We start from the raw sequence: 288,358 nt of genomic DNA, 5'->3' as shown, positions 1-288,358 counted from the left end.
TATTTGGCGGGATAAAAATCTTGTTATCAACAGAAATCATTCATCAGATGACAGTTATAGCTATCTAAACCCGACCAATAGGGGAATACAGATTTTTATACAAACACATATAACTCAATCACATAAAATATCAATATTTTCATTTATATCATAAAATGGACCCTTTCGGGTGGTTTTTAACTATTTGCCGGGATCAAACCTTAGTTATCAACAGAAATCATTTATCTAAGGACAATTATAGCCATGTAAACTCGGTCAATAGGGGAAGACAGGTTTTTCAACAAACAAATAAAGCTCAATCACATAAAATATCGATATTTTCATTTACATCACAAAATGGGGCCTCTCGGACAGTTATCCCCTTTTTGCCGGTCTCAAATTTTTATTGCAAACAGAAATCTTTTATCTCAGGACAATTATAGCTATATAAACCCGGCATATAGGCGAAGATAGGTTTTTCAACAAACTCAATAACATAAAATATCGATATTTTCATTTATATCACAAAATGGGCCATCTCGGACAGTTATCCCCTATTTGCCGGGATCAAAATTTTGTTATCAACACAAATCATTTATCTAAGGACAATTATAGCTATGTAAACTCGGCCAATGGGGGAAGACAGGTTTTTCAACAAACAAATATAACTCAATAACATAAATTATCGATATTTTCATTTATATCACAAAATGGGCAATTTCGGGCAGCTATCCCTTATTGGACGGGTCCAAACCTTCGTTGTCAACAGGAACCATTTATCTAATAACAGTGATAGCTATTTAAACCCTGCCAATAGGGGAAGAAAGCTTTTTCTACAAACATATATAACTCAATTACATGAAATATCGATATTTTCATTCATATCACAAAATGGGCCTTCTCGGACAGTTATCCCCTATTTCTCTTGGTCAAAACTTCGTTACCAACATAAATCATTTATGTAATGACAGTTATAGCTATCTAAACCCGACCAAATGGATAACAAAGGTTTTTTTACAAACACATATAACTCAATTACATAAAATATCAATATTTTCATTACATCATAAAATGGACCCTTTCGGGTGTTTTTTAACTATTTGGCGGGATAAAAATCTTGTTATCAACAGAAATCATTCATCAGATGACAGTTATAGCTATCTAAACCCGGCCAATAGGGGAATACAGATTTTTATACAAACACATATAACTCAATTACATAAAATACCAATATTTTCATTTATATCATAAAATGGACCCTTTCGGGTGTTTTTTAACTATTTGCCGGGATCAAACCTTAGTTATCAACAGAAATCATTTATCTAAGGACAATTATAGCCATGTAAACTCGGTCAATAGGGGAAGACAGGTTTTTCAACAAACAAATAAAGCTCAATTACATAAAATGTCGATATTTTCATTTATATCACTAAATGGGCCATCTCGGACAGTTATCCCCTATTTGCCGGGATTAAAATTTTGTTATCAACAGAAATCATTGATCTAATGACAGTTATAGCTGTTTAAACCCGGCCAATAGGGAAATACAGATTTTAATACAAACACATATAACTCAATTACATAAAATGTTAATATTTTCATTTATATCATAAAATGGACCCTTTCGGGTGGTTGTAAACTATTTGCCGGGATCAAACCTTCCTTATCAACAAAAATCATGTATCTAAGGACATTTATAGCTATGTAAACTCGCCCAATAACGGAAGGCAGGTTTTTCAACAAATAAATAAAGCTCAATTACATGAAATATCGATATTTTCATTTACATCACAAAATGGGCCATTTCGGACAATTATCCCCTATTTGCCGGGATCAAAATTTTGTTATCAACAGATTAAATCATTGATCTAATGACAGTTATAGCTATCTAAACCCGGCCAATAGGGGAAGACAGGTTTTTCAACAAACAAATATAACCCAATTACATAAAATATCAATATTTTCATTTATATAATAAAATGGACATTTTCGGGTGGTTGTAAACTATTTGCCGGGATCAAAATTTCGTTATCAACAGAAATCATTTATCTAATGACAATTATAGCTATCTAAACCCGGCCAATAGGGGAATACAAATTTTTCTACAAATACATATAACTCAATTACATAAAATATCGATATTTTCATTCATCTCACAAAATGGGCCCTTTCGGACAGTTATCCCCTATTGGCGAGGCTCAAAAATTCTCTGTCAACAGATATCATTTGTCTTAAGACTGTTATACATATATAAACCCCGCAAATAGCGGAAGAGAGGTTTTTCAACAAACATATATAACTCAATTACATAAAATTTCGATATTTTCATTTATATCCCAAAATGAGCCATTTCGGACAGTTATCTCCTATTTGCCGGGATAAAAATTTTGTTATCAACAGAAATCATTTTTCTAAGGACAGTTATAGCTATCTAAACCCGGCCAATAGGGAAATACAGATTTTTATACAAACACATATAACTCTATTACATAAAATATCAATATTTTCATTTATATCATAAAATGGACCCTTTCGGGTAATTGTAAACTATTTGCCGGGATCAAACCTTCCTTATCAACAGAAATCATTTATCTAAGGACAATTATAGCTATGTAAACTCGCCCAATTGGGGAAGACAGGTTTTTTGACAAACAAATAAAGCTCAATTACATAAAATATCGATATTTTCATTTACATCACAAAATGGGCCCTCAAGGACAGTTATCCCCTATTTGGCGGGATAAAAATCTTGTTATCAACAGAAATCATTCATCAGATGACAGTTATAGCTATCTAAACCCGGCCAATAGGGGAATACAGATTTTTATACAAACACATATAACTCAATCACATAAAATATCAATATTTTCATTTATATCATAAAATGGACCCTTTCGGGTGGTTTTTAACTATTTGCCGGGATCAAACCTTAGTTATCAACAGAAATCATTTATCTAAGGACAATTATAGCCATGTAAACTCGGTCAATAGGGGAAGACAGGTTTTTCAACAAACAAATAAAGCTCAATCACATAAAATATCGATATTTTCATTTACATCACAAAATGGGGCCTCTCGGACAGTTATCCCCTTTTTGCCGGTCTCAAATTTTTATTGCAAACAGAAATCTTTTATCTAAGGACAATTATAGCTATATAAACCCGGCATATAGGCGAAGATAGGTTTTTCAACAAACTCAATAACATAAAATATCGATATTTTCATTTATATCACAAAATGGGCCATCTCGGACAGTTATCCCCTATTTGCCGGGATCAAAATTTTGTTATCAACACAAATCATTTATCTAAGGACAATTATAGCTATGTAAACTCGGCCAATGGGGGAAGACAGGTTTTTCAACAAACAAATATAACTCAATAACATAAATTATCGATATTTTCATTTATATCACAAAATGGGCAATTTCGGGCAGCTATCCCTTATTGGACGGGTCCAAACCTTCGTTGTCAACAGGAACCATTTATCTAATAACAGTGATAGCTATTTAAACCCTGCCAATAGGGGAAGAAAGCTTTTTCTACAAACATATATAACTCAATTACATGAAATATCGATATTTTCATTCATATCACAAAATGGGCCTTCTCGGACAGTTATCCCCTATTTCTCTTGCTCAAAACTTCGTTATCAACATAAATCATTTATGTAATGACAGTTATAGCTATCTAAACCCGACCAATAGGGTAACAAAGGTTTTTTTACAAACACATATAACTCAATTACATAAAATATCAATATTTTCATTACATCATAAAATGGACCCTTTCGGGTGTTTTTTAACTATTTGGCGGGATAAAAATCTTGTTATCAACAGAAATCATTCATCAGATGACAGTTATAGCTATCTAAACCCGGCCAATAGGGGAATACAGATTTTTATACAAACACATATAACTCAATCACATAAAATACCAATATTTTCATTTATATCATAAAATGGACCCTTTCGGGTGTTTTTTAACTATTTGCCGGGATCAAACCTTAGTTATCAACAGAAATCATTTATCTAAGGACAATTATAGCCATGTAAACTCGGTCAATAGGGGAAGACAGGTTTTTCAACAAACAAATAAAGCTCAATTACATAAAATGTCGATATTTTCATTTATATCACTAAATGGGCCATCTCGGACAGTTATCCCCTATTTGCCGGGATTAAAATTTTGTTATCAACAGAAATCATTGATCTAATGACAGTTATAGCTGTTTAAACCCGGCCAATAGGGAAATACAGATTTTAATACAAACACATATAACTCAATTACATAAAATGTTAATATTTTCATTTATATCATAAAATGGACCCTTTCGGGTGGTTGTAAACTATTTGCCGGGATCAAACCTTCCTTATCAACAAAAATCATGTATCTAAGGACATTTATAGCTATGTAAACTCGCCCAATAATGGAAGGCAGGTTTTTCAACAAATAAATAAAGCTCAATTACATGAAATATCGATATTTTCATTTACATCACAAAATGGGCCATTTCGGACAATTATCCCCTATTTGCCGGGATCAAAATTTTGTTATCAACAGATTAAATCATTGATCTAATGACAGTTATAGCTATCTAAACCCGGCCAATAGGGGAAGACAGGTTTTTCAACAAACAAATATAACCCAATTACATAAAATATCAATATTTTCATTTATATAATAAAATGGACACTTTCGGGTGGTTGTAAACTATTTGCCGGGATCAAAATTTCGTTATCAACAGAAATCATTTATCTAATGACAATTATAGCTATCTAAACCCGGCCAATAGGGGAATACAAATTTTTCTACAAATACATATAACTCAATTACATAAAATATCGATATTTTCATTCATCTCACAAAATGGGCCCTTTCGGACAGTTATCCCCTATTGGCGAGGCTCAAAAATTCTCTGTCAACAGATATCATTTGTCTTAAGACTGTTATACATATATAAACCCCGCAAATAGCGGAAGAGAGGTTTTTCAACAAACATATATAACTCAATTACATAAAATTTCGATATTTTCATTTATATCCCAAAATGAGCCATTTCGGACAGTTATCTCCTATTTGCCGGGATAAAAATTTTGTTATCAACAGAAATCATTTTTCTAAGGACAGTTATAGCTATCTAAACCCGGCCAATAGGGAAATACAGATTTTTATACAAACACATATAACTCTATTACATAAAATATCAATATTTTCATTTATATCATAAAATGGACCCTTTCGGGTAATTGTAAACTATTTGCCGGGATCAAACCTTCCTTATCAACAGAAATCATTTATCTAAGGACAATTATAGCTATGTAAACTCGCCCAATTGGGGAAGACAGGTTTTTTGACAAACAAATAAAGCTCAATTACATAAAATATCGATATTTTCATTTACATCACAAAATGGGCCCTCAAGGACAGTTATCCCCTATTTGGCGGGATAAAAATCTTGTTATCAACAGAAATCATTCATCAGATGACAGTTATAGCTATCTAAACCCGGCCAATAGGGGAATACAGATTTTTATACAAACACATATAACTCAATCACATAAAATATCAATATTTTCATTTATATCATAAAATGGACCCTTTCGGGTGGTTTTTAACTATTTGCCGGGATCAAACCTTAGTTATCAACAGAAATCATTTATCTAAGGACAATTATAGCCATGTAAACTCGGTCAATAGGGGAAGACAGGTTTTTCAACAAACAAATAAAGCTCAATCACATAAAATATCGATATTTTCATTTACATCACAAAATGGGGCCTCTCGGACAGTTATCCCCTCTTTGCCGGTCTCAAATTTTTATTGCAAACAGAAATCTTTTATCTAAGGACAATTATAGCTATATAAACCCGGCATATAGGCGAAGATAGGTTTTTCAACAAACTCAATAACATAAAATATCGATATTTTCATTTATATCACAAAATGGGCCATCTCGGACAGTTATCCCCTATTTTCCGGGATCAAAATTTTGTTATCAACACAAATCATTTATCTAAGGACAATTATAGCTATGTAAACTCGGCCAATGGGGGAAGACAGGTTTTTCAACAAACAAATATAACTCAATAACATAAATTATCGATATTTTCATTTATATCACAAAATGGGCAATTTCGGGCAGCTATCCCTTATTGGACGGGTCCAAACCTTCGTTGTCAACAGGAACCATTTATCTAATAACAGTGATAGCTATTTAAACCCTGCCAATAGGGGAAGAAAGCTTTTTCTACAAACATATATAACTCAATTACATGAAATATCGATATTTTCATTCATATCACAAAATGGGCCTTCTCGGACAGTTATCCCCTATTTCTCTTGCTCAAAACTTCGTTATCAACATAAATCATTTATGTAATGACAGTTATAGCTATCTAAACCCGACCAATAGGGTAACAAAGGTTTTTTTACAAACACATATAACTCAATTACATAAAATATCAATATTTTCATTACATCATAAAATGGACCCTTTCGGGTGTTTTTTAACTATTTGGCGGGATAAAAATCTTGTTATCAACAGAAATCATTCATCAGATGACAGTTATAGCTATCTAAACCCGGCCAATAGGGGAATACAGATTTTTATACAAACACATATAACTCAATCACATAAAATACCAATATTTTCATTTATATCATAAAATGGACCCTTTCGGGTGTTTTTTAACTATTTGCCGGGATCAAACCTTAGTTATCAACAGAAATCATTTATCTAAGGACAATTATAGCCATGTAAACTCGGTCAATAGGGGAAGACAGGTTTTTCAACAAACAAATAAAGCTCAATTACATAAAATGTCGATATTTTCATTTATATCACTAAATGGCCCATCTCGGACAGTTATCCCCTATTTACCGGGATCAAAATTTTGTTATCAACAGATTAAATCATTGATCTAATGACAGTTATAGCTATCTAAACCCGGCCAATAGGGGAAGACAGGTTTTTCAACAAACAAATATAACCCAATTACATAAAATATCAATACTTTCATTTATATCTAAGGACAATTATAGCTATATAAACCCGGCATATAGGCGAAGATAGGTTTTTCAACAAACTCAATAACATAAAATATCGATATTTTCATTTATATCACAAAATGGGCCATCTCGGACAGTTATCCCCTATTTGCCGGGATCAAAATTTTGCTATCAACACAAATCATTTATCTAAGGACAATTATAGCTATGTAAACTTGGCCAATGGGGGAAGACAGGTTTTTCAACAAACAAATATAACTCAATAACATAAATTATCGATATTTTCATTTATATCACAAAATGGGCAATTTCGGGCAGCTATCCCTTATTGGACGGGTCCAAACCTTCGTTGTCAACAGGAACCATTTATCTAATAACAGTGATAGCTATCTAAACCCTGCCAATAGGGGAAGAAAGGTTTTTCTACAACCATATATAACTCAATTACATGAAATATCGATATTTTCATTCATATCACAAAATGGGCCTTCTCGGACAGTTATCCCCTATTTCTCTTCCTCAAAACTTCGTTATCAACATAAATCATTTATGTAATGACAGTTATAGCTATCTAAACCCTACCAATAGGGTAACAAAGGTTTTTCTACAAACATATATAACTCAATTACATAAAATATCGATATTTTCATTTATATCACAAAATGGGCCATCTCGGACAGTTATCCCCTATTTTCCGGGATTAAAATTTTGTTATCAACAGAAATCATTGATCTAATGACAGTTATAGCTGTTTAAACCCGGCCAATAGGGAAATACAGATTTTAATACAAACACATATAACTCAATTACATAAAATATTAATATTTTCATTTATATCATAAAATGGACCCTTTCGGGTGGTTGTAAACTATTTGCCGGGATCAAAATTTCGTTATCAACAGAAATCATTTATCTAATGACAATTATAGCTATCTAAACCCGGCCAATAGGGGAATACAAATTTTTCTTCAAATACATATAACTCAATTACATAAAATATCGATATTTTCATTCATCTCACAAAATGGGCCCTTTCGGACAGTTATCCCCTATTGGCGAGGCTCAAAAATTCTCTGTAAACAGATATCATTTGTCTTATGACTGTCACAAAATGGGCCTTCTCGGAAAGTTATCCCCTTTTTCCCGGGCTCAGAACTTCGTTATCAACATAAATCATTTATGTAATGACAGTTATAGCTATCCAAACCCGACCGATAGGGTAACAAAGGTTTTTTTTACAAACACATATAACTCAATTACATAAAATATCGATATTTTCATTTATATCACAAAATGGGCCATCTCGGACAGTTATCCCCTATTTGCCGGGATTAAAATTTTCTTATCAAAAGAAATCATTCATCTAATGACAGTTATAGCTGTTTAAACCCGGCCAATAGGGAAATACAGATTTTAATACAAACACATATAACTCAATTACATAAAATATTAATATTTTCATTTATATCATAAAATGGACCCTTTCGGGTGGTTTTAAACTATTTGCCGGGATCAAACCTTCCTTATCAATAAAAATCATGTATCTAAGGACATTTATGGCTATGTAAACTCGCCCAATAATGGAAGGCAGGTTTTTCAACAAATAAATAAAGCTCAATTACATGAAATATCGATATTTTCATTTACATCACAAAATGGGCCATTTCGGACAATTATCCCCTATTTGCCGGGATCCGAATTTTGTTATCAACAGATTAAATCATTGATCTAATGACAGTTATAGCTATCTAAACCCGGCCAATAGGGGAAGACAGGTTTTTCAACAAACAAATATAACCCAATTACATAAAATATCAATATTTTCATTTATATAATAAAATGGACACTTACGGGTGGTTGTAAACTATTTGCCGGGATCAAAATTTCGTTATCAACAGAAATCATTTATCTAATGACAATTATAGCTATCTAAACCCGGCCAATAGGGGAATACAAATTTTTCTACAAATACATATAACTCAATTACATAAGATATCGATATTTTCATTCATCTCACAAAATGGGCCCTTTCGGACAGTTATCCCCTATTGGCGAGGCTCAAAAATTCTCTGTCAACAGATATCATTTGTCTTAAGACTGTTATACATATATAAACCCCGCAAATAGCGGAAGAGAGGTTTTTCAACAAACATATATAACTCAATTACATAAAATTTCGATATTTTCATTTATATCCCAAAATGAGCCATTTCGGACAGTTATCTCCTATTTGCCGGGATAAAAATTTTACCAACAGAAATCATTTTTCTAAGGACATTTATAGCTATCTAAACCCGGCCAATAGGGAAATACAGATTTTTATACAAACACATATAACTCAATTACATAAAATATCAATATTTTCATTTATATCATAAAATGGACCATTTCGGGTAATTGTAAACTATTTGCCGGGATCAAACCTTCCTTATCAACAGAAATCATTTATCTAAGGACAATTATAGCTATGTAAACTCGCCCAATTGGGGAAGACAGGTTTTTTGACAAACAAATAAAGCTCAATTACATAAAATATCGATATTTTCATTTACATCACAAAATGGGCCCTCAAGGACAGTTATCCCCTATTTGGCGGGATAAAAATCTTGTTATCAACAGAAATCATTCATCAGATGACAGTTATAGCTATCTAAACCCGGCCAATAGGGGAATACAGATTTTTATACAAACACATATAACTCAATCACATAAAATATCAATATTTTCATTTATATCATAAAATGGACCCTTTCAGGTGGTTTTTAACTATTTGCCGGGATCAAACCTTAGTTATCAACAGAAATCATTTATCTAAGGACAATTATAGCCCTGTAAACTCGGTCAATAGGGGAAGACAGGTTTTTCAACAAACAAATAAAGCTCAATTACATAAAATATCGATATTTTCATTTACATCACAAAATGGGCCCTCAAGGACAGTTATCCCCTATTTGGCGGGATAAAAATCTTGTTATCAACAGAAATCATTCATCAGATGACAGTTATAGCTATCTAAACCCGGCCAATAGGGGAATACAGATTTTTATACAAACACATATAACTCAATCACATAAAATATCAATATTTTCATTTATATCATAAAATGGACCCTTTCGGGTGGTTTTTAACTATTTGCCGGGATCAAACCTTAGTTATCAACAGAAATCATTTATCTAAGGACAATTATAGCCATGTAAACTCGGTCAATAGGGGAAGACAGGTTTTTCAACAAACAAATAAAGCTCAATCACATAAAATATCGATATTTTCATTTACATCACAAAATGGGGCCTCTCGGACAGTTATCCCCTTTTTGCCGGTCTCAAATTTTTATTGCAAACAGAAATCTTTTATCTCAGGACAATTATAGCTATATAAACCCGGCATATAGGCGAAGATAGGTTTTTCAACAAACTCAATCACATAAAATATCGATATTTTCATTTATATCACAAAATGGGCCATCTCGGACAGTTATCCCCTATTTGCCGGGATCAAAATTTTGTTATCAACACAAATCATTTATCTAAGGACAATTATAGCTATGTAAACTCGGCCAATGGGGGAAGACAGGTTTTTCAACAAACAAATATAACTCAATAACATAAATTATCGATATTTTCATTTATATCACAAAATGGGCAATTTCGGGCAGCTATCCCTTATTGGACGGGTCCAAACCTTCGTTGTCAACAGGAACCATTTATCTAATAACAGTGATAGCTATTTAAACCCTGCCAATAGGGGAAGAAAGCTTTTTCTACAAAACATATATAACTCAATTACATGAAATATCGATATTTTCATTCATATCACAAAATGGGCCTTCTCGGACAGTTATCCCCTATTTCTCTTGGTCAAAACTTCGTTACCAACATAAATCATTTATGTAATGACAGTTATAGCTATCTAAACCCGACCAAATGGATAACAAAGGTTTTTTTACAAACACATATAACTCAATTACATAAAATATCAATATTTTCATTACATCATAAAATGGACCCTTTCGGGTGTTTTTTAACTATTTGTCGGGATAAAAATCTTGTTATCAACAGAAATCATTCATCAGATGACAGTTATAGCTATCTAAACCCGGCCAATAGGGGAATACAGATTTTTATACAAACACATATAACTCAATCACATAAAATACCAATATTTTCATTTATATCATAAAATGGACCCTTTCGGGTGTTTTTTAACTATTTGCCGGGATCAAACCTTAGTTATCAACAGAAATCATTTATCTAAGGACAATTATAGCCATGTAAACTCGGTCAATAGGGGAAGACAGGTTTTTCAACAAACAAATAAAGCTCAATTACATAAAATGTCGATATTTTCATTTATATCACTAAATGGGCCATCTCGGACAGTTATCCCCTATTTGCCGGGATTAAAATTTTGTTATCAACAGAAATCATTGATCTAATGACAGTTATAGCTGTTTAAACCCGGCCAATAGGGAAATACAGATTTTAATACAAACACATATAACTCAATTACATAAAATGTTAATATTTTCATTTATATCATAAAATGGACCCTTTCGGGTGGTTGTAAACTATTTGCCGGGATCAAACCTTCCTTATCAACAAAAATCATGTATCTAAGGACATTTATAGCTATGTAAACTCGCCCAATAATGGAAGGCAGGTTTTTCAACAGATAAATAAAGCTCAATTACATGAAATATCGATATTTTCATTTACATCACAAAATGGGCCATTTCGGACAATTATCCCCTATTTGCCGGGATCAAAATTTTGTTATCAACAGATTAAATCATTGATCTAATGACAGTTATAGCTATCTAAACCCGGCCAATAGGGGAAGACAGGTTTTTCAACAAACAAATATAACCCAATTACATAAAATATCAATATTTTCATTTATATAATAAAATGGACACTTTCGGGTGGTTGTAAACTATTTGCCGGGATCAAAATTTCGTTATCAACAGAAATCATTTATCTAATGACAATTAAAGCTATCTACACCCGGCCAATAGGGGAATACAAATTTTTCTACAAATACATATAACTCAATTACATAAAATATCGATATTTTCATTCATCTCACAAAATGGGCCCTTTCGGACAGTTATCCCCTATTGGCGAGGCTCAAAAATTCTCTGTCAACAGATATCATTTGTCTTAAGACTGTTATACATATATAAACCCCGCAAATAGCGGAAGAGAGGTTTTTCAACAAACATATATAACTCAATTACATAAAATTTCGATATTTTCTTTTATATCCCAAAATCAGCCATTTCGGACAGTTATCTCCTATTTGCCGGGATAAAAATTTTGTTATCAACAGAAATCATTTTTCTAAGGACAGTTATAGCTATCTAAACCCGGCCAATAGGGAAATACAGATTTTTATACAAACACATATAACTCAATTACATAAAATATCAATATTTTCATTTATATCATAAAATGGACCCTTTCGGGTAATTGTAAACTATTTGCCGGGATCAAACCTTCCTTATCAACAGAAATCATTTATCTAAGGACAATTATAGCTATGTAAACTCGCCCAATTGGGGAAGACAGGTTTTTTGACAAACAAATAAAGCTCAATTACATAAAATATCGATATTTTCATTTACATCACAAAATGGGCCCTCAAGGACAGTTATCCCCTATTTGGCGGGATAAAAATCTTGTTATCAACAGAAATCATTCATCAGATGACAGTTATAGCTATCTAAACCCGGCCAATAGGGGAATACAGATTTTTATACAAACACATATAACTCAATCACATAAAATATCAATATTTTCATTTATATCATAAAATGGACCCTTTCAGGTGGTTTTTAATTATTTGCCGGGATCAAACCTTAGTTATCAACAGAAATCATTTATCTAAGGACAATTATAGCCCTGTAAACTCGGTCAATAGGGGAAGACAGATTTTTCAACAAACAAATAAAGCTCAATTACATAAAATATCGATATTTTCATTTACATCACAAAATGGGCCCTCAAGGACAGTTATCCCCTATTTGGCGGGATAAAAATCTTGTTATCAACAGAAATCATTCATCAGATGACAGTTATAGCTATCTAAACCCGACCAATAGGGGAATACAGATTTTTATACAAACACATATAACTCAATCACATAAAATATCAATATTTTCATTTATATTATAAAATGGACCCTTTCGGGTGTTTTTAACTATTTGCCGGGATCAAACCTTAGTTATCAACAGAAATCATTTATCTAAGGACAATTATAGCCATGTAAACTCGGTCAATAGGGGAAGACAGGTTTTTCAACAAACAAATAAAGCTCAATTACATAAAATGTCGATATTTTCATTTATGTCACTAAATGGGCCATCTCGGACAGTTATCCCCTATTTGCCGGGATTAAAATTTTGTTATCAACAGAAATCATTGATCTAATGACAGTTATAGCTGTTTAAACCCGGCCAATAGGGAAATACAGATTTTAATACAAACACATATAACTCAATTACATAAAATGTTAATATTTTCATTTATATCATAAAATGGACCCTTTCGGGTGGTTGTAAACTATTTGCCGGGATCAAACCTTCCTTATCAACAAAAATCATGTATCTAAGGACATTTATAGCTATGTAAACTCGCCCAATAATGGAAGGCAGGTTTTTCAACAGATAAATAAAGCTCAATTACATGAAATATCGATATTTTCATTTACATCACAAAATGGGCCATTTCGGACAATTATCCCCTATTTCCGGGATCAAAATTTTGTTATCAACAGATTAAATCATTGATCTTATGACAGTTATAGCTATCTAAACCCGGCCAATAGGGGAAGACAGGTTTTTCAACAAACAAATATAAGCCAATTACATAAGATATCAATATTTTCATTTATATAATAAAATGGACACTTTCGGGTGGTTGTAAACTATTTGCCGGGATCAAAATTTCGTTATCAACAGAAATCATTTATCTAATGACAATTAAAGCTATCTACACCCGGCCAATAGGGGAATACAAATTTTTCAACAAATACATATAACTCAATTACATAAAATATCGATATTTTCATTCATCTCACAAAATGGGCCCTTTCGGACATTTATCCAATATTGGCGAGGCTCAAAAATTCTCTGTCAACAGATATCATTTGTCTTAAGACTGTTATGCATATATAAACCCCGCAAATAGCGGAAGAGAGGTTTTTCAACAAACATATATAACTCAATTACATAAAATTTCGATATTTTCTTTTATATCCCAAAATCAGCCATTTCGGACAGTTATCTCCTATTTGCCGGGATAAAAATTTTGTTATCAACAGAAATCATTTTTCTAAGGACAGTTATAGCTATCTAAACCCGGCCAATAGGGAAATACAGATTTTTATACAAACACATATAACTCAATTACACAAAATATCAATATTTTCATTTATCTCATAAAATGGACCCTTTCGGGTAATTGTAAACTATTTGCCGGGATCAAACCTTCCTTATCAACAGAAATTATTTATCTAAGGACAATTATAGCTATGTAAACTCGCCCAATTGGGGAAGACAGGTTTTTTGACAAACAAATAAAGCTCAATTACATAAAATATCGATATTTTCATTTACATCACAAAATGGGCCCTCAAGGACAGTTATCCCCTATTTGGCGGGATAAAAATCTTGTTATCAATAGAAATCATTTATCAGATGACAGTTATAGCTATCTAACCCCGGCCAATAGGGGATTACAGATTTTTATACAAACACATATAACTCAATCACATAAAATATCAATATTTTCATTTATATCATAAAATGGACCCTTTCGGGTGGTTTTTAACTATTTGCCGGGATCAAACCTTAGTTATCAACAGAAATCATTTATCTAAGGACAATTATAGCCATGTAAACTCGGTCAATAGGGGAAGACAGGTTTTTCAACAAACAAATAAAGCTCAATCACATAAAATATCGATATTTTCATTTACATCACAAAATGGGGCCTCTCGGACAGTTATCCCCTTTTTGCCGGTCTCAAATTTTTATTGCAAACAGAAATCTTTTATCTAAGGACAATTATAGCTATATAAACCCGGCATATAGGCGAAGATAGGTTTTTCAACAAACTCAATAACATAAAATATCGATATTTTCATTTATATCACAAAATGGGCCATCTCGGACAGTTATCCCCTATTTGCCGGGATCAAAATTTTGTTATCAACACAAATCATTTATCTAAAGACAATTATAGCTATGTAAACTCGGCCAATGGGGGAAGACAGGTTTTTCAACAAACAAATATAACTCAATAACATAAATTATCGATATTTTCATTTATATCACAAAATGGGCAATTTCGGGCAGCTATCCCTTATTGGACGGGTCCAAACCTTCGTTGTCAACAGGAACCATTTATCTAATAACAGTGATAGCTATTTAAACCCTGCCAATAGGGGAAGAAAGGTTTTTCTACAAACATATATAACTCAATTACATGAAATATCGATATTTTCATTCATATCACAAAATGGGCCTTCTCGGACAGTTATCCCCTATTTCTCTTGCTCAGAACTTCGTTATCAACATAAATCATTTATGTAATGACAGTTATAGCTATCTAAACCCGACCAATAGGGTAACAAAGGTTTTTTTACAAACACATATAACTCAATTACATAAAATATCAATATTTTCATTACATCATAAAATGGACCCTTTCGGGTGTTTTTTAACTATTTGTTGGGATAAAAATCTTGTTATCAACAGAAATCATTCATCAGATGACAGTTATAGCTATCTAAACCCGGCCAATAGGGGAATACAGATTTTTATACAAACACATATAACTCAATCACATAAAATACCAATATTTTCATTTATATCATAAAATGGACCCTTTCGGGTGTTTTTTAACTATTTGCCCGGATCAAACCTTAGTTATCAACAGAAATCATTTATCTAAGGACAATTATAGCCATGTAAACTCGGTCAATAGGGGAAGACAGGTTTTTCAACAAACAAATAAAGCTCAATTACATAAAATGTCGATATTTTCATTTATATCACTAAATGGGCCATCTCGGACAGTTATCCCCTATTTGCCGGGATTAAAATTTTGTTATCAACAGAAATCATTAATCTAATGACAGTTATAGCTGTTTAAACCCGGCCAATAGGGAAATACAGATTTTAATACAAACACATATAACTCAATTACATAAAATGTTAATATTTTCATTTATATCATAAAATGGACCCTTTCGGGTGGTTGTAAACTATTTGCCGGGATCAAACCTTCCTTATCAACAAAAATCATGTATCTAAGGACATTTATAGCTATGTAAACTCGCCCAATAATGGAAGGCAGGTTTTTCAACAGATAAATAAAGCTCAATTACATGAAATATCGATATTTTCATTTACATCACAAAAGGGGCCATTTCGGACAATTATCCCCTATTTGCCGGGATCAAAATTTTGTTATCAACAGATTAAATCATTGATCTAATGACAGTTATAGCTATCTAAACCGGCCAATAGGGGAAGACAGGTTTTTCAACAAACAAATATAACCCAATTACATAAAATATCAATATTTTCATTTATATAATAAAATGGACACTTTCGGGTGGTTGTAAACTATTTGCCGGGATCAAAATTTCGTTATCAACAGAAATCATTTATCTAATGACAATTAAAGCTATCTACACCGGCCAATAGGGGAATACAAATTTTTCTACAAATACATATAACTCAATTACATAAAATATCGATATTTTCATTCATCTCACAAAATGGGCCCTTTCGGACAGTTATCCCCTATTGGCGAGGCTCAAAAATTCTCTGTCAACAGATATCATTTGTCTTAAGACTGTTATACATATATAAACCCCGCAAATAGCGGAAGAGAGGTTTTTCAACAAACATATATAACTCAATTACATAAAATTTCGATATTTTCTTTTATATCCCAAAATCAGCCATTTCGGACAGTTATCTCCTATTTGCCGGGATAAAAATTTTGTTATCAACAGAAATCATTTTTCTAAGGACAGTTATAGCTATCTAAACCCGGCCAATAGGGAAATACAGATTTTTATACAAACACATATAACTCAATTACATAAAATATCAATATTTTCATTTATATCATAAAATGGACCCTTTCGGGTAATTGTAAAACTATTTGCCGGGATCAAACCTTCCTTATCAACAGAAATCATTTATCTAAGGACAATTATAGCTATGTAAACTCGCCCAATTGGGGAAGACAGGTTTTTTGACAAACAAATAAAGCTCAATTACATAAAATATCGATATTTTCATTTACATCACAAAATGGGCCCTCAAGGACAGTTATCCCCTATTTGGCGGGATAAAAATCTTGTTATCAACAGAAATCATTCATCAGATGACAGTTATAGCTATCTAAACCCGGCCAATAGGGGAATACAGATTTTTATACAAACACATATAACTCAATCACATAAAATATCAATATTTTCATTTATATCATAAAATGGACCCTTTCAGGTGGTTTTTAATTATTTGCCGGGATCAAACCTTAGTTATCAACAGAAATCATTTATCTAAGGACAATTATAGCCCTGTAAACTCGGTCAATAGGGGAAGACAGATTTTTCAACAAACAAATAAAGATCAATTACAGAAAATATCGATATTTTCATTTACATCACAAAATGGGCCCTCAAGGACAGTTATCCCCTATTTGGCGGGATAAAAATCTTGTTATCAACAGAAATCATTCATCAGATGACAGTTATAGCTATCTAAACCCGACCAATAGGGGAATACAGATTTTTATACAAACACATATAACTCAATCACATAAAATATCAATATTTTCATTTATATCATAAAATGGACCCTTTCGGGTGGTTTTTAACTATTTGCCGGGATCAAACCTTAGTTATCAACAGAAATCATTTATCTAAGGACAATTATAGCCATGTAAACTCGGTCAATAGGGGAAGACAGGTTTTTCAACAAACAAATAAAGCTCAATCACATAAAATATCGATATTTTCATTTACATCACAAAATGGGGCCTCTCGGACAGTTATCCCCTTTTTGCCGGTCTCAAATTTTTATTGCAAACAAAAATCTTTTATCTCAGGACAATTATAGCTATATAAACCCGGCATATAGGCGAAGATAGGTTTTTCAACAAACTCAATAACATAAAATATCGATATTTTCATTTATATCACAAAATGGGCCGTCTCGGACAGTTATCCCCTATTTGCCGGGATCAAAATTTTGTTATCAACACAAATCATTTATCTAAGGACAATTATAGCTATGTAAACTCGGCCAATGGGGGAAGACAGGTTTTTCAACAAACAAATATAACTCAATAACATAAATTATCGATATTTTCATTTATATCACAAAATGGGCAATTTCGGGCAGCTATCCCTTATTGGACGGGTCCAAACCTTCGTTGTCAACAGGAACCATTTATCTAATAACAGTGATAGCTATTTAAACCCAGCCAATAGGGGAAGAAAGCTTTTTCTACAAACATATATAACTCAATTACATGAAATATCGATATTTTCATTCATATCACAAAATGGGCCTTCTCGGACAGTTATCCCCTATTTCTCTTGGTCAAAACTTCGTTACCAACATAAATCATTTATGTAATGACAGTTATAGCTATCTAAACCCGACCAAATGGATAACAAAGGTTTTTTTACAAACACATATAACTCAATTATTTAAAATATCAATATTGTCATTACATCATAAAATGGACCCTTTCGGGTGTTTTTTAACTATTTGGCGGGATAAAAATCTTGTTATCAACAGAAATCATTCATCAGATGACAGTTATAGCTATCTAAACCCGGCCAATAGGGGAATACAGATTTTTATACAAACACATATAACTCAATTACATAAAATACCAATATTTTCATTTATATCATAAAATGGACCCTTTCGGGTGTTTTTTAACTATTTGCCGGGATCAAACCTTAGTTATCAACAGAAATCATTTATCTAAGGACAATTATAGCCATGTAAACTCGGTCAATAGGGGAAGACAGGTTTTTCAACAAACAAATAAAGCTCAATTACATAAAATGTCGATATTTTCATTTATATCACTAAATGGGCCATCTCGGACAGTTATCCCCTATTTGCCGGGATTAAAATTTTGTTATCAACAGAAATCATTGATCTAATGACAGTTATAGCTGTTTAAACCCGGCCAATAGGGAAATACAGATTTTAATACAAACACATATAACTCAATTACATAAAATGTTAATATTTTCATTTATATCATAAAATGGACCCTTTCGGGTGGTTGTAAACTATTTGCCGGGATCAAAAATTCCTTATCAACAAAAATCATGTATCTAAGGACATTTATAGCTATGTAAACTCGCCCAATAATGGAAGGCAGGTTTTTCAACAGATAAATAAAGCTCAATTACATGAAATATCGATATTTTCATTTACATCACAAAATGGGCCATTTCGGACAATTATCCCCTATTTCCGGGATCAAAATTTTGTTATCAACAGATTAAATCATTGATCTTATGACAGTTATAGCTATCTAAACCCGGCCAATAGGGGAAGACAGGTTTTTCAACAAACAAATATAAGCCAATTACATAAGATATCAATATTTTCATTTATATAATAAAATGGACACTTTCGGGTGGTTGTAAACTATTTGCCGGGATCAAAATTTCGTTATCAACAGAAATCATTTATCTAATGACAATTAAAGCTATCTACACCCGGCCAATAGGGGAATACAAATTTTTCTACAAATACATATAACTCAATTACATAAAATATCGATATTTTCATTCATCTCACAAAATGGGCCCTTTCGGACATTTATCCAATATTGGCGAGGCTCAAAAATTCTCTGTCAACAGATATCATTTGTCTTAAGACTGTTATACATATATAAACCCCGCAAATAGCGGAAGAGAGGTTTTTCAACAAACATATATAAGTCAATTACATAAAATTTCGATATTTTCTTTTATATCCCAAAATCAGCCATTTCGGACAGTTATCTCCTATTTGCCGGGATAAAAATTTTGTTATCAACAGAAATCATTTTTCTAAGGACAGTTATAGCTATCTAAACCCGGCCAATAGGGAAATACAGATTTTTATACAAACACATATAACTCAATTACACAAAATATCAATATTTTCATTTATATCATAAAATGGACCCTTTCGGGTAATTGTAAACTATTTGCCGGGATCAAACCTTCCTTATCAACAGAAATTATTTATCTAAGGACAATTATAGCTATGTAAACTCGCCCAATTGGGGAAGACAGGTTTTTTGACAAACAAATAAAGCTCAATTACATAAAATATCGATATTTTCATTTACATCACAAAATGGGCCCTCTCGGACAGTTATCCCCTATTTGGCGGGATAAAAATCTTGTTATCAATAGAAATCATTTATCAGATGACAGTTATAGCTATCTAAACCCGGCCAATAGGGGAATACAGATTTTTATACAAACACATATAACTCAATCACATAAAATATCAATATTTTCATTTATATCATAAAATGGACCCTTTCGGGTGGTTTTTAACTATTTGCCGGGATCAAACCTTAGTTATCAACAGAAATCATTTATCTAAGGACAATTATAGCCATGTAAACTAGGTCAATAGGGGAAGACAGTTTTTTCAACAACAAATAAAGCTCCATCACATAAAATATCGATATTTTCATTTACATCACAAAATGGGGCCTCTCGGACAGTTATCCCCTTTTTGCCGGTCTCAAATTTTTATTGCAAACAGAAATCTTTTATCTAAGGACAATTATAGCTATATAAACCCGGCATATAGGCGAAGATAGGTTTTTCAACAAACTCAATAACATAAAATATCGATATTTTCATTTATATCACAAAATGGGCCATCTCGGACAGTTATCCCCTATTTGCCGGGATCAAAATTTTGTTATCAACACAAATCATTTATCTAAAGACAATTATAGCTATGTAAACTCGGCCAATGGGGGAAGACAGGTTTTTCAACAAACAAATATAACTCAATAACATAAATTATCGATATTTTCATTTATATCACAAAATGGGCAATTTCGGGCAGCTATCCCTTATTGGACGGGTCCAAACCTTCGTTGTCAACAGGAACCATTTATCTAATAACAGTGATAGCTATTTAAACCCTGCCAATAGGGGAAGAAAGGTTTTTCTACAAACATATATAACTCAATTACATGAAATATCGATATTTTCATTCATATCACAAAATGGGCCTTCTCGGACAGTTATCCCCTATTTCTCTTGCTCAGAACTTCGTTATCAACATAAATCATTTATGTAATGACAGTTATAGCTATCTAAACCCGACCAATAGGGTAACAAAGGTTTTTTTACAAACACATATAACTCAATTACATAAAATATCAATATTTTCATTACATCATAAAATGGACCCTTTCGGGTGTTTTTTAACTATTTGGCGGGATAAAAATCTTGTTATCAACAGGAATCATTCATCAGATGACAGTTATAGCTATCTAAACCCGGCCAATAGGGGAATACAGATTTTTATACAAACACATATAACTCAATCACATAAAATACCAATATTTTCATTTATATCATAAAATGGACCCTTTCGGGTGTTTTTTAACTACTTGACGGGATCAAACCTTAGTTATCAACAGAAATCATTTATCTAAGGACAATTATAGCCATGTAAACTCGGTCAATAGGGGAAGACAGGTTTTTCAACAAACAAATAAAGCTCAATTACATAAAATGTCGATATTTTCATTTATATCACTAAATGGCCCATCTCGGACAGTTATCCCCTATTTACCGGGATCAAAATTTTGTTATCAACAGATTAAATCATTGATCTAATGACAGTTATAGCTATCTAAACCCGGCCAATAGGGGAAGACAGGTTTTTCAACAAACAAATATAACCCAATTACATAAAATATCAATACTTTCATTTATATAATAAAATAGACCCTTTCGTGTGGTTGTAAACTATTTGCCGGAATCAAAATTTCGTTATCAACAGAAATCATGTATCTAATGACAATTATAGCTATCTAAACCTGGCCAATAAGGGAATACAAATTTTTCTACAAATACATATAACTCAATTACATAAAATATCGATATTTTCATTCATCTCACAAAATGGGCCCTTTCGGACAGTTATCCCCTATTGGCGAGGCTCAAAAATTCTCTGTCAACAGATATCATTTGTCTTATGACTGTCACAAAATGGGCCTTCTCGGAAAGTTATCCCCTTTTTCCCGGGCTCAGAACTTCGTTATCAACATAAATCATTTATGTAATGACAGTTATAGCTATCCAAACCCGACCGATAGGGTAACAAAGGTTCTTTTTACAAACACATATAACTCAATTACATAAAATATCGATATTTTCATTTATATCACAAAATGGGCCATCTCGGACAGTTATCCCCTATTTGCCGGGATTAAAATTTTGTTATCAACAGAAATCATTGATCTAATGACAGTTATAGCTGTTTAAACCCGGCCATTAGGGAAATACAGATTTTAATACAAACACATATAACTCAGTTACATAAAATATTAATATTTTCATTTATATCATAAAATGGACCCTTTCGGGTGGTTGTAAACGATTTGCCTTGATCAAACCTTTCTTATCAACAAAAATCATGTATCTAAGGACATTTATAGCTATGTAAACTCGCCCAATAATGGAAGGCAGGTTTTTCAACAAATAAATAAAGCTCAATTACATGAAATATCGATATTTTCATTTACATCACAAAATGGGCCATTTCGGACAATTATCCCCTATTTGCCGTAATCAAAATTTTGTTATCAACAGATTATATCATTGATCTAATGACAGTTATAGCTATCTAAACCCGGCCAATAGGGGAAGACAGGTTTTTCAACAAACAAATATAAACCAATTACATAAAGTATCAATATTTTCATTTATATAATAAAACGGACACTTTCGGGTGGTTGTAAACTATTTGCCGGGATCAAAATTTCGTTATCAACAGAAATCATTTAATGACAATTATAGCTATCTAAACCCGGCCAATGGGGGAATACAAATTTTTCTACAAATACATATAACTCAATTACATAAAATATCGATATTTTCATTCATCTCACAAAATGGGCCCTTTCGGACAGTTATCCCCTATTGGCGAGGCTCAAAAATTCTCTGTCAACAGATATCATTTGTCTTAAGACTGTTATACATATATAAACCCCGCAAATAGCGGAAGAGAGGTTTTTCAACAAACATATATAACTCAATTACATAAAATTTCGATATTTTCATTTATATCCCAAAATGAGCCATTTCGGACAGTTATCTATTATTTGGCGGGATGAAAATGTTGTTATCAACAAAAATCATTTTTCTAAGGACAGTTATAGCTATCTAAACCCGGCCAATAGGGAAATACAGATTTTTATACAAACACATATAACTCAATTACATAAAATATCAATATTTTCATTTATATCATAAAATGGACCCTTTCGGGTAATTGTAAACTATTTGCCGGGATCAAACCTTCCTTATCAACAGAAATCATTTATCTAAGGACAATTATAGCTATGTAAACTCGCCCAATTGGGGAAGACGGGTTTTTCGACAAACAAATGAAGCTCAATTACATAAAATATCGATATTTTCATTTACATCACAAAATGGGCCCTCAAGGACAGTTATCCCCTATTTGGCGGGATAAAAATCTTGTTATCAACAGAAATCATTCATCAGATGACAGTTATAGCTATCTAAACCCGGCCAATAGGGGAATACAGATTTTTATACAAACACATATAACTCAATCACATAAAATATCAATATTTTCATTTATATCATAAAATGGACCCTTTCGGGTGGTTTTTAACTATTTGCCGGGATCAAACCTTAGTTATCAACAGAAATCATTTATCTAAGGACAATTATAGCCATGTAAACTCGGTCAATAGGGGAAGACAGGTTTTTCAACAAACAAATAAAGCTCAATCACATAAAATATCGATATTTTCATTTACATCACAAAATGGGGCCTCTCGGACAGTTATCCCCTTTTTGCCGGTCTCAAATTTTTATTGCAAACAGAAATCTTTTATCTAAGGACAATTATAGCTATATAAACCCGGCATATAGGCGAAGATAGGTTTTTCAACAAACTCAATAACATAAAATATCGATATTTTCATTTATATCACAAAATGGGCCATCTCGGACAGTTATCCCCTATTTGCCGTTATCAAAATTTTGTTATCAACACAAATCATTTATCTAAAGACAATTATAGCTATGTAAACTCGGCCAATGGGGGAAGACAGGTTTTTCAACAAACAAATATAACTCAATAACATAAATTATCGATATTTTCATTTATATCACAAAATGGGCAATTTCGGGCAGCTATCCCTTATTGGACGGGTCCAAACCTTCGTTGTCAACAGGAACCATTTATCTAATAACAGTGATAGCTATTTAAACCCTGCCAATAGGGGAAGAAAGGTTTTTCTACAAACATATATAACTCAATTACAAGAAATATCGATATTTTCATTCATATCACAAAATGGGCCTTCTCGGACAGTTATCCCCTATTTCTCTTGCTCAGAACTTCGTTATCAACATAAATCATTTATGTAATGACAGTTATAACTATCTAAACCCGACCAATAGGGTAACAAAGGTTTTTTTACAAACACATATAACTCAATTACATAAAATATCAATATTTTCATTACATCATAAAATGGACCCTTTCGGGTGTTTTTTAACTATTTGGCGGGATAAAAATCTTGTTATCAACAGGAATCATTCATCAGATGACAGTTATAGCTATCTAAACCCGGCCAATAGGGGAATACAGATTTTTATACAAACACATATAACTCAATCACATAAAATACCAATATTTTCATTTTTCTTCCGCACGGTGGACTGTGTAATTCTATCCAATCATTTGCAAAAAACCGCATGTCGAAAATAGCAGACCCTTTTATTCCTCATGGTTTAAATGTAATACTGAAACATAAGAAAGGTTGTTCTGATATTTATCAAACGTTGTTAAGACACACGTCAAAACATTGTAACAGTTTTGTTAAGTGGAGTAGCATGTTGGATCTTGATGATGAAACATGGTCTTTATACTGTTTAATTCCTTTTGAATCAACTATTGATATTAATATGAGGTGGTTTCAATTTAAGATTCTCAATAGAATATTATATATGAAAGATGCTCTTTTAAAATTTGGTTTTGTAACAGATAAAAAGTGTACGTTTTGTAATGACAGTGAGGAAACCATAATGCATATATTCTGTTCATGTCCTTATTCAAATAATATATGGAATAAGTTTGAGCGATGGTTACTTTTGAAGATAGATAAACAAATTGTATTTACAAACCAACACAAGTTATTCGGATTATATGGTCTCAACAACAGTGCATTAAACTGTATGATGATTGTTATAAGAAGAGAAATTTTTTCAGCGAAATTAAAAAAGACCGTTCCGTCATTCGAACATATAATATCTGAGATAAAATGTTATTTTGAGATGGAAAAATGTATAAGTCAAATGAATAGTAGAGAAAAAACTTTTGTGAAGAAATGGGCTTTATTTATTAAGTGCTTTTGAATATTAAAATTGCATGATATTCATAGCGTTTTCAGGGTTATTTCTGCCAATAAAATAAAAAAAATGATATAAGTTATATGTTATATGTACAAGTGCAGTAGGCCACTCTTTGTCGATGTTTTGTATTTAAAAAATTATTTGTAAATGTGACTTTCTGAATATGTGTATGAATAAAACACCCTGTGGAAGGGAAAAAAAAAAAAAAAAATATTTTCATTTATATCATAAAATGGACCCTTTCGGGTGTTTTTTAACTATTTGCCGGGATCAAACCTTAGTTATCAACAGAAATCATTTATCTAAGGACAATTATAGCCATGTAAACTCGGTCAATAGGGGAAGACAGGTTTTTCAACAAACAAATAAAGCTCAATTACATAAAATGTCGATATTTTCATTTATATCACTAAATGGCCCATCTCGGACAGTTATCCCCTATTTACCGGGATCAAAATTTTGTTATCAACAGATTAAATCATTGATCTAATGACAGTTATAGCTATCTAAACCCGACCAATAGGGGAAGACAGGTTTTTCAACAAACAAATATAACCCAATTACATAAAATATCAATACTTTCATTTATATAATAAAATGGACCCTTTCGTGTGGTTGTAAACTATTTGCCGGAATCAAAATTTCGTTATCAACAGAAATCATTTATCTAATGACAATTATAGCTATCTAAACCCGGCCAATAAGGGAATACAAATTTTTCTACAAATACATATAACTCAATTACATAAAATATCAATATTTTCATTCATCTCACAAAATGGGCCCTTTCGGACAGTTATCCCCTATTGGCGAGGCTCAAAAATTCTCTGTCAACAGATATCATTTGTCTTATGACTGTCACAAAATGGGCCTTCTCGGAAAGTTATCCCCTTTTTCCCGGGCTGAGAACTTCGTTATCAACATAAATCATTTATGTAATGACAGTTATAGCTATCCAAACCCGACCGATAGGGTAACAAAGGTTCTTTTTACAAACACATATAACTTAATTACATAAAATATCGATATTTTCATTTATATCACAAAATGGGCCATCTCGGACAGTTATCCCCTATTTGCCGGGATTAAAATTTTGTTATCAACAGAAATCATTGATCTAATGACAGTTATAGCTGTTTAAACCCGGCCAATAGGGAAATACAGATTTTAATACAAACACATATAACTCAGTTACATAAAATATTAATATTTTCATTTATATCATAAAATGGACCCTTTCGGGTGGTTGTAAACGATTTGCCTTGATCAAACCTTCCTTATCAACAAAAATCATGTATCTAAGGACATTTATAGCTATGTAAACTCGCCCAATAATTGAAGGCAGGTTTTTCAACAAATAAATAAAGCTCAATTACATGAAATATCGATATTTTCATTTACATCACAAAATGGGCCATTTCGGACAATTATCCCCTATTTGCCGTAATCAAAATTTTGTTATCAACAGATTAAATCATTGATCTAATGACAGTTATAGCTATCTACCCGGCCAATAGGGGAAGACAGGTTTTTCAACAAACAAACCCAATTACATAAAGTATCAATATTTTCATTTATATAATAAAATGGACACTTTCGGGTGGTTGTAAACTATTTGCCGGGATCAAAATTTCGTTATCAACAGAAATCATTTATCTAATGACAATTATAGCTATCTAAACCCGGCCAATAGGGGAATACAAATTTTTCTACAAATACATATAACTCAATTACATAAAATATCGATATTTTCATTCATCTCACAAAATGGGCCCTTTCGGACAGTTATCCCCTATTGGCGAGGCTCAAAAATTCTCTGTCAACAGATATCATTTGTCTTAAGACTGTTATACATATATAAACCCCGCAAATAGCGGAAGAGAGGTTTTTCAACAAACATATATAACTCAATTACATAAAATTTCGATATTTTCATTTATATCCCAAAATGAGCCATTTCGGACAGTTATCTCCTATTTGCCGGGATGAAAATGTTGTTATCAACAGAAATCATTTTTCTAAGGACAGTTATAGCTATCTAAACCCGGCCAATAGGGAAATACAGATTTTTATACAAACACATATAACTCAATTACATAAAATATCAATATTTTCATTTATATCATAAAATGGACCCTTTCGGGTAAGTGAAACTATTTGCCGGGATCAAACCTTCCTTATCAACAGAAATCATTTATCTAAGGACAATTATAGCTATGTAAACTCGCCCAATTGGGGAAGACAGGTTTTTCGACAAACAAATGAAGCTCAATTACATAAAATATCGATATTTTCATTTACATCACAAAATGGGCCCTCAAGGACAGTTATCCCCTATTTGGCGGGATAAAAATCTTGTTATCAACAGAAATCATTCATCAGATGACAGTTATAGCTATCTAAACCCGGCCAATAGGGGAATACAGATTTTTATACAAACACATATAACTCAATCACATAAAATATCAATATTCTCATTTATATCATAAAATGGACCCTTTCGGGTGGTTTTTAACTATTAGCCGGGATCAAACCTTAGTAATCAAGAGAAATCATTTATCTAAGGACAATTATAGCCATGTAAACTCGGTCAATAGGGGAAGACAGGTTTTTAAACAAACAAATAAAGCTCAATTACATAAAATATCGATATTTTCATTTACATCACAAAATGGGGCCTCTCGGACAGTTATCCCCTTTTTGCCGGGCTCAAATTTTTATTGCAAACAGAAATCTTTTATCTAAGGACAATTATAGCTATATAAACCCGGCATATAGGCGAAGATAGGTTTTTCAACAAACTCAATAACATAAAATATCGATATTTTCATTTATATCACAAAATGGGCCATCTCGGACAGTTATCCCCTATTTGCCGGGATCAAAATTTTGTTATCAACACAAATCATTTATCTAAGGACAAGTATAGCTATGTAAACTCGGCCAATGGGGGAAGACAGGTTTTTCAACAAACAAATATAACTCAATAACACAAATTATCGATATTTTCATTTATATCACAAAATGGGCAATTTCGGGCAGCTATCCCTTATTGGACGGGTCCAAATCTTCGTTGTCAACAGGAACCATTTATCTAATAACAGTGATAGCTATCTAAACCCTAACAATAGGGGAAGAAAGGTTTTTCTACAAACATATATAACTCAATTACATGAAATATCGATATTTTCATTCATATCACAAAATGGGACTTCTCGGACAGTTATCCCCTATTTCTCTTGCTCAAAACTTCGTTATCAACATAAATCATTTATGTAATGACAGTTATAGCTATCTAAACCCGACCAATAGAGTAACAAAGGTTTTTTTACAATCACATATAACTCAATTACATAAAATATCAATATTTTCGTACATCATAAAATGGACCCTTTCGGGTGTTTTTTAACTATTTGGAAGACAGGTTTTTCAACAAACAAATAAAGCTCAATTACATAAAATGTCGATATTTTCATTTATATCACTAAATGGGCCATCTCGGACAGTTATCCCCTATTTGCCGGGATTAAAATTTTGTTATCAACAGAAATCATTGATCTAATGACAGTTATAGCTGTTTAAACCCGGCCAATAGGGAAATACAGATTTTAATACAAACACATATAACTCAATTACATAAAATGTTAATATTTTCATTTATATCATAAAATGGACCCTTTCGGGTGGTTGTAAACTATTTGCCGGGATCAAACCTTCCTTATCAACAAAAATCATGTATCTAAGGACATTTATATCTATGTGAACTCGCCCAATAATGGAAGGCAGGTTTTTAAACAAATAAATAAAGCTCAATTACATGAAATATCGATATTTTCATTTACATCACAAAATGGGCCATTTCGGACAGTTATCCCCTATTTCTCTTGCTCAAAACTTCGTTATCAACATAAATCATTTATGTAATGACAGTTATAGCTATCTAAACCCGACCAATAGGGTAACAAAGGTGTTTTTACAAACACATATAACTCAATTACATAAAATATCAATATTTTCATTACATCATAAAATGGACCCTTTCGTGTGTTTTTTTTAACTATTTGGCGGGATAAAAATCTTGTTATCAACAGAAATCATTCATCAGATGACAGTTATAGCTATCTAAACCCGGCCAATAGGGGAATACAGATTTTTATACAAACACATATAACTCAATCACATAAAATACCAATATTTTCATTTATATCATAAAATGGACCCTTTCGGGTGTTTTTTAACTATTTGCCGGGATCAAACCTTAGTTATCAACAGAAATCATTTATCTAAGGACAATTATAGCCATGTAAACTCGGTCAATAGGGGAAGACAGGTTTTTCAACAAACAAATAAAGCTCAATTACATAAAATGTCGATATTTTCATTTATATCACTAAATGGCCCATCTCGGACAGTTATCCCCTATTTACCGGGATCAAAATTTTGTTATCAACAGATTAAATCATTGATCTAATGACAGTTATAAGTATCTAAACCCGGCCAATAGGGGAATACAGATTTTTATACAAACACATATAACTCAATCACATAAAATACCAATATTTTCATTTATATCATAAAATGGACCCTTTCGGGTGTTTTTTAACTATTTGCCGGGATCAAACCTTAGTTATCAACAGAAATCATTTTTCTAAGGACAATTATAGCCATGTAAACTCGGTCAATAGGGGAAGACAGGTTTTTCAACAAACAAATAGAGCTCAATTACATAAAATGTCGATATTTTCATTTATATCACTAAATGGCCCATCTCGGACAGTTATCCCCTATTTACCGGGATCAAAATTTTGTTATCAACAGAAATCATTCATCAGATGACAGTTATAGCTATCTAAACCCGGCCAATAGGGGAATACAGATTTTTATACAATCACATAAAATATCAATATTTTCATTTATTTCATAAAATGGACAATTTCGGGTGGTTTTTAACTATTTGCCGGTATCAAACCTTCCTTATCAACAGAGATCATTTATCTGACAATTATAGCCATGTAACCTCGGTCAATAGGGGAAGACAGGTTTTTCAACAAACAAATAAAGCTCAATTACATAAAATATCGATATTTTCATTTACATCACAAAATGGGGCCTCTCGGACAGTTATTCCCTATTTGCCGGGATCAAAATTTTATGACAGTTATAGCTATCTAAACCCGGCCAATAGGGGAAGACAGGTTTTTCAACAAATATAACCCAATTACATAAAATATCAATATTTTCATTTATATGATAAAATGGACCCATTCGGGTGGTTGTAAACTATTTGCCGGGATTAAAATTTCGTTATCAACAGAAATCATTTATCTAATGACAGTTATGGCTATCTAAACCCGGCCAATAGGGGAATACAGATGTTTATACAATCACATAAAATATCAATATTTTCATTTATATCATAAAATGGACCCTTTCGGGTGGTTTTTAACTATTTGCCGGGATCAAACCTTAATTATCAACAGAGATCATTTATCTAAGGACAATTATAGCCATGCAAACTCGGTCAATAGGGGAAGACAGGTTTTTCAACAAACAAATAAAGTTCAATTACATAAAATATCGATATTTTCATTTACATCACAAAATGGGTCCTCTCGGACAGTTATCCCCTGTTTACCGGGCTCAAATTTTTATTGTAGACAGAAATCTTTTATCTAAGGACAATTATAGCTATATAAACCCGGGGTGGTATTCTGTAAGCGCAATCCTTATTTCGATCCTAGGAGCGCGCGTAGGACAGAAAATAGGATACCCTTAGGACAGGCAAAATCTGTATTCTGTAAGCCTGTCCTAAGCCTATCCTAGGACAGTCATTTATGAATAATGAATATTAATGAGGAAAGACAGGACACGCCCGACGCAGTATCTATAAGCCAATCATATGGCTAATATTACGTAATGTGCGCCCAAGATCTACATTGCTCAAGAGTGCGCTTCACGCAGCTCTACTGTGCGAGGAGTCGAAAATGTAATTGTCAGTCTAATTTTACAGTTAAGAATAGAATTTCAATCATCAAAGCTTTAGAACGCACTTAGCCCACCATAATAAATGTAGATTTTACGATTTCCATTAATTTGTTTTTGCAGAAATTAGCTCAAATTTTGGAGGATGTTGGGGTAAACTGGTATATCATCACTGCGTACCAAACTTCGCCCTTAATTCAAACTTATCATAAAATATATAACATTTTCTTAAATATAAAAAAATTGATAATAATAGATGCAAACATACACACATACACACACACATGCGCTCACATTATTTTATGATCGATATGCTTGTAATAATAATGTCTTATAACTATAAGCAAGACATTATTATTACAAGCATATCGATTTGTTTGTCCCACTTAAACCAAACCAATGTTGCATTTCTCCCAGGAAAAAAAAAAAACCCAAAGACAACACAAATACGACACTTACAGGAATATAGCTTAGCAACCCGTTGTGGTTAGCATCAAAAGTCCTTGGGTCCGATTTAACATGTGTGCCCCATTCTAAATATCAGAAAGTTATTCGAGAAAATTCATCAAATCACAATTTTTTTGTCCCATTTAATTCACCCCGCCAGCTCTCCCCTATCTTTATGGTAGTATAGACTTACATGCTTGGCAATGATAACATAATAAATAGAGGAGATTACTGATAGATTAAACAAAGATATAAACACGGAGCTACTATACTGTAGCTCCATGATATCCTTGTATAAACACGTAAGTTCACTACATTTTGAAAAAAAAAAGTTAACCCATGCACAAAGACTGTTAGGGCACCGGGTTGCGTCACACACTAGACGTACGTCTTAACAATAAAGTGTGCGTATGGATCGTTGCGTTACTAGTACTTTTCATATTCTACACGCGACCTAGAAGCGCACTGCGTACGTTTCTTTTTCTTTGGTTTAGATCTTCATAGCAACGTCTTCGAGGGTTACATAATGTGGGCGGCGAAGGTAGGCTACTTACACTGCGTCCGCATGACGTTCGGGCCTACGCTGAGCATAATGATAATGATAACAACAATACGGCCGTAATCTGGCAGAACTGCGTATCTCCTTTAACACATTACGCCAGAAATCGGGTTTAAAGATTCAATGTTACACCTTCCTAAACTGAGATACGATGAGTTGCATTTTTCCTCTTTTCTTGGTCATAATTGGTCTAAAGAATTTATTTCCAGCAAAAAATGACAATTTGACCTTTTTAAGTAGTAAAAATTACCAATTTAAAAAACTTACGCAGTTCTGCCAGATGAATCGTCGCCAAAATTTTGCGATCGTAATCTGGCAGAACTGCGTATCTCTGGTCACGTGCCCGGGTTGATCAGCCAGAACTGCGTAAGTCTTTGGCCATGCGGGGGGTTTTTCAGGCAGAACTGCGTATCTCTAGGAGATACGCAGTTCTGCCTGATAAGCACGTGTTTCATCAGGCAGAACTACGTATCTCTTTTCGTCGTCAACCACGTGCTTATCAGCCAGAACTGCGTATCTCCTCGAGATACGCAGTTCTGGCTGATAAACACGTGGTTTATCAACCAGAACTACGTATCTCGGTCTATTTTCTGCGCGTTGTCTATCGGATTTTACCCCTTACTATTCAGTGGATGCAGTGTCAAAACAATGAATATGTTAGATCGAGTACAATTTTTTTTGAAACATTTGTATTGTATAAAGTTATCATTATTGATTCACATTTAATTTCATTTGATCCATTCATTTGTATGTGGAAAATAACTTGCTTTCCCTAAATGTTGTCAGTCTGTGTTCATGTTTCAGTATTATTTAGCGGCACAAGAAGTACTGCTACATCAAAAGCCTCGCTGCTGTTTGGGTTATTGTCGATCTCATGAAGCATTGCATTTGGATTAAGAATAATATTAGACTAGGTTCTAGATGTTTTGCTATATTGTTCATCAAGACTACAGGTACTACATTGTAGACCGTCTAGATCGTAGTCTATTAAGGCCTGACGATACACTAGACATCTAGAGACTAGTAGAGACTAGTAGTACGTAGGAATCTGCATATGATAGGCCTACTGATCTCATCATTATCCTACTCTATGCCCAAAGTAAGAGTATGCCCAGACCCCTTTGGCTGAAGGCCTAAACTTTGTTTAAATTAAAGAATACTAGGAGCTAGGCCTGACTAAAAGTTTATTTACAGCTTTGTTAGAAAATATAAAAAAATAGACTCTTGGTCTCGTTTGTGTCGACTCCTACTGTAAGCCTATTACAAGTTTGACAGTACTATTTAAACGTTAGGGTAGTACGCACCCTAGTGTTCTAACCGTTAATTATCTACGCAGGCCTAAAACGTACGAGAACTCTCGAACTCTTTCTACTCGATTGTCTAGGTCTATGTAACATCCAGACGTCTATTTTGGGGCGTCATTATAACAGACTAGTAATATCAATGAAAATTAGTTTCTAGATTTACTAGTCTAGACTCTAGATCTAGACTCTATATCCAGGTAGGGGCTGAATCTACAGCTAGACTGTCTATTGGGGATCTAGGCCTAGTAGGCCTACTAATGTTATAGTAGATCTAAGAACAACGTAAAGCCTAACCTGCCTATCTAATGACTATTTAACGGTAGGTGCCTAATTCTATAAAGTTTATAGCCTGTAATGTCTAGTATTAGTAGTAATCAATGTATAGATCTCAGATCTAAATCTAAGTTTCAGATCTATTTCTAGGGCTAAATGGTTATAATTTAGCGTTTAAGCTGTAGTTTCTAGATTCTTCATATTACAGACTTAAAGAATGTCTATGCCTAATCAAATCTAGAAAAATAGAAAACAGAGTAAAGACAGGATAACCGGCGATTCAGCCTAAGTTAAGTAACGATAGGCCCCAGTAGTCTAGTCTACTGCACAACTCTACTGGGAGTACCGGTACGGTACCGGTATTAAAAAGTAAACTGTAATTTAAGTGTTAGTATTGGTCAATTTCTGACGTCTGTAGGATTGGATCGAAAATGCCATCGTTATGGACGGTATCCTAGATATTCATTAAACTTCTCGAGATCAATCCCATAGATCCAAGCCCACTAACCGCTTATTACAATGAAAAATAAAATAAGAAGCTATGGTCAATGGATTACAGATATTGTATTTCGCGTGACCTACGCTACCACACAGTACATTGATTTCACGTACACTAACAATGGACAAGTGCTGCAGCAGTACTAAGTAGGCCTAAAGTTGACTGGAGCGTGATGTCAGACAAGATGCAAACTATAACGTTTGTTAGATCTAGAAATGCTCTAGGCTTAAAAAACACTAGATTGTAGCAAAACTTAATAGTAAGGCATACCGCATATTGACCTGTTTTGAAGCCTGCCAGTCTATGAAGGGAAAGAAAGTGGCAATTTCCCCCAATAGTAACGAGGGTTATTGCTTTAGCGTGACTGTCGTCGTGTACAATACACGTAGCCGTACGACGTGTCTAGCTACCTAGCTGCTAGGCACTGCTGGCTTGAACGCGCAGCGCGTTCGTCACTACCAAGGTTGCGCACGCGCGTGTTAAGATATACCTTGTCCGTGCGGGATGCAGGAACACCTTGGTCCAAGCGTTGTCGTAAGTCGACTTACGCAGTTCTGCCTGATTAACATCGGAAAATTCATTTCGAGTCTCGACTTACGCAGTTCTGCCAGATTAATCGCCCTCTCTCCTCAGGAATTTTGCCAAAATTAATTTCTAAAAATAACTTTCTGTTTCGAATCACAACTTATTTTTTGGCCCACTTGAAAGAGCATGAGAAAAATCACACAAAACACTCAAAACCTGAAAATCGACCAAAATCGACTTAGGGAGTTCTGCCAGATTACGGCCGAATAATGACAATAATAATAATAATAATAATGATAGTAATAATGATAATAATAATGATATTAATAATGATTATCATTGTTACCATATTAATAATCATAATAATAGCTTTTGTTGTGCACATAATATTCTTTAGATTTATTTTGTGCCGAAATAATGAAGTGTGAATTGAATTGAAAATGGCGAACAACAAACAAATAAACACATACCAGCTAGATAAAGAATACAATTGTTTCGAACATTATAGACTGCAGTTTTAGAATCCTCATTGTGAGAGGAACAGATAACTCTGTTATGCGATTCATGTATTTATTTTCTCGCTCATGTATGAACATACAAAATAAGAGACAGTAGGTCGGCAGTATGGCCTATATACGCAATAGCCCGGCATAAAGCGCCAGAGAAAGATTGCCTAGAGGCTATCCTTATTTTTGCTCCTAAACTTGATCCTACTTGTCCTAAAAGAATACCACTTATTTTAAGATCTCATTAACATCTAATTATATGTAATTAACATATCAAGTTACGCCCCTATCCTAAGCTGGGAGAGAAATAAGGATCCCTGACGTCACTATCCTATTTCTCCTCCTACGCGCGGTGTTACAGAATACCAATCGCGTATTTAGGAGCGAGAGCTGTCCTAGGATCCTTACAGAATACCACCCCCGGCATATAGGGGAAGATAGGTTTTTCAACAAACGATTATAACTCAATAACATAAAATATCGATATTTTCATTTATATCACAAAATGGGCCATCTCGGAAAGTTATCCCCTATTTGCCGGGATCAAAATTTTGTTATCAACAGAAATCATTGATCTAATGACAGTTATAGCTATCTAAACCCGGCCAATAGGGGAAGACAGATTTTTCAACAAACATATATAACCCAATTACATAAAATATCAATATTTTCATTTATATCATAAAATGGACCCTTTCGGGTGGTTGTAAACTATTTACCGGGATCAAACCTTCCTTATCAACAGAAATCATTTATCTAAGGACAATTATAGCTATGTAAACTCGCCCAATAGGGGAAGACAGGTTTTTCAACAAACAAATACAGCTCAAATACATAAAATATCGATATTTTCATTTATATCACAAAATGGGCCATTTCGGACAGTTATCCCCTATTTGCCGGGATCAAAATTTTGTTATCAACAGAAATCATTTATCTAAGGACAATTACAGCTATGTAAACTCGGCCAATGGGGGAAGACAGGTTTTTCAACAAACAAATAAAACTCAATTACATAAAATGTCGATATTGTCATTTATATCACAAAATGGGCAATTTCGGGCAGGTATCCCTTATTGGCCTGGCCCTGACCTTCGTTATAATCAGAAATTTTATCTAAGAACAATTATAGCAATATATACCCGAGCAATCGGGGAAGACAAGTTTTTCTACAAACTTGATATGTAACTCAATTACATATTATATCGGTATTTTCATTTATATCACTAAATTGGCCTTGTCGGGCAGTTATCCCCTAGTGGCAATTCTCAAACTATCGTTATCAACATAGACCATCTATCTAGGACAATTATAGCTATATAAACCCGGCCAATAGGGAAAGATAGGTTTTCCAACAAACACAGATAATTCAATTATTTCAAATAGCGATATTTTCATTTATATCATAAAATGGGATCTTTCGGGTGGTTGTAAACTATTTGCCTGGATCAAACCTTCCTTATCAACCAAATCGTTTATCTAAGGACAATTATAGCTATATAAACCCGGCCTTTAGGGGAAGACAGGTTTTTCTACAAACAAATAACACTCAAGTAGATAAAATATCGATATTTTCATTTATATCAAAAAAATGGGCCCTCTCGGACAGTTATCCCATATTTCCCGGGGTCAAAATTTTGTTGTCAACAGAAAACAGTTATGTAAGGACAATTATAGCTATATAAACGGGGCCAATAGGGGAAGACAGGTTTTTCAACAAACAGATATAACTCAACTACATAAAATATCGATATTTTCATTGATATCAAAAAATGAGCTCTTTCAAACAGTTATCCCCTATTGGACGGGCTCAAAACTTCGTGATTAACAGAAGTCATTTATCTAAGGACAATTATAGCTATATAATCCCAGCCAATAGGGCAAATAACACTCAAGTAGATAGAATATCGATATTTTCATTTATATCACAAAATGGGCCCTTTCGGGTGGTTATCTACTATTGACCAGGCTCAAACCTTTCTTGTAAACCAAAATCATTTATCTAAGGACAATTATAGCTATGTAAACCCGGCGTTTAGGTGACGACAGGTTTTTCAACAACCAAATAAAACTCAATTACATAAAATATCGATATTTTCATTTTTATCAGAAAAACGGGCAATTTCGGGTAGCTTTCCCCTATTGGCCGGGTCCAAACCTTCGTTATTACAGGAACCATTGAGGTAATAACAGTTACAGCTATCTAAACCCGGCCAATAGGGGAAGAAAGGTTTTTCTACAAACACATATAACTCAATTACATGAAATATCGATATTTTCATTTATATCACGAAATTTGCTCTCTCGGACAATTATTCCCTATTTGCCGTGCTCAAAACTTCGTAATCAACAGAAATCATTTATCTAATGGCAGTTATAGCAGTCTAAACCCGACCAATAGGGGAAGACAGGTTTTTCTACAAACACATATAACTCAACTACATAAAATATCGATATTTTCATTGATATCACAAAATGAGCCCTTTCAAAGAGTTATCCCCTATTGGACGGGCTCAAAACTTCGTGATTAACAGAAGTCATTAATCTAAGGACAATTATAGCTATATAATCCCAGCCAATAGGGCAAGACAGGTTTTTCAACAAACACATATAACTCAATTATATCAGATATCGATATTTTCAATTATCTCACAAAATGGGCCATCTCGGACAGTTATTTCCTATTGGCCAGGCTCAAAAGTTCGTTATCAACAGATATCATTTATCTAATGAAGTTATACCTATATAAACCTCGCAAATTAAGGAAGACAGGTTTTTCAACAAACAAATATAACTCTATTACATAAAATTTCGATATTTTCATTCATATCAGAAAAATGGGCAATTTCGGGTAGCTATTCCTTATTGGCCTCTGCAAACCTTCGTTATCAACAGGAACCATTTATCTAATAACAGTCACAGCTATCGAAATCCGGCCAATAGGGGAAGAAAGGTTTTTCTTCAAACACATAAAACTCAATTATATCAAATATCGATATTTTCATTTATATCACAAAATGGGACCTCTCGATCAATTATCCCCTATTTACCGGGATAAAAATTTTCTTATCAACAGAAATCATCTATCAGATGACAGTTATAGCTATCTAAACTCGGCCAATAGGGAAATACAGATTTTTATAAAAACACATATAACTCAATTACATAAAATATCAATATTTTCATTTACATCACAAAATGGGGCCTCTCGGTCAGTTATTCCCTATTTACCGGGATCAAAATTTTGTTATCAACAGAAATCATTGATCTAATGACAGTTATAGCTATCTAAACCCGGCCAATAGGGGAAGACAGGTTTTTCAACAAACAAATAAAACCCAATTACATAAAATATCAATATTTTCATTTATATGATAAAATGGACCCATTCGGGTGGTTGTAAACTATTTGCCGGGATCAAAATTTCGTTATCAACAGAAATCATTTATCTAATGACAGGTATAGCTATATAAACCCAGCCAATAGGGGAATACAAATTTTTCTACAAATACATATAAGTCAATTACATAAAATATCGATATTTTCATTTATATCACAAAATGGCCCCTTTCGGACAGTTATCCCCGATTGGGGAAGCTCAAAAATTCGTTATCAACAGATATCATTTGTCTTATGACTGTTATACATATATAAACCACGCAAATAGCGGAGAAGAGGTTTTTCCACAAACATATATAAGTCAATTACATAAAATTTCGATATTTTCATTTATATCCCAAAATGGGCCATTTCGGACAGTTATCCCCTATTTGCCGGGATCAAAATTGTGTTATCAACAGAAATCATTTATCTAAGGACAATTATAGCTATATAAACTCGGCCAATGGGGGAAGAGAGGTTTTCAACAAACAAATAAAACATTTATCTAATGACAGTTATAGCTATCTAAACCCAGCCTTTAAGGAAATACAAATTTTTCTACAAATACATATAACTCAATTACATAAAATATCGATATTTTCATTTATCTCACAAAATGGGCCCTTTCGGACAGTTATCCCCTATTGGCGAGGCTCAAAAATTCTCTGTCAACAGATATCATTTATCTTATGACTGTTATACATATATAAACCCCGCAAATGGCGGAAGGGGATAACTGCTCGAAGAGGCCCATTTTGTGATATAAATGAAAATATCGATATTTTATGTAATTGAATTATATGTCTATAGAAAAACCTGTCTTTCCCTATTGGTCGGGTTTAGATAGCTATAACTGTCTTTAGATCAATGATTTATGTTGTAACAAAGTTTTTGAGTCCGACAAATGAGTCCTAACTGTCCGAGAGGGCCCATTTTGTGATATAAATGAAAATATCGATATTTTATATAATTGAGTTATATGTGTTTATAGAAAAGCCTTTCTTTCCCTATTTGCCGGGTTTAGATAGCTATAACTGTTATTAGATAAATGATTTCTGTTGATAACAAAGGTGTGCGGAGGCCAATAAGGGATAGCTGCCCGAAATTGCCAATTTTATGATATAAATGAAAATATCGCTCTTTTATATAATTGTTTTATTTGTTTGTTGAAAAACCTGTCGTCCCCTAAAGGCTGGTTTTATATAACTATAATTGTCCTTAGATAAATGATTTTGGTTTATATGGAAGGTTTGAGCCCGATCAATAGGTGATAACCAACCGAAAGTTCAAATTTTATGAAATAAATGAAAATACCGATATTTCATGTAATTGAGTTATATTTGATTGTTGAAAAACCTGTCTTCCCCTATTGACCGAGTTTACATGGCTATAATTGTCCTTAGATAAATGGTTTCTGTTGATAAGGAAGGTTCGATAGCGGCAAATAGTTAACAACCACCCGAAAGGGACCATTTTATGATATAAATGAAAATATTGATATTTTATGTAATTGAGTTATATGTGTTTGTATAAAAATCTGTATTTCCCTATTGGCCGAGTTTAGATAGCTATAACTGTCATCTGATAGATGATTTCTGTTGATAACAAAATTTTTATCCCGGTAAATAGGGGATAATTGTCCGAGAGGGCCCATTTTGTGATATAAATGAAAATAGAGATATAATACGTAATTGAGTTACATAAGTTTGTAGAAAAAGCTGTCTTCCCCATTGGTCGAGCATACATAGCTATAATTGACCTTAGATCAATGATTTCTGTTCATAACGAAGGTTTGAGCAGGACCAATAGGGGATACCTGCTCGAAAGGGCCAATTTTATGATATAAATGAAAATTTCGATATCTTATGTAATTGAGTTATATTTGTTTGTTGAAAAACCTGTCTTCCGCTATTGTCCGAGTTTACATAGCTATAATTGTCCTTAGATAAATCATTTCTGTTGATAAAGAATTTTTGAGCTCCTTCAATAAGGGATAGTTGCCCTAAATTGGCCATTTTGTGATATGAATGAAAATACTGATATTTTATGTAATTGAGTTTCATTTGTTTGTTGAAAAACCTGTCTTAACCTAAAGGCCGGGTTTATATACAAACGTATTTATAATTGTCCTAAGATAAATGTTTTCTGTTGATAAGGAAGGTTTGAGTAGGGCCATAAGGGGATAACTGCCCAACAGGGCCAATTTAGTAATATAAATGAAAATATCGAAATTTTATGTAATTGAGTTATATTTGTTTATAGAAAAATCTGTCTTCCCCTGTTGACCGGGTTAAGATAGCTATAACTTTCATCTGAGAAATGATTTCTGTTGATAACAAAATATTGATCTCGGCAAATAGGGGATAACTGTCCGAAATGGCCCTTTTTGTGACATAAATGAAAATATCGAAATTTTATGTAATTGAGTTATATTTATTTGTTGAAAAACATGTCCAGCCCTATTGACAGAGTTTATCTAGCTATAATTGTCCTAAGATAAACGATTTCTGTTGTTAACGAAGGTTTGGGAATGGCCAATATGGGAGAGCTGCAAAGAAATTGCCCATTTTGTGATATAGATGAAAATGTCGATATTTTATGTAATTGAGTTACATTTATTTGTTGAAAAACCTGTCTTCCCCTATTGGCCGGGTTTATATATTTATAATTGTCCTTAGATCAATGTTTTTTTGTTGATAAAGAAGGTTTGAGCAGGGCCACTAGGGGATAACTGCCCAACAGGGCCAATTTAATTGAGTTTTATTTGTTTGTAGAAAAATCTATCTTCCCCTGTTGACCGGGTTAAGATAGCTATAAGTGTCATCTGATAAATGATTTCTGTTGATAACAAAATTTTGATCCCGGTAAATTGGGGATAACTGTCCGAAATGGCCCTTTTTTTGATATAAATGAAAATATCGATATTGCATGTAATTGAGTTTGATTTGTTTGTTGAAAAACCTGTCTTCCCCTAAAGGCCGGGTTTATATAGCTATAATTGTCCTTAGATAAATAATTTTGGTTGATAAGGAAGGTTTGAGCCCGGTCAATAGTTGACAACAACCCGAAAGGGCCCATTTTATGATATGAATTAAAATATCGATATTTTATGTAATTGAGTTTTATTTGTTTGTTGAAAAGCCTGTCTTCCCCTATTGGCCGGGTGGACATAGCTATAATTGTTCTTAGATAAATTATCTCTGTTTATAACGAAGGTTTGAAAAGGGCCACTAGGGGATAACTGCCCGACATGGCCAATTTAGTGATATAAATGAAAATACCTATATAATATGTCATTGAGTTTCATAAGTTTGTATATATAGCTCTCATTGTCCTTAGATAAATGATTTCTGATGATAACGAAGGTTAAATCCCGGGCAATAAGGAATACCTGCCCGAAATTATCCATTTTGTGATATAAATGAAAATATCGAAATTTTTATGTAATTGAGTTTCATTTGTTTTTGGGAAAAACCTGTCTTCCCCTATTGACCGAGTTAACATAGCTATAATGGTTTTTAGATAAATGATTTCTGTTGATAACAAAATTTTGTTGCCGGCAAATAGGGGATAACTGTCCGAGAGGGCCCATTTTGTGATATAAATGAAAATATCAAAATTTTAAGTAATTTAGTCATATTTGTTTGATGAAAAACCTGTCTTCCCAAATTGGTAATGTTTCTATAGCTATAATTGTCCTGAGATAAATGTTTTCTGTTTCTAACGAATGTTTGAAAAGGCCACTTGGTGATAACTGCCCGGCAGGGCCAATTTAGTAATATAAATGAAAATATCGAAATTTTATGTAATTGAGTTTTATTTGTTTATTGAAAAATCTGTCTTCCCCTTTTGACCGGCTTAAGATAGCTATAACTGTCATCTCATAAATGATTTGTATTTATAACAAAATTTTGATCCCGGTAAATAGGGGATAGCTGCCCGAAATATCCCATTTTGTGATGTTAATGAAAATATCGATATTTTATGTAGTTGAGTTTTATTTGTTTCTTGAAAAATAACTGCCCGGCAGGGCCAATTTAGTAATATAAATGAAAATATCGAAATTTTATGTAATTGAGTTTTATTTGTTTATTGAAAAATCTGTCTTCCCCTTTTGACCGGCTTAAGATAGCTATAACTGTCATCTCATAAATGATTTGTATTTATAACAAAATTTTGATCCCGGTAAATAGGGGATAGCTGCCCGAAATATCCCATTTTGTGATGTTAATGAAAATATCGATATTTTATGTAGTTGAGTTTTATTTGTTTCTTGAAAAACCTGTTGTCCCCTAAAGGCCGGTTTTATATAGCTATAATTGTCCTTAGATAAATGCTTTTGGTTTACAAGGAAGGTTTGAGCACGATCAATAGTTGATGACCACCCGAAAGGGCCCATTTTATGATATAAATGAAAATATCGATATTTTATGTAACTGAGTTTTATTTGTTTGTGAAAAATCTGTCGTCCCCTAAAGGCCGGTTTTATATAGCTATAAATGTCCTTAGATAAATGGTTTTGGATTACAAGGAAGGTTTGAGCCCGATCAATAGTTGATAGTCACCCGAAATGGCCCATTTTATGATATCAATGAAAATATCGATAGTTTATGTAATTGAGTTATATTTCTTTGTTGACAAATCTGTCTTCACCTATTGGCCGGGTTTATATAGCTATAATTGTCCTTAGATAAATGATTTCTGTTGATAACGAAGGTTTGAGCAGGTCCACTAGGGGATAATTGCCCGACAGGACCAATTTAATGATATAAATGAAAATATCGATATTTTATGTAATTGAGTTTTATTTGTTTCTTGAAAAACCTGTCTACCCCTATTGGCCGAGTTTACATAGCTGTAATTGTATTTAGATAAATGATTTCTGTTGATAACAAAATTTTGATAACGGCAAATAGGGGATTACTGTCCGAGATGGCGAATTTTTTTGATATAAATCAAAATATCGATATTTTATGTAATTGAGTGATATTTCTTTGTTGAAAAACCTGTCTTCCCCATTGGTCGGGTATACATAGCTATAATTGCCCTTAGATAAATGATTTTTGTTGATAACGAAGGTTTGAGCAGGGCCACTAGGGGATAACTGCCAAACAGAGCATTTAGTAATATCAATGAAAATAACGAAATTTTATGTAATTGAGTTATGTTTGTTTGTAGAAAAATCTGTCTTCAACTATTGACCGTTTTAAGATAGCTATAACTGTCATCTGATAAATGATTTCTGTTGATAACAAAATTTTGATCCCGGCAAATAGGGTCTAACTGTATGAAATGGCCCTTTTTTGTAATATAAATGAAAATATCGAAATTTTATGTAATTGAGTTATATTTGTTTGTTGAAAAACCTGTCTTCCTCTATTTGCGGGGTTGATATAGGCATATCTCTCATTAGATAAATGATATCTGTTGATAAAGAAGTTTTCAGAGTGGCAAATATTGGATCACTGTCCGAAGGGCCCATTTTATGAGGTACATGAAAATACCGATATTTTATGTAATTGAGTTATATGTGTTTGTAGAAAAATCTGTCTTCCCCTATTGGCCGGGTTTATACAGCTATAACTGTCATTAAATAAAAGATTTCTGTTGATAACAAAATTTTGATAACGGCAAATAGGGGATAACTATCCGAGGGCCCATTTTGTGATGTAACTGCCAAACAGGGCCAATTTAGTAATATAAATGAAAATAACGAAATTTTATGTAATTGAGTTATATTTGTTTGTAGAAAAATCTGTCTTCCCCTATTGACCGTTTTAAGATAGCTATAACTGTCATCTGATAAATGATTTCTGTTGATAACAAAATTTTGATCCCGGCAAATAAGGTATAACTGTATGAAATGGCCCTTTCTGGAATATAAATGAAAATATCGAAATTTCATGTAATTGAGTTATATTTTTTTCTTGAAAAACCTGTCTTCCTCTATTTGCGGGGTTGATATAGGTATATCTCTCATTAGATAAATGATATCTGTTGATAAAAGTTTTCAGAGTGGCAAATATTGGATCACTGTCCGAAACGGCCCATTTTGTGATATATATGAAAATATCCATTTTTTATGTAATTGAGTTATATGTTTTTGTAGAAAAATCTGTCTTCCCCTATTGGCCGGGTTTAGATTGCTGTAACTGTCATTAGAAAAATGATTTCTGTTGATAACAAAATTATGATCCCGGCAAATAGGGGATATCTGTCCGAGAGGGCCCATTTTGTGATATAAATGAAAATGTCGAAATGTTACGTAATTGAGTTATATTTGTCTGTTGAAAAAACCTGTCTTCTCCTATTTGCGGGGTTTATATAGGTATAACTGTCACAAGATAAATGATATCTGTTGATAACGAAGTTTTCAGAGTGGCAAATATTGGATCACTCTCCGAAAGGGCCCATTTTATGAGGTACAAGAAAATACCGATATTTTATGTAATTGAGTTATATGTGTTTGTAGAAAAATCTGTCTTCCCCTATTGGCTGGGTTTATACAGCTATATCTGTCATAAGATAAGAAATTTCTGTTGATAACAAAATTATGATCCTGGCAAATAGGGGATAACTATCCGAGGGCCCATTTTGTGATGTAAATGAAAATATTGATATTTAATATATTTGAGTTACATTCCTTTGTTGAAAAACCTGTCTTCCCCTATTGGTCGAGTTAACATAGCTATAATGGTCCTTAGATAAATGATTTCTGTTGATAACAAAATTTTGATATCGTCAAATAGGGGATAACTGTCCGAGAGGGCCCATTTTGTGATATAAATGAAAATATCGAAATTTTATGTAATTGAGTTATATTTGTCTGTTGAAAAAACCTCTCTTCTCCTATTTGCGGGGTTTATATAGGTATAACTGTTATTAGATAAATGATATCTGTTGATAATGAAGTTTTCAGAGTGGCCAATATTGGATCACTGTCCGGAAGGGCCGATTTTGTGATGTAAATGAAAATATCGATATTTTATGTAATTGAGTTATATGTGTTTGTAGAAAAATCTGTCTTGACTTATTGGCTGGGTTTATATAGCTATAACTGTCATTGGATAAAAGATTTCTGTTGATAACAAAATTTTGATCCTGGCAAATAGGGGATAACTATCCGAGAGGGCCCATTTTGTGATGTAAATGAAAATATTGATATTTAATATATTTGAGTTACATTCGTTTGTTGAAAAACCTGTCTTAACCTAACGGCCGGGTTTGTATAGCTATAATTGTCCTTAGATAAATTTTATCGTTTATAAGGAAGGTTTGAGCCCGGTCAATAGTTGATAACCACCCGAATAAGCCCATTTTATGATATAAATGAAAATGTTGATATTTTATGTAATTGAGTTATATTCATTTGTTGAAAAACATGTCTCCCCCTATTGTCCGGGTTTATATATTTATAATTGTCCTTAGATAAATGTTTTCTGTTGGTAAATAAGGTTTGAGCAGGGCCACTAGGGGATAATTGCCCAACAGGGCCAATTTAGTAATATAAATGAAAATATCGAAATTTTATGTAATTGCGTTTTATTTGTTTGTAGAAAAATCTGTCTTCCCCTATTGACCGGGTTAAGATAGCTATAACTGTCATCTGACACATGATTTCTGTTGATAACAAAATTTAATCCCGGCAAATAGGGGATAACTGTCCGAAATGGCCCTTTTTGTGATATAAATGAAAATATCGAAATTTTATATAATTGAATTATATTTGTTTGTTGAAAAACCTGTCTTCCTCTATTTGCGGGGCTTATATAGGTATAACTGTCATTAGATAAATGATTTCTGTTGATAACAAAATTTTAACCCCGGGAAATAGGGGATAACTGTCCGAGAGGGCCCATTTTCTGATATAAATGAAAATATCGATATTTCATGTAATTGAGTTTTATTTGTTTGTTGAAAAACCTGTCTTCCCCTTCAGGTCGGGTTTCTATAGCTATAATTGTCCTCAGATAAATGATTTTGGTTGATAAGGAAGGTTTGAGCCCTTTCAATAGTTGACAACAACCCGAAAGGGCTCATTTTATGATATAAATGAAAATATCGATATTTTATGTAATTGAGTTATATTTGTTTGTTGAAAAGCCTGTCTTCCCCTATTGGCCGGGTGGACATAGCTATAATTGTTCTTAGATAAATTATCTCTGTTTATAACGAAGGTTTGAGAAGGGCCACTAGGGGATAACTGCCCGACATGGCCAATTTAGTGATATAAATGAAAATACCTATATAATATGTCATTGAGTTACATAAGTTTGTAGAAAAACCTGTCTTCCCCGATTGCTCGGGTATTAATTATATAGCTATATTTGTCCTTAGATAAATGATTTCTGATGATAACGAAGGTTAGGGCCCGGCCAATAAGGGATACCTGCCCGAAATTATCCATTTTGTGATATAAATGAAAATATCGATATTTTATGTAATTGAGTTTTATTTGTTTGTTGAAAAACCTGTCTTCCCATATTGACCGAGTTTACATAGTTATAATGGTCCTTAGATAAATGATTTTGGTTTACAAAATAGGTTTGAGCCCGATCAACAGTTGATAACCACACGAAAGGGCCCATTTTATGATATAAATGAAAATATCGATATTTTATGTAATTGAGTTATATTTGTTTGTTGAAAAGCCTGTCTTCCCCTATTGGCCGGGTGGACATAGCTATAATTGTTCTTAGATAAATTATCTCTGTTTATAACGAAGGTTTGAGAAGGGCCACTAGGGGATAACTGCCCGACATGGCCAATTTAGTGATATAAATGAAAATACCTATATAATATGTCATTGAGTTACATAAGTTTGTAGAAAAACCTGTCTTCCCCGATTGCTCGGGTATATCTGACCCTGCACGTCAAAACAAACAAAAAGTCGCCAGACATGAATTTTTAGTTAAGACCATATTCTGAAAGAGCAGATTTTAAGCTTTAAAATGATGTATGACTCAAATGAAATGGACTCTCCTAAGCTATCTAAATATTGGAAAGAAAGCGCAAACTCAGGAAAAGTGTAAACTGAGAAAAGAGTCTCTGAAATACAGTGTCTATTCAAGCGCTTAATCTCTACCAAACCGTGCTGGCTGTGCGATGAATGGGACAAAAAACAGGAAGTAAACCACCAGAGTAACAACAATGAAGGGATTATCAGATTAAACTGAAATTAAGTATGCCTCATTAACACATTCTGTCCATAATTAACGCCAACTTTCAAAGCATTAGCACTATCCTTTCAAAAGTTATTAGAGTTGAAAGTGAAGAGTGTGGGCAAGGTTTCTCAGAAATGAAAATGTTATCCCAAAGACACACCTAATCACACTATTCTACCAAAAATGTTCGAGATAACCTGCTATAAAAACACACTTTCCCTCCCGTTTTATGATACCAAATTTTAGCATAATGTAAAAGAAGACCCGCTCTTTCAGAACATATGAAAAATTCAAGTTCGGCTAGGTTGACCCATTTCACTTATTTTCAGTCCTCACGCAAAATCAGTGTGTGCGACTTTATGTTCGTTTTGAGGTGCACGGTCACATATAGCTATAACGGTCATTGGATAAAAGATTTCTGTTGATAACAAAATTTTGATCCTGGCAAATAGGGGATAACTATCCGAGAGGGCCCATTTTGTGATGTAAATGAAAATATTGATATTTAATATATTTGAGTTACATTCGTTTGTTGAAAAACCTGTCTTAACTTAACGGCCGGGTTTGTATAGCTATATTTGTCATTAGATAAATTTTATTGTTTATAAGGAAGGTTTGAGCCTGGTCAATAGTTGATAACCACCCGAATAAGCCCACTTTATGATATAAATGAAAATGTTGATATTTTATGTAATTGAGTTACATTTATTTGTTGAAAAACATGTCTCCCCCTATTGTCCGGGTTTATATATTTATAATTGTCCTTAGATAAATGTTTTCTGTTGATAAATAAGGTTTGAGCAGGGCCACTAGGGGATAATTTGTAATTTGTAATTTCCTTAGATAAATGACTTTTGTTGATCACGAAGTTCTGAGCCCGGCCAATATTGAATAACTGTTCGGAAGGGCCCATTTTGAGATATAAATGAAAATATCGATATTTTATGTAAATGAGTTTTATTTGTTGGTTGAAAAACCTGTCATCCCCTATTGGCCGGGTTTGTATATTTATAAATGTCCTTAGATAAATGTTTTCTGTTGATAAGGAAGATTTGAGCAGGGCCACTAGGGGATCACTGCACGACAGGGCCAATTAAGTGATATAAATGAAAATATCGATTTTTTATGTAATTGAGTTATATTTGTTTGTTGAAAAACGAGTCTTCCTTTATTGGACGGGATTATATAGCTAGAATTGTCCTTAGATAAATGACTTCTGTTGATCACGAAGTTTTGAGCCCGGCCAATAGGGGATTACTGTTCGAAAGGGCCCATTTTGTGATATAAATGAAAATATCGATATTTTATGTAATTGAGTTATATGTGTTTGTAAAAAAACCTTTGTTACCGTATCGGTCGGGTTTAGATAGCTATAACTGTCATTACATAAATGATTTATGTTGATAACGAAGTTTTGAGCCCGGGAAAAAGGGGATAACTGTCCGAGAAGGCCCATTTTGTGACAGTCATAAGACAAATGATATCTGTTGACAGAGAATTTTTGAGCCTCGCCAATAGGGGATAACTATCCGAAAAAGCCGATTTTGTGAGATGAATGAAAATATCGATATTTTATGTAATTGAGTTATATGTATTTGTAGAAAAATTTGTATTCCCCTATTGGCCGGGTTTAGATAGCTATAATTGTCATTAGATAAATGATTTCTGTTGATAACGAAATTTTGATCCCGGCAAATAGTTTACAACCACCCGAAAGGGTCCATTTTATTATATAAATGATAGTATTGATATTTTATTTAATTGGGTTATATTTGTTTGTTGAAAAACCTGTCTTCCCCTATTGGCCGGGTTTAGATAGCTATAACTGTCATTAGATCAATGATTTAATCTGTTGATAACAAAATTTTGATCCCGGCAAATAGGGGATAATTGTCCGAAATGGCCCATTTTGTGATGTAAATGAAAATATCGATATTTCATGTAATTGAGCTTTATTTATTTGTTGAAAAACCTGTCTTCCCCTATAGGGCGAGTTTACATAGCTATAAATGTCCTTAGATAAATGATTTTTGTTGATAAGGAAGGTTTGATCCCGGCAAATAGTTTACAACCACCCGAAAGGGTCCATTTTATGATATAAATGAAAATATTAATATTTTATGTAATTGAGTTATATGTGTTTGTATTAAAATATGTATTTCCCTATTGGCCGGGTTTAAACAGCTATAACTGTCATTAGATCAATGATTTCTGTTGATAACGAAATTTTGATCCCGGCAAATAGTTTACAACCACACGAAAGGGTCCATTTTATTATATAAATGAAAGTATTGATATTTTATTTAATTGGGTTATATTTGTTTGTTGAAAAACCTGTCTTCCCCTATTGGCCGGGTTTAGATAGCTATAACTGTCATCTGATGAATGATTTCTGTTGATAACAAGATTTTTATCCCGGCAAATAGTTAAAAAACACCCGAAAGGGTCCATTTTATGATATAAATGAAAATATTGATATTTTATGTAATTGAGTTATATGTGTTTGTAAAAAAACCTTTGTTACTCTATTGGTCGGGTTTAGATAGCTATAACTGTCATTACATAAATGATTTATGTTGATAACGAAGTTTTGAGCAAGAGAAATAGGGGATAACTGTCCGAGAAGGCCCATTTTGTGATATAAATGAAAATATCGATATTTCATGTAATTGAGTTATATATGTTTGTAGAAAAACCTTTCTTCCCCTATTGGCCGGGTTTAGATAGCTATCACTGTTATTAGATAAATGGTTCCTGTTGACAACGAAGGTTTGGACCCGGCCAATAAGGGATAGCTGCCCGAAATTGCCCATTTTGTGATATAAATGAAAATATCGATAATTTATGTTATTGAGTTATATTTGTTTGTTGAAAAACCTGTCTTCCCCCATTGGCCGAGTTTACATAGCTATAATTGTCCTTAGATAAATGATTTGTGTTGATAACAAAATTTTGATCCCGGCAAATAGGGGATAACTGTCCGAGATGGCCCATTTTGTGATATAAATGAAAATATCGATATTTTATGTTATTGAGTTTGTTGAAAAACCTTTCTTCGCCTATATGCCGGGTTTATATAGCTATAATTGTCCTTAGATAAAAGATTTCTATTTGCAATAAAAATTTGAGCCCGGCAAATAGGGGATAACTGTCCGAGAGGCCCCATTTTGTGATGTAAATGAAAATATCGACATTTTATGTAATTGAGCTTTATTTGTTTGTTGAAAAACCTGTCTTCCCCTATTGACCGAGTTTACATGGCTATAATTGTCCTTAGATAAATGATTTCTGTTGATAACTAAGGTTTGATCCCGGCAAATAGTTAAAAACCACCCGAAAGGGTCCATTTTATGATATAAATGAAAATATTGATATTTTATGTGATTGAGTTATATGTGTTTGTATAAAAATCTGTATTTCCCTATTGGCCGGGTTAAGATAGCTATAACTGTCATCTGATGAGTGATTTCTGTTGATAACAAGATTTTTATCCCGGAAAATAGGAGATAACTGTCCGAAATGGCTCATTTTGGGATATAAATGAAAATTTCGAAATTTTATGTAATTGAGCTTTATATGTTTGTTGAAAAACCTCTCTTCCGCTATTTGCGGGGTTTATATATGTATAACAGTCATGAGACAAATGATATCTGTTGACAGAGAATTTTTGAGCCTCGCCAATAGGGGATTACTGTACGAAAGGGCCCATTTTGTGAGATGAATGAAAATATCGATATTTTATGTAATTGAGTTATATGTATTTGTAGAAAAATTATTATTCCCCTATTGGCCGGGTTTAGATAGCTATAATTGTCATTAGATAAATGATTTCTGTTGATAACGAAATTTTGATCCGGGCAAATAGTTTACAACCACCCGAAAGGGTCCATTTTATTATATAAATGAAAATATTGATATTTTATGTAATTCGGTTATATTTGTTTGTTGAAAAACCTGTCTTCCCCTATTGGCCGGGTTTAGATAGCTATAACTGTCATTAGATCAATGATTTAATCTGTTGATAACAAAATTTTGATCCCGGCAAATAGGGGATAATTGTCCGAAATGGCCCATTTTGTGATGTAAATGAAAATATCGATATTTCATGTAATTGAGCTTTATTTATTTGTTGAAAAACCTGCCTTCCTTTATTGGGCGAGTTTACATAGCTATAAATGTCCTTAGATACATGAATTTTGTTGATAAGGAAGGTTTGATCCCGGCAAATAGTTTACAACCTCCCGAAAGGGTCCATTTTATGACATAAATGAAAATATTGATATTTTATGTAATTGGGTTATATTTGTTTGTTGAAAAACCCTTCTTCCCCTATTGGCCGGGTTTAGATAGCTATAACTGTCATTAGATCACTGTTTTCTGTTGATAACAAAATTTTGATCCCGTCAAATAGGGGATAACTGTCCGAGATGGCCCATTTTGTGATATAAATGAAAATATCGATATTTTATGTTATTGAGTTATAATCGTTTGTTGAAAAACCTATCTTCCCCTATATGCCGGGTTTATGGCTATAATTGTCCTTAGATAAAAGATTTCTGTTTGCAATAAAAATTTGAGCCCATCAAATGGGGGATAACTGTCCGAGAGGCCCCATTTTGTAATGTAAATGAAAATATCGATATTTTACGTAATTAAGCTTTATTTGTTTGTTGAAAAACCTGTCTTCCCCCATTGGGCGAGTTTACATAGCTATAATTGTCCTTAGATAAATGATTTCTGTTGATAAGGAAGGTTTGATCCCGGCAAATAGTTTACAACCACCCGAAAGGGTCCATTTTATGATATGAATGAAAATATTGATATTTTATGTAATTGAGTTATATGAGTTTGTATAAAAATCTGTATTTCCCTATTGGCCGGGTTTAGATAGCTATAACTGTCCTTAGATAAATGATTTCTGTTGATAACAAAATTTTAATCCCGGCAAATAGGGGATAACTGTCCGAGATGGCCCATTTAGTGATGTAAATGAAAGGGCGAGTTTACATAGCTATAAATGTCCTTAGATACATGAATTTTGTTGATAAGGAAGGTTTGATCCCGGCAAATAGTTTACAACCTCCCGAAAGGGTCCATTTTATGACATAAATGAAAATATTGATATTTTATGTAATTGGGTTATATTTGTTTCTTGAAAAACCCTTCTTCCCCTATTGGCCGGGTTTAGATAGCTATAACTGTCATTAGATCACTGTTTTCTGTTGATAACAAAATTTTGATCCCGTCAAATAGGGGGTAACTGTCCGAGATGGCCCATTTTGTGATATAAATGAAAATATCGATATTTTATGTTATTGAGTTATAATCGTTTGTTGAAAAACCTATCTTCCCCTATATGCCGGGTTTATATCTATAATTGTCCTTAGATAAAAGATTTCTGTTTGCAATAAAAATTTGAGCCCATCAAATGGGGGATAACTGTCCGAGAGGCCCCATTTTGTAATGTAAATGAAAATATCGATATTTTACGTAATTAAGCTTTATTTGTTTGTTGAAAAACCTGTCTTCCCCAATTGGGCGAGTTTACATAGCTATAATTGTCCTTAGATAAATGATTTCTGTTGATAAGGAAGGTTTGATCCCGGCAAATAGTTTACAACCACCCGAAAGGGTCCATTTTATGATATGAATGAAAATATTGATATTTTATGTAATTGAGTTATATGAGTTTGTATAAAAATCTGTATTTCCCTATATGCCGGGTTTATATCTATAATTGTCCTTAGATAAAAGATTTCTGTTTGCAATAAAAATTTGAGCCCATCAAATGGGGGATAACTGTCCGAGAGGCCCCATTTTGTAATGTAAATGAAAATATCGATATTTTACGTAATTAAGCTTTATTTGTTTGTTGAAAAACCTGTCTTCCCCAATTGGGCGAGTTTACATAGCTATAATTGTCCTTAGATAAATGATTTATGTTGATAACTAAGGTTTGATCCCGGGAAATAGTTAAAAATCACCCGAAAGGGTCCATTTTATGATATAAATGAAAATATTGGTATTTTATGTGATTGCGTTATATGTGTTTGTATATAAATCTGTATTCCCCTATTGGCCGGGTTTAGATAGCTATAACTGTCATCTGATGAATGATTTCTGTTGATAACAAGATTTTTATCCCGCCAAATAGTTAAAAAAACACCCGAAAGGGTCCATTTTATGATATAAATGAAAATATTGATATTTTATGTAATTGAGTTATATGTGTTTGTAAAAAAACCTTTGTTACTCTATTGGTCGGGTTTAGGTAGCTATAACTGTCATTACATAAATGATTTATGTTGATAACGAAGTTTTGAGCAAGAGAAATAGGGGATAACTGTCTGAGAAGGCCCATTTTGTGATATAAATGAAAATATCGATATTTCATGTAATTGAGTTATATATGTTTGTAGAAAAACCTTTCTTCCCCTATTGGCCGGGTTTAGATAGCTATAACTGTTATTAGATAAATGGTTCCTGTTAATAACGAAGGGTTGGACCCGGCCAATAAAGGATAGCTGCCCGAAATTGCCCATTTTTCTGATAAAAATGAAAATATCGATATTTTATGTAATTGAATTTTATTTGGTTGTTGAAAAACCTGTCGACACCTAAACGCCGGGTTTATATAGCTATAATTGTACTTAGATAAATGATTTTGATTAACAAGAAAGGTTTGAGCCTGGTCAATAGTTTACAACCACCCGAAAGGGCCCATTTTATGATATAAATGAAAATATTAATATTTTATGTAATTGAGTTATATGTGTTTGTATTAAAATCTGTATTTCCCTATTGGCCGGGTTTAAACAGCTATAACTGTCATTAGATCAATGATTTCTGTTGATAACAAAATTTTAATCCCGGCAAATAGGGGATAACTGTCCGAGATGGCCCATTTAGTGATATAAATGAAAATATCGACATTTTATGTAATTGAGCTTTATTTGTTTGTTGAAAAACCCGTCTTCCCCTATTGACCGAGTTTACATGGCTATAATTGTCCTTAGATAAATGATTTCTGTTGATAGCTAAGGTTTGATCCCGGTAAATAGTTAAAAAACACCCGAAAGGGTCCATTTTATGATATAAATGAAAATATTGGTATTTTATGTGATTGAGTTATATGTGTTTGTATAAAAATCTGTATTCCCCTATTGGCCGGGTTTAGATAGCTATAACTGTCATCTGATGAATGCTTTCTGTTGATAACAAGATTTTTTGCCGCCAAATAGTTAAAAAACACCCGAAAGGGTCCATTTTATGATATAAATGAAAATATTAATATTTTATGTAATTGAGTTATATGTGTTTGTAAGAAAACCTTTGTTACCCTATTAGTCGGGTTTAGATAGCTATAACTGTCATTACATAAATGATTTATGTTGATAACGAAGTTTTGAGCAAGAGAAATAGGGGATAACTGTCCGAGACGGCCCATTTTGTGATATAAATGAAAATATCGATATTTCATGTAATTGAGTTATATATGTTTGTAGAAAAACCTTTCTTCCCCTATTGGCAGGGTTTAGATAGCTATCACTGTTATTAGATAAATGGTTTCTGTTGACAACGAAGGTTTGGACCCGGCCAATAAGGGATAGCTGCCCGAAATTGCCCATTTTGTGATATAAATGAAAATATCGATAATTTATTTTATTGAGTTATATTTGTTTGTTGAAAAACCTGTCTTCCCCCATTGGCCGAGTTTACATAGCTATAATTGTCCTTAGATAAATGATTTGTGTTGGTAACAAAATTTTGATCCCGGCAAATAACTGTCCGAGATGGCCCATTTTGTGATATAAATGAAAATATCGATATTTTATGTTATTGAGTTTGTTGAAAAACCTTTCTTCGCCTATATGCCGGGTTTATATAGCTATAATTGTCCTTAGATAAAAGATTTCTATTTGCAATAAAAATTTGAGCCCGGCAAATAGGGGATAACTGTCCGAGAGGCCCCATTTTGTGATGTAAATGAAAATATCGATATTTTATGTAATTGAGCTTTATTTGTTTGTTGAAAAACCTGTCTTCCCCTATTGACCGAGTTTACATGGCTATAATTGTCCTTAGATAAATGATTTCTGTTGATAACTAAGGTTTGATCCCGGCAAATAGTTAAAAACCACCCGAAACTGTCCATTTTATGATATGAATGAAAATATTGATATTTTATGTAATTGAGTTATATGAGTTTGTATAAAAATCTGTATTTCCCTATTGGCCGGGTTTAGATAGCTATAACTGTCCTTAGATAAATGATTTCTGTTGATAACAAAATTTTTATCCCGGAAAATAGGAGATAACTGTCCGAAATGGCTCATTTTGGGATATAAATGAAAATTTCGAAATTTTATGTAATTGAGCTTTATATGTTTGTTGAAAAACCTCTCTTCCGCTAGTTGCGGGGTTTATATATGTATAACAGTCATGAGACAAATGATATCTTTTGACAGAGAATTTTTGAGAATCGCCAATAGGGGATTACTGTACGAAAGGGCCCATTTTGTGAGATGAATGAAAATATCGATATTTTATGTAATTGAGTTATATGTATTTGTAGAAAAATTATTATTCCCCTATTGGCCGGGTTTAGATAGCTATAATTGTCATTAGATAAATGATTTCTGTTGATAACGAAATTTTGATCCGGGCAAATAGTTTACAACCACCCGAAAGTGTCCATTTTATTATATAAATGAAAATATTGATATTTTATGTAATTGGGTTATATTTGTTTGTTGAAAAACCTGTCTTCCCCTATTGGCCGGGTTTAGATAGCTATAACTGTCATTAGATCAATGATTTAATCTGTTGATAACAAAATTTTGATCCCGGCAAATAGGGGATAATTGTCCGAAATGGCCCATTTTGTGATGTAAATGAAAATATCGATATTTCATGTAATTGAGCTTTATTTATTTGTTGAAAAACCTGCCTTCCTTTATTGGGCGAGTTTACATAGCTATAAATGTCCTTAGATACATGATTTTTGTTGATAAGGAAGGTTTGATCCCGGCAAATAGTTTACAACCACCCGAAAGGGCCCATTTTATGATATAAATGAAAATATTAATATTTTATGTAATTGAGTTATATGTGTTTGTATTAAAATCTGTATTTCCCTATTGGCCGGGTTTAAACAGCTATAACTGTCATTAGATCAATGATTTCTGTTGATAACAAAATTTTAATCCCGGCAAATAGGGGATAACTGTCCGAGATGGCCCATTTAGTGATATAAATGAAAATATCGACATTTTATGTAATTGAGCTTTATTTGTTTGTTGAAAAACCTGTCTTCCCCTATTGACCGAGTTTACATGGCTATAATTGTCCTTAGATACATGATTTTTGTTGATAAGGAAGGTTTGATCCCGGCAAATAGTTTACAACCACCCGAAAGGGCCCATTTTATGATATAAATGAAAATATTGATATTTTATGTAATTGGGTTATATTTGTTTCTTGAAAAACCCTTCTTCCCCTATTGGCCGGGTTTAGATAGCTATAGCTGTCATTAGATCACTGATTTCTGTTGATAACAAAATTTTGATCCCGTAAAATAGGGGATAACTGTCCGAGATGGCCCATTTTGTGATATAAATGGAAATATCGATATTTCATGTAATTGAGCTTTATTTATTTGTTGAAAAACCTGCCTTCCCCTATTGGGCGAGTTTACATAGCTATAATTGTCCTTAGATAAATGATTTCTGTTGATAACTAAGGTTTGATCCCGGCAAATAGTTTACAACCACCTGAAAGGGTCCATTTTATGATATAAATGAAAATATTAATATTTTATGTAATTGAGTTATATGTGTTTGTATTAAAATCTGTATTTCCCTATTGGCCGGGTTTACACAGCTATAACTGTCATTAGATCAATGATTTCTGTTGATAACAAAATTTTAATCCCGGCAAATAGGGGATAACTGTCCGAGATGGCCCATTTAGTGATATAAATGAAAATATCGACATTTTATGTAATTGAGCTTTATTTGTTTGTTGAAAAACCTGTCTTCCCCTATTGACCGAGTTTACATGGCTATAATTGTCCTTAGATAAATGATTTCTGTTGATAACTAAGGTTTGATCCCGGGAAATAGTTAAAAATCACCCGAAAGGGTCCATTTTATGATATAAATGAAATTATTGGTATTTTATGTGATTGAGTTACATGTGTTTGTATATAAATCTGTATTCCCCTATTGGCCGGGTTTAGATAGCTATAACTGTCATCTGATGAATGATTTCTGTTGATAACAAGATTTTTATCCCGCCAAATAGTTAAAAAACACCCGAAAGGGTCCATTTTATGATATAAATGAAAATATTGATATTTTATGTAATTGAGTTATATGTGTTTGTAAAAAAACCTTTGTTACTCTATTGGTCAGGTTTAGATAGCTATAACTGTCATTACATAAATGATTTATGTTGATAACGAAGTTTTGAGCAAGAGAAATAGGGGATAACTGTCCGAGAAGGCCCATTTTGTGATATAAATGAAAATATCGATATTTCATGTAATTGAGTTATATATGTTTGTAGAAAAACCTTTCTTCCCCTATTGGCCGGATTTAGATAGCTATAACTGTTATTAGGTAAATGGTTTCTGTTAATAACGAAGGTTTGGACCCGGCCAATAAAGGATAACTGCCCGAAATTGCCCATTTTTCTGATAAAAATGAAAATATCGATATTTTATGTAATTGAGTTATATTTGTTTGTTGAAAAACCTGTCTTCCCCTATTGGCCAGGTTTATATAGCTATAATTGTCCTTATATAAATGATTTCTGTTGATAACAAAATTTTGACCCCTGGAAATAGGTGATAACTGTCCGAGAGGGCCAATTTTTTGATATAAATGAAAATATAGGTATTTTATGTAATTGAGTTTTATTTGTTTGTTGAAAAACCTGTCATCCCCTATTGGCCGGGTTTGTATATTTATAAATGTCCTTAGATAAATAAAAATATAGATATTTTATGTAATTGAGTTTTATTTGTTTGTTGAAAAACCAGTCTTTCTCTATTTCCGGAGTTTATATAGCTGTAATTTTCCTTAGATAAATGACTTTTGTTGATCACGAAGTTTTGAGCCCGGCCAATATTGAATAACTGTTCGAAAGGGCCCATTTTGTGATATAAATGAAAATATCGATACTTTATGTAAATGAGTTTTATTTGTTGGTTGAAAAACCTGTCATCCCCTATTGGCCGGGTTTATATATTTATAAATGTCCTAAGATAAATGTTTTCTGTTGATAAGGAAGATTTGAGCAGGGCCACTAGGGGATAACTGCACGACAGGGCCAATTAAGTGATATAAATGAAAATATCGATTTTTTTTATGTAATTGAGTTATATTTGTTTGTTGAAAAACCAGTCTTCCTTTTTTGGACGGGATTACATAGCTAGAATTGTCCTTAAATAAATGACTTCTGTTGATCACGAAGTTTTGAGCCCGGCCAATAGGGGATTACTGTTCGAAAGGGCCCATTTTGTGATATAAATGAAAATATCGATATTTTATGTAATTGAGTTATATGTGTTTGTAAAAAAACCTCTTTGTTACCGTATCGGTCGGGTTTAGATAGCTATAACTGTCATTACATAAATGATTTATGTTGATAACGAAGTTTTGAGCCCGGGAAAAAGGGGATAACTTTCCAAGAAGGCCCATTTTGTGACAGTCATAAGACAAATGATATCTGTTGACAGAGAATTTTTGAGCCTCGCCAATAGGGGATAACTATCCGAAACGGTCGATTTTGTGAGATGAATGAAAATATCGATATTTTATGTAATTGAGTTATATGTATTTGTAGAAAAATTTGTATTCCCCTATTGGCCGGGTTTAGATAGCTATAATTGTCATTAGATAAATGATTTCTGTTGATAACGAAATTTTGATCCCGGCAAATAGTTTACAACCACCCGAAAGGGTCCATTTTATTATATAAATGAAAGTATTGATATTTTATTTAATTGGGTTATATTTGTTTGTTGAAAAACCTGTCTTCCCCTATTGGCCGGGTTTAGATAGCTATAACTGTCATTAGATCAATGATTTAATCTGTTGATAACAAAATTTTGATCCCGGCAAATAGGGGATAATTGTCCGAAATGGCCCATTTTGTGATGTAAATGAAAATATCGATATTTCATGTAATTGAGCTTTATTTATTTGTTGAAAAACTTGCCTTCCCCTATAGGGCGAGTTTACATAGCTATAAATGTCCTTAGATAAATGATTTTTGTTGATAAGGAAGGTTTGATCCCGGCAAATAGTTTACAACCACCCGAAAGGGTCCATTTTATGATATAAATGAAAATATTAATATTTTATGTAATTGAGTTATATGTGTTTGTATTAAAATATGTATTTCCCTATTGGCCGGGTTTAAACAGCTATAACTGTCATTAGATCAATGATTTCTGTTGATAACGAAATTTTGATCCCGGCAAATAGTTTACAACCACCCGAAAGGGTCCATTTTATTATATAAATGAAAGTATTGATATTTTATTTAATTGGGTTATATTTGCTTGTTGAAGAACCTGTCTTCCCCTATTGGCCGGGTTTAGATAGCTATAACTGTCATCTGATGAATGATTTCTGTTGATAACAAGATTTTTATCCCGGCAAATAGTTAAAAAACACCCGAAAGGGTCCATTTTATGATATAAATGAAAATATTGATATTTTATGTAATTGAGTTATATGTGTTTGTAAAAAAACCTTTGTTACTCTATTGGTCGGGTTTAGATAGCTATAACTGTCATTACATAAATGATTTATGTTGATAACGAAGTTTTGAGCAAGAGAAATAGGGGATAACTGTCCGAGAAGGCCCATTTTGTGATATAAATGAAATTATTGGTATTTTATGTGATTGAGTTACATGTGTTTGTATATAAATCTGTATTCCCCTATTGGCCGGGTTTAGATAGCTATAACTGTCATCTGATGAATGATTTCTGTTGATAACAAGATTTTTATCCCGCCAAATAGTTAAAAAACACCCGAAAGGGTCCATTTTATGATATAAATGAAAATATTGATATTTTATGTAATTGAGTTATATGTGTTTGTAAAAAAACCTTTGTTACTCTATTGGTCGGGTTTAGATAGCTATAACTGTCATTACATAAATGATTTATGTTGATAACGAAGTTTTGAGCAAGAGAAATAGGGGATAACTGTCCGAGAAGGCCCATTTTGTGATATAAATGAAAATATCGATATTTCATGTAATTGAGTTATATATGTTTGTAGAAAAACCTTTCTTCCCCTATTGGCCGGGTTTAGATAGCTATAACTGTTATTAGGTAAATGGTTTCTGTTAATAACGAAGGTTTGGACCCGGCCAATAAAGGATAGCTGCCCGAAATTGCCCATTTTTCTGATAAAAATGAAAATATCGATATTTTATGTAATTGAGTTATATTTGTTTGTTGAAAAACCTGTCTTCCCCTATTGGCCAGGTTTATATAGCTATAATTGTCCTTACATAAATGATTTCTGTTGATAACAAAATTTTGACCCCTGGAAATAGGTGATAACTGTCCGAGAGGGCCAATTTTTTGATATAAATGAAAATATCGATAATTTATGTTATTGAGTTATATTTGTTTATTGAAAAACCTGTCTTCCCCCATTGGCCGAGTTTACATAGCTATAATTGTCCTTAGATAAATGATTTGTGTTGATAACAAAATTTTGATCCCGGCAAATAGGGGATAACTGTCCGAGATGGCCCATTTTGTGATATAAATGAAAATATCGATATTTTATGTTATTGAGTTTGTTGAAAAACCTTTCTTCGCCTATATGCCGGGTTTATATAGCTATAATTGTCCTTAGATAAAAGATTTCTATTTGCAATAAAAATTTGAGCCCGGCAAATAGGGGATAACTGTCCGAGAGGCCCCATTTTGTGATGTAAATGAAAATATCGATATTTTATGTAATTGAGCTTTATTTGTTTGTTGAAAAACCTGTCTTCCCCTATTGACCGAGTTTACATGGCTATAATTGTCCTTAGATAAATGATTTCTGTTGATAACTAAGGTTTGATCCCGGCAAATAGTTAAAAACCACCCGAAAGGGTCCATTTTATGATATAAATGAAAATATTGATATTTTATGTGATTGAGTTATATGTGTTTGTATAAAAATCTGTATTTCCCTATTGGCCGGGTTAAGATAGCTATAACTGTCATCTGATGAATGATTTCTGTTGATAACAAGATTTTTATCCCGGAAAATAGGAGATAACTGTCCGAAATGGCTCATTTTGGGATATAAATGAAAATTTCGAAATTTTATGTAATTGAGCTTTATATGTTTGTTGAAAAACCTCTCTTCCGCTATTTGCGGGGTTTATATATGTATAACAGTCATGAGACAAATGATATCTGTTGACAGAGAATTTTTGAGCCTCGCCAATAGGGGATTACTGTACGAAAGGGCCCATTTTGTGAGATGAATGAAAATATCGATATTTTATGTAATTGAGTTATATGTATTTGTAGAAAAATTATTATTCCCCTATTGGCCGGGTTTAGATAGCTATAATTGTCATTAAATAAATGATTTCTGTTGATAACGAAATTTTGATCCCGGCAAATAGTTTACAACCACCCGAAAGGGTCCATTTTATTATATAAATGATAGTATTGATATTTTATGTAATTGGGTTATATTTGTTTGTTGAAAAACCTGTCTTCCCCTATTGGCCGGGTTTAGATAGCTATAACTGTCATTAGATCAATGATTTAATCTGTTGATAACAAAATTTTGATCCCGGCAAATAGGGGATAATTGTCCGAAATGGCCCATTTTGTGATGTAAATGAAAATATCGATATTTCATGTAATTGAGCTTTATTTATTTGTTGAAAAACCTGCCTTCCTTTATTGGGCGAGTTTACATAGCTATAAATGTCCTTAGATACATGAATTTTGTTGATAAGGAAGGTTTGATCCCGGCAAATAGTTTACAACCTCCCGAAAGGGTCCATTTTATGACATAAATGAAAATATTGATATTTTATGTAATTGGGTATTTTACGTAATTAAGCTTTATTTGTTTGTTGAAAAACCTGTCTTCCCCTATTGGCCGGGTTTAGATAGCTATAACTGTCATTAGATCAATGATTTAATCTGTTGATAACAAAATTTTGATCCCGGCAAATAGGGGATAATTGTCCGAAATGGCCCATTTTGTGATGTAAATGAAAATATCGATATTTCATGTAATTGAGCTTTATTTATTTGTTGAAAAACCTGTCTTCCCCTATAGGGCGAGTTTACATAGCTATAAATGTCCTTAGATAAATGATTTTTGTTGATAAGGAAGGTTTGATCCCGGCAAATAGTTTACAACCACCCGAAAGGGTCCATTTTATGATATAAATGAAAATATTAATATTTTATGTAATTGAGTTATATGTGTTTGTATTAAAATATGTATTTCCCTATTGGCCGGGTTTAAACAGCTATAACTGTCATTAGATCAATGATTTCTGTTGATAACGAAATTTTGATCCCGGCAAATAGTTTACAACCACACGAAAGGGTCCATTTTATTATATAAATGAAAGTATTGATATTTTATTTAATTGGGTTATATTTGTTTGTTGAAAAACCTGTCTTCCCCTATTGGCCGGGTTTAGATAGCTATAACTGTCATCTGATGAATGATTTCTGTTGATAACAAGATTTTTATCCCGGCAAATAGTTAAAAAACACCCGAAAGGGTCCATTTTATGATATAAATGAAAATATTGATATTTTATGTAATTGAGTTATATGTGTTTGTAAAAAAACCTTTGTTACTCTATTGGTCGGGTTTAGATAGCTATAACTGTCATTACATAAATGATTTATGTTGATAACGAAGTTTTGAGCAAGAGAAATAGGGGATAACTGTCCGAGAAGGCCCATTTTGTGATATAAATGAAAATATCGATATTTCATGTAATTGAGTTATATATGTTTGTAGAAAAACCTTTCTTCCCCTATTGGCCGGGTTTAGATAGCTATCACTGTTATTAGATAAATGGTTCCTGTTGACAACGAAGGTTTGGACCCGGCCAATAAGGGATAGCTGCCCGAAATTGCCCATTTTGTGATATAAATGAAAATATCGATAATTTATGTTATTGAGTTATATTTGTTTGTTGAAAAACCTGTCTTCCCCCATTGGCCGAGTTTACATAGCTATAATTGTCCTTAGATAAATGATTTGTGTTGATAACAAAATTTTGATCCCGGCAAATAGGGGATAACTGTCCGAGATGGCCCATTTTGTGATATAAATGAAAATATCGATATTTTATGTTATTGAGTTTGTTGAAAAACCTTTCTTCGCCTATATGCCGGGTTTATATAGCTATAATTGTCCTTAGATAAAAGATTTCTATTTGCAATAAAAATTTGAGCCCGGCAAATAGGGGATAACTGTCCGAGAGGCCCCATTTTGTGATGTAAATGAAAATATCGATATTTTATGTAATTGAGCTTTATTTGTTTGTTGAAAAACCTGTCTTCCCCTATTGACCGAGTTTACATGGCTATAATTGTCCTTAGATAAATGATTTCTGTTGATAACTAAGGTTTGATCCCGGCAAATAGTTAAAAACCACCCGAAAGGGTCCATTTTATGATATAAATGAAAATATTGATATTTTATGTGATTGAGTTATATGTGTTTGTATAAAAATCTGTATTTCCCTATTGGCCGGGTTAAGATAGCTATAACTGTCATCTGATGAGTGATTTCTGTTGATAACAAGATTTTTATCCCGGAAAATAGGAGATAACTGTCCGAAATGGCTCATTTTGGGATATAAATGAAAATTTCGAAATTTTATGTAATTGAGCTTTATATGTTTGTTGAAAAACCTCTCTTCCGCTATTTGCGGGGTTTATATATGTATAACAGTCATGAGACAAATGATATCTGTTGACAGAGAATTTTTGAGCCTCGCCAATAGGGGATTACTGTACGAAAGGGCCCATTTTGTGAGATGAATGAAAATATCGATATTTTATGTAATTGAGTTATATGTATTTGTAGAAAAATTATTATTCCCCTATTGGCCGGGTTTAGATAGCTATAATTGTCATTAGATAAATGATTTCTGTTGATAACGAAATTTTGATCCGGGCAAATAGTTTACAACCACCCGAAAGGGTCCATTTTATTATATAAATGAAAATATTGATATTTTATGTAATTCGGTTATATTTGTTTGTTGAAAAACCTGTCTTCCCCTATTGGCCGGGTTTAGATAGCTATAACTGTCATTAGATCAATGATTTAATCTGTTGATAACAAAATTTTGATCCCGGCAAATAGGGGATAATTGTCCGAAATGGCCCATTTTGTGATGTAAATGAAAATATCGATATTTCATGTAATTGAGCTTTATTTATTTGTTGAAAAACCTGCCTTCCTTTATTGGGCGAGTTTACATAGCTATAAATGTCCTTAGATACATGAATTTTGTTGATAAGGAAGGTTTGATCCCGGCAAATAGTTTACAACCTCCCGAAAGGGTCCATTTTATGACATAAATGAAAATATTGATATTTTATGTAATTGGGTTATATTTGTTTGTTGAAAAACCCTTCTTCCCCTATTGGCCGGGTTTAGATAGCTATAACTGTCATTAGATCACTGTTTTCTGTTGATAACAAAATTTTGATCCCGTCAAATAGGGGATAACTGTCCGAGATGGCCCATTTTGTGATATAAATGAAAATATCGATATTTTATGTTATTGAGTTATAATCGTTTGTTGAAAAACCTATCTTCCCCTATATGCCGGGTTTATATCTATAATTGTCCTTAGATAAAAGATTTCTGTTTGCAATAAAAATTTGAGCCCATCAAATGGGGGATAACTGTCCGAGAGGCCCCATTTTGTAATGTAAATGAAAATATCGATATTTTACGTAATTAAGCTTTATTTGTTTGTTGAAAAACCTGTCTTCCCCCATTGGGCGAGTTTACATAGCTATAATTGTCCTTAGATAAATGATTTCTGTTGATAAGGAAGGTTTGATCCCGGCAAATAGTTTACAACCACCCGAAAGGGTCCATTTTATGATATGAATGAAAATATTGATATTTTATGTAATTGAGTTATATGAGTTTGTATAAAAATCTGTATTTCCCTATTGGCCGGGTTTAGATAGCTATAACTGTCCTTAGATAAATGATTTCTGTTGATAACAAAATTTTAATCCCGGCAAATAGGGGATAACTGTCCGAGATGGCCCATTTAGTGATGTAAATGAAAGGGCGAGTTTACATAGCTATAAATGTCCTTAGATACATGAATTTTGTTGATAAGGAAGGTTTGATCCCGGCAAATAGTTTACAACCTCCCGAAAGGGTCCATTTTATGACATAAATGAAAATATTGATATTTTATGTAATTGGGTTATATTTGTTTGTTCAAAAACCCTTCTTCCCCTATTGGCCGGGTTTAGATAGCTATAACTGTCATTAGATCACTGTTTTCTGTTGATAACAAAATTTTGATCCCGTCAAATAGGGGATAACTGTCCGAGATGGCCCATTTTGTGATATAAATGAAAATATCGATATTTTATGTTATTGAGTTATAATCGTTTGTTGAAAAACCTATCTTCCCCTATATGCCGGGTTTATATCTATAATTGTCCTTAGATAAAAGATTTCTGTTTGCAATAAAAATTTGAGCCCATCAAATGGGGGATAACTGTCCGAGAGGCCCCATTTTGTAATGTAAATGAAAATATCGATATTTTACGTAATTAAGCTTTATTTGTTTGTTGAAAAACCTGTCTTCCCCAATTGGGCGAGTTTACATAGCTATAATTGTCCTTAGATAAATGATTTCTGTTGATAAGGAAGGTTTGATCCCGGCAAATAGTTTACAACCACCCGAAAGGGTCCATTTTATGATATGAATGAAAATATTGATATTTTATGTAATTGAGTTATATGAGTTTGTATAAAAATCTGTATTTCCCTATATGCCGGGTTTATATCTATAATTGTCCTTAGATAAAAGATTTCTGTTTGCAATAAAAATTTGAGCCCATCAAATGGGGGATAACTGTCCGAGAGGCCCCATTTTGTAATGTAAATGAAAATATCGATATTTTACGTAATTAAGCTTTATTTGTTTGTTGAAAAACCTGTCTTCCCCAATTGGGCGAGTTTACATAGCTATAATTGTCCTTAGATAAATGATTTATGTTGATAACTAAGGTTTGATCCCGGGAAATAGTTAAAAATCACCCGAAAGGGTCCATTTTATGATATAAATGAAAATATTGGTATTTTATGTGATTGCGTTATATGTGTTTGTATATAAATCTGTATTCCCCTATTGGCCGGGTTTAGATAGCTATAACTGTCATCTGATGAATGATTTCTGTTGATAACAAGATTTTTATCCCGCCAAATAGTTAAAAAAACACCCGAAAGGGTCCATTTTATGATATAAATGAAAATATTGATATTTTATGTAATTGAGTTATATGTGTTTGTAAAAAAACCTTTGTTACTCTATTGGTCGGGTTTAGGTAGCTATAACTGTCATTACATAAATGATTTATGTTGATAACGAAGTTTTGAGCAAGAGAAATAGGGGATAACTGTCTGAGAAGGCCCATTTTGTGATATAAATGAAAATATCGATATTTCATGTAATTGAGTTATATATGTTTGTAGAAAAACCTTTCTTCCCCTATTGGCCGGGTTTAGATAGCTATAACTGTTATTAGATAAATGGTTCCTGTTAATAACGAAGGGTTGGACCCGGCCAATAAAGGATAGCTGCCCGAAATTGCCCATTTTTCTGATAAAAATGAAAATATCGATATTTTATGTAATTGAATTTTATTTGGTTGTTGAAAAACCTGTCGACACCTAAACGCCGGGTTTATATAGCTATAATTGTACTTAGATAAATGATTTTGATTAACAAGAAAGGTTTGAGCCTGGTCAATAGTTTACAACCACCCGAAAGGGCCCATTTTATGATATAAATGAAAATATTAATATTTTATGTAATTGAGTTATATGTGTTTGTATTAAAATCTGTATTTCCCTATTGGCCGGGTTTAAACAGCTATAACTGTCATTAGATCAATGATTTCTGTTGATAACAAAATTTTAATCCCGGCAAATAGGGGATAACTGTCCGAGATGGCCCATTTAGTGATATAAATGAAAATATCGACATTTTATGTAATTGAGCTTTATTTGTTTGTTGAAAAACCCGTCTTCCCCTATTGACCGAGTTTACATGGCTATAATTGTCCTTAGATAAATGATTTCTGTTGATAGCTAAGGTTTGATCCCGGTAAATAGTTAAAAAACACCCGAAAGGGTCCATTTTATGATATAAATGAAAATATTGGTATTTTATGTGATTGAGTTATATGTGTTTGTATAAAAATCTGTATTCCCCTATTGGCCGGGTTTAGATAGCTATAACTGTCATCTGATGAATGCTTTCTGTTGATAACAAGATTTTTTGCCGCCAAATAGTTAAAAAACACCCGAAAGGGTCCATTTTATGATATAAATGAAAATATTAATATTTTATGTAATTGAGTTATATGTGTTTGTAAGAAAACCTTTGTTACCCTATTAGTCGGGTTTAGATAGCTATAACTGTCATTACATAAATGATTTATGTTGATAACGAAGTTTTGAGCAAGAGAAATAGGGGATAACTGTCCGAGACGGCCCATTTTGTGATATAAATGAAAATATCGATATTTCATGTAATTGAGTTATATATGTTTGTAGAAAAACCTTTCTTCCCCTATTGGCAGGGTTTAGATAGCTATCACTGTTATTAGATAAATGGTTTCTGTTGACAACGAAGGTTTGGACCCGGCCAATAAGGGATAGCTGCCCGAAATTGCCCATTTTGTGATATAAATGAAAATATCGATAATTTATTTTATTGAGTTATATTTGTTTGTTGAAAAACCTGTCTTCCCCCATTGGCCGAGTTTACATAGCTATAATTGTCCTTAGATAAATGATTTGTGTTGGTAACAAAATTTTGATCCCGGCAAATAACTGTCCGAGATGGCCCATTTTGTGATATAAATGAAAATATCGATATTTTATGTTATTGAGTTTGTTGAAAAACCTTTCTTCGCCTATATGCCGGGTTTATATAGCTATAATTGTCCTTAGATAAAAGATTTCTATTTGCAATAAAAATTTGAGCCCGGCAAATAGGGGATAACTGTCCGAGAGGCCCCATTTTGTGATGTAAATGAAAATATCGATATTTTATGTAATTGAGCTTTATTTGTTTGTTGAAAAACCTGTCTTCCCCTATTGACCGAGTTTACATGGCTATAATTGTCCTTAGATAAATGATTTCTGTTGATAACTAAGGTTTGATCCCGGCAAATAGTTAAAAACCACCCGAAACTGTCCATTTTATGATATGAATGAAAATATTGATATTTTATGTAATTGAGTTATATGAGTTTGTATAAAAATCTGTATTTCCCTATTGGCCGGGTTTAGATAGCTATAACTGTCCTTAGATAAATGATTTCTGTTGATAACAAAATTTTTATCCCGGAAAATAGGAGATAACTGTCCGAAATGGCTCATTTTGGGATATAAATGAAAATTTCGAAATTTTATGTAATTGAGCTTTATATGTTTGTTGAAAAACCTCTCTTCCGCTAGTTGCGGGGTTTATATATGTATAACAGTCATGAGACAAATGATATCTTTTGACAGAGAATTTTTGAGAATCGCCAATAGGGGATTACTGTACGAAAGGGCCCATTTTGTGAGATGAATGAAAATATCGATATTTTATGTAATTGAGTTATATGTATTTGTAGAAAAATTATTATTCCCCTATTGGCCGGGTTTAGATAGCTATAATTGTCATTAGATAAATGATTTCTGTTGATAACGAAATTTTGATCCGGGCAAATAGTTTACAACCACCCGAAAGTGTCCATTTTATTATATAAATGAAAATATTGATATTTTATGTAATTGGGTTATATTTGTTTGTTGAAAAACCTGTCTTCCCCTATTGGCCGGGTTTAGATAGCTATAACTGTCATTAGATCAATGATTTAATCTGTTGATAACAAAATTTTGATCCCGGCAAATAGGGGATAATTGTCCGAAATGGCCCATTTTGTGATGTAAATGAAAATATCGATATTTCATGTAATTGAGCTTTATTTATTTGTTGAAAAACCTGCCTTCCTTTATTGGGCGAGTTTACATAGCTATAAATGTCCTTAGATACATGATTTTTGTTGATAAGGAAGGTTTGATCCCGGCAAATAGTTTACAACCACCCGAAAGGGCCCATTTTATGATATAAATGAAAATATTAATATTTTATGTAATTGAGTTATATGTGTTTGTATTAAAATCTGTATTTCCCTATTGGCCGGGTTTAAACAGCTATAACTGTCATTAGATCAATGATTTCTGTTGATAACAAAATTTTAATCCCGGCAAATAGGGGATAACTGTCCGAGATGGCCCATTTAGTGATATAAATGAAAATATCGACATTTTATGTAATTGAGCTTTATTTGTTTGTTGAAAAACCTGTCTTCCCCTATTGACCGAGTTTACATGGCTATAATTGTCCTTAGATACATGATTTTTGTTGATAAGGAAGGTTTGATCCCGGCAAATAGTTTACAACCACCCGAAAGGGCCCATTTTATGATATAAATGAAAATATTGATATTTTATGTAATTGGGTTATATTTGTTTCTTGAAAAACCCTTCTTCCCCTATTGGCCGGGTTTAGATAGCTATAACTGTCATTAGATCACTGATTTCTGTTGATAACAAAATTTTGATCCCGTCAAATAGGGGATAACTGTCCGAGATGGCCCATTTTGTGATATAAATGGAAATATCGATATTTCATGTAATTGAGCTTTATTTATTTGTTGAAAAACCTGCCTTCCCCTATTGGGCGAGTTTACATAGCTATAATTGTCCTTAGATAAATGATTTCTGTTGATAACTAAGGTTTGATCCCGGCAAATAGTTTACAACCACCTGAAAGGGTCCATTTTATGATATAAATGAAAATATTAATATTTTATGTAATTGAGTTATATGTGTTTGTATTAAAATCTGTATTTCCCTATTGGCCGGGTTTACACAGCTATAACTGTCATTAGATCAATGATTTCTGTTGATAACAAAATTTTAATCCCGGCAAATAGGGGATAACTGTCCGAGATGGCCCATTTAGTGATATAAATGAAAATATCGACATTTTATGTAATTGAGCTTTATTTGTTTGTTGAAAAACCTGTCTTCCCCTATTGACCGAGTTTACATGGCTATAATTGTCCTTAGATAAATGATTTCTGTTGATAACTAAGGTTTGATCCCGGGAAATAGTTAAAAATCACCCGAAAGGGTCCATTTTATGATATAAATGAAATTATTGGTATTTTATGTGATTGAGTTACATGTGTTTGTATATAAATCTGTATTCCCCTATTGGCCGGGTTTAGATAGCTATAACTGTCATCTGATGAATGATTTCTGTTGATAACAAGATTTTTATCCCGCCAAATAGTTAAAAAACACCCGAAAGGGTCCATTTTATGATATAAATGAAAATATTGATATTTTATGTAATTGAGTTATATGTGTTTGTAAAAAAACCTTTGTTACTCTATTGGTCAGGTTTAGATAGCTATAACTGTCATTACATAAATGATTTATGTTGATAACGAAGTTTTGAGCAAGAGAAATAGGGGATAACTGTCCGAGAAGGCCCATTTTGTGATATAAATGAAAATATCGATATTTCATGTAATTGAGTTATATATGTTTGTAGAAAAACCTTTCTTCCCCTATTGGCCGGGTTTAGATAGCTATAACTGTTATTAGGTAAATGGTTTCTGTTAATAACGAAGGTTTGGACCCGGCCAATAAAGGATAGCTGCCCGAAATTGCCCATTTTTCTGATAAAAATGAAAATATCGATATTTTATGTAATTGAGTTATATGTGTTTGTTGAAAAACCTTTCTTCCCCTATTGGTCGGGTTTATATAGCTATAATTGTCCTTACATAAATGATTTCTGTTGATAACGAAATTTTGAGCCCATGAGAAATATGGGATAACTGTCCGAGAGGGCCCATTTTGTGATATAAATGAAAATATCGATATTTTATGTAATTGAGTTTTATTTGTTTGTTGAAAAACCTTTCTTCCCCTATTGGCCGGGTTTTTTATGTAATTGAGTTTTATTTGTTTGTTGAAAAACCAGTCTTTCTCTATTTCCGGAGTTTAGATAGCTATAACTGTTATTAGGTAAATGGTTTCTGTTAATAACGAAGGTTTGGACCCGGCCAATAAAGGATAGCTGCCCGAAATTGCCCATTTTTCTGATAAAAATGAAAATATCGATATTTTATGTAATTGAGTTATATTTGTTTGTTGAAAAACCTGTCTTCCCCTATTGGCCAGGTTTATATAGCTATAATTGTCCTTACATAAATGATTTCTGTTGATAAGGAAGATTTGAGCAGGGCCACTAGGGGATAACTGCACGACAGGGCCAATTAAGTGATATAAATGAAAACATCGATTTTTTTATGTAATTGAGTTATATTTGTTTGTTGAAAAACCAGTCTTCCTTTTTTGGACGGGATTACATAGCTAGAATTGTCCTTAAATAAATGACTTCTGTTGATCACGAAGTTTTGAGCCCGGCCAATAGGGGATTACTGTTCGAAAGGGCCCATTTTGTGATATAAATGAAAATATCGATATTTTATGTAATTGAGTTATATGTGTTTGTAAAAAAACCTTTGTTACCGTATCGGTCGGGTTTTAGATAGCTATAACTGTCATTACATAAATGATTTATGTTGATAACGAAGTTTTGAGCCCGGGAAAAAGGGGATAACTTTCCGAGAAGGCCCATTTTGTGACAGTCATAAGACAAATGATATCTGTTGACAGAGAATTTTTGAGCCTCGCCAATAGGGGATAACTATCCGAAACGGTCGATTTTGTGAGATGAATGAAAATATCGATATTTTATGTAATTGAGTTATATGTATTTGTAGAAAAATTTGTATTCCCCTATTGGCCGGGTTTAGATAGCTATAATTGTCATTAGATAAATGATTTCTGTTGATAACGAAATTTTGATCCCGGCAAATAGTTTACAACCACCCGAAAGGGTCCATTTTATTATATAAATGAAAGTATTGATATTTTATTTAATTGGGTTATATTTGTTTGTTGAAAAACCTGTCTTCCCCTATTGGCCGGGTTTAGATAGCTATAACTGTCATTAGATCAATGATTTAATCTGTTGATAACAAAATTTTGATCCCGGCAAATAGGGGATAATTGTCCGAAATGGCCCATTTTGTGATGTAAATGAAAATATCGATATTTCATGTAATTGAGCTTTATTTATTTGTTGAAAAACCTGTCTTCCCCTATAGGGCGAGTTTACATAGCTATAAATGTCCTTAGATAAATGATTTTTGTTGATAAGGAAGGTTTGATCCCGGCAAATAGTTTACAACCACCCGAAAGGGTCCATTTTATGATATAAATGAAAATATTAATATTTTATGTAATTGAGTTATATGTGTTTGTATTAAAATATGTATTTCCCTATTGGCCGGGTTTTAAACAGCTATAACTGTCATTAGATCAATGATTTCTGTTGATAACGAAATTTTGATCCCGGCAAATAGTTTACAACCACACGAAAGGGTCCATTTTATTATATAAATGAAAGTATTGATATTTTATTTAATTGGGTTATATTTGTTTGTTGAAAAACCTGTCTTCCCCTATTGGCCGGGTTTAGATAGCTATAACTGTCATCTGATGAATGATTTCTGTTGATAACAAGATTTTTATCCCGGCAAATAGTTAAAAAACACCCGAAAGGGTCCATTTTATGATATAAATGAAAATATTGATATTTTATGTAATTGAGTTATATGTGTTTGTAAAAAAACCTTTGTTACTCTATTGGTCGGGTTTAGATAGCTATAACTGTCATTACATAAATGATTTATGTTGATAACGAAGTTTTGAGCAAGAGAAATAGGGGATAACTGTCCGAGAAGGCCCATTTTGTGATATAAATGAAATTATTGGTATTTTATGTGATTGAGTTACATGTGTTTGTATATAAATCTGTATTCCCCTATTGGCCGGGTTTAGATAGCTATAACTGTCATCTGATGAATGATTTCTGTTGATAACAAGATTTTTATCCCGCCAAATAGTTTAAAAAACACCCGAAAGGGTCCATTTTATGATATAAATGAAAATATTGATATTTTATGTAATTGAGTTATATGTGTTTGTAAAAAAACCTTTGTTACTCTATTGGTCGGGTTTAGATAGCTATAACTGTCATTACATAAATGATTTATGTTGATAACGAAGTTTTGAGCAAGAGAAATAGGGGATAACTGTCCGAGAAGGCCCAATTTGTGATATAAATGAAAATATCGATATTTCATGTAATTGAGTTATATATGTTTGTAGAAAAACCTTTCTTCCCCTATTGGCCGGGTTTAGATAGCTATAACTGTTATTAGGTAAATGGTTTCTGTTAATAACGAAGGTTTGGACCCGGCCAATAAAGGATAGCTGCCCGAAATTGCCCATTTTTCTGATAAAAATGAAAATATCGATATTTTATGTAATTGAGTTATATTTGTTTGTTGAAAAACCTGTCTTCCCCTATTGGCCAGGTTTATATAGCTATAATTGTCCTTACATAAATGATTTCTGTTGATAACAAAATTTTGACCCCTGGAAATAGGTGATAACTGTCCGAGAGGGCCAATTTTTTGATATAAATGAAAATATCGATAATTTATGTTATTGAGTTATATTTGTTTATTGAAAAACCTGTCTTCCCCCATTGGCCGAGTTTACATAGCTATAATTGTCCTTAGATAAATGATTTGTGTTGATAACAAAATTTTGATCCCGGCAAATAGGGGATAACTGTCCGAGATGGCCCATTTTGTGATATAAATGAAAATATCGATATTTTATGTTATTGAGTTTGTTGAAAAACCTTTCTTCGCCTATATGCCGGGTTTATATAGCTATAATTGTCCTTAGATAAAAGATTTCTATTTGCAATAAAAATTTGAGCCTGGCAAATAGGGGATAACTGTCCGAGAGGCCCCATTTTGTGATGTAAATGAAAATATCGATATTTTATGTAATTGAGCTTTATTTGTTTGTTGAAAAACCTGTCTTCCCCTATTGACCGAGTTTACATGGCTATAATTGTCCTTAGATAAATGATTTCTGTTGATAACTAAGGTTTGATCCCGGCAAATAGTTAAAAACCACCCGAAAGGGTCCATTTTATGATATAAATGAAAATATTGATATTTTATGTGATTGAGTTATATGTGTTTGTATAAAAATCTGTATTTCCCTATTGGCCGGGTTAAGATAGCTATAACTGTCATCTGATGAGTGATTTCTGTTGATAACAAGATTTTTATCCCGGAAAATAGGAGATAACTGTCCGAAATGGCTCATTTTGGGATATAAATGAAAATTTCGAAATTTTATGTAATTGAGCTTTATATGTTTGTTGAAAAACCTCTCTTCCGCTATTTGCGGGGTTTATATATGTATAACAGTCATGAGACAAATGATATCTGTTGACAGAGAATTTTTGAGCCTCGCCAATAGGGGATTACTGTACGAAAGGGCCCATTTTGTGAGATGAATGAAAATATCGATATTTTATGTAATTGAGTTATATGTATTTGTAGAAAAATTATTATTCCCCTATTGGCCGGGTTTAGATAGCTATAATTGTCATTAGATAAATGATTTCTGTTGATAACGAAATTTTGATCCGGGCAAATAGTTTACAACCACCCGAAAGGGTCCATTTTATTATATAAATGAAAATATTGATATTTTATGTATTTGGGTTATATTTGTTTGTTGAAAAACCTGTCTTCCCCTATTGGCCGGGTTTAGATAGCTATAACTGTCATTAGATCAATGATTTAATCTGTTGATAACAAAATTTTGATCCCGGCAAATAGGGGATAATTGTCCGAAATGGCCCATTTTGTGATGTAAATGAAAATATCGATATTTCATGTAATTGAGCTTTATTTATTTGTTGAAAAACCTGCCTTCCTTTATTGGGCGAGTTTACATAGCTATAAATGTCCTTAGATACATGAATTTTGTTGATAAGGAAGGTTTGATCCCGGCAAATAGTTTACAACCTCCCGAAAGGGTCCATTTTATGACATAAATGAAAATATTGATATTTTATGTAATTGGGTTATATTTGTTTGTTGAAAAACCCTTCTTCCCCTATTGGCCGGGTTTAGATAGCTATAACTGTCATTAGATCACTGTTTTCTGTTGATAACAAAATTTTGATCCCGTCAAATAGGGGATAACTGTCCAAGATGGCCCATTTTGTGATATAAATGAAAATATCGATATTTTATGTTATTGAGTTATAATCGTTTGTTGAAAAACCTATCTTCCCCTATATGCCGGGTTTATATCTATAATTGTCCTTAGATAAAAGATTTCTGTTTGCAATAAAAATTTGAGCCCATCAAATGGGGGATAACTGTCCGAGAGGCCCCATTTTGTAATGTAAATGAAAATATCGATATTTTACGTAATTAAGCTTTATTTGTTTGTTGAAAAACCTGTCTTCCCCAATTGGGCGAGTTTACATAGCTATAATTGTCCTTAGATAAATGATTTCTGTTGATAAGGAAGGTTTGATCCCGGCAAATAGTTTACAACCACCCGAAAGGGTCCATTTTATGATATGAATGAAAATATTGATATTTTATGTAATTGAGTTATATGAGTTTGTATAAAAATCTGTATTTCCCTATTGGCCGGGTTTAGATAGCTATAACTGTCCTTAGATAAATGATTTCTGTTGATAACAAAATTTTAATCCCGGCAAATAGGGGATAACTGTCCGAGATGGCCCATTTAGTGATGTAAATGAAAGGGCGAGTTTACATAGCTATAAATGTCCTTAGATACATGAATTTTGTTGATAAGGAAGGTTTGATCCCGGCAAATAGTTTACAACCTCCCGAAAGGGTCCATTTTATGACATAAATGAAAATATTGATATTTTATGTAATTGGGTTATATTTGTTTGTTGAAAAACCCTTCTTCCCCTATTGGCCGGGTTTAGATAGCTATAACTGTCATTAGATCACTGTTTTCTGTTGATAACAAAATTTTGATCCCGTCAAATAGGGGATAACTGTCCGAGATGGCCCATTTTGTGATATAAATGAAAATATCGATATTTTATGTTATTGAGTTATAATCGTTTGTTGAAAAACCTATCTTCCCCTATATGCCGGGTTTATATCTATAATTGTCCTTAGATAAAAGATTTCTGTTTGCAATAAAAATTTGAGCCCATCAAATGGGGGATAACTGTCCGAGAGGCCCCATTTTGTAATGTAAATGAAAATATCGATATTTTACGTAATTAAGCTTTATTTGTTTGTTGAAAAACCTGTCTTCCCCAATTGGGCGAGTTTACATAGCTATAATTGTCCTTAGATAAATGATTTCTGTTGATAAGGAAGGTTTGATCCCGGCAAATAGTTTACAACCACCCGAAAGGGTCCATTTTATGATATGAATGAAAATATTGATATTTTATGTAATTGAGTTATATGAGTTTGTATAAAAATCTGTATTTCCCTATATGCCGGGTTTATATCTATAATTGTCCTTAGATAAAAGATTTCTGTTTGCAATAAAAATTTGAGCCCATCAAATGGGGGATAACTGTCCGAGAGGCCCCATTTTGTAATGTAAATGAAAATATCGATATTTTACGTAATTAAGCTTTATTTGTTTGTTGAAAAACCTGTCTTCCCCAATTGGGCGAGTTTACATAGCTATAATTGTCCTTAGATAAATGATTTATGTTGATAACTAAGGTTTGATCCCGGGAAATAGTTAAAAATCACCCGAAAGGGTCCATTTTATGATATAAATGAAAATATTGGTATTTTATGTGATTGCGTTATATGTGTTTGTATATAAATCTGTATTCCCCTATTGGCCGGGTTTAGATAGCTATAACTGTCATCTGATGAATGATTTCTGTTGATAACAAGATTTTTATCCCGCCAAATAGTTAAAAAAACACCCGAAAGGGTCCATTTTATGATATAAATGAAAATATTGATATTTTATGTAATTGAGTTATATGTGTTTGTAAAAAAACCTTTGTTACTCTATTGGTCGGGTTTAGGTAGCTATAACTGTCATTACATAAATGATTTATGTTGATAACGAAGTTTTGAGCAAGAGAAATAGGGGATAACTGTCTGAGAAGGCCCATTTTGTGATATAAATGAAAATATCGATATTTCATGTAATTGAGTTATATATGTTTGTAGAAAAACCTTTCTTCCCCTATTGGCCGGGTTTAGATAGCTATAACTGTTATTAGATAAATGGTTCCTGTTAATAACGAAGGGTTGGACCCGGCCAATAAAGGATAGCTGCCCGAAATTGCCCATTTTTCTGATAAAAATGAAAATATCGATATTTTATGTAATTGAATTTTATTTGGTTGTTGAAAAACCTGTCGACACCTAAACGCCGGGTTTATATAGCTATAATTGTACTTAGATAAATGATTTTGATTAACAAGAAAGGTTTGAGCCTGGTCAATAGTTTACAACCACCCGAAAGGGCCCATTTTATGATATAAATGAAAATATTAATATTTTATGTAATTGAGTTATATGTGTTTGTATTAAAATCTGTATTTCCCTATTGGCCGGGTTTAAACAGCTATAACTGTCATTAGATCAATGATTTCTGTTGATAACAAAATTTTAATCCCGGCAAATAGGGGATAACTGTCCGAGATGGCCCATTTAGTGATATAAATGAAAATATCGACATTTTATGTAATTGAGCTTTATTTGTTTGTTGAAAAACCTGTCTTCCCCTATTGACCGAGTTTACATGGCTATAATTGTCCTTAGATAAATGATTTCTGTTGATAGCTAAGGTTTGATCCCGGTAAATAGTTAAAAAACACCCGAAAGGGTCCATTTTATGATATAAATGAAAATATTGGTATTTTATGTGATTGAGTTATATGTGTTTGTATAAAAATCTGTATTCCCCTATTGGCCGGGTTTAGATAGCTATAACTGTCATCTGATGAATGCTTTCTGTTGATAACAAGATTTTTTGCCGCCAAATAGTTAAAAAACACCCGAAAGGGTCCATTTTATGATATAAATGAAAATATTAATATTTTATGTAATTGAGTTATATGTGTTTGTAAGAAAACCTTTGTTACCCTATTAGTCGGGTTTAGATAGCTATAACTGTCATTACATAAATGATTTATGTTGATAACGAAGTTTTGAGCAAGAGAAATAGGGGATAACTGTCCGAGACGGCCCATTTTGTGATATAAATGAAAATATCGATATTTCATGTAATTGAGTTATATATGTTTGTAGAAAAACCTTTCTTCCCCTATTGGCAGGGTTTAGATAGCTATCACTGTTATTAGATAAATGGTTTCTGTTGACAACGAAGGTTTGGACCCGGCCAATAAGGGATAGCTGCCCGAAATTGCCCATTTTGTGATATAAATGAAAATATCGATAATTTATTTTATTGAGTTATATTTGTTTGTTGAAAAACCTGTCTTCCCCCATTGGCCGAGTTTACATAGCTATAATTGTCCTTAGATAAATGATTTGTGTTGGTAACAAAATTTTGATCCCGGCAAATAACTGTCCGAGATGGCCCATTTTGTGATATAAATGAAAATATCGATATTTTATGTTATTGAGTTTGTTGAAAAACCTTTCTTCGCCTATATGCCGGGTTTATATAGCTATAATTGTCCTTAGATAAAAGATTTCTATTTGCAATAAAAATTTGAGCCCGGCAAATAGGGGATAACTGTCCGAGAGGCCCCATTTTGTGATGTAAATGAAAATATCGATATTTTATGTAATTGAGCTTTATTTGTTTGTTGAAAAACCTGTCTTCCCCTATTGACCGAGTTTACATGGCTATAATTGTCCTTAGATAAATGATTTCTGTTGATAACTAAGGTTTGATCCCGGCAAATAGTTAAAAACCACCCGAAACTGTCCATTTTATGATATGAATGAAAATATTGATATTTTATGTAATTGAGTTATATGAGTTTGTATAAAAATCTGTATTTCCCTATTGGCCGGGTTTAGATAGCTATAACTGTCCTTAGATAAATGATTTCTGTTGATAACAAAATTTTTATCCCGGAAAATAGGAGATAACTGTCCGAAATGGCTCATTTTGGGATATAAATGAAAATTTCGAAATTTTATGTAATTGAGCTTTATATGTTTGTTGAAAAACCTCTCTTCCGCTAGTTGCGGGGTTTATATATGTATAACAGTCATGAGACAAATGATATCTTTTGACAGAGAATTTTTGAGAATCGCCAATAGGGGATTACTGTACGAAAGGGCCCATTTTGTGAGATGAATGAAAATATCGATATTTTATGTAATTGAGTTATATGTATTTGTAGAAAAATTATTATTCCCCTATTGGCCGGGTTTAGATAGCTATAATTGTCATTAGATAAATGATTTCTGTTGATAACGAAATTTTGATCCGGGCAAATAGTTTACAACCACCCGAAAGTGTCCATTTTATTATATAAATGAAAATATTGATATTTTATGTAATTGGGTTATATTTGTTTGTTGAAAAACCTGTCTTCCCCTATTGGCCGGGTTTAGATAGCTATAACTGTCATTAGATCAATGATTTAATCTGTTGATAACAAAATTTTGATCCCGGCAAATAGGGGATAATTGTCCGAAATGGCCCATTTTGTGATGTAAATGAAAATATCGATATTTCATGTAATTGAGCTTTATTTATTTGTTGAAAAACCTGCCTTCCTTTATTGGGCGAGTTTACATAGCTATAAATGTCCTTAGATACATGATTTTTGTTGATAAGGAAGGTTTGATCCCGGCAAATAGTTTACAACCACCCGAAAGGGCCCATTTTATGATATAAATGAAAATATTAATATTTTATGTAATTGAGTTATATGTGTTTGTATTAAAATCTGTATTTCCCTATTGGCCGGGTTTAAACAGCTATAACTGTCATTAGATCAATGATTTCTGTTGATAACAAAATTTTAATCCCGGCAAATAGGGGATAACTGTCCGAGATGGCCCATTTAGTGATATAAATGAAAATATCGACATTTTATGTAATTGAGCTTTATTTGTTTGTTGAAAAACCTGTCTTCCCCTATTGACCGAGTTTACATGGCTATAATTGTCCTTAGATACATGATTTTTGTTGATAAGGAAGGTTTGATCCCGGCAAATAGTTTACAACCACCCGAAAGGGCCCATTTTATGATATAAATGAAAATATTGATATTTTATGTAATTGGGTTATATTTGTTTCTTGAAAAACCCTTCTTCCCCTATTGGCCGGGTTTAGATAGCTATAACTGTCATTAGATCACTGATTTCTGTTGATAACAAAATTTTGATCCCGTCAAATAGGGGATAACTGTCCGAGATGGCCCATTTTGTGATATAAATGGAAATATCGATATTTCATGTAATTGAGCTTTATTTATTTGTTGAAAAACCTGCCTTCCCCTATTGGGCGAGTTTACATAGCTATAATTGTCCTTAGATAAATGATTTCTGTTGATAACTAAGGTTTGATCCCGGCAAATAGTTTACAACCACCTGAAAGGGTCCATTTTATGATATAAATGAAAATATTAATATTTTATGTAATTGAGTTATATGTGTTTGTATTAAAATCTGTATTTCCCTATTGGCCGGGTTTACACAGCTATAACTGTCATTAGATCAATGATTTCTGTTGATAACAAAATTTTAATCCCGGCAAATAGGGGATAACTGTCCGAGATGGCCCATTTAGTGATATAAATGAAAATATCGACATTTTATGTAATTGAGCTTTATTTGTTTGTTGAAAAACCTGTCTTCCCCTATTGACCGAGTTTACATGGCTATAATTGTCCTTAGATAAATGATTTCTGTTGATAACTAAGGTTTGATCCCGGGAAATAGTTAAAAATCACCCGAAAGGGTCCATTTTATGATATAAATGAAATTATTGGTATTTTATGTGATTGAGTTACATGTGTTTGTATATAAATCTGTATTCCCCTATTGGCCGGGTTTAGATAGCTATAACTGTCATCTGATGAATGATTTCTGTTGATAACAAGATTTTTATCCCGCCAAATAGTTAAAAAACACCCGAAAGGGTCCATTTTATGATATAAATGAAAATATTGATATTTTATGTAATTGAGTTATATGTGTTTGTAAAAAAACCTTTGTTACTCTATTGGTCAGGTTTAGATAGCTATAACTGTCATTACATAAATGATTTATGTTGATAACGAAGTTTTGAGCAAGAGAAATAGGGGATAACTGTCCGAGAAGGCCCATTTTGTGATATAAATGAAAATATCGATATTTCATGTAATTGAGTTATATATGTTTGTAGAAAAACCTTTCTTCCCCTATTGGCCGGGTTTAGATAGCTATAACTGTTATTAGGTAAATGGTTTCTGTTAATAACGAAGGTTTGGACCCGGCCAATAAAGGATAGCTGCCCGAAATTGCCCATTTTTCTGATAAAAATGAAAATATCGATATTTTATGTAATTGAGTTATATTTGTTTGTTGAAAAACCTGTCTTCCCCTATTGGCCAGGTTTATATAGCTATAATTGTCCTTACATAAATGATTTCTGTTGATAACAAAATTTTGACCCCTGGAAATAGGTGATAACTGTCCGAGAGGGCCAATTTTTTGATATAAATGAAAATATAGATATTTTATGTAATTGAGTTTTATTTGTTTGTTGAAAAACCTGTCATCCCCTATTGGCCGGGTTTGTATATTTCTAAATGTCCTTAGATAAATGTGATTGAGTTACATGTGTTTGTATATAAATCTGTATTCCCCTATTGGCCGGGTTTAGATAGCTATAACTGTCATCTGATGAATGATTTCTGTTGATAACAAGATTTTTATCCCGCCAAATAGTTAAAAAACACCCGAAAGGGTCCATTTTATGATATAAATGAAAATATTGATATTTTATGTAATTGAGTTATATGTGTTTGTAAAAAAACCTTTGTTACTCTATTGGTCAGGTTTAGATAGCTATAACTGTCATTACATAAATGATTTATGTTGATAACGAAGTTTTGAGCAAGAGAAATAGGGGATAACTGTCCGAGAAGGCCCATTTTGTGATATAAATGAAAATATCGATATTTCATGTAATTGAGTTATATATGTTTGTAGAAAAACCTTTCTTCCCAAAAATATAGATATTTTATGTAATTGAGTTTTATTTGTTTGTTGAAAAACCAGTCTTTCTCTATTTCCGGAGTTTATATAGCTGTAATTTTCCTTAGATAAATGACTTTTGTTGATCACGAAGTTTTGAGCCCGGCCAATATTGAATAACTGTTCGAAACTGCCCATTTTGTGATATAAATGAAAATATCGATACTTTATGTAAATGAGTTTTATTTGTTGGTTGAAAAACCTGTCATCCCCTATTGGCCGGGTTTATATATTTATAAATGTCCTTAGATAAATGTTTTCTGTTGATAAGGAAGATTTGAGCAGGGCCACTAGGGGATAACTGCACGACAGGGCCAATTAAGTGATATAAATGAAAATATCGATTTTTTTATGTAATTGAGTTATATTTGTTTGTTGAAAAACCAGTCTTCCTTTTTTGGACGGGATTACATAGCTAGAATTGTCCTTAAATAAATGACTTCTGTTGATCACGAAGTTTTGAGCCCGGCCAATAGGGGATTACTGTTCGAAAGGGCCCATTTTGTGATATAAATGAAAATATCGATATTTTATGTAATTGAGTTATATGTGTTTGTAAAAAAACCTTTGTTACCGTATCGGTCGGGTTTAGATAGCTATAACTGTCATTACATAAATGATTTATGTTGATAACGAAGTTTTGAGCCCGGGAAAAAGGGGATAACTTTCCGAGAAGGCCCATTTTGTGACAGTCATAAGACAAATGATATCTGTTGACAGAGAATTTTTGAGCCTCGCCAATAGGGGATAACTATCCGAAACGGTCGATTTTGTGAGATGAATGAAAATATCGATATTTTATGTAATTGAGTTATATGTATTTGTAGAAAAATTTGTATTCCCCTATTGGCCGGGTTTAGATAGCTATAATTGTCATTAGATAAATGATTTCTGTTGATAACGAAATTTTGATCCCGGCAAATAGTTTACAACCACCCGAAAGGGTCCATTTTATTATATAAATGAAAGTATTGATATTTTATTTAATTGGGTTATATTTGTTTGTTGAAAAACCTGTCTTCCCCTATTGGCCGGGTTTAGATAGCTATAACTGTCATTAGATCAATGATTTAATCTGTTGATAACAAAATTTTGATCCCGGCAAATAGGGGATAATTGTCCGAAATGGCCCATTTTGTGATGTAAATGAAAATATCGATATTTCATGTAATTGAGCTTTATTTATTTGTTGAAAAACTTGCCTTCCCCTATAGGGCGAGTTTACATAGCTATAAATGTCCTTAGATAAATGATTTTTGTTGATAAGGAAGGTTTGATCCCGGCAAATAGTTTACAACCACCCGAAAGGGTCCATTTTATGATATAAATGAAAATATTAATATTTTATGTAATTGAGTTATATGTGTTTGTATTAAAATATGTATTTCCCTATTGGCCGGGTTTAAACAGCTATAACTGTCATTAGATCAATGATTTCTGTTGATAACGAAATTTTGATCCCGGCAAATAGTTTACAACCACCCGAAAGGGTCCATTTTATCATATAAATGAAAGTATTGATATTTTATTTAATTGGGTTATATTTGCTTGTTGAAGAACCTGTCTTCCCCTATTGGCCGGGTTTAGATAGCTATAACTGTCATCTGATGAATGATTTCTGTTGATAACAAGATTTTTATCCCGGCAAATAGTTAAAAAACACCCGAAAGGGTCCATTTTATGATATAAATGAAAATATTGATATTTTATGTAATTGAGTTATATGTGTTTGTAAAAAAACCTTTGTTACTCTATTGGTCGGGTTTAGATAGCTATAACTGTCATTACATAAATGATTTATGTTGATAACGAAGTTTTGAGCAAGAGAAATAGGGGATAACTGTCCGAGAAGGCCCATTTTGTGATATAAATGAAATTATTGGTATTTTATGTGATTGAGTTACATGTGTTTGTATATAAATCTGTATTCCCCTATTGGCCGGGTTTAGATAGCTATAACTGTCATCTGATGAATGATTTCTGTTGATAACAAGATTTTTATCCCGCCAAATAGTTAAAAAACACCCGAAAGGGTCCATTTTATGATATAAATGAAAATATTGATATTTTATGTAATTGAGTTATATGTGTTTGTAAAAAAACCTTTGTTACTCTATTGGTCGGGTTTAGATAGCTATAACTGTCATTACATAAATGATTTATGTTGATAACGAAGTTTTGAGCAAGAGAAATAGGGGATAACTGTCCGAGAAGGCCCATTTTGTGATATAAATGAAAATATCGATATTTCATGTAATTGAGTTATATATGTTTGTAGAAAAACCTTTCTTCCCCTATTGGCCGGGTTTAGATAGCTATAACTGTTATTAGGTAAATGGTTTCTGTTAATAACGAAGGTTTGGACCCGGCCAATAAAGGATAGCTGCCCGAAATTGCCCATTTTTCTGATAAAAATGAAAATATCGATATTTTATGTAATTGAGTTATATTTGTTTGTTGAAAAACCTGTCTTCCCCTATTGGCCAGGTTTATATAGCTATAATTGTCCTTACATAAATGATTTCTGTTGATAACAAAATTTTGACCCCTGGAAATAGGTGATAACTGTCCGAGAGGGCCAATTTTTTGATATAAATGAAAATATCGATAATTTATGTTATTGAGTTATATTTGTTTATTGAAAAACCTGTCTTCCCCCATTGGCCGAGTTTACATAGCTATAATTGTCCTTAGATAAATGATTTGTGTTGATAACAAAATTTTGATCCCGGCAAATAGGGGATAACTGTCCGAGATGGCCCATTTTGTGATATAAATGAAAATATCGATATTTTATGTTATTGAGTTTGTTGAAAAACCTTTCTTCGCCTATATGCCGGGTTTATATAGCTATAATTGTCCTTAGATAAAAGATTTCTATTTGCAATAAAAATTTGAGCCTGGCAAATAGGGGATAACTGTCCGAGAGGCCCCATTTTGTGATGTAAATGAAAATATCGATATTTTATGTAATTGAGCTTTATTTGTTTGTTGAAAAACCTGTCTTCCCCTATTGACCGAGTTTACATGGCTATAATTGTCCTTAGATAAATGATTTCTGTTGATAACTAAGGTTTGATCCCGGCAAATAGTTAAAAACCACCCGAAAGGGTCCATTTTATGATATAAATGAAAATATTGATATTTTATGTGATTGAGTTATATGTGTTTGTATAAAAATCTGTATTTCCCTATTGGCCGGGTTAAGATAGCTATAACTGTCATCTGATGAGTGATTTCTGTTGATAACAAGATTTTTATCCCGGAAAATAGGAGATAACTGTCCGAAATGGCTCATTTTGGGATATAAATGAAAATTTCGAAATTTTATGTAATTGAGCTTTATATGTTTGTTGAAAAACCTCTCTTCCGCTATTTGCGGGGTTTATATATGTATAACAGTCATGAGACAAATGATATCTGTTGACAGAGAATTTTTGAGCCTCGCCAATAGGGGATTACTGTACGAAAGGGCCCATTTTGTGAGATGAATGAAAATATCGATATTTTATGTAATTGAGTTTTTAGATAGCTATAATTGTCATTAGATAAATGATTTCTGTTGATAACGAAATTTTGATCCGGGCAAATAGTTTACAACCACCCGAAAGGGTCCATTTTATTATATAAATGAAAATATTGATATTTTATGTAATTGGGTTATATTTGTTTGTTGAAAAACCTGTCTTCCCCTATTGGCCGGGTTTAGATAGCTATAACTGTCATTAGATCAATGATTTAATCTGTTGATAACAAAATTTTGATCCCGGCAAATAGGGGATAATTGTCCGAAATGGCCCATTTTGTGATGTAAATGAAAATATCGATATTTCATGTAATTGAGCTTTATTTATTTGTTGAAAAACCTGTCTTCCCCTATAGGGCGAGTTTACATAGCTATAAATGTCCTTAGATAAATGATTTTTGTTGATAAGGAAGGTTTGATCCCGGCAAATAGTTTACAACCACCCGAAAGGGTCCATTTTATGATATAAATGAAAATATTAATATTTTATGTAATTGAGTTATATGTGTTTGTATTAAAATATGTATTTCCCTATTGGCCGGGTTTAAACAGCTATAACTGTCATTAGATCAATGATTTCTGTTGATAACGAAATTTTGATCCCGGCAAATAGTTTACAACCACACGAAAGGGTCCATTTTATTATATAAATGAAAGTATTGATATTTTATTTAATTGGGTTATATTTGTTTGTTGAAAAACCTGTCTTCCCCTATTGGCCGGGTTTAGATAGCTATAACTGTCATCTGATGAATGATTTCTGTTGATAACAAGATTTTTATCCCGGCAAATAGTTAAAAAACACCCGAAAGGGTCCATTTTATGATATAAATGAAAATATTGATATTTTATGTAATTGAGTTATATGTGTTTGTAAAAAAACCTTTGTTACTCTATTGGTCGGGTTTAGATAGCTATAACTGTCATTACATAAATGATTTATGTTGATAACGAAGTTTTGAGCAAGAGAAATAGGGGATAACTGTCCGAGAAGGCCCATTTTGTGATATAAATGAAAATATCGATATTTCATGTAATTGAGTTATATATGTTTGTAGAAAAACCTTTCTTCCCCTATTGGCCGGGTTTAGATAGCTATCACTGTTATTAGATAAATGGTTCCTGTTGACAACGAAGGTTTGGACCCGGCCAATAAGGGATAGCTGCCCGAAATTGCCCATTTTGTGATATAAATGAAAATATCGATAATTTATGTTATTGAGTTATATTTGTTTGTTGAAAAACCTGTCTTCCCCCATTGGCCGAGTTTACATAGCTATAATTGTCCTTAGATAAATGATTTGTGTTGATAACAAAATTTTGATCCCGGCAAATAGGGGATAACTGTCCGAGATGGCCCATTTTGTGATATAAATGAAAATATCGATATTTTATGTTATTGAGTTTGTTGAAAAACCTTTCTTCGCCTATATGCCGGGTTTATATAGCTATAATTGTCCTTAGATAAAAGATTTCTATTTGCAATAAAAATTTGAGCCCGGCAAATAGGGGATAACTGTCCGAGAGGCCCCATTTTGTGATGTAAATGAAAATATCGATATTTTATGTAATTGAGCTTTATTTGTTTGTTGAAAAACCTGTCTTCCCCTATTGACCGAGTTTACATGGCTATAATTGTCCTTAGATAAATGATTTCTGTTGATAACTAAGGTTTGATCCCGGCAAATAGTTAAAAACCACCCGAAAGGGTCCATTTTATGATATAAATGAAAATATTGATATTTTATGTGATTGAGTTATATGTGTTTGTATAAAAATCTGTATTTCCCTATTGGCCGGGTTAAGATAGCTATAACTGTCATCTGATGAGTGATTTCTGTTGATAACAAGATTTTTATCCCGGAAAATAGGAGATAACTGTCCGAAATGGCTCATTTTGGGATATAAATGAAAATTTCGAAATTTTATGTAATTGAGCTTTATATGTTTGTTGAAAAACCTCTCTTCCGCTATTTGCGGGGTTTATATATGTATAACAGTCATGAGACAAATGATATCTGTTGACAGAGAATTTTTGAGCCTCGCCAATAGGGGATTACTGTACGAAAGGGCCCATTTTGTGAGATGAATGAAAATATCGATATTTTATGTAATTGAGTTATATGTATTTGTAGAAAAATTATTATTCCCCTATTGGCCGGGTTTAGATAGCTATAATTGTCATTAGATAAATGATTTCTGTTGATAACGAAATTTTGATCCGGGCAAATAGTTTACAACCACCCGAAAGGGTCCATTTTATTATATAAATGAAAATATTGATATTTTATGTAATTGGGTTATATTTGTTTGTTGAAAAACCTGTCTTCCCCTATTGGCCGGGTTTAGATAGCTATAACTGTCATTAGATCAATGATTTAATCTGTTGATAACAAAATTTTGATCCCGGCAAATAGGGGATAATTGTCCGAAATGGCCCATTTTGTGATGTAAATGAAAATATCGATATTTCATGTAATTGAGCTTTATTTATTTGTTGAAAAACCTGCCTTCCTTTATTGGGCGAGTTTACATAGCTATAAATGTCCTTAGATACATGAATTTTGTTGATAAGGAAGGTTTGATCCCGGCAAATAGTTTACAACCTCCCGAAAGGGTCCATTTTATGACATAAATGAAAATATTGATATTTTATGTAATTGGGTTATATTTGTTTGTTGAAAAACCCTTCTTCCCCTATTGGCCGGGTTTAGATAGCTATAACTGTCATTAGATCACTGTTTTCTGTTGATAACAAAATTTTGATCCCGTCAAATAGGGGATAACTGTCCAAGATGGCCCATTTTGTGATATAAATGAAAATATCGATATTTTATGTTATTGAGTTATAATCGTTTGTTGAAAAACCTATCTTCCCCTATATGCCGGGTTTATATCTATAATTGTCCTTAGATAAAAGATTTCTGTTTGCAATAAAAATTTGAGCCCATCAAATGGGGGATAACTGTCCGAGAGGCCCCATTTTGTAATGTAAATGAAAATATCGATATTTTACGTAATTAAGCTTTATTTGTTTGTTGAAAAACCTGTCTTCCCCAATTGGGCGAGTTTACATAGCTATAATTGTCCTTAGATAAATGATTTCTGTTGATAAGGAAGGTTTGATCCCGGCAAATAGTTTACAACCACCCGAAAGGGTCCATTTTATGATATGAATGAAAATATTGATATTTTATGTAATTGAGTTATATGAGTTTGTATAAAAATCTGTATTTCCCTATTGGCCGGGTTTAGATAGCTATAACTGTCCTTAGATAAATGATTTCTGTTGATAACAAAATTTTAATCCCGGCAAATAGGGGATAACTGTCCGAGATGGCCCATTTAGTGATGTAAATGAAAGGGCGAGTTTACATAGCTATAAATGTCCTTAGATACATGAATTTTGTTGATAAGGAAGGTTTGATCCCGGCAAATAGTTTACAACCTCCCGAAAGGGTCCATTTTATGACATAAATGAAAATATTGATATTTTATGTAATTGGGTTATATTTGTTTGTTGAAAAACCCTTCTTCCCCTATTGGCCGGGTTTAGATAGCTATAACTGTCATTAGATCACTGTTTTCTGTTGATAACAAAATTTTGATCCCGTCAAATAGGGGATAACTGTCCGAGATGGCCCATTTTGTGATATAAATGAAAATATCGATATTTTATGTTATTGAGTTATAATCGTTTGTTGAAAAACCTATCTTCCCCTATATGCCGGGTTTATATCTATAATTGTCCTTAGATAAAAGATTTCTGTTTGCAATAAAAATTTGAGCCCATCAAATGGGGGATAACTGTCCGAGAGGCCCCATTTTGTAATGTAAATGAAAATATCGATATTTTACGTAATTAAGCTTTATTTGTTTGTTGAAAAACCTGTCTTCCCCAATTGGGCGAGTTTACATAGCTATAATTGTCCTTAGATAAATGATTTCTGTTGATAAGGAAGGTTTGATCCCGGCAAATAGTTTACAACCACCCGAAAGGGTCCATTTTATGATATGAATGAAAATATTGATATTTTATGTAATTGAGTTATATGAGTTTGTATAAAAATCTGTATTTCCCTATATGCCGGGTTTATATCTATAATTGTCCTTAGATAAAAGATTTCTGTTTGCAATAAAAATTTGAGCCCATCAAATGGGGGATAACTGTCCGAGAGGCCCCATTTTGTAATGTAAATGAAAATATCGATATTTTACGTAATTAAGCTTTATTTGTTTGTTGAAAAACCTGTCTTCCCCAATTGGGCGAGTTTACATAGCTATAATTGTCCTTAGATAAATGATTTATGTTGATAACTAAGGTTTGATCCCGGGAAATAGTTAAAAATCACCCGAAAGGGTCCATTTTATGATATAAATGAAAATATTGGTATTTTATGTGATTGCGTTATATGTGTTTGTATATAAATCTGTATTCCCCTATTGGCCGGGTTTAGATAGCTATAACTGTCATCTGATGAATGATTTCTGTTGATAACAAGATTTTTATCCCGCCAAATAGTTAAAAAAACACCCGAAAGGGTCCATTTTATGATATAAATGAAAATATTGATATTTTATGTAATTGAGTTATATGTGTTTGTAAAAAAACCTTTGTTACTCTATTGGTCGGGTTTAGGTAGCTATAACTGTCATTACATAAATGATTTATGTTGATAACGAAGTTTTGAGCAAGAGAAATAGGGGATAACTGTCTGAGAAGGCCCATTTTGTGATATAAATGAAAATATCGATATTTCATGTAATTGAGTTATATATGTTTGTAGAAAAACCTTTCTTCCCCTATTGGCCGGGTTTAGATAGCTATAACTGTTATTAGATAAATGGTTCCTGTTAATAACGAAGGGTTGGACCCGGCCAATAAAGGATAGCTGCCCGAAATTGCCCATTTTTCTGATAAAAATGAAAATATCGATATTTTATGTAATTGAATTTTATTTGGTTGTTGAAAAACCTGTCGACACCTAAACGCCGGGTTTATATAGCTATAATTGTACTTAGATAAATGATTTTGATTAACAAGAAAGGTTTGAGCCTGGTCAATAGTTTACAACCACCCGAAAGGGCCCATTTTATGATATAAATGAAAATATTAATATTTTATGTAATTGAGTTATATGTGTTTGTATTAAAATCTGTATTTCCCTATTGGCCGGGTTTAAACAGCTATAACTGTCATTAGATCAATGATTTCTGTTGATAACAAAATTTTAATCCCGGCAAATAGGGGATAACTGTCCGAGATGGCCCATTTAGTGATATAAATGAAAATATCGACATTTTATGTAATTGAGCTTTATTTGTTTGTTGAAAAACCTGTCTTCCCCTATTGACCGAGTTTACATGGCTATAATTGTCCTTAGATAAATGATTTCTGTTGATAGCTAAGGTTTGATCCCGGTAAATAGTTAAAAAACACCCGAAAGGGTCCATTTTATGATATAAATGAAAATATTGGTATTTTATGTGATTGAGTTATATGTGTTTGTATAAAAATCTGTATTCCCCTATTGGCCGGGTTTAGATAGCTATAACTGTCATCTGATGAATGCTTTCTGTTGATAACAAGATTTTTTGCCGCCAAATAGTTAAAAAACACCCGAAAGGGTCCATTTTATGATATAAATGAAAATATTAATATTTTATGTAATTGAGTTATATGTGTTTGTAAGAAAACCTTTGTTACCCTATTAGTCGGGTTTAGATAGCTATAACTGTCATTACATAAATGATTTATGTTGATAACGAAGTTTTGAGCAAGAGAAATAGGGGATAACTGTCCGAGACGGCCCATTTTGTGATATAAATGAAAATATCGATATTTCATGTAATTGAGTTATATATGTTTGTAGAAAAACCTTTCTTCCCCTATTGGCAGGGTTTAGATAGCTATCACTGTTATTAGATAAATGGTTTCTGTTGACAACGAAGGTTTGGACCCGGCCAATAAGGGATAGCTGCCCGAAATTGCCCATTTTGTGATATAAATGAAAATATCGATAATTTATTTTATTGAGTTATATTTGTTTGTTGAAAAACCTGTCTTCCCCCATTGGCCGAGTTTACATAGCTATAATTGTCCTTAGATAAATGATTTGTGTTGGTAACAAAATTTTGATCCCGGCAAATAACTGTCCGAGATGGCCCATTTTGTGATATAAATGAAAATATCGATATTTTATGTTATTGAGTTTGTTGAAAAACCTTTCTTCGCCTATATGCCGGGTTTATATAGCTATAATTGTCCTTAGATAAAAGATTTCTATTTGCAATAAAAATTTGAGCCCGGCAAATAGGGGATAACTGTCCGAGAGGCCCCATTTTGTGATGTAAATGAAAATATCGATATTTTATGTAATTGAGCTTTATTTGTTTGTTGAAAAACCTGTCTTCCCCTATTGACCGAGTTTACATGGCTATAATTGTCCTTAGATAAATGATTTCTGTTGATAACTAAGGTTTGATCCCGGCAAATAGTTAAAAACCACCCGAAACTGTCCATTTTATGATATGAATGAAAATATTGATATTTTATGTAATTGAGTTATATGAGTTTGTATAAAAATCTGTATTTCCCTATTGGCCGGGTTTAGATAGCTATAACTGTCCTTAGATAAATGATTTCTGTTGATAACAAAATTTTTATCCCGGAAAATAGGAGATAACTGTCCGAAATGGCTCATTTTGGGATATAAATGAAAATTTCGAAATTTTATGTAATTGAGCTTTATATGTTTGTTGAAAAACCTCTCTTCCGCTAGTTGCGGGGTTTATATATGTATAACAGTCATGAGACAAATGATATCTTTTGACAGAGAATTTTTGAGAATCGCCAATAGGGGATTACTGTACGAAAGGGCCCATTTTGTGAGATGAATGAAAATATCGATATTTTATGTAATTGAGTTATATGTATTTGTAGAAAAATTATTATTCCCCTATTGGCCGGGTTTAGATAGCTATAATTGTCATTAGATAAATGATTTCTGTTGATAACGAAATTTTGATCCGGGCAAATAGTTTACAACCACCCGAAAGTGTCCATTTTATTATATAAATGAAAATATTGATATTTTATGTAATTGGGTTATATTTGTTTGTTGAAAAACCTGTCTTCCCCTATTGGCCGGGTTTAGATAGCTATAACTGTCATTAGATCAATGATTTAATCTGTTGATAACAAAATTTTGATCCCGGCAAATAGGGGATAATTGTCCGAAATGGCCCATTTTGTGATGTAAATGAAAATATCGATATTTCATGTAATTGAGCTTTATTTATTTGTTGAAAAACCTGCCTTCCTTTATTGGGCGAGTTTACATAGCTATAAATGTCCTTAGATACATGATTTTTGTTGATAAGGAAGGTTTGATCCCGGCAAATAGTTTACAACCACCCGAAAGGGCCCATTTTATGATATAAATGAAAATATTAATATTTTATGTAATTGAGTTATATGTGTTTGTATTAAAATCTGTATTTCCCTATTGGCCGGGTTTAAACAGCTATAACTGTCATTAGATCAATGATTTCTGTTGATAACAAAATTTTAATCCCGGCAAATAGGGGATAACTGTCCGAGATGGCCCATTTAGTGATATAAATGAAAATATCGACATTTTATGTAATTGAGCTTTATTTGTTTGTTGAAAAACCTGTCTTCCCCTATTGACCGAGTTTACATGGCTATAATTGTCCTTAGATACATGATTTTTGTTGATAAGGAAGGTTTGATCCCGGCAAATAGTTTACAACCACCCGAAAGGGCCCATTTTATGATATAAATGAAAATATTGATATTTTATGTAATTGGGTTATATTTGTTTCTTGAAAAACCCTTCTTCCCCTATTGGCCGGGTTTAGATAGCTATAACTGTCATTAGATCACTGATTTCTGTTGATAACAAAATTTTGATCCCGTCAAATAGGGGATAACTGTCCGAGATGGCCCATTTTGTGATATAAATGGAAATATCGATATTTCATGTAATTGAGCTTTATTTATTTGTTGAAAAACCTGCCTTCCCCTATTGGGCGAGTTTACATAGCTATAATTGTCCTTAGATAAATGATTTCTGTTGATAACTAAGGTTTGATCCCGGCAAATAGTTTACAACCACCTGAAAGGGTCCATTTTATGATATAAATGAAAATATTAATATTTTATGTAATTGAGTTATATGTGTTTGTATTAAAATCTGTATTTCCCTATTGGCCGGGTTTACACAGCTATAACTGTCATTAGATCAATGATTTCTGTTGATAACAAAATTTTAATCCCGGCAAATAGGGGATAACTGTCCGAGATGGCCCATTTAGTGATATAAATGAAAATATCGACATTTTATGTAATTGAGCTTTATTTGTTTGTTGAAAAACCTGTCTTCCCCTATTGACCGAGTTTACATGGCTATAATTGTCCTTAGATAAATGATTTCTGTTGATAACTAAGGTTTGATCCCGGGAAATAGTTAAAAATCACCCGAAAGGGTCCATTTTATGATATAAATGAAATTATTGGTATTTTATGTGATTGAGTTACATGTGTTTGTATATAAATCTGTATTCCCCTATTGGCCGGGTTTAGATAGCTATAACTGTCATCTGATGAATGATTTCTGTTGATAACAAGATTTTTATCCCGCCAAATAGTTAAAAAACACCCGAAAGGGTCCATTTTATGATATAAATGAAAATATTGATATTTTATGTAATTGAGTTATATGTGTTTGTAAAAAAACCTTTGTTACTCTATTGGTCAGGTTTAGATAGCTATAACTGTCATTACATAAATGATTTATGTTGATAACGAAGTTTTGAGCAAGAGAAATAGGGGATAACTGTCCGAGAAGGCCCATTTTGTGATATAAATGAAAATATCGATATTTCATGTAATTGAGTTATATATGTTTGTAGAAAAACCTTTCTTCCCCTATTGGCCGGGTTTAGATAGCTATAACTGTTATTAGGTAAATGGTTTCTGTTAATAACGAAGGTTTGGACCCGGCCAATAAAGGATAGCTGCCCGAAATTGCCCATTTTTCTGATAAAAATGAAAATATCGATATTTTATGTAATTGAGTTATATTTGTTTGTTGAAAAACCTGTCTTCCCCTATTGGCCAGGTTTATATAGCTATAATTGTCCTTACATAAATGATTTCTGTTGATAACAAAATTTTGACCCCTGGAAATAGGTGATAACTGTCCGAGAGGGCCAATTTTTTGATATAAATGAAAATATAGATATTTTATGTAATTGAGTTTTATTTGTTTGTTGAAAAACCTGTCATCCCCTATTGGCCGGGTTTGTATATTTCTAAATGTCCTTAGATAAATAAAAATATAGATATTTTATGTAATTGAGTTTTATTTGTTTGTTGAAAAACCAGTCTTTCTCTATTTCCGGAGTTTATATAGCTGTAATTTTCCTTAGATAAATGACTTTTGTTGATCACGAAGTTTTGAGCCCGGCCAATATTGAATAACTGTTCGAAACTGCCCATTTTGTGATATAAATGAAAATATCGATACTTTATGTAAATGAGTTTTATTTGTTGGTTGAAAAACCTGTCATCCCCTATTGGCCGGGTTTATATATTTATAAATGTCCTTAGATAAATGTTTTCTGTTGATAAGGAAGATTTGAGCAGGGCCACTAGGGGATAACTGCACGACAGGGCCAATTAAGTGATATAAATGAAAATATCGATTTTTTTATGTAATTGAGTTATATTTGTTTGTTGAAAAACCAGTCTTCCTTTTTTGGACGGGATTACATAGCTAGAATTGTCCTTAAATAAATGACTTCTGTTGATCACGAAGTTTTGAGCCCGGCCAATAGGGGATTACTGTTCGAAAGGGCCCATTTTGTGATATAAATGAAAATATCGATATTTTATGTAATTGAGTTATATGTGTTTGTAAAAAAACCTTTGTTACCGTATCGGTCGGGTTTAGATAGCTATAACTGTCATTACATAAATGATTTATGTTGATAACGAAGTTTTGAGCCCGGGAAAAAGGGGATAACTTTCCGAGAAGGCCCATTTTGTGACAGTCATAAGACAAATGATATCTGTTGACAGAGAATTTTTGAGCCTCGCCAATAGGGGATAACTATCCGAAACGGTCGATTTTGTGAGATGAATGAAAATATCGATATTTTATGTAATTGAGTTATATGTATTTGTAGAAAAATTTGTATTCCCCTATTGGCCGGGTTTAGATAGCTATAATTGTCATTAGATAAATGATTTCTGTTGATAACGAAATTTTGATCCCGGCAAATAGTTTACAACCACCCGAAAGGGTCCATTTTATTATATAAATGAAAGTATTGATATTTTATTTAATTGGGTTATATTTGTTTGTTGAAAAACCTGTCTTCCCCTATTGGCCGGGTTTAGATAGCTATAACTGTCATTAGATCAATGATTTAATCTGTTGATAACAAAATTTTGATCCCGGCAAATAGGGGATAATTGTCCGAAATGGCCCATTTTGTGATGTAAATGAAAATATCGATATTTCATGTAATTGAGCTTTATTTATTTGTTGAAAAACTTGCCTTCCCCTATAGGGCGAGTTTACATAGCTATAAATGTCCTTAGATAAATGATTTTTGTTGATAAGGAAGGTTTGATCCCGGCAAATAGTTTACAACCACCCGAAAGGGTCCATTTTATGATATAAATGAAAATATTAATATTTTATGTAATTGAGTTATATGTGTTTGTATTAAAATATGTATTTCCCTATTGGCCGGGTTTAAACAGCTATAACTGTCATTAGATCAATGATTTCTGTTGATAACGAAATTTTGATCCCGGCAAATAGTTTACAACCACCCGAAAGGGTCCATTTTATCATATAAATGAAAGTATTGATATTTTATTTAATTGGGTTATATTTGCTTGTTGAAGAACCTGTCTTCCCCTATTGGCCGGGTTTAGATAGCTATAACTGTCATCTGATGAATGATTTCTGTTGATAACAAGATTTTTATCCCGGCAAATAGTTAAAAAACACCCGAAAGGGTCCATTTTATGATATAAATGAAAATATTGATATTTTATGTAATTGAGTTATATGTGTTTGTAAAAAAACCTTTGTTACTCTATTGGTCGGGTTTAGATAGCTATAACTGTCATTACATAAATGATTTATGTTGATAACGAAGTTTTGAGCAAGAGAAATAGGGGATAACTGTCCGAGAAGGCCCATTTTGTGATATAAATGAAATTATTGGTATTTTATGTGATTGAGTTACATGTGTTTGTATATAAATCTGTATTCCCCTATTGGCCGGGTTTAGATAGCTATAACTGTCATCTGATGAATGATTTCTGTTGATAACAAGATTTTTATCCCGCCAAATAGTTAAAAAACACCCGAAAGGGTCCATTTTATGATATAAATGAAAATATTGATATTTTATGTAATTGAGTTATATGTGTTTGTAAAAAAACCTTTGTTACTCTATTGGTCGGGTTTAGATAGCTATAACTGTCATTACATAAATGATTTATGTTGATAACGAAGTTTTGAGCAAGAGAAATAGGGGATAACTGTCCGAGAAGGCCCATTTTGTGATATAAATGAAAATATCGATATTTCATGTAATTGAGTTATATATGTTTGTAGAAAAACCTTTCTTCCCCTATTGGCCGGGTTTAGATAGCTATAACTGTTATTAGGTAAATGGTTTCTGTTAATAACGAAGGTTTGGACCCGGCCAATAAAGGATAGCTGCCCGAAATTGCCCATTTTTCTGATAAAAATGAAAATATCGATATTTTATGTAATTGAGTTATATTTGTTTGTTGAAAAACCTGTCTTCCCCTATTGGCCAGGTTTATATAGCTATAATTGTCCTTACATAAATGATTTCTGTTGATAACAAAATTTTGACCCCTGGAAATAGGTGATAACTGTCCGAGAGGGCCAATTTTTTGATATAAATGAAAATATAGATATTTTATGTAATTGAGTTTTATTTGTTTGTTGAAAAACCTGTCATCCCCTATTGGCCGGGTTTGTATATTTATAAATGTCCTTAGATAAATGTTTTCTGTTGATAAGGAAGATTTGAGCAGGGCCACTAGGGGATAACTGCACGACAGGGCCAATTAAGTGATATAAATGAAAATATCGATTTTTTATGTAATTGAGTTATATTTGTTTGGTGAAAAACCAGTCTTCCTTTATTGGACGGGATTATATAGCTAGAATTGTCCTTAAATAAATGACTTCTGTTGATCACGAAGTTTTGAGCCCGGCCAATAGGGGATTACTGTTCGAAAGGGCTCATTTTGTGATATAAATGAAAATATCGATATTTTATGTAATTGAGTTATATGTGTTTGTAAAAAAACCTTTGTTACCGTATCGGTCGGGTTTAGATAGCTATAACTGTCATTACATAAATGATTTATGTTGATAACGAAGTTTTGAGCCCGGGAAAAAGGGGATAACTTTCCGAGAAGGCCCATTTTGTGACAGTCATAAGACAAATGATATCTGTTGACAGAGAATTTTTGAGCCTCGCCAATAGGGGATAACTATCCGAAAGGGCCCATTTTGTGAGATGAATGAAAATATCGATATTTTATGTAATTGAGTTATATGTATTTGTAGAAAAATTTGTATTCCCCTATTGGCCGGGTTTAGATAGCTATAATTGTCATTAGATAAATGATTTCTGTTGATAACGAAATTTTGATCCCGGCAAATAGTTTACAACCACCCGAAAGGGTCCATTTTATGATATAAATGAAAGTATTGAAATTTTATTTAATTGGGTTATATTTGTTTGTTGAAAAACCTGTCTTCCCCTATTGGCCGGGTTTAGATAGCTATAACTGTCATTAGATCAATGATTTAATCTGTTGATAACAAAATTTTGATCCCGGCAAATAGGGGATAATTGTCCGAAATGGCCCATTTTGTGATGTAAATGAAAATATCGATATTTCATGTAATTGAGCTTTATTTATTTGTTGAAAAACCTGCCTTCCCCTATAGGGGGAGTTTACATAGCTGTAAATGTCCTTATATAAATGATTTTTGTTGATAAGGAAGGTTTGATCCCGGCAAATAGTTTACAACCACCCGAAAGGGCCCATTTTATGATATAAATGAAAATATTAATATTTTATGTAATTGAGTTATATGTGTTTGTATTAAAATCTGTATTTCCCTATTGGCCGGGTTTAAACAGCTATAACTGTCATTAGATCAATGATTTCTGTTGATAACAAAATTTTAATCCCGGCAAATAGGGGATAACTGTCCGAGATGGCCCATTTAGTGATATAAATGAAAATATCGACATTTTATGTAATTGAGCTTTATTTGTTTGTTGAAAAACCTGTCTTCCCCTATTGACCGAGTTTACATGGCTATAATTGTCCTTAGATAAATGATTTCTGTTGATAGCTAAGGTTTGATCCCGGTAAATAGTTAAAAAACACCCGAAAGGGTCCATTTTATGATATAAATGAAAATATTGGTATTTTATGTGATTGAGTTATATGTGTTTGTATAAAAATCTGTATTCCCCTATTGGCCGGGTTTAGATAGCTATAACTGTCATCTGATGAATGCTTTCTGTTGATAACAAGATTTTTTGCCGCCAAATAGTTAAAAAACACCCGAAAGGGTCCATTTTATGATATAAATGAAAATATTAATATTTTATGTAATTGAGTTATATGTGTTTGTAAGAAAACCTTTGTTACCCTATTAGTCGGGTTTAGATAGCTATAACTGTCATTACATAAATGATTTATGTTGATAACGAAGTTTTGAGCAAGAGAAATAGGGGATAACTGTCCGAGACGGCCCATTTTGTGATATAAATGAAAATATCGATATTTCATGTAATTGAGTTATATATGTTTGTAGAAAAACCTTTCTTCCCCTATTGGCAGGGTTTAGATAGCTATCACTGTTATTAGATAAATGGTTTCTGTTGACAACGAAGGTTTGGACCCGGCCAATAAGGGATAGCTGCCCGAAATTGCCCATTTTGTGATATAAATGAAAATATCGATAATTTATTTTATTGAGTTATATTTGTTTGTTGAAAAACCTGTCTTCCCCCATTGGCCGAGTTTACATAGCTATAATTGTCCTTAGATAAATGATTTGTGTTGGTAACAAAATTTTGATCCCGGCAAATAACTGTCCGAGATGGCCCATTTTGTGATATAAATGAAAATATCGATATTTTATGTTATTGAGTTTGTTGAAAAACCTTTCTTCGCCTATATGCCGGGTTTATATAGCTATAATTGTCCTTAGATAAAAGATTTCTATTTGCAATAAAAATTTGAGCCCGGCAAATAGGGGATAACTGTCCGAGAGGCCCCATTTTGTGATGTAAATGAAAATATCGATATTTTATGTAATTGAGCTTTATTTGTTTGTTGAAAAACCTGTCTTCCCCTATTGACCGAGTTTACATGGCTATAATTGTCCTTAGATAAATGATTTCTGTTGATAACTAAGGTTTGATCCCGGCAAATAGTTAAAAACCACCCGAAACTGTCCATTTTATGATATGAATGAAAATATTGATATTTTATGTAATTGAGTTATATGAGTTTGTATAAAAATCTGTATTTCCCTATTGGCCGGGTTTAGATAGCTATAACTGTCCTTAGATAAATGATTTCTGTTGATAACAAAATTTTTATCCCGGAAAATAGGAGATAACTGTCCGAAATGGCTCATTTTGGGATATAAATGAAAATTTCGAAATTTTATGTAATTGAGCTTTATATGTTTGTTGAAAAACCTCTCTTCCGCTAGTTGCGGGGTTTATATATGTATAACAGTCATGAGACAAATGATATCTTTTGACAGAGAATTTTTGAGAATCGCCAATAGGGGATTACTGTACGAAAGGGCCCATTTTGTGAGATGAATGAAAATATCGATATTTTATGTAATTGAGTTATATGTATTTGTAGAAAAATTATTATTCCCCTATTGGCCGGGTTTAGATAGCTATAATTGTCATTAGATAAATGATTTCTGTTGATAACGAAATTTTGATCCGGGCAAATAGTTTACAACCACCCGAAAGTGTCCATTTTATTATATAAATGAAAATATTGATATTTTATGTAATTGGGTTATATTTGTTTGTTGAAAAACCTGTCTTCCCCTATTGGCCGGGTTTAGATAGCTATAACTGTCATTAGATCAATGATTTAATCTGTTGATAACAAAATTTTGATCCCGGCAAATAGGGGATAATTGTCCGAAATGGCCCATTTTGTGATGTAAATGAAAATATCGATATTTCATGTAATTGAGCTTTATTTATTTGTTGAAAAACCTGCCTTCCTTTATTGGGCGAGTTTACATAGCTATAAATGTCCTTAGATACATGATTTTTGTTGATAAGGAAGGTTTGATCCCGGCAAATAGTTTACAACCACCCGAAAGGGCCCATTTTATGATATAAATGAAAATATTAATATTTTATGTAATTGAGTTATATGTGTTTGTATTAAAATCTGTATTTCCCTATTGGCCGGGTTTAAACAGCTATAACTGTCATTAGATCAATGATTTCTGTTGATAACAAAATTTTAATCCCGGCAAATAGGGGATAACTGTCCGAGATGGCCCATTTAGTGATATAAATGGAAATATCGACATTTTATGTAATTGAGCTTTATTTGTTTGTTGAAAAACCTGTCTTCCCCTATTGACCGAGTTTACATGGCTATAATTGTCCTTAGATACATGATTTTTGTTGATAAGGAAGGTTTGATCCCGGCAAATAGTTTACAACCACCCGAAAGGGCCCATTTTATGATATAAATGAAAATATTGATATTTTATGTAATTGGGTTATATTTGTTTCTTGAAAAACCCTTCTTCCCCTATTGGCCGGGTTTAGATAGCTATAACTGTCATTAGATCACTGATTTCTGTTGATAACAAAATTTTGATCCCGTCAAATAGGGGATAACTGTCCGAGATGGCCCATTTTGTGATATAAATGGAAATATCGATATTTCATGTAATTGAGCTTTATTTATTTGTTGAAAAACCTGCCTTCCCCTATTGGGCGAGTTTACATAGCTATAATTGTCCTTAGATAAATGATTTCTGTTGATAACTAAGGTTTGATCCCGGCAAATAGTTTACAACCACCTGAAAGGGTCCATTTTATGATATAAATGAAAATATTAATATTTTATGTAATTGAGTTATATGTGTTTGTATTAAAATCTGTATTTCCCTATTGGCCGGGTTTACACAGCTATAACTGTCATTAGATCAATGATTTCTGTTGATAACAAAATTTTAATCCCGGCAAATAGGGGATAACTGTCCGAGATGGCCCATTTAGTGATATAAATGAAAATATCGACATTTTATGTAATTGAGCTTTATTTGTTTGTTGAAAAACCTGTCTTCCCCTATTGACCGAGTTTACATGGCTATAATTGTCCTTAGATAAATGATTTCTGTTGATAACTAAGGTTTGATCCCGGGAAATAGTTAAAAATCACCCGAAAGGGTCCATTTTATGATATAAATGAAATTATTGGTATTTTATGTGATTGAGTTACATGTGTTTGTATATAAATCTGTATTCCCCTATTGGCCGGGTTTAGATAGCTATAACTGTCATCTGATGAATGATTTCTGTTGATAACAAGATTTTTATCCCGCCAAATAGTTAAAAAACACCCGAAAGGGTCCATTTTATGATATAAATGAAAATAATGATATTTTATGTAATTGAGTTATATGTGTTTGTAAAAAAACCTTTGTTACTCTATTGGTCGGGTTTAGATAGCTATAACTGTCATTACATAAATGATTTATGTTGATAACGAAGTTTTGAGCAAGAGAAATAGGGGATAACTGTCCGAGAAGGCCCATTTTGTGATATAAATGAAATTATTGGTATTCTATGTGATTGAGTTACATGTGTTTGTATATAAATCTGTATTCCCCTATTGGCCGGGTTTAGATAGCTATAACTGTCATCTGATGAATGATTTCTGTTGATAACAAGATTTTTATCCCGCCAAATAGTTAAAAAACACCCGAAAGGGTCCATTTTATGATATAAATGAAAATATTGATATTTTATGTAATTGAGTTATATGTGTTTGTAAAAAAACCTTTGTTACTCTATTGGTCGGGTTCAGATAGCTATAACTGTCATTGTCCGAGAAGGCCCATTTTGTGATATAAATGAAATTATTGGTATTCTATGTGATTGAGTTACATGTGTTTGTATATAAATCTGTATTCCCCTATTCGCCGGGTTTAGATAGCTATAACTGTCATCTGATGAATGATTTCTGTTGATAACAAGATTTTTATCCCGCCAAATAGTTAAAAAACACCCGAAAGGGTCCATTTTATGATATAAATGAAAATATTGATATTTTATGTAATTGAGTTATATGTGTTTGTAAAAAAACCTTTGTTACTCTATTGGTCGGGTTCAGATAGCTATAACTGTCATTACATAAATGATTTATGTTGATAACGAAGTTTTGAGCAAGAGAAATAGGGGATAACTGTCCGAGAAGGCCCATTTTGTGATATAAATGAAAATATCGATATTTCATGTAATTGAGTTATATATGTTTGTAGAAAAACCTTTCTTCCCCTATTGGCCGGGTTTAGATAGCTATAACTGTTATTAGGTAAATGGTTTCTGTTAATAACGAAGGTTTGGACCCGGCCAATAAAGGATAGCTGCCCGAAATTGCCCATTTTTCTGATAAAAATGAAAATATCGATATTTTATGTAATTGAGTTATATTTGTTTGTTGAAAAACCTGTCTTCCCCTATTGGCCAGGTTTATATAGCTATAATTGTCCTTACATAAATGATTTCTGTTGATAACAAAATTTTGACCCCTGGAAATAGGTGATAACTGTCCGAGAGGGCCAATTTTTTGATATAAATGAAAATATAGATATTTTATGTAATTGAGTTTTATTTGTTTGTTGAAAAACCTGTCATCCCCTATTGGCCGGGTTTGTATATTTATAAATGTCCTTAGATAAATGTTTTCTGTTGATAAGGAAGATTTGAGCAGGGCCACTAGGGGATAACTGCACGACAGGGCCAATTAAGTGATATAAATGAAAATATCGATTTTTTATGTAATTGAGTTATATTTGTTTGGTGAAAAACCAGTCTTCCTTTATTGGACGGGATTATATAGCTAGAATTGTCCTTAAATAAATGACTTCTGTTGATCACGAAGTTTTGAGCCCGGCCAATAGGGGATTACTGTTCGAAAGGGCTCATTTTGTGATATAAATGAAAATATCGATATTTTATGTAATTGAGCTTTATTTGTTTGTTGAAAAACCTGTCTTCCCCTATTGACCGAGTTTACATGGCTATAATTGTCCTTAGATAAATGATTTCTGTTGATAACTAAGGTTTGATCCCGGGAAATAGTTAAAAATCACCCGAAAGGGTCCATTTTATGATATAAATGAAATTATTGGTATTTTATGTGATTGAGTTACATGTGTTTGTATATAAATCTGTATTCCCCTATTGGCCGGGTTTAGATAGCTATAACTGTCATCTGATGAATGATTTCTGTTGATAACAAGATTTTTATCCCGCCAAATAGTTAAAAAACACCCGAAAGGGTCCATTTTATGATATAAATGAAAATATTGATATTTTATGTAATTGAGTTATATGTGTTTGTAAAAAAACCTTTGTTACTCTATTGGTCGGGTTTAGATAGCTATAACTGTCATTACATAAATGATTTATGTTGATAACGAAGTTTTGAGCAAGAGAAATAGGGGATAACTGTCCGAGAAGGCCCATTTTGTGATATAAATGAAAATATCGATATTTCATGTAATTGAGTTATATATGTTTGTAGAAAAACCTTTCTTCCCCTATTGGCCGGGTTTAGATAGCTATAACTGTTATTAGGTAAATGGTTTCTGTTAATAACGAAGGTTTGGACCCGGCCAATAAAGGATAACTGCCCGAAATTGCCCATTTTTCTGATAAAAATGAAAATATCGATATTTTATGTAATTGAGTTATATTTGTTTGTTGAAAAACCTGTCTTCCCCTATTGGCCAGGTTTATATAGCTATAATTGTCCTTACATAAATGATTTCTGTTGATAACAAAATTTTGACCCCTGGAAATAGGTGATAACTGTCCGAGAGGGCCAATTTTTTGATATAAATGAAAATATAGATATTTTATGTAATTGAGTTTTATTTGTTTGTTGAAAAACCTGTCATCCCCTATTGGCCGGGTTTGTATATTTATAAATGTCCTTAGATAAATAAAAATATAGATATTTTATGTAATTGAGTTTTATTTGTTTGTTGAAAAACCAGTCTTTCTCTATTTCCGGAGTTTATATAGCTGTAATTTTCCTTAGATAAATGACTTTTGTTGATCACGAAGTTTTGAGCCCGGCCAATATTGAATAACTGTTCGAAAGGGCCCATTTTGTGATATAAATGAAAATATCGATACTTTATGTAAATGAGTTTTATTTGTTGGTTGAAAAACCTGTCATCCCCTATTGGCCGGGTTTATATATTTATAAATGTCCTTAGATAAATGTTTTCTGTTGATAAGGAAGATTTGAGCAGGGCCACTAGGGGATAACTGCACGACAGGGCCAATTAAGTGATATAAATGAAAATATCGATTTTTTTATGTAATTGAGTTATATTTGTTTGTTGAAAAACCAGTCTTCCTTTTTTGGACGGGATTACATAGCTAGAATTGTCCTTAAATAAATGACTTCTGTTGATCACGAAGTTTTGAGCCCGGCCAATAGGGGATTACTGTTCGAAAGGGCCCATTTTGTGATATAAATGAAAATATCGATATTTTATGTAATTGAGTTATATGTGTTTGTAAAAAAACCTTTGTTACCGTATCGGTCGGGTTTAGATAGCTATAACTGTCATTACATAAATGATTTATGTTGATAACGAAGTTTTGAGCCCGGGAAAAAGGGGATAACTTTCCGAGAAGGCCCATTTTGTGACAGTCATAAGACAAATGATATCTGTTGACAGAGAATTTTTGAGCCTCGCCAATAGGGGATAACTATCCGAAACGGTCGATTTTGTGAGATGAATGAAAATATCGATATTTTATGTAATTGAGTTATATGTATTTGTAGAAAAATTTGTATTCCCCTATTGGCCGGGTTTAGATAGCTATAATTGTCATTAGATAAATGATTTCTGTTGATAACGAAATTTTGATCCCGGCAAATAGTTTACAACCACCCGAAAGGGTCCATTTTATTATATAAATGAAAGTATTGATATTTTATTTAATTGGGTTATATTTGTTTGTTGAAAAACCTGTCTTCCCCTATTGGCCGGGTTTAGATAGCTATAACTGTCATTAGATCAATGATTTAATCTGTTGATAACAAAATTTTGATCCCGGCAAATAGGGGATAATTGTCCGAAATGGCCCATTTTGTGATGTAAATGAAAATATCGATATTTCATGTAATTGAGCTTTATTTATTTGTTGAAAAACTTGCCTTCCCCTATAGGGCGAGTTTACATAGCTATAAATGTCCTTAGATAAATGATTTTTGTTGATAAGGAAGGTTTGATCCCGGCAAATAGTTTACAACCACCCGAAAGGGTCCATTTTATGATATAAATGAAAATATTAATATTTTATGTAATTGAGTTATATGTGTTTGTATTAAAATATGTATTTCCCTATTGGCCGGGTTTAAACAGCTATAACTGTCATTAGATCAATGATTTCTGTTGATAACGAAATTTTGATCCCGGCAAATAGTTTACAACCACCCGAAAGGGTCCATTTTATTATATAAATGAAAGTATTGATATTTTATTTAATTGGGTTATATTTGCTTGTTGAAGAACCTGTCTTCCCCTATTGGCCGGGTTTAGATAGCTATAACTGTCATCTGATGAATGATTTCTGTTGATAACAAGATTTTTATCCCGGCAAATAGTTAAAAAACACCCGAAAGGGTCCATTTTATGATATAAATGAAAATATTGATATTTTATGTAATTGAGTTATATGTGTTTGTAAAAAAACCTTTGTTACTCTATTGGTCGGGTTTAGATAGCTATAACTGTCATTACATAAATGATTTATGTTGATAACGAAGTTTTGAGCAAGAGAAATAGGGGATAACTGTCCGAGAAGGCCCATTTTGTGATATAAATGAAATTATTGGTATTTTATGTGATTGAGTTACATGTGTTTGTATATAAATCTGTATTCCCCTATTGGCCGGGTTTAGATAGCTATAACTGTCATCTGATGAATGATTTCTGTTGATAACAAGATTTTTATCCCGCCAAATAGTTAAAAAACACCCGAAAGGGTCCATTTTATGATATAAATGAAAATATTGATATTTTATGTAATTGAGTTATATGTGTTTGTAAAAAAACCTTTGTTACTCTATTGGTCGGGTTTAGATAGCTATAACTGTCATTACATAAATGATTTATGTTGATAACGAAGTTTTGAGCAAGAGAAATAGGGGATAACTGTCCGAGAAGGCCCATTTTGTGATATAAATGAAAATATCGATATTTCATGTAATTGAGTTATATATGTTTGTAGAAAAACCTTTCTTCCCCTATTGGCCGGGTTTAGATAGCTATAACTGTTATTAGGTAAATGGTTTCTGTTAATAACGAAGGTTTGGACCCGGCCAATAAAGGATAGCTGCCCGAAATTGCCCATTTTTCTGATAAAAATGAAAATATCGATATTTTATGTAATTGAGTTATATTTGTTTGTTGAAAAACCTGTCTTCCCCTATTGGCCAGGTTTATATAGCTATAATTGTCCTTACATAAATGATTTCTGTTGATAACAAAATTTTGACCCCTGGAAATAGGTGATAACTGTCCGAGAGGGCCAATTTTTTGATATAAATGAAAATATAGATATTTTATGTAATTGAGTTTTATTTGTTTGTTGAAAAACCTGTCATCCCCTATTGGCCGGGTTTGTATATTTATAAATGTCCTTAGATAAATGTTTTCTGTTGATAAGGAAGATTTGAGCAGGGCCACTAGGGGATAACTGCACGACAGGGCCAATTAAGTGATATAAATGAAAATATCGATTTTTTATGTAATTGAGTTATATTTGTTTGGTGAAAAACCAGTCTTCCTTTATTGGACGGGATTATATAGCTAGAATTGTCCTTAAATAAATGACTTCTGTTGATCACGAAGTTTTGAGCCCGGCCAATAGGGGATTACTGTTCGAAAGGGCCCATTTTGTGATATAAATGAAAATATCGATATTTTATGTAATTGAGTTATATGTGTTTGTAAAAAAACCTTTGTTACCGTATCGGTCGGGTTTAGATAGCTATAACTGTCATTACATAAATGATTTATGTTGATAACGAAGTTTTGAGCCCGGGAAAAAGGGGATAACTTTCCGAGAAGGCCCATTTTGTGACAGTCATAAGACAAATGATATCTGTTGACAGAGAATTTTTGAGCCTCGCCAATAGGGGATAACTATCCGAAAGGGCCCATTTTGTGAGATGAATGAAAATATCGATATTTTATGTAATTGAGTTATATGTATTTGTAGAAAAATTTGTATTCCCCTATTGGCCGGGTTTAGATAGCTATAATTGTCATTAGATAAATGATTTCTGTTGATAACGAAATTTTGATCCCGGCAAATAGTTTACAACCACCCGAAAGGGTCCATTTTATTATATAAATGAAAGTATTGAAATTTTATTTAATTGGGTTATATTTGTTTGTTGAAAAACCTGTCTTCCCCTATTGGCCGGGTTTAGATAGCTATAACTGTCATTAGATCAATGATTTAATCTGTTGATAACAAAATTTTGATCCCGGCAAATAGGGGATAATTGTCCGAAATGGCCCATTTTGTGATGTAAATGAAAATATCGATATTTCATGTAATTGAGCTTTATTTATTTGTTGAAAAACCTGCCTTCCCCTATAGGGGGAGTTTACATAGCTGTAAATGTCCTTATATAAATGATTTTTGTTGATAAGGAAGGTTTGATCCCGGCAAATAGTTTACAACCACCCGAAAGGGCCCATTTTATGATATAAATGAAAATATTAATATTTTATGTAATTGAGTTATATGTGTTTGTATTAAAATCTGTATTTCCCTATTGGCCGGGTTTAAACAGCTATAACTGTCATTAGATCAATGATTTCTGTTGATAACAAAATTTTAATCCCGGCAAATAGGGGATAACTGTCCGAGATGGCCCATTTAGTGATATAAATGAAAATATCGACATTTTATGTAATTGAGCTTTATTTGTTTGTTGAAAAACCTGTCTTCCCCTATTGACCGAGTTTACATGGCTATAATTGTCCTTAGATAAATGATTTCTGTTGATAGCTAAGGTTTGATCCCGGTAAATAGTTAAAAAACACCCGAAAGGGTCCATTTTATGATATAAATGAAAATATTGGTATTTTATGTGATTGAGTTATATGTGTTTGTATAAAAATCTGTATTCCCCTATTGGCCGGGTTTAGATAGCTATAACTGTCATCTGATGAATGCTTTCTGTTGATAACAAGATTTTTTGCCGCCAAATAGTTAAAAAACACCCGAAAGGGTCCATTTTATGATATAAATGAAAATATTAATATTTTATGTAATTGAGTTATATGTGTTTGTAAGAAAACCTTTGTTACCCTATTAGTCGGGTTTAGATAGCTATAACTGTCATTACATAAATGATTTATGTTGATAACGAAGTTTTGAGCAAGAGAAATAGGGGATAACTGTCCGAGACGGCCCATTTTGTGATATAAATGAAAATATCGATATTTCATGTAATTGAGTTATATATGTTTGTAGAAAAACCTTTCTTCCCCTATTGGCAGGGTTTAGATAGCTATCACTGTTATTAGATAAATGGTTTCTGTTGACAACGAAGGTTTGGACCCGGCCAATAAGGGATAGCTGCCCGAAATTGCCCATTTTGTGATATAAATGAAAATATCGATAATTTATTTTATTGAGTTATATTTGTTTGTTGAAAAACCTGTCTTCCCCCATTGGCCGAGTTTACATAGCTATAATTGTCCTTAGATAAATGATTTGTGTTGGTAACAAAATTTTGATCCCGGCAAATAACTGTCCGAGATGGCCCATTTTGTGATATAAATGAAAATATCGATATTTTATGTTATTGAGTTTGTTGAAAAACCTTTCTTCGCCTATATGCCGGGTTTATATAGCTATAATTGTCCTTAGATAAAAGATTTCTATTTGCAATAAAAATTTGAGCCCGGCAAATAGGGGATAACTGTCCGAGAGGCCCCATTTTGTGATGTAAATGAAAATATCGATATTTTATGTAATTGAGCTTTATTTGTTTGTTGAAAAACCTGTCTTCCCCTATTGACCGAGTTTACATGGCTATAATTGTCCTTAGATAAATGATTTCTGTTGATAACTAAGGTTTGATCCCGGCAAATAGTTAAAAACCACCCGAAACTGTCCATTTTATGATATGAATGAAAATATTGATATTTTATGTAATTGAGTTATATGAGTTTGTATAAAAATCTGTATTTCCCTATTGGCCGGGTTTAGATAGCTATAACTGTCCTTAGATAAATGATTTCTGTTGATAACAAAATTTTTATCCCGGAAAATAGGAGATAACTGTCCGAAATGGCTCATTTTGGGATATAAATGAAAATTTCGAAATTTTATGTAATTGAGCTTTATATGTTTGTTGAAAAACCTCTCTTCCGCTAGTTGCGGGGTTTATATATGTATAACAGTCATGAGACAAATGATATCTTTTGACAGAGAATTTTTGAGAATCGCCAATAGGGGATTACTGTACGAAAGGGCCCATTTTGTGAGATGAATGAAAATATCGATATTTTATGTAATTGAGTTATATGTATTTGTAGAAAAATTATTATTCCCCTATTGGCCGGGTTTAGATAGCTATAATTGTCATTAGATAAATGATTTCTGTTGATAACGAAATTTTGATCCGGGCAAATAGTTTACAACCACCCGAAAGTGTCCATTTTATTATATAAATGAAAATATTGATATTTTATGTAATTGGGTTATATTTGTTTGTTGAAAAACCTGTCTTCCCCTATTGGCCGGGTTTAGATAGCTATAACTGTCATTAGATCAATGATTTAATCTGTTGATAACAAAATTTTGATCCCGGCAAATAGGGGATAATTGTCCGAAATGGCCCATTTTGTGATGTAAATGAAAATATCGATATTTCATGTAATTGAGCTTTATTTATTTGTTGAAAAACCTGCCTTCCCCTATAGGGCGAGTTTACATAGCTATAAATGTCCTTAGATAAATGATTTTTGTTGATAAGGAAGGTTTGATCCCGGCAAATAGTTTACAACCACCCGAAAGGGCCCATTTTATGATATAAATGAAAATATTAATATTTTATGTAATTGAGTTATATGTGTTTGTATTAAAATCTGTATTTCCCTATTGGCCGGGTTTAAACAGCTATAACTGTCATTAGATCAATGATTTCTGTTGATAACAAAATTTTAATCCCGGCAAATAGGGGATGACTGTCCGAGATGGCCCATTTAGTGATATAAATGGAAATATCGACATTTTATGTAATTGAGCTTTATTTGTTTGTTGAAAAACCTGTCTTCCCCTATTGACCGAGTTTACATGGCTATAATTGTCCTTAGATACATGATTTTTGTTGATAAGGAAGGTTTGATCCCGGCAAATAGTTTACAACCACCCGAAAGGGCCCATTTTATGATATAAATGAAAATATTGATATTTTATGTAATTGGGTTATATTTGTTTCTTGAAAAACCCTTCTTCCCCTATTGGCCGGGTTTAGATAGCTATAACTGTCATTAGATCACTGATTTCTGTTGATAACAAAATTTTGATCCCGTCAAATAGGGGATAACTGTCCGAGATGGCCCATTTTGTGATATAAATGGAAATATCGATATTTCATGTAATTGAGCTTTATTTATTTGTTGAAAAACCTGCCTTCCCCTATTGGGCGAGTTTACATAGCTATAATTGTCCTTAGATAAATGATTTCTGTTGATAACTAAGGTTTGATCCCGGCAAATAGTTTACAACCACCTGAAAGGGTCCATTTTATGATATAAATGAAAATATTAATATTTTATGTAATTGAGTTATATGTGTTTGTATTAAAATCTGTATTTCCCTATTGGCCGGGTTTACACAGCTATAACTGTCATTAGATCAATGATTTCTGTTGATAACAAAATTTTAATCCCGGCAAATAGGGGATAACTGTCCGAGATGGCCCATTTAGTGATATAAATGAAAATATCGACATTTTATTTAATTGAGCTTTATTTGTTTGTTGAAAAACCTGTCTTCCCCTATTGACCGAGTTTACATGGCTATAATTGTCCTTAGATAAATGATTTCTGTTGATAACTAAGGTTTGATCCCGGGAAATAGTTAAAAATCACCCGAAAGGGTCCATTTTATGATATAAATGAAATTATTGGTATTTTATGTGATTGAGTTACATGTGTTTGTATATAAATCTGTATTCCCCTATTGGCCGGGTTTAGATAGCTATAACTGTCATCTGATGAATGATTTCTGTTGATAACAAGATTTTTATCCCGCCAAATAGTTAAAAAACACCCGAAAGGGTCCATTTTATGATATAAATGAAAATATTGATATTTTATGTAATTGAGTTATATGTGTTTGTAAAAAAACCTTTGTTACTCTATTGGTCGGGTTTAGATAGCTATAACTGTCATTACATAAATGATTTATGTTGATAACGAAGTTTTGAGCAAGAGAAATAGGGGATAACTGTCCGAGAAGGCCCATTTTGTGATATAAATGAAAATATCGATATTTCATGTAATTGAGTTATATATGTTTGTAGAAAAACCTTTCTTCCCCTATTGGCCGGGTTTAGATAGCTATAACTGTTATTAGGTAAATGGTTTCTGTTAATAACGAAGGTTTGGACCCGGCCAATAAAGGATAGCTGCCCGAAATTGCCCATTTTTCTGATAAAAATGAAAATATCGATATTTTATGTAATTGAGTTATATTTGTTTGTTGAAAAACCTGTCTTCCCCTATTGGCCAGGTTTATATAGCTATAATTGTCCTTACATAAATGATTTCTGTTGATAACAAAATTTTGACCCCTGGAAATAGGTGATAACTGTCCGAGAGGGCCAATTTTTTGATATAAATGAAAATATAGATATTTTATGTAATTGAGTTTTATTTGTTTGTTGAAAAACCTGTCATCCCCTATTGGCCGGGTTTGTATATTTATAAATGTCCTTAGATAAATGTTTTCTGTTGATAAGGAAGATTTGAGCAGGGCCACTAGGGGATAACTGCACGACAGGGCCAATTAAGTGATATAAATGAAAATATCGATTTTTTATGTAATTGAGTTATATTTGTTTGGTGAAAAACCAGTCTTCCTTTATTGGACGGGATTATATAGCTAGAATTGTCCTTAAATAAATGACTTCTGTTGATCACGAAGTTTTGAGCCCGGCCAATAGGGGATTACTGTTCGAAAGGGCCCATTTTGTGATATAAATGAAAATATCGATATTTTATGTAATTGAGTTATATGTGTTTGTAAAAAAACCTTTGTTACCGTATCGGTCGGGTTTAGATAGCTATAACTGTCATTACATAAATGATTTATGTTGATAACGAAGTTTTGAGCCCGGGAAAAAGGGGATAACTTTCCGAGAAGGCCCATTTTGTGACAGTCATAAGACAAATGATATCTGTTGACAGAGAATTTTTGAGCCTCGCCAATAGGGGATAACTATCCGAAAGGGCCCATTTTGTGAGATGAATGAAAATATCGATATTTTATGTAATTGAGTTATATGTATTTGTAGAAAAATTTGTATTCCCCTATTGGCCGGGTTTAGATAGCTATAATTGTCATTAGATAAATGATTTCTGTTGATAACGAAATTTTGATCCCGGCAAATAGTTTACAACCACCCGAAAGGGTCCATTTTATTATATAAATGAAAGTATTGAAATTTTATTTAATTGGGTTATATTTGTTTGTTGAAAAACCTGTCTTCCCCTATTGGCCGGGTTTAGATAGCTATAACTGTCATTAGATCAATGATTTAATCTGTTGATAACAAAATTTTGATCCCGGCAAATAGGGGATAATTGTCCGAAATGGCCCATTTTGTGATGTAAATGAAAATAGCGATATTTCATGTAATTGAGCTTTATTTATTTGTTGAAAAACCTGCCTTCCCCTATAGGGGGAGTTTACATAGCTGTAAATGTCCTTATATAAATGGTTTTGTTGATAAGGAAGGTTTGATCCCGGCAAATAGTTTACAACCACCCGAAAGGGCCCATTTTATGATGTAAATGAAAATATTAATATTTTATGTAATTGAGTTATATGTGTTTGTATTAAAATCTGTATTTCCCTATTGGCCGGGTTTAAACAGCTATAACTGTCATTAGATCAATGATTTCTGTTGATAACAAAATTTTAATCCCGGCAAATAGGGGATAACTGTCCGAGATGGCCCATTTAGTGATATAAATGAAAATATCGACATTTTATGTAATTGAGCTTTATTTGTTTGTTGAAAAACCTGTCTTCCCCTATTGACCGAGTTTACATGGCTATAATTGTCCTTAGATAAATGAATTCTGTTGATAGCTAAGGTTTGATCCCGGTAAATAGTTAAAAAACACCCGAAAGGGTCCATTTTATGATATAAATGAAAATATTGGTATTTTATGTGATTGAGTTATATGTGTTTGTATAAAAATCTGTATTCCCCTATTGGCCGGGTTTAGATAGCTATAACTGTCATCTGATGAATGATTTCTGTTGATAACAAGATTTTTTGCCGCCAAATAGTTAAAAAACACCCGAAAGGGTCCATTTTATGATATAAATGAAAATATTAATATTTTATGTAATTGAGTTATATGTGTTTGTAAGAAAACCTTTGTTACCCTATTAGTCGGGTTTAGATAGCTATAACTGTCATTACATAAATGATTTATGTTGATAACGAAGTTTTGAGCAAGAGAAATAGGGGATAACTGTCCGAGACGGCCCATTTTGTGATATAAATGAAAATATCGATATTTCATGTAATTGAGTTATATATGTTTGTAGAAAAACCTTTCTTCCCCTATTGGCAGGGTTTAGATAGCTATCACTGTTATTAGATAAATGGTTTCTGTTGACAACGAAGGTTTGGACCCGGCCAATAAGGGATAGCTGCCCGAAATTGCCCATTTTGTGATATAAATGAAAATATCGATAATTTATGTTATTGAGTTATATTTGTTTGTTGAAAAACCTGTCTTCCCCCATTGGCCGAGTTTACATAGCTATAATTGTCCTTAGATAAATGATTTGTGTTCGTAACAAAATTTTGATCCCGGCAAATAACTGTCCGAGATGGCCCATTTTGTGATATAAATGAAAATATCGATATTTTATGTTATTGAGTTTGTTGAAAAACCTTTCTTCGCCTATATGCCGGGTTTATATAGCTATAATTGTCCTTAGATAAAAGATTTCTATTTGCAATAAAAATTTGAGCCCGGCAAATAGGGGATAACTGTCCGAGAGGCCCCATTTTGTGATGTAAATGAAAATATCGATATTTTATGTAATTGAGCTTTATTTGTTTGTTGAAAAACCTGTCTTCCCCTATTGACCGAGTTTACATGGCTATAATTGTCCTTAGATAAATGATTTCTGTTGATAACTAAGGTTTGATCCCGGCAAATAGTTAAAAACCACCCGAAACTGTCCATTTTATGATATGAATGAAAATATTGATATTTTATGTAATTGAGTTATATGAGTTTGTATAAAAATCTGTATTTCCCTATTGGCCGGGTTTAGATAGCTATAACTGTCCTTAGATAAATGATTTCTGTTGATAACAAAATTTTTATCCCGGAAAATAGGAGATAACTGTCCGAAATGGCTCATTTTGGGATATAAATGAAAATTTCGAAATTTTATGTAATTGAGCTTTATATGTTTGTTGAAAAACCTCTCTTCCGCTAGTTGCGGGGTTTATATATGTATAACAGTCATGAGACAAATGATATCTTTTGACAGAGAATTTTTGAGAATCGCCAATAGGGGATTACTGTACGAAAGGGCCCATTTTGTGAGATGAATGAAAATATCGATATTTTATGTAATTGAGTTATATGTATTTGTAGAAAAATTATTATTCCCCTATTGGCCGGGTTTAGATAGCTATAATTGTCATTAGATAAATGATTTCTGTTGATAACGAAATTTTGATCCGGGCAAATAGTTTACAACCACCCGAAAGTGTCCATTTTATTATATAAATGAAAATATTGATATTTTATGTAATTGGGTTATATTTGTTTGTTGAAAAACCTGTCTTCCCCTATTGGCCGGGTTTAGATAGCTATAACTGTCATTAGATCAATGATTTAATCTGTTGATAACAAAATTTTGATCCCGGCAAATAGGGGATAATTGTCCGAAATGGCCCATTTTGTGATGTAAATGAAAATATCGATATTTCATGTAATTGAGCTTTATTTATTTGTTGAAAAACCTGCCTTCCTTTATTGGGCGAGTTTACATAGCTATAAATGTCCTTAGATACATGATTTTTGTTGATAAGGAAGGTTTGATCCCGGCAAATAGTTTACAACCACCCGAAAGGGCCCATTTTATGATATAAATGAAAATATTAATATTTTATGTAATTGAGTTATATGTGTTTGTATTAAAATCTGTATTTCCCTATTGGCCGGGTTTAAACAGCTATAACTGTCATTAGATCAATGATTTCTGTTGATAACAAAATTTTAATCCCGGCAAATAGGGGATAACTGTCCGAGATGGCCCATTTAGTGATATAAATGGAAATATCGACATTTTATGTAATTGAGCTTTATTTGTTTGTTGAAAAACCTGTCTTCCCCTATTGACCGAGTTTACATGGCTATAATTGTCCTTAGATACATGATTTTTGTTGATAAGGAAGGTTTGATCCCGGCAAATAGTTTACAACCACCCGAAAGGGCCCATTTTATGATATAAATGAAAATATTGATATTTTATGTAATTGGGTTATATTTGTTTCTTGAAAAACCCTTCTTCCCCTATTGGCCGGGTTTAGATAGCTATAACTGTCATTAGATCACTGATTTCTGTTGATAACAAAATTTTGATCCCGTCAAATAGGGGATAACTGTCCGAGATGGCCCATTTTGTGATATAAATGGAAATATCGATATTTCATGTAATTGAGCTTTATTTATTTGTTGAAAAACCTGCCTTCCCCTATTGGGCGAGTTTACATAGCTATAATTGTCCTTAGATAAATGATTTTTGTTGATAACTAAGGTTTGATCCCGGGAAATAGTTTACAACCACCTGAAAGGGTCCATTTTATGATATAAATGAAAATATTAATATTTTATGTAATTGAGTTATATGTGTTTGTATTAAAATCTGTATTTCCCTATTGGCCGGGTTTACACAGCTATAACTGTCATTAGATCAATGATTTCTGTTGATAACAAAATTTTAATCCCGGCAAATAGGGGATAACTGTCCGAGATGGCCCATTTAGTGATATAAATGAAAATATCGACATTTTATGTAATTGAGCTTTATTTGTTTGTTGAAAAACCTGTCTTCCCCTATTGACCGAGTTTACATGGCTATAATTGTCCTTAGATAAATGATTTCTGTTGATAACTAAGGTTTGATCCCGGGAAATAGTTAAAAATCACCCGAAAGGGTCCATTTTATGATATAAATGAAATTATTGGTATTTTATGTGATTGAGTTACATGTGTTTGTATATAAATCTGTATTCCCCTATTGGCCGGGTTTAGATAGCTATAACTGTCATCTGATGAATGATTTCTGTTGATAACAAGATTTTTATCCCGCCAAATAGTTAAAAAACACCCGAAAGGGTCCATTTTATGATATAAATGAAAATATTGATATTTTATGTAATTGAGTTATATGTGTTTGTAAAAAAACCTTTGTTACTCTATTGGTCAGGTTTAGATAGCTATAACTGTCATTACATAAATGATTTATGTTGATAACGAAGTTTTGAGCAAGAGAAATAGGGGATAACTGTCCGAGAAGGCCCATTTTGTGATATAAATGAAAATATCGATATTTCATGTAATTGAGTTATATATGTTTGTAGAAAAACCTTTCTTCCCCTATTGGCCGGGTTTAGATAGCTATAACTGTTATTAGGTAAATGGTTTCTGTTAATAACGAAGGTTTGGACCCGGCCAATAAAGGATAGCTGCCCGAAATTGCCCATTTTTCTGATAAAAATGAAAATATCGATATTTTATGTAATTGAGTTATATTTGTTTGTTGAAAAACCTGTCTTCCCCTATTGGCCAGGTTTATATAGCTATAATTGTCCTTACATAAATGATTTCTGTTGATAACAAAATTTTGACCCCTGGAAATAGGTGATAACTGTCCGAGAGGGCCAATTTTTTGATATAAATGAAAATATAGATATTTTATGTAATTGAGTTTTATTTGTTTGTTGAAAAACCTGTCATCCCCTATTGGCCGGGTTTGTATATTTATAAATGTCCTTAGATAAATAAAAATATAGATATTTTATGTAATTGAGTTTTATTTGTTTGTTGAAAAACCAGTCTTTCTCTATTTCCGGAGTTTATGTAGCTGTAATTTTCCTTAGATAAATGACTTTTGTTGATCACGAAGTTTTGAGCCCGGCCAATATTGAATAACTGTTCGAAAGGGCCCATTTTGTGATATAAATGAAAATATCGATACTTTATGTAAATGAGTTTTATTTGTTGGTTGAAAAACCTGTCATCCCCTATTGGCCGGGTTTATATATTTATAAATGTCCTTAGATAAATGTTTTCTGTTGATAAGGAAGATTTGAGCAGGGCCACTAGGGGATAACTGCACGACAGGGCCAATTAAGTGATATAAATGAAAATATCGATTTTTTTATGTAATTGAGTTATATTTGTTTGTTGAAAAACCAGTCTTCCTTTTTTGGACGGGATTACATAGCTAGAATTGTCCTTAAATAAATGACTTCTGTTGATCACGAAGTTTTGAGCCCGGCCAATAGGGGATTACTGTTCGAAAGGGCCCATTTTGTGATATAAATGAAAATATCGATATTTTATGTAATTGAGTTATATGTGTTTGTAAAAAAACCTTTGTTACCGTATCGGTCGGGTTTAGATAGCTATAACTGTCATTACATAAATGATTTATGTTGATAACGAAGTTTTGAGCCCGGGAAAAAGGGGATAACTTTCCGAGAAGGCCCATTTTGTGACAGTCATAAGACAAATGATATCTGTTGACAGAGAATTTTTGAGCCTCGCCAATAGGGGATAACTATCCGAAACGGTCGATTTTGTGAGATGAATGAAAATATCGATATTTTATGTAATTGAGTTATATGTATTTGTAGAAAAATTTGTATTCCCCTATTGGCCGGGTTTAGATAGCTATAATTGTCATTAGATAAATGATTTCTGTTGATAACGAAATTTTGATCCCGGCAAATAGTTTACAACCACCCGAAAGGGTCCATTTTATTATATAAATGAAAGTATTGATATTTTATTTAATTGGGTTATATTTGTTTGTTGAAAAACCTGTCTTCCCCTATTGGCCGGGTTTAGATAGCTATAACTGTCATTAGATCAATGATTTAATCTGTTGATAACAAAATTTTGATCCCGGCAAATAGGGGATAATTGTCCGAAATGGCCCATTTTGTGATGTAAATGAAAATATCGATATTTCATGTAATTGAGCTTTATTTATTTGTTGAAAAACTTGCCTTCCCCTATAGGGCGAGTTTACATAGCTATAAATGTCCTTAGATAAATGATTTTTGTTGATAAGGAAGGTTTGATCCCGGCAAATAGTTTACAACCACCCGAAAGGGTCCATTTTATGATATAAATGAAAATATTAATATTTTATGTAATTGAGTTATATGTGTTTGTATTAAAATATGTATTTCCCTATTGGCCGGGTTTAAACAGCTATAACTGTCATTAGATCAATGATTTCTGTTGATAACGAAATTTTGATCCCGGCAAATAGTTTACAACCACCCGAAAGGGTCCATTTTATTATATAAATGAAAGTATTGATATTTTATTTAATTGGGTTATATTTGCTTGTTGAAGAACCTGTCTTCCCCTATTGGCCGGGTTTAGATAGCTATAACTGTCATCTGATGAATGATTTCTGTTGATAACAAGATTTTTATCCCGCCAAATAGTTAAAAAACACCCGAAAGGGTCCATTTTATGATATAAATGAAAATATTGATATTTTATGTAATTGAGTTATATGTGTTTGTAAAAAAACCTTTGTTACTCTATTGGTCGGGTTTAGATAGCTATAACTGTCATTACATAAATGATTTATGTTGATAACGAAGTTTTGAGCAAGAGAAATAGGGGATAACTGTCCGAGAAGGCCCATTTTGTGATATAAATGAAAATATCGATATTTCATGTAATTGAGTTATATATGTTTGTAGAAAAACCTTTCTTCCCCTATTGGCCGGGGTTAGATAGCTATAACTGTTATTAGGTAAATGGTTTCTGTTAATAACGAAGGTTTGGACCCGGCCAATAAAGGATAGCTGCCCGAAATTGCCCATTTTTCTGATAAAAATGAAAATATCGATATTTTATGTAATTGAGTTATATTTGTTTGTTGAAAAACCTGTCTTCCCCTATTGGCCAGGTTTATATAGCTATAATTGTCCTTACATAAATGATTTCTGTTGATAACAAAATTTTGACCCCTGGAAATAGGTGATAACTGTCCGAGAGGGCCAATTTTTTGATATAAATGAAAATATAGATATTTTATGTAATTGAGTTTTATTTGTTTGTTGAAAAACCTGTCATCCCCTATTGGCCGGGTTTGTATATTTATAAATGTCCTTAGATAAATGTTTTCTGTTGATAAGGAAGATTTGAGCAGGGCCACTAGGGGATAACTGCACCACAGGGCCAATTAAGTGATATAAATGAAAATATCGATTTTTTATGTAATTGAGTGATATTTGTTTGGTGAAAAACCAGTCTTCCTTTATTGGACGGGATTATATAGCTAGAATTGTCCTTAAATAAATGACTTCTGTTGATCACGAAGTTTTGAGCCCGGCCAATAGGGGATTACTGTTCGAAAGGGCCCATTTTGTGATATAAATGAAAATATCGATATTTTATGTAATTGAGTTATATGTGTTTGTAAAAAAACCTTTGTTACCGTATCGGTCGGGTTTAGATAGCTATAACTGTCATTACATAAATGATTTATGTTGATAACAAAGTTTTGAGCCCGGGAAAAAGGGGATAACTTTCCGAGAAGGCCCATTTTGTGACAGTCATAAGACAAATGATATCTGTTGACAGAGAATTTTTGAGCCTCGCCAATAGGGGATAACTATCCGAAAGGGCCCATTTTGTGAGATGAATGAAAATATCGATATTTTATGTAATTGAGTTATATGTATTTGTAGAAAAATTTGTACTCCCCTATTGGCCGGGTTTAGATAGCTATAATTGTCATTAGATAAATGATTTCTGTTGATAACGAAATTTTGATCCCGGCAAATAGTTTACAACCACCCGAAAGGGTCCATTTTATTATATAAATGAAAGTATTGATATTTTATTTAATTGGGTTATATTTGTTTGTTGAAAAACCTGTCTTCCCCTATTGGCCGGGTTTAGATAGCTATAACTGTCATTAGATCAATGATTTAATCTGTTGATAACAAAATTTTGATCCCGGCAAATAGGGGATAATTGTCCGAAATGGCCCATTTTGTGATGTAAATGAAAACATCGATATTTCATGTAATTGAGCTTTATTTATTTGTTGAAAAACCTGCCTTCCCCTATAGGGGGAGTTTACATAGCTATAAATTTCCTTAGATAAATGATTTTTGTTGATAAGGAAGGTTTGATCCCGGCAAATAGTTTACAATCACCCGAAAGGGTCCATTTTATGATATAAATGAAAATATTGATATTTTATGTATTTGAGTTATATGTGTTTGTATTAAAATCTGTATTTCCCTATTGGCCGGGTTTAAACAGCTATAACTGTCATTAGATCAATGATTTCTGTTGATAACAAAATTTTAATCCCGGCAAATAGGGGATAACTGTCCGAGATGGCCCATTTAGTGATATAAATGAAAATATCGACATTTTATGTAATTGAGCTTTATTTGTTTGTTGAAAAACCTGTCTTCCCCTATTGACCGAGTTTACATGGCTATAATTGTCCTTAGATAAATGATTTCTGTTGATAACTAAGGTTTGATCCCGGGAAATAGTTAAAAATCACCCGAAAGGGTCCATTTTATGATATAAATGAAAATATTGGTATTTTATGTGATTGAGTTATATGTGTTTGTATATAAATCTGTATTCCCCTATTGGCCGGGTTTAGATAGCTATAACTGTCATCTGATGAATGATTTCTGTTGATAACAAGATTTTTATCCCGCCAAATAGTTAAAAAACATCCGAAAGGGTCCATTTTATGATATAAATGAAAATATTGATATTTTATGTAATTGAGTTATATGTGTTTGTAAAAAACCTTTGTTACTCTATTGGTCGGGTTTAGATAGCTATAAATGTCATTACATAAATGGTTTATGTTGATAACGAAGTTTTGAGCAAGAGAAATAGGGGATAACTGTCTGAGAAGTCCCATTTTGTGATATAAATGAAAATATCGATATTTCATGTAATTGAGTTATATATGTTTGTAGAAAAACCTTTCTTCCCCTATTGGCCGGGTTTAGATAGTTATAACTGTTATTAGGTAAATGGTTTCTGTTAATAACGAAGGTTTGGACCCGGCCAATAAAGGATAGCTGCCCGAAATTGCCCATTTTTCTGATAAAAATGAAAATATCGATATTTTATGTAATTGAATTTTATTTGGTTGTTGAAAAACCTGTCGACACCTAAACGCCGGGTTTATATAGCTATACTTGTCCTTAGATAAATGATTTTGATTAACAAGAAAGGTTTGAGCCTGGTCAATAGTTGATAACCACCCGAAAGGGACCATTTTGTGATATAAATGAAAATATCGATGTTTTATGTAATTGAGTTATATTTGTTTGTTGAAAAACCTGTCTTCCCCTATTGGCCGGGTTTATATAGCTATAATTGTCCTTACATAAATGATTTCTGTTGATAACAAAATTTTGACCCTGGAAATAGGTGATAACTGTCCGAGAGGGCCAATTTTTTGATATAAATGAAAATATAGATATTTTATGTAATTGAGTTTTATTTGTTTGTTGAAAAACCAGTCTTTCTCTATTTCCGGAGTTTATATAGCTGTAATTTTCCTTAGATAAATGACTTTTGTTGATCACGAAGTTTTGAGCCCGGCCAATATTGAATAACTGTTCGAAAGGGCCCCTTTTGTGATATAAATGAAAATATCGATACTTTATGTAAATGAGTTTTATTTGTTTGTTGAAAAACCTCGGCCGTAATCTGGCAGAACTCCCTAAGTCGATTTTGGTCGATTTTCAGGTTTTGAGTGTTTTGTGTGTTTTTTCTCATGCTCTTTCAAGTGGGCCAAAAAATAAGTTGTGAATCGGTACAGAAAGTTATTTTTAGAAAGTAATTTTGGCAAAATTCCTGAGGAGAGAGGGCGATTAATCTGGCAGAACTGCGTAAGTCGAGATTCGAAATGAATTTTCCGATGTTAATCAGGCAGAACTGCGTAAGTCGACTTACGACAACGCTTGGACCAAGGTGTTCCTGCATCCCGCACGGACATGGTATATCTTAACACGCGCGTGCGCGACCTTGGTAGTGACGAACGCGCTGCGCGTTCAGGCTAGCAGTGCCTAGCTAGCTAGCTAGACACGTCGTACGGCTACGTGTATTGTACACGACGACAGTCGCGCTAAAGCAATAACCCTCGTTACTCTTGGGGGAAATTGCCACTTTCTTTCCCTTCATAGACTGGCAGGCTTCAAAACAGGTCAATATGCGGTATGCCTTACTATTAAGTTTTGCTACAATCTAATGCTTTTTAAGCCTAGAGCATTTCTAGATCTAACAAACGTTATAGTTTGCATCTTGTCTGACATCACGCTCCAGTCAACTTTAGGCCTACTTAGTAGGTAACTGCTGCAGCACTTGTCCATTGTTAGTGTACGTGAAACCAATGTACTGTGCGGTAGCGTAGGTCACGCGAACAACAATATCTGTAATCCATTGACCATAGCTTCTTATTTTGTTTTTCATTGTAATAAGCGGTTAGTGGGCTTGGATCTATGGGATTGATCTCGAGAAGTTTAATGAATATCTGGGATACCGTCCATAACGATGGCATTTTCGATCCAATCCTACAGACGTCAGAAATTGACCAATACTAACACTTTTACAGTTTACTTTTTAATACGGGTACCGTACCGGTACTCTCAGTAGAGTTGTGCAGTAGGGGCCTACTAGACTACTGGGGCCTACCGTTACTTAACTTAGGATGAATCGCCGGTTATTCTGTCTTTACTCAGTTTTCTATTTTTCTAGATTTGATTCGGCCAGACATTCTTGAAATCTGTAATATGAAGAATCTAGAATCTACAGGTTAAACGCTAAATTATAAACATTTAGCCCTAGAAATAGATCTGAAACTTAGATTTAGATCCGTGTTCTATACATTACTACTAGTACTACTAGACATTATAGGCTATAGACTTTATAGTCTTACCGTTAGTCATTATAGATAGGCAGGTTAGGCTTTACGTTGTTCTTAGATCTACTATAACATTAGTACTTTCTAGGCCTAGATCCCCAATAAACAGTCTAGCTGTAGATTTAGCCCCTACCTGGATATAGAGTCTAGATCTAGATTAGAGTCTAGACTTGAAAATCTAGAAACTCATTTTTATTGATCTACTAGTCTGTTATAATGACGCCCCAAAATAGACGTCTGGATGTTACATAGACCTAGACAATCGAGTAAACAGAGTTCGAGAGTTCTCGTACGCTTTTAATAGGCCTGCGTAGATAGTAACGGTTAGAACACTACTACCCTAACGTTAGTACTGTAGTGACAATAAGGCCTACAGTAGGAGTCGACACAAACGAGAACTAGGGTCTATTTTTTATTTTCTAATAAAGCTGTAAATAAACTTTTAGTCAGGCCTAGCTCCTAGTATTCTTTAGTTTAAATAGAGTTTAGGCCTTCAGCCAAAAGGGTCTAGGCTTACTCTTACTTTGGGCATAGAGTAGGAATACTAGGATAATGAGATCAGTAGGCCTAGTATCGTATGCAGATTCCTACGTACCGCTCTACTAGTCTCTAGATGTCTAGTGTATCGTTAGGCCTGAATAGACTACGGTCTAGACGGTCTACAGTGTAGTACCTGTAGTCTTGATGAACAATATAGCTTAACATCTAGAACCTAGTCTAATATTATTCTTAATCCAAATGCAATGCTCCATGAGATCGACAATAACCCAAGCAGCAGCCAGGCTTTTGATGCAGCAGTACTTCTTGTGCCGCTAATAATACTGAAACATGAACACAGACTGACAACATTTGGGGAAAGCAAGTTATTTTCCACATACAAATGAATGGATAAAATGAAATTGAATGTGAATCAATAATGATGACTTTATACAATACAAATATTTCAACAAAATTGTACTCGATCTAAAATATTCATTGTTTTGACACTGCATCCGCTGAATAGTGAGAGGATGGATGGTAAAATACGATAGACAACCCGCAGAAAATAGACCGAGATACGTAGTTCTGGTTGATAAACCACGTGTTTATCAGCCAGAACTGCGTATCTCTAGGAGATACGCAGTTCTGGCTGATAAGCACGTGGTTGACCACGAAAAGAGATACGTAGTTCTGCCTGATTAAACACGTGCTTATCAGGCAGAACTGCGTAACTCCTAGAGATACGCAGTTCTGCCTGAAAAACCCCCCGCATGGCCGAAAACTTACGCAGTTCTGGCTGATCAACCCGGGCACGTGACCAGAGATACGCAGTTCTGCCAGATTACGATCGCAAAAATTTGGCGACGATTAATCTGGCAGAACTGCGTAAGTTTTTTAAATTGGTAATTTTTACTACTTAAAAAGGTCAAATTGTCATTTTTTTGCTAGAAATAAATTCTTTAGACCAATTATGACCGAGAAAAGAGGAAAAATGCAACTCATCGTATCTCAGTTTAGAAAGGTGTAACATTGAATCTTTAAACCCGATTTCTGGCGTAATGTGTTAAAGGAGATACGCAGTTCTGCCAGATTACGGCCGACCTGTCATCCCCTATTGGCCGGGTTTATATATTTATAAATGTCCTTAGATAAATGTTTTCTGTTGATAAGGAAGATTTGAGCAGGGCCACTAGGGGATAACTGCACGACAGGGCCAATTAAGTGATATAAATGAAAATATTGATTTTTTATGTAATTGAGTTATATTTGTTTGTTGAAAAACCAGTCTTCCTTTTTTGGACGGGATTACATAGCTAGAATTGTCCTTAAATAAATGACTTCTGTTGATCACGAAGTTTTGAGCCCGGCCAATAGGGGATTACTGTTCGAAAGGGCCCATTTTGTGATATAAATGAAAATATCGATATTTTATGTAATTGAGTTATATGTGTTTGTAAAAAAACCTTTGTTACCGTATCGGTCGGGTTTAGATAGCTATAACTGTCATTACATAAATGATTTATGTTGATAACGAAATTTTGAGCCCGGGAAAAAGGGGATAACTTTCCGAGAAGGCCCATTTTGTGACAGTCATAAGACAAATGATATCTGTTGACAGAGAATTTTTGAGCCTCGCCAATAGGGGATAACTATCCGAAACGGTCGATTTTGTGAGATGAATGAAAATATCGATATTTTATGTAATTGAGTTATATGCATTTGTAGAAAAATTTGTATTCCCCTATTGGCCGGGTTTAGATAGCTATAATTGTCATTAGATAAATGATTTCTGTTGAGAACGAAATTTTGATCCCGGCAAATAGTTTACAACCACCCGAAAGGGTCCATTTTATTATATAAATGAAAGTATTGATATTTTATTTAATTGGGTTATATTTGCTTGTTGAAAAACCTGTCTTCCCCTATTGGCCGGGTTTAGATAGCTATAACTGTCATTAGATCAATGATTTAATCTGTTGATAACAAAATTTTGATCCCGGCAAATAGGGGATAATTGTCCGAAATGGCCCATTTTGTGATGTAAATGAAAATATCGATATTTCATGTAATTGAGCTTTATTTATTTGTTGAAAAACTTGCCTTCCCCTATAGGGCGAGTTTACATAGCTATAAATGTCCTTAGATAAATGATTTTTGTTGATAAGGAAGGTTTGATCCCGGCAAATAGTTTACAACCACCCGAAAGGGTCCATTTTATGATATAAATGAAAATATTAATATTTTATGTAATTGAGTTATATGTGTTTGTATCAAAATATGTATTTCCCTATTGGCCGGGATTAAACAGCTATAACTGTCATTAGATCAATGATTTCTGTTGATAACGAAATTTTGATCTCGGCAAATAGTTTACAACCACCCGAAAGGGTCCATTTTATTATATAAATGAAAGTATTGATATTTTATTTAATTGGGTTATATTTGCTTGTTGAAGAACCTGTCTTCCCCTATTGGCCGGGTTTAGATAGCTATAACTGTCATCTGATGAATGATTTCTGTTGATAATAAGATTTTTATCCCGGCAAATAGTTAAAAAACACCCGAAAGGGTCCATTTTATGATATAAATGAAAATATTGATATTTTATGTAAATGAGTTATATGTGTTTGTAAAAAAACCTTTGTTACTCTATTGGTCGGGTTTAGATAGCTATAACTGTCATTACATAAATGATTTATGTTGATAACGAAGTTTTGAGCAAGAGAAATAGGGGATAACTGTCCGAGAAGGCCCATCTTGTGATATAAATGAAAATATCGATATTTCATGTAATTGAGTTATATATGTTTGTAGAAAAACCTTTCTTCCCCTATTGGCCGGGTTTAGAGAGCTATAACTGTTATTAGATAAATGGTTCCTGTTAATAACGAAGGTTTGGACCCGGCCAATAAAGGATAGCTGCCCGAAATTGCCCATTTTTCTGATAAAAATGAAAATATCGATATTTTATGTAATTGAATTTTATTTGGTTGTTGAAAAACCTGTCGACACCTAAACGCCGGGTTTATATAGCTATAATTGTCCTTAGATAAATGATTTTGATTAACAAGAAAGGTTTGAGCCTGGTCAATAGTTGATAACCACCCGAAAGGGACCATTTTGTGATGTAAATGAAAATATCGATGTTTTATGTAATTGAGTTATATTTGTTTGTTGAAAAACCTCTCTTCCCCTATTGGCCGGGTTTATATAGCTGTAATTGTCCTTACATAAATGATTTCTGTTGATAACAAAATTTTGACCCCTGGAAATAGGTGATAACTGTCCGAGAGGGCCAATTTTTTGATATAAATGAAAATATAGATATTTTATGTAATTGAGTTTTATTTGTTTGTTGAAAAACCAGTCTTTCTCTATTTCCGGAGTTTATATAGCTGTAATTTTCCTTAGATAAATGACTTTTGTTGATCACGAAGTTTTGAGCCCGGCCAATATTGGATAACTGTTCGAAAGGGCCCATTTTGTGATATAAATGAAAATATCGATACTTTATGTAAATGAGTTTTATTTGTTTGTTGAAAAACCTGTCATCCCCTATTGGCCGGGTTTGTATATTTATAAATGTCCTTAGATAAATGTTTTCTGTTGATAAGGAAGATTTGAACAGGGCCACTAGGGGATAACTGCACGACAGGGCCAATTAAGTGATATAAATGAAAATATCGATTTTTTATGTAATTGAGTTATATTTGTTTGGTGAAAAACCAGTCTTCCTTTATTGGACGGGATTATATAGCTAGAATTGTCCTTAAATAAATGACTTCTGTTGATCACGAAGTTTTGAGCCCGGCCAATAGGGGATTACTGTTCGAAAGGGCCCATTTTGTGATATAAATGAAAATATCGATATTTTATGTAATTGAGTTATATGTGTTTGTAAAAAAAACCTTTGTTACCGTATCGGTCGGGTTTAGATAGCTATAACTGTCATTACATAAATGATTTATGTTGATAACGAAGTTTTGAGCCCGGGAAAAAGGGGATAACTTTCCGAGAAGGCCCATTTTGTGACAGTCATAAGACAAATGATATCTGTTGACAGAGAATTTTTGAGCCTCGCCAATAGGGGATAACTATCCGAAACGGCCGATTTTGTGAGATGAATGAAAATATCGATATCTTATGTAATTGAGTTATATGTATTTGTAGAAAAATTTGTATTCCCCTATTGGCCGGGTTTAGATAGCTATAATTGTCATTAGATAAATGATTTCTGTTGATAACGAAATTTTGATCCCGGCAAATAGTTTACAACCACCCGAAAGGGTCCATTTTATTATATAAATGAAAGTATTGATATTTTATTTAATTGGGTTATATTTGTTTGTTGAAAAACCTGTCTTCCCCTATTGGCCGGGTTTAGATAGCTATAACTGTCATTAGATCAATGATTTAATCTGTTGATAACAAAATTTTGATCCCGGCAAATAGGGGATAATTGTCCGAAATGGCCCATTTTGTGATGTAAATGAAAATATCGATATTTCATGTAATTGAGCTTTATTTATTTGTTGAAAAACCTGCCTTCCCCTATAGGGGGAGTTTACATAGCTGTAAATGTCCTTAGATAAATGATTTTTGTTGATAAGGAAGGTTTGATCCCGGCAAATAGTTTACAACCACCCGAAAGGGCCCATTTTATGATATAAATGAAAATATTAATATTTTATGTAATTGAGTTATATGTGTTTGTATTAAAATCTGTATTTCCCTATTGGCCGGGTTTAAACAGCTATAACTGTCATTAGATCAATGATTTCTGTTGATAACAAAATTTTAATCCCGGCAAATAGGGGATAACTGTCCGAGATGGCCCATTTAGTGATATAAATGAAAATATCGACATTTTATGTAATTGAGCTTTATTTGTTTGTTTAAAAACCTGTCTTCCCCTATTGACCGAGTTTACATGGCTATAATTGTCCTTAGATAAATGATTTCTGTTGAAAGCTAAGGTTTGATCCCGGTAAATAGTTAAAAAACACCCGAAAGGGTCCATTTTATGATATAAATGAAAATATTGGTATTTTATGTGATTGAGTTATATGTGTTTGTATAAAAATCTGTATTCCCCTGTTGGCCGGGTTTAGATAGCTATAACTGTCATCTGATGAATGATTTCTGTTGATAACAAGATTTTTTGCCGCCAAATAGTTAAAAAACACCCGAAAGGGTCCATTTTATGATATAAATGAAAATATTGATATTTTATGTAATTGAGTTATATGTGTTTGTAAAAAAACCTTTGTTACCCTATTAGTCGGGTTTAGATAGCTATAACTGTCATTACATAAATGATTTATGTTGATAACGAAGTTTTGAGCAAGAGAAATAGGGGATACCTGTCCGAGACGGCCCATTTTGTGATATAAATGAAAATATCGATATTTCATGTAATTGAGTTATATATGTTTGTAGAAAAACCTTTCTTCCCCTATTGGCAGGGTTTAGATAGCTATCACTGTTATTAGATAAATGGTTCCTGTTGACAACGAAGGTTTGGACCCGGCCAATAAGGGATAGCTGCCCGAAATTGCCCATTTTGTGATATAAATGAAAATATGGATAATTTATGTTATTGAGTTATATTTGTTTGTTGAAAAACCTGTCTTCCCCCATTGGCCGAGTTTACATAGCTATACTTGTCCTTAGATAAATGATTTGTGTTGATAACAAAATTTTGATCCCGGCAAATAGGGGATAACTGTCCGAGATGGCCCATTTTGTGATATAAATGAAAATATCGATATTTTATGTTATTGAGTTTGTTGAAAAACCTTTCTTCGCCTATATGCCGGGTTTATATAGCTATAATTGTCCTTAGATAAAAGATTTCTATTTGCAATAAAAATTTGAGCCCGGCAAATAGGGGATAATGTCCGAGAGGCCCCATTTTGTGATGTAAATGAAAATATCGATATTTTATGTAATTGAGCTTTATTTGTTTGTTGAAAAACGTCTTCCCCTATTGAGAGTTTACATGGCTATAATTGTCCTTAGATAAATGATTTCTGTTGATAACTAAGGTTTGATCCCGGCAAATAGTTAAAAACCACCCGAAAGGGTCCATTTCATGATATAAATGAAAATATTGATATTTTATGTAAGTTATATGTGCTTGTATAAAAATCTGTATTTCCCTATTGGCCGGGTAAAGATAGCTATAACTGTCATCTGATGAAATAACAAGATTTTTATCCCGCCAAATATAACTGTCCTTGAGGGCCCATTTTGTGATGTAAATGAAAATATTAATATTTTATGTAATTGAGTTATATGTGTTTGTATTAAAATATGTATTTCCCTATTGGCCGGGTTTAGATAGCTATAACTGTCATTAGATCAATGATTTCTGTTGATAACGAAATTTTGATCCCGGCAAATAGTTTACAACCACCCGAAAGGGTCCATTTTATTATATAAATGAAAGTATTGATATTTTATTTAATTGGGTTATATTTGTTTGTTGAAAAACCTGTCTTCCCCTATTGGCCGGGTTTAGATAGCTATAACTGTCATCTGATGAATGATTTCTGTTGATAACAAGATTTTTATCCCGGCAAATAGTTAAAAAACACCCGAAAGGGTCCATTTTATGATATAAATGAAAATATTGATATTTTATGTAATTGAGTTATATGTGTTTGTAAAAAACCTTTGTTACTCTATTGGTCGGGTTTAGATAGCTATAACTGTCATTACATAAATGATTTATGTTGATAACGAAGTTTTGAGCAAGAGAAATAGGGGATAACTGTCCGAGAAGGCCCATTTTGTGATATAAATGAAAATATCGATATTTCATGTAATTGAGTTATATATGTTTGTAGAAAAACCTTTCTTCCCCTATTGGCCGGGTTTAGATAGCTATAACTGTTATTAGATAAATGGTTCCTGTTAATAACGAAGGTTTGGACCCGGCCAATAAAGGATAGCTGCCCGAAATTGCCCATTTTTCTGATAAAAATGAAAATATCGATATTTTATGTAATTGAATTTTATTTGGTTGTTGAAAAACCTGTCGACACCTAAACGCCGGGTTTACATAGCTATAATTGTCCTTAGATAAATGATTTTGATTAACAAGAAAGGTTTGAGCCTGGTCAATAGTTGATAACCACCCGAAAGGGACCATTTTGTGATATAAATGAAAATATCGATGTTTTATGTAATTGAGTAATATTTGTTTGTTGAAAAACCTGTCTTCCCCTATTGGCCGTGTTTATATAGCTGTAATTGTCCTAACATAAATGATTTCTGTTGATAACAAAATTTTGACCCCTGGAAATAGGTGATAACTGTCCGAGAGGGCCAATTTTTTGATATAAATGAAAATATAGATATTTTATGTAATTGAGTTTTATTTGTTTGTTGAAAAACCAGTCTTTCTCTATTTCCGGAGTTTATATAGCTGTAATTTTCCTTAGATAAATGACTTTTGTTGATCACGAAGTTTTGAGCCCGGCCAATATTGGATAACTGTTCGAAAGGGCCCATTTTGTGATATAAATGAAAATATCGATACTTTATGTAAATGAGTTTTATTTGTTTGTTGAAAAACCTGTCATCCCCTATTGGCCGGGTTTGTATATTTATAAATGTCCTTAGATAAATGTTTTCTGTTGATAAGGAAGATTTGAGCAGGGCCACTAGGGGATAACTGCACGACAGGGCCAATTAAGTGATATAAATGAAAATATCGATTTTTTATGTAATTGAGTTATATTTGTTTGTTGAAAAACCAGTCTTCCTTTATTGGACGGGATTATATAGCTAGAATTGTCCTTAAATAAATGACTTCTGTTGATCACGAAGTTTTGAGCCCGGCAAATAGGGGATTACTGTTCGAAAGGGCCCATTTTGTGATATAAATGAAAATATCGATATTTTATGTAATTGAGTTATATGTGTTTGTTTAAAAAAAACCTTTGTTACCCTATCGGTCGGGTTTAGATAGCTATAACTGTCATTACATAAATGATTTATGTTGATAACGAAGTTTTGAGCCCGGGAAAAAGGGGATAACTTTCCGAGAAGGCCCATTTTGTGACAGTCATAAGACAAATGATATCTGTTGACAGAGAATTTTTGAGCCTCGCCAATAGGGGATAACTATCCGAAACGGCCCATTTTGTGAGATGAATGAAAATATCGATATTTTATGTAATTGAGTTATATGTATTTGTAGAAAAATTTGTATTCCCCTATTGGCCGGGTTTAGATAGCTATAATTGTCATTAGATAAATGATTTCTGTTGATAACGAAATTTTGATCCCGGCAAATAGTTTACAACCACCCGAAAGGGTCCATTTTATTATATAAATGAAAGTATTGATATTTTATTTAAGTGGGTTATATTTGTTTGTTGAAAAACCTGTCTTCCCCTATTGGCCGGGTTTAGATAGCTATAACTGTCATTAGATCAATGATTTAATCTGTTGATAACAAAATTTTGATCCCGGCAAATAGGGGATAATTGTCCGAAATGGCCCATTTTGTGATGTAAATGAAAATATCGATATTTCATGTAATTGAGCTTTATTTATTTGTTGAAAAACCTGCCTTCCCCTATAGGGGGAGTTTACATAGCTGTAAATGTCCTTAGATAAATGATTTTTGTTGATAAGGAAGGTTTGATCCCGGCAAATAGTTTACAACCACCCGAAAGGGCCCATTTTATGATGTAAATGAAAATATTAATATTTTATGTAATTGAGTTATATGTGTTTGTATTAAAATCTGTATTTCCCTATTGGCCGGGTTTAAACAGCTATAACTGTCATTAGATCAATGATTTCTGTTGATAACAAAATTTTAATCCCGGCAAATAGGGGATAACTGTCCGAGATGGCCCATTTAGTGATATAAATGAAAATATCGACATTTTATGTAATTGAGCTTTATTTGTTTGTTGAAAAACCTGTCTTCCCCTATTGACCGAGTTTACATGGCTATAATTGTCCTTAGATAAATGATTTCTGTTGATAGCTAAGGTTTGATCCCGGTAAATAGTTAAAAAACACCCGAAAGGGTCCATTTTATGATATAAATGAAAATATTGGTATTTTATGTGATTGAGTTATATGTGTTTGTATAAAAATCTGTATTCCCCTATTGGCCGGGTTTAGATAGCTATAACTGTCATCTGATGAATGATTTCTGTTGATAACAAGATTTTTTGCCGCCAAATAGTTAAAAAACACCCGAAATGGTCCATTTTATGATATAAATGAAAATATTGATATTTTATGTAATTGAGTTATATGTGTTTGTAAAAAAAACTTTGTTACCCTATTAGTCGGGTTTAGATAGCTATAACTGTCATTACATAAATGATTTATGTTGATAACGAAGTTTTGAGCAAGAGAAATAGGGGATACCTGTCCGAGACGGCCCATTTTGTGATATAAATGAAAATATCGATATTTCATGTAATTGAGTTATATATGTTTGTAGAAAAACCTTTCTTCCCCTATTGGCAGGGTTTAGATAGCTATCACTGTTATTAGATAAATGGTTCCTGTTGACAACGAAGGTTTGGACCCGGCCAATAAGGGATAGCTGCCCGAAATTGCCCATTTTGTGATATAAATGAAAATATCGATAATTTATGTTATTGAGTTATATTTGTTTGTTGAAAAACCTGTCTTCCCCCATTGGCCGAGTTTACATAGCTATACTTGTCCTTAGATAAATGATTTGTGTTGATAACAAAATTTTGATCCCGGCAAATAGGGGATAACTGTCCGAGATGGCCCATTTTGTGATATAAATGAAAATATCGATATTTTATGTTATTGAGTTTGTTGAAAAACCTTTCTTCGCCTATATGCCGGGTTTATATAGCTATAATTGTCCTTAGATAAAAGATTTCTATTTGCAATAAAAATTTGAGCCCGGCAAATAGGGGATAACTGTCCGAGAGGCCCCATTTTGTGATGTAAATGAAAATATCGATATTTTATGTAATTGAGCTTTATTTGTTTGTTGAAAAACCTGTCTTCCCCTATTGACCGAGTTTACATGGCTATAATTGTCCTTAGATAAATGATTTCTGTTGATAACTAAGGTTTGATCCCGGCAAATAGTTAAAAACCACCCGAAAGGGTCCATTTTATGATATAAATGAAAATATTGATATTTTATGTGATTGAGTTATATGTGCTTGTATAAAAATCTGTATTTCCCTATTGGCCGGGTAAAGATAGCTATAACTGTCATCTGATGAATGATTTCTGTTGATAACAAGATTTTTATCCCGCCAAATAGGGGATAACTGTCCTTGAGGGCCCATTTTGTGATGTAAATGAAAATATTAATATTTTATGTAATTGAGTTATATGTGTTTGTATTAAAATATGTATTTCCCTATTGGCCGGGTTTAAACAGCTATAACTGTCATTAGATCAATGATTTCTGTTGATAACGAAATTTTGATCCCGGCAAATAGTTTACAACCACCCGAAAGGGTCCATTTTATTATATAAATGAAAGTATTGATATTTTATTTAATTGGGTTATATTTGTTTGTTGAAAAACCTGTCTTCCCCTATTGGCCGGGTTTAGATAGCTATAACTGTCATCTGATGAATGATTTCTGTTGATAACAAGATTTTTATCCCGGCAAAAAGTTAAAAAACACCCGAAAGGGTCCATTTTATGATATAAATGAAAATATTGATATTTTATGTAATTGAGTTATATGTGTTTGTAAAAAAAACCTTTGTTACTCTATTGGTCGGGTTTAGATAGCTATAACTGTCATTACATAAATGATTAATGTTGATAACGAAGTTTTGAGCAAGAGAAATAGGGGATAACTGTCCGAGAAGGCCCATTTTGTGATATAAATGAAAATATCGATATTTCATGTAATTGAGTTATATATGTTTGTAGAAAAACCTTTCTTCCCCTATTGGTCGGGTTTAGAGAGCTATAACTGTTATTAGATAAATGGTTCCTGTTAATAACGAAGGTTTGGACCCGGCCAATAAAGGATAGCTGCCCGAAATTGCCCATTTTTCTGATAAAAATGAAAATATCGATATTTTATGTAATTGAATTTTATTTGGTTGTTGAAAAACCTGTCGACACCTAAACGCCGGGTTTATATAGCTATAATTGTCCTTAGATAAATGATTTTGATTAACAAGAAAGGTTTGAGCCTGGTCAATAGTTGATAACCACCCGAAAGGGACCATTTTGTGATATAAATGAAAATATCGATGTTTTATGTAATTGAGTTATATTTGTTTGTTGAAAAACCTGTCTTCCCCTATTGGCCGGGTTTATATAGCTGTAATTGTCCTTACATAAATGATTTCTGTTGATAACAAAATTTTGACCCCTGGAAATAGGTGATAACTGTCCGAGAGGGCCAATTTTTTGATATAAATGAAAATATAGATATTTTATGTAATTGAGTTTTATTTGTTTGTTGAAAAACCAGTCTTTCTCTATTTCCGGAGTTTATATAGCTGTAATTTTCCTTAGATAAATGACTTTTGTTGATCACGAAGTTTTGAGCCCGGCCAATATTGGATAACTGTTCGAAAGGGCCCATTTTGTGATATAAATGAAAATATCGATACTTTATGTAAATGAGTTTTATTTGTTTGTTGAAAAACCTGTCATCCCCTATTGGCCGGGTTTGTATATTTATAAATGTCCTTAGATAAATGTTTTCTGTTGATAAGGAAGATTTGAGCAGGGCCACTAGGGGATAACTGCACGACAGGGCCAATTAAGTGATATAAATGAAAATATCGATTTTTTTATGTAATTGAGTTATATTTGTTTGTTGAAAAACCAGTCTTCCTTTATTGGACGGGATTATATAGCTAGAATTGTCCTTAAATAAATGACTTCTGTTGATCACGAAGTTTTGAGCCCGGCAAATAGGGGATTACTGTTCGAAAGGGCCCATTTTGTGATATAAATGAAAATATCATTATTTTATGTAATTGAGTTATATGTGTTTTTAAAAAAACCTTTGTTACCCTATCGGTCGGGTTTAGATAGCTATAACTGTCATTACATAAATGATTTATGTTGATAACGAAGTTTTGAGCCCGGGAAAAAGGGGATAACTTTCCCAGAAGGCCCATTTTGTGACAGTCATAAGACAAATGATATCTGTTGACAGAGAATTTTTGAGCCTCGCCAATAAGGGATAACTATCCGAAAGGGCCCATTTTGTGAGATGAATGAAAATATCGATATTTTATGTAATTGAGTTATATGTATTTGTAGAAAAATTTGTATTCCCCTATTGGCCGGGTTTAGATAGCTATAATTGTCATTAGATAAATGATTTCTGTTGATAACGAAATTTTGATCCCGGCAAATAGTTTACAACCACCCGAAAGGGTCCATTTTATTATATAAATGAAAGTATTGATATTTTATTTAAGTGGGTTATATTTGTTTGTTGAAAAACCTGTCTTCCCCTATTGGCCGGGTTTAGATAGCTATAACTGTCATTAGATCAATGATTTAATCTGTTGATAACAAAATTTTGATCCCGGCAAATAGGGGATAATTGTCCGAAATGGCCCATTTTGTGATGTAAATGAAAATATCGATATTTCATGTAATTGAGCTTTATTTATTTGTTGAAAAACCTGCCTTCCCCTATAGGGGGAGTTTACATAGCTGTAAATGTCCTTAGATAAATGATTTTTGTTGATAAGGAAGGTTTGATCCCGGCAAATAGTTTACAACCACCCGAAAGGGCCCATTTTATGATATAAATGAAAATATTAATATTTTATGTAATTGATTTATATGTGTTTGTATTAAAATCTGTATTTCCCTATTGGCCGGGTTTAAACAGCTATAATTGTCATTAGATCAATGATTTCTGTTGATAACAAAATTTTAATCCCGGCAAATTGGGAATAACTGTCCGAGATGGCCCATTTAGTGATATAAATGAAAATATCGACATTTTATGTAATTGAGCTTTATTTGTTTGTTGAAAAACCTGTCTTCCCCTATTGACCGAGTTTACATGGCTATAATTGTCCTTAGATAAATGATTTCTGTTGATAGCTAAGGTTTGATCCCGGCAAATAGTTTACAACCACCCGAAAGGGTCCATTTTATGATATGAATGAAAATATTGATATTTTATGTAATTGAGTTATATGTGTTTGTATAAACATCTGTATTTCCCTATTGGCCGGGTTTAGATAGCTATAACTGTCCTTAGATAAATGATTTCTGTTGATAACAAAATTTTTATCCCGGAAAATAGGAGATAACTGTCCGAAATGGCTCATTTTGGGATATAAAATAAAATTTCGAAATTTTATGTAATTGAGCTTTATATGTTTGTTGAAAAACCTCTCTTCCGCTAGTTGCGGGGTTTATATATGTATAACAGTCATGAGACAAATGATATCTGTTGACAGAGAATTTTTGAGCCTCGCCAATAGGGGATTACTGTACGAAAGGGCCCATTTTATGAGATGAATGAAAATATCGATATTTTATGTAATTGAGTTATATGTATTTGTAGAAAAATTATTATTCCCCTATTGGCCGGGTTTAGATAGCTATAATTGTCATTAGATAAATGATTTCTGTTGATAACGAAATTTTGATCCGGGCAAATAGTTTACAACCACCCGAAAGTGTCCATTTTATTATATAAATGAAAATATTGATATCTTATGTAATTGGGTTATATTTGTTTGTTGAAAAACCTGTCTTCCCCTATTGGCCGGGTTTAGATAGCTATAACTGTCATTAGATCAATGATTTAATCTGTTGATAACAAAATTTTGATCCCGGCAAATAGGGGATAATTGTCCGAAATGGCCCATTTTGTGATGTAAATGAAAATATCGATATTTCATGTATACAATTGAGCTTTATTTATTTGTTGAAAAACCTGCCTTCCCCTATAGGGGGAGTTTACATAGCTGTAAATGTCCTTAGATAAATGATTTTTGTTGATAAGGAAGGTTTGATCCCGGCAAATAGTTTACAACCACCCGAAAGGGCCCATTTTATGATATAAATGAAAATATTAATATTTTATGTAATTGAGTTATATGTGTTTGTATTAAAATCTGTATTTCCCTATTGGCCGGGTTTAAACAGCTATAACTGTCATTAGATCAATGATTTTTGTTGATAACAAAATTTTAATCCCGGCAAATAGGGGATAACTGTCCGAGATGGCCCATTTAGTGATATAAATGAAAATATCGACATTTTATGTAATTGAGCTTTATTTGTTTGTTGAAAAACCTGTCTTCCCCTATTGACCGAGTTTACATGGCTATAATTGTCCTTAGATAAATGATTTCTGTTGATAGCTAAGGTTTGATCCCGGTAAATAGTTAAAAAACACCCGAAAGGGACCATTTTATGATATAAATGAAAATATTGGTATTTTATGTGATTGAGTTATATGTGTTTGTATAAAAATCTGTATTCCCCTATTGGCCGGGTTTAGATAGCTATAACTGTCATCTGATGAATGATTTCTGTTGATAACAAGATTTTTTGCCGCCAAATAGTTAAAAAACACCCGAAAGGGTCCATTTTATGATATAAATGAAAATATTAATATTTTATGTAATTGAGTTATATGTGTTTGTATAAAAATCTGTATTTCCCTATTGGCCGGGTTTAGATAGCTATAACTGTCCTTAGATAAATGATTTCTGTTGATAACAAAATTTTTATCCCGGAAAATAGGAGATAACTGTCCGAAATGGCTCATTTTGGGATATAAATGAAAATTTCGAAATTTTATGTAATTGAGCTTTATATGTTTGTTGAAAAACCTCTCTTCCGCTAGTTGCGGGGTTTATATATGTATAACAGTCATGAGACAAATGATATCTTTTGACAGAGAATTTTTGAGAATCGCCAATATGGGATTACTGTACGAAAGGGCCCATTTTGTGAGATGAATGAAAATATCGATATTTTATGTAATTGAGTTATATGTATTTGTAGAAAAATTATTATTCCCCTATTGGCCGGGTTTAGATAGCTATAATTGTCATTAGATAAATGATTTCTGTTGATAACGAAATTTTGATCCGGGCAAATAGTTTACAACCACCCGAAAGTGTCCATTTTATTATATAAATGAAAATATTGATATTTTATGTAATTGGGTTATATTTGTTTGTTGAAAAACCTGTCTTCCCCTATTGGCCGGGTTTAGATAGCTATAACTGTCATTAGATCAATGATTTAATCTGTTGATAACAAAATTTTGATCCCGGCAAATAGGGGATAATTGTCCGAAATGGCCCATTTTGTGATGTAAATGAAAATATCGATATTTCATGTAATTGAGCTTTATTTATTTGTTGAAAAACCTGCCTTCCTTTATTGGGCGAGTTTACATAGCTATAAATGTCCTTAGATACATGATTTTTGTTGATAAGGAAGGTTTGATCCCGGCAAATAGTTTACAACCACCCGAAAGGGCCCATTTTATGATATAAATGAAAATATTAATATTTTATGTAATTGAGTTATATGTGTTTGTATTAAAATCTGTATTTCCCTATTGGCCGGGTTTAAACAGCTATAACTGTCATTAGATCAATGATTTCTGTTGATAACAAAATTTTAATCCCGGCAAATAGGGGATAACTGTCCGAGATGGCCCATTTAGTGATATAAATGAAAATATCGACATTTTATGTAATTGAGCTTTATTTGTTTGTTGAAAAACCTGTCTTCCCCTATTGACCGAGTTTACATGGCTATAATTGTCCTTAGATACATGATTTTTGTTGATAAGGAAGGTTTGATCCCGGCAAATAGTTTACAACCATCCGAAAGGGCCCATTTTATGATATAAATGAAAATATTGATATTTTATGTAATTGGGTTATATTTGTTTCTTGAAAAACCCTTCTTCCCCTATTGGCCGGGTTTAGATAGCTATAACTGTCATTAGATCACTGATTTCTGTTGATAACAAAATTTTGATCCCGTCAAATAGGGGATAACTGTCCGAGATGGCCCATTTTGTGATATAAATGGAAATATCGATATTTCATGTAATTGAGCTTTATTTATTTGTAGAAAAACCTGCCTTCCCCTATTGAGCGAGTTTACATAGCTATAATTGTCCTTAGATAAATGATTTCTGTTGATAACTAAGGTTTGATCCCGGCAAATAGTTTACAACCACCTGAAAGGGTCCATTTTATTATATAAATGAAAATATTAATATTTTATGTAATTGAGTTATATGTGTTTGTATTAAAATCTGTATTTCCCTATTGGCCGGGTTTACACAGCTATAACTGTCATTAGATCAATGATTTCTGTTGATAACAAAATTTTAATCCCGGCAAATAGGGGATAACTGTCCGAGATTGCCCATTTAGTGATATAAATGAAAATATCGACATTTTATGTAATTGAGCTTTATTTGTTTGTTGAAAAACCTGTCTTCCCCTATTGACCGAGTTTACATGGCTATAATTGTCCTTAGATAAATGATTTCTGTTGATAACTAAGGTTTGATCCCGGGAAATAGTTAAAAATCACCCGAAAGGGTCCATTTTATGATATAAATGAAATTATTGGTATTTTATGTGATTGAGTTACATGTGTTTGTATATAAATCTGTATTCCCCTATTGGCCGGGTTTAGATAGCTATAACTGTCATCTGATGAATGATTTCTGTTGATAACAAGATTTTTATCCCGCCATAGTTAAAAAACACCCGAAATGGTCCAAATAGAAAATTAATTTTATGTAATTGACACCCGAAATGGTCCATTTTATGATATAAATGAAAATATTGATATTTTATGTAATTGAGTTATATGTGTTTGTAAAAAAACCTTTGTTACTCTATTGGTCAGGTTTAGATAGCTATAACTGTCATTACATAAATGATTTATGTTGATAACGAAGTTTTGAGCAAGAGAAATAGGGGATAACTGTCCGAGAAGGCCCATTTTGTGATATAAATGAAAATATCGATATTTCATGTAATTGAGTTATATATGTTTGTAGAAAAACCTTTCTTCCCCTATTGGCCGGGTTTAGATAGCTATAACTGTTATTAGGTAAATGGTTTCTGTTAATAACGAAGGTTTGGACCCGGCCAATAAAGGATAGCTGCCCGAAATTGCCCATTTTTCTGATAAAAATGAAAATATCGATATTTTATGTAATTGAGTTATATTTGTTTGTTGAAAAACCTGTCTTCCCCTATTGGCCAGGTTTATATAGCTATAATTGTCCTTACATAAATGATTTCTGTTGATAACAAAATTTTGACCCCTGGAAATAGGTGATAACTGTCCGAGAGGGCCAATTTTTTGATATAAATGAAAATATAGATATTTTATGTAATTGAGTTTTATTTGTTTGTTGAAAAACCTGTCATCCCCTATTGGCCGGGTTTGTATATTTCTAAATGTCCTTAGATAAATAAAAATATAGATATTTTATGTAATTGAGTTTTATTTGTTTGTTGAAAAACCAGTCTTTCTCTATTTCCGGAGTTTATATAGCTGTAATTTTCCTTAGATAAATGACTTTTGTTGATCACGAAGTTTTGAGCCCGGCCAATATTGAATAACTGTTCGAAAGGGCCCATTTTGTGATATAAATGAAAATATCGATACTTTATGTAAATGAGTTTTATTTGTTGGTTGAAAAACCTGTCATCCCCTATTGGCCGGGTTTATATATTTATAAATGTCCTTAGATAAATGTTTTCTGTTGATAAGGAAGATTTGAGCAGGGCCACTAGGGGATAACTGCACGACAGGGCCAATTAAGTGATATAAATGAAAATATCGATTTTTTTATGTAATTGAGTTATATTTGTTTGTTGAAAAACCAGTCTTCCTTTTTTGGACGGGATTACATAGCTAGAATTGTCCTTAAATAAATGACTTCTGTTGATCACGAAGTTTTGAGCCCGGCCAATAGGGGATTACTGTTCGAAAGGGCCCATTTTGTGATATAAATGAAAATATCGATATTTTATGTAATTGAGTTATATGTGTTTGTAAAAAAACCTTTGTTACCGTATCGGTCGGGTTTAGATAGCTATAACTGTCATTACATAAATGATTTATGTTGATAACGAAGTTTTGAGCCCGGGAAAAAGGGGATAACTTTCCGAGAAGGCCCATTTTGTGACAGTCATAAGACAAATGATATCTGTTGACAGAGAATTTTTGAGCCTCGCCAATAGGGGATAACTATCCGAAACGGTCGATTTTGTGAGATGAATGAAAATATCGATATTTTATGTAATTGAGTTATATGTATTTGTAGAAAAATTTGTATTCCCCTATTGGCCGGGTTTAGATAGCTATAATTGTCATTAGATAAATGATTTCTGTTGATAACGAAATTTTGATCCCGGCAAATAGTTTACAACCACCCGAAAGGGTCCATTTTATTATATAAATGAAAGTATTGATATTTTATTTAATTGGGTTATATTTGTTTGTTGAAAAACCTGTCTTCCCCTATTGGCCGGGTTTAGATAGCTATAACTGTCATTAGATCAATGATTTAATCTGTTGATAACAAAATTTTGATCCCGGCAAATAGGGGATAATTGTCCGAAATGGCCCATTTTGTGATGTAAATGAAAATATCGATATTTCATGTAATTGAGCTTTATTTATTTGTTGAAAAACTTGCCTTCCCCTATAGGGCGAGTTTACATAGCTATAAATGTCCTTAGATAAATGATTTTTGTTGATAAGGAAGGTTTGATCCCGGCAAATAGTTTACAACCACCCGAAAGGGTCCATTTTATGATATAAATGAAAATATTAATATTTTATGTAATTGAGTTATATGTGTTTGTATTAAAATATGTATTTCCCTATTGGCCGGGTTTAAACAGCTATAACTGTCATTAGATCAATGATTTCTGTTGATAACGAAATTTTGATCCCGGCAAATAGTTTACAACCACCCGAAAGGGTCCATTTTATCATATAAATGAAAGTATTGATATTTTATTTAATTGGGTTATATTTGCTTGTTGAAGAACCTGTCTTCCCCTATTGGCCGGGTTTAGATAGCTATAACTGTCATCTGATGAATGATTTCTGTTGATAACAAGATTTTTATCCCGGCAAATAGTTAAAAAACACCCGAAAGGGTCCATTTTATGATATAAATGAAAATATTGATATTTTATGTAATTGAGTTATATGTGTTTGTAAAAAAACCTTTGTTACTCTATTGGTCGGGTTTAGATAGCTATAACTGTCATTACATAAATGATTTATGTTGATAACGAAGTTTTGAGCAAGAGAAATAGGGGATAACTGTCCGAGAAGGCCCATTTTGTGATATAAATGAAATTATTGGTATTTTATGTGATTGAGTTACATGTGTTTGTATATAAATCTGTATTCCCCTATTGGCCGGGTTTAGATAGCTATAACTGTCATCTGATGAATGATTTCTGTTGATAACAAGATTTTTATCCCGCCAAATAGTTAAAAAACACCCGAAAGGGTCCATTTTATGATATAAATGAAAATATTGATATTTTATGTAATTGAGTTATATGTGTTTGTAAAAAAACCTTTGTTACTCTATTGGTCGGGTTCAGATAGCTATAACTGTCATTACATAAATGATTTATGTTGATAACGAAGTTTTGAGCAAGAGAAATAGGGGATAACTGTCCGAGAAGGCCCATTTTGTGATATAAATGAAAATATCGATATTTCATGTAATTGAGTTATATATGTTTGTAGAAAAACCTTTCTTCCCCTATTGGCCGGGTTTAGATAGCTATAACTGTTATTAGGTAAATGGTTTCTGTTAATAACGAAGGTTTGGACCCGGCCAATAAAGGATAACTGCCCGAAATTGCCCATTTTTCTGATAAAAATGAAAATATCGATATTTTATGTAATTGAGTTATATTTGTTTGTTGAAAAACCTGTCTTCCCCTATTGGCCAGGTTTATATAGCTATAATTGTCCTTACATAAATGATTTCTGTTGATAACAAAATTTTGACCCCTGGAAATAGGTGATAACTGTCCGAGAGGGCCAATTTTTTGATATAAATGAAAATATAGATATTTTTATGTAATTGAGTTTTATTTGTTTGTTGAAAAACCTGTCATCCCCTATTGGCCGGGTTTGTATATTTATAAATGTCCTTAGATAAATGTTTTCTGTTGATAAGGAAGATTTGAGCAGGGCCACTAGGGGATAACTGCACGACAGGGCCAATTAAGTGATATAAATGAAAATATCGATTTTTTATGTAATTGAGTTATATTTGTTTGGTGAAAAACCAGTCTTCCTTTATTGGACGGGATTATATAGCTAGAATTGTCCTTAAATAAATGACTTCTGTTGATCACGAAGTTTTGAGCCCGGCCAATAGGGGATTACTGTTCGAAAGGGCTCATTTTGTGATATAAATGAAAATATCGATATTTTATGTAATTGAGTTATATGTGTTTGTAAAAAAACCTTTGTTACCGTATCGGTCGGGTTTAGATAGCTATAACTGTCATTACATAAATGATTTATGTTGATAACGAAGTTTTGAGCCCGGGAAAAAGGGGATAACTTTCCGAGAAGGCCCATTTTGTGACAGTCATAAGACAAATGATATCTGTTGACAGAGAATTTTTGAGCCTCGCCAATAGGGGATAACTATCCGAAAGGGCCCATTTTGTGAGATGAATGAAAATATCGATATTTTATGTAATTGAGTTATATGTATTTGTAGAAAAATTTGTATTCCCCTATTGGCCGGGTTTAGATAGCTATAATTGTCATTAGATAAATGATTTCTGTTGATAACGAAATTTTGATCCGGCAAATAGTTTACAACCACCCGAAAGGGTCCATTTTATTATATAAATGAAAGTATTGAAATTTTATTTAATTGGGTTATATTTGTTTGTTGAAAAACCTGTCTTCCCCTATTGGCCGGGTTTAGATAGCTATAACTGTCATTAGATCAATGATTTAATCTGTTGATAACAAAATTTTGATCCCGGCAAATAGGGGATAATGGTCCGAAATGGCCCATTTTGTGATGTAAATGAAAATATCGATATTTCATGTAATTGAGCTTTATTTATTTGTTGAAAAACCTGCCTTCCCCTATAGGGGGAGTTTACATAGCTGTAAATGTCCTTATATAAATGATTTTTGTTGATAAGGAAGGTTTGATCCCGGCAAATAGTTTACAACCACCCGAAAGGGCCCATTTTATGATATAAATGAAAATATTAATATTTTATGTAATTGAGTTATATGTGTTTGTATTAAAATCTGTATTTCCCTATTGGCCGGGTTTAAACAGCTATAACTGTCATTAGATCAATGATTTCTGTTGATAACAAAATTTTAATCCCGGCAAATAGGGGATAACTGTCCGAGATGGCCCATTTAGTGATATAAATGAAAATATCGACATTTTATGTAATTGAGCTTTATTTGTTTGTTGAAAAACCTGTCTTCCCCTATTGACCGAGTTTACATGGCTATAATTGTCCTTAGATAAATGATTTCTGTTGATAGCTAAGGTTTGATCCCGGTAAATAGTTAAAAAACACCCGAAAGGGTCCATTTTATGATATAAATGAAAATATTGGTATTTTATGTGATTGAGTTATATGTGTTTGTATAAAAATCTGTATTCCCCTATTGGCCGGGTTTAGATAGCTATAACTGTCATCTGATGAATGCTTTCTGTTGATAACAAGATTTTTTGCCGCCAAATAGTTAAAAAACACCCGAAAGGGTCCATTTTATGATATAAATGAAAATATTAATATTTTATGTAATTGAGTTATATGTGTTTGTAAGAAAACCTTTGTTACCCTATTAGTCGGGTTAGATAGCTATAACTGTCATTACATAAATGATTTATGTTGATAACGAAGTTTTGAGCAAGAGAATAGGGGATAACTGTCGAGACGGCCCATTTTGTGATATAAATGAAAATATCGATATTTCATGTAATTGAGTATATATGTTGTAGAAAAACCTTTCTTCCCCTATTGGCAGGGTTTAGATAGCTATCACTGTTATTAGATAAATGGTTTCTGTTGACAACGAAGGTTTGGACCCGGCCAATAAGGGATAGCTGCCCGAAATTGCCCATTTTGTGATATAAATGAAAATATCGATAATTTATTTTATTGAGTTATATTTGTTTGTTGAAAAACCTGTCTTCCCCCATTGGCCGAGTTTACATAGCTATAATTGTCCTTAGATAAATGATTTGTGTTGGTAACAAAATTTTGATCCCGGCAAATAACTGTCCGAGATGGCCCATTTTGTGATATAAATGAAAATATCGATATTTTATGTTATTGAGTTTGTTGAAAAACCTTTCTTCGCCTATATGCCGGGTTTATATAGCTATAATTGTCCTTAGATAAAAGATTTCTATTTGCAATAAAAATTTGAGCCCGGCAAATAGGGGATAACTGTCCGAGAGGCCCCATTTTGTGATGTAAATGAAAATATCGATATTTATGTAATTGAGCTTTATTTGTTTGTTGAAAAACCTGTCTTCCCCTATTGACCGAGTTTACATGGCTATAATTGTCCTTAGATAAATGATTTCTGTTGATAACTAAGGTTTGATCCCGGCAAATAGTTAAAAACCACCCGAAACTGTCCATTTTATGATATGAATGAAAATATTGATATTTTATGTAATTGAGTTATATGAGTTTGTATAAAAATCTGTATTTCCCTATTGGCCGGGTTTAGATAGCTATAACTGTCCTTAGATAAATGATTTCTGTTGATAACAAAATTTTTATCCCGGAAAATAGGAGATAACTGTCCGAAATGGCTCATTTTGGGATATAAATGAAAATTTCGAAATTTTATGTAATTGAGCTTTATATGTTTGTTGAAAAACCTCTCTTCCGCTAGTTGCGGGGTTTATATATGTATAACAGTCATGAGACAAATGATATCTTTTGACAGAGAATTTTTGAGAATCGCCAATAGGGGATTACTGTACGAAAGGGCCCATTTTGTGAGATGAATGAAAATATCGATATTTTATGTAATTGAGTTATATGTATTTGTAGAAAAATTATTATTCCCCTATTGGCCGGGTTTAGATAGCTATAATTGTCATTAGATAAATGATTTCTGTTGATAACGAAATTTTGATCCGGGCAAATAGTTTACAACCACCCGAAAGTGTCCATTTTATTATATAAATGAAAATATTGATATTTTATGTAATTGGGTTATATTTGTTTGTTGAAAAACCTGTCTTCCCCTATTGGCCGGGTTTAGATAGCTATAACTGTCATTAGATCAATGATTTAATCTGTTGATAACAAAATTTTGATCCCGGCAAATAGGGGATAATTGTCCGAAATGGCCCATTTTGTGATGTAAATGAAAATATCGATATTTCATGTAATTGAGCTTTATTTATTTGTTGAAAAACCTGCCTTCCTTTATTGGGCGAGTTTACATAGCTATAAATGTCCTTAGATACATGATTTTTGTTGATAAGGAAGGTTTGATCCCGGCAAATAGTTTACAACCACCCGAAAGGGCCCATTTTATGATATAAATGAAAATATTAATATTTTATGTAATTGAGTTATATGTGTTTGTATTAAAATCTGTATTTCCCTATTGGCCGGGTTTAAACAGCTATAACTGTCATTAGATCAATGATTTCTGTTGATAACAAAATTTTAATCCCGGCAAATAGGGGATAACTGTCCGAGATGGCCCATTTAGTGATATAAATGGAAATATCGACATTTTATGTAATTGAGCTTTATTTGTTTGTTGAAAAACCTGTCTTCCCCTATTGACCGAGTTTACATGGCTATAATTGTCCTTAGATACATGTTTTTTGTTGATAAGGAAGGTTTGATCCCGGCAAATAGTTTACAACCACCCGAAAGGGCCCATTTTATGATATAAATGAAAATATTGATATTTTATGTAATTGGGTTATATTTGTTTCTTGAAAAACCCTTCTTCCCCTATTGGCCGGGTTTAGATAGCTATAACTGTCATTAGATCACTGATTTCTGTTGATAACAAAATTTTGATCCCGTAAAATAGGGGATAACTGTCCGAGATGGCCCATTTTGTGATATAAATGGAAATATCGATATTTCATGTAATTGAGCTTTATTTATTTGTTGAAAAACCTGCCTTCCCCTATTGGGCGAGTTTACATAGCTATAATTGTCCTTAGATAAATGATTTCTGTTGATAACTAAGGTTTGATCCCGGCAAATAGTTTACAACCACCTGAAAGGGTCCATTTTATGATATAAATGAAAATATTAATATTTTATGTAATTGAGTTATATGTGTTTGTATTAAAATCTGTATTTCCCTATTGGCCGGGTTTACACAGCTATAACTGTCATTAGATCAATGATTTCTGTTGATAACAAAATTTTAATCCCGGCAAATAGGGGATAACTGTCCGAGATGGCCCATTTAGTGATATAAATGAAAATATCGACATTTTATGTAATTGAGCTTTATTTGTTTGTTGAAAAACCTGTCTTCCCCTATTGACCGAGTTTACATGGCTATAATTGTCCTTAGATAAATGATTTCTGTTGATAACTAAGGTTTGATCCCGGGAAATAGTTAAAAATCACCCGAAAGGGTCCATTTTATGATATAAATGAAATTATTGGTATTTTATGTGATTGAGTTACATGTGTTTGTATATAAATCTGTATTCCCCTATTGGCCGGGTTTAGATAGCTATAACTGTCATCTGATGAATGATTTCTGTTGATAACAAGATTTTTATCCCGCCAAATAGTTAAAAAACACCCGAAAGGGTCCATTTTATGATATAAATGAAAATATTGATATTTTATGTAATTGAGTTATATGTGTTTGTAAAAAAACCTTTGTTACTCTATTGGTCAGGTTTAGATAGCTATAACTGTCATTACATAAATGATTTATGTTGATAACGAAGTTTTGAGCAAGAGAAATAGGGGATAACTGTCCGAGAAGGCCCATTTTGTGATATAAATGAAATTATTGGTATTCTATGTGATTGAGTTACATGTGTTTGTATATAAATCTGTATTCCCTTATTGGCCGGGTTTAGATAGCTATAACTGTCATCTGATGAATGATTTCTGTTGATAACAAGATTTTTATCCCGCCAAATAGTTAAAAAACACCCGAAAGGGTCCATTTTATGATATAAATGAAAATATTGATATTTTATGTAATTGAGTTATATGTGTTTGTAAAAAAACCTTTGTTACTCTATTGGTCGGGTTCAGATAGCTATAACTGTCATTACATAAATGATTTATGTTGATAACGAAGTTTTGAGCAAGAGAAATAGGGGATAACTGTCCGAGAAGGCCCATTTTGTGATATAAATGAAAATATCGATATTTCATGTAATTGAGTTATATATGTTTGTAGAAAAACCTTTCTTCCCCTATTGGCCGGGTTTAGATAGCTATAACTGTTATTAGGTAAATGGTTTCTGTTAATAACGAAGGTTTGGACCCGGCCAATAAAGGATAGCTGCCCGAAATTGCCCATTTTTCTGATAAAAATGAAAATATCGATATTTTATGTAATTGAGTTATATTTGTTTGTTGAAAAACCTGTCTTCCCCTATTGGCCAGGTTTATATAGCTATAATTGTCCTTACATAAATGATTTCTGTTGATAACAAAATTTTGACCCCTGGAAATAGGTGATAACTGTCCGAGAGGGCCAATTTTTTGATATAAATGAAAATATAGATATTTTATGTAATTGAGTTTTATTTGTTTGTTGAAAAACCTGTCATCCCCTATTGGCCGGGTTTGTATATTTATAAATGTCCTTAGATAAATGTTTTCTGTTGATAAGGAAGATTTGAGCAGGGCCACTAGGGGATAACTGCACGACAGGGCCAATTAAGTGATATAAATGAAAATATCGATTTTTTATGTAATTGAGTTATATTTGTTTGGTGAAAAACCAGTCTTCCTTTATTGGACGGGATTATATAGCTAGAATTGTCCTTAAATAAATGACTTCTGTTGATCACGAAGTTTTGAGCCCGGCCAATAGGGGATTACTGTTCGAAAGGGCTCATTTTGTGATATAAATGAAAATATCGATATTTTATGTAATTGAGCTTTATTTGTTTGTTGAAAAACCTGTCTTCCCCTATTGACCGAGTTTACATGGCTATAATTGTCCTTAGATAAATGATTTCTGTTGATAACTAAGGTTTGATCCCGGGAAATAGTTAAAAATCACCCGAAAGGGTCCATTTTATGATATAAATGAAATTATTGGTATTTTATGTGATTGAGTTACATGTGTTTGTATATAAATCTGTATTCCCCTATTGGCCGGGTTTAGATAGCTATAACTGTCATCTGATGAATGATTTCTGTTGATAACAAGATTTTTATCCCGCCAAATAGTTAAAAAACACCCGAAAGGGTCCATTTTATGATATAAATGAAAATATTGATATTTTATGTAATTGAGTTATATGTGTTTGTAAAAAAACCTTTGTTACTCTATTGGTCGGGTTTAGATAGCTATAACTGTCATTACATAAATGATTTATGTTGATAACGAAGTTTTGAGCAAGAGAAATAGGGGATAACTGTCCGAGAAGGCCCATTTTGTGATATAAATGAAAATATCGATATTTCATGTAATTGAGTTATATATGTTTGTAGAAAAACCTTTCTTCCCCTATTGGCCGGATTTAGATAGCTATAACTGTTATTAGGTAAATGGTTTCTGTTAATAACGAAGGTTTGGACCCGGCCAATAAAGGATAACTGCCCGAAATTGCCCATTTTTCTGATAAAAATGAAAATATCGATATTTTATGTAATTGAGTTATATTTGTTTGTTGAAAAACCTGTCTTCCCCTATTGGCCAGGTTTATATAGCTATAATTGTCCTTATATAAATGATTTCTGTTGATAACAAAATTTTGACCCCTGGAAATAGGTGATAACTGTCCGAGAGGGCCAATTTTTTGATATAAATGAAAATATAGGTATTTTATGTAATTGAGTTTTATTTGTTTGTTGAAAAACCTGTCATCCCCTATTGGCCGGGTTTGTATATTTCTAAATGTCCTTAGATAAATAAAAATATAGATATTTTATGTAATTGAGTTTTATTTGTTTGTTGAAAAACCAGTCTTTCTCTATTTCCGGAGTTTATATAGCTGTAATTTTCCTTAGATAAATGACTTTTGTTGATCACGAAGTTTTGAGCCCGGCCAATATTGAATAACTGTTCGAAACTGCCCATTTTGTGATATAAATGAAAATATCGATACTTTATGTAAATGAGTTTTATTTGTTGGTTGAAAAACCTGTCATCCCCTATTGGCCGGGTTTATATATTTATAAATGTCCTTAGATAAATGTTTTCTGTTGATAAGGAAGATTTGAGCAGGGCCACTAGGGGATAACTGCACGACAGGGCCAATTAAGTGATATAAATGAAAATATCGATTTTTTTATGTAATTGAGTTATATTTGTTTGTTGAAAAACCAGTCTTCCTTTTTTGGACGGGATTACATAGCTAGAATTGTCCTTAAATAAATGACTTCTGTTGATCACGAAGTTTTGAGCCCGGCCAATAGGGGATTACTGTTCGAAAGGGCCCATTTTGTGATATAAATGAAAATATCGATATTTTATGTAATTGAGTTATATGTGTTTGTAAAAAAACCTTTGTTACCGTATCGGTCGGGTTTAGATAGCTATAACTGTCATTACATAAATGATTTATGTTGATAACGAAGTTTTGAGCCCGGGAAAAAGGGGATAACTTTCCGAGAAGGCCCATTTTGTGACAGTCATAAGACAAATGATATCTGTTGACAGAGAATTTTTGAGCCTCGCCAATAGGGGATAACTATCCGAAACGGTCGATTTTGTGAGATGAATGAAAATATCGATATTTTATGTAATTGAGTTATATGTATTTGTAGAAAAATTTGTATTCCCCTATTGGCCGGGTTTAGATAGCTATAATTGTCATTAGATAAATGATTTCTGTTGATAACGAAATTTTGATCCCGGCAAATAGTTTACAACCACCCGAAAGGGTCCATTTTATTATATAAATGAAAGTATTGATATTTTATTTAATTGGGTTATATTTGTTTGTTGAAAAACCTGTCTTCCCCTATTGGCCGGGTTTAGATAGCTATAACTGTCATTAGATCAATGATTTAATCTGTTGATAACAAAATTTTGATCCCGGCAAATAGGGGATAATTGTCCGAAATGGCCCATTTTGTGATGTAAATGAAAATATCGATATTTCATGTAATTGAGCTTTATTTATTTGTTGAAAAACTTGCCTTCCCCTATAGGGCGAGTTTACATAGCTATAAATGTCCTTAGATAAATGATTTTTGTTGATAAGGAAGGTTTGATCCCGGCAAATAGTTTACAACCACCCGAAAGGGTCCATTTTATGATATAAATGAAAATATTAATATTTTATGTAATTGAGTTATATGTGTTTGTATTAAAATATGTATTTCCCTATTGGCCGGGTTTAAACAGCTATAACTGTCATTAGATCAATGATTTCTGTTGATAACGAAATTTTGATCCCGGCAAATAGTTTACAACCACCCGAAAGGGTCCATTTTATTATATAAATGAAAGTATTGATATTTTATTTAATTGGGTTATATTTGCTTGTTGAAGAACCTGTCTTCCCCTATTGGCCGGGTTTAGATAGCTATAACTGTCATCTGATGAATGATTTCTGTTGATAACAAGATTTTTATCCCGGCAAATAGTTAAAAAACACCCGAAAGGGTCCATTTTATGATATAAATGAAAATATTGATATTTTATGTAATTGAGTTATATGTGTTTGTAAAAAAACCTTTGTTACTCTATTGGTCGGGTTTAGATAGCTATAACTGTCATTACATAAATGATTTATGTTGATAACGAAGTTTTGAGCAAGAGAAATAGGGGATAACTGTCCGAGAAGGCCCATTTTGTGATATAAATGAAATTATTGGTATTTTATGTGATTGAGTTACATGTGTTTGTATATAAATCTGTATTCCCCTATTGGCCGGGTTTAGATAGCTATAACTGTCATCTGATGAATGATTTCTGTTGATAACAAGATTTTTATCCCGCCAAATAGTTAAAAAACACCCGAAAGGGTCCATTTTATGATATAAATGAAAATATTGATATTTTATGTAATTGAGTTATATGTGTTTGTAAAAAAACCTTTGTTACTCTATTGGTCGGGTTTAGATAGCTATAACTGTCATTACATAAATGATTTATGTTGATAACGAAGTTTTGAGCAAGAGAAATAGGGGATAACTGTCCGAGAAGGCCCATTTTGTGATATAAATGAAAATATCGATATTTCATGTAATTGAGTTATATATGTTTGTAGAAAAACCTTTCTTCCCCTATTGGCCGGGTTTAGATAGCTATAACTGTTATTAGGTAAATGGTTTCTGTTAATAACGAAGGTTTGGACCCGGCCAATAAAGGATAGCTGCCCGAAATTGCCCATTTTTCTGATAAAAATGAAAATATCGATATTTTATGTAATTGAGTTATATTTGTTTGTTGAAAAACCTGTCTTCCCCTATTGGCCAGGTTTATATAGCTATAATTGTCCTTACATAAATGATTTCTGTTGATAACAAAATTTTGACCCCTGGAAATAGGTGATAACTGTCCGAGAGGGCCAATTTTTTGATATAAATGAAAATATCGATAATTTATGTTATTGAGTTATATTTGTTTATTGAAAAACCTGTCTTCCCCCATTGGCCGAGTTTACATAGCTATAATTGTCCTTAGATAAATGATTTGTGTTGATAACAAAATTTTGATCCCGGCAAATAGGGGATAACTGTCCGAGATGGCCCATTTTGTGATATAAATGAAAATATCGATATTTTATGTTATTGAGTTTGTTGAAAAACCTTTCTTCGCCTATATGCCGGGTTTATATAGCTATAATTGTCCTTAGATAAAAGATTTCTATTTGCAATAAAAATTTGAGCCCGGCAAATAGGGGATAACTGTCCGAGAGGCCCCATTTTGTGATGTAAATGAAAATATCGATATTTTATGTAATTGAGCTTTATTTGTTTGTTGAAAAACCTGTCTTCCCCTATTGACCGAGTTTACATGGCTATAATTGTCCTTAGATAAATGATTTCTGTTGATAACTAAGGTTTGATCCCGGCAAATAGTTAAAAACCACCCGAAAGGGTCCATTTTATGATATAAATGAAAATATTGATATTTTATGTGATTGAGTTATATGTGTTTGTATAAAAATCTGTATTTCCCTATTGGCCGGGTTAAGATAGCTATAACTGTCATCTGATGAGTGATTTCTGTTGATAACAAGATTTTTATCCCGGAAAATAGGAGATAACTGTCCGAAATGGCTCATTTTGGGATATAAATGAAAATTTCGAAATTTTATGTAATTGAGCTTTATATGTTTGTTGAAAAACCTCTCTTCCGCTATTTGCGGGGTTTATATATGTATAACAGTCATGAGACAAATGATATCTGTTGACAGAGAATTTTTGAGCCTCGCCAATAGGGGATTACTGTACGAAAGGGCCCATTTTGTGAGATGAATGAAAATATCGATATTTTATGTAATTGAGTTATATGTATTTGTAGAAAAATTATTATTCCCCTATTGGCCGGGTTTAGATAGCTATAATTGTCATTAGATAAATGATTTCTGTTGATAACGAAATTTTGATCCGGGCAAATAGTTTACAACCACCCGAAAGGGTCCATTTTATTATATAAATGAAAATATTGATATTTTATGTAATTGGGTTATATTTGTTTGTTGAAAAACCTGTCTTCCCCTATTGGCCGGGTTTAGATAGCTATAACTGTCATTAGATCAATGATTTAATCTGTTGATAACAAAATTTTGATCCCGGCAAATAGGGGATAATTGTCCGAAATGGCCCATTTTGTGATGTAAATGAAAATATCGATATTTCATGTAATTGAGCTTTATTTATTTGTTGAAAAACCTGCCTTCCTTTATTGGGCGAGTTTACATAGCTATAAATGTCCTTAGATACATGAATTTTGTTGATAAGGAAGGTTTGATCCCGGCAAATAGTTTACAACCTCCCGAAAGGGTCCATTTTATGACATAAATGAAAATATTGATATTTTATGTAATTGGGCTATATTTGTTTGTTGAAAAACCCTTCTTCCCCTATTGGCCGGGTTTAGATAGCTATAACTGTCATTAGATCACTGTTTTCTGTTGATAACAAAATTTTGATCCCGTCAAATAGGGGATAACTGTCCGAGATGGCCCATTTTGTGATATAAATGAAAATATCGATATTTTATGTTATTGAGTTATAATCGTTTGTTGAAAAACCTATCTTCCCCTATATGCCGGGTTTATATCTATAATTGTCCTTAGATAAAAGATTTCTGTTTGCAATAAAAATTTGAGCCCATCAAATGGGGGATAACTGTCCGAGAGGCCCCATTTTGTAATGTAAATGAAAATATCGATATTTTACGTAATTAAGCTTTATTTGTTTGTTGAAAAACCTGTCTTCCCCTATTGGCCGGGTTTAGATAGCTATAACTGTCATTAGATCAATGATTTAATCTGTTGATAACAAAATTTTGATCCCGGCAAATAGGGGATAATTGTCCGAAATGGCCCATTTTGTGATGTAAATGAAAATATCGATATTTCATGTAATTGAGCTTTATTTATTTGTTGAAAAACCTGTCTTCCCCTATAGGGCGAGTTTACATAGCTATAAATGTCCTTAGATAAATGATTTTTGTTGATAAGGAAGGTTTGATCCCGGCAAATAGTTTACAACCACCCGAAAGGGTCCATTTTATGATATAAATGAAAATATTAATATTTTATGTAATTGAGTTATATGTGTTTGTATTAAAATATGTATTTCCCTATTGGCCGGGTTTAAACAGCTATAACTGTCATTAGATCAATGATTTCTGTTGATAACGAAATTTTGATCCCGGCAAATAGTTTACAACCACACGAAAGGGTCCATTTTATTATATAAATGAAAGTATTGATATTTTATTTAATTGGGTTATATTTGTTTGTTGAAAAACCTGTCTTCCCCTATTGGCCGGGTTTAGATAGCTATAACTGTCATCTGATGAATGATTTCTGTTGATAACAAGATTTTTATCCCGGCAAATAGTTAAAAAACACCCGAAAGGGTCCATTTTATGATATAAATGAAAATATTGATATTTTATGTAATTGAGTTATATGTGTTTGTAAAAAAACCTTTGTTACTCTATTGGTCGGGTTTAGATAGCTATAACTGTCATTACATAAATGATTTATGTTGATAACGAAGTTTTGAGCAAGAGAAATAGGGGATAACTGTCCGAGAAGGCCCATTTTGTGATATAAATGAAAATATCGATATTTCATGTAATTGAGTTATATATGTTTGTAGAAAAACCTTTCTTCCCCTATTGGCCGGGTTTAGATAGCTATCACTGTTATTAGATAAATGGTTCCTGTTGACAACGAAGGTTTGGACCCGGCCAATAAGGGATAGCTGCCCGAAATTGCCCATTTTGTGATATAAATGAAAATATCGATAATTTATGTTATTGAGTTATATTTGTTTGTTGAAAAACCTGTCTTCCCCCATTGGCCGAGTTTACATAGCTATAATTGTCCTTAGATAAATGATTTGTGTTGATAACAAAATTTTGATCCCGGCAAATAGGGGATAACTGTCCGAGATGGCCCATTTTGTGATATAAATGAAAATATCGATATTTTATGTTATTGAGTTTGTTGAAAAACCTTTCTTCGCCTATATGCCGGGTTTATATAGCTATAATTGTCCTTAGATAAAAGATTTCTATTTGCAATAAAAATTTGAGCCCGGCAAATAGGGGATAACTGTCCGAGAGGCCCCATTTTGTGATGTAAATGAAAATATCGATATTTTATGTAATTGAGCTTTATTTGTTTGTTGAAAAACCTGTCTTCCCCTATTGACCGAGTTTACATGGCTATAATTGTCCTTAGATAAATGATTTCTGTTGATAACTAAGGTTTGATCCCGGCAAATAGTTAAAAACCACCCGAAAGGGTCCATTTTATGATATAAATGAAAATATTGATATTTTATGTGATTGAGTTATATGTGTTTGTATAAAAATCTGTATTTCCCTATTGGCCGGGTTAAGATAGCTATAACTGTCATCTGATGAGTGATTTCTGTTGATAACAAGATTTTTATCCCGGAAAATAGGAGATAACTGTCCGAAATGGCTCATTTTGGGATATAAATGAAAATTTCGAAATTTTATGTAATTGAGCTTTATATGTTTGTTGAAAAACCTCTCTTCCGCTATTTGCGGGGTTTATATATGTATAACAGTCATGAGACAAATGATATCTGTTGACAGAGAATTTTTGAGCCTCGCCAATAGGGGATTACTGTACGAAAGGGCCCATTTTGTGAGATGAATGAAAATATCGATATTTTATGTAATTGAGTTATATGTATTTGTAGAAAAATTATTATTCCCCTATTGGCCGGGTTTAGATAGCTATAATTGTCATTAGATAAATGATTTCTGTTGATAACGAAATTTTGATCCGGGCAAATAGTTTACAACCACCCGAAAGGGTCCATTTTATTATATAAATGAAAATATTGATATTTTATGTAATTGGGTTATATTTGTTTGTTGAAAAACCTGTCTTCCCCTATTGGCCGGGTTTAGATAGCTATAACTGTCATTAGATCAATGATTTAATCTGTTGATAACAAAATTTTGATCCCGGCAAATAGGGGATAATTGTCCGAAATGGCCCATTTTGTGATGTAAATGAAAATATCGATATTTCATGTAATTGAGCTTTATTTATTTGTTGAAAAACCTGCCTTCCTCTATTGGGCGAGTTTACATAGCTATAAATGTCCTTAGATACATGAATTTTGTTGATAAGGAAGGTTTGATCCCGGCAAATAGTTTACAACCTCCCGAAAGGGTCCATTTTATGACATAAATGAAAATATTGATATTTTATGTAATTGGGTTATATTTGTTTGTTGAAAAACCCTTCTTCCCCTATTGGCCGGGTTTAGATAGCTATAACTGTCATTAGATCACTGTTTTCTGTTGATAACAAAATTTTGATCCCGTCAAATAGGGGATAACTGTCCAAGATGGCCCATTTTGTGATATAAATGAAAATATCGATATTTTATGTTATTGAGTTATAATCGTTTGTTGAAAAACCTATCTTCCCCTATATGCCGGGTTTATATCTATAATTGTCCTTAGATAAAAGATTTCTGTTTGCAATAAAAATTTGAGCCCATCAAATGGGGGATAACTGTCCGAGAGGCCCCATTTTGTAATGTAAATGAAAATATCGATATTTTACGTAATTAAGCTTTATTTGTTTGTTGAAAAACCTGTCTTCCCCAATTGGGCGAGTTTACATAGCTATAATTGTCCTTAGATAAATGATTTCTGTTGATAAGGAAGGTTTGATCCCGGCAAATAGTTTACAACCACCCGAAAGGGTCCATTTTATGATATGAATGAAAATATTGATATTTTATGTAATTGAGTTATATGAGTTTGTATAAAAATCTGTATTTCCCTATTGGCCGGGTTTAGATAGCTATAACTGTCCTTAGATAAATGATTTCTGTTGATAACAAAATTTTAATCCCGGCAAATAGGGGATAACTGTCCGAGATGGCCCATTTAGTGATGTAAATGAAAGGGCGAGTTTACATAGCTATAAATGTCCTTAGATACATGAATTTTGTTGATAAGGAAGGTTTGATCCCGGCAAATAGTTTACAACCTCCCGAAAGGGTCCATTTTATGACATAAATGAAAATATTGATATTTTATGTAATTGGGTTATATTTGTTTGTTGAAAAACCCTTCTTCCCCTATTGGCCGGGTTTAGATAGCTATAACTGTCATTAGATCACTGTTTTCTGTTGATAACAAAATTTTGATCCCGTCAAATAGGGGATAACTGTCCGAGATGGCCCATTTTGTGATATAAATGAAAATATCGATATTTTATGTTATTGAGTTATAATCGTTTGTTGAAAAACCTATCTTCCCCTATATGCCGGGTTTATATCTATAATTGTCCTTAGATAAAAGATTTCTGTTTGCAATAAAAATTTGAGCCCATCAAATGGGGGATAACTGTCCGAGAGGCCCCATTTTGTAATGTAAATGAAAATATCGATATTTTACGTAATTAAGCTTTATTTGTTTGTTGAAAAACCTGTCTTCCCCAATTGGGCGAGTTTACATAGCTATAATTGTCCTTAGATAAATGATTTCTGTTGATAAGGAAGGTTTGATCCCGGCAAATAGTTTACAACCACCCGAAAGGGTCCATTTTATGATATGAATGAAAATATTGATATTTTATGTAATTGAGTTATATGAGTTTGTATAAAAATCTGTATTTCCCTATATGCCGGGTTTATATCTATAATTGTCCTTAGATAAAAGATTTCTGTTTGCAATAAAAATTTGAGCCCATCAAATGGGGGATAACTGTCCGAGAGGCCCCATTTTGTAATGTAAATGAAAATATCGATATTTTACGTAATTAAGCTTTATTTGTTTGTTGAAAAACCTGTCTTCCCCAATTGGGCGAGTTTACATAGCTATAATTGTCCTTAGATAAATGATTTATGTTGATAACTAAGGTTTGATCCCGGGAAATAGTTAAAAATCACCCGAAAGGGTCCATTTTATGATATAAATGAAAATATTGGTATTTTATGTGATTGCGTTATATGTGTTTGTATATAAATCTGTATTCCCCTATTGGCCGGGTTTAGATAGCTATAACTGTCATCTGATGAATGATTTCTGTTGATAACAAGATTTTTATCCCGCCAAATAGTTAAAAAAACACCCGAAAGGGTCCATTTTATGATATAAATGAAAATATTGATATTTTATGTAATTGAGTTATATGTGTTTGTAAAAAAACCTTTGTTACTCTATTGGTCGGGTTTAGGTAGCTATAACTGTCATTACATAAATGATTTATGTTGATAACGAAGTTTTGAGCAAGAGAAATAGGGGATAACTGTCTGAGAAGGCCCATTTTGTGATATAAATGAAAATATCGATATTTCATGTAATTGAGTTATATATGTTTGTAGAAAAACCTTTCTTCCCCTATTGGCCGGGTTTAGATAGCTATAACTGTTATTAGATAAATGGTTCCTGTTAATAACGAAGGGTTGGACCCGGCCAATAAAGGATAGCTGCCCGAAATTGCCCATTTTTCTGATAAAAATGAAAATATCGATATTTTATGTAATTGAATTTTATTTGGTTGTTGAAAAACCTGTCGACACCTAAACGCCGGGTTTATATAGCTATAATTGTACTTAGATAAATGATTTTGATTAACAAGAAAGGTTTGAGCCTGGTCAATAGTTTACAACCACCCGAAAGGGCCCATTTTATGATATAAATGAAAATATTAATATTTTATGTAATTGAGTTATATGTGTTTGTATTAAAATCTGTATTTCCCTATTGGCCGGGTTTAAACAGCTATAACTGTCATTAGATCAATGATTTCTGTTGATAACAAAATTTTAATCCCGGCAAATAGGGGATAACTGTCCGAGATGGCCCATTTAGTGATATAAATGAAAATATCGACATTTTATGTAATTGAGCTTTATTTGTTTGTTGAAAAACCTGTCTTCCCCTATTGACCGAGTTTACATGGCTATAATTGTCCTTAGATAAATGATTTCTGTTGATAGCTAAGGTTTGATCCCGGTAAATAGTTAAAAAACACCCGAAAGGGTCCATTTTATGATATAAATGAAAATATTGGTATTTTATGTGATTGAGTTATATGTGTTTGTATAAAAATCTGTATTCCCCTATTGGCCGGGTTTAGATAGCTATAACTGTCATCTGATGAATGCTTTCTGTTGATAACAAGATTTTTTGCCGCCAAATAGTTAAAAAACACCCGAAAGGGTCCATTTTATGATATAAATGAAAATATTAATATTTTATGTAATTGAGTTATATGTGTTTGTAAGAAAACCTTTGTTACCCTATTAGTCGGGTTTAGATAGCTATAACTGTCATTACATAAATGATTTATGTTGATAACGAAGTTTTGAGCAAGAGAAATAGGGGATAACTGTCCGAGACGGCCCATTTTGTGATATAAATGAAAATATCGATATTTCATGTAATTGAGTTATATATGTTTGTAGAAAAACCTTTCTTCCCCTATTGGCAGGGTTTAGATAGCTATCACTGTTATTAGATAAATGGTTTCTGTTGACAACGAAGGTTTGGACCCGGCCAATAAGGGATAGCTGCCCGAAATTGCCCATTTTGTGATATAAATGAAAATATCGATAATTTATTTTATTGAGTTATATTTGTTTGTTGAAAAACCTGTCTTCCCCCATTGGCCGAGTTTACATAGCTATAATTGTCCTTAGATAAATGATTTGTGTTGGTAACAAAATTTTGATCCCGGCAAATAACTGTCCGAGATGGCCCATTTTGTGATATAAATGAAAATATCGATATTTTATGTTATTGAGTTTGTTGAAAAACCTTTCTTCGCCTATATGCCGGGTTTATATAGCTATAATTGTCCTTAGATAAAAGATTTCTATTTGCAATAAAAATTTGAGCCCGGCAAATAGGGGATAACTGTCCGAGAGGCCCCATTTTGTGATGTAAATGAAAATATCGATATTTTATGTAATTGAGCTTTATTTGTTTGTTGAAAAACCTGTCTTCCCCTATTGACCGAGTTTACATGGCTATAATTGTCCTTAGATAAATGATTTCTGTTGATAACTAAGGTTTGATCCCGGCAAATAGTTAAAAACCACCCGAAACTGTCCATTTTATGATATGAATGAAAATATTGATATTTTATGTAATTGAGTTATATGAGTTTGTATAAAAATCTGTATTTCCCTATTGGCCGGGTTTAGATAGCTATAACTGTCCTTAGATAAATGATTTCTGTTGATAACAAAATTTTTATCCCGGAAAATAGGAGATAACTGTCCGAAATGGCTCATTTTGGGATATAAATGAAAATTTCGAAATTTTATGTAATTGAGCTTTATATGTTTGTTGAAAAACCTCTCTTCCGCTAGTTGCGGGGTTTATATATGTATAACAGTCATGAGACAAATGATATCTTTTGACAGAGAATTTTTGAGAATCGCCAATAGGGGATTACTGTACGAAAGGGCCCATTTTGTGAGATGAATGAAAATATCGATATTTTATGTAATTGAGTTATATGTATTTGTAGAAAAATTATTATTCCCCTATTGGCCGGGTTTAGATAGCTATAATTGTCATTAGATAAATGATTTCTGTTGATAACGAAATTTTGATCCGGGCAAATAGTTTACAACCACCCGAAAGTGTCCATTTTATTATATAAATGAAAATATTGATATTTTATGTAATTGGGTTATATTTGTTTGTTGAAAAACCTGTCTTCCCCTATTGGCCGGGTTTAGATAGCTATAACTGTCATTAGATCAATGATTTAATCTGTTGATAACAAAATTTTGATCCCGGCAAATAGGGGATAATTGTCCGAAATGGCCCATTTTGTGATGTAAATGAAAATATCGATATTTCATGTAATTGAGCTTTATTTATTTGTTGAAAAACCTGCCTTCCTTTATTGGGCGAGTTTACATAGCTATAAATGTCCTTAGATACATGATTTTTCTTGATAAGGAAGGTTTGATCCCGGCAAATAGTATACAACCACCCGAAAGGGCCCATTTTATGATATAAATGAAAATATTAATATTTTATGTAATTGAGTTATATGTGTTTGTATTAAAATCTGTATTTCCCTATTGGCCGGGTTTAAACAGCTATAACTGTCATTAGATCAATGATTTCTGTTGATAACAAAATTTTAATCCCGGCAAATAGGGGATAACTGTCCGAGATGGCCCATTTAGTGATATAAATGGAAATATCGACATTTTATGTAATTGAGCTTTATTTGTTTGTTGAAAAACCTGTCTTCCCCTATTGACCGAGTTTACATGGCTATAATTGTCCTTAGATACATGTTTTTGTTGATAAGGAAGGTTTGATCCCGGCAAATAGTTTACAACCACCCGAAAGGGCCCATTTTATGATATAAATGAAAATATTGATATTTTATGTAATTGGGTTATATTTGTTTTCTTGAAAAACCCTTCTTCCCCTATTGGCCGGGTTTAGATAGCTATAACTGTCATTAGATCACTGATTTCTGTTGATAACAAAATTTTGATCCCGTCAAATAGGGGATAACTGTCCGAGATGGCCCATTTTGTGATATAAATGGAAATATCGATATTTCATGTAATTGAGCTTTATTTATTTGTTGAAAAACCTGCCTTCCCCTATTGGGCGAGTTTACATAGCTATAATTGTCCTTAGATAAATGATTTCTGTTGATAACTAAGGTTTGATCCCGGCAAATAGTTTACAACCACCTGAAAGGGTCCATTTTATGATATAAATGAAAATATTAATATTTTATGTAATTGAGTTATATGTGTTTGTATTAAAATCTGTATTTCCCTATTGGCCGGGTTTACACAGCTATAACTGTCATTAGATCAATGATTTCTGTTGATAACAAAATTTTAATCCCGGCAAATAGGGGATAACTGTCCGAGATGGCCCATTTAGTGATATAAATGAAAATATCGACATTTTATGTAATTGAGCTTTATTTGTTTGTTGAAAAACCTGTCTTCCCCTATTGACCGAGTGTACATGGCTATAATTGTCCTTAGATAAATGATTTCTGTTGATAACTAAGGTTTGATCCCGGGAAATAGTTAAAAATCACCCGAAAGGGTCCATTTTATGATATAAATGAAATTATTGGTATTTTATGTGATTGAGTTACATGTGTTTGTATATAAATCTGTATTCCCCTATTGGCCGGGTTTAGATAGCTATAACTGTCATCTGATGAATGATTTCTGTTGATAACAAGATTTTTATCCCGCCAAATAGTTAAAAAACACCCGAAAGGGTCCATTTTATGATATAAATGAAAATAATGATATTTTATGTAATTGAGTTATATGTGTTTGTAAAAAAACCTTTGTTACTCTATTGGTCGGGTTTAGATAGCTATAACTGTCATTACATAAATGATTTATGTTGATAACGAAGTTTTGAGCAAGAGAAATAGGGGATAACTGTCCGAGAAGGCCCATTTTGTGATATAAATGAAATTATTGGTATTCTATGTGATTGAGTTACATGTGTTTGTATATAAATCTGTATTCCCTTATTGGCCGGGTTTAGATAGCTATAACTGTCATCTGATGAATGATTTCTGTTGATAACAAGATTTTTATCCCGCCAAATAGTTAAAAAACACCCGAAAGGGTCCATTTTATGATATAAATGAAAATATTGATATTTTATGTAATTGAGTTATATGTGTTTGTAAAAAAACCTTTGTTACTCTATTGGTCGGGTTCAGATAGCTATAACTGTCATTACATAAATGATTTATGTTGATAACGAAGTTTTGAGCAAGAGAAATATGGGATAACTGTCCGAGAAGGCCCATTTTGTGATATAAATGAAAATATCGATATTTCATGTAATTGAGTTATATATGTTTGTAGAAAAACCTTTCTTCCCCTATTGGCCGGGTTTAGATAGCTATAACTGTTATTAGGTAAATGGTTTCTGTTAATAACGAAGGTTTGGACCCGGCCAATAAAGGATAGCTGCCCGAAATTGCCCATTTTTCTGATAAAAATGAAAATATCGATATTTTATGTAATTGAGTTATATTTGTTTGTTGAAAAACCTGTCTTCCCCTATTGGCCAGGTTTATATAGCTATAATTGTCCTTACATAAATGATTTCTGTTGATAACAAAATTTTGACCCCTGGAAATAGGTGATAACTGTCCGAGAGGGCCAATTTTTTGATATAAATGAAAATATAGATATTTTATGTAATTGAGTTTTATTTGTTTGTTGAAAAACCTGTCATCCCCTATTGGCCGGGTTTGTATATTTATAAATGTCCTTAGATAAATGTTTTCTGTTGATAAGGAAGATTTGAGCAGGGCCACTAGGGGATAACTGCACGACAGGGCCAATTAAGTGATATAAATGAAAATATCGATTTTTTATGTAATTGAGTTATATTTGTTTGGTGAAAAACCAGTCTTCCTTTATTGGACGGGATTATATAGCTAGAATTGTCCTTAAATAAATGACTTCTGTTGATCACGAAGTTTTGAGCCCGGCCAATAGGGGATTACTGTTCGAAAGGGCTCATTTTGTGATATAAATGAAAATATCGATATTTTATGTAATTGAGCTTTATTTGTTTGTTGAAAAACCTGTCTTCCCCTATTGACCGAGTTTACATGGCTATAATTGTCCTTAGATAAATGATTTCTGTTGATAACTAAGGTTTGATCCCGGGAAATAGTTAAAAATCACCCGAAAGGGTCCATTTTATGATATAAATGAAATTATTGGTATTTTATGTGATTGAGTTACATGTGTTTGTATATAAATCTGTATTCCCCTATTGGCCGGGTTTAGATAGCTATAACTGTCATCTGATGAATGATTTCTGTTGATAACAAGATTTTTATCCCGCCAAATAGTTAAAAAACACCCGAAAGGGTCCATTTTATGATATAAATGAAAATATTGATATTTTATGTAATTGAGTTATATGTGTTTGTAAAAAAACCTTTGTTACTCTATTGGTCGGGTTTAGATAGCTATAACTGTCATTACATAAATGATTTATGTTGATAACGAAGTTTTGAGCAAGAGAAATAGGGGATAACTGTCCGAGAAGGCCCATTTTGTGATATAAATGAAAATATCGATATTTCATGTAATTGAGTTATATATGTTTGTAGAAAAACCTTTCTTCCCCTATTGGCCGGATTTAGATAGCTATAACTGTTATTAGGTAAATGGTTTCTGTTAATAACGAAGGTTTGGACCCGGCCAATAAAGGATAACTGCCCGAAATTGCCCATTTTTCTGATAAAAATGAAAATATCGATATTTTATGTAATTGAGTTATATTTGTTTGTTGAAAAACCTGTCTTCCCCTATTGGCCAGGTTTATATAGCTATAATTGTCCTTATATAAATGATTTCTGTTGATAACAAAATTTTGACCCCTGGAAATAGGTGATAACTGTCCGAGAGGGCCAATTTTTTGATATAAATGAAAATATAGGTATTTTATGTAATTGAGTTTTATTTGTTTGTTGAAAAACCTGTCATCCCCTATTGGCCGGGTTTGTATATTTATAAATGTCCTTAGATAAATAAAAATATAGATATTTTATGTAATTGAGTTTTATTTGTTTGTTGAAAAACCAGTCTTTCTCTATTTCCGGAGTTTATATAGCTGTAATTTTCCTTAGATAAATGACTTTTGTTGATCACGAAGTTTTGAGCCCGGCCAATATTGAATAACTGTTCGAAAGGGCCCATTTTGTGATATAAATGAAAATATCGATACTTTATGTAAATGAGTTTTATTTGTTGGTTGAAAAACCTGTCATCCCCTATTGGCCGGGTTTATATATTTATAAATGTCCTAAGATAAATGTTTTCTGTTGATAAGGAAGATTTGAGCAGGGCCACTAGGGGATAACTGCACGACAGGGCCAATTAAGTGATATAAATGAAAATATCGATTTTTTTATGTAATTGAGTTATATTTGTTTGTTGAAAAACCAGTCTTCCTTTTTTGGACGGGATTACATAGCTAGAATTGTCCTTAAATAAATGACTTCTGTTGATCACGAAGTTTTGAGCCCGGCCAATAGGGGATTACTGTTCGAAAGGGCCCATTTTGTGATATAAATGAAAATATCGATATTTTATGTAATTGAGTTATATGTGTTTGTAAAAAAACCTTTGTTACCGTATCGGTCGGGTTTAGATAGCTATAACTGTCATTACATAAATGATTTATGTTGATAACGAAGTTTTGAGCCCGGGAAAAAGGGGATAACTTTCCAAGAAGGCCCATTTTGTGACAGTCATAAGACAAATGATATCTGTTGACAGAGAATTTTTGAGCCTCGCCAATAGGGGATAACTATCCGAAACGGTCGATTTTGTGAGATGAATGAAAATATCGATATTTTATGTAATTGAGTTATATGTATTTGTAGAAAAATTTGTATTCCCCTATTGGCCGGGTTTAGATAGCTATAATTGTCATTAGATAAATGATTTCTGTTGATAACGAAATTTTGATCCCGGCAAATAGTTTACAACCACCCGAAAGGGTCCATTTTATTATATAAATGAAAGTATTGATATTTTATTTAATTGGGTTATATTTGTTTGTTGAAAAACCTGTCTTCCCCTATTGGCCGGGTTTAGATAGCTATAACTGTCATTAGATCAATGATTTAATCTGTTGATAACAAAATTTTGATCCCGGCAAATAGGGGATAATTGTCCGAAATGGCCCATTTTGTGATGTAAATGAAAATATCGATATTTCATGTAATTGAGCTTTATTTATTTGTTGAAAAACTTGCCTTCCCCTATAGGGCGAGTTTACATAGCTATAAATGTCCTTAGATAAATGATTTTTGTTGATAAGGAAGGTTTGATCCCGGCAAATAGTTTACAACCACCCGAAAGGGTCCATTTTATGATATAAATGAAAATATTAATATTTTATGTAATTGAGTTATATGTGTTTGTATTAAAATATGTATTTCCCTATTGGCCGGGTTTAAACAGCTATAACTGTCATTAGATCAATGATTTCTGTTGATAACGAAATTTTGATCCCGGCAAATAGTTTACAACCACCCGAAAGGGTCCATTTTATTATATAAATGAAAGTATTGATATTTTATTTAATTGGGTTATATTTGCTTGTTGAAGAACCTGTCTTCCCCTATTGGCCGGGTTTAGATAGCTATAACTGTCATCTGATGAATGATTTCTGTTGATAACAAGATTTTTATCCCGGCAAATAGTTAAAAAACACCCGAAAGGGTCCATTTTATGATATAAATGAAAATATTGATATTTTATGTAATTGAGTTATATGTGTTTGTAAAAAAACCTTTGTTACTCTATTGGTCGGGTTTAGATAGCTATAACTGTCATTACATAAATGATTTATGTTGATAACGAAGTTTTGAGCAAGAGAAATAGGGGATAACTGTCCGAGAAGGCCCATTTTGTGATATAAATGAAATTATTGGTATTTTATGTGATTGAGTTACATGTGTTTGTATATAAATCTGTATTCCCCTATTGGCCGGGTTTAGATAGCTATAACTGTCATCTGATGAATGATTTCTGTTGATAACAAGATTTTTATCCCGCCAAATAGTTAAAAAACACCCGAAAGGGTCCATTTTATGATATAAATGAAAATATTGATATTTTATGTAATTGAGTTATATGTGTTTGTAAAAAAACCTTTGTTACTCTATTGGTCGGGTTTAGATAGCTATAACTGTCATTACATAAATGATTTATGTTGATAACGAAGTTTTGAGCAAGAGAAATAGGGGATAACTGTCCGAGAAGGCCCATTTTGTGATATAAATGAAAATATCGATATTTCATGTAATTGAGTTATATATGTTTGTAGAAAAACCTTTCTTCCCCTATTGGCCGGGTTTAGATAGCTATAACTGTTATTAGGTAAATGGTTTCTGTTAATAACGAAGGTTTGGACCCGGCCAATAAAGGATAGCTGCCCGAAATTGCCCATTTTTCTGATAAAAATGAAAATATCGATATTTTATGTAATTGAGTTATATTTGTTTGTTGAAAAACCTGTCTTCCCCTATTGGCCAGGTTTATATAGCTATAATTGTCCTTACATAAATGATTTCTGTTGATAACAAAATTTTGACCCCTGGAAATAGGTGATAACTGTCCGAGAGGGCCAATTTTTTGATATAAATGAAAATATCGATAATTTATGTTATTGAGTTATATTTGTTTATTGAAAAACCTGTCTTCCCCCATTGGCCGAGTTTACATAGCTATAATTGTCCTTAGATAAATGATTTGTGTTGATAACAAAATTTTGATCCCGGCAAATAGGGGATAACTGTCCGAGATGGCCCATTTTGTGATATAAATGAAAATATCGATATTTTATGTTATTGAGTTTGTTGAAAAACCTTTCTTCGCCTATATGCCGGGTTTATATAGCTATAATTGTCCTTAGATAAAAGATTTCTATTTGCAATAAAAATTTGAGCCCGGCAAATAGGGGATAACTGTCCGAGAGGCCCCATTTTGTGATGTAAATGAAAATATCGATATTTTATGTAATTGAGCTTTATTTGTTTGTTGAAAAACCTGTCTTCCCCTATTGACCGAGTTTACATGGCTATAATTGTCCTTAGATAAATGATTTCTGTTGATAACTAAGGTTTGATCCCGGCAAATAGTTAAAAACCACCCGAAAGGGTCCATTTTATGATATAAATGAAAATATTGATATTTTATGTGATTGAGTTATATGTGTTTGTATAAAAATCTGTATTTCCCTATTGGCCGGGTTAAGATAGCTATAACTGTCATCTGATGAATGATTTCTGTTGATAACAAGATTTTTATCCCGGAAAATAGGAGATAACTGTCCGAAATGGCTCATTTTGGGATATAAATGAAAATTTCGAAATTTTATGTAATTGAGCTTTATATGTTTGTTGAAAAACCTCTCTTCCGCTATTTGCGGGGTTTATATATGTATAACAGTCATGAGACAAATGATATCTGTTGACAGAGAATTTTTGAGCCTCGCCAATAGGGGATTACTGTACGAAAGGGCCCATTTTGTGAGATGAATGAAAATATCGATATTTTATGTAATTGAGTTATATTTAGCAGTGCCTAGCTAGCTAGCTAGCTAGCTAGACACGTCGTGCGGCTACGTGTATTGTACACGACGACAGTCACGCTAAAGCAATAACCCTCGTTACTCTTGGGGGAAATTGCCACTTTCTTTCCCTTCATAGACTGGCAGGCTTCAAAACAGGTCAATATGCGGTATGCCTTACTATTAAGTTTTGCTACAATCTAGTGTTTTTTAAGCCTAGAGCATTTCTAGATCTAACAAACGTTATAGTTTTCATCTTGTCTGACATCACGCTCCAGTCAACTTTAGGCCTACTTGGTACTGCTGCAGCACTTGTCCATGATTGTTAGTGTACGTGAAATCAATGTACTGTGCGGTAGCGTAGGTCACGCGAACAACAATATCTGTAATCCATTGACCATAGCTTCTTATTTTATTTTTCATTGTAATAAGCGGTTAGTGGGCTTGGATCTATGGGATTGATCTCGAGAAGTTTAATGAATATCTAGGATACCGTCTATAACGATGGCATTTTCGATCCAATCCTACAGACGTCAGAAATTGACCAATACTAACACTTTTACAGTTTACTTTTTAATACCGGTACCGTACCGGTACTCCCAGTAAATTGTGCAGTAGGGGCCTACTACTAGTAGACTACTGGGGCCTACCGTTACTTAACTTAGGCTGAATCGCCGGTTATTCTGTCTTTACTCAGTTTTCTATTTTTCTAGATTTGATTCGGCCAGACATTCTTGAAGTCTGTAATATGAAGAATCTAGAATCTACAGGTTAAACGCTAAATTATAAACATTTAGCCCTAGAAATAGATCTGAAACTTAGATTTAGATCTGTGTTCTATACATTACTACCAGTACTAGGGGCCTACTACTAGACATTATAGGCTATAGACTCTATAGACTTACCGTTAGTCATTATAGATAGGCATGTTAGGCTTTATGTTGTTCTTAGATCTACAACATTAGTACCTTCTAGGCCTAGATCCCCAATAAACAGTCTAGCTGTAACGCTAGATTTAGCCCCTACCTGGATATAGAGTCTAGCGTTAGATCTAGAGTCTAGACTAGAAAATCTAGAAACTAATTTTCATTGATCTACTAGTCTGTTATAATGACGCCCCAAAATAGACGTCTGGATGTTACATAGACCTAGACAATCGAGTAGACAGAGTTCGAGAGTTCTCGTACGTTTTTAATAGGCCTGCGTAGAAATAGATAGTAACGGTTAGAACACTACTACCCTAACGTTAGTACTGTAGTGACAATAAGGCCTACAGTAGGACTAGGAGTCGACACAAACGAGAACTAGGGTCTATTTTTTTTATTTTCTAATAAAGCTGTAAATAAACTTTTAGTCAGGCCTAGCTCCTAATATTCTTTAGTTTAAATAGAGTTTAGGCCTTCAGCCAAAAGGGTCTAGGCTTACTCTTACTTTGGGCATAGAGTAGGAATACTAGGATAATGATGAGATCAGTAGGCCTATCGTATGCAGATTCCTACGTACCGCTCTACTAGTACTAGTCTCTAGATGTCTAGTGTATCGTTAGGCCTGAATAGACGACGGTCTACAGTGTAGTACCTATAGTCTTGATGAACAATATAGCTTAACATCTAGAACCTAGTCTAATATTATTCTTAGTCCAAATGCAATGCTTCATGAGATCGACAATAACCCAAGCAGCAGCCAGGCTTTTGATGTAGCAGTACTTCTTGTGCCGCTAAATAATACTGAAACATGAACACAGACTGACAACATTTGGGGAAAGCAAGTTATTTTCCATATACAAATGAATGGATAAAATGAAATTAAATGTGAATCAATAATGATGACTTTATACAATACAAATATTTCAAAAAAATTGTACTCGATCTAAAATATTCATTGTTTTGACACTGCATCCGCTGAATAGTAAGAGGGTGGATGGTAAAATACGATAGACAACCCGCAGAAAATAGACCGAGATACGTAGTTCTGGTTGATAAACCACGTGTTTATCAGCCAGAAGTATTTGTAGAAAAATTATTATTCCCCTATTGGCCGGGTTTAGATAGCTATAATTGTCATTAAATAAATGATTTCTGTTGATAACGAAATTTTGATCCCGGCAAATAGTTTACAACCACCCGAAAGGGTCCATTTTATTATATAAATGATAGTATTGATATTTTATTTAATTGGGTTATATTTGTTTGTTGAAAAACCTGTCTTCCCCTATTGGCCGGGTTTAGATAGCTATAACTGTCATTAGATCAATGATTTAATCTGTTGATAACAAAATTTTGATCCCGGCAAATAGGGGATAATTGTCCGAAATGGCCCATTTTGTGATGTAAATGAAAATATCGATATTTCATGTAATTGAGCTTTATTTATTTGTTGAAAAACCTGTCTTCCCCTATAGGGCGAGTTTACATAGCTATAAATGTCCTTAGATAAATGATTTTTGTTGATAAGGAAGGTTTGATCCCGGCAAATAGTTTACAACCACCCGAAAGGGTCCATTTTATGATATAAATGAAAATATTAATATTTTATGTAATTGAGTTATATGTGTTTGTATTAAAATATGTATTTCCCTATTGGCCGGGTTTAAACAGCTATAACTGTCATTAGATCAATGATTTCTGTTGATAACGAAATTTTGATCCCGGCAAATAGTTTACAACCACACGAAAGGGTCCATTTTATTATATAAATGAAAGTATTGATATTTTATTTAATTGGGTTATATTTGTTTGTTGAAAAACCTGTCTTCCCCTATTGGCCGGGTTTAGATAGCTATAACTGTCATCTGATGAATGATTTCTGTTGATAACAAGATTTTTATCCCGGCAAATAGTTAAAAAACACCCGAAAGGGTCCATTTTATGATATAAATGAAAATATTGATATTTTATGTAATTGAGTTATATGTGTTTGTAAAAAAACCTTTGTTACTCTATTGGTCGGGTTTAGATAGCTATAACTGTCATTACATAAATGATTTATGTTGATAACGAAGTTTTGAGCAAGAGAAATAGGGGATAACTGTCCGAGAAGGCCCATTTTGTGATATAAATGAAAATATCGATATTTCATGTAATTGAGTTATATATGTTTGTAGAAAAACCTTTCTTCCCCTATTGGCCGGGTTTAGATAGCTATCACTGTTATTAGATAAATGGTTCCTGTTGACAACGAAGGTTTGGACCCGGCCAATAAGGGATAGCTGCCCGAAATTGCCCATTTTGTGATATAAATGAAAATATCGATAATTTATGTTATTGAGTTATATTTGTTTGTTGAAAAACCTGTCTTCCCCCATTGGCCGAGTTTACATAGCTATAATTGTCCTTAGATAAATGATTTGTGTTGATAACAAAATTTTGATCCCGGCAAATAGGGGATAACTGTCCGAGATGGCCCATTTTGTGATATAAATGAAAATATCGATATTTTATGTTATTGAGTTTGTTGAAAAACCTTTCTTCGCCTATATGCCGGGTTTATATAGCTATAATTGTCCTTAGATAAAAGATTTCTATTTGCAATAAAAATTTGAGCCCGGCAAATAGGGGATAACTGTCCGAGAGGCCCCATTTTGTGATGTAAATGAAAATATCGATATTTTATGTAATTGAGCTTTATTTGTTTGTTGAAAAACCTGTCTTCCCCTATTGACCGAGTTTACATGGCTATAATTGTCCTTAGATAAATGATTTCTGTTGATAACTAAGGTTTGATCCCGGCAAATAGTTAAAAACCACCCGAAAGGGTCCATTTTATGATATAAATGAAAATATTGATATTTTATGTGATTGAGTTATATGTGTTTGTATAAAAATCTGTATTTCCCTATTGGCCGGGTTAAGATAGCTATAACTGTCATCTGATGAGTGATTTCTGTTGATAACAAGATTTTTATCCCGGAAAATAGGAGATAACTGTCCGAAATGGCTCATTTTGGGATATAAATGAAAATTTCGAAATTTTATGTAATTGAGCTTTATATGTTTGTTGAAAAACCTCTCTTCCGCTATTTGCGGGGTTTATATATGTATAACAGTCATGAGACAAATGATATCTGTTGACAGAGAATTTTTGAGCCTCGCCAATAGGGGATTACTGTACGAAAGGGCCCATTTTGTGAGATGAATGAAAATATCGATATTTTATGTAATTGAGTTATATGTATTTGTAGAAAAATTATTATTCCCCTATTGGCCGGGTTTAGATAGCTATAATTGTCATTAGATAAATGATTTCTGTTGATAACGAAATTTTGATCCGGGCAAATAGTTTACAACCACCCGAAAGGGTCCATTTTATTATATAAATGAAAATATTGATATTTTATGTAATTGGGTTATATTTGTTTGTTGAAAAACCTGTCTTCCCCTATTGGCCGGGTTTAGATAGCTATAACTGTCATTAGATCAATGATTTAATCTGTTGATAACAAAATTTTGATCCCGGCAAATAGGGGATAATTGTCCGAAATGGCCCATTTTGTGATGTAAATGAAAATATCGATATTTCATGTAATTGAGCTTTATTTATTTGTTGAAAAACCTGCCTTCCTTTATTGGGCGAGTTTACATAGCTATAAATGTCCTTAGATACATGAATTTTGATGATAAGGAAGGTTTGATCCCGGCAAATAGTTTACAACCTCCCGAAAGGGTCCATTTTATGACATAAATGAAAATATTGATATTTTATGTAATTGGGTTATATTTGTTTGTTGAAAAACCCTTCTTCCCCTATTGGCCGGGTTTAGATAGCTATAACTGTCATTAGATCACTGTTTTCTGTTGATAACAAAATTTTGATCCCGTCAAATAGGGGATAACTGTCCAAGATGGCCCATTTTGTGATATAAATGAAAATATCGATATTTTATGTTATTGAGTTATAATCGTTTGTTGAAAAACCTATCTTCCCCTATATGCCGGGTTTATATCTATAATTGTCCTTAGATAAAAGATTTCTGTTTGCAATAAAAATTTGAGCCCATCAAATGGGGGATAACTGTCCGAGAGGCCCCATTTTGTAATGTAAATGAAAATATCGATATTTTACGTAATTAAGCTTTATTTGTTTGTTGAAAAACCTGTCTTCCCCAATTGGGCGAGTTTACATAGCTATAATTGTCCTTAGATAAATGATTTCTGTTGATAAGGAAGGTTTGATCCCGGCAAATAGTTTACAACCACCCGAAAGGGTCCATTTTATGATATGAATGAAAATATTGATATTTTATGTAATTGAGTTATATGAGTTTGTATAAAAATCTGTATTTCCCTATTGGCCGGGTTTAGATAGCTATAACTGTCCTTAGATAAATGATTTCTGTTGATAACAAAATTTTAATCCCGGCAAATAGGGGATAACTGTCCGAGATGGCCCATTTAGTGATGTAAATGAAAGGGCGAGTTTACATAGCTATAAATGTCCTTAGATACATGAATTTTGTTGATAAGGAAGGTTTGATCCCGGCAAATAGTTTACAACCTCCCGAAAGGGTCCATTTTATGACATAAATGAAAATATTGATATTTTATGTAATTGGGTTATATTTGTTTGTTGAAAAACCCTTCTTCCCCTATTGGCCGGGTTTAGATAGCTATAACTGTCATTAGATCACTGTTTTCTGTTGATAACAAAATTTTGATCCCGTCAAATAGGGGATAACTGTCCGAGATGGCCCATTTTGTGATATAAATGAAAATATCGATATTTTATGTTATTGAGTTATAATCGTTTGTTGAAAAACCTATCTTCCCCTATATGCCGGGTTTATATCTATAATTGTCCTTAGATAAAAGATTTCTGTTTGCAATAAAAATTTGAGCCCATCAAATGGGGGATAACTGTCCGAGAGGCCCCATTTTGTAATGTAAATGAAAATATCGATATTTTACGTAATTAAGCTTTATTTGTTTGTTGAAAAACCTGTCTTCCCCAATTGGGCGAGTTTACATAGCTATAATTGTCCTTAGATAAATGATTTCTGTTGATAAGGAAGGTTTGATCCCGGCAAATAGTTTACAACCACCCGAAAGGGTCCATTTTATGATATGAATGAAAATATTGATATTTTATGTAATTGAGTTATATGAGTTTGTATAAAAATCTGTATTTCCCTATATGCCGGGTTTATATCTATAATTGTCCTTAGATAAAAGATTTCTGTTTGCAATAAAAATTTGAGCCCATCAAATGGGGGATAACTGTCCGAGAGGCCCCATTTTGTAATGTAAATGAAAATATCGATATTTTACGTAATTAAGCTTTATTTGTTTGTTGAAAAACCTGTCTTCCCCAATTGGGCGAGTTTACATAGCTATAATTGTCCTTAGATAAATGATTTATGTTGATAACTAAGGTTTGATCCCGGGAAATAGTTAAAAATCACCCGAAAGGGTCCATTTTATGATATAAATGAAAATATTGGTATTTTATGTGATTGCGTTATATGTGTTTGTATATAAATCTGTATTCCCCTATTGGCCGGGTTTAGATAGCTATAACTGTCATCTGATGAATGATTTCTGTTGATAACAAGATTTTTATCCCGCCAAATAGTTAAAAAAACACCCGAAAGGGTCCATTTTATGATATAAATGAAAATATTGATATTTTATGTAATTGAGTTATATGTGTTTGTAAAAAAACCTTTGTTACTCTATTGGTCGGGTTTAGGTAGCTATAACTGTCATTACATAAATGATTTATGTTGATAACGAAGTTTTGAGCAAGAGAAATAGGGGATAACTGTCTGAGAAGGCCCATTTTGTGATATAAATGAAAATATCGATATTTCATGTAATTGAGTTATATATGTTTGTAGAAAAACCTTTCTTCCCCTATTGGCCGGGTTTAGATAGCTATAACTGTTATTAGATAAATGGTTCCTGTTAATAACGAAGGGTTGGACCCGGCCAATAAAGGATAGCTGCCCGAAATTGCCCATTTTTCTGATAAAAATGAAAATATCGATATTTTATGTAATTGAATTTTATTTGGTTGTTGAAAAACCTGTCGACACCTAAACGCCGGGTTTATATAGCTATAATTGTACTTAGATAAATGATTTTGATTAACAAGAAAGGTTTGAGCCTGGTCAATAGTTTACAACCACCCGAAAGGGCCCATTTTATGATATAAATGAAAATATTAATATTTTATGTAATTGAGTTATATGTGTTTGTATTAAAATCTGTATTTCCCTATTGGCCGGGTTTAAACAGCTATAACTGTCATTAGATCAATGATTTCTGTTGATAACAAAATTTTAATCCCGGCAAATAGGGGATAACTGTCCGAGATGGCCCATTTAGTGATATAAATGAAAATATCGACATTTTATGTAATTGAGCTTTATTTGTTTGTTGAAAAACCTGTCTTCCCCTATTGACCGAGTTTACATGGCTATAATTGTCCTTAGATAAATGATTTCTGTTGATAGCTAAGGTTTGATCCCGGTAAATAGTTAAAAAACACCCGAAAGGGTCCATTTTATGATATAAATGAAAATATTGGTATTTTATGTGATTGAGTTATATGTGTTTGTATAAAAATCTGTATTCCCCTATTGGCCGGGTTTAGATAGCTATAACTGTCATCTGATGAATGCTTTCTGTTGATAACAAGATTTTTTGCCGCCAAATAGTTAAAAAACACCCGAAAGGGTCCATTTTATGATATAAATGAAAATATTAATATTTTATGTAATTGAGTTATATGTGTTTGTAAGAAAACCTTTGTTACCCTATTAGTCGGGTTTAGATAGCTATAACTGTCATTACATAAATGATTTATGTTGATAACGAAGTTTTGAGCAAGAGAAATAGGGGATAACTGTCCGAGACGGCCCATTTTGTGATATAAATGAAAATATCGATATTTCATGTAATTGAGTTATATATGTTTGTAGAAAAACCTTTCTTCCCCTATTGGCAGGGTTTAGATAGCTATCACTGTTATTAGATAAATGGTTTCTGTTGACAACGAAGGTTTGGACCCGGCCAATAAGGGATAGCTGCCCGAAATTGCCCATTTTGTGATATAAATGAAAATATCGATAATTTATTTTATTGAGTTATATTTGTTTGTTGAAAAACCTGTCTTCCCCCATTGGCCGAGTTTACATAGCTATAATTGTCCTTAGATAAATGATTTGTGTTGGTAACAAAATTTTGATCCCGGCAAATAACTGTCCGAGATGGCCCATTTTGTGATATAAATGAAAATATCGATATTTTATGTTATTGAGTTTGTTGAAAAACCTTTCTTCGCCTATATGCCGGGTTTATATAGCTATAATTGTCCTTAGATAAAAGATTTCTATTTGCAATAAAAATTTGAGCCCGGCAAATAGGGGATAACTGTCCGAGAGGCCCCATTTTGTGATGTAAATGAAAATATCGATATTTTATGTAATTGAGCTTTATTTGTTTGTTGAAAAACCTGTCTTCCCCTATTGACCGAGTTTACATGGCTATAATTGTCCTTAGATAAATGATTTCTGTTGATAACTAAGGTTTGATCCCGGCAAATAGTTAAAAACCACCCGAAACTGTCCATTTTATGATATGAATGAAAATATTGATATTTTATGTAATTGAGTTATATGAGTTTGTATAAAAATCTGTATTTCCCTATTGGCCGGGTTTAGATAGCTATAACTGTCCTTAGATAAATGATTTCTGTTGATAACAAAATTTTTATCCCGGAAAATAGGAGATAACTGTCCGAAATGGCTCATTTTGGGATATAAATGAAAATTTCGAAATTTTATGTAATTGAGCTTTATATGTTTGTTGAAAAACCTCTCTTCCGCTAGTTGCGGGGTTTATATATGTATAACAGTCATGAGACAAATGATATCTTTTGACAGAGAATTTTTGAGAATCGCCAATAGGGGATTACTGTACGAAAGGGCCCATTTTGTGAGATGAATGAAAATATCGATATTTTATGTAATTGAGTTATATGTATTTGTAGAAAAATTATTATTCCCCTATTGGCCGGGTTTAGATAGCTATAATTGTCATTAGATAAATGATTTCTGTTGATAACGAAATTTTGATCCGGGCAAATAGTTTACAACCACCCGAAAGTGTCCATTTTATTATATAAATGAAAATATTGATATTTTATGTAATTGGGTTATATTTGTTTGTTGAAAAACCTGTCTTCCCCTATTGGCCGGGTTTAGATAGCTATAACTGTCATTAGATCAATGATTTAATCTGTTGATAACAAAATTTTGATCCCGGCAAATAGGGGATAATTGTCCGAAATGGCCCATTTTGTGATGTAAATGAAAATATCGATATTTCATGTAATTGAGCTTTATTTATTTGTTGAAAAACCTGCCTTCCTTTATTGGGCGAGTTTACATAGCTATAAATGTCCTTAGATACATGATTTTTCTTGATAAGGAAGGTTTGATCCCGGCAAATAGTATACAACCACCCGAAAGGGCCCATTTTATGATATAAATGAAAATATTAATATTTTATGTAATTGAGTTATATGTGTTTGTATTAAAATCTGTATTTCCCTATTGGCCGGGTTTAAACAGCTATAACTGTCATTAGATCAATGATTTCTGTTGATAACAAAATTTTAATCCCGGCAAATAGGGGATAACTGTCCGAGATGGCCCATTTAGTGATATAAATGGAAATATCGACATTTTATGTAATTGAGCTTTATTTGTTTGTTGAAAAACCTGTCTTCCCCTATTGACCGAGTTTACATGGCTATAATTGTCCTTAGATACATGTTTTTTGTTGATAAGGAAGGTTTGATCCCGGCAAATAGTTTACAACCACCCGAAAGGGCCCATTTTATGATATAAATGAAAATATTGATATTTTATGTAATTGGGTTATATTTGTTTCTTGAAAAACCCTTCTTCCCCTATTGGCCGGGTTTAGATAGCTATAACTGTCATTAGATCACTGATTTCTGTTGATAACAAAATTTTGATCCCGTCAAATAGGGGATAACTGTCCGAGATGGCCCATTTTGTGATATAAATGGAAATATCGATATTTCATGTAATTGAGCTTTATTTATTTGTTGAAAAACCTGCCTTCCCCTATTGGGCGAGTTTACATAGCTATAATTGTCCTTAGATAAATGATTTCTGTTGATAACTAAGGTTTGATCCCGGCAAATAGTTTACAACCACCTGAAAGGGTCCATTTTATGATATAAATGAAAATATTAATATTTTATGTAATTGAGTTATATGTGTTTGTATTAAAATCTGTATTTCCCTATTGGCCGGGTTTACACAGCTATAACTGTCATTAGATCAATGATTTCTGTTGATAACAAAATTTTAATCCCGGCAAATAGGGGATAACTGTCCGAGATGGCCCATTTAGTGATATAAATGAAAATATCGACATTTTATGTAATTGAGCTTTATTTGTTTGTTGAAAAACCTGTCTTCCCCTATTGACCGAGTGTACATGGCTATAATTGTCCTTAGATAAATGATTTCTGTTGATAACTAAGGTTTGATCCCGGGAAATAGTTAAAAATCACCCGAAAGGGTCCATTTTATGATATAAATGAAATTATTGGTATTTTATGTGATTGAGTTACATGTGTTTGTATATAAATCTGTATTCCCCTATTGGCCGGGTTTAGATAGCTATAACTGTCATCTGATGAATGATTTCTGTTGATAACAAGATTTTTATCCCGCCAAATAGTTAAAAAACACCCGAAAGGGTCCTATAACTGTTATTAGGTAAATGGTTTCTGTTAATAACGAAGGTTTGGACCCGGCCAATAAAGGATAGCTGCCCGAAATTGCCCATTTTTCTGATAAAAATGAAAATATCGATATTTTATGTAATTGAGTTATATTTGTTTGTTGAAAAACCTGTCTTCCCCTATTGGCCAGGTTTATATAGCTATAATTGTCCTTACATAAATGATTTCTGTTGATAACAAAATTTTGACCCCTGGAAATAGGTGATAACTGTCCGAGAGGGCCAATTTTTTGATATAAATGAAAATATAGATATTTTATGTAATTGAGTTTTATTTGTTTGTTGAAAAACCTGTCATCCCCTATTGGCCGGGTTTGTATATTTCTAAATGTCCTTAGATAAATAAAAATATAGATATTTTATGTAATTGAGTTTTATTTGTTTGTTGAAAAACCAGTCTTTCTCTATTTCCGGAGTTTATATAGCTGTAATTTTCCTTAGATAAATGACTTTTGTTGATCACGAAGTTTTGAGCCCGGCCAATATTGAATAACTGTTCGAAAGGGCCCATTTTGTGATATAAATGAAAATATCGATACTTTATGTAAATGAGTTTTATTTGTTGGTTGAAAAACCTGTCATCCCCTATTGGCCGGGGTTATATATTTATAAATGTCCTTAGATAAATGTTTTCTGTTGATAAGGAAGATTTGAGCAGGGCCACTAGGGGATAACTGCACGACAGGGCCAATTAAGTGATATAAATGAAAATATCGATTTTTTATGTAATTGAGTTATATTTGTTTGTTGAAAAACCAGTCTTCCTTTTTTGGACGGGATTACATAGCTAGAATTGTCCTTAAATAAATGACTTCTGTTGATCACGAAGTTTTGAGCCCGGCCAATAGGGGATTACTGTTCGAAAGGGCCCATTTTGTGATATAAATGAAAATATCGATATTTTATGTAATTGAGTTATATGTGTTTGTAAAAAAACCTTTGTTACCGTATCGGTCGGGTTTAGATAGCTATAACTGTCATTACATAAATGATTTATGTTGATAACGAAGTTTTGAGCCCGGGAAAAAGGGGATAACTTTCCGAGAAGGCCCATTTTGTGACAGTCATAAGACAAATGATATCTGTTGACAGAGAATTTTTGAGCCTCGCCAATAGGGGATAACTATCCGAAACGGTCGATTTTGTGAGATGAATGAAAATATCGATATTTTATGTAATTGAGTTATATGTATTTGTAGAAAAATTTGTATTCCCCTATTGGCCGGGTTTAGATAGCTATAATTGTCATTAGATAAATGATTTCTGTTGATAACGAAATTTTGATCCCGGCAAATAGTTTACAACCACCCGAAAGGGTCCATTTTATTATATAAATGAAAGTATTGATATTTTATTTAATTGGGTTATATTTGTTTGTTGAAAAACCTGTCTTCCCCTATTGGCCGGGTTTAGATAGCTATAACTGTCATTAGATCAATGATTTAATCTGTTGATAACAAAATTTTGATCCCGGCAAATAGGGGATAATTGTCCGAAATGGCCCATTTTGTGATGTAAATGAAAATATCGATATTTCATGTAATTGAGCTTTATTTATTTGTTGAAAAACTTGCCTTCCCCTATAGGGCGAGTTTACATAGCTATAAATGTCCTTAGATAAATGATTTTTGTTGATAAGGAAGGTTTGATCCCGGCAAATAGTTTACAACCACCCGAAAGGGTCCATTTTATGATATAAATGAAAATATTAATATTTTATGTAATTGAGTTATATGTGTTTGTATTAAAATATGTATTTCCCTATTGGCCGGGTTTAAACAGCTATAACTGTCATTAGATCAATGATTTCTGTTGATAACGAAATTTTGATCCCGGCAAATAGTTTACAACCACCCGAAAGGGTCCATTTTATCATATAAATGAAAGTATTGATATTTTATTTAATTGGGTTATATTTGCTTGTTGAAGAACCTGTCTTCCCCTATTGGCCGGGTTTAGGTCATCTGATGAATGATTTCTGTTGATAACAAGATTTTTATCCCGCCAAATAGTTAAAAAACACCCGAAAGGGTCCATTTTATGATATAAATGAAAATAATGATATTTTATGTAATTGAGTTATATGTGTTTGTAAAAAAACCTTTGTTACTCTATTGGTCGGGTTTAGATAGCTATAACTGTCATTACATAAATGATTTATGTTGATAACGAAGTTTTGAGCAAGAGAAATAGGGGATAACTGTCCGAGAAGGCCCATTTTGTGATATAAATGAAATTATTGGTATTCTATGTGATTGAGTTACATGTGTTTGTATATAAATCTGTATTCCCTTATTGGCCGGGTTTAGATAGCTATAACTGTCATCTGATGAATGATTTCTGTTGATAACAAGATTTTTATCCCGCCAAATAGTTAAAAAACACCCGAAAGGGTCCATTTTATGATATAAATGAAAATATTGATATTTTATGTAATTGAGTTATATGTGTTTGTAAAAAAACCTTTGTTACTCTATTGGTCGGGTTCAGATAGCTATAACTGTCATTACATAAATGATTTATGTTGATAACGAAGTTTTGAGCAAGAGAAATAGGGGATAACTGTCCGAGAAGGCCCATTTTGTGATATAAATGAAAATATCGATATTTCATGTAATTGAGTTATATATGTTTGTAGAAAAACCTTTCTTCCCCTATTGGCCGGGTTTAGATAGCTATAACTGTTATTAGGTAAATGGTTTCTGTTAATAACGAAGGTTTGGACCCGGCCAATAAAGGATAGCTGCCCGAAATTGCCCATTTTTCTGATAAAAATGAAAATATCGATATTTTATGTAATTGAGTTATATTTGTTTGTTGAAAAACCTGTCTTCCCCTATTGGCCAGGTTTATATAGCTATAATTGTCCTTACATAAATGATTTCTGTTGATAACAAAATTTTGACCCCTGGAAATAGGTGATAACTGTCCGAGAGGGCCAATTTTTTGATATAAATGAAAATATAGATATTTTATGTAATTGAGTTTTATTTGTTTGTTGAAAAACCTGTCATCCCCTATTGGCCGGGTTTGTATATTTATAAATGTCCTTAGATAAATGTTTTCTGTTGATAAGGAAGATTTGAGCAGGGCCACTAGGGGATAACTGCACGACAGGGCCAATTAAGTGATATAAATGAAAATATCGATTTTTTATGTAATTGAGTTATATTTGTTTGGTGAAAAACCAGTCTTCCTTTATTGGACGGGATTATATAGCTAGAATTGTCCTTAAATAAATGACTTCTGTTGATCACGAAGTTTTGAGCCCGGCCAATAGGGGATTACTGTTCGAAAGGGCTCATTTTGTGATATAAATGAAAATATCGATATTTTATGTAATTGAGCTTTATTTGTTTGTTGAAAAACCTGTCTTCCCCTATTGACCGAGTTTACATGGCTATAATTGTCCTTAGATAAATGATTTCTGTTGATAACTAAGGTTTGATCCCGGGAAATAGTTAAAAATCACCCGAAAGGGTCCATTTTATGATATAAATGAAATTATTGGTATTTTATGTGATTGAGTTACATGTGTTTGTATATAAATCTGTATTCCCCTATTGGCCGGGTTTAGATAGCTATAACTGTCATCTGATGAATGATTTCTGTTGATAACAAGATTTTTATCCCGCCAAATAGTTAAAAAACACCCGAAAGGGTCCATTTTATGATATAAATGAAAATATTGATATTTTATGTAATTGAGTTATATGTGTTTGTAAAAAAACCTTTGTTACTCTATTGGTCGGGTTTAGATAGCTATAACTGTCATTACATAAATGATTTATGTTGATAACGAAGTTTTGAGCAAGAGAAATAGGGGATAACTGTCCGAGAAGGCCCATTTTGTGATATAAATGAAAATATCGATATTTCATGTAATTGAGTTATATATGTTTGTAGAAAAACCTTTCTTCCCCTATTGGCCGGGTTTAGATAGCTATAACTGTTATTAGGTAAATGGTTTCTGTTAATAACGAAGGTTTGGACCCGGCCAATAAAGGATAACTGCCCGAAATTGCCCATTTTTCTGATAAAAATGAAAATATCGATATTTTATGTAATTGAGTTATATTTGTTTGTTGAAAAACCTGTCTTCCCCTATTGGCCAGGTTTATATAGCTATAATTGTCCTTATATAAATGATTTCTGTTGATAACAAAATTTTGACCCCTGGAAATAGGTGATAACTGTCCGAGAGGGCCAATTTTTTGATATAAATGAAAATATAGGTATTTTATGTAATTGAGTTTTATTTGTTTGTTGAAAAACCTGTCATCCCCTATTGGCCGGGTTTGTATATTTATAAATGTCCTTAGATAAATAAAAATATAGATATTTTATGTAATTGAGTTTTATTTGTTTGTTGAAAAACCAGTCTTTCTCTATTTCCGGAGTTTATATAGCTGTAATTTTCCTTAGATAAATGACTTTTGTTGATCACGAAGTTTTGAGCCCGGCCAATATTGAATAACTGTTCGAAAGGGCCCATTTTGTGATATAAATGAAAATATCGATACTTTATGTAAATGAGTTTTATTTGTTGGTTGAAAAACCTGTCATCCCCTATTGGCCGGGTTTATATATTTATAAATGTCCTAAGATAAATGTTTTCTGTTGATAAGGAAGATTTGAGCAGGGCCACTAGGGGATAACTGCACGACAGGGCCAATTAAGTGATATAAATGAAAATATCGATTTTTTTATGTAATTGAGTTATATTTGTTTGTTGAAAAACCAGTCTTCCTTTTTTGGACGGGATTACATAGCTAGAATTGTCCTTAAATAAATGACTTCTGTTGATCACGAAGTTTTGAGCCCGGCCAATAGGGGATTACTGTTCGAAAGGGCCCATTTTGTGATATAAATGAAAATATCGATATTTTATGTAATTGAGTTATATGTGTTTGTAAAAAAACCTTTGTTACCGTATCGGTCGGGTTTAGATAGCTATAACTGTCATTACATAAATGATTTATGTTGATAACGAAGTTTTGAGCCCGGGAAAAAGGGGATAACTTTCCGAGAAGGCCCATTTTGTGACAGTCATAAGACAAATGATATCTGTTGACAGAGAATTTTTGAGCCTCGCCAATAGGGGATAACTATCCGAAACGGTCGATTTTGTGAGATGAATGAAAATATCGATATTTTATGTAATTGAGTTATATGTATTTGTAGAAAAATTTGTATTCCCCTATTGGCCGGGTTTAGATAGCTATAATTGTCATTAGATAAATGATTTCTGTTGATAACGAAATTTTGATCCCGGCAAATAGTTTACAACCACCCGAAAGGGTCCATTTTATTATATAAATGAAAGTATTGATATTTTATTTAATTGGGTTATATTTGTTTGTTGAAAAACCTGTCTTCCCCTATTGGCCGGGTTTAGATAGCTATAACTGTCATTAGATCAATGATTTAATCTGTTGATAACAAAATTTTGATCCCGGCAAATAGGGGATAATTGTCCGAAATGGCCCATTTTGTGATGTAAATGAAAATATCGATATTTCATGTAATTGAGCTTTATTTATTTGTTGAAAAACTTGCCTTCCCCTATAGGGCGAGTTTACATAGCTATAAATGTCCTTAGATAAATGATTTTTGTTGATAAGGAAGGTTTGATCCCGGCAAATAGTTTACAACCACCCGAAAGGGTCCATTTTATGATATAAATGAAAATATTAATATTTTATGTAATTGAGTTATATGTGTTTGTATTAAAATATGTATTTCCCTATTGGCCGGGTTTAAACAGCTATAACTGTCATTAGATCAATGATTTCTGTTGATAACGAAATTTTGATCCCGGCAAATAGTTTACAACCACCCGAAAGGGTCCATTTTATTATATAAATGAAAGTATTGATATTTTATTTAATTGGGTTATATTTGCTTGTTGAAGAACCTGTCTTCCCCTATTGGCCGGGTTTAGATAGCTATAACTGTCATCTGATGAATGATTTCTGTTGATAACAAGATTTTTATCCCGGCAAATAGTTAAAAAACACCCGAAAGGGTCCATTTTATGATATAAATGAAAATATTGATATTTTATGTAATTGAGTTATATGTGTTTGTAAAAAAACCTTTGTTACTCTATTGGTCGGGTTTAGATAGCTATAACTGTCATTACATAAATGATTTATGTTGATAACGAAGTTTTGAGCAAGAGAAATAGGGGATAACTGTCCGAGAAGGCCCATTTTGTGATATAAATGAAATTATTGGTATTTTATGTGATTGAGTTACATGTGTTTGTATATAAATCTGTATTCCCCTATTGGCCGGGTTTAGATAGCTATAACTGTCATCTGATGAATGATTTCTGTTGATAACAAGATTTTTATCCCGCCAAATAGTTAAAAAACACCCGAAAGGGTCCATTTTATGATATAAATGAAAATATTGATATTTTATGTAATTGAGTTATATGTGTTTGTAAAAAAACCTTTGTTACTCTATTGGTCGGGTTTAGATAGCTATAACTGTCATTACATAAATGATTTATGTTGATAACGAAGTTTTGAGCAAGAGAAATAGGGGATAACTGTCCGAGAAGGCCCATTTTGTGATATAAATGAAAATATCGATATTTCATGTAATTGAGTTATATATGTTTGTAGAAAAACCTTTCTTCCCCTATTGGCCGGGTTTAGATAGCTATAACTGTTATTAGGTAAATGGTTTCTGTTAATAACGAAGGTTTGGACCCGGCCAATAAAGGATAGCTGCCCGAAATTGCCCATTTTTCTGATAAAAATGAAAATATCGATATTTTATGTAATTGAGTTATATTTGTTTGTTGAAAAACCTGTCTTCCCCTATTGGCCAGGTTTATATAGCTATAATTGTCCTTACATAAATGATTTCTGTTGATAACAAAATTTTGACCCCTGGAAATAGGTGATAACTGTCCGAGAGGGCCAATTTTTTGATATAAATGAAAATATAGATATTTTATGTAATTGAGTTTTATTTGTTTGTTGAAAAACCTGTCATCCCCTATTGGCCGGGTTTGTATATTTATAAATGTCCTTAGATAAATGTTTTCTGTTGATAAGGAAGATTTGAGCAGGGCCACTAGGGGATAACTGCACGACAGGGCCAATTAAGTGATATAAATGAAAATATCGATTTTTTATGTAATTGAGTTATATTTGTTTGGTGAAAAACCAGTCTTCCTTTATTGGACGGGATTATATAGCTAGAATTGTCCTTAAATAAATGACTTCTGTTGATCACGAAGTTTTGAGCCCGGCCAATAGGGGATTACTGTTCGAAAGGGCTCATTTTGTGATATAAATGAAAATATCGATATTTTATGTAATTGAGTTATATGTGTTTGTAAAAAAACCTTTGTTACCGTATCGGTCGGGTTTAGATAGCTATAACTGTCATTACATAAATGATTTATGTTGATAACGAAGTTTTGAGCCCGGGAAAAAGGGGATAACTTTCCGAGAAGGCCCATTTTGTGACAGTCATAAGACAAATGATATCTGTTGACAGAGAATTTTTGAGCCTCGCCAATAGGGGATAACTATCCGAAAGGGCCCATTTTGTGAGATGAATGAAAATATCGATATTTTATGTAATTGAGTTATATGTATTTGTAGAAAAATTTGTATTCCCCTATTGGCCGGGTTTAGATAGCTATAATTGTCATTAGATAAATGATTTCTGTTGATAACGAAATTTTGATCCCGGCAAATAGTTTACAACCACCCGAAAGGGTCCATTTTATTATATAAATGAAAGTATTGAAATTTTATTTAATTGGGTTATATTTGTTTGTTGAAAAACCTGTCTTCCCCTATTGGCCGGGTTTAGATAGCTATAACTGTCATTAGATCAATGATTTAATCTGTTGATAACAAAATTTTGATCCCGGCAAATAGGGGATAATTGTCCGAAATGGCCCATTTTGTGATGTAAATGAAAATATCGATATTTCATGTAATTGAGCTTTATTTATTTGTTGAAAAACCTGCCTTCCCCTATAGGGGGAGTTTACATAGCTGTAAATGTCCTTATATAAATGATTTTTGTTGATAAGGAAGGTTTGATCCCGGCAAATAGTTTACAACCACCCGAAAGGGCCCATTTTATGATATAAATGAAAATATTAATATTTTATGTAATTGAGTTATATGTGTTTGTATTAAAATCTGTATTTCCCTATTGGCCGGGTTTAAACAGCTATAACTGTCATTAGATCAATGATTTCTGTTGATAACAAAATTTTAATCCCGGCAAATAGGGGATAACTGTCCGAGATGGCCCATTTAGTGATATAAATGAAAATATCGACATTTTATGTAATTGAGCTTTATTTGTTTGTTGAAAAACCTGTCTTCCCCTATTGACCGAGTTTACATGGCTATAATTGTCCTTAGATAAATGATTTCTGTTGATAGCTAAGGTTTGATCCCGGTAAATAGTTAAAAAACACCCGAAAGGGTCCATTTTATGATATAAATGAAAATATTGGTATTTTATGTGATTGAGTTATATGTGTTTGTATAAAAATCTGTATTCCCCTATTGGCCGGGTTTAGATAGCTATAACTGTCATCTGATGAATGCTTTCTGTTGATAACAAGATTTTTTGCCGCCAAATAGTTAAAAAACACCCGAAAGGGTCCATTTTATGATATAAATGAAAATATTAATATTTTATGTAATTGAGTTATATGTGTTTGTAAGAAAACCTTTGTTACCCTATTAGTCGGGTTTAGATAGCTATAACTGTCATTACATAAATGATTTATGTTGATAACGAAGTTTTGAGCAAGAGAAATAGGGGATAACTGTCCGAGACGGCCCATTTTGTGATATAAATGAAAATATCGATATTTCATGTAATTGAGTTATATATGTTTGTAGAAAAACCTTTCTTCCCCTATTGGCAGGGTTTAGATAGCTATCACTGTTATTAGATAAATGGTTTCTGTTGACAACGAAGGTTTGGACCCGGCCAATAAGGGATAGCTGCCCGAAATTGCCCATTTTGTGATATAAATGAAAATATCGATAATTTATTTTATTGAGTTATATTTGTTTGTTGAAAAACCTGTCTTCCCCCATTGGCCGAGTTTACATAGCTATAATTGTCCTTAGATAAATGATTTGTGTTGGTAACAAAATTTTGATCCCGGCAAATAACTGTCCGAGATGGCCCATTTTGTGATATAAATGAAAATATCGATATTTTATGTTATTGAGTTTGTTGAAAAACCTTTCTTCGCCTATATGCCGGGTTTATATAGCTATAATTGTCCTTAGATAAAAGATTTCTATTTGCAATAAAAATTTGAGCCCGGCAAATAGGGGATAACTGTCCGAGAGGCCCCATTTTGTGATGTAAATGAAAATATCGATATTTTATGTAATTGAGCTTTATTTGTTTGTTGAAAAACCTGTCTTCCCCTATTGACCGAGTTTACATGGCTATAATTGTCCTTAGATAAATGATTTCTGTTGATAACTAAGGTTTGATCCCGGCAAATAGTTAAAAACCACCCGAAACTGTCCATTTTATGATATGAATGAAAATATTGATATTTTATGTAATTGAGTTATATGAGTTTGTATAAAAATCTGTATTTCCCTATTGGCCGGGTTTAGATAGCTATAACTGTCCTTAGATAAATGATTTCTGTTGATAACAAAATTTTTATCCCGGAAAATAGGAGATAACTGTCCGAAATGGCTCATTTTGGGATATAAATGAAAATTTCGAAATTTTATGTAATTGAGCTTTATATGTTTGTTGAAAAACCTCTCTTCCGCTAGTTGCGGGGTTTATATATGTATAACAGTCATGAGACAAATGATATCTTTTGACAGAGAATTTTTGAGAATCGCCAATAGGGGATTACTGTACGAAAGGGCCCATTTTGTGAGATGAATGAAAATATCGATATTTTATGTAATTGAGTTATATGTATTTGTAGAAAAATTATTATTCCCCTATTGGCCGGGTTTAGATAGCTATAATTGTCATTAGATAAATGATTTCTGTTGATAACGAAATTTTGATCCGGGCAAATAGTTTACAACCACCCGAAAGTGTCCATTTTATTATATAAATGAAAATATTGATATTTTATGTAATTGGGTTATATTTGTTTGTTGAAAAACCTGTCTTCCCCTATTGGCCGGGTTTAGATAGCTATAACTGTCATTAGATCAATGATTTAATCTGTTGATAACAAAATTTTGATCCCGGCAAATAGGGGATAATTGTCCGAAATGGCCCATTTTGTGATGTAAATGAAAATATCGATATTTCATGTAATTGAGCTTTATTTATTTGTTGAAAAACCTGCCTTCCTTTATTGGGCGAGTTTACATAGCTATAAATGTCCTTAGATACATGATTTTTGTTGATAAGGAAGGTTTGATCCCGGCAAATAGTTTACAACCACCCGAAAGGGCCCATTTTATGATATAAATGAAAATATTAATATTTTATGTAATTGAGTTATATGTGTTTGTATTAAAATCTGTATTTCCCTATTGGCCGGGTTTAAACAGCTATAACTGTCATTAGATCAATGATTTCTGTTGATAACAAAATTTTAATCCCGGCAAATAGGGGATAACTGTCCGAGATGGCCCATTTAGTGATATAAATGGAAATATCGACATTTTATGTAATTGAGCTTTATTTGTTTGTTGAAAAACCTGTCTTCCCCTATTGACCGAGTTTACATGGCTATAATTGTCCTTAGATACATGATTTTTGTTGATAAGGAAGGTTTGATCCCGGCAAATAGTTTACAACCACCCGAAAGGGCCCATTTTATGATATAAATGAAAATATTGATATTTTATGTAATTGGGTTATATTTGTTTCTTGAAAAACCCTTCTTCCCCTATTGGCCGGGTTTAGATAGCTATAACTGTCATTAGATCACTGATTTCTGTTGATAACAAAATTTTGATCCCGTCAAATAGGGGATAACTGTCCGAGATGGCCCATTTTGTGATATAAATGGAAATATCGATATTTCATGTAATTGAGCTTTATTTATTTGTTGAAAAACCTGCCTTCCCCTATTGGGCGAGTTTACATAGCTATAATTGTCCTTAGATAAATGATTTTTGTTGATAACTAAGGTTTGATCCCGGGAAATAGTTTACAACCACCTGAAAGGGTCCATTTTATGATATAAATGAAAATATTAATATTTTATGTAATTGAGTTATATGTGTTTGTATTAAAATCTGTATTTCCCTATTGGCCGGGTTTACACAGCTATAACTGTCATTAGATCAATGATTTCTGTTGATAACAAAATTTTAATCCCGGCAAATAGGGGATAACTGTCCGAGATGGCCCATTTAGTGATATAAATGAAAATATCGACATTTTATGTAATTGAGCTTTATTTGTTTGTTGAAAAACCTGTCTTCCCCTATTGACCGAGTTTACATGGCTATAATTGTCCTTAGATAAATGATTTCTGTTGATAACTAAGGTTTGATCCCGGGAAATAGTTAAAAATCACCCGAAAGGGTCCATTTTATGATATAAATGAAATTATTGGTATTTTATGTGATTGAGTTACATGTGTTTGTATATAAATCTGTATTCCCCTATTGGCCGGGTTTAGATAGCTATAACTGTCATCTGATGAATGATTTCTGTTGATAACAAGATTTTTATCCCGCCAAATAGTTAAAAAACACCCGAAAGGGTCCATTTTATGATATAAATGAAAATATCGATAATTTATGTTATTGAGTTATATTTGTTTGTTGAAAAACCTGTCTTCCCCCATTGGCCGAGTTTACATAGCTATACTTGTCCTTAGATAAATGATTTGTGTTGATAACAAAATTTTGATCCCGGCAAATAGGGGATAACTGTCCGAGATGGCCCATTTTGTGATATAAATGAAAATATCGATATTTTATGTTATTGAGTTTGTTGAAAAACCTTTCTTCGCCTATATGCCGGGTTTATATAGCTATAATTGTCCTTAGATAAAAGATTTCTATTTGCAATAAAAATTTGAGCCCGGCAAATAGGGGATAACTGTCCGAGAGGCCCCATTTTGTGATGTAAATGAAAATATCGATATTTTATGTAATTGAGCTTTATTTGTTTGTTGAAAAACCTGTCTTCCCCTATTGACCGAGTTTACATGGCTATAATTGTCCTTAGATAAATGATTTCTGTTGATAACTAAGGTTTGATCCCGGCAAATAGTTAAAAACCACCCGAAAGGGTCCATTTCATGATATAAATGAAAATATTGATATTTTATGTGATTGAGTTATATGTGCTTGTATAAAAATCTGTATTTCCCTATTGGCCGGGTAAAGATAGCTATAACTGTCATCTGATGAATGATTTCTGTTGATAACAAGATTTTTATCCCGCCAAATAGGGGATAACTGTCCTTGAGGGCCCATTTTGTGATGTAAATGAAAATATTAATATTTTATGTAATTGAGTTATATGTGTTTGTATTAAAATATGTATTTCCCTATTGGCCGGGTTTAAACAGCTATAACTGTCATTAGATCAATGATTTCTGTTGATAACGAAATTTTGATCCCGGCAAATTGTTTACAACCACCCGAAAGGGTCCATTTTATTATATAAATGAAAGTATTGATATTTTATTTAATTGGGTTATATTTGTTTGTTGAAAAACCTGTCTTCCCCTATTGGCCGGGTTTAGATAGCTATAACTGTCATCTGATGAATGATTTCTGTTGATAACAAGATTTTTATCCCGGCAAAAAGTTAAAAAACACCCGAAAGGATCCATTTTATGATATAAATGAAAATATTGGTATTTTATGTGATTGAGTTATATGTGTTTGTATAAAAATCTGTATTCCCCTATTGGCCGGGTTTAGATAGCTATAACTGTCATCTGATGAATGATTTCTGTTGATAACAAGATTTTTATCCCGGCAAAAAGTTAAAAAACACCCGAAAGGGTCCATTTTATGATATAAATGAAAATATTGATATTTTATGTAATTGAGTTATATGTGTTTGTAAAAAAAACCTTTGTTACTCTATTGGTCGGGTTTAGATAGCTATAACTGTCATTACATAAATGATTAATGTTGATAACGAAGTTTTGAGCAAGAGAAATAGGGGATAACTGTCCGAGAAGGCCCATTTTGTGATATAAATGAAAATATCGATATTTCATGTAATTGAGTTATATATGTTTGTAGAAAAACCTTTCTTCCCCTATTGGCCGGGTTTAGAGAGCTATAACTGTTATTAGATAAATGGTTCCTGTTAATAACGAAGGTTTGGACCCGGCCAATAAAGGATAGCTGCCCGAAATTGCCCATTTTTCTGATAAAAATGAAAATATCGATATTTTATGTAATTGAATTTTATTTGGTTGTTGAAAAACCTGTCGACACCTAAACGCCGGGTTTATATAGCTATAATTGTCCTTAGATAAATGATTTTGATTAACAAGAAAGGTTTGAGCCTGGTCAATAGTTGATAACCACCCGAAAGGGACCATTTTGTGATATAAATGAAAATATCGATGTTTTATGTAATTGAGTTATATTTGTTTGTTGAAAAACCTGTCTTCCCCTATTGGCCGGGTTTATATAGCTGTAATTGTCCTTACATAAATGATTTCTGTTGATAACAAAATTTTGACCCCTGGAAATAGGTGATAACTGTCCGAGAGGGCCAATTTTTTGATATAAATGAAAATATAGATATTTTATGTAATTGAGTTTTATTTGTTTGTTGAAAAACCAGTCTTTCTCTATTTCCGGAGTTTATATAGCTGTAATTTTCCTTAGATAAATGACTTTTGTTGATCACGAAGTTTTGAGCCCGGCCAATATTGGATAACTGTTCGAAAGGGCCCATTTTGTGATATAAATGAAAATATCGATACTTTATGTAAATGAGTTTTATTTGTTTGTTGAAAAACCTGTCATCCCCTATTGGCCGGGTTTGTATATTTATAAATGTCCTTAGATAAATGTTTTCTGTTGATAAGGAAGATTTGAGCAGGGCCACTAGGGGATAACTGCACGACAGGGCCAATTAAGTGATATAAATGAAAATATCGATTTTTTTATGTAATTGAGTTATATTTGTTTGTTGAAAAACCAGTCTTCCTTTATTGGACGGGATTATATAGCTAGAATTGTCCTTAAATAAATGACTTCTGTTGATCACGAAGTTTTGAGCCCGGCAAATAGGGGATTACTGTTCGAAAGGGCCCATTTTGTGATATAAATGAAAATATCGATATTTTATGTAATTGAGTTATATGTGTTTGTAAAAAAACCTTTGTTACCCTATCGGTCGGGTTTAGATAGCTATAACTGTCATTACATAAATGATTTATGTTGATAACGAAGTTTTGAGCCCGGGAAAAAGGGGATAACTTTCCGAGAAGGCCCATTTTGTGACAGTCATAAGACAAATGATATCTGTTGACAGAGAATTTTTGAGCCTCGCCAATAAGGGATAACTATCCGAAACGGCCCATTTTGTGAGATGAATGAAAATATCGATATTTTATGTAATTGAGTTATATGTATTTGTAGAAAAATTTGTATTCCCCTATTGGCCGGGTTTAGATAGCTATAATTGTCATTAGATAAATGATTTCTGTTGATAACGAAATTTTGATCCCGGCAAATAGTTTACAACCACCCGAAAGGGTCCATTTTATTATATAAATGAAAGTATTGATATTTTATTTAAGTGGGTTATATTTGTTTGTTGAAAAACCTGTCTTCCCCTATTGGCCGGGTTTAGATAGCTAAAACTGTCATTAGATCAATGATTTAATCTGTTGATAACAAAATTTTGATCCCGGCAAATAGGGGATAATTGTCCGAAATGGCCCATTTTGTGATGTAAATGAAAATATCGATATTTCATGTAATTGAGCTTTATTTATTTGTTGAAAAACCTGCCTTCCCCTATAGGGGGAGTTTACATAGCTGTAAATGTCCTTAGATAAATGATTTTTGTTGATAAGGAAGGTTTGATCCCGGCAAATAGTTTACAACCACCCGAAAGGGCCCATTTTATGATATAAATGAAAATATTAATATTTTATGTAATTGAGTTATATGTGTTTGTATTAAAATCTGTATTTCCCTATTGGCCGGGTTTAAACAGCTATAACTGTCATTAGATCAATGATTTCTGTTGATAACAAAATTTTAATCCCGGCAAATAGGGGATAACTGTCCGAGATGGCCCATTTAGTGATATAAATGAAAATATCGACATTTTATGTAATTGAGCTTTATTTGTTTGTTGAAAAACCTGTCTTCCCCTATTGACCGAGTTTACATGGCTATAATTGTTCCTTAGATAAATGATTTCTGTTGATAGCTAAGGTTTGATCCCGGTAAATAGTTAAAAAACACCCGAAAGGGTCCATTTTATGATATAAATGAAAATATTGGTATTTTATGTGATTGAGTTATATGTGTTTGTATAAAAATCTGTATTCCCCTATTGGCCGGGTTTACATAGCTATAACTGTCATTAGATCAATGATTTAATCTGTTGATAACAAGATTTTTTGCCGCCAAATAGTTGAAAAACACCCGAAAGGGTCCATTTTATGATATAAATGAAAATATTGATATTTTATGTAATTGAGTTATATGTGTTTGTAAAAAAACCTTTGTTACCCTATTAGTCGGGTTTAGATAGCTATAACTGTCATTACATAAATGATTTATGTTGATAACGAAGTTTTGAGCAAGAGAAATAGGGGATACCTGTCCGAGACGGCCCATTTTGTGATATAAATGAAAATATCGATATTTCATGTAATTGAGTTATATATGTTTGTAGAAAAACCTTTCTTCCCCTATTGGCAGGGTTTAGATAGCTATCACTGTTATTAGATAAATGGTTCCTGTTGACAACGAAGGTTTGGACCCGGCCAATAAGGGATAGCTGCCCGAAATTGCCCATTTTGTGATATAAATGAAAATATCGATAATTTATGTTATTGAGTTATATTTGTTTGTTGAAAAACCTGTCTTCCCCCATTGGCCGAGTTTACATAGCTATACTTGTCCTTAGATAAATGATTTGTGTTGATAACAAAATTTTGATCCCGGCAAATAGGGGATAACTGTCCGAGATGGCCCATTTTGTGATATAAATGAAAATATCGATATTTTATGTTATTGAGTTTGTTGAAAAACCTTTCTTCGCCTATATGCCGGGTTTATATAGCTATAATTGTCCTTAGATAAAAGATTTCTATTTGCAATAAAAATTTGAGCCCGGCAAATAGGGGATAACTGTCCGAGAGGCCCCATTTTGTGATGTAAATGAAAATATCGATATTTTATGTAATTGAGCTTTATTTGTTTGTTGAAAAACCTGTCTTCCCCTATTGACCGAGTTTACATGGCTATAATTGTCCTTAGATAAATGATTTCTGTTGATAACTAAGGTTTGATCCCGGCAAATAGTTAAAAACCACCCGAAAGGGTCCATTTTATGATATAAATGAAAATATTGATATTTTATGTGATTGAGTTATATGTGCTTGTATAAAAATCTATATTTCCCTATTGGCCGGGTAAAGATAGCTATAACTGTCATCTGATGAATGATTTCTGTTGATAACAAGATTTTTATCCCGCCAAATAGGGGATAACTGTCCTTGAGGGCCCATTTTGTGATGTAAATGAAAATATTAATATTTTATGTAATTGAGTTATATGTGTTTGTATTAAAATATGTATTTCCCTATTGGCCGGGTTTAAACAGCTATAACTGTCATTAGATCAATGATTTCTGTTGATAACGAAATTTTGATCCCGGCAAATAGTTTACAACCACCCGAAAGGGTCCATTTTATTATATAAATGAAAGTATTGATATTTTATTTAATTGGGTTATATTTGTTTGTTGAAAAACCTGTCTTCCCCTATTGGCCGGGTTTAGATAGCTATAACTGTCATCTGATGAATGATTTCTGTTGATAACAAGATTTTTATCCCGGCAAATAGTTAAAAAACACCCGAAAGGGTCCATTTTATGATATAAATGAAAATATTGATATTTTATGTAATTGAGTTATATGTGTTTGTAAAAAAACCTTTGTTACTCTATTGGTCGGGTTTAGATAGCTATAACTGTCATTACATAAATGATTTATGTTGATAACGAAGTTTTGAGCAAGAGAAATAGGGGATAACTGTCCGAGAAGGCCCATTTTGTGATATAAATGAAAATATCGATATTTCATGTAATTGAGTTATATATGTTTGTAGAAAAACCTTTCTTCCCCTATTGGCCGGGTTTAGAGAGCTATAACTGTTATTAGATAAATGGTTCCTGTTAATAACGAAGGTTTGGACCCGGCCAATAAAGGATAGCTGCCCGAAATTGCCCATTTTTCTGATAAAAATGAAAATATCGATATTTTATGTAATTGAATTTTATTTGGTTGTTGAAAAACCTGTCGACACCTAAACGCCGGGTTTATATAGCTATAATTGTCCTTAGATAAATGATTTTGATTAACAAGAAAGGTTTGAGCCTGGTCAATAGTTGATAACCACCCGAAAGGGACCATTTTGTGATATAAATGAAAATATCGATGTTTTATGTAATTGAGTTATATTTGTTTGTTGAAAAACCTGTCTTCCCCTATTGGCCGGGTTTATATAGCTGTAATTGTCCTTACATAAATGATTTCTGTTGATAACAAAATTTTGACCCCTGGAAATAGGTGATAACTGTCCGAGAGGGCCAATTTTTTTGATATAAATGAAAATATAGATATTTTATGTAATTGAGTTTTATTTGTTTGTTGAAAAACCAGTCTTTCTCTATTTCCAGAGTTTATATAGCTGTAATTTTCCTTAGATAAATGACTTTTGTTGATCACGAAGTTTTGAGCCCGGCCAATATTGGATAACTGTTCGAAAGGGCCCATTTTGTGATATAAATGAAAATATCGATACTTTATGTAAATGAGTTTTATTTGTTTGTTGAAAAACCTGTCATCCCCTATTGGCCGGGTTTGTATATTTATAAATGTCCTTAGATAAATGTTTTCTGTTGATAAGGAAGATTTGAGCAGGGCCACTAGGGGATAACTGCACGACAGGGCCAATTAAGTGATATAAATGAAAATATCGATTTTTTAATGTAATTGAGTTATATTTGTTTGTTGAAAAACCAGTCTTCCTTTATTGGACGGGATTATATAGCTAGAATTGTCCTTAAATAAATGACTTCTGTTGATCACGAAGTTTTGAGCCCGGCAAATAGGGGATTACTGTTCGAAAGGGCCCATTTTGTGATATAAATGAAAATATCATTATTTTATGTAATTGAGTTATATGTGTTTTTAAAAAACCTTTGTTACCCTATCGGTCGGGTTTAGATAGCTATAACTGTCATTACATAAATGATTTATGTTGATAACGAAGTCTTGAGCCCGGGAAAAAGGGGATAACTTTCCCAGAAGGCCCATTTTGTGACAGTCATAAGACAAATGATATCTGTTGACAGAGAATTTTTGAGCCTCGCCAATAAGGGATAACTATCCGAAAGGGCCCATTTTGTGAGATGAATGAAAATATCGATATTTTATGTAATTGAGTTATATGTATTTGTAGAAAAATTTGTATTCCCCTATTGGCCGGGTTTAGATAGCTATAATTGTCATTAGATAAATGATTTCTGTTGATAACGAAATTTTGATCCCGGCAAATAGTTTACAACCACCCGAAAGGGTCCATTTTATTATATAAATGAAAGTATTGATATTTTATTTAAGTGGGTTATATTTGTTTGTTGAAAAACCTGTCTTCCCCTATTGGCCGGGTTTAGATAGCTATAACTGTCATTAGATCAATGATTTAATCTGTTGATAACAAAATTTTGATCCCGGCAAATAGGGGATAATTGTCCGAAATGGCCCATTTTGTGATGTAAATGAAAATATCGATATTTCATGTAATTGAGCTTTATTTATTTGTTGAAAAACCTGCCTTCCCCTATAGGGGGAGTTTACATAGCTGTAAATGTCCTTAGATAAATGATTTTTGTTGATAAGGAAGGTTTGATCCCGGCAAATAGTTTACAACCACCCGAAAGGGCCCATTTTATGATATAAATGAAAATATTAATATTTTATGTAATTGATTTATATGTGTTTGTATTAAAATCTGTATTTCCCTATTGGCCGGGTTTAAACAGCTATAATTGTCATTAGATCAATGATTTCTGTTGATAACAAAATTTTAATCCCGGCAAATTGGGAATAACTGTCCGAGATGGCCCATTTAGTGATATAAATGAAAATATCGACATTTTATGTAATTGAGCTTTATTTGTTTGTTGAAAAACCTGTCTTCCCCTATTGACCGAGTTTACATGGCTATAATTGTCCTTAGATAAATGATTTCTGTTGATAGCTAAGGTTTGATCCCGGCAAATAGTTTACAACCACCCGAAAGGGTCCATTTTATGATATGAATGAAAATATTGATATTTTATGTAATTGAGTTATATGTGTTTGTATAAACATCTGTATTTCCCTATTGGCCGGGTTTAGATAGCTATAACTGTCCTTAGATAAATGATTTCTGTTGATAACAAAATTTTTATCCCGGAAAATAGGAGATAACTGTCCGAAATGGCTCATTTTGGGATATAAAATAAAATTTCGAAATTTTATGTAATTGAGCTTTATATGTTTGTTGAAAAACCTCTCTTCCGCTAGTTGCGGGGTTTATATATGTATAACAGTCATGAGACAAATGATATCTGTTGACAGAGAATTTTTGAGCCTCGCCAATAGGGGATTACTGTACGAAAGGGCCCATTTTGTGAGATGAATGAAAATATCGATATTTTATGTAATTGAGTTATATGTATTTGTAGAAAAATTATTATTCCCCTATTGGCCGGGTTTAGATAGCTATAATTGTCATTAGATAAATGATTTCTGTTGATAACGAAATTTTGATCCGGGCAAATAGTTTACAACCACCCGAAAGTGTCCATTTTATTATATAAATGAAAATATTGATATTTTATGTAATTGGGTTATATTTGTTTGTTGAAAAACCTGTCTTCCCCTATTGGCCGGGTTTAGATAGCTATAACTGTCATTAGATCAATGATTTAATCTGTTGATAACAAAATTTTGATCCCGGCAAATAGGGGATAATTGTCCGAAATGGCCCATTTTGTGATGTAAATGAAAATATCGATATTTCATGTATACAATTGAGCTTTATTTATTTGTTGAAAAACCTGCCTTCCCCTATAGGGGGAGTTTACATAGCTGTAAATGTCCTTAGATAAATGATTTTTGTTGATAAGGAAGGTTTGATCCCGGCAAATAGTTTACAACCACCCGAAAGGGCCCATTTTATGATATAAATGAAAATATTAATATTTTATGTAATTGAGTTATATGTGTTTGTATTAAAATCTGTATTTCCCTATCGGCCGGGTTTAAACAGCTATAACTGTCATTAGATCAATGATTTTTGTTGATAACAAAATTTTAATCCCGGCAAATAGGGGATAACTGTCCGAGATGGCCCATTTAGTGATATAAATGAAAATATCGACATTTTATGTAATTGAGCTTTATTTGTTTGTTGAAAAACCTGTCTTCCCCTATTGACCGAGTTTACATGGCTATAATTGTCCTTAGATAAATGATTTCTGTTGATAGCTAAGGTTTGATCCCGGTAAATAGTTAAAAAACACCCGAAAGGGACCATTTTATGATATAAATGAAAATATTGGTATTTTATGTGATTGAGTTATATGTGTTTGTATAAAAATCTGTATTCCCCTATTGGCCGGGTCTAGATAGCTATAACTGTCATCTGATGAATGATTTCTGTTGATAACAAGATTTTTTGCCGCCAAATAGTTAAAAAACACCCGAAAGGGTCCATTTTATGATATAAATGAAAATATTAATATTTTATGTAATTGAGTTATATGTGTTTGTATAAAAATCTGTATTTCCCTATTGGCCGGGTAAAGATAGCTATAACTGTCATCTGATGAATGATTTCTGTTGATAACAAGATTTTTATCCCGCCAAGTAGGGGATAAATGTCCTTGAGGGCCCATTTTGTGATGTAAATGAAAATATCGATATTTTTTGTAATTGAGCTTTATTTGTTTGTCGAAAAACCTGTCTTCCCCAATTGGGCGAGTTTACATAGCTATAATTGTCCTTAGATAAATGATTTCTGTTGATAAGGAAGGTTTGATCCCGGCAAATAGTTTACAACCACCCGAAAGGGTCCATTTTATGATATGAATGAAAATATTGATATTTTATGTAATTGAGTTATATGAGTTTGTATAAACATCTGTATTTCCCTATTGGCCGGGTTTAGATAGCTATAACTGTCCTTAGATAAATGATTTCTGTTGATAACAAAATTTTTATCCCGGAAAATAGGAGATAACTGTCCGAAATGGCTCATTTTGGGATATAAAATAAAATTTCGAAATTTTATGTAATTGAGCTTTATATGTTTGTTGAAAAACCTCTCTTCCGCTAGTTGCGGGGTTTATATATGTATAACAGTCATGAGACAAATGATATCTGTTGACAGAGAATTTTTGAGCCTCGCCAATAGGGGATTACTCTACGAAAGGGCCCATTTTGTGAGATGAATGAAAATATCGATATTTTATGTAAATGAGTTATATGTATTTGTAGAAAAATTATTATTCCCCTATTGGTTGGGTTTAGATAGCTATAATTGTCATTAGATAAATGATTTCTGTTGATAACGAAATTTTGATCCGGGCAAATAGTTTACAACCACCCGAAAGTGTCCATTTTATTATATAAATGAAAATATTGATATTTTATGTAATTGGGTTATATTTGTTTGTTGAAAAACCTGTCTTCCCCTATTGGCCGGGTTTAGATAGCTATAACTATCATTAGATCAATGATTTAATCTGTTGATAACAAAATTTTGATCCCGGCAAATAGGGGATAATTGTCCGAAATGGCCCATTTTGTGATGTAAATGAAAATATCGATATTTCATGTAATTGAGCTTTATTTATTTGTTGAAAAACCTGCCTTCCCCTATAGGGGGAGTTTACATAGCTGTAAATGTCCTTAGATAAATGATTTTTGTTCATAAGGAAGGTTTGATCCCGGCAAATAGTTTACAACCACCCGAAAGGGCCCATTTTATGATATAAATGAAAATATTAATATTTTATGTAATTGAGTTATATGTGTTTGTATTAAAATCTGTATTTCCCTATTGGCCGGGTTTAAACGGCTATAACTGTCATTAGATCAATGATTTCTGTTGATAACAAAATTTTAATCCCGGCAAATAGGGGATAACTGTCCGAGATGGCCCATTTAGTGATATAAATGAAAATATCGACATTTTATGTAATTGAGCTTTATTTGTTTGTTGAAAAACCTGTCTTCCCCTATTGACCGAGTTTACATGGCTATAATTGTCCTTAGATAAATGGTTTCTGTTGATAAGGAAGGTTCGATAGCGGCAAATAGTTAACAACCACCCGAAAGGGACCATTTTATGATATAAATGAAAATATTGATATTTTATGTAATTGAGTTATATGTGTTTGTATAAAAATCTGTATTTCCCTATTGGCCGAGTTTAGATAGCTATAACTGTCATCTGATAGATGATTTCTGTTGATAACAAAATTTTTATCCCGGTAAATAGGGGATAACTGTCCGAGAGGGCCCATTTTGTGATATAAATGAAAATAGAGATATAATACGTAATTGAGTTACATAAGTTTGTAGAAAAAGCTGTCTTCCCCATTGGTCGAGTATATATAGCTATAATTGACCTTAGATCAATGATTTCTGTTCATAACGAAGGTTTGAGCAGGACCAATAGGGGATTTCTGCTCGAAAGGGCCAATTTTATGATATAAATGAAAATTTCGATATCTTATGTAATTGAGTTATATTTGTTTGTTGAAAAACCTGTCTTCCGCTATTGTCCGAGTTTACATAGCTATAATTGTCCTTAGATAAATCATTTCTGTTGATAAAGAAGGTTTGAGCTCCTTCAATAAGGGATAGTTGCCCGAAATTGGCCATTTTGTGATATGAATGAAAATACTGATATTTTATGTAATTGAGTTTCATTTGTTTGTTGAAAAACCTGTCTTAACCTAAAGGCCGGGTTTATATACAAACGTATTTATAATTGTCCTAAGATAAATGTTTTCTGTTGATAAGGAAGGTTTGAGTAGGGCCATAAGGGGATAACTGCCCAACAGGGCCAATTTAGTAATATAAATGAAAATATCGAAATTTTATGTAATTGAGTTATATTTGTTTATAGAAAAATCTGTCTTCCCCTGTTGACCGGGTTAAGATAGCTATAACTTTCATCTGAGAAATGATTTCTGTTGATAACAAAATATTGATCTCGGCAAATAGGGGATAACTGTCCGAAATGGCCCTTTTTGTGACATAAATGAAAATATCGAAATTTTATGTAATTGAGTTATATTTGTTTGTTGAAAAACATGTCCAGCCCTATTGACACAGTTTATCTAGCTACAATTGTCCTAAGATAAACGATTTCTGTTGTTAACGAAGGTTTGGGAATGGCCAATATGGGAGAGCTGCAAAGAAATTGCCCATTTTGTGATATAGATGAAAATGTCGATATTTTATGTAATTGAGTTATATTTATTTGTTGAAAAACCTGTCTTCCCCTATTGGCCGGGTTTATATATTTATAATTGTCCTTAGATCAATGTTTTTTTGTTGATAAAGAAGGTTTGAGCAGGGCCACTAGGGGATAACTGCCCAACAGGGCCAATTTAATTGAGTTTTATTTGTTTGTAGAAAAATCTATCTTCCCCTGTTGACCGGGTTAAGATAGCTATAAGTGTCATCTGATAAATGATTTCTGTTGATAACAAAATTTTGATCCCGGTAAATTGGGGATAACTGTCCGAAATGGCCCTTTTTTTGATATAAATGAAAATATCGATATTTCATGTAATTGAGTTTGATTTGTTTGTTGAAAAACCTGTCTTCCCCTAAAGGCCGGGTTTATATAGCTATGATTGTCCTTAGATAAATAATTTTGGTTGATAAGGAAGGTTTGAGCCCGGTCAATAGTTGACAACAAAACGAAAGGGCCCATTTTATGATATGAATTAAAATATCGATATTTTATGTAATTGAGTTTTACTTGTTTGTTGAAAAGCCTGTCTTCCCCTATTGGCCGGGTGGACATAGCTATAATTGTTCTTAGATAAATTATCTCTGTTTATAACGAAGGTTTGAAAAGGGCCACTAGGGGATAACTGCCCGACATGGCCAATTTAGTGATATAAATGAAAATACCTATATAATATGTCATTGAGTTTCATAAGTTTGTATATATAGCTCTAATTGTCCTTAGATAAATGATTTCTGATGATAACGAAGGTTAGGTCCCGGGCAATAAGGAATACCTGCCCGAAATTATCCATTTTGTGATATAAATGAAAATATCGATATTTTATGTAATTGAGTTTCATTTGTTTTTGGGAAAAACCTGTCTTCCCCTATTGACCGAGTTAACATAGCTATAATGGTTTTTAGATAAATGATTTCTGTTGATAACAAAATTTTGATGCCGGCAAATAGGGGATAACTGTCCGAGAGGGCCCATTTTGTGATATAAATGAAAATATCAAAATTTTAAGTAATTTAGTCATATTTGTTTGTTGAAAAACCTGTCTTCCCAAATTGGTAATGTTTCTATAGCTATAATTGTCCTGAGATAAATGTTTTCTGTTTCTAACGAATGTTTGAGAAGGGCCACTTGGTGATAACTGCCCGGCAGGGCCAATTTAGTAATATAAATGAAAATATCGAAATTTTATGTAATTGAGTTTTATTTATTTATTGAAAAATCTGTCTTCCCCTTTTGACCGGCTTAAGATAGCTAGAACTGTCATCTCATGAATGATTTGTATTTATAACAAAATTTTGATCCCGGTAAATAGGGGATAACTGTCCGAAATGGCCCTGTTTGTTATATAAATGAAAATATCGAAATTTTATGTAATTCAGTTATATTTCTTTGTTGAAAAACCTGTCTTCCTCTATTTGCGGGGTATATATATGTATAACTGTCATTAGATAAATGATATCTGTTGATAACGAACTTTTGAGCCTGGCCAATAGGAGATAACTGTCCGAAGGGGCACATTTTGTGAGATAAATGAAAATATCGATATTTTATGTAATTGAGTTCTATTTGTTTTTGTCTTGCCCTATTGACCGAGTTTATATAGCTATAATTGTCCTAAGATAAATGATTTCTGTTGTCATCGAAGGTTTGGGCCTGGCCAATAAGGGATAGCTGTCCGAAATTGCACATTTTGTGATATGAATGAAAATATCGATATTTTATGTAATTGAGTTTTATGTGTTTTTGACAAAAAAAATCTGTCTTCCCCTATTGGCCGGTTTTAGATAGCTATAACTGTCATCTGTTAAATGATTTCTGTTGATAACAAAATTTTGATCCCGGCAAATACGGGATAACTGTACGAGAAGGCCCATTTTGTGATATAAATGAAAATATCGATATAATAGGTAACTGAGTTACAAAAGTTTGTAGAAAAACCTGTATTCCCCCATTCGTCGGGTATATATAATTTTAATTGTCCTTAAATAATTGCTTTTTGTTGATAACGAAGGCTTGAGCCCCGTCAATAGGGGATAACTGCTCGAAAGGGCCCATTTTGTGATATAAATGAAAATATCGATGTTTTATGTAATTGAATTATATGTGTTTGTAGAAAAATCTGTCTTCCTCTATTGGTCGGGTTTAGATAGCTATAACTGTCTTTAGATCAATGATTTATGTTGATAACGAAGTTTTGAGTCCGGCAAATAGGGGATAACTATCCGAGAAGGCCCATTTTATGATATCAATGAAAAATATCGACATTTTATATATTTGAGTTATATGTGTTTGTAGAAAAACCTTTCTTCCCCTATTGGCCGGGTTTTGATAGCTATAACTGTTATCAGATAAATGATTTCTGTTGATAACGAAGGTTTGGGCCCGGCCAATATGGGATAGCTGCCCGAAATATCCCATTTTGTGATGTTAATGAAAATATCGATATTTTATGTAGTTGAGTTTTATTTGTTTCTTGAAAAACCTGTTGTCCCCTAAAAGCCGGTTTTATATAGCTATAATTGTCCTTAGATAAATGCTTTTGGTTTACAAGGAAGGTTTGAGCACGATCAATAGTTGATGACCACCCGAAAGGGCCCATTTTATGATATAAATGAAAATATCGATATTTTATGTAACTGAGTTTTATTTGTTTGTGAAAAATCTGTCGTCCCCTAAAGGCCGGTTTTATATAGCTATAAATGTCCTTAGATAAATGGTTTTGGATTACAAGGAAGGTTTGAGCCCGATCAATAGTTGATAGTCACCCGAAATGGCCCATTTTATGATATCAATGAAAATATCGATAGTTTATGTAATTGAGTTATATTTCTTTGTTGACAAACCTGTCTTCCCCTATTGGCCGGGTTTATATAGCTATAATTGTCCTTAGATAAATGATTTCTGTTGATAACGAAGGTTTGAGCAGGTCCACTAGGGGATAATTGCCCGACAGGACCAATTTAATGATATAAATGAAAATATCGATATTTTATGTAATTGAGTTTTATTTGTTTCTTGAAAAACCTGTCTACCCCTATTGGCCGAGTTTACATAGCTGTAATTGTATTTAGATAAATGATTTCTGTTGATAACAAAATTTTGATCCCGGCAAATAGGGGATAACTGTCCGAGATGGCGATTTTTTTTTGATATAAATGAAAATATCGATATTTTATGTAATTGAGTGATATTTCTTTGTTGAAAAACCTGTCTTCCCCATTGGTCGGGTATACATAGCTATAATTGCCCTTAGATAAATGATTTTTGTTGATAACGAAGGTTTGAGCAGGGCCACTAGGGGATAACTGCCAAACAGAGCATTTAGTAATATAAATGAAAATAACGAAATTTTATGTAATTGAGTTATGTTTGTTTGTAGTAAAATCTGTCTTCAACTATTGACCGTTTTAAGATAGCTATAACTGTCATCTGATAAATGATTTCTGTTGATAACAAAATTTTGATCCCGGCAAATAGGGTCTAACTGTATGAAATGGCCCTTTTTTGTAATATAAATGAAAATATCGAAATTTTATGTAATTGAGTTATATTTGTTTCTTGAAAAACCTGTCTTCCTCTATTTGCGGGGTTGATATAGGCATATCTCTCATTAGATAAATGATATCTGTTGATAAAGAAGTTTTCAGAGTGGCAAATATTGGATCACTGTCCAAAAGGGCCCATTTTGTGATATAATTTAAAATATCGATTTTTTATGTAATTGAGTTATATGTGTTTGTAGAAAAAGCTCTCTTCCCCTATTGGCCGGGTTTAGATAGCTGTAACTGTCATTAGATAAATGATTTCTGTTGATAACAAAATTTAAACCCCGGCAAATAGGGGATAATTGTCCGAGAGAGCCCATTTTTTTATACAAAAGAAAATTTCGATATTTCATGTAATTGAGTTTTATTTGTTTGTTGAAAAACCTGTCTGCCCCTAAAGGCGGGTTATTATAGCTATAATTGTCCTTAGATAAATGATTTTGGATGATAAGAAAGGTTTGAGCCCGGTCAATAGTTGACAACAACCCGAAAGGGCCCATTTTATGATATAAATGAAAATATCGATATTTTATGTAATTGAGTTATATTTGTTTGTTGAAAAGCCTGTCTTCCCCTATTGGCCGGGTGGACATAGCTATAATTGTTCTTAGATAAATTATCTCTGTTTATAACGATTGTTTTAGAAGGGCCACTAGGGGATAACTGCCCGACATGGCCAATTTAGTGATATAAATGAAAATACCTATATAATATGTCATAGAGTTACATAAGTTTGTAGAAAAACCTGTCTTCCCCGATTGCTCGGGTATATATAGCTATAATTGTCCTTTGATAAATGATTTTTGTTGATAACGAAGTTTTGAGCCCGGCCAATAAGGGATAACTGTTCGAAAGGGTCCATTTTGTGATATAAATGAAAATATCGATATAATATGTAATTGAGTTACAAAAGTTTGTAGAAAATCCTGTCTTCCCCCATTCGTCGGGTATATATAGCCTTAATTGTCCTTAAATAATTGATTTTTGTTGATAACGAAGGCTTGAGCCCCGTTAATAGGGGATAACTGCTCGAAAGGGCCCATTTTGTGATATAAATAAAAATATCGATATCTTATGTAATTGAATTATATGTGTTTGTAGAAAAATCTGTCTTCCCCTATTGGTCGGGTTTAGATAGCTATAACTGTCTTTAGCTCAATGATTTATGTTGATAACGAAGTTTTGAGTCCGGCAAATAGGGGATAACTATCCGAGAGGGCCCATTTTGTGATATAAATGAAAATATCGACATTTTATATCTTTGAGTTATATGTGTTTGTAGAAAAACCTTTCTTCCCCTATTAGCCGGGTTTTGATAGCTATAACTGTCATTAGATAAATGATTTCTGTTGATAACGAAGGTTTGGGCCCGGCCAATATGGGATAGCTGCCAGAAATTGCCCATTTTGTGATGTTAATTAAAATATCGATATTTTATGTAGTTGAGTTTTATTTCTTTCTTGAAAAACCTGTCGTCCCCTAAAGGCCGGTTTTATATAGCTATAATTGTCCTTAGATAAATGATTTTGGTTTACAAGGAAGGTTTGAGCCCGATCAATAGTTAATAGCCACCCGAAAGGGCCCATTTTATGATATCAATGAAAATATCGATACTTTATGTAATTATGTTATATTTGTTTGTTGACAAACCTGTCTTGCCCTATTGGCCGGGTTTATATAGCTATAATTGTCCTAAGATAAATAATTTCTGTTGATAACGAAGGTTTGAGCAGGGCCACTAGGGGATAACTGTCCGACAGGACCAATTTAGTGATATAAATGAAAATATCGATATTTTAAGTAATTGACTTTTATTTGTTTGTTGGAAAACCTGTCTACCCCTATTGACCGAGTTTACATACCTATAATTGTCCTTAGATAAATGATTTCTGTTGATAACAAACTTTTGATCCCGACAAATAGGGGAGAACTGTCCGAGATGACGAATTTTCTGATATAAATGGAAATATCGATATTTTATGTAATTGAGTTATATTTAGTTGTTGAAAAACCTGTCTTCCCCAAAGGTCGGTTATACATAGCTATAATTGCCCTTAGATAAATGATTTCTGTTGATAACGAAGTTTTGAGCCCGGCCAATAGGGGATAACTGCTCGAAAGGACCCATTTTGTGATATAAATGAAAATATCGCTTTTTTATGTAATTGAATTATATGTGTTTGTAGAAAAAAATGTCTTCCCCTATTGGCCGAGTTTAGATAGCTATAACTGTCATTAGATAAATGATTTCGGTTGATAACAAAATTTTGATAACGACAAATATGAAAATATCGAAATTTTTATGTAATTGAGTTATATTTGTCTGTTCAAAAAACCTTTCTTCTCCTATTTGCGGGGTTTATATAGATATAACTGTCATTACATAAATGATATCTGTTAATAACGAAGTTTTGAGCCTGGCCAATAGGGGATAACTGCTCAAAAGGACCCATTTTGTGATATAAATGAAAATATCGCTTTTTTATGTAATTGAATTATATGTGTTTGTAGAAAAACCTGTCTTCCCCTATTGGCCGGGTTTAGATAGCTGTAACTGTCATTAGATAAATGATTTCTGTTGATAACAAAATTTTAACCCCGGCAAATAGGGGATAAATGTCCGAGAGAGCCCTTTTTTTATATAAATGAAAATATCGATATTTTATGTAATTGAGTTTTATTTGTTTGTTGAAAAACCTGTCTGCCCCTAAAGGCCGGGTTTATATAGCTATAATTGTCCTTAGATGAACGATTTTGGTTGATAAGGAAGGTTTGAGCCCGGTCAATAGTTGACAACAACAAAGAAGGGCCCATTTTATGATATAAATGAAAATATCGATATTCTATGTAATTGAGTTTTATTTGTTTCTTGAAAAACCTGTCGTCCCCTAAAGGCCGGTTTTATATAGCTATAATTGTCCTTAGATAAATGATTTTGGTTTACAAAGAAGGTTTGAGCCCGATCAACAGTTGATAACCACACGAAAGGGCCCATTTTATGATATAAATGAAAATATCGATATTTTATGTAAGTATGTGATATATGTTTGTTGAAAAACCTGTCTTCCCTTATTGGCCTTGTTTATATATTTATAATTGTCCTTAGATAAATGTTTTCTGTTGATAACGAAGGTTTGAGCAGGGCCACTAGGGGATAACTGCCCAACAGGGCCAATTTAGTAATATAAATGAAAATAACGAAATTTTATGTAATTGAGTTATATTTGTTTGTAGAAAAATCTGTCTTCCCCTATTGACCGTTTTAAGATAGCTATAACTGTCATCTGATAAATGATTTCTGTTGATAACAAAATTTTGATCCCGGCAAATAGGGTCTAACTGTATGAAATGGCCCTTTTTGTAATATAAATGAAAATATCGAAATTTTATGTAATTGAGTTATATTTGTTTCTTGAAAAACCTGTCTTCCTCTATTTGCGGGGTTGATATAGGCATATCTGTCATTAGATAAATCATATCTGTTGATAAAGAAGTTTTCAGAGTGGCAAATATTGGATCACTGTCCAAAAGGTCCCATTTTGTGATATAATTGAAAATATCGATTTTTTATGTAATTGAGTTATATGTGTTTGTAGAAAAAGCTCTCTTCCCCTATTGGCCGGGTTTAGATAGCTGTAACTGTCATTAGATAAATGATTTCTGTTGATAACAAAATTTAAACCCCGGCAAATAGGGGATAATTGTCCGAGAGAGCCCATTTTTTTATATAAAAGAAAATTTCGATATTTCATATAATTGAGAATTATTTGTTTGTTGAAAAACATGTCTGCCCCTAAAGGCGGGTTTATATAGCTATAATTGTCCTTAGATAAATGATTTTGGTTGATAAGGAAGGTTTGAGCCCGGTCAATAGTTGACAACAACCCGAAAGGGCCCATTTTATGATATAAATGAAAATATCGATATTTTATGTAATTGAGTTATATTTGTTTGTTGAAAAGCCTGTCTTCCCCTATTGGCCGGGTGGACATAGCTATAATTGTTCTTAGATAAATTATCTCTGTTTATAACGATGGTTTGAGAAGGGCCACTAGGGGATAACTGCCCGACAACTCCAATTTAGTGATACAAATGAAAATACCTATAAAATATGTCATTGAGTTACTTTACTTTGTAGAAAAACCTGTCTTCCCCGATTGCTCGGGTATATATAGCTATAATTGTCCTTAGGTAAATGATTTTTGTTGATAACGAAGTTTTGAGCCCGGCCAATAAGGGATAACTGTTCGAAAGGGTCCATTTTGTGATATAAATGAAAATATCGATGTAATATGTAATTGAGATACAAAAGTTTGTAGAAAAACCTGTCTTCCCCCATTCGTCGGGTATATATAGCCTTAATTGTCCTTAAATAATTGATTTTTGTTGATAACGAAGGCTTGAGCCCCGTCAATAGGGGATAACTGCTCGAAAGGGCCCATTTTGTGATATAAATGAAAATATCGATATTTTATGTAATTGAATTATATGTGTTTGTAGAAAAATCTGTCTTCCCCTATTGGTCGGGTTTAGATAGCTATAACTGTCTTTAGCTCAATGATTTATGTTGATAACGAAGTTTTGAGTCCGGCAAATAGGGGATAACTATCCGAGAGGGCCCATTTTGTGATATAAATGAAAATATCGACATTTTATATATTTGAGTTATATGTGTTTGTAGAAAAACCTATCTTCCCCTATTAGCCGGGTTTTGATAGCTATAACTGTCATTAGATAAATGATTTCTGTTGATAACGAAGGTTTGGGCCCGGCCAATATGGGATAGCTGCCCGAAATTGCCCATTTTGTGATGTTAATGAAAATATCGATATTTTATGTAGTTGAGTTTTATTTCTTTCTTGAAAAACCTGTCGTCCCCTAAAGGGAGGTTTTATATAGCTATAATTGTCCTTAGATAAATGATTTTGGTTTACAAGGAAGGTTTGAGCCCGATCAATAGTTAATAGCCACCCGAAAGGGCCCATTTTATGATATCAATGAAAATATCGAAATTTTTATGTAATTGAGTTATATTTGTCTGTTCAAAAAACCTTTCTTCTCCTATTTGCGGGGTTTATATAGATATAATTGTCATTACATAAATGATGTCTGTTAATAACGAAGTTTTGAGCCTGGCCAATAGGGGATAACTGCTCAAAAGGACCCATTTTGTGATATAAATGAAAATATCGCTTTTTTATGTAATTGAATTATATGTGTTTGTAGAAAAACCTGTCTTCCCCTATTGGCCGGGTTTAGATAGCTGGAACTGTCATTAGATAAATGATTTCTGTTGATAACAAAATTTTAACCCCAAATAGGGGATAACTGTCCGAGAGAGCCCTTTTTTTATATAAATGAAAATATCGATATTTTATGTAATTGAGTTTTATTTATTTGTTGAAAAACCTGTCGTCCCCTAAAGGCCGGTTTTATATAGCTATAATTTTCCTTAGATAAAATTAGAATTTAGATAAATGATTTCTGTTGATAACGAAGGTTTGGGCCCGGCCAATATGGGATAGCTGCCCGAAATTGCCCATTTTGTGATGTTAATGAAAATATCGATATTTTATGTAGTTGAGTTTTATTTGTTTCTTGAAAAACCTGTCGTCCCCTAAAGGCCGGTTTTATATAGCTATAATTGTCCTTAGATAAATGATTTTGGTTTACAAAGAAGGTTTGAGCCCGATCAACAGTTGATAACCACACGAAAGGGCCCATTTTATGATATAAATGAAAATATCGATATTTTATGTAATTATGTGATATATGTTTGTTGAAAAACCTGTCTTCCCCTATTGGCCGCTTTTATATATCTATAATTGTCCTTAGATAAATGTTTTCTGTTGATAACGAAGGTTCAGCAGGGCCACTAGGGGATAACTGCCAAACAGAGCATTTAGTAATATAAATGAAAATAACGAAATTTTGTGTAATTGAGTTATATTTGTTTGTAGAAAAATCTGTCTTCCCCTATTGACCGTTTTAAGATAGCTATAAAATGATTTCTGTTGATAACAAAATTTTGATCCCGGCAAATAGGGTATAACTGTATGAAATGGCCCTTTTTGTAATATAAATGAAAATATCGAAATTTTATGTAATTAAGTTATATTTGTTTCTTGAAAAACCTGTCTTCCTCTATTTGCGGGGTTGATATAGGTATATCTCTCATTAGATAAATGATATCTGTTGATAAAGAAGTTTTCAGAGTGGCAAATATTGGATTACTGTGCGAAAGGGCCCATTTTATGAGGTACATGAAAATACCGATATTTTATGTAATTGAGTTATATGTGTTTGTAGAAAAATCTGTTTTCCCCTATTGGCCGGGTTTAGATAGCGGTAACTGTCATTATAAAAATGATTTCTGTTGATAACAAAATTATGATCCCGGCAAATAGGGGATAACTGTCCGAGAGGGCCCATATTATGATATAAATGAAAATATCGAAATGTTATGTAATTGAGTTATATTTGTCTGTTGAAAAAACCTCTCTTCTCCTATTTGCGGAGTTTATATAGGTATAACTGTCATAAGATAAATGATATCTGTTGATAACGAAGTTTTCAGAGTGGCAAATATTGGATCACTGTCCGAAGGGCCCATTTTATGAGGTACATGAAAATACCAATATTTTATGTAATTGAGTTATATGTGTTTGTAGAAAAATCTGTCTTTCCCTATTGGCCGGGTTTATACAGCTATAACTGTCATTAAATAAAAGATTTCTGTTGATAACAAAATTTTGATAACGGCAAATAGGGGATAACTATCCGAGGGCCCATTTTGTGATGTAACTGCCAAACAGGGCCAATTTAGTAATATAAATGAAAATAACGAAATTTTATGTAATTGAGTTAGATTTGTTTGTAGAAAAATCTGTCTTCCCCTATTGACCGTTTTAAGATAGCTATAACTGTCATCTGATAAATGATTTCTGTTGATAACAAAATTTTGATCCCGGCAAATAAGTTTTAACTGTATGAAATGGCCCTTTTTGGAATATAAATGAAAATATCGAAATTTCATGTAATTGAGTTATATTTTTTCTTGAAAAACCTGTCTTCCTCTATTTGCGGGGTTGATATAGGTATATCTCTCATTAGATAAATGATATCTGTTGATAAAGAAGTTTTCAGAGTGGCAAATATTGGATCACTGTCCGAAACGGCCCATTTTGTGATATATATGAAAATATCGATTTTTTATGTAATTGAGTTATATGTTTTTGTAGAAAAATCTGTCTTCCCCTATTGGCCGGGTTTAGATAGCTGTAACTGTCATTAGAAAAATGATTTCTGTTGATAACAAAATTATGATCCCGGCAAATAGGGGATATCTGTCCGAGAGGGCCCATTTTGTGATATAAATGAAAATGTCGAAATGTTATGTAATTGAGTTATATTTGTCTGTTGAAAAAACCTGTCTTCTCCTATTTGCGGGGTTTATATAGGTATAACTGTCACAAGATAAATGATATCTGTTGATAACGAAGTTTTCAGAGTGGCAAATATTGGATCACTCTCCGAAAGGGCCCATTTTATGAGGTACAAGAAAATACCGATATTTTATGTAATTGAGTTATATGTGTTTGTAGAAAAATCTGTCTTCCCCTATTGGCCGGGTTTATACAGCTATATCTGTCATAAGATAAGAAATTTCTGTTGATAACAAAATTATGATCCTGGCAAATAGGGGATAACTATCCGAGGGCCCATTTTGTGATGTAAATGAAAATATTGATATTTAATATATTTGAGTTACATTCCTTTGTTGAAAAACCTGTCTTCCCCTATTGGTCGAGTTAACATAGCTATAATGGTCCTTAGATAAATGATTTCTGTTGATAACAAAATTTTGATATCGTCAAATAGGGGATAACTGTCCGAGAGGGCCCATTTTGTGATATAAATGAAAATATCGAAATTTTATGTAATTGAGTTATATTTGTCTGTTGAAAAAACCTCTCTTCTCCTATTTGCGGGGTTTATATAGGTATAACTGTTATTAGATAAATGATATCTGTTGATAACGAAGTTTTCAGAGTGGCCAATATCGGATCACTGTCCGGAAGGGCCGATTTTGTGATGTAAATGAAAATATCGATATTTTATGTAATTGAGTTATATGTGTTTGTAGAAAAATCTGTCTTGACTTATTGGCTGGGTTTATATAGCTATAACTGTCATTAGATAAAAGATTTCTGTTGATAACAAAATTTTGATCCTGGCAAATAGGGGATAACTATCCGAGAGGGCCCATTTTGTGATGTAAATGAAAATATTGATATTTAATATATTTGAGTTACATTCGTTTGTTGAAAAACCTGTCTTAACCTAACGGCCGGGTTTGTATAGCTATAATTGTCCTTAGATAAATTTTATCGTTTATAAGGAAGGTTTGAGCCCGGTCAATAGTTGATAACCACCCGAATAAGCCCATTTTATGATATAAATGAAAATGTTGATATTTTATGTAATTGAGTTATATTTATTTGTTGAAAAACATGTCTCCCCCTATTGTCCGGGTTTATATATTTATAATTGTCCTTAGATAAATGTTTTCTGTTGGTAAATAAGGTTTGAGCAGGGCCACTAGGGGATAATTGCCCAACAGGGCCAATTTAGTAATATAAATGAAAATATCGAAATTTTATGTAATTGCGTTTTATTTGTTTGTAGAAAAATCTGTCTTCCCCTATTGACCGGGTTAAGATAGCTATAACTGTCATCTGATACATGATTTCTGTTGATAACAAAATTTTGATCCCGGCAAATAGGGGATAACTGTCCGAAATGGCCCTTTTTGTGATATAAATGAAAATATCGAAATTTTATATAATTGAATTATATTTGTTTGTTGAAAAACCTGTCTTCCTCTATTTGCGGGGCTTATATAGGTATAACTGTCATTAGATAAATGATTTCTGTTGATAACAGAATTTTAACCCCGGGAAATAGGGGATAACTGTCCGAGAGGGCCCATTTTCTGATATAAATGAAAATATCGATATTTCATGTAATTGAGTTTTATTTGTTTGTTGAAAAACCTGTCTTCCCCTTCAGGTCGGGTTTCTATAGCTATAATTGTCCTCAGATAAATGATTTTGGTTGATAAGGAAGGTTTGAGCCCTTTCAATAGTTGACAACAACCCGAAAGGGCCCATTTTATGATATAAATGAAAATATCGATATTTTATGTAATTGAGTTATATTTGTTTGTTGAAAAGCCTGTCTTCCCCTATTGGCCGGGTGGACATAGCTATAATTGTTCTTAGATAAATTATCTCTGTTTATAACGAAGGTTTGAGAAGGGCCACTAGGGGATAACTGCCCGACATGGCCAATTTAGTGATATAAATGAAAATACCTATATAATATGTCATTGAGTTACATAAGTTTGTAGAAAAACCTGTCTTCCCCGATTGCTCGGGTATATGTGACCCTGCACCTCAAAACAAACAAAAATTCGCCAGACATGAATTTTTAGTTAAGACCATATTCTGAAAGAGCAGATTTTAAGCTTTAAAATGATGTATGACTCAACTCAAATGGACTCTCCTAACCTATCTAAATATTGGAAAGAAAGCGCAAACTCAGGAAAAGTGTGAACTGAGAAAAGAGGCTCTGAAGTACAGTGTCTATTCAAGCGCTTAATCTCTACCAAACCGTGCTGGCTGTGCGATGAATGGGACAAAAAACAGGAAGTAAACCACCAGAGTAACAACAATGAAGGGATTATCAGATTAAACTGAAATTAAGTATGCCTCATTAACACATTCTGTCCATAATTAACGCCAACTTTCAAAGCATTAGCACTATCCTTTCAAAAGTTATTAGAGTTGAAAGTGAAGAGTGTGGACAAGGTTTCTCAGAAATGAAAATGGGATCCCAAAGACACACCTAATCACACTATTCTACCAAAAATGTTCGAGATAAACTGCTAAAAAAACACACTTTCCCTCCCGTTTTGTGATACCAAATTTTAGCATAATGTAAAAGAAGACCCGCTCTTTCAGAAAATATGAAAAAGTCAAGTTCGGCTAGGTTGACCCATTTCACTTATTTTCAGTCCTCACGCAAAATCAGTGTGTGCGACTTTATGTTCGTTTTGAGGTGCACGGTCACATATATAGCTATAATTGTCCTTAGATAAATGATTTCTGATGATAACGAAGGTTAGGGCCCGGCCAATAAGGGATACCTGCCCGAAATTATCCATTTTGTGATATAAATGAAAATATCGATATTTTATGTAATTGAGTTTTATTTGTTTGTTGAAAAACCTGTCTTCCCATATTGACCGAGTTTACATAGTTATAATGGTCCTTAGATAAATGATTTTGGTTTACAAAATAGGTTTGAGCCCGATCAACAGTTGATAACCACACGAAAGGGCCCATTTTATGATATAAATGAAAATATCGATATTTTATGTAATTGAGTTATATTTGTTTGTTGAAAAGCCTGTCTTCCCCTATTGGCCGGGTGGACATAGCTATAATTGTTCTTAGATAAATTATCTCTGTTTATAACGAAGGTTTGAGAAGGGCCACTAGGGGATAACTGCCCGACATGGCCAATTTAGTGATATAAATGAAAATACCTATATAATATGTCATTGAGTTACATAAGTTTGTAGAAAAACCTGTCTTCCCCGATTGCTCGGGTATATGTGACCCTGCACGTCAAAACAAACAAAAAGTCGCCAGACATGAATTTTTAGTTAAGACCATATTCTGAAAGAGCAGATTTTAAGCTTTAAAATGATGTATGACTCAAATCAAATGGACTCTCCTAAGCTATCTAAATATTGGAAAGAAAGCGCAAACTCAGGAAAAGTGTAAACTGAGAAAAGAGGCTCTGAAATACAGTGTCTATTCAAGCGCTTAATCTCTACCAAACCGTGCTGGCTGTGCGATGAATGGGACAAAAAACAGGAAGTAAACCACCAGAGTAACAACAATGAAGGGATTATCAGATTAAACTGAAATTAAGTATGCCTCATTAACACATTCTGTCCATAATTAACGCCAACTTTCAAAGCATTAGCACTATCCTTTCAAAAGTTATTAGAGTTGAAAGTGAAGAGTGTGGGCAAGGTTTCTCAGAAATGAAAATGTTATCCCAAAGACACACCTAATCACACTATTCTACCAAAAATGTTCGAGATAACCTGCTAAAAAAACACACTTTCCCTCCCGTTTTATGATACCAAATTTTAGCATAATGTAAAAGAAGACCCGCTCTTTCAGAACATATGAAAAATTCAAGTTCGGCTAGGTTGACCCATTTCACTTATTTTCAGTCCTCACGCAAAATCAGTGTGTGCGACTTTATGTTCGTTTTGAGGTGCACGGTCACATATAGCTATAACGGTCATTAGATAAAAGATTTCTGTTGATAACAAAATTTTGATCCTGGCAAATAGGGGATAACTATCCGAGAGGGCCCATTTTGTGATGTAAATGATAATATTGATATTTAATATATTTGAGTTACATTCGTTTGTTGAAAAACCTGTCTTAACTTAACGGCCGGGTTTGTATAGCTATATTTGTCATTAGATAAATTTTATTGTTTATAAGGAAGGTTTGAGCCCGGTCAATAGTTGATAACCACCCGAATAAGCCCACTTTATGATATAAATGAAAATGTTGATATTTTATGTAATTGAGTTATATTTATTTGTTGAAAAACATGTCTCCCCCTATTGTCCGGGTTTATATATTTATAATTGTCCTTAGATAAATGTTTTCTGTTGATAAATAAGGTTTGAGCAGGGCCACTAGGGGATAATTGCCCAACAGGGCCAATTTAGTAATATAAATGAAAATATCGAAATTTTATGTAATTGCGTTCTATTTGTTTGTAGAAAAATCTGTCTTCCCCTATTGACCGGGTTCAGATAGCTATAACTGTCATCTGATACATGATTTCTGTTGATAACAAAATTTTGATCCCGGCAAATAGGGGATAACTGTCCGAAATGGCCCTTTTTGTGATATAAATGAAAATATCGAAATTTTATATAATTGAATTATATTTGTTTGTTGAAAAAACTGTCTTCCTCTATTTGCGGGGCTTATATAGGTATAACTGTCATTAGATAAATGATTTCTGTTGATAACAAAATTTTAACCCCGGGAAATAGGGGATAACTGTCCGAGAGGGCCCATTTTCTGATATAAATGAAAATATCGATATTTCATGTAATTGAGTTTTATTTGTTTGTTGAAAAACCTGTCTTCCCCTTCAGGTCGGGTTTCTATAGCTATAAATGTCCATAGATACATGATTTTTGTTGATAAGGAAGGTTTGATCCCGGCAAATAGTTTACAACAACCCGAAAGGGCCCATTTTATGATATAAATGAAAATATCGATATTTTATGTAATTGAGTTATATTTGTTTGTTGAAAAGCCTGTCTTCCCCTATTGGCCGGGTGGACATAGCTATAATTGTTCTTAGATAAATTATCTCTGTTTATAACGAAGGTTTGAGAAGGGCCACTAGGGGATAACTGCCCGACATGGCCAATTTAGTGGTATAAATGAAAATACCTATATAATATGTCATTGAGTTACAGAAGTTTGTAGAAAAACCTGTCTTCGCCGATTGCTCGGTTATATATAGATATAATTGTCCTTAGATAAATGATTTCTGATAATAACGAAGGTTAGGGCCCGGCCAATAAGGGATACCTGCCCGAAATTATCCATTTTGTGATATAAATGAAAATATCGATATTTTATGTAATTGAGTTTTATTTGTTTGTTGAAAAACCTGTCTTCCCCTATCGACCGAGTTTACATAGTTATAATGGTCCTTAGATAAATGATTTTGGTTTACAAAATAGGTTTGAGCCCGATCAACAGTTGATAACCACACGAAAGGGCCCATTTTATGATATAAATGAAAATATCGATATTTTATGTAATTATGTTATACATGTTTGTTGAAAAACCTGTCTTCTCCTATTGGCCAGGTTTATATATTTATAATTGTCCTTAGATAAATGTTTTCTGTTGATAACGAAGGTTTGAGCAGGGCCACTAGGGGATAACTGCCAAACAGGGCCAATTTAGTAATATAAATGAAAATAACGAAATTTTATGTAATTGAGTTATATTTGTTTGTAGAAAAATCTGTCTTCCCCTATTGACCGTTTTAAGATAGCTACAACTGTCATCTGATAAATGATTTCTGTTGATAACAAAATTTTGATCCCGGCAAATAAGGTATAACTGTATGAAATGGCCCTTTTTGGAATATAAATAAAAATATCGAAATTTCATGTAATTGAGTTATATTTTTTTCTTGAAAAACCTGTCTTCCTCTATTTGCGGGGTTGATATAGGTATATCTCTCATTAGATAAATGATATATGTTGATAAAGAAGTTTTCAGAGTGGTAAATATTGGATCACTGTCCGAAACGGCCCATTTTGTGATATATATGAAAATATCGATTTTTTTATGTAATTGAGTTATATGTGTTTGTCGAAAAATCTGTCTTCCCCTATTGGCCGGGTTTATACAGCTATATCTGTCATAAGATAAGAAATTTCTGTTGATAACAAAATTATGATCCTAGCAAATAGGGGATAACTATCCGAGGGCCCATTTTGTGATGTAAATGAAAATATTGATATTTAATATATTTGAGTTACATTCCTTTGCTGAAAAGCCTGTCTTCCCCTATTGGCCGAGTTAACATAGCTATAATGTTCCTTAGATAAATGATTTCTGTTGATAACAAAATTATGATCCCGGGAAATAGGGGATAACTGTCCGAGAGGGCCCATTTTGTGATATAAATGAAAATATCGAAATTTTATGTAATTGAGTTATATTTGTCTGTTGAAAAAACCTCTCTTCTCCTATTTGTGGGGTTTATATAGGTATAACTGTCATAAGATAAATGATATCTGTTGATAACGAAGTTTTCAGAGTGGCAAATATTGGATCACTGTCCGAAAGGGCCCATTTTATGAGGTACATGAAAATACCGATATTTTATGTAATTGAGTTATATGTGTTTGTAGAAAAATCTGTCTTCCCCTATTGGCCGGGTTTATAAAGCTATAACTGTCATTAGATAAAAGATTTCTGTTGATAACAAAATTTTGATCCTGGCAAATAGGGGATAACTATCCGAGAGGGCCCATTTTGTGATGTAAATGAAAATATTGATATCTAATATATTTGAGTTACATTCGTTTGTTGAAAAGCCTGTCTTAACCTAACGGCCGGGTTTGTATAGCTATATTTGTCCTTAGATAAATTTTATTGTTTATAAGGAAGGTTTGAGCCCGGTCAATAGTTGATAACCACCCGAATAAGCCCATTTTATGATATAAATGAAAATGTTGATATTTTATGTAATTGAGTTATATTTATTTGTTGAAAAACATGTCTCCCCCTATTGTCCGGGTTTATATATTTATAATTGTCCTTAGATAAATGTTTTCTGTTGATAAATAAGGTTTGAGCAGGGCCACTAGGGGATAATTGCACAACAGGGCCAATTTAGTAATATAAATGAAAATATCGAAATGTTATGTAATTGCGTTTTATTTGTTTGTAGAAAAATCTGTCTTCCCCTATTGACCGGGTTAAGATAGCTATAACTGTCATCTGATACATGATTTCTGTTGATAACAAAATTTTGATCCCGGCAAATAGGGGATAACTGTCCGAAATGGCCCTTTTTGTGATATAAATGAAAATATCGAAATTTTATATAATTGAATTATATTTGTTTGTTGAAAAACCTGTCTTCCTCTATTTGCGGGGCTTATATAGGTATAACTGTCATTAGATAAATGATTTCTGTTGATAAAAAAATTTTAACCCCGGAAAATAGGGGATAACTGTCCGAGAGGGCCCATTTTCTGATATAAATGAAAATATCGATATTTCATGTAATTGAGTTTTATTTGTTTGTTGAAAAAAATGTCTTCCCCTTCAGGTCGGGTTTCTATAGCTATAATTGTCCTCAGATAAATGATTTTGGTTGATAAGGAAGGTTTGAGCCCGGTCAATAGTTGACAACAACCCGAAAGGGCCCATTTTATGATATAAATGAAAATATCGATATTTTATGTAATTGAGTTATATTTGTTTGTTGAAAAGCCTGTCTCCCCCTATTGGCCGGGTGGACATAGCTACAATTGTTCTTAGATAAATTATCTCTGTTTATAACGAAGGTTTGAGAAGGGCCACTAGGGGATAACTGCCCGACATATCCAATTTAGTGGTATAAATGAAAATACTTATATAATATGTCATTGAGTTACATAAGTTTGTAGAAAAACCTGTCTTCGCCGATTGCTCGGTTATATATAGATATAATTGTCCTTAGATAAATGATTTCTGATGATAACGAAGGTTAGGGCCCGGCCAATAAGGGATACCTGCCCGAAATTATCGATTTTGTGATATAAATGAAAATATCGATATTTTATGTTATTGAGTTTGTTGAAAAACCTATCTTCGCCTATATGCCGAGTTTATATAGCTATAATTGTCCTTAGATAAAAGATTTCTGTTTGCAATAAAAAGTTGAGCCCGGCAAATAGGGGATAACTGTCCGAGAGGCCCCATTTTGTGATGTAAATGAAAATATCGATATTTTATGTAATTGAGCTTTATTTGTTTGTTGAAAAACCTGTCTTCCCCTATTGACCGAGTTTACATGGCTATAATTGTCCTTAGATAAATGATTTCTGTTGATAACTAAGGTTTGATCCCGGCAAATAGTTAAAAACCACCCGAAAGGGTCCATTTTATGATATAAATGAAAATATTGATATTTTATGTGATTGAGTTATATGTGTTTGTATAAAAATCTGTATTCCCCTATTGGCCGGGTTTAGATAGCTATAACTGTCATTTGATGAATGATTTCTGTTGATAACAAGATTTTTATCCCGCCAAATAGGGGATAACTGTCCTTGAGGGCCCATTTTGTGATGTAAATGAAAATATCGATATTTTATGTAATTGAGCTTTATTTGTTTGTCGAAAAACCTGTCTTCCCCAATTGGGCGAGTTTACATAGCTATAATTGTCCTTAGATAAATGATTTTTGTTGATAAGGAAGGTTTGATCCCGGCAAATAGTTTACAACCACCCGAAAGGGTCCATTTTATGATATAAATGAAAATATTGATATTTTATGCAATTGAGTTATATGTCTTTGTATAAAAATCTGTATTTCCCTATTGGCCGGGTTTAGATAGCTATAACTGTCCTTAGATAAATGATTTCTGTTGATAACAAAATTTTTATCCCGGCAAATAGGAGATAACTGTTCGAAATGGCTCATTTTGGGATATAAATGAAAATATCGAAATTTTATGTAATTGAGTTATATATGTTTGTTGAAAAACCTCTCTTCCGCTATTTGCGGGGTTTATATATGTATAACAGTCATAAGACAAATGATATCTGTTGACAGAGAATTTTTGAGCCTCGCCAATAGGGGATAACTGTCCGAAAGGGCCCATTTTGTGAGATGAATGAAAATATCGATATTTTATGTAATTGAGTTATATGTATTTGTAGAAAAATTTGTATTCCCCTATTGGCCGGGTTTAGATAGCTATAATTGTCATTAGATAAATGATTTCTGTTGATAACGAAATTTTGATCCCGGCAAATAGTTTACAACCACCCGAAAGGGTCCATTTTATTATATAAATGAAAGTATTGATATTTTATTTAATTGGGTTATATTTGTTTGTTGAAAAACCTGTCTTCCCCTATTGGCCGGGTTTAGATAGCTATAACTGTCATTAGATCAATGATTTAATCTGTTGATAACAAAATTTTGATCCCGGCAAATAGGGGATAATTGTCCGAAATGGCCCATTTTGTGATGTAAATGAAAATATCGATATTTCATGTGATTGAGGTTTATTTATTTGTTGAAAAACCTGCCTTCCCCTATTGGGCGAGTTTACGTAGCTATAAATGTCCTTAGATAAATGATTTTTGTTGATAAGGAAGGTTTGATCCCGGCAAATAGTTTACAACCACCCGAAAGGGTCCATTTTATGATATAAATCAAAATATTGATATTTTATGTAATTGAGTTATATGTGTTTGTATTAAAATCTGTATTTCCCTATTGGCCGGGTTTAAATAGCTATAACTTTCATTAGATCAATCATTTCTGTTGATAACAAAATTTTAATCCCGGCAAATAGGGGATAACTGTCCGAGATGGCCCATTTAGTGATATAAATGAAAATATCGACATTTTATGTAATTGAGCTTTATTTGTTTGTTGAAAAACCTGTCTTCCCCTATTGACCGAGTTTACATGGCTATAATTGTCCTTAGATAAATGATTTCTGTTGATAACTAAGGTTTGATCTCGGGAAATAGTTAAAAATCACCCGAAAGGGTCCATTTTATGATATAAATGAAAATATTTGTATTTTATGTGATTGAGTTATATGTGTTTATATATAAATCTGTATTCCCCTAGTGGCCGGGTTTAGATAGCTATAACTGTCATCTGATGAATGATTTCTGTTGATAACAAGATTTTTATCCCGCCAAATAGTTAAAAAACACCCGAAAGGGTCCATTTTATGATATAAATGAAAATATTGATATTTTATGTAATTGAGTTATATGTGTTTGTAAAAAAACCTTTGTTACTCTATTGGTCGGGTTTAGATAGCTATAACTGTCATTACATAAATGATTTATGTTGATAACGAAGTTTTGAGCAAGAGAAATAGGGGATAACTGTCCGAGAAGGCCCATTTTGTGATATAAATGAAAATATCGATATTTCATGTAATTGAGTTATATATGTTTGTAGAAAAACCTTTCTTCCCCTATTGGCCGGGTTTAGATAGCTATAACTGTTATTAGATAAATGGTTCCTGTTAATAACGAAGGTTTGGACCCGGCCAATAAAGGATAGCTGCCCGAAATTGCCCATTTTTCTGATAAAAATGAAAATATCGATATTTTATGTAATTGAATTTTATTTGGTTGTTGAAAAACCTGTCGACACCTAAACACCGGGTTTATATAGCTATAATTGTCCTTAGACAAATGATTTTGATTTACAAGAAAAATTTGAGCCTGGTCAATAGTTGATAACCACCCGAAAGGGACCATTTTGTGATATAAATGAAAATATCGATATTTTATGTAATTGAGTTATATTTGTTTGTTGAAAAACCTGTCTTTCTCTATTTCCGGAGTTCATATAGCTGTAATTTCCTTAGATAAATGACTTTTGTTGATCACGAAGTTTTGAGCCCGGCCAATATTGAATAACTGTTCGAAAGGGCCCATTTTGTGATATAAATGAAAATATCGATATTTTATGTAAATGAGTTTTATTTGTTTGTTGAAAAACCTGTCATCCCCTATTGGCCGGGTTTATATATTTATAAATGTCCTTAGATAAATGTTTTCTGTTGATAAGGAAGATTTGAGCAGGGCCACTAGGGGATAACTGGACGACAGGGCCAATTAAGTGATATAAATGAAAATATCGATTTTTTATGTAATTGAGTTATATTTGTTTGTTGAAAAACCAGTCTTCCTTTATTGGACGGGATTATATAGCTAGAATTGTCCTTAGATAAATGACTTCTGTTGATCACGAAGTTTTGAGCCCGGCCAATAGGGGATTACTGTTCGAAAGGGCCCATTTTGTGATATAAATCAAAATATCGATATTTTATGTAATTGAGTTATATGTGTTTGTAAAAAAACCTTTGTTACCCTATCGGTCGGGTTTAGATAGCTATAACTGTCATTACATAAATGATTTATGTTGATAACGAAGTTTTGAGCCCGGGAAAAAGGGGATAACTTTCCGAGAAGGCCCATTTTGTGACAGTCATAAGACAAATGATATCTGTTGACAGAGAATTTTTGAGCCTCGCCAATAGGGGATAACTATCCGAAAGGGCCCATTTTGTGAGATGAATGAAAATATCGATATTTTGTGTAATTGAGTTATATGTATTTGTAGAAATATTTGTATTCCCCTATTGGCCGGGTTTAGATAGCTATAATTGTCATTAGATAAATGATTTCTGTTGATAACGAAATTTTGATCCCGGCAAATAGTTTACAACCACCCGAAAGGGTCCATTTTATTATATAAATGAAAGTATTGATATTTTATTTAATTGGGTTATATTTGTTTGTTGAAAAACCTGTCTTCCCCTATTGGCCGGGTTTAGATAGCTATAACTGTCATTAGATCAATGATTTAATCTGTTGATAACAAAATTTTGATCCCGGCAAATAGGGGATAATTGTCCGAAATGGCCCATTTTGTGATGTAAATGAAAATATCGATATTTCATGTGATTGAGCTTTATTTATTTGTTGAAAAACCTGCCTTCCCCTATAGGGGGAGTTTACATAGCTATAAATGTCCTTAGATAAATGATTTTTGTTGATAAGGAAGGTTTGATCCCGGCAAATAGTTTACAACCACCCGAAAGGGTCCATTTTATGATATAAATGAATATATTAATATTTTATGTAATTGAGTTATATGTGTTTGTATTAAAATCTGTATTTCCCTATTGGCCGGGTTTAAACAGCTATAACTGATATTAGATCAATGATTTCTGTTGATAACAAAATTTTAATCCCGGCAAATAGGGGATAACTGTCCGAGATGGCCCATTTAGTGATATAAATGAAAATATCGACATTTTATGTAATTGAGCTTTATTTGTTTGTTGAAAAACCTGTCTTCCCCTATTGACCGAGTTTACATGGCTATAATTGTCCTTAGATAAATGATTTCTGTTGATAACTAAGGTTTGATCCCGGGAAATAGTTAAAAATCACCCGAAAGGGTCCATTTTATGATATAAATGAAAATATTGGTATTTTATGTGATTGAGTTACATGTGTTTGTATATAAATCTGTATTCCCCTATTGGCCGGGTTTAGATAGCTATAACTGTCATCTGATGAATGATTTCTGTTGATAACAAGATTTTTATCCCGCCAAATAGTTAAAAAACACCCGAAAGGGTCCATTTTATGATATAAATGAAAATATTGATATTTTATGTAATTGAGTTATATGTGTTTGTAAAAAAACCTTTGTTACTCTATTGGTCGGGTTTAGATAGCTATAACTGTCATTACATAAATGATTTATGTTGATAACGAAGTTTTGAGCAAGAGAAATAGGGGATAACTGTCCGAGAAGGCCCATTTTATGATATAAATGAAAATATTGATATTTTATGTGATTGAGTTATATGTGTTTGTATAAAAATCTGTATTCCCCTATTGGCCGGGTTTAGATAGCTATAACTGTCATTTGATGAATGATTTCTGTTGATAACAAGATTTTTATAGCTGCCCGAAATTGCCCATTTTTCTGATAAAAATGAAAATATCGATATTTTATGTAATTGAGTTATATTTGTTTGTTGAAAAACCTGTCTTCCCCTATTGGCCGGGTTTATAATTGTCCTTATAACTGTCCTTGAGGGCCCATTTTGTGATGTAAATGAAAATATCGATATTTTATGTAATTGAGCTTTATTTGTTTGTCGAAAAACCTGTCTTCCCCAATTGGGCGAGTTTACATAGCTATAATTGTCCTTAGATAAATGATTTTTGTTGATAAGGAAGGTTTGATCCCGGCACTAGGGGATAACTGGACGACAGGGCCAATTAAGTGATATAAATGAAAATATCGATTTTTTATGTAATTGAGTTATATGTGTTTGTAAAAAAACCTTTGTTACTCTATTGGTCGGGTTTAGATAGCTATAACTGTCATTACATAAATGATTTATGTTGATAACGAAGTTTTGAGCAAGAGAAATAGGGGATAACTGTCCGAGAAGGCCCATTTTGTGATATAAATGAAAATATCGATATTTCATGTAATTGAGTTATATATGTTTGTAGAAAAACCTTTCTTCCCCTATTGGCCGGGTTTAGATAGCTATAACTGTTATTAGATAAATGGTTCCTGTTAATAACGAAGGTTTGGACCCGGCCAATAAAGGATAGCTGCCCGAAATTGCCCATTTTTCTGATAAAAATGAAAATATCGATATTTTATGTAATTGAATTTTATTTGGTTGTTGAAAAACCTGTCGACACCTAAACGCCGGGTTTATATAGCTATAATTGTCCTTAGATAAATGATTTTGATTTACAAGAAAAATTTGAGCCTGGTCAATAGTTGATAACCACCCGAAAGGGACCATTTTGTGATATAAATGAAAATATCGATATTTTATGTAATTGAGTTATATTTGTTTGTTGAAAAACCTGTCTTTCTCTATTTCCGGAGTTCATATAGCTGTAATTTCCTTAGATAAATGACTTTTGTTGATCACGAAGTTTTGAGCCCGGCCAATATTGAATAACTGTTCGAAAGGGCCCATTTTGTGATATAAATGAAAATATCGATATTTTATGTAAATGAGTTTTATTTGTTTGTTGAAAAACCTGTCATCCCCTATTGGCCGGGTTTATATATTTATAAATGTCCTTAGATAAATGTTTTCTGTTGATAAGGAAGATTTGAGCAGGGCCACTAGGGGATAACTGGACGACAGGGCCAATTAAGTGATATAAATGAAAATATCGATTTTTTATGTAATTGAGTTATATTTGTTTGTTGAAAAACCAGTCTTCCTTTATTGGACGGGATTATATAGCTAGAATTGTCCTTAGATAAATGACTTCTGTTGATCACGAAGTTTTGAGCCCGGCCAATAGGGGATTACTGTTCGAAAGGGCCCATTTTGTGATATAAATCAAAATATCGATATTTTATGTAATTGAGTTATATGTGTTTGTAAAAAAACCTTTGTTACCCTATCGGTCGGGTTTAGATAGCTATAACTGTCATTACATAAATGATTTATGTTGATAACGAAGTTTTGAGCCCGGGAAAAAGGGGATAACTTTCCGAGAAGGCCCATTTTGTGACAGTCATAAGACAAATGATATCTGTTGACAGAGAATTTTTGAGCCTCGCCAATAGGGGATAACTATCCGAAAGGGCCCATTTTGTGAGATGAATGAAAATATCGATATTTTATGTAATTGAGTTATATGTATTTGTAGAAATATTTGTATTCCCCTATTGGCCGGGTTTAGATAGCTATAATTGTCATTAGATAAATGATTTCTGTTGATAACGAAATTTTGATCCCGGCAAATAGTTTACAACCACCCGAAAGGGTCCATTTTATTATATAAATGAAAGTATTGATATTTTATTTAATTGGGTTATATTTGTTTGTTGAAAAACCTGTCTTCCCCTATTGGCCGGGTTTAGATAGCTATAACTGTCATTAGATCAATGATTTAATCTGTTGATAACAAAATTTTGATCCCGGCAAATAGGGGATAATTGTCCGAAATGGCCCATTTTGTGATGTAAATGAAAATATCGATATTTCATGTGATTGAGCTTTATTTATTTGTTGAAAAACCTGCCTTCCCCTATAGGGGGAGTTTACATAGCTATAAATGTCCTTAGATAAATGATTTTTGTTGATAAGGAAGGTTTGATCCCGGCAAATAGTTTACAACCACCCGAAAGGGTCCATTTTATGATATAAATGAATATATTAATATTTTATGTAATTGAGTTATATGTGTTTGTATTAAAATCTGTATTTCCCTATTGGCCGGGTTTAAACAGCTATAACTGATATTAGATCAATGATTTCTGTTGATAACAAAATTTTAATCCCGGCAAATAGGGGATAACTGTCCGAGATGGCCCATTTAGTGATATAAATGAAAATATCGACATTTTATGTAATTGAGCTTTATTTGTTTGTTGAAAAACCTGTCTTCCCCTATTGACCGAGTTTACATGGCTATAATTGTCCTTAGATAAATGATTTCTGTTGATAACTAAGGTTTGATCCCGGGAAATAGTTAAAAATCACCCGAAAGGGTCCATTTTATGATATAAATGAAAATATTGGTATTTTATGTGATTGAGTTACATGTGTTTGTATATAAATCTGTATTCCCCTATTGGCCGGGTTTAGATAGCTATAACTGTCATCTGATGAATGATTTCTGTTGATAACAAGATTTTTATCCCGCCAAATAGTTAAAAAACACCCGAAAGGGTCCATTTTATGATATAAATGAAAATATTGATATTTTATGTAATTGAGTTATATGTGTTTGTAAAAAAACCTTTGTTACTCTATTGGTCGGGTTTAGATAGCTATAACTGTCATTACATAAATGATTTATGTTGATAACGAAGTTTTGAGCAAGAGAAATAGGGGATAACTGTCCGAGAAGGCCCATTTTGTGATATAAATGAAAATATCGATATTTCATGTAATTGAGTTATATATGTTTGTAGAAAAACCTTTCTTCCCCTATTTGCCGGGTTTAGATAGCTATAACTGTTATTAGGTAAATGGTTTCTGTTAATAACGAAGGTTTGGACCCGGCCAATAAAGGATAGCTGCCCGAAATTGCCCATTTTTCTGATAAAATGAAAATATCGATATTTTATGTAATTGAGTTATATTTGTTTGTTGAAAAACCTGTCTTCCCCTATTGGCCGGGTTTATATAGCTATAATTGTCCTTACATAAATGATTTCTGTTGATAACAAAATTTTGACCCCTGGAAATAGGTGATAACTGTCCGAGAGGGCCAATTTTTTGATATAAATGAAAATATAGATATTTTATGTAATTGAGTTTTATTTGTTTGTTGAAAAACCAGTCTTTCTCTATTTCCGGAGTTCATATAGCTGTAATTTCCTTAGATAAATGACTTTTGTTGATCATGAAGTTTTGAGCCCGGCCAATATTGAATAACTGTTCGAAAGGGCCCATTTTGTGATATAAATGAAAATATCGATATTTTATGTAAATGAGTTTTATTTGTTTGTTGAAAAACCTGTCATCCCCTATTGGCCGGGTTTATATATTTATAAATGTCCTTAGATAAATGTTTTCTGTTGATAAGGAAGATTTGAGCAGGGCCACTAGGGGATAACTGGACGACAGGGCCAATTAAGTGATATAAATGAAAATATCGATTTTTTATGTAATTGAGTTATATGTGTTTGTAAAAAAACCTTTGTTACTCTATTGGTCGGGTTTAGATAGCTATAACTGTCATTACATAAATGATTTATGTTGATAACGAAGTTTTGAGCAAGAGAAATAGGGGATAACTGTCCGAGAAGGCCCATTTTGTGATATAAATGAAAATATCGATATTTCATGTAATTGAGTTATATATGTTTGTAGAAAAACCTTTCTTCCCCTATTGGCCGGGTTTAGATAGCTATAACTGTTATTAGATAAATGGTTCCTGTTAATAACGAAGGTTTGGACCCGGCCAATAAAGGATAGCTGCCCGAAATTGCCCATTTTTCTGATAAAAATGAAAATATCGATATTTTATGTAATTGAATTTTATTTGGTTGTTGAAAAACCTGTCGACACCTAAACGCCGGGTTTATATAGCTATAATTGTCCTTAGATAAATGATTTTGATTTACAAGAAAAATTTGAGCCTGGTCAATAGTTGATAACCACCCGAAAGGGACCATTTTGTGATATAAATGAAAATATCGATATTTTATGTAATTGAGTTATATTTGTTTGTTGAAAAACCTGTCTTTCTCTATTTCCGGAGTTCATATAGCTGTAATTTCCTTAGATAAATGACTTTTGTTGATCACGAAGTTTTGAGCCCGGCCAATATTGAATAACTGTTCGAAAGGGCCCATTTTGTGATATAAATGAAAATATCGATATTTTATGTAAATGAGTTTTATTTGTTTGTTGAAAAACCTGTCATCCCCTATTGGCCGGGTTTATATATTTATAAATGTCCTTAGATAAATGTTTTCTGTTGATAAGGAAGATTTGAGCAGGGCCACTAGGGGATAACTGGACGACAGGGCCAATTAAGTGATATAAATGAAAATATCGATTTTTTATGTAATTGAGTTATATTTGTTTGTTGAAAAACCAGTCTTCCTTTATTGGACGGGATTATATAGCTAGAATTGTCCTTAGATAAATGACTTCTGTTGATCACGAAGTTTTGAGCCCGGCCAATAGGGGATTACTGTTCGAAAGGGCCCATTTTGTGATATAAATCAAAATATCGATATTTTATGTAATTGAGTTATATGTGTTTGTAAAAAAACCTTTGTTACCCTATCGGTCGGGTTTAGATAGCTATAACTGTCATTACATAAATGATTTATGTTGATAACGAAGTTTTGAGCCCGGGAAAAAGGGGATAACTTTCCGAGAAGGCCCATTTTGTGACAGTCATAAGACAAATGATATCTGTTGACAGAGAATTTTTGAGCCTCGCCAATAGGGGATAACTATCCGAAAGGGCCCATTTTGTGAGATGAATGAAAATATCGATATTTTGTGTAATTGAGTTATATGTATTTGTAGAAATATTTGTATTCCCCTATTGGCCGGGTTTAGATAGCTATAATTGTCATTAGATAAATGATTTCTGTTGATAACGAAATTTTGATCCCGGCAAATAGTTTACAACCACCCGAAAGGGTCCATTTTATTATATAAATGAAAGTATTGATATTTTATTTAATTGGGTTATATTTGTTTGTTGAAAAACCTGTCTTCCCCTATTGGCCGGGTTTAGATAGCTATAACTGTCATTAGATCAATGATTTAATCTGTTGATAACAAAATTTTGATCCCGGCAAATAGGGGATAATTGTCCGAAATGGCCCATTTTGTGATGTAAATGAAAATATCGATATTTCATGTGATTGAGCTTTATTTATTTGTTGAAAAACCTGCCTTCCCCTATAGGGGGAGTTTACATAGCTATAAATGTCCTTAGATAAATGATTTTTGTTGATAAGGAAGGTTTGATCCCGGCAAATAGTTTACAACCACCCGAAAGGGTCCATTTTATGATATAAATGAATATATTAATATTTTATGTAATTGAGTTATATGTGTTTGTATTAAAATCTGTATTTCCCTATTGGCCGGGTTTAAACAGCTATAACTGATATTAGATCAATGATTTCTGTTGATAACAAAATTTTAATCCCGGCAAATAGGGGATAACTGTCCGAGATGGCCCATTTAGTGATATAAATGAAAATATCGACATTTTATGTAATTGAGCTTTATTTGTTTGTTGAAAAACCTGTCTTCCCCTATTGACCGAGTTTACATGGCTATAATTGTCCTTAGATAAATGATTTCTGTTGATAACTAAGGTTTGATCCCGGGAAATAGTTAAAAATCACCCGAAAGGGTCCATTTTATGATATAAATGAAAATATTGGTATTTTATGTGATTGAGTTACATGTGTTTGTATATAAATCTGTATTCCCCTATTGGCCGGGTTTAGATAGCTATAACTGTCATCTGATGAATGATTTCTGTTGATAACAAGATTTTTATCCCGCCAAATAGTTAAAAAACACCCGAAAGGGTCCATTTTATGATATAAATGAAAATATTGATATTTTATGTAATTGAGTTATATGTGTTTGTAAAAAAACCTTTGTTACTCTATTGGTCGGGTTTAGATAGCTATAACTGTCATTACATAAATGATTTATGTTGATAACGAAGTTTTGAGCAAGAGAAATAGGGGATAACTGTCCGAGAAGGCCCATTTTGTGATATAAATGAAAATATCGATATTTCATGTAATTGAGTTATATATGTTTGTAGAAAAACCTTTCTTCCCCTATTTGCCGGGTTTAGATAGCTATAACTGTTATTAGGTAAATGGTTTCTGTTAATAACGAAGGTTTGGACCCGGCCAATAAAGGATAGCTGCCCGAAATTGCCCATTTTTCTGATAAAAATGAAAATATCGATATTTTATGTAATTGAGTTATATTTGTTTGTTGAAAAACCTGTCTTCCCCTATTGGCCGGGTTTATATAGCTATAATTGTCCTTACATAAATGATTTCTGTTGATAACAAAATTTTGACCCCTGGAAATAGGTGATAACTGTCCGAGAGGGCCAATTTTTTGATATAAATGAAAATATAGATATTTTATGTAATTGAGTTTTATTTGTTTGTTGAAAAACCAGTCTTTCTCTATTTCCGGAGTTCATATAGCTGTAATTTCCTTAGATAAATGACTTTTGTTGATCATGAAGTTTTGAGCCCGGCCAATATTGAATAACTGTTCGAAAGGGCCCATTTTGTGATATAAATGAAAATATCGATATTTTATGTAAATGAGTTTTATTTGTTTGTTGAAAAACCTGTCATCCCCTATTGGCCGGGTTTATATATTTATAAATGTCCTTAGATAAATGTTTTCTGTTGATAAGGAAGATTTGAGCAGGGCCACTAGGGGATAACTGGACGACAGGGCCAATTAAGTGATATAAATGAAAATATCGATTTTTTATGTAATTGAGTTATATTTGTTTGTTGAAAAACCAGTCTTCCTTTATTGGACGGGATTATATAGCTAGAATTGTCCTTAAATAAATGACTTCTGTTGATCACGAAGTTTTGAGCCCGGCCAATAGGGGATTACTGTTCGAAAGGGCCCATTTTGTGATATAAATGAAAATATCGATATTTCATGTAATTGAGTTATATTTGTTTGTAAAAAAACCTTTGTTACCGTATCGGTCGGGTTTAGATAGCTATAACTGTCATTACATAAATGATTTATGTTGATAACGAAGTTTTGAGCCCGGGAAAAAGGGGATAACTTTCCGAGAAGGCCCATTTTGTGACAGTCATAAGACAAATGATATCTGTTGACAGAGAATTTTTGAGCCTCGCCAATAGGGGATAACTATCCGAAAGGGCCCATTTTGTGAGATGAATGATAATATCGATATTTTATGTAATTGAGTTATATGTATTTGTAGAAAAATTTGTATTCCCCTATTGGCCGGGTTTAAATAGCTATAATTGTCATTAGATAAATGATTTCTGTTGATAACGAAATTTTGATCCCGGCAAATAGTTTACAACCACCCGAAAGGGTCCATTTTATTATATAAATGAAAGTATTGATATTTTATTTAATTGGGTTATATTTGTTTGTTGAAAAACCTGTCTTCCCCTATTGGCCGGGTTTAGATAGCTATAACTGTCATTAGATCAATGATTTAATCTGTTGATAACAAAATTTTGATCCCGGCAAATAGGGGATAATTGTCCGAAATGGCCCATTTTGTGATGTAAATGAAAATATCGATATTTCATGTGATTGAGCTTTATTTATTTGTTGAAAAACCTGCCTTCCCCTATAGGGGGAGTTTACATAGCTATAAATGTCCTTAGATAAATGATTTTTGTTGATAAGGAAGGTTTGATCCCGGCAAATAGTTTACAACCACCCGAAAGGGTCCATTTTATGATATAAATGAATATATTAATATTTTATGTAATTGAGTTATATGTGTTTGTATTAAAATCTGTATTTCCCTATTGGCCGGGTTTAAACAGCTATAACTGATATTAGATCAATGATTTCTGTTGATAACAAAATTTTAATCCCGGCAAATAGGGGATAACTGTCCGAGATGGCCCATTTAGTGATATAAATGAAAATATCGACATTTTATGTAATTGAGTTATATGTGTTTGAAAAACCTGTCTTCCCCTATTGACCGAGTTTACATGGCTATAATTGTCCTTAGATAAATGATTTCTGTTGATAACTAAGGTTTGATCCCGGGAAATAGTTAAAAATCACCCGAAAGGGTCCATTTTATGATATAAATGAAAATATTGGTATTTTATGTGATTGAGTTACATGTGTTTGTATATAAATCTGTATTCCCCTATTGGCCGGGTTTAGATAGCTATAACTGTCATCTGATGAATGATTTCTGTTGATAACAAGATTTTTATCCCGCCAAATAGTTAAAAAACACCCGAAAGGGTCCATTTTATGATATAAATGAAAATATTGATATTTTATGTAATTGAGTTATATGTGTTTGTAAAAAAACCTTTGTTACTCTATTGGTCGGGTTTAGATAGCTATAACTGTCATTACATAAATGATTTATGTTGATAACGAAGTTTTGAGCAAGAGAAATAGGGGATAACTGTCCGAGAAGGCCCATTTTGTGATATAAATGAAAATATCGATATTTCATGTAATTGAGTTATATATGTTTGTAGAAAAACCTTTCTTCCCCTATTGGCCGGGTTTAGATAGCTATAACTGTTATTAGATAAATGGTTCCTGTTAATAACGAAGGTTTGGACCCGGCCAATAAAGGATAGCTGCCCGAAATTGCCCATTTTTCTGATAAAAATGAAAATATCGATATTTTATGTAATTGAATTTTATTTGGTTGTTGAAAAACCTGTCGACACCTAAACGCCGGGTTTATATAGCTATAATTGTCCTTAGATAAATGATTTTGATTTACAAGAAAAATTTGAGCCTGGTCAATAGTTGATAACCACCCGAAAGGGACCATTTTGTGATATAAATGAAAATATCGATATTTTATGTAATTGAGTTATATTTGTTTGTTGAAAAACCTGTCTTTCTCTATTTCCGGAGTTCATATAGCTGTAATTTCCTTAGATAAATGACTTTTGTTGATCACGAAGTTTTGAGCCCGGCCAATATTGAATAACTGTTCGAAAGGGCCCATTTTGTGATATAAATGAAAATATCGATATTTTATGTAAATGAGTTTTATTTGTTTGTTGAAAAACCTGTCATCCCCTATTGGCCGGGTTTATATATTTATAAATGTCCTTAGATAAATGTTTTCTGTTGATAAGGAAGATTTGAGCAGGGCCACTAGGGGATAACTGCACGACAGGGCCAATTAAGTGATATAAATGAAAATATCGATTTTTTATGTAATTGAGTTATATTTGTTTGTTGAAAAACCAGTCTTCCTTTATTGGACGGGATTATATAGCTAGAATTGTCCTTAGATAAATGACTTCTGTTGATCACGAAGTTTTGAGCCCGGCCAATAGGGGATTACTGTTCGAAAGGGCCCATTTTGTGATATAAATCAAAATATCGATATTTTATGTAATTGAGTTATATGTGTTTGTAAAAAAACCTTTGTTACCCTATCGGTCGGGTTTAGATAGCTATAACTGTCATTACATAAATGATTTATGTTGATAACGAAGTTTTGAGCCCGGGAAAAAGGGGATAACTTTCCGAGAAGGCCCATTTTGTGACAGTCATAAGACAAATGATATCTGTTGACAGAGAATTTTTGAGCCTCGCCAATAGGGGATAACTATCCGAAAGGGCCCATTTTGTGAGATGAATGAAAATATCGATATTTTGTGTAATTGAGTTATATGTATTTGTAGAAATATTTGTATTCCCCTATTGGCCGGGTTTAGATAGCTATAATTGTCATTAGATAAATGATTTCTGTTGATAACGAAATTTTGATCCCGGCAAATAGTTTACAACCACCCGAAAGGGTCCATTTTATTATATAAATGAAAGTATTGATATTTTATTTAATTGGGTTATATTTGTTTGTTGAAAAACCTGTCTTCCCCTATTGGCCGGGTTTAGATAGCTATAACTGTCATTAGATCAATGATTTAATCTGTTGATAACAAAATTTTGATCCCGGCAAATAGGGGATAATTGTCCGAAATGGCCCATTTTGTGATGTAAATGAAAATATCGATATTTCATGTGATTGAGCTTTATTTATTTGTTGAAAAACCTGCCTTCCCCTATAGGGGGAGTTTACATAGCTATAAATGTCCTTAGATAAATGATTTTTGTTGATAAGGAAGGTTTGATCCCGGCAAATAGTTTACAACCACCCGAAAGGGTCCATTTTATGATATAAATGAATATATTAATATTTTATGTAATTGAGTTATATGTGTTTGTATTAAAATCTGTATTTCCCTATTGGCCGGGTTTAAACAGCTATAACTGATATTAGATCAATGATTTCTGTTGATAACAAAATTTTAATCCCGGCAAATAGGGGATAACTGTCCGAGATGGCCCATTTAGTGATATAAATGAAAATATCGACATTTTATGTAATTGAGCTTTATTTGTTTGTTGAAAAACCTGTCTTCCCCTATTGACCGAGTTTACATGGCTATAATTGTCCTTAGATAAATGATTTCTGTTGATAACTAAGGTTTGATCCCGGGAAATAGTTAAAAATCACCCGAAAGGGTCCATTTTATGATATAAATGAAAATATTGGTATTTTATGTGATTGAGTTACATGTGTTTGTATATAAATCTGTATTCCCCTATTGGCCGGGTTTAGATAGCTATAACTGTCATCTGATGAATGATTTCTGTTGATAACAAGATTTTTATCCCGCCAAATAGTTAAAAAACACCCGAAAGGGTCCATTTTATGATATAAATGAAAATATTGATATTTTATGTAATTGAGTTATATGTGTTTGTAAAAAAACCTTTGTTACTCTATTGGTCGGGTTTAGATAGCTATAACTGTCATTACATAAATGATTTATGTTGATAACGAAGTTTTGAGCAAGAGAAATAGGGGATAACTGTCCGAGAAGGCCCATTTTGTGATATAAATGAAAATATCGATATTTCATGTAATTGAGTTATATATGTTTGTAGAAAAACCTTTCTTCCCCTATTTGCCGGGTTTAGATAGCTATAACTGTTATTAGGTAAATGGTTTCTGTTAATAACGAAGGTTTGGACCCGGCCAATAAAGGATAGCTGCCCGAAATTGCCCATTTTTCTGATAAAAATGAAAATATCGATATTTTATGTAATTGAGTTATATTTGTTTGTTGAAAAACCTGTCTTCCCCTATTGGCCGGGTTTATATAGCTATAATTGTCCTTACATAAATGATTTCTGTTGATAACAAAATTTTGACCCCTGGAAATAGGTGATAACTGTCCGAGAGGGCCAATTTTTTGATATAAATGAAAATATAGATATTTTATGTAATTGAGTTTTATTTGTTTGTTGAAAAACCAGTCTTTCTCTATTTCCGGAGTTCATATAGCTGTAATTTCCTTAGATAAATGACTTTTGTTGATCACGAAGTTTTGAGCCCGGCCAATATTGAATAACTGTTCGAAAGGGCCCATTTTGTGATATAAATGAAAATATCGATATTTTATGTAAATGAGTTTTATTTGTTTGTTGAAAAACCTGTCATCCCCTATTGGCCGGGTTTGTATATTTATAAATGTCCTTAGATAAATGTTTTCTGTTGATAAGGAAGATTTGAGCAGGGCCACTAGGGGATAACTGCACGACAGGGCCAATTAAGTGATATAAATGAAAATATCGATTTTTTATGTAATTGAGTTATATTTGTTTGTTGAAAAACCAGTCTTCCTTTATTGGACGGGATTATATAGCTAGAATTGTCCTTAAATAAATGACTTCTGTTGATCACGAAGTTTTGAGCCCGGCCAATAGGGGATTACTGTTCGAAAGGGCCCATTTTGTGATATAAATGAAAATATCGATATTTTATGTAATTGAGTTATATGTGTTTGTAAAAAAACCTTTGTTACCGTATCGGTCGGGTTTAGATAGCTATAACTGTCATTACATAAATGATTTATGTTGATAACGAAGTTTTGAGCCCGGGAAAAAGGGGATAACTTTCCGAGAAGGCCCATTTTGTGACAGTCATAAGACAAATGATATCTGTTGACAGAGAATTTTTGAGCCTCGCCAATAGGGGATAACTATCCGAAACGGCCGATTTTGTGAGATGAATGAAAATATCGATATTTTATGTAATTGAGTTATATGTATTTGTAGAAAAATTTGTATTCCCCTATTGGCCGGGTTTAGATAGCTATAATTGTCATTAGATAAATGATTTCTGTTGATAACGAAATTTTGATCCCGGCAAATAGTTTACAACCACCCGAAAGGGTCCATTTTATTATATAAATGAAAGTATTGATATTTTATTTAATTGGGTTATATTTGTTTGTTGAAAAACCTGTCTTCCCCTATTGGCCGGGTTTAGATAGCTATAACTGTCATTAGATCAATGATTTAATCTGTTGATAACAAAATTTTGATCCCGGCAAATAGGGGATAATTGTCCGAAATTGCCCATTTTGTGATGTAAATGAAAATATCGATATTTCATGTAATTGAGCTTTATTTATTTGTTGAAAAACCTGCCTTCCCCTATAGGGCGAGTTTACATAGCTATAAATGTCCTTAGATAAATGATTTTTGTTGATAAGGAAGGTTTGATCCCGGCAAATAGTTTACAACCACCCGAAAGGGTCCATTTTATGATATAAATGAAAATATTAATATTTTATGTAATTGAGTTATATGTGTTTGTATTAAAATCTGTATTTCCCTATTGGCCGGGTTTAAACAGCTATAACTGTCATTAGATCAATGATTTCTGTTGATAACGAAATTTTGATCCCGGCAAATAGTTTACAACCACCCGAAAGGGTCCATTTTATTATATAAATGAAAGTATTGATATTTTATTTAATTGGGTTATATTTGTTTGTTGAAAAACCTGTCTTCCCCTATTGGCCGGGTTTAGATAGCTATAACTGTCATCTGATGAATGATTTCTGTTGATAACAAGATTTTTATCCCGGCAAATAGTTAAAAAACACCCGAAAGGGTCCATTTTATGATATAAATGAAAATATTGATATTTTATGTAATTGAGTTATATGTGTTTGTAAAAAAACCTTTGTTACTCTATTGGTCGGGTTTAGATAGCTATAACTGTCATTACATAAATGATTTATGTTGATAACGAAGTTTTGAGCAAGAGAAATAGGGGATAACTGTCCGAGAAGGCCCATTTTGTGATATAAATGAAAATATCGATATTTCATGTAATTGAGTTATATATGTTTGTAGAAAAACCTTTCTTCCCCTATTGGCCGGGTTTAGATAGCTATAACTGTTATTAGATAAATGGTTCCTGTTAATAACGAAGGTTTGGACCCGGCCAATAAAGGATAGCTGCCCGAAATTGCCCATTTTTCTGATAAAAATGAAAATATCGATATTTTATGTAATTGAATTTTATTTGGTTGTTGAAAAACCTGTCGACACCTAAACGCCGGGTTTATATAGCTATAATTGTCCTTAGATAAATGATTTTGTTTACAACAAAATTTTGATCCCGGTCAAATAGGGGATAACTGTCCGAGATGGCCCATTTTGTGATATAAATGAAAATATCGATATTTTATGTTATTGAGTTTGTTGAAAAACCTTTCTTCGCCTATATGCCGGGTTTATATAGCTATAATTGTCCTTAGATAAAAGATTTCTATTTGCAATAAAAATTTGAGCCCGGCAAATAGGGGATAACTGTCCGAGAGGCCCCATTTTGTGATGTAAATGAAAATATCGATATTTTATGTAATTGAGCTTTATTTGTTTGTTGAAAAACCTGTCTTCCCCTATTGACCGAGTTTACATGGCTATAATTGTCCTTAGATAAATGATTTCTGTTGATAACTAAGGTTTGATCCCGGCAAATAGTTAAAAACCACCCGAAAGGGTCCATTTTATGATATAAATGAAAATATTGATATTTTATGTAATTGAGTTATATGTGTTTGTAAAAAAACCTTTGTTACTCTATTGGTCGGGTTTAGATAGCTATAACTGTCATTACATAAATGATTTATGTTGATAACGAAGTTTTGAGCAAGAGAAATAGGGGATAACTGTCCGAGAAGGCCCATTTTGTGATATAAATGAAAATATCGATATTTCATGTAATTGAGTTATATATGTTTGTAGAAAAACCTTTCTTCCCCTATTTGCCGGGTTTAGATAGCTATAACTGTTATTAGGTAAATGGTTTCTGTTAATAACGAAGGTTTGGACCCGGCCAATAAAGGATAGCTGCCCGAAATTGCCCATTTTTCTGATAAAAATGAAAATATCGATATTTTACGTAATTGAGTTATATTTGTTTGTTGAAAAACCTGTCTTCCCCTATTGGCCGGGTTTATATAGCTATAATTGTCCTTACATAAATGATTTCTGTTGATAACAAAATTTTGACCCCTGGAAATAGGTGATAACTGTCCGAGAGGGCCAATTTTTTGATATAAATGAAAATATAGATATTTTATGTAATTGAGTTTTATTTGTTTGTTGAAAAACCAGTCTTTCTCTATTTCCGGAGTTCATATAGCTGTAATTTCCTTAGATAAATGACTTTTGTTGATCACGAAGTTTTGAGCCCGGCCAATATTGAATAACTGTTCGAAAGGGCCCATTTTGTGATATAAATGAAAATATCGATATTTTATGTAAATGAGTTTTATTTGTTTGTTGAAAAACCTGTCATCCCCTATTGGCCGGGTTTGTATATTTATAAATGTCCTTAGATAAATGTTTTCTGTTGATAAGGAAGATTTGAGCAGGGCCACTAGGGGATAACTGCACGACAGGGCCAATTAAGTGATATAAATGAAAATATCGATTTTTTATGTAATTGAGTTATATTTGTTTGTTGAAAAACCAGTCTTCCTTTATTGGACGGGATTATATAGCTAGAATTGTCCTTAAATAAATGACTTCTGTTGATCACGAAGTTTTGAGCCCGGCCAATAGGGGATTACTGTTCGAAAGGGCCCATTTTGTGATATAAATGAAAATATCGATATTTTATGTAATTGAGTTATATGTGTTTGTAAAAAAACCTTTGTTACCGTATCGGTCGGGTTTAGATAGCTATAACTGTCATTACATAAATGATTTATGTTGATAACGAAGTTTTGAGCCCGGGAAAAAGGGGATAACTTTCCGAGAAGGCCCATTTTGTGACAGTCATAAGACAAATGATATCTGTTGACAGAGAATTTTTGAGCCTCGCCAATAGGGGATAACTATCCGAAAGGGCCCATTTTGTGAGATGAATGAAAATATCGATATTTTATGTAATTGAGTTATATGTATTTGTAGAAAAATTTGTATTCCCCTATTGGCCGGGTTTAAATAGCTATAATTGTCATTAGATAAATGATTTCTGTTGATAACGAAATTTTGATCCCGGCAAATAGTTTACAACCACCCGAAAGGGTCCATTTTATTATATAAATGAAAGTATTGATATTTTATTTAATTGGGTTATATTTGTTTGTTGAAAAACCTGTCTTCCCCTATTGGCCGGGTTTAGATAGCTATAACTGTCATTAGATCAATGATTTAATCTGTTGATAACAAAATTTTGATCCCGGCAAATAGGGGATAATTGTCCGAAATGGCCCATTTTGTGATGTAAATGAAAATATCGATATTTCATGTGATTGAGCTTTATTTATTTGTTGAAAAACCTGCCTTCCCCTATAGGGGGAGTTTACATAGCTATAAATGTCCTTAGATAAATGATTTTTGTTGATAAGGAAGGTTTGATCCCGGCAAATAGTTTACAACCACCCGAAAGGGTCCATTTTATGATATAAATGAATATATTAATATTTTATGTAATTGAGTTATATGTGTTTGTATTAAAATCTGTATTTCCCTATTGGCCGGGTTTAAACAGCTATAACTGATATTAGATCAATGATTTCTGTTGATAACAAAATTTTAATCCCGGCAAATAGGGGATAACTGTCCGAGATGGCCCATTTAGTGATATAAATGAAAATATCGACATTTTATGTAATTGAGTTATATGTGTTTGAAAAACCTGTCTTCCCCTATTGACCGAGTTTACATGGCTATAATTGTCCTTAGATAAATGATTTCTGTTGATAACTAAGGTTTGATCCCGGGAAATAGTTAAAAATCACCCGAAAGGGTCCATTTTATGATATAAATGAAAATATTGGTATTTTATGTGATTGAGTTACATGTGTTTGTATATAAATCTGTATTCCCCTATTGGCCGGGTTTAGATAGCTATAACTGTCATCTGATGAATGATTTCTGTTGATAACAAGATTTTTATCCCGCCAAATAGTTAAAAAACACCCGAAAGGGTCCATTTTATGATATAAATGAAAATATTGATATTTTATGTAATTGAGTTATATGTGTTTGTAAAAAAAACCTTTGTTACTCTATTGGTCGGGTTTAGATAGCTATAACTGTCATTACATAAATGATTTATGTTGATAACGAAGTTTTGAGCAAGAGAAATAGGGGATAACTGTCCGAGAAGGCCCATTTTGTGATATAAATGAAAATATCGATATTTCATGTAATTGAGTTATATATGTTTGTAGAAAAACCTTTCTTCCCCTATTTGCCGGGTTTAGATAGCTATAACTGTTATTAGGTAAATGGTTTCTGTTAATAACGAAGGTTTGGACCCGGCCAATAAAGGATAGCTGCCCGAAATTGCCCATTTTTCTGATAAAAATGAAAATATCGATATTTTATGTAATTGAGTTATATTTGTTTGTTGAAAAACCTGTCTTCCCCTATTGGCCGGGTTTATATAGCTATAATTGTCCTTACATAAATGATTTCTGTTGATAACAAAATTTTGACCCCTGGAAATAGGTGATAACTGTCCGAGAGGGCCAATTTTTTGATATAAATGAAAATATAGATATTTTATGTAATTGAGTTTTATTTGTTTGTTGAAAAACCAGTCTTTCTCTATTTCCGGAGTTCATATAGCTGTAATTTCCTTAGATAAATGACTTTTGTTGATCATGAAGTTTTGAGCCCGGCCAATATTGAATAACTGTTCGAAAGGGCCCATTTTGTGATATAAATGAAAATATCGATATTTTATGTAAATGAGTTTTATTTGTTTGTTGAAAAACCTGTCATCCCCTATTGGCCGGGTTTGTATATTTATAAATGTCCTTAGATAAATGTTTTCTGTTGATAAGGAAGATTTGAGCAGGGCCACTAGGGGATAACTGCACGACAGGGCCAATTAAGTGATATAAATGAAAATATCGATTTTTTATGTAATTGAGTTATATTTGTTTGTTGAAAAACCAGTCTTCCTTTATTGGACGGGATTATATAGCTAGAATTGTCCTTAGATAAATGACTTCTGTTGATCACGAAGTTTTGAGCCCGGCCAATAGGGGATTACTGTTCGAAAGGGCCCATTTTGTGATATAAATGAAAATATCGATATTTCATGTAATTGAGTTATATTTGTTTGTAAAAAAACCTTTGTTACCGTATCGGTCGGGTTTAGATAGCTATAACTGTCATTACATAAATGATTTATGTTGATAACGAAGTTTTGAGCCCGGGAAAAAGGGGATAACTTTCCGAGAAGGCCCATTTTGTGACAGTCATAAGACAAATGATATCTGTAGACAGAGAATTTTTGAGCCTCGCCAATAGGGGATAACTATCCGAAAGGGCCCATTTTGTGAGATGAATGATAATATCGATATTTTATGTAATTAAGTTATATGTATTTGTAGAAAAATTTGTATTCCCCTATTGGCCGGGTTTAGATAGCTATAATTGTCATTAGATAAATGATTTCTGTTGATAACGAAATTTTGATCCCGGCAAATAGTTTACAACCACCCGAAAGGGTCCATTTTATTATATAAATGAAAGTATTGATATTTTATTTAATTGGGTTATATTTGTTTGTTGAAAAACCTGTCTTCCCCTATTGGCCGGGTTTAGATAGCTATAACTGTCATTAGATCAATGATTTAATCTGTTGATAACAAAATTTTGATCCCGGCAAATAGGGGATAATTGTCCGAAATGGCCCATTTTGTGATGTAAATGAAAACATCGATATTTCATGTAATTGAGCTTTATTTATTTGTTGAAAAACCTGCCTTCCCCTATAGGGGGAGTTTACATAGCTGTAAATGTCCTTAGATAAATGATTTTTGTTGATAAGGAAGGTTTGATCCCGGCAAATAGTTTACAACCACCCGAAAGGGTCCATTTTATGATATAAATGAAAATATTAATATTTTATGTAATTGAGTTATATGTGTTTGTATTAAAATCTGTATTTCCCTATTGGCCGGGTTTAAACAGCTATAACTGTCATTAGATCAATGATTTCTGTTGATAATAAAATTTTAATCCCGGCAAATAGGAGATAACTGTCCGACATGGCCCATTTAGTGATATAAATGAAAATATCGACATTTTATGTAATTGAGCTTTATTTGTTTGTTGAAAAACCTGTCTTCCCCTATTGACCGAGTTTACATGGCTATAATTGTCCTTAGATAAATGATTTCTGTTGATAACTAAGGTTTGATCCCGGGAAATAGTTAAAAATCACCCGAAAGGGTCCATTTTATGATATAAATGAAAATATTGGTATTTTATGTGATTGAGTTATATGTGTTTGTATATAAATCTGTATTCCCCTATTGGCCGGGTTTAGATAGCTATAACTGTCATCTGATGAATGATTTCTGTTGATAACAAGATTTTTATCCCGCCAAATAGTTAAAAAACACCCGAAAGGGTCCATTTTATGATATAAATGAAAATATTGATATTTTATGTAATTGAGTTATATGTGTTTGTAAAAAAACCTTTGTTACTCTATTGGTCGGGTTTAGATAGCTATAACTGTCATTACATAAATGATTTATGTTGATAACGAAGTTTTGAGCAAGAGAAATAGGGGATAACTGTCCGAGAAGGCCCATTTTGTGATATAAATGAAAATATCGATATTTCATGTAATTGAGTTATATATGTTTGTAGAAAAACCTTTCTTCCCCTATTGGCCGGGTTTAGATAGCTATAACTGTTATTAGGTAAATGGTTTCTGTTAATAACGAAGGTTTGGACCCGGCCAATAAAGGATAGCTGCCCGAAATTGCCCATTTTTCTGATAAAAATGAAAATATCGATATTTTATGTAATTGAGTTATATTTGTTTGTTGAAAAACCTGTCTTCCCCTATTGGCCGGGTTTATATAGCTATAATTGTCCTTACATAAATGATTTCTGTTGATAACAAAATTTTGACCCCTGGAAATAGGTGATAACTGTCCGAGAGGGCCAATTTTTTGATATAAATGAAAATATAGATATTTTATGTAATTGAGTTTTATTTGTTTGTTGAAAAACCAGTCTTTCTCTATTTCCGGAGTTCATATAGCTGTAATTTCCTTAGATAAATGACTTTTGTTGATCATGAAGTTTTTAGCCCGGCCAATATTGAATAACTGTTCGAAAGGGCCCATTTTGTGATATAAATGAAAATATCGATATTTTATGTAAATGAGTTTTATTTGTTTGTTGAAAAACCTGTCATCCCCTATTGGCCGGGTTTGTATATTTATAAATGTCCTTAGATAAATGTTTTCTGTTGATAAGGAAGATTTGAGCAGGGCCACTAGGGGATAACTGCACGACAGGGCCAATTAAGTGATATAAATGAAAATATCGATTTTTTATGTAATTGAGTTATATTTGTTTGTTGAAAAACCAGTCTTCCTTTATTGGACGGGATTATATAGCTAGAATTGTCCTTAAATAAATGACTTCTGTTGATCACGAAGTTTTGAGCCCGGCCAATAGGGGATTACTGTTCGAAAGGGCCCATTTTGTGATATAAATGAAAATATCGATATTTCATGTAATTGAGTTATATTTGTTTGTAAAAAAACCTTTGTTACCGTATCGGTCGGGTTTAGATAGCTATAACTGTCATTACATAAATGATTTATGTTGATAACGAAGTTTTGAGCCCGGGAAAAAGGGGATAACTTTCCGAGAAGGCCCATTTTGTGACAGTCATAAGACAAATGATATCTGTAGACAGAGAATTTTTGAGCCTCGCCAATAGGGGATAACTATCCGAAAGGGCCCATTTTGTGAGATGAATGATAATATCGATATTTTATGTAATTGAGTTATATGTATTTGTAGAAAAATTTGTATTCCCCTATTGGCCGGGTTTGGATAGCTATAATTGTCATTAGATAAATGATTTCTGTTGATAACGAAATTTTGATCCCGGCAAATAGTTTACAACCACCCGAAAGGGTCCATTTTATTATATAAATGAAAGTATTGATATTTTATTTAATTGGGTTATATTTGTTTGTTGAAAAACCTGTCTTCCCCTATTGGCCGGGTTTAGATAGCTATAACTGTCATTAGATCAATGATTTAATCTGTTGATAACAAAATTTTGATCCCGGCAAATAGGGGATAATTGTCCGAAATGGCCCATTTTGTGATGTAAATGAAAATATCGATATTTCATGTGATTGAGCTTTATTTATTTGTTGAAAAACCTGCCTTCCCCTATAGGGGGAGTTTACATAGCTATAAATGTCCTTAGATAAATGATTTTTGTTGATAAGGAAGGTTTGATCCCGGCAAATAGTTTACAACCACCCGAAAGGGTCCATTTTATGATATAAATGAATATATTAATATTTTATGTAATTGAGTTATATGTGTTTGTATTAAAATCTGTATTTCCCTATTGGCCGGGTTTAAACAGCTATAACTGATATTAGATCAATGATTTCTGTTGATAACAAAATTTTAATCCCGGCAAATAGGGGATAACTGTCCGAGATGGCCCATTTAGTGATACAAATGAAAATATCGACATTTTATGTAATTGAGTTATATGTGTTTGAAAAACCTGTCTTCCCCTATTGACCGAGTTTACATGGCTATAATTGTCCTTAGATAAATGATTTCTGTTGATAACTAAGGTTTGATCCCGGGAAATAGTTAAAAATCACCCGAAAGGGTCCATTTTATGATATAAATGAAAATATTGGTATTTTATGTGATTGAGTTACATGTGTTTGTATATAAATCTGTATTCCCCTATTGGCCGGGTTTAGATAGCTATAACTGTCATCTGATGAATGATTTCTGTTGATAACAAGATTTTTATCCCGCCAAATAGTTAAAAAACACCCGAAAGGGTCCATTTTATGATATAAATGAAAATATTGATATTTTATGTAATTGAGTTATATGTGTTTGTAAAAAAAACCTTTGTTACTCTATTGGTCGGGTTTAGATAGCTATAACTGTCATTACATAAATGATTTATGTTGATAACGAAGTTTTGAGCAAGAGAAATAGGGGATAACTGTCCGAGAAGGCCCATTTTGTGATATAAATGAAAATATCGATATTTCATGTAATTGAGTTATATATGTTTGTAGAAAAACCTTTCTTCCCCTATTTGCCGGGTTTAGATAGCTATAACTGTTATTAGATAAATGGTTCCTGTTAATAACGAAGGTTTGGACCCGGCCAATAAAGGATAGCTGCCCGAAATTGCCCATTTTTCTGATAAAAATGAAAATATCGATATTTTATGTAATTGAGTTATATTTGTTTGTTGAAAAACCTGTCTTCCCCTATTGGCCGGGTTTATATAGCTATAATTGTCCTTACATAAATGATTTCTGTTGATAACAAAATTTTGACCCCTGGAAATAGGTGATAACTGTCCGAGAGGGCCAATTTTTTGATATAAATGAAAATATAGATATTTTATGTAATTGAGTTTTATTTGTTTGTTGAAAAACCAGTCTTTCTCTATTTCCGGAGTTCATATAGCTGTAATTTCCTTAGATAAATGACTTTTGTTGATCATGAAGTTTTGAGCCCGGCCAATATTGAATAACTGTTCGAAAGGGCCCATTTTGTGATATAAATGAAAATATCGATATTTTATGTAAATGAGTTTTATTTGTTTGTTGAAAAACCTGTCATCCCCTATTGGCCGGGTTTGTATATTTATAAATGTCCTTAGATAAATGTTTTCTGTTGATAAGGAAGATTTGAGCAGGGCCACTAGGGGATAACTGCACGACAGGGCCAATTAAGTGATATAAATGAAAATATCGATTTTTTATGTAATTGAGTTATATTTGTTTGTTGAAAAACCAGTCTTCCTTTATTGGACGGGATTATATAGCTAGAATTGTCCTTAGATAAATGACTTCTGTTGATCACGAAGTTTTGAGCCCGGCCAATAGGGGATTACTGTTCGAAAGGGCCCATTTTGTGATATAAATGAAAATATCGATATTTCATGTAATTGAGTTATATTTGTTTGTAAAAAAACCTTTGTTACCGTATCGGTCGGGTTTAGATAGCTATAACTGTCATTACATAAATGATTTATGTTGATAACGAAGTTTTGAGCCCGGGAAAAAGGGGATAACTTTCCGAGAAGGCCCATTTTGTGACAGTCATAAGACAAATGATATCTGTAGACAGAGAATTTTTGAGCCTCGCCAATAGGGGATAACTATCCGAAAGGGCCCATTTTGTGAGATGAATGATAATATCGATATTTTATGTAATTAAGTTATATGTATTTGTAGAAAAATTTGTATTCCCCTATTGGCCGGGTTTAGATAGCTATAATTGTCATTAGATAAATGATTTCTGTTGATAACGAAATTTTGATCCCGGCAAATAGTTTACAACCACCCGAAAGGGTCCATTTTATTATATAAATGAAAGTATTGATATTTTATTTAATTGGGTTATATTTGTTTGTTGAAAAACCTGTCTTCCCCTATTGGCCGGGTTTAGATAGCTATAACTGTCATTAGATCAATGATTTAATCTGTTGATAACAAAATTTTGATCCCGGCAAATAGGGGATAATTGTCCGAAATGGCCCATTTTGTGATGTAAATGAAAACATCGATATTTCATGTAATTGAGCTTTATTTATTTGTTGAAAAACCTGCCTTCCCCTATAGGGGGAGTTTACATAGCTGTAAATGTCCTTAGATAAATGATTTTTGTTGATAAGGAAGGTTTGATCCCGGCAAATAGTTTACAACCACCCGAAAGGGTCCATTTTATGATATAAATGAAAATATTAATATTTTATGTAATTGAGTTATATGTGTTTGTATTAAAATCTGTATTTCCCTATTGGCCGGGTTTAAACAGCTATAACTGTCATTAGATCAATGATTTCTGTTGATAATAAAATTTTAATCCCGGCAAATAGGAGATAACTGTCCGACATGGCCCATTTAGTGATATAAATGAAAATATCGACATTTTATGTAATTGAGCTTTATTTGTTTGTTGAAAAACCTGTCTTCCCCTATTGACCGAGTTTACATGGCTATAATTGTCCTTAGATAAATGATTTCTGTTGATAACTAAGGTTTGATCCCGGGAAATAGTTAAAAATCACCCGAAAGGGTCCATTTTATGATATAAATGAAAATATTGGTATTTTATGTGATTGAGTTATATGTGTTTGTATATAAATCTGTATTCCCCTATTGGCCGGGTTTAGATAGCTATAACTGTCATCTGATGAATGATTTCTGTTGATAACAAGATTTTTATCCCGCCAAATAGTTAAAAAACACCCGAAAGGGTCCATTTTATGATATAAATGAAAATATTGATATTTTATGTAATTGAGTTATATGTGTTTGTAAAAAAACCTTTGTTACTCTATTGGTCGGGTTTAGATAGCTATAACTGTCATTACATAAATGATTTATGTTGATAACGAAGTTTTGAGCAAGAGAAATAGGGGATAACTGTCCGAGAAGGCCCATTTTGTGATATAAATGAAAATATCGATATTTCATGTAATTGAGTTATATATGTTTGTAGAAAAACCTTTCTTCCCCTATTGGCCGGGTTTAGATAGCTATAACTGTTATTAGGTAAATGGTTTCTGTTAATAACGAAGGTTTGGACCCGGCCAATAAAGGATAGCTGCCCGAAATTGCCCATTTTTCTGATAAAAATGAAAATATCGATATTTTATGTAATTGAGTTATATTTGTTTGTTGAAAAACCTGTCTTCCCCTATTGGCCGGGTTTATATAGCTATAATTGTCCTTACATAAATGATTTCTGTTGATAACAAAATTTTGACCCCTGGAAATAGGTGATAACTGTCCGAGAGGGCCAATTTTTTGATATAAATGAAAATATAGATATTTTATGTAATTGAGTTTTATTTGTTTGTTGAAAAACCAGTCTTTCTCTATTTCCGGAGTTCATATAGCTGTAATTTCCTTAGATAAATGACTTTTGTTGATCACGAAGTTTTTAGCGTGGCCAATATTGAATAACTGTTCGAAAGGGCCCATTTTGTGATATCAATGAAAATATCGATATTTTATGTAAATGAGTTTTATTTGTTTGTTGAAAAACCTGTCATCCCCTATTGGCCGGGTTTGTATATTTATAAATGTCCTTAGATAAATGTTTTCTGTTGATAAGGAAGATTTGAGCAGGGCCACTAGGGGATAACTGCACGACAGGGCCAATTAAGTGATATAAATGAAAATACCGATTTTTTATGTAATTGAGTTATATTTGTTTGTTGAAAAACCAGTCTTCCTTTATTGGACGGGATTATATAGCTAGAATTGTCCTTAAATAAATGACTTCTGTTGATCACGAAGTTTTGAGCCCGGCCAATAGGGGATTACTGTTCGAAAGGGCCCATTTTGTGATATAAATGAAAATATCGATATTTTATGTAATTGAGTTATATGTGTTTGTAAAAAAACCTTTGTTACCGTATCGGTCGGGTTTAGATAGCTATAACTGTCATTACATAAATGATTTATGTTGATAACGAAGTTTTGAGCCCGGGAAAAAGGGGATAACTTTCCGAGAAGGCCCATTTTGTGACAGTCATAAGACAAATGATATCTGTTGACAGAGAATTTTTGAGCCTCGCCAATAGGGGATAACTATCCGAAACGGCCGATTTTGTGAGATGAATGAAAATATCGATATTTTATGTAATTGAGTTATATGTATTTGTAGAAAAATTTGTATTCCCCTATTGGCCGGGTTTGGATAGCTATAATTGTCATTAGATAAATGATTTCTGTTGATAACGAAATTTTGATCCCGGCAAATAGTTTACAACCACCCGAAAGGGTCCATTTTATTATATAAATGAAAGTATTGATATTTTATTTAATTGGGTTATATTTGTTTGTTGAAAAACCTGTCTTCCCCTATTGGCCGGGTTTAGATAGCTATAACTGTCATTAGATCAATGATTTAATCTGTTGATAACAAAATTTTGATCCCGGCAAATAGGGGATAATTGTCCGAAATGGCCCATTTTGTGATGTAAATGAAAATATCGATATTTCATGTAATTGAGCTTTATTTATTTGTTGAAAAACCTGCCTTCCCCTATAGGGCGAGTTTACATAGCTATAAATGTCCTTAGATAAATGATTTTTGTTGATAAGGAAGGTTTGATCCCGGCAAATAGTTTACAACCACCCGAAAGGGTCCATTTTATGATATAAATGAAAATATTAATATTTTATGTAATTGAGTTATATGTGTTTGTATTAAAATCTGTATTTCCCTATTGGCCGGGTTTAAACAGCTATAACTGTCATTAGATCAATGATTTCTGTTGATAACGAAATTTTGATCCCGGCAAATAGTTTACAACCACCCGAAAGGGTCCATTTTATTATATAAATGAAAGTATTGATATTTTATTTAATTGGGTTATATTTGTTTGTTGAAAAACCTGTCTTCCCCTATTGGCCGGGTTTAGATAGCTATAACTGTCATCTGATGAATGATTTCTGTTGATAACAAGATTTTTATCCCGCCAAATAGTTAAAAAACACCCGAAAGGGTCCATTTTATGATATAAATGAAAATATTGATATTTTATGTAATTGAGTTATATGTGTTTGTAAAAAAACCTTTGTTACTCTATTGGTCGGGTTTAGATAGCTATAACTGTCATTACATAAATGATTTATGTTGGTAACGAAGTTTTGAGCAAGAGAAATAGGGGATAACTGTCCGAGAAGGCCCATTTTGTGATATAAATGAAAATATCGATATTTCATGTAATTGAGTTATATATGTTTGTAGAAAAACCTTTCTTCCCCTATTGGCCGGGTTTAGATAGCTATAACTGTTATCAGATAAATGGTTCCTGTTAATAACGAAGGTTTGGACCCGGCCAATAAAGGATAGCTGCCCGAAATTGCCCATTTTTCTGATAAAAATGAAAATATCGATATTTTATGTAATTGAATTTTATTTGGTTGTTGAAAAACCTGTCGACACCTAAACGCCGGGTTTATATAGCTATAATTGTCCTTAGATAAATGATTTGTGTTGACAACAAAATTTTGATCCCGGCAAATAGGGGATAACTGTCCGAGATGGCCCATTTTGTGATATAAATGAAAATATCGATATTTTATGTTATTGAGTTTGTTGAAAAACCTTTCTTCGCCTATATGCCGGGTTTATATAGCTATAATTGTCCTTAGATAAAAGATTTCTATTTGCAATAAAAATTTGAGCCCGGCAAATAGGGGATAACTGTCCGAGAGGCCCCATTTTGTGATGTAAATGAAAATATCGATATTTTATGTAATTGAGCTTTATTTGTTTGTTGAAAAACCTGTCTTCCCCTATTGACCGAGTTTACATGGCTATAATTGTCCTTAGATAAATGATTTCTGTTGATAACTAAGGTTTGATCCCGGCAAATAGTTAAAAACCACCCGAAAGGGTCCATTTTATGATATAAATGAAAATATTGATATTTTATGTGATTGAGTTATATGTGTTTGTATAAAAATCTGCATTTCCCTATTGGCCGGGTTAAGATAGCTATAACTGTCATCTGATGAATGATTTCTGTTGATAACAAGATTTTTATCCCGCCAAATAGGGGATAACTGTCCTTGAGGGCCCATTTTGTGATGTAAATGAAAATATCGATATTTTATGTAATTGAGCTTTATTTGTTTGTCGAAAAACCTGTCTTCCCCTATTGACCGAGTTTACATAGCTATAATTGTCCTTAGATAAATGATTTCTGTTGATAAGGAAGGTTTGATCCCGGCAAATAGTTTACAACCACCCGAAAGGGTCCATTTTATGATATGAATGAAAATATTGATATTTTATGTAATTGAGTTATATGAGTTTGTATAAACATCTGTATTTCCCTATTGGCCGGGTTTAGATAGCTATAACTGTCCTTAGATAAATGATTTCTGTTGATAACAAAATTTTTATCCCGGAAAAAAGGAGATAACTGTCCGAAATGGCTCATTTTGGGATATAAATGAAAATTTCGAAATTTTATGTAATTGAGCTTTATATGTTTGTTGAAAAACCTCTCTTCCGCTAGTTGCGGGGTTTATATATGTATAACAGTCATGAGACAAATGATATCTGTTGACAGAGAATTTTTGAGCCTCGCCAATAGGGAATTACTGTACGAAAGGGCCCATTTTGTGAGATGAATGAAAATATCGATATTTTATGTAATTGAGTTATATGTATTTGTAGAAAAATTATTATTCCCCTATTGGCCGGGTTTAGATAGCTATAATTGTCAGTAGATAAATGATTTCTGTTGATAACGAAATTTTGATCCGGGCAAGTAGTTTACAACCACCCGAAAGTGTCCATTTTATTATATAAATGAAAATATTGATATTTTATGTAATTGGGTTATATTTGTTTGTTGAAAAACCTGTCTTCCCCTATTGGCCGGGTTTAGATAGCTATAACTGTCATTAGATCAATGATTTAATCTGTTGATAACAAAATTTTGATCCCGTCAAATAGGGGATAATTGTCCGAAATGGCCCATTTTGTGATGGAAATGAAAATATCGACATTTCATGTAATTGAGCTTTATTTATTTGTTGAAAAAAATGCCTTCCTTTATTGGGCGAGTTTACATAGCTATAAATGTCCTAAGATACATGATTTGTGTTGATAAGGAAGGTTTGATCCCGGCAAATAGTTTACAACCTCCCGAAAGGGTCCATTTTTTGACATAAATGAAAATATTGATATTTTATGTAATTGGGTTATATTTGTTTGTTGAAAAACCCTTCTTCCCCTATTGGCCGGGTTTAGATAGCTATAACTGTCATTAGATCACTGATTTCTGTTGATAACAAAATTTTGATCCCGTCAAATAGGGGATAACTGTCCGAGATGGCCCATTTTGTGATATAAATGGAAATATCGACATTTAATGTAATTGAGCTTTATTTGATTGTTGAATAACGTGTCTTCCCCCATTGGCCGAGTTTACATAGCTATAATTGTCCTTAGATAAATGATTTGTGTTGATAACAAAATTTTGATCCCGGCAAAGAGGGGATAACTGTCCGAGATGGCCCATTTTGTGATATAAATGAAAATATCGATATCTTATGTTATTGAGTTATAATCGTTTGTTGAAAAACCTATCTTCCCCTATATGCCGGGTTTATGGCTATAATCGTCTTTAGATAAAAGATTTCTGTTTGCAATAAAAATTTGAGCCCATCAAATGGGGGATAACTGTCCGAGAGGCCCCATTTTGTAATGTAAATGAAAATATCGATATTTTACGTAATAAAGCTTTATTTGTTTGTTGAAAAACCTGTCTTCCCCAATTGGGCGAGTTTACATAGCTATAATTGTCCTTAGATAAATGATTTCTGTTGATAAGGAAGGTTTGATCCCGGCAAATAGTTTACAACCACCCGAAAGGGTCCATTTTATGATATGAATGAAAATATTGATATTTTATGTAATTGAGTTATATGAGTTTGTATAAAAATCTGTATTTCCCTATTGGCCGGGTTTAGATAGCTATAACTGTCCTTAGATAAATGATTTCTGTTGATAACAAAATTTTAATCCCGGCAAATAGGGGATAACTGTCCGAGATGGCCCATTTAGTGATATAAATGAAAATATCGACATTTTATGTTATTGAGCTTTATTTGTTTGTTGAAAAACCTGTCTTCCCCTATTGACCGAGTTTACATGGCTATAATTGTCCTGAGATAAATGATTTCTGTTGATAACTAAGGTTTGATCCCGGGAAATAGTTAAAAATCACCCGAAAGGGTCCATTTTATGATATAAATGAAAATATTGGTATTTTATGTGATTGAGTTATATGTGTTTGTATATAAATCTGTATTCCCCTATTGGCCGGGTTTAGATAGCTATAACTGTCATCTGATGAATGATTTCTGTTGATAACAAGATTTTTATCCCGCCAAATAGTTAAAAAAACACCCGAAAGGGTCCATTTTATGATATAAATGAAAATATTGATATTTTATGTAATTGAGTTATATGTGTTTGTAAAAAAACCTTTGTTACTCTATTGGTCGGGTTTAGATAGCTATAACTGTCATTACATAAATGATTTATGTTGATAACGAAGTTTTGAGCAAGAGAAATAGGGGATAACTGTCTGAGAAGGCCCATTTTGTGATATAAATGAAAATATCGATATTTCATGTAATTGAGTTATATATGTTTGTAGAAAAACCTTTCTTCCCCTATTGGCCGGGTTTAGATAGCTATAACTGTTATTAGATAAATGGTTTCTGTTAATAACGAAGGTTTGGACCCGGCCAATAAAGGATAGCTGCCCGAAATTGCCCATTTTTCTGATAAAAATGAAAATATCGATATTTTATGTAATTGAATTTTATTTGGTTGTTGAAAAAAATGTCGACACCTAAACGCCGGGTTTATATAGCTATAATTGTCCTTAGATAAATGATTTTGATTAACAAGAAAGGTTTGAGCCTGGTCAATAGTTGATAACCACCCGAAAGGGACCATTTTGTGATATAAATGAAATATCGATGTTTTATGTAATTGAGTTATATTTGTTTGTTGAAAAACCTGTCTTCCCCTATTGGCCGGGTTTATATAGCTATAATTGTCCTTACATAAATGATTTCTGTTGATAACAAAATTTTGACCCCTGGAAATAGGTGATAACTGTCCGAGAGGGCCAATTTTTTGATATAAATGAAAATATAGATATTTTATGTAATTGAGTTTTATTTGTTTGTTGAAAAACCAGTCTTTCTCTATTTCCGGAGTTCATATAGCTGTAATTTCCTTAGATAAATGACTTTTGTTGATCACGAAGTTTTGAGCCCGGCCAATATTGAATAACTGTTCGAAAGGGCCCATTTTGTGATATAAATGAAAATATCGATATTTTATGTAAATGAGTTTTATTTGTTTGTTGAAAAACCTGTCATCCCCTATTGGCCGGGTTTGTATATTTATAAATGTCCTTAGATAAATGTTTTCTGTTGATAAGGAAGATTTGAGCAGGGCCACTAGGGGATAACTGCACGACAGGGCCAATTAAGTGATATAAATGAAAATATCGATTTTTTATGTAATTGAGTTATATTTGTTTGTTGAAAAACCAGTCTTCCTTTATTGGACGGGATTATATAGCTAGAATTGTCCTTAAATAAATGACTTCTGTTGATCACGAAGTTTTGAGCCCGGCCAATAGGGGATTACTGTTCGAAAGGGCCCATTTTGTGATATAAATGAAAATATCGATATTTTATGTAATTGAGTTATATGTGTTTGTAAAAAAACCTTTGTTACCGTATCGGTCGGGTTTAGATAGCTATAACTGTCATTACATAAATGATTTATGTTGATAACGAAGTTTTGAGCCCGGGAAAAAGGGGATAACTTTCCGAGAAGGCCCATTTTGTGACAGTCATAAGACAAATGATATCTGTTGACAGAGAATTTTTGAGCCTCGCCAATAGGGGATAACTATCCGAAACGGCCGATTTTGTGAGATGAATGAAAATATCGATATTTTATGTAATTGAGTTATATGTATTTGTAGAAAAATTTGTATTCCCCTATTGGCCGGGTTTGGATAGCTATAATTGTCATTAGATAAATGATTTCTGTTGATAACGAAATTTTGATCCCGGCAAATAGTTTACAACCACCCGAAAGGGTCCATTTTATTATATAAATGAAAGTATTGATATTTTATTTAATTGGGTTATATTTGTTTGTTGAAAAACCTGTCTTCCCCTATTGGCCGGGTTTAGATAGCTATAACTGTCATTAGATCAATGATTTAATCTGTTGATAACAAAATTTTGATCCCGGCAAATAGGGGATAATTGTCCGAAATGGCCCATTTTGTGATGTAAATGAAAATATCGATATTTCATGTAATTGAGCTTTATTTATTTGTTGAAAAACCTGCCTTCCCCTATAGGGCGAGTTTACATAGCTATAAATGTCCTTAGATAAATGATTTTTGTTGATAAGGAAGGTTTGATCCCGGCAAATAGTTTACAACCACCCGAAAGGGTCCATTTTATGATATAAATGAAAATATTAATATTTTATGTAATTGAGTTATATGTGTTTGTATTAAAATATGTATTTCCCTATTGGCCGGGTTTAAACAGCTATAACTGTCATTAGATCAATGATTTCTGTTGATAACGAAATTTTGATCCCGGCAAATAGTTTACAACCACCCGAAAGGGTCCATTTTATTATATAAATGAAAGTATTGATATTTTATTTAATTGGGTTATATTTGTTTGTTGAAAAACCTGTCTTCCCCTATTGGCCGGGTTTAGATAGCTATAACTGTCATCTGATGAATGATTTCTGTTGATAACAAGATTTTTATCCCGGCAAATAGTTAAAAAACACCCGAAAGGGTCCATTTTATGATATAAATGAAAATATTGATATTTTATGTAATTGAGTTATATGTGTTTGTAAAAAAACCTTTGTTACTCTATTGGTCGGGTTTAGATAGCTATAACTGTCATTACATAAATGATTTATGTTGATAACGAAGTTTTGAGCAAGAGAAATAGGGGATAACTGTCCGAGAAGGCCCATTTTGTGATATAAATGAAAATATCGATATTTCATGTAATTGAGTTATATATGTTTGTAGAAAAACCTTTCTTCCCCTATTGGCCGGGTTTAGATAGCTATCACTGTTATTAGATAAATGGTTCCTGTTGACAACGAAGGTTTGGACCCGGCCAATAAGGGATAGCTGCCCGAAATTGCCCATTTTGTGATATAAATGAAAATATCGATAATTTATGTTATTGAGTTACATTTGTTTGTTGAAAAACCTGTCTTCCCCCATTGGCCGAGTTTACATAGCTATAATTGTCCTTAGATAAATGATTTGTGTTGACAACAAAATTTTGATCCCGGCAAATAGGGGATAACTGTCCGAGATGGCCCATTTTGTGATATAAATGAAAATATCGATATTTTATGTTATTGAGTTTGTTGAAAAACCTTTCTTCGCCTATATGCCGGGTTTATATAGCTATAATTGTCCTTAGATAAAAGATTTCTATTTGCAATAAAAATTTGAGCCCGGCAAATAGGGGATAACTGTCCGAGAGGCCCCATTTTGTGATGTAAATGAAAATATCGATATTTTATGTAATTGAGCTTTATTTGTTTGTTGAAAAACCTGTCTTCCCCTATTGACCGAGTTTACATGGCTATAATTGTCCTTAGATAAATGATTTCTGTTGATAACTAAGGTTTGATCCCGGCAAATAGTTAAAAACCACCCGAAAGGGTCCATTTTATGATATAAATGAAAATATTGATATTTTATGTGATTGAGTTATATGTGTTTGTATAAAAATCTGCATTTCCCTATTGGCCGGGTTAAGATAGCTATAACTGTCATCTGATGAATGATTTCTGTTGATAACAAGATTTTTATCCCGCCAAATAGGGGATAACTGTCCTTGAGGGCCCATTTTGTGATGTAAATGAAAATATCGATATTTTATGTAATTGAGCTTTATTTGTTTGTCGAAAAACCTGTCTTCCCCTATTGACCGAGTTTACATAGCTATAATTGTCCTTAGATAAATGATTTCTGTTGATAAGGAAGGTTTGATCCCGGCAAATAGTTTACAACCACCCGAAAGGGTCCATTTTATGATATGAATGAAAATATTGATATTTTATGTAATTGAGTTATATGAGTTTGTATAAACATCTGTATTTCCCTATTGGCCGGGTTTAGATAGCTATAACTGTCCTTAGATAAATGATTTCTGTTGATAACAAAATTTTTATCCCGGAAAATAGGAGATAACTGTCCGAAATGGCTCATTTTGGGATATAAATGAAAATTTCGAAATTTTATGTAATTGAGCTTTATATGTTTGTTGAAAAACCTCTCTTCCGCTAGTTGCGGGGTTTATATATGTATAACAGTCATGAGACAAATGATATCTGTTGACAGAGAATTTTTGAGCCTCGCCAATAGGGGATTACTGTACGAAAGGGCCCATTTTGTGAGATGAATGAAAATATCGATATTTTATGTAATTGAGTTATATGTATTTGTAGAAAAATTTTTATTCCCCTATTGGCCGGGTTTAGATAGCTATAATTGTCATTAGATAAATGATTTCTGTTGATAACGAAATTTTGATCCGGGCAAATAGTTTACAACCACCCGAAAGTGTCCATTTTATTATATAAATGAAAATATTGATATTTTATGTAATTGGGTTATATTTGTTTGTTGAAAAACCTGTCTTCCCCTATTGGCCGGGTTTAGATAGCTATAACTGTCATTAGATCAATGATTTAATCTGTTGATAACAAAATTTTGATCCCGGCAAATAGGGGATAATTGTCCGAAATGGCCCATTTTGTGATGGAAATGAAAATATCGACATTTCATGTAATTGAGCTTTATTTATTTGTTGAAAAACCTGCCTTCCTTTATTGGGCGAGTTTACATAGCTATAAATGTCCTTAGATACATGATTTTTGTTGATAAGGAAGGTTTGATCCCGGCAAATAGTTTACAACCTCCCGAAAGGGTCCATTTTATGACATAAATGAAAATATTGATATTTTATGTAATTGGGTTATATTTGTTTGTTGAAAAACCCTTCTTCCCCTATTGGCCGGGTTTAGATAGCTATAACTGTCATTAGATCACTGATTTCTGTTGATAACAAAATTTTGATCCCGTCAAATAGGGGATAACTGTCCGAGATGGCCCATTTTGTGATATAAATGGAAATATCGACATTTAATGTAATTGAGCTTTATTTGATTGTTGAATAACGTGTCTTCCCCCATTGGCCGAGTTTACATAGCTATAATTGTCCTTAGATAAATGATTTGTGTTGATAACAAAATTTTGATCCCGGCAAAGAGGGGATAACTGTCCGAGATGGCCCATTTTGTGATATAAATGAAAATATCGATATTTTATGTTATTGAGTTATAATCGTTTGTTGAAAAACCTATCTTCCCCTATATGCCGGGTTTATGGCTATAATTGTCCTTAGATAAAAGATTTCTGTTTGCAATAAAAATTTGAGCCCATCAAATGGGGGATAACTGTCCGAGAGGCCCCATTTTGTAATGTAAATGAAAATATCGATATTTTACGTAATTAAGCTTTATTTGTTTGTTGAAAAACCTGTCTTCCCCAATTGGGCGAGTTTACATAGCTATAATTGTCCTTAGATAAATGATTTCTGTTGATAAGGAAGGTTTGATCCCGGCAAATAGTTTACAACCACCCGAAAGGGTCCATTTTATGATATGAATGAAAATATTGATATTTTATGTAATTGAGTTATATGAGTTTGTATAAAAATCTGTATTTCCCTATTGGCCGGGTTTAGATAGCTATAACTGTCCTTAGATAAATGATTTCTGTTGATAACAAAATTTTAATCCCGGCAAATAGGGGATAACTGTCCGAGATGGCCCATTTAGTGATATAAATGAAAATATCGACATTTTATGTAATTGAGCTTTATTTGTTTGTTGAAAAACCTGTCTTCCCCTATTGACCGAGTTTACATGGCTATAATTGTCCTGAGATAAATGATTTCTGTTGATAACTAAGGTTTGATCCCGGGAAATAGTTAAAAATCACCCGAAAGGGTCCATTTTATGATATAAATGAAAATATTGGTATTTTATGTGATTGAGTTATATGTGTTTGTATATAAATCTGTATTCCCCTATTGGCCGGGTTTAGATAGCTATAACTGTCATCTGATGAATGATTTCTGTTGATAACAAGATTTTTATCCCGCCAAATAGTTAAAAAAACACCCGAAATTGTCCATTTTATGATATAAATGAAAATATTGATATTTTATGTAACTGAGTTATATGTGTTTGCAAAAAAACCTTTGTTACTCTATTGGTCGGGTTTAGGTAGCTATAACTGTCATTACATAAATGATTTATGTTGATAACGAAGTTTTGAGCAAGAGAAATAGGGGATAACTGTCTGAGAAGGCCCATTTTGTGATATAAATGAAAATATCGATATTTCATGTAATTGAGTTATATATGTTTGTAGAAAAACCTTTCTTCCCCTATTGGCCGGGTTTAGATAGCTATAACTGTTATTAGATAAATGGTTCCTGTTAATAACGAAGGTTTGGACCCGGCCAATAAAGGATAGCTGCCCGAAATTGCCCATTTTTCTGATAAAAATGAAAATATCGATATTTTATGTAATTGAATTTTATTTGGTTGTTGAAAAAAATGTCGACACCTAAACGCCGGGTTTATATAGCTATAATTGTCCTTAGATAAAGATTTTGATTAACAAGAAAGGTTTGAGCCTGGTCAATAGTTGATAACCACCCGAAAGGGACCATTTTGTGATATAAATGAAATATCGATGTTTTATGTAATTGAGTTATATTTGTTTGTTGAAAAACCTGTCTTCCCCTATTGGCCGGGTTTATATAGCTATATTTGTCCTTACATAATTGATTTCTGTTGATAACAAAATTTTGACCCTTGGAAATAGGTGATAACTGTCCGAGAGGGCCAATTTTTTGATATAAATGAAAATATAGATATTTTATGTAATTGAGTTTTATTCGTTTGTTGAAAAACCAGTCTTTCTCTATTTCCGGAGTTTATATAGCTGTAATTTTCCTTAGATAAATGACTTTTGTTGATCACGAAGTTTTGAGCCCGGCCAATATTGGATAACTGTTCGAAAGGGCCCATTTTGTGATATAAATGAAAATATCGATACTTTATGTAAATGAGTTTTATTTGTTTGTTGAAAAACCTGTCATCCCCTATTGGCCGGGTTTATATATTTATAAATGTCCTTAGATAAATGTTTTCTGTTGATAAGGAAGATTTGAGCAGGGCCACTAGGGGATAACTGCACGACAGGGCCAATTAAGTGATATAAATGAAAATATCGATTTTTTATGTAATTGAGTTATATTTGTTTGTTGAAAAACCAGTCTTCCTTTATTGGACGGGATTATATAGCTAGAATTGTCCTTAAATAAATGACTTCTGTTGATCACGAAGTTTTGAGCCCGGCCAATAGGGGATTACTGTTCGAAAGGGCCCATTTTGTGATATAAATAAAAAATATCGATATTTTATGTAATTGAGTTATATGTGTTTGTAAAAAAACCTTTGTTACCCTATCGGTCGGGTTTAGATAGCTATAACTGTCATTACATAAATGATTTATGTTGATAACGAAGTTTTGAGCCCGGGAAAAAGGGGATAACTTTCCGAGAAGGCCCATTTTGTGACAGTCATAAGACAAATGATATCTGTTGACAGAGAATTTTTGAGCCTCGCCAATAGGGGATAACTATCCGAAACGGCCCATTTTGTGAGATGAATGAAAATATCGATATTTTATGTAATTGAGTTATATGTATTTGTAGAAAAATTTGTATTCCCCTATTGGCCGGGTTTAGATAGCTATAATTGTCATTAGATAAATGATTTCTGTTGATAACGAAATTTTGATCCCGGCAAATAGTTTACAACCACCCGAAAGGGTCCATTTTATTATATAAATGAAAGTATTGAAATTTTATTTAAGTGGGTTATATTTGTTTGTTGAAAAACCTGTCTTCCCCTATTGGCCGGGTTTAGATAGCTATAACTGTCATTAGATCAATGATTTAATCTGTTGATAACAAAATTTTGATCCCGGCAAATAGGGGATAATTGTCCGAAATGGCCCATTTTGTGATGTAAATGAAAATATCGATATTTCATGTAATTGAGCTTTATTTATTTGTTGAAAAACCTGCCTTCCCCTATAGGGGGAGTTTACATAGCTGTAAATGTCCTTAGATAAATGATTTTTGTTGATAAGGAAGGTTTGATCCCGGCAAATAGTTTACAACCACCCGAAAGGGCCCATTTTATGATATAAATGAAAATATTAAAATTTTATGTAATTGAGTTATATGTGTTTGTATTAAAATCTGTATTTCCCTATTGGCCGGGTTTAAACAGCTATAACTGTCATTAGATCAATGATTTCTGTTGATAACAAAATTTTAATCCCGGCAAATAGGGGATAACTGTCCGAGATGGCCCATTTAGTGATATAAATGAAAATATCGACATTTTATGTAATTGAGCTTTATTTGTTTGTTGAAAAACCTGTCTTCCCCTGTTGACCGAGTTTACATGGCTATAATTGTCCTTAGATAAATGATTTCTGTTGATAGCTAAGGTTTGATCACGGTAAATAGTTAAAAAACACCCGAAAGGGTCCATTTTATGATATAAATGAAAATATTGGTATTTTATGTGATTGAGTTATATGTGTTTGTATAAAAATCTGTATTCCCCTATTGGCCGGGTTTAGATAGCTATAACTGTCATCTGATGAATGATTTCTGTTGATAACAAGATTTTTTGCCGCCAAATAGTTAAAAAACACCCGAAAGGGTCCATTTTATTATATAAATGAAAATATTAATATTTTATGTAATTGAGTTATATGTGTTTGTAAGAAAACTTTTGTTACCCTATTAGTCGGGTTTAGATAGCTATAACTGTCATTACATAAATGATTTATGTTGATAACGAAGTTTTGAGCAAGAGAAATAGGGGATAACTGTCCGAGACGGCCCATTTTGTGATATAAATGAAAATATCGATATTTCATGTAATTGAGTTATTTATGTTTGTAGAAAAACCTTTCTTCCCCTATTGGCAGGGTTTAGATAGCTATCACTGTTATTAGATAAATGGTTTCTGTTGACAACGAAGGTTTGGACCCGACCAATAAGGGATAGCTGCCCGAAATTGCCCATTTTGTGATATAAATGAAAATATCGATAATTTATGTTATTGAGTTATATTTGTTTGTTGAAAAACCTGTCTTCCCCCATTGGCCGAGTTTACATAGCTATAATTGTCCTTAGATAAATGATTTGTGTTGATAACAAAATTTTGATCCCGGCAAATAACTGTCCGAGATGGCCCATTTTGTGATATAAATGAAAATATCGATATTTTCTGTTATTGAGTTTGTTGAAAAACCTTTCTTCGCCTATATGCCGGGTTTATATAGCTATAATTGTCCTTAGATAAAAGATTTCTATTTGCAATAAAAATTTGAGCCCGGCAAATAGGGGATAACTGTCCGAGAGGCCCCATTTTGTGATGTAAATGAAAATATCGATATTTTATGTAATTGAGCTTTATTTGTTTGTTGAAAAACCTGTCTTCCCCTATTGACCGAGTTTACATGGCTATAATTGTCCTTAGATAAATGATTTCTGTTGATAAGTAAGGTTTGATCCCGGCAAATAGTTAAAAACCACCCGAAACTGTCCATTTTCAATCATAGTTTATTTCCAATCAACGAAAATCAAAAACATAGTACAATGTATACATGTCATTAAATGATATTGTTCAAACGCTTGCAAAAGATTCATGTAATATACGAGACAAATTATAGAACAACATATATGTACAATAATAAAGAGGAAAACTGTACAAATACTACGTGGGCGAGCGGAAAATAAATTCGATCATGGAAAATAGTGATCCACTAAAAAGCAAAGCTTGTCGGACGTGGATCGCTAGATAAATAATGAGTGAATGATATACTATTCTATAACAATATACATGTAGTTATTTTGAGATACACAGGTCGGGAAAAAAATATAGAATACCAATGCTATAGTGCCCGGACACTGTTCATTGAACCACGTGTACCGGGAAAATATGACAAGGACAATACATTCGTACACACATTCAATTACCCACACGCATATACATATTTTATGATATGAATGAAAATATTGATATTTTATGTAATTGAGTTATATGAGTTTGTATAAAAATCTGTATTTCCCTATTGGCCGGGTTTAGATAGCTATAACTGTCCTTAGATAAATGATTTCTGTTGATAACAAAATTTTTATCCCGGAAAATAGGAGATAACTGTCCGAAATGGCTCATTTTGGGATATAAATGAAAATTTCGAAATTTTATGTAATTGAGCTTTATATGTTTGTTGAAAAACCTCTCTTCCGCTAGTTGCGGGGTTTATATATGTATAACAGTCATGAGACAAATGATATCTTTTGACAGAGAATTTTTGAGCCTCGCCAATAGGGGATTACTGTACGAAAGGGCCCATTTTGTGAGATGAATGAAAATATCGATATTTTATGTAATTGAGTTATATGTATTTGTAGAAAAATTATTATTCCCCTATTGGCCGGGTTTAGATAGCTATAATTGTCATTAGATAAATGATTTCTGTTGATAACGAAATTTTGATCCGGGCAAATAGTTTACAACCACCCGAAAGTGTCCATTTTATTATATAAATGAAAATATTGATATTTTATGTAATTGGGTTATATTTGTTTGTTGAAAAACCTGTCTTCCCCTATTGGCCGGGTTTAGATAGCTATAACTGTCATTAGATCAATGATTTAATCTGTTGATAACAAAATTTTGATCCCGGCAAATAGGGGATAATTGTCCGAAATGGCCCATTTTGTGATGTAAATGAAAATATCGATATTTCATGTAATTGAGCTTTATTTATTTGTTGAAAAACCTGCCTTCCTTTATTGGGCGAGTTTTCATAGCTATAAATGTCCTTAGATACATGATTTTTGTTGATAAGGAAGGTTTGATCCCGGCAAATAGTTTACAACCACCCGAAAGGGTCCATTTTATGATATAAATGAAAATATTGATATTTTATGTAATTGGGTTATATTTGTTTGTTGAAAAACCCTTCTTCCCCTATTGGCCGGGTTTAGATAGCTATAACTGTCATTAGATCACTGATTTCTGTTGATAACAAAATTTTGATCCCGTCAAATAGGGGATAACTGTCCGAGATGGCCCATTTTGTGATATAAATGGAAATATCGACATTTTATGTAATTGAGCTTTATTTGATTGTTGAATAACGTGTCTTCCCCCATTGGCCGAGTTTACATAGCTATAATTGTCCTTAGATAAATGATTTGTGTTGATAACAAAATTTTGATCCCGGCAAATAGTTAAAAACCACCCGAAAGGGTCCATTTTATGATATAAATGAAAATATTGATATTTTATGTGATTGAGTTATATGTGTTTGTATAAAAATCTGCATTTCCCTATTGGCCGGGTTAAGATAGCTATAACTGTCATCTGATGAATGATTTCTGTTGATAACAAGATTTTTATCCCGCCAAATAGGGGATAACTATCCGAGAGGGCCCATTTTGTGATGTAAATGAAAATATCGATATTTTATGTAATTGAGCTTTATTTGTTTGTCGAAAAACCTGTCTTCCCCTATTGACCGAGTTTACATAGCTATAATTGTCCTTAGATGAATGATTTCTGTTGATAAGGAAGGTTTGATCCCGGCAAATAGTTTACAACCACCCGAAAGGGTCCATTTTATGATATGAATGAAAATATTGATATTTTATGTAATTGAGTTATATGAGTTTGTATAAACATCTGTATTTCCCTATTGGCCGGGTTTAGATAGCTATAACTGTCCTTAGATAAATGATTTCTGTTGATAACAAAATTTTTATCCCGGAAAATAGGAGATAACTGTCCGAAATGGCTCATTTTGGGATATAAATGAAAATTTCGAAATTTTATGTAATTGAGCTTTATATGTTTGTTGAAAAACCTCTCTTCCGCTAGTTGCGGGGTTTATATATGTATAACAGTCATGAGACAAATGATATCTGTTGACAGAGAATTTTTGAGCCTCGCCAATAGGGGATTACTGTACGAAAGGGCCCATTTTGTGAGATGAATGAAAATATCGATATTTTATGTAATTGAGTTATATGTATTTGTAGAAAAATTATTATTCCCCTATTGGCCGGGTTTAGATAGCTATAATTGTCATTAGATAAATGATTTCTGTTGATAACGAAATTTTGATCCGGGCAAATAGTTTACAACCACCCGAAAGTGTCCATTTTATTATATAAATGAAAATATTGATATTTTATGTAATTGGGTTATATTTGTTTGTTGAAAAACCTGTCTTCCCCTATTGGCCGGGTTTAGATAGCTATAACTGTCATTAGATCAATGATTTAATCTGTTGATAACAAAATTTTGATCCCGGCAAATAGGGGATAATTGTCCGAAATGGCCCATTTTGTGATGTAAATGAAAATATCGATATTTCATGTAATTGAGCTTTATTTATTTGTTGAAAAACCTGCCTTCCATTATTGGACGAGTTTACATAGCTATAAATGTCCTTAGATACATGATTTTTGTTGATAAGGAAGGTTTGATCCCGGCAAATAGTTTACAACCACCCGAAAGGGTCCATTTTGTGATATAAATGAAAATATTGATATTTTATGTAATTGGGTTATATTTATTTGTTGAAAAACCCTTCTTCCCCTATTGGCCGGGTTTAGATAGCTATAACTGTCATTAGATCACTGATTTCTGTTGATAACAAAATTTTGATCCCGTCAAATAGGGGATAACTGTCCGAGATGGCCCATTTTGTGATATAAATGGAAATATCGATATTTCATGTAATTGAGCTTTATTTATTTGTTGAAAAACCTGCCTTCCCCTATTGGGCGAGTTTACATAGCTATAATTGTCCTTAGATAAATGATTTCTGTTGATAACTAAGGTTTGATCCCGGCAAATAGTTTACAACCACCTGAAAGGGTCCATTTTATGATATAAATGAAAATATTAATATTTTATGTAATTGAGTTATATGTGTTTGGATTAAAATCTGTATTTCCCTATTGGCCGGGTTTAGATAGCTATAACTGTCATTAGATCACTGATTTCTGTTGATAACAAAATTTTGATCCCGTCAAATAGGGGATAACTGTCCGAGATGGCCCATTTTGTGATATAAATGGAAATATCGACATTTTATGTAATTGAGCTTTATTTGATTGTTGAATAACGTGTCTTCCCCCATTGGCCGAGTTTACATAGCTATAATTGTCCTTAGATAAATGATTTGTGTTGATAACAAAATTTTGATCCCGGCAAATAGTTAAAAACCACCCGAAAGGGTCCATTTTATGATATAAATGAAAATATTGATATTTTATGTGATTGAGTTATATGTGTTTGTATAAAAATCTGCATTTCCCTATTGGCCGGGTTAAGATAGCTATAACTGTCATCTGATGAATGATTTCTGTTGATAACAAGATTTTTATCCCGCCAAATAGGGGATAACTATCCGAGAGGGCCCATTTTGTGATGTAAATGAAAATATCGATATTTTATGTAATTGAGCTTTATTTGTTTGTCGAAAAACCTGTCTTCCCCTATTGACCGAGTTTACATAGCTATAATTGTCCTTAGATGAATGATTTCTGTTGATAAGGAAGGTTTGATCCCGGCAAATAGTTTACAACCACCCGAAAGGGTCCATTTTATGATATGAATGAAAATATTGATATTTTATGTAATTGAGTTATATGAGTTTGTATAAACATCTGTATTTCCCTATTGGCCGGGTTTAGATAGCTATAACTGTCCTTAGATAAATGATTTCTGTTGATAACAAAATTTTTATCCCGGAAAATAGGAGATAACTGTCCGAAATGGCTCATTTTGGGATATAAATGAAAATTTCGAAATTTTATGTAATTGAGCTTTATATGTTTGTTGAAAAACCTCTCTTCCGCTAGTTGCGGGGTTTATATATGTATAACAGTCATGAGACAAATGATATCTGTTGACAGAGAATTTTTGAGCCTCGCCAATAGGGGATTACTGTACGAAAGGGCCCATTTTGTGAGATGAATGAAAATATCGATATTTTATGTAATTGAGTTATATGTATTTGTAGAAAAATTTGTATTCCCCTATTGGCCGGGTTTAGATAGCTATAATTGTCATTAGATAAATGATTTCTGTTGATAACGAAATTTTGATCCGGGCAAATAGTTTACAACCACCCGAAAGTGTCCATTTTATTATATAAATGAAAATATTGATATTTTATGTAATTGGGTTATATTTGTTTGTTGAAAAACCTGTCTTCCCCTATTGGCCGGGTTTAGATAGCTATAACTGTCATTAGATCAATGATTTAATCTGTTGATAACAAAATTTTGATCCCGGCAAATAGGGGATAATTGTCCGAAATGGCCCATTTTGTGATGTAAATGAAAATATCGATATTTTATGTAATTGAGCTTTATTTGTTTGTCGAAAAACCTGTCTTCCCCTATTGACCGAGTTTACATAGCTATAATTGTCCTTAGATGAATGATTTCTGTTGATAAGGAAGGTTTGATCCCGGCAAATAGTTTACAACCACCCGAAAGGGTCCATTTTATGATATGAATGAAAATATTGATATTTTATGTAATTGAGTTATATGAGTTTGTATAAACATCTGTATTTCCCTATTGGCCGGGTTTAGATAGCTATAACTGTCCTTAGATAAATGATTTCTGTTGATAACAAAATTTTTATCCCGGAAAATAGGAGATAACTGTCCGAAATGGCTCATTTTGGGATATAAATGAAAATTTCGAAATTTTATGTAATTGAGCTTTATATGTTTGTTGAAAAACCTCTCTTCCGCTAGTTGCGGGGTTTATATATGTATAACAGTCATGAGAGAAATGATATCTGTTGACAGAGAATTTTTGAGCCTCGCCAATAGGGGATTACTGTACGAAAGGGCCCATTTTGTGAGATGAATGAAAATATCGATATTTTATGTAATTGAGTTATATGTATTTGTAGAAAAATTATTATTCCCCTATTGGCCGGGTTTAGATAGCTATAATTGTCATTAGATAAATGATTTCTGTTGATAACGAAATTTTGATCCGGGCAAATAGTTTACAACCACCCGAAAGTGTCCATTTTATTATATAAATGAAAATATTGATATTTTATGTAATTGGGTTATATTTGTTTGTTGAAAAACCTGTCTTCCCCTATTGGCCGGGTTTAGATAGCTATAACTGTCATTAGATCAATGATTTAATCTGTTGATAACAAAATTTTGATCCCGGCAAATAGGGGATAATTGTCCGAAATGGCCCATTTTGTGATGTAAATGAAAATATCGATATTTTATGTAATTGAGCTTTATTTGTTTGTCGAAAAACCTGTCTTCCCCTATTGACCGAGTTTACATAGCTATAATTGTCCTTAGATGAATGATTTCTGTTGATAAGGAAGGTTTGATCCCGGCAAATAGTTTACAACCACCCGAAAGGGTCCATTTTATGATATGAATGAAAATATTGATATTTTATGTAATTGAGTTATATGAGTTTGTATAAACATCTGTATTTCCCTATTGGCCGGGTTTAGATAGCTATAACTGTCCTTAGATAAATGATTTCTGTTGATAACAAAATTTTTATCCCGGAAAATAGGAGATAACTGTCCGAAATGGCTCATTTTGGGATATAAATGAAAATTTCGAAATTTTATGTAATTGAGCTTTATATGTTTGTTGAAAAACCTCTCTTCCGCTAGTTGCGGGGTTTATATATGTATAACAGTCATGAGACAAATGATATCTGTTGACAGAGAATTTTTGAGCCTCGCCAATAGGGGATTACTGTACGAAAGGGCCCATTTTGTGAGATGAATGAAAATATCGATATTTTATGTAATTGAGTTATATGTATTTGTAGAAAAATTATTATTCCCCTATTGGCCGGGTTTAGATAGCTATAATTGTCATTAGATAAATGATTTCTGTTGATAACGAAATTTTGATCCGGGCAAATAGTTTACAACCACCCGAAAGTGTCCATTTTATTATATAAATGAAAATATTGATATTTTATGTAATTGGGTTATATTTGTTTGTTGAAAAACCTGTCTTCCCCTATTGGCCGGGTTTAGATAGCTATAACTGTCATTAGATCAATGATTTAATCTGTTGATAACAAAATTTTGATCCCGGCAAATAGGGGATAATTGTCCGAAATGGCCCATTTTGTGATGTAAATGAAAATATCGATATTTCATGTAATTGAGCTTTATTTATTTGTTGAAAAACCTGCCTTCCATTATTGGACGAGTTTACATAGCTATAAATGTCCTTAGATACATGATTTTTGTTGATAAGGAAGGTTTGATCCCGGCAAATAGTTTACAACCACCCGAAAGGGTCCATTTTGTGATATAAATGAAAATATTGATATTTTATGTAATTGGGTTATATTTATTTGTTGAAAAACCCTTCTTCCCCTATTGGCCGGGTTTAGATAGCTATAACTGTCATTAGATCACTGATTTCTGTTGATAACAAAATTTTGATCCCGTCAAATAGGGGATAACTGTCCGAGATGGCCCATTTTGTGATATAAATGGAAATATCGATATTTCATGTAATTGAGCTTTATTTATTTGTTGAAAAACCTGCCTTCCCCTATTGGGCGAGTTTACATAGCTATAATTGTCCTTAGATAAATGATTTCTGTTGATAACTAAGGTTTGATCCCGGCAAATAGTTTACAACCACCTGAAAGGGTCCATTTTATGATATAAATGAAAATATTAATATTTTATGTAATTGAGTTATATGTGTTTGGATTAAAATCTGTATTTCCCTATTGGCCGGGTTTACACAGCTATAACTGTCATTAGATCAATGATTTCTGTTGATAACAAAATTTTAATCCCGGCAAATAGGGGATAACTGTCCGAGATGGCCCATTTAGTGATATAAATGAAAATATCGACATTTTATGTAATTGAGCTTTATTTGTTTGTTGAAAAACCTGTCTTCCCCTATTGACCGAGTTTACATGGCTATAATTGTCCTTAGATAAATGATTTCTGTTGATAACTAAGGTTTGATCCCGGGAAATAGTTAAAAATCACCCGAAAGGGTCCATTTTATGATATAAATGAAATTATTGGTATTTTATGTGATTGAGTTACATGTGTTTGTATATAAATCTGTATTCCCCTATTGGCCGGGTTTAGATAGCTATAACTGTCATCTGATGAATGATTTCTGTTGATAACAAGATTTTTATCCCGCCAAATAGTTAAAAAACACCCGAAAGGGTCCATTTTATGATATAAATGAAAATATTGATATTTTATGTAATTGAGTTATATGTGTTTGTAAAAAAACCTTTGTTACTCTATTGGTCGGGTTTAGATAGCTATAACTGTCATTACATAAATTATTTATGTTGATAACGAAGTTTTGAGCAAGAGAAATAGGGGATAACTGTCCGAGAAGGCCCATTTTGTGATATAAATGAAAATATCGATATTTCATGTAATTGAGTTATATATGTTTGTAGAAAAACCTTTCTTCCCCTATTGGCCGGGTTTAGATAGCTATAACTGTTATTAGGTAAATGGTTTCTGTTAATAACGAAGGTTTGGACCCGGCCAATAAAGGATAGCTGCCCGAAATTGCCCATTTTTCTGATAAAAATGAAAATATCGATATTTTATGTAATTGAGTTATATTTGTTTGTTGAAAAACCTGTCTTCCCCTATTGGCCAGGTTTATATAGCTATAATTGTCCTTACATAAATGATTTCTGTTGATAACAAAATTTTGACCCCTGGAAATAGGTGATAACTGTCCGAGAGGGCCAATTTTTTGATATAAATGAAAATATAGATATTTTATGTAATTGAGTTTTATTTGTTTGTTGAAAAACCTGTCATCCCCTATTGGCCGGGTTTGTATATTTATAAATGTCCTTAGATAAATGTTTTCTGTTGATAAGGAAGATTTGAGCAGGGCCACTAGGGGATAACTGCACGACAGGGCCAATTAAGTGATATAAATGAAAATATCGATTTTTTAATGTAATTGAGTTATATTTATGTTGAAAAACCAGTCTTCCTTTATTGGACGGGATTATATAGCTAGAATTGTCCTTAAATAAATGACTTCTGTTGATCACGAAGTTTTGAGCCCGGCCAATAGGGGATTACTGTTCGAAAGGGCCCATTTTGTGATATAAATGAAAATATCGATATTTTATGTAATTGAGTTATATGTGTTTGTAAAAAAACCTTTGTTACCGTATCGGTCGGGTTTAGATAGCTATAACTGTCATTACATAAATGATTTATGTTGATAACGAAGTTTTGAGCCCGGGAAAAAGGGGATAACTTTCCGAGAAGGCCCATTTTGTGACAGTCATAAGACAAATGATATCTGTTGACAGAGAATTTTTGAGCCTCGCCAATAGGGGATAACTATCCGAAAGGGCCAATTTTGTGAGATGAATGAAAATATCGATATTTTATGTAATTGAGTTATATGTATTTGTAGAAAAATTTGTATTCCCCTATTGGCCGGGTTTAGATAGATATAATTGTCATTAGATAAATGATTTCTGTTGATAACGAAATTTTGATCCCGGCAAATAGTTTACAACCACCCGAAAGGGTCCATTTTATTATATAAATGAAAGTATTGATATTTTATTTAATTGGGTTATATTTGTTTGTTGAAAAACCTGTCTTCCCCTATTGGCCGGGTTTAGATAGCTATAACTGTCATTAGATCAATGATTTAATCTGTTGATAACAAAATTTTGATCCCGGCAAATAGGGGATAATTGTCCGAAATGGCCCATTTTGTGATGTAAATGAAAACATCGATATTTCATGTAATTGAGCTTTATTTATTTGTTGAAAAACCTGCCTTCCCCTATAGGGGGAGTTTACATAGCTATAAATGTCCTTAGATAAATGATTTTTGTTGATAAGGAAGGTTTGATCCCGGCAAATAGTTTACAACCACCCGAAAGGGTCCATTTTATGATATAAATGAAAATATTAATATTTTATGTAATTGAGTTATATGTGTTTGTATTAAAATCTGTATTTCCCTATTGGCCGGGTTTAAACAGCTATAACTGTCATTAGATCAATGATTTCTGTTGATAACAAAATTTTAATCCCGGCAAATAGGGGATAACTGTCCGAGATGGCCCATTTAGTGATATAAATGAAAATATCGACATTTTATGTAATTGAGCTTTATTTGTTTGTTGAAAAACCTGTCTTCCCCTATTGACCGAGTTTATATGGCTATAATTGTCCTTAGATAAATGATTTCTGTTGATAACTAAGGTTTGATCACGGGAAATAGTTAAAAATCACCCGAAAGGGTCCATTTTATGATATAAATGAAAATATTGGTATTTTATGTGATTGAGTTATATGTGTTTGTATATAAATCTGTATTCCCCTATTGGCCGGGTTTAGATAGCTATAACTGTCATCTGATGAATGATTTCTGTTGATAACAAGATTTTTATCCCGCCAAATAGTTAAAAAACATCCGAAAGGGTCCATTTTATGATATAAATGAAAATATTGATATTTTATGTAATTGAGTTATATGTGTTTGTAAAAAAACCTTTGTTACTCTATTGGTCATGTTTTGATAGCTATAACTGTCATTACATAAATGATTTATGTTGATAACGAAGTTTTGAGCAAGAGAAATAGGGGATAACTGTCTGAGAAGGCCCATTTTGTGATATAAATGAAAATATCGATATTTCATGTAATTGAGTTATATATGTTTGTAGAAAAACCTTTCTTCCCCTATTGGCCGGGTTTAGATAGCTATAACTGTTATTAGGTAAATGGTTTCTGTTAATAACGAAGGTTTGGACCCGGCCAATAAAGGATAGCTGCCCGAAATTGCCCATTTTTCTGATAAAAATGAAAATATCGATATTTTATGTAATTGAATTTTATTTGGTTGTTGAAAAACCTGTCGACACCTAAACGCCGGGTTTATATAGCTATAATTGTCCTTAGATAAATGATTTTGATTAACAAGAAAGGTTTGAGCCTGGTCAATAGTTGATAACCACCCGAAAGGGACCATTTTGTGATATAAATGAAAATATCGATGTTTTATGTAATTGAGTTATATTTGTTTGTTGAAAAACCTGTCTTCCCCTATTGGCCGGGTTTATATAGCTGTAATTGTCCTTACATAAATGATTTCTGTTGATAACAAAATTTTGACCCTGGAAATAGGTGATAACTGTCCGAGAGGGCCAATTTTTTGATATAAATGAAAATATAGATATTTTATGTAATTGAGTTTTATTTGTTTGTTGAAAAACCAGTCTTTCTCTATTTCCGGAGTTTATATAGCTGTAATTTTCCTTAGATAAATGACTTTTGTTGATCACGAAGTTTTGAGCCCGGCCAATATTGGATAACTGTTCGAAAGGGCCCATTTTGTGATATAAATGAAAATATCGATACTTTATGTAAATGAGTTTTATTTGTTTGTTGAAAAACCTGTCATCCCCTATTGGCCGAGTTTGTATATTTATTAATGTCCTTAGATAAATGTTTTCTGTTGATAAGGAAGATTTGAGCAGGGCCACTAGGGGATAACTGCACGACAGGGCCAATTAAGTGATATAAATGAAAATATCGATTTTTTATGTAATTGAGTTATATTTGTTTGTTGAAAAACCAGTCTTCCTTTATTGGACGGGATTATATAGCTAGAATTGTCCTTAAATAAATGACTTCTGTTGATCACGAAGTTTTGAGCCCGGCAAATAGGGGATTACTGTTCGAAAGGGCCCATTTTGTGATATAAATGAAAATATTAATATTTTATGTAATTGAGTTATATGTGTTTGTATTAAAATATGTATTTCCCTATTGGCCGGGTTTAAACAGCTATAACTGTCATTAGATCAATGATTTCTGTTGATAACGAAATTTTGATCCCGGCAAATAGTTTACAACCACCCGAAAGGGTCCATTTTATGATATAAATGAAAATATTAATATTTTATGTAATTGAGTTATATGTGTTTGTATTAAAATATGTATTTCCCTATTGGCCGGGTTTAAACAGCTATAACTGTCATTAGATCAATGATTTCTGTTGATAACGAAATTTTGATCCCGGCAAATAGTTTACAACCACCCGAAAGGGTCCATTTTATTATATAAATGAAAGTATTGATATTTTATTTAATTGGGTTATATTTGTTTGTTGAAAAACCTGTCTTCCCCTATTGGCCGGGTTTAGATAGCTATAACTGTCATCTGATGAATGATTTCTGTTGATAACAAGATTTTTATCCCGGCAAATAGTTAAAAAACACCCGAAAGGGTCCATTTTATGATATAAATGAAAATATTGATATTTTATGTAATTGAGTTATATGTGTTTGTATAAAAATCTTTGTTACTCTATTGGTCGGGTTTAGATAGCTATAACTGTCATTACATAAATGATTTATGTTGATAACGAAGTTTTGAGCAAGAGAAATAGGGGATAACTGTCCGAGAAGGCCCATTTTGTGATATAAATGAAAATATCGATATTTCATGTAATTGAGTTATATATGTTTGTAGAAAAACCTTTCTTCCCCTATTGGCCGGGTTTAGATAGCTATAACTGTTATTAGATAAATGGTTCCTGTTAATAACGAAGGTTTGGACCCGGCCAATAAAGGATAGCTGCCCGAAATTGCCCATTTTTCTGATAAAAATGAAAATATCGATATTTTATGTAATTGAATTTTATTTGGTTGTTGAAAAACCTGTCGACACCTAAACGCCGGGTTTATATAGCTATAATTGTCCTTAGATAAATGATTTTGATTAACAAGAAAGGTTTGAGCCTGGTCAATAGTTGATAACCACCCGAAAGGGACCATTTTGTGATATAAATGAAAATATCGATGTTTTATGTAATTGAGTTATATTTGTTTGTTGAAAAACCTGTCTTCCCCTATTGGCCGGGTTTATATAGCTGTAATTGTCCTTACATAAATGATTTCTGTTGATAACAAAATTTTGACCCCTGGAAATAGGTGATAACTGTCCGAGAGGGCCAATTTTTTTTATATAAATGAAAATATAGATATTTTATGTAATTGAGTTTTATTTGTTTGTTGAAAAACCAGTCTTTCTCTATTTCCGGAGTTTATATAGCTGTAATTTTCCTTAGATAAATGACTTTTGTTGATCACGAAGTTTTGAGCCCGGCCAATATTGGATAACTGTTCGAAAGGGCGTATTTTGTGATATAAATGAAAATATCGATACTTTCTGTGATTGAGTTTTATTTGTTTGTTGAAAAACCTGTCATCCCCTATTGGCCGGGTTTGTATATTTATAAATGTCCTTAGATAAATGTTTTCTGTTCATAAGGAAGATTTGAGCAGGGCCACTAGGGGATAACTGCACGACAGGGCCAATTAAGTGATATAAATGAAAATATCGATTTTTTATGTAATTGAGTTATATTTGTTTGTTGAAAAACCAGTCTTCCTTTATTGGACGGGATTATATAGCTACAATTGTCCTTAAATAAATGACTTCTGTTGATCACGAAGTTTTGAGCCCGGCAAATAGGGGATTACTGTTCGAAAGGGCCCATTTTGTGATATAAATGAAAATATCGATATTTTATGTAATTGAGTTATATGTGTTTTTAAAAAAACCTTTGTTACCCTATCGGTCGGGTTTAGATAGCTATAACTGTCATTACATAAATGATTTATGTTGATAACGAAGTTTTGAGCCCGGGAAAAAGGGGATAACTTTCCGAGAAGGCCCATTTTGTGACAGTCATAAGACAAATGATATCTGTTGACAGAGAATTTTTGAGCCTCGCCAATAGGGGATAACTATCCGAAAGGGCCCATTTTGTGAGATGAATGAAAATATCGATATTTTATGTAATTGAGTTATATGTATTTGTAGAAAAATTTGTATTCCCCTATTGGCCGGGTTTAGATAGCTATAATTGTCATTAGATAAATGATTTCTGTTGATAACGAAATTTTGATCCCGGCAAATAGTTTACAACCACCCGAAAGGGTCCATTTTATTATATAAATGAAAGTATTGATATTTTATTTAAGTGGGTTATATTTGTTTGTTGAAAAACCTGTCTTCCCCTATTGGACGGGTTTAGATAGCTATAACTGTCATTAGATCAATGATTTAATCTGTTGATAACAAAATTTTGATCCCGGCAAATAGGGGATAATTGTCCGAAATGGCCCATTTTGTGATGTAAATGAAAATATCGATATTTCATGTAATTGAGCTTTATTTATTTGTTGAAAAACCTGCCTTCCCCTATAGGGGGAGTTTACATAGCTGTAAATGTCCTTAGATAAATGATTTTTGTTGATAAGGAAGGTTTGATCCCGGCAAATAGTTTACAACCACCCGAAAGGGCATATTTTATAATATAAATGAAAATATTAATATTTTATGTAATTGAGTTATATGTGTTTGTATTAAAATCTGTATTTCCCTATTGGCCGGGTTTAAACAGCTATAACTGATATTAGATCAATGATTTCTGTTGATAACAAAATTTTAATCCCGGCAAATAGGGGATAACTGTCCGAGATGGCCCATTTAGTGATATAAATGAAAATATCGACATTTTATGTAATTGAGTTTATATGTGTTTGAAAAACCTGTCTTCCCCTATTGACCGAGTTTACATGGCTATAATTGTCCTTAGATAAATGATTTCTGTTGATAACTAAGGTTTGATCCCGGGAAATAGTTAAAAATCACCCGAAAGGGTCCATTTTATGATATAAATGAAAATATTGGTATTTTATGTGATTGAGTTACATGTGTTTGTATATAAATCTGTATTCCCCTATTGGCCGGGTTTAGATAGCTATAACTGTCATCTGATGAATGATTTCTGTTGATAACAAGATTTTTATCCCGCCAAATAGTTAAAAAACACCCGAAAGGGTCCATTTTATGATATAAATGAAAATATTGATATTTTATGTAATTGAGTTATATGTGTTTGTAAAAAAACCTTTGTTACTCTATTGGTCGGGTTTAGATAGCTATAACTGTCATTACATAAATGATTTATGTTGATAACGAAGTTTTGAGCAAGAGAAATAGGGGATAACTGTCCGAGAAGGCCCATTTTGTGATATAAATGAAAATATCGATATTTCATGTAATTGAGTTATATATGTTTGTAGAAAAACCTTTCTTCCCCTATTGGCCGGGTTTAGATAGCTATAACTGTTATTAGGTAAATGGTTTCTGTTAATAACGAAGGTTTGGACCCGGCCAATAAAGGATAGCTGCCCGAAATTGCCCATTTTTCTGATAAAAATGAAAATATCGATATTTTATGTAATTGAATTTTATTTGGTTGTTGAAAAACCTGTCGACACCTAAACGCCGGGTTTATATAGCTATAATTGTCCTTAGATAAATGATTTGTGTTGACAACAAAATTTTGATCCCGGCAAATAGGGGATAACTGTCCGAGATGGCCCATTTTGTGATATAAATGAAAATATCGATATTTTATGTTATTGAGTTTGTTGAAAAACCTTTCTTCGCCTATATGCCGGGTTTATATAGCTATAATTGTCCTTAGATAAAAGATTTCTATTTGCAATAAAAATTTGAGCCCGGGAAATAGGGGATAACTGTCCGAGAGGCCCCATTTTGTGATGTAAATGAAAATATCGATATTTTATGTAATTGAGCTTTATTTGTTTGTTGAAAAACCTGTCTTCCCCTATTGACCGAGTTTACATGGCTATAATTGTCCTTAGATAAATGATTTCTGTTGATAACTAAGGTTTGATCCCGGCAAATAGTTAAAAACCACCCGAAAGGGTCCATTTTATGATATAAATGAAAATATTGATATTTTATGTAATTGAGTTATATGTGTTTGTAAAAAAACCTTTGTTACTCTATTGGTCGGGTTTAGATAGCTATAACTGTCATTACATAAATGATTTATGTTGATAACGAAGTTTTGAGCAAGAGAAATAGGGGATAACTGTCCGAGAAGGCCCATTTTGTGATATAAATGAAAATATCGATATTTCATGTAATTGAGTTATATATGTTTGTAGAAAAACCTTTCTTCCCCTATTTGCCGGGTTTAGATAGCTATAACTGTTATTAGGTAAATGGTTTCTGTTAATAACGAAGGTTTGGACCCGGCCAATAAAGGATAGCTGCCCGAAATTGCCCATTTTTCTGATAAAAATGAAAATATCGATATTTTACGTAATTGAGTTATATTTGTTTGTTGAAAAACCTGTCTTCCCCTATTGGCCGGGTTTATATAGCTATAATTGTCCTTACATAAATGATTTCTGTTGATAACAAAATTTTGACCCCTGGAAATAGGTGATAACTGTCCGAGAGGGCCAATTTTTTGATATAAATGAAAATATAGATATTTTATGTAATTGAGTTTTATTTGTTTGTTGAAAAACCAGTCTTTCTCTATTTCCGGAGTTCATATAGCTGTAATTTCCTTAGATAAATGACTTTTGTTGATCATGAAGTTTTGAGCCCGGCCAATATTGAATAACTGTTCGAAAGGGCCCATTTTGTGATATAAATGAAAATATCGATATTTTATGTAAATGAGTTTTATTTGTTTGTTGAAAAACCTGTCATCCCCTATTGGCCGGGTTTGTATATTTATAAATGTCCTTAGATAAATGTTTTCTGTTGATAAGGAAGATTTGAGCAGGGCCACTAGGGGATAACTGCACGACAGGGCCAATTAAGTGATATAAATGAAAATATCGATTTTTTATGTAATTGAGTTATATTTGTTTGTTGAAAAACCAGTCTTCCTTTATTGGACGGGATTATATAGCTAGAATTGTCCTTAAATAAATGACTTCTGTTGATCACGAAGTTTTGAGCCCGGCCAATAGGGGATTACTGTTCGAAAGGGCCCATTTTGTGATATAAATGAAAATATCGATATTTCATGTAATTGAGTTATATTTGTTTGTAAAAAAACCTTTGTTACCGTATCGGTCGGGTTTAGATAGCTATAACTGTCATTACATAAATGATTTATGTTGATAACGAAGTTTTGAGCCCGGGAAAAAGGGGATAACTTTCCGAGAAGGCCCATTTTGTGACAGTCATAAGACAAATGATATCTGTAGACAGAGAATTTTTGAGCCTCGCCAATAGGGGATAACTATCCGAAAGGGCCCATTTTGTGAGATGAATGATAATATCGATATTTTATGTAATTGAGTTATATGTATTTGTAGAAAAATTTGTATTCCCCTATTGGCCGGGTTTAAATAGCTATAATTGTCATTAGATAAATGATTTCTGTTGATAACGAAATTTTGATCCCGGCAAATAGTTTACAACCACCCGAAAGGGTCCATTTTATTATATAAATGAAAGTATTGATATTTTATTTAATTGGGTTATATTTGTTTGTTGAAAAACCTGTCTTCCCCTATTGGCCGGGTTTAGATAGCTATAACTGTCATTAGATCAATGATTTAATCTGTTGATAACAAAATTTTGATCCCGGCAAATAGGGGATAATTGTCCGAAATGGCCCATTTTGTGATGTAAATGAAAATATCGATATTTCATGTGATTGAGCTTTATTTATTTGTTGAAAAACCTGCCTTCCCCTATAGGGGGAGTTTACATAGCTATAAATGTCCTTAGATAAATGATTTTTGTTGATAAGGAAGGTTTGATCCCGGCAAATAGTTTACAACCACCCGAAAGGGTCCATTTTATGATATAAATGAATATATTAATATTTTATGTAATTGAGTTATATGTGTTTGTATTAAAATCTGTATTTCCCTATTGGCCGGGTTTAAACAGCTATAACTGATATTAGATCAATGATTTCTGTTGATAACAAAATTTTAATCCCGGCAAATAGGGGATAACTGTCCGAGATGGCCCATTTAGTGATACAAATGAAAATATCGACATTTTATGTAATTGAGTTATATGTGTTTGAAAAACCTGTCTTCCCCTATTGACCGAGTTTACATGGCTATAATTGTCCTTAGATAAATGATTTCTGTTGATAACTAAGGTTTGATCCCGGGAAATAGTTAAAAATCACCCGAAAGGGTCCATTTTATGATATAAATGAAAATATTGGTATTTTATGTGATTGAGTTACATGTGTTTGTATATAAATCTGTATTCCCCTATTGGCCGGGTTTAGATAGCTATAACTGTCATCTGATGAATGATTTCTGTTGATAACAAGATTTTTATCCCGCCAAATAGTTAAAAAACACCCGAAAGGGTCCATTTTATGATATAAATGAAAATATTGATATTTTATGTAATTGAGTTATATGTGTTTGTAAAAAAAACCTTTGTTACTCTATTGGTCGGGTTTAGATAGCTATAACTGTCATTACATAAATGATTTATGTTGATAACGAAGTTTTGAGCAAGAGAAATAGGGGATAACTGTCCGAGAAGGCCCATTTTGTGATATAAATGAAAATATCGATATTTCATGTAATTGAGTTATATATGTTTGTAGAAAAACCTTTCTTCCCCTATTTGCCGGGTTTAGATAGCTATAACTGTTATTAGGTAAATGGTTTCTGTTAATAACGAAGGTTTGGACCCGGCCAATAAAGGATAGCTGCCCGAAATTGCCCATTTTTCTGATAAAAATGAAAATATCGATATTTTATGTAATTGAGTTATATTTGTTTGTTGAAAAACCTGTCTTCCCCTATTGGCCGGGTTTATAT

This window comes from Diadema antillarum, unplaced genomic scaffold (assembly GCF_040938485.1).
Source record: "Diadema antillarum isolate AM-2024a unplaced genomic scaffold, OU_Dant_1.0 seq00000006_RagTag, whole genome shotgun sequence".
NCBI classification, from domain to species: Eukaryota; Metazoa; Echinodermata; class Echinoidea; order Diadematoida; family Diadematidae; genus Diadema; species Diadema antillarum.
Note: the sequence above shows the minus strand (reverse complement) of the source record.